Here is a 288,358-nt window from a genome sequence, read left to right on the forward strand (position 1 = left end):
ATTAACCTATGGATGGAAATTTAGCATCAGTGCCAGCCACTTGAATTGAATGGATGAATTCCAATTCCAGAATAAGCATAAAGATTTCAGTTTCATTTGTGAGGAGATGCATGAATGTAGAAGAGGTGAAGAATGTTTGCGAAGACAGAGTGGTGTGGCGTTCGATTCTCTCTGCCTACCCCTGCGGGGAAGCGGCGTGATGGTTAGTTAGTAAGATAAAACAGTTACATATTCATTTTAGTGCAAACAAAATTTTGCACTATTCTAAAATTGAAATTACCGAATATTTATTTAATATGTATCACAATTTAATTTAAAGTATAACATTTAAACACTTTGCACAATTTTTTAAATAGATTTAGATTTCAAAAACGTTATAGTAACGCGATTTTTTTTATGGATATTCAGATTTTTATGATGATCGATATTAGGAAAATATCGATGTAACATTACATCTCTATGCAAAAGCATAGATGCCAATTTTAATCTGTGGAGCTGTCATTTAATTTGACAGAAATCTGCAATCTGTTGGTGGGTGGGCTCATTTTCTAGCTTCTGCCACTAACAATCCTGCTATTATGTATATTTGTTCATTTATATTTTAAATTTTTACTTCATTAATGACCCACTGAACAACTATGTCTTCCCGGATTCGGTAATATGGAAATATTGTTGATTTTGTTACAAGAATTACCAATTCATATGCTGACACTAACCGTAACTCTTTTTTTTCATTTTGCAGAAAAGATGTCGATCGCATATTCGAATGTTTTTGTGAAGTCTCTCGCCAAAAGGGAGCCAAGAGTCCGACGATTGTGCGAATTTTTCCCGAAGATTTCAGAAACGACTTCTTAAAATGGATTCCAGATTTCACCTTCCCATGCAAGATTGAGATGTAAGTTCTAGAAATATCACTAAATAAAACAAAGTTTAAGTGAACAAATGATATATAAATATAGCAGAAGGAACTGAAATATGTGGGATGTGAGAATGTAGCATGATGTGGTATTGTTAGAAATGTTGACATGCTGGTAGTGGTTTCCTGAGCTATTGTGCCATCCCATGTGATACACGACGCAGTTACACAATTTGGCTATTAGAAGAGTGTTATACCACAATATTAGCATGATTGACTGATGATTCTATAAATTATTAAAGAAAACACTATTTTTTATCCCACTAAAGTTTATTTTGTGACAACTAGTTTCGGAAGCTAAGCTCCCATCTTCAGGTCTAAATGTAAACATTGCTTAGTGTAAAATAATTAATAAAACACTTGTTTTTTACCACTTGAGTTTACTTATGATGCTAGTTTCGGAAGCTAAGCTTCCATCTTCATAATAACTAAACTAGCTTCCGAAACTAGTATCATAAATAAACTCAAGTGGTAAAAAAAACAAATGTTTTATTTAACAATTTTAACATGTCTTACCACAAAGTAAATGCCGAAACAATGAATAAAATAGCTTAGCTTAGCTTCATAGATGATTCTATACATTAACTTCATATTCGTTTGGTGTGAGTATGTATAAAAAGCTAAAATTATGATCGTTGAACTACATATTATTTAGTCATGATAATGACCCCAGTCTACGGAAATAGTATTTTTATAATTAAGGTTTCATTAAAAAATATATCTGGGATCATTTACATTTCACAATTATTTAATTCAAACTACCACACATTGACATCTATCCTCAAAGGCTACTCTGAGCCCTTGCAAGTTCCCATGTTTTACAGCCGTAAAAGAGAATATGAGTATATAGCAGGCGTTGAAAATCATGTAGATAAAAAACCAAAATAGAAGGAACGTATAAATTGGGGATATTGTCCGCCTCTGTAGTGTAATGGTCAGCATTACACTGTTGGAGGTCCCGGGTTCGATTCCCAGGGGGGGGTCAAATAAATATAAGCGATTTTTCACTCTAATATTTATTTAATATAACACTTGAATGGTACCTGAAGTGGAAGGCTGATCACCTTTTCTTCACATGTTAACGATCAAGATATCACTGCGTTTATATGATGCAGTGCCCTATGCACCATCGGGTGCGGATAAGGGTTTCATCATTTAGGCAAAACCTGGTCTTTACTGAGTTAAGATTCCTTCAAATTATATATTAAGCATTTTCCGGTAGTGTTAAATGAAAAATTCTTTATATTGTTTTATGGAAATAAAATTAATATATTTTTGAACTTATGAAGTGTAATATAACAATTTTCCTGTGTTCATTTTTTATTTCTATCGTGATACCTAACAGTGCGAGATGCACAATTGGGTGGCACAAGGCATTAAAGAAAAATACTTATTTTTAGATAACATCGTCCATATTTTTATCTATATCTTGATTGTATCGCTCAATTTTGAGATAAGGGTTTTCAAGTTGACTAGCAAAGGCTATCGCCAATCTCTAAATGCAATTATAAATTATTGTTAACATATTAAATAAATACATGTTTATACTCGGTGAAGACCAAATGCCACCTATACAATGCCTGCATTGCTCCTGTTCTCTTATACGTCTGTGAAACATGGCACCCTACAAGGGCCCAGAGCAGCCGTGTACTGAGTTTTGAAAATAGGTGTCTTCCGAGAATCTTAGGTGTGCGGTGGTTTGACTTTGTGAGGAATGAAGAGATAAGGCGTAGGACGCCGCAAATCTTGGTCACAGCTGTCGTCAAGAAAAGGCAATTCAGTTGGCTTGGCCATGTACTCCGCATGCCTCCCGAGAGCCTTAATCAGGCTTACCTCCTTTACAAGGCATCAGGTTCGCGCCGCCCAGGACGACCATTGCTGACAATTCGTCGGCAGTTTTCGTCTGAACTTCGGGAACTCCAACTGTTACAGAATGAAGTAACTCGCTTTGTGCCCATTCCAAAAAGCCATTCGTAAAAGCAATCAGCTACGCAGTAAATTTAAAAATAGGATATAAGTAAAAAGGTTTCTTTAATTAATTGAAACATTTCTAACTGACTACAAGCACTTTTTTTGAAATTTAGAATGAGTAAAAAGGTGGCAAGGTCTTGCAACACCGAGAGTATGTAAACACTTCACTCTGTGGGTGCATATTTCTGCAGCGCCTAATTGGGCTGAACATCCCGGGCCCAATGTGTCCCAATTAAGCGGGACCATGTTCAAATCTTTGCACAAATAGTGGAATCTCCCAGGGCAGACCCTGTAAATGCACAGACATATTCCGTTCTCAAAGAACCATTTTGTTTCCGGGAGAGTTATCTTTTTAAGGCCTCTGTAGTTTATCTTCTTCTTCTTCTGCTTGGTGTAGGTCTTGTGGCCTGTTTTTAAGAGGGATTAGCCTCCTGCGATGTCGATTCCTATCTGTCGATCCATCTCTCTTTGGTGGTCTCCTCGGAAGGCAGTGCAATGTGGGGGAGTCTGGATGATTCCATTCTCCTTCCATTCACATACCATTGTCTCCTTCGTTGCTTTCCCCTCCTAACGACATCTTCAATCTCGCATATTTCCCTTATCCCGGCATTCCTTATTCTGTCTAGTAGTTGATAATAATTTTTTTAAATTTGCTTTTAGAAATACGGTGCAGCACTTTTCCTTTGCTCTGACATCGGTGGATTCAACTTGGACATACGGATTCTGTCGCCATGAACCATACACAGAGAAAGCATTCGTCATTGTTTCACACTTTCCATACCATGACGCTTTTTATGAGTAAGTTCTTAACAGTTTTTTTCAGTACCTAGAACATAATTTTAAATATCTTGATAGCATAATTGCGGAATATTTGCTACTATGGAGTAGGATAAGAAAAAAAACACTATATTTTATTGAAAAATATAAAGAACATTATTTTTTATGAGACCCTCTCCCTAACCATTAACCATTGACCATTATTCTGATTCACCCTGATCATCAACATAAAAATTTAAAAAATGATGTGTGGGTTTTAATAAACCACTACCGACGTTTCTGCTTTTGTACAAGATTGAAATCCAGTAATGTCTTCATTTGGAGTACGCTGTAATTTAGTAGAATCACATCTTTGTCGTGCGACATTTCAACAAGAATCCAAAGAGGATATAAACACTATGTTTTGACAAATGTGGAGCACGAGCACTGATCGCGGTCAGTCAGCAATGCCATAATGTAACATGCTCGCCGCGAATGTTACATTAAGACAAAATCCTCCAGTCAGTCCCCACTTTTAAATTTAGGACCTGTAGGATTTGATTCAGAGTACTTGAAAAAGAAGAATGAGTAACCTCCCATATTCATCATCATCTTCTAAAGGCAGCGCCTTGTAGTGTCAGCCACTTGTCTCTGTCAGTCGCCATCCTCTTGAGCTGCGAATAGGAGGAGACGTCCATGAGCCGCTTCAAATCCTGGAAGTATGAAGTTCTTGGGCGGCCTCTTGTTCGTTTTCCCAAGATTCTTCCTTCGAAGATGTTGCTAAGAAAGGTGCTATGTCTAATTGAGTGCCCTATTAGCTTGGCCTTCCTCTTCAAAATATGATTTAAAAGCTCTCTTCTTTCTTTTACGTCCTGCAACACCTTTTCGTTGGACTTCCTTACGACCCATGATGTCTTGGTCATCTTCCTCCAAACCCACATCTCAAATGCTTCAAGCCGGTCTTTTTCGTACTTTTGGATGGTCCAGGTTTCACACCCATACAACAAAACACTCCAAACAAAAGCCTTTATGAATCCTTTTCTTACTTCAATTTTTAAATGTTTGTTTGATAGGAGGCTGTACTTTTTCATAAAAGTTTGCTTGGCTAGCGTTATCCTCTTTTTTATGTCTAGGGTACATTTATTGTTATATGTTAGCAAGCTACCCAGATAACAGAATTGATCCAACTGTTGAATTACTCTATTTCCGAGAAGTATTGTTGGATGGAGGTCAGATTGCTCTTTTTCAACGATCATTGATTTTGTTTTGGCGGCATTAATTTTCAAATGGAACTTATCCAGAGCATTAGAGAGAGTGTTTAACATGTGGTTCATGTCACTCTCGTCCTCTGCTATCAGGGCGATGTCATCAGCGAATCTTATACAATGTATTTGTTGACCGTTTATTTTTACTCCATTTGTTTTTTCCTTCAACTCTTCAATGGCCTCCTCTATGAACAAATTGAATAGATAGGGTGACAGCGGACAACCCTGTCTCACACCTTTTCTTATCTTGGCTTCTTTTGAGGAACCATTAATATCTATGAGAGTGGATTGGTCCTTGTACAATTTGAGGATGGTTCTTCTGTCCTTCCAATCAATCCCTCTTTTCTTCATGACTTTAAACAAGAGGTACCAATCCACTCTATCAAAAGCCTTCTCTAAGTCTATAAAGGTCGTGTATGTTATAAGATTCACATCCAGTCGTCTTTCCAGTATCTGTCTCAGTGCCAAAATTGCCTCTCGTGTTCCCACTCCACTTCTAAAACCAAACTGATCCTCTCCAAGCTGTTCCTCCACTTTCTTTTTCAACCTGCCCTTTATAGTGTTCAGGAGCACTTTGGATGCGTGGGATAGAAGTGTTATGGTTCTATAGTTGTTGCAGTCTGCTGCATTTCCCTTTTTAGGTATTGTTATAGACTTACTCTTTACGAAGTCGTTGGGCAATTTTCCCTTTTCGTAGCACTCACTTATGATGTTATATAGTGCTGTCTTCGTCCGTTCGTCTACATTCTTTAAAACCTCAGCAGGTATATCATCTATCCCAGTTGCTTTTCTATCCGTTAAGGCCTTCACTGCAAAATCGAATTCAGCCCTTGTCAAGGGTGGTCCTTTGCAATCGGGATCTACTTCTTCTTCTGGTTCCAAATAAATCCTTTCGTCTTCGATATCATTTCCACAGTACAGATCTTCTAGATATTCCTTCCATCGCTCAGCTACCTTTTCATTTTCAAATAATAGGTTTCCGTTTTTGTCTTTAACAATATTGCTCTTTGTTTTAGGTGTATATTCTAGGCTTTTAACTCTGTTATATGCTTTATCGATATTATTATTGATAAAGCATATAACATATTAAGATTGTTATTACGTACCTCCCATATTAAGATTGTTATTACGTAACTTGAAAGATGATATTGAATATGAAAGATAGAAAGAGCATTTGAAATAAACTTTGCACAGATGTACAAAATTCTACTTCAATTCACATTATTTTAATCAAAACTTTTGACATGTCGTCATGTCAGGGTGAATTTTATATAATTATTGCATTACAATGAGACAAGCATGAATTTTAGAAATGTTTGGCTTTTTTCCAGTAAAGTAATATTTTGATTATTTTCATTCAACTCATCATCGCAAAACTTACATATAGGTGTAAACCTGACAACATCTCCCATTTTGATACTAATGCCATGATCAATCTTCTTCCTGAGTATGTTTCACTCTATCTGTATCTCATGTGACAAAATTCATGTTGACCATTTTAAACTCCTCAGGTTACTGGATTACATAGCAGATATAAATCGCTGTTCGTCGGAAACTGTTGATAAAGTATTGTGTAACTCTCCGAAGCCCAAGCTTGGAAAGGTGTCACCGCTGGTGGCTGATCATCTTCAGAAATTCTTCAACAAGCCATTGCCAATTTACCAAGTACATAAGCTACCAACCCTTCCAGATAATGTAAGTGGGAACATCTTTATTGGGAGGATGATTAGCTTATCACTTTGTTTATTCGTTGATTTATTGTTTGCTGTACCCCTGGTCAACACTGGATCTAGAGCCCCATCGCTGATTTCTCTTCTTTTTGAAAGCAAGTCTGGCTATTTTTATTATTATATTTTTTTAATATGTTTTTGCAAATAGAATCATAGGTTAAAATAAATCAGTTCGATTATAAATGAACAAGAGATGAGGTCCTTTTGGTTTTGGTAAAAATGTAATATTACTCCAAAGATCTGGTGACTGACCAAAGCTACCCAGGATAACCTCTCATTATAATGATAAATCTGTTACAGATCAACTTGACAGAGTATTACTGTGCAATTGATTTTGAATGCATGGTGGGGGTGTTGGCCTCTCTGCTGCATGAGAGGCGCATCATGATAGTGTCGCGCAAGCTATCCCGTTTATCAGCATGTGTACAGGCTGCAAACCAGCTCATCTACCCCCTGGAGTGGCAAGGCATCTACATTCCCGTGCTACCCATGGCTCTCAAGGACTGTCTTCTTGCCCCCATGCCATACCTAATAGGAGTCCCCTATCCCGTGTACGAGGTAACTAGCTTCCTTAATCCTCAGTTTAACCACACTACACCTGATCCTGCACCATGAAATAATTGGTGGTATTATACACCATAAAAATAGTAGGACTTTGGTACCATAAACTAAGCTAGGACACAATGCCGAACCCTCTTCTAGTGGAACGGAAGGTCTGTTGTCAATAGTCAACAGTCTGGCTTCTCCTGAGAAGTTTTACGTGGTTTCCTCCCGGCAAATGCTGAGAAGTTCCTGATTGACCCACACTAAATTATCCCTGCTGTTCCCAACACAGATTAAAATAAAATAAACTGTTTTCAGAAGAACCAAAAATCACTTAATTATCTTATAAACCTTGTACATAATAAGCAAGGTAAATAATAAATATTATTCTATTCTCAATATTATTAATATTTAAAGCATTTACTTTGTGGTTAGTCATTTTTACTTATTTATTTTTTTACAAAAATGTTAATACTAATGTTATTCTCATATATACTAATGTTATTCTCATCAACAACAAAAAAATATGAAATAATTCAATCACATTGAAGGTCTGGCTTAGTAAATACAAATGTATATTTATTACAAGCTTTATACAAGTTTGTTTATAAGTATATTTAGTATAAAAGTTTGTTTCAATGTTTAGGGTCAGTTACAATAACAACTGGTTCCCATTTCTTAGATTTATTTACCTTGAAATTTTGTCATTATTACTTTAGAATCTGAGTAAAAAAAAATCATTGTTGTTCTCAGATTTTGTCAGACGTTGTGAATTCAGATATTGTGTACATTTAATTATTTTTATCAATATAAGTAATTAATTCTCAATTTCATAACATAATTTTTTTTATTTGATTTCAATAATTCTGAAATAAAACCTTACCATCAAACAGTATGGAAATAAGTGTCAAAACATTAAATTATAACTAACAGAGTTCACTGTGTACTTTCAGAGCCTCGTGTTAAGCGACATTGGTGATGTGGTCACGATTAATGTGGACGATTCCTCTATTACATCTCCATTCGAAGATACGGCCGCACTACCTCATGAAGTGGTAGGTCCCAATCAATTCAGAAAACATTTATGTTCAATTAGTCCAGATGTATTATATTTTTCATTCCTTCTTAAAATGTACCAGGGACAGCCAGTAAAATAGTCAAAGTTTCTGTAAAAAATGCTCATTTATGCAATAAATTGATCATTATGGGCGTGAGATTTCTCATTGACAGATAATAATGCAATATTTTATTGAATCCTTATCTCGGCTCTTTATAGCGACAAAGCAACTATGAATTATTTTGTCGAGAATCAAAAGTATCATTCATCGTTCACTTTGTGTAATATAACTTTTATAGGAGAGTGTTATATTACCATACCACAAAGTTATAAATGCTTTTAAAATATAAAATATCAAAAGTATCCTTTAAATCTTTTGTTTAGTGCAATATTTATTGCACCAGTTTTGTAAAATAAAACGAAAACATGAATCCTTAATTTTATTTATTCATCTAAAAAATATTTGCTTGGCCATGATGGATATGTCGTTCAAGGTGCTAGATTTTATTCTACTTTCTAATAGGATTATACCGCGATACTCCAAAAAATTAAATGCGTCAAATTTTTTTAAGTTCTGCAATCATGCTTCAAGAAAAACTGTCAATCGTGGAAAGAAATTAACAATCTTTTGTTGATATTTGATTTTATTTTATTGGGAAATTTAACAGAACAGTTACATAAATTAACGAGTAACGCAAAACAAGTATTTGTACCATTCCAGTTACAAAATTTCACATTTGTAATTTAGTGAAAATACCTGGAAGAGGGACAGGAAGGAGGAAAAGGGAAAAAAGAATAATTCAAAGCTTATGTCAAAGACAAAATATTTGAAAATAGAGATACACCACAATATGAATGTCAACTTATGTAAGCAATCTCAGTTACAAATCATTTACAAGTCAGTGATATTGAGACTTACCGTTAAATTGCAAATTCTAGCAATTAAATTAGTCCTTCTAAATCTTGTTCTATTTTGCAGGTAGAAGATTTGCTTGCTTCTTTGGAAAGCAGCAAAAACCTGGTAGGAGATTCACTAGCCCGAGCCTTTCTGCGAACTCAAGTACATCTTCTGGGAGGAATAGATAGTGCCATAAAGTTAGTATATGCATTATTACACTCCAGGTTTTATACAGTACCCGGAACCAATGTTAAAACATGATCTAAACCACACCGACTTAACATATTTTTACTCACCCATTTTAATTTAACAACTTGGCCGATGTCCATTTGTCTCACAATAAACTCAACAATAAATATACAACATGTTTTAGAATGATTTCATACATTATCAAAGTTTTTAAGAAGGCAGCATACAATTCTAGTCATTTCCAGAACTTAGGACCTGTCTTTGGCTGGTTCTAGTGATCGCTTTATACACTGTGTAACTGCTAGTTACTAGTACTAGAGGTTTAGTATTAAAATATGAACACTTGTCATTTAATAAAATTTAACTTCCTTAAAGTACAATTTATATATAAAATGGATAGATATACCACAAAATGACTGCCGAATCGATTAATGAAAGTTGAATACATACTATTTACTGGTATTATGAAAATACCTGTCTATCAAGTCTATTCAGAAAGTGCTAGATAGTGCCAATTGGCTAACTTGCCAAGTCATCAGAGAGAAGAGGTTAGACATAATCAGTGTGATAAGCAACCCTGCCAATCTTGTTTCTGGCTATGTTTTAATCTGACAACTCAACTGTCAAGTAACATTCATAATTCTGCCTATGCTGGTGTGAGAGGTCGTGTCGCTCACTCCTTTCAAGAATGTCATAAGTCACAAATCGTCAATTTTCAGTTGTGCATGTTTTCTGAATGCCCAGAAAATGTACTATATCCCAGAAAAGAGACATATTTTTAACTTAATATTTACCTGCTACAGGGCAGAAAGTGTTGTTTTTGCATTTTGAAGAAAAGGTATTGTCTTATTAGTTTTTGAAATAAAGTAAATATTTTTCAAATGGAGAAAAAAAAATCCAGGTTTTACCTAAAAAGATCTGTTGCACAGTAAATAGTTCAATAAGTAGCTTTAAATTAATTTTTAATACATTGTATCATATTTAAAAAACTTTAAAAACGTTCTCCAGAAAAATCAAGTTTTTTATTTATGACGTTCTTGAAAGGAGTGAGCGATGTCTCCATAGTCATATTTGCACATACTCACCGAAACATAAGGTAATAGGCCAAATTACTTTCTCCATCCATTTCTCTTATTTATTACCTTCAATATTACATATGAATATACGTATTTATCAAAATAATTAAAAACACAATAATAAAATGACAAAAAATAGGGAATAAGCAAATAAAATAAATAATTGCACATAATGATAAAATACCAACTGAAAGATATTCTTTTATCCACACCGCCTCGTATGTTTCAGAACTGAACCTGGATCTCGCCCATATTTTGATAAGGAAGCCTTTGTGACCAGCCGAGGATCCGGGGTTCAGCCTTTTCTTTGTGAAATGCTCACTTTACAGATGTTTCAGCAGGTACCTAATTACAACAAAAGCTTTTTATTTAACCCTAGAATACTAAACTATCATAATATGTAATTACGATTGAAAAATGACGATTCATGGTAAAAAACAATATTCGCATACTGACCAGGGTGGGCTCGAGGCGTTGATTAGGCTTCAAATCAGGATGGCAAAGTCAGCCATGACTAGGTTAGAGAAAATTTGGAGAAACAGTACCATCACAAATGCACAAAGCTTTGCCTTATGAAAGCATTGGTGTTCCCAATCTGCATGTGCAGAAACTTGGACCCTAAGAGCTGCCGAACGTCAAAAACTAAACTCATTTGAGATGTGGTGCTGGAGGAAGATGTTGGCAATCCCATAGACAGCAAAGAGAACATACGCATTGATCTTGCAGTAGATGAGGATCACGGATCGTCTTTCAACTCTTTGTCGAAGACGAGTTCTCCAGTTCCTCGGCCATATTGCTCATAGACCAACAGACAACATAGAGAGGCTTGTCATAATCTGAGGCTTAGAAGGCCAGAGAACTAGAAGTAGATCTCCAACCCAATAAATAGACCGACCAGGTGAAAGAGATCACAGGGCTCTCCGTTGCGGGAGTTGTAAAGGTTGCACAATCCAGGGACCAATGGGGGAGTGTTGTCCGAGGTTCCAGAGGAAGCCAGCAAGGGGGTCACGATCCTCAGCAATGAGGGAAACGACTGGAGAAGAAGACAGGGCTTACGACATGTCATAGGCTGGTCAAGTGACTTTACACACATGTAAAATTCATCATTCTACCCATTATTGACTTATACATTGATTATTTATGTAGAAATATCATGAAGATAACACTTAATAGTAAAGTATGTTTGTATTATGTCGTTTGTGGGTACGGAATGTAGTAAGGTAGTAGGGGAGTGATGCTGTACACTGTTTTGGTCAGTCCTAAGTGTCATCCGGAAGTCAGATATTACACGAGACAAGATACGGAGGCAGTATAATATTTCATTGGGTTTATGCTGGTGTTTCTTTTCCAGTTCATGGAAGGAAGAATATCGATGATTGCAGCTAAAGCAGGTTGTAGTGATGAATTCACCAAGGAATGCTGCGTTTGGGAAGAAAACTACAAAAGGAGAAGCAAATGGCAAAGAAACCCCGCCAAAATTCTCAAAAGTATTAAACACAAGGTATCTATGCAATGAAACCCGGTTTATTCATTTCTTATTTTTTGTTTTCCCGGTTTTTACGTCTAAAAAATTATTATTTCATCTCCATGTATCCTTATACAATACAAATACTCGCTATTAGATAATAAAATTGAACTCTATCCTGATTTTAGACACACATAATAACACACTCAAATTTTGTCAACATTTTATAAATTTAAAAATATTAAATTCCAAACATGACTTTGGTATGTGGAAAATTAAAAACACGTTAAACGCCAATACTAAAATTTATCAATTTTGAAATTCACAAAAAAAACTGTCGGTAATGTATGTATTTTAATAATATAATGCATTTAGTTTATTTAATTTTTTGATTCGATGTTGGGGTCCATAGTTAAAGCATTTTAAATATAGCTTTTGATTGAGGTCACTGGTGCCCCCCATGGCGCTGCGGTCCAATACAGAGGTCGCCGATGCCCCCCTTATGGTGAACATGTTAATATTTCTTCCTACTGACGTTTCAGACACAATTAGAGGAGCCATGTAAACAAGTTACCCCAATAAATTATGAGTTAAGTATTTATGCATCCTAATGATTTACTTTATTTCCAGACTCAGCCTGCAGTGGACTCCGCTATAAAAACGGTAAGCATTAAAATAATTATATTGCTCATGACAAACCAATTCCTCACATCCCAACATGTGAAGTTTCACCCCTCTCCTGACCCCCAGCATCTCTCTCTTTAAGATTATATTTAGTTTCCTGCAAGTAAACTAATGTATTGAAAGCTATGAGTTATTATTTTTAATTAATTGAACTCAACTTTCGCTGTCTTGGCCCTCGGCTTTCAGACTTGCCAAAAGAGCTCAACATCCCATATTTGACCAAACAATATACATATTATGTATTTGAGTACAATATATTTATCACTTATTTTTATTCACACAAATACCATTTAATTCATAGAAATTTTGAAATTAAATTCCATTTTTCCCTATATTTTTCATTTCCTTACTTTTTTTTGACATTCCCTTGAAAGCATAAAAATAAACTATTCCTTTACGGTTTAAAAAAAAAAGTTTATAAATTTCAGCCAGGTAGTGTACATATAGTGTTTGAGTGATAAAAAAAATATATTTTTGCAGGTCCGTTCAGGCAATAAAGGAGTCAAGTCCGCTTATAAAGGACTGAAACACAAATTGGTTGTGGCTAAACGCACTCTCGGGGGCTCTTCAGGGTTAGTACATAATCTGTGAATCTTTTTGTGTGTTGTAATATGAATTCAATTTTAACCCTTAGTATTCTTCCAGGACCATCAGCGGAGGTTCGGAGTGGTGGGAGAGACCAATGGGATCCCAAGACTCCGGCGGTTCTTTAGAACCTGTATCTAAGGTATTTATTTATTTATGACAATTAAAACCCTTCAGTGTACTTGTATATATTAGCAGTGTCCTTACACAAGCGCCATAGCCATTGCTGCTATTCTGCTAGATATGAGAAACTGAAATGCAGGAATGTACACATTGCCTTTATATAATAAACAATCAAGCTTTGATCCGATGGAGAACTCCATTCATCTCTAGGTTTGAATAGGAGATCATAAGATAGATGGTTCTACTGAGCGTATTTTGCATTTAGGTGCTGCCCCAAACCTTGGTGAACGACCCCGCTCCCCAGGACCTGATTTCACTAGCATCGGGCGACGAGACGGAGGACATAGTATGCTTAGAGGGTTACTCGTGTGACCAAGACAAGCTGCTCCGCGAAGGCGAGACGCGATACTTCTCTTTGCTAGACTCCGACGATGATAGCGATGAGGAGCCGACACTCAGGGCGGACAAGGACGCTGCAGAGGGAACTGATAGGGAGAGGACAGACATGGCATACGAACGCCGCAAGACGCCCTCCTCCCTGCTGGCGGAGCTGCTCGCCACGTCGCCGCGCGCCTCCAAGCCCCGCACGGCGCCTGTCTGTCCACTAGTGCTTGCCGGGCTCGCCGACTTGACGGATGATCATGTAAGCCACACTAATTACTATTCTAGCACCGAAATCAAATCTCAATTTCGCTCATAAATCCTGTTAAAGGTAGGTCTCTTTTGCACCTTACACCCCTATGGGGTGAGTATAACCCTCTTTAACATGATTTCTGAGCCATTTTGCCAAATGTCATGGAAAGCTTATGCGATTTTTTTTATTAGTATTTATAACTAGCGAATATTTCATTTCATCATCAATTATTATTGGTGACAGTGTGCGTTTTTTGCTCTTGCGGTTTGTCTCCTCGCATCTATTGGTGATCTATGTTATATTTGGGGAATATTGAGTCGGGAATTCAGCAATGATCTACATCACATTTATTTTTTATTCCCAATAAGAAATATAAATATTTACCTGCCATGAGATTTTTTAGGGATGTTTTTTATATCAAATCAATAATGTATTTTTATTCCAAATGTTTTATTTGCCTAGATCGAAACTCCAAATAGTATTATTAATCACTAATAATCGAATGGCTTGATTTGCATTTTAACCATTTGCAGCTCAATTCAGATTGCCAGAATACTTTTTTCTTCTCTCTCACCTTTCCCCACATATACAAGATCAGTACACACTACATGAACCAAATATTTTGGTTATAGTCACCAATATTGCAAAAAGATATACCATTTTCCTGGTACAATCGACATTTTTTTTCAGTCTCTTTTACCATTTACACATTTTTTATCAATGCAAATCTTTCTACAAAAAAAAATGCCTTTAAAAATTAAGATTTTTGGTATGTCTGTCACATTATATGTGGCCAATGGGTATTGGTTTTTTTTTCGGTTTTCATTTTTTTCCATCTTATGTTTTTATTGTCAAACTGTCAAATTATCAAATACATCAGGAGCTAAAAATATGCAATATGCAACAAACCAAATTTGTATGCTGTGATTGAATCCAATAACAATAAGCAATGACTTCTCATAAAGAACTCATTAACTAATTGGGTTTTTGGATTCGATTATCTATCTTTACTTTACTGGTGGAAATAAGTTACGTGATTTGTATTATTGCAATATAGCAACATAACACTAATTCTGTTGTATTACATGCTTACTATCTTGCTATCTTTCTGTTAAGACTTATGTAATGAGAACTGCAGAGTAACATAGATATTTTTTTGTTAACACACTCAGGACGGGAAAGGTAATTCTACCCGTTTGGTTAATTGATGCTTAAAGACGGGAAGGGTATTTTTAACTTCTGCGCCGGCCTCATTTCAAAGTCAGAAAAGAAGGAATTATTTAATGTTTTTATATGAACATAATGTACCAATCTCTTTGTTAAGTGCTTAACTATATGTACACAATTATCAAATCCCGTCATAAACTCTTTACTCTATGATGAATTTGATAAATGTAACATTTATAAAATTAGATCCAAAAATTTATGACTATTTGTAATTTTAATTATAGTATGTTGATTGATTTGACTTGCGGTGATTTAACTATTTGTGCATATATGGCCTTTATATTTTAGAATAAAACAATTTGTTTATAAATATAAGAAAATGAATGTTTACAGGAATTAAAAAACATAACTTTGACAAAATGGATATAGCTACAATAACATAGAAACAAGATCATATATTCCAAATCTTGGTTTGATTTTAAGCAAAATGCAAACAAGGCCTAGGTGCATAACAGCTATAATTTGTTCTATATCGATCCAGGAACAGCGCTTCAACCTTTCTAAGTCTATGGGTTGAAATATTGAATTTTATTTGTTAATTTTTGGTGGACCTAATTTTATAAATATACTTTTTGTCAATATGGTAAAATAAATATCTATGAAAACATTTCATTGCGGTCTGTCTCTCTTCACTGAACCATTTAGTGTACAAGGGTTTTCTTAATTACAGAACTTATCAACAGTTGGAGCGAGACTGCAAGAAGACGAGCTCCTCCAACAGTATGGAATTAATTTTGAGAAATTCAAAATTTCTCGTCAGAACTGGACTAAGTTTGATTAATCACTGATATTGGTGCTAGGGCCTTAAACATTTTGTAGCTCGGATATCGGTAAGTCACTTAACCAGTATGATTCGACTGATGTTATGATATTCAGATTTACTTTTAAATGAGCATGAAAGACATAATCACTATTAAAAAATAAAAATCTAAGTCACATTAAAAATCACTAACCTTTTGCGAAAATCAGGCAAATGGTGATATGGGATTTGTTGTAAATGTTTTCTAAAAATTTGTGTTAGTGAATGCGTTTTTACGCAATTCAACGCAGGGTTTTAACGCTCACGTTCTTAAAATGGACTTCTTGTTGCATACGTGAATTTTCCTCAATATTTGCTTCAAATCTTGGTACATACCACCTTGATCAAAAAGTTCCCGGAATGTGTTCAGAAAATTAAACGTACAAGATTATTCATCAAAATCAATATTGTCCCCTTTAAAGTACTCCCCCTCGACTTCAACGCATTTATGCCAGCGCTTAATCAATCCTCGAAACATTTTTTATAATCGGTTTTCGGTACGGCCATTACAGCCATCTTCGATTTTTCTATGACCTCTTCTCGGATGCTGTAACACAATCCGGGAGCGGTTTCTTGAGACGACCGAAATGGAAAAGTTGCAGGCAGCCAAATCATGTGAATTTGGTGGTTGTTGGATGGTATTTGTTCTGGTTTTAGCCAAATGGTCACGGATAACGATGGCATTGTGCGACGGTGCGTTATCGCGGTGCAAGATCCATGAGATGTTTGCCCACAAATCTGGTCTGTTTGGCAAATCGCTTCACCCAAACGTCTTGAGCGGATCCAAAAGCGATGCCTAACTTCTCTACCATCTCTCTATTTCTCATTTTGCGGCTTACGGTCATCCATTCTTTGATTTTGTTAATGTTTTCGTCGGTTTTCGATGTCGAAGGCCTGCCATTGTGTTCATAATCGTTGACGGACTCATGACCACTTCTGAAATGTTCGTTTTCTTCAGAGTATCGTTGCGGAAACACTTTTCTAGCATTTTCAATATTGTCGCACCACTAAAACCGCAAAATTTAATACAAACTCACTGTAGCAAATTTCATTCCAATTTTCAAAATTGTCAAAAATCGAAAACACGCACAATCGCAGATGTACGGCGTCACTTTTACAAACGTACAAATGTCAAGCTATCAAACTAAAAATTTCATAGAATATCAATGACAGATGTAGCAACCTAATAAAAAAAAGAAAACTCAAATCAGGTGACTGAGAACGCCACACGGTGGTGATTTCGGGAACTTTTTGATCAAGGTAGTATTTCAAAACATGAATTGTTAGAGATTTCTCATTCTTGTGATGGGTTAGCAAAATATAGATACCATAATTTGTGAGAATATTGAAGTACATTCATACGTATATATATTATGTTTATGTATTTGTTTTCATAATGGATTTGTTATTTTATATTATTTTTAGTATTAGATTATGTGCTTCCTAAATATAGGATAAGGTCAAGATTATTTGTAAGGAATAGTGCAACTGAACATTCAGCTTTATTTGTAATTAATTCCAACAATCTGTAAAGATGCACCAGCTGACTAGTTGCCGATTAGTCGATGCCATAATTAGTGGAGATTTAGTTATTTTACATACAAAGACACAAATTTTATCAAAAATTACTTTATTTCATTGAATTGTCTGGTCGACTAGTCAGTAATAGTTAATGCATTTCTCAAATTATATTTATGTTTTATTCTTTCAAATTGTTTTCCCATAGTACAGCGGAACCTCTTATAACGAGCATAATTTTTACTCGTTAGCGAAACATTTTCTGTTTTGACTGGCGCGGAAGTCCAGGCTCACAAGTGAATGTTGTGAAAACGGATCTTGACCTCTCTCTGTAATTCGTTATACGAAATGTCGCATGTTAGGAGCAACTTTTTCAATAAAAAAAACTTATTATGAGAAGTGCACTTTATGACAGGTTCCAATGTAATTAGTTTAAAATCTTAAATTTATTACATATGTTGAGTGATAATAATGAAATATTTTGATATATGTATTGTTGTATTTGTAAGTGTATATGTATATGGTGTGTAAGTACTCATTTTTAAGTCAACATGGCAAATTGAATTATATACATATTGTACATGGTTTATTTATGCATCTGTATAGCAGAAACATTTTATGTAAGCATGGAAATTGTATGAATGTTTTTTTTTGTGCGTAGGGATATTACAGTTGAATATTTGGCCCAAACAGTGCTCATTTTCATAATTTTCCTAGGATCTTTTTAATCTCAATATCAAATCGTTCATGTTGATTAAAACATTGCTGCAGATTTACAGATGGTCATTTTAGATTCTTCAAAACATATGCAGTGGAATCTCTCATAAAGAGCATAATTCGTTCCAGAATCTTATTCGTCAAGCGAAACATTTTTGGTTTAGCGCGGAAATCCCGGCTCACAAGTGAATGTCGTGAAAAAGGGGCTTGCCCTCTCTTTCTGTAACTCATGCCAAATTTCACTTGTTACGGGAACAACTTTTTCCCTATATTTTTGCTTGTTATGCGAATTACATTATGAGAGGTTCCACTGTACGTGTATTGCAAGCATACTATTATAACAGACCAAGTGAAAAGATAATTAGTCGGGAGTAAATACTTTATTATCGCACTATTACTCGCACTGTTTTCAACCATTTAAGGGAGTTTATGTCAGGATTGTCACTTTTTACAGTACACTCATAAAGTACATATGAACTTTGAAGTGCTCTTAAGATAGTATTTTGTGAAAATGACACTTAATTATTTATCCAAAATTATATTATTTTTACTTTCTTGTTACTAAACTCCATCTAGGCTTACTTTACAAGAGAAAGTAAAAACTTTATTACTTTACCATAAGTGTAAAAACACACTCGGTTGTCTTCCATATTATCATTATTTAGTTTGGCTAGTTTGTTTGCCAGCCTTGATTGGTGTGCCTATATCATGTACTTGGTTATGGTTTGGCTGCCTTAGCTGGTGTGCCTATGTCTTGTACATTATAATTGGTTATAGTTTGGCAGCCTTAGCTGGTGTGCCTATATCTTGTACACTATACTTGGTTATGGTTTGGTTGCCTTAGCTGGTGACCCTATGCCTTGTACACTATACTTGGTTATGGTTTGGCAGCCTTAGCTTTTGTGCCTTTATCTTTTACACTATATTTGGTTTTAGTTTGTCAGCTTTTGCTGGTGAACCTATTTCTCTTAGACTTTTGTTTGTTATATTCTTTCTTACAAAAATTAATACTATAAAATGTATCTTCGGAGTCGATAATTTAATTTAATTTAATGGATAAATTATAATGTTTTTACTCTCTTCTGTACAGCAAACCCAGATAGATAATGTTCCAACATGGAATTTATCGAATTGGTTCTTCCAATATATTGTTACAGAGAAGACAATAATGGCTTGAAATATCTAAACTCATAGTTCTCTGTTCAATTATTTTATTTAAACCAGAAAATAAATTCATTTTAAAAATCGCAACTCAATTTGTGCTATCTATCTTCTTGAAATATGTAAAGAAATAACTGATTGTATTGCCAATTTACTAAAATCCTGTTTTTCAAAAAGCATAATATTCAAATGAAAATTATGATTGAAACAATTCATTTATTGATTTTTCCTTCAAAGAGAATCTAAAAGTGGTCCCTTTTTACATTAAGTGCACATGATAAATACGATATTCCTCCCGGAGTGATAACACCCTATATGTATTAAGCTATGAAATAAGACTGATTTTATCAGGTGTGGTTTTACACTTAAGAGCTAACAGCACAGCACAGTTTAATATATGCATATCTCTTTAATATAAATTTGTATAACAGCCAAGAATTTCAACAGCTTAAAATACATATCGATGATGGAAAATGTATAAGGAGGTAAGCGCTATTTTGAGAAGTTTGCACCGAGATAATATAAAGTTTTTATTTTATAAATTGTCTTGTCAAATTGTTATTTACAAGGTTCGTGAAAGTTGTATGGTTTGTTAAGGAAAAACAAAACGCTACATTTCAAAATTATTTGAGTTATTCAAATCACAGAAAGTCATGTGCATTTAAAAGCAAAACCTCTACATTCGTACAAATATTGCACAAAACAGAAATATTTGCTTTGGCAATTTTTTTATCTCTGTAATAACTTTTGGGATATACAATAGTATAAACATTTTTATGTATCAATTTTTTAAAAGGTTTTTTTTACCGCTTGATTAATCATTACCGGTGCAATTACAAAAAGTTACCCAGATTCAGTATATCTTTTCTTTTATATAATTAGATATACATTTTGCCTTAATTAATAATTCACTTATCATCAAAGTATCGCTTACACCTTTTAATTTTCTATATTGCCATCCATCTTTTGACTGGGCCTTAGTTTTCTGATTTTGCAGTGACCTGTGTTCAGATCTGTGTATCAAAATCAATGTTTTTATATATTTAACATGTTTTTTCCCCTTTAGTAAAAAAAAAGTCACTGTTAAATCAGTAAACTGAGATTCTTCGAAAGATAGATGACAATGTGTATTTAAAAAAGATACACCATCAAACTAGAACAATCTTTTTATAATATTTATTTTAGTTTATATTTATTAGAAATATTATTTTACTTTTATCATATTACAAATTATTATCGTTTTATAAAAAATGTTTTATTATTCTTTAAATTTTAGTACATTTATTTAATATGGCCGGGCGCTGTGTAATATGTTTTACTATAGGTTTTACTTTTTAGTTATGTAGAGTTTTCTAATATTTTAAATAAATTTTCAAAATGCGCATGAATTATAAGTTTGGGATGTAAAATAAAATAGAAATGTCCAAAAGTCATATATTGCAAAAAAGATTAACTATGGATACCAAAGGCTGACCAAAAATATGAAAAATTTCATAATTGTTAAAACTAATTTATGTTACTTTCAACCCATATATGTTGACTTCTGATGCTGTATAAATGTTTATTTACAATCATACTGCAAGCAATTCAAATCTATGGATGGAGGTGACAACATTATGAGGTATTTAACATGGTGAAAGTCGGAAGGATTGGAGTCTATTGCACTATATAATGTAGCTGTCGAGGTGATGGATATTTGACCTTAACATTTCCTACCCGGTGACATGTATTTTCTACATTTTGACTCTAACAATGAGAATATTGATATAAAATATAATTTTTGAATTCCTTCATAATGCAAATATATTATGTAAAAGTATTATAATATAAAATTATTCATTTGCAGCGACAGAAATAAATATTTTGTAAAAAAAATCAGGAATAGAATCACTAATACACAAATTTTCCTAAATGTGTGTGTGCTGTGACGTGCTTTGCTTACACGCGCACGTGGTTTGATACTGTTTCCGCCAATCTCCTTTTAGTAGCGCGCTCCTCCTTCGGGATAGTTGTGCCGCTACGCCAGCTATGGTGGCTACTTGAGATGCATTTTTTTCTCGTTTTCAGTTGCTTACCAATGCTAAAATTTAAAAATTAATACATTTCAACTTCCACTATGGTCAATAAAAGCAACATTTGGGAATATTCACATTTTTTTGTTTTTAAATCACATTTTCATACGGTGTATAAAATACATATCACCGTTGCTCGCTGAAGTTTTTAGCACCGTAAGAGAAAGGTTTAATAGACATTTTGCTGTAATTTTATAATGTGTTTAACTGCTGCTCCCAGAATAGGATTTTTTATATTTTTGGCCTGGTTTAAGTAATCAATTACAATTATTGTTAAACTGGCAATCACTTTAGTGCCATAAGCGAGATGATTTTTGAAAATGATGCTGACACCAGGTCATGTGCACATTTATTGTGACATTTTCAGCATCACTCACTAACTGTGACAGCTCTATTATATTCCAAAATTAATATTTATTTAGTATCGGGGTGATTTTTAATTCACCGATTTCTTCACACTTTATTAAACGCAGCATTTAAAAAAAATTAAACGTTAACTTTCAGAAGTCGTAAAATATTTAGTATGCTAAACTGATAGTCACTAGTTGACAACTTGTAATTGACATTTCTTTTTTGTGTTCTATTTCAAGAGTAACCTTTCTCTGAAGTTCCTGATATTTGCTAATTTACTGATGACTTCACTGAAAAATTAATGAATCAATAATATGTGATGTCAATAGATATTTTTATACGTTACTACACCCAACTCGGGATAATTATAGAGTACAACACTGTTGACACTTTTGCCTGACATCTATGTATGGTGGAAATTCCTATTTATCGCAGTCTCTTGGTTAGAAAAAAAAAAATATTTGTTTACAAAAATCGTCGTTCCCTCGTCCAAATTTCACAAGCTAGTAAAAGTAAGGGTTTGCAACCCCGAGCGCCCAAGCCATTACTATTTTTCTCCTTTTCTTATTTGCTGTTCTTTCTCCATATGGCAGTAATGTCCTTTAACTTGAACTCCTTCACTTGTGTCATCTGTATCCTTCCATACTATTCCATTTTTCTCAGATATGGAGAACAGGACTGATCCCCCTGTCTAATTGACGATCCAGTTAATGCTGCATCGATTCAATATGGTGACCTATGCTCCATTCGAGTGCAGATAAGATTATTAAGTGTATAAAAATATCCATCAATAAAATGAAAAACTACAATATATCTGAAATGTAATTAAAACAAAGTATGACAAATGACAGGACAAGCTGATTGCTGTCAAGTATTTGATGTTTCCCATCCTCGTATATGACAGTCTATCAGTGTCGTTTAAAATCGGATAAGTTTCTTGTATTGACATAAAATATATGATGTTAACTAATGGACATGGAAATACCGTATCGTTTTTGTAACTTGTTAAATTAACAAATTATCAATCAAATTTTACCGGTCAATCGCTATATTGAAAATGTCTATTTTACTATGTATTCAACGTTTTTTTTATTACTTTTCATATTTTAAAATATGAAGCTAAAGTTTTTTTTTTATTAGCACAAAACTTATTTTTGTTGGTCGCTCTTGACCCTTTAACTTTTTTTCTTCACGCACTACGGACAGGTGTTTTTTACGCCTACGGAGCGCTGGCGACGGGATTCGATAATTGTGTATATATAGTTAAGACCCTAACAAAGAGATTGGTACATAATATTAATGTAAAAACATGAAATAATTCCTTCTTTTCTGACGTTAAATGAGGCCGACACAGAAGGTAAAAATACACCTCCCGTCCTTAAGCATCAATTAACCGAACGGGTAAAAATACCTTTCCCATCCTTGGTGTGTTAATTTAAAATATGTAGCTTAAGGTTTTTTTTAATTAACATGTAACTTATTTTCGTTGGTCGATCTTGACCCATTAAAAAAAATTGTAATAATTGTGTTAATATGTAACAATGTGTCATTGTTAAATGTCAAAAGTAGAAAATCACCAAAGGAAATTAATTATGTATACTTTAAGTATTGAATATGACATTTTTTATCAATCTTTCCTGAATCTGTGCATAGAGCACTGCATAAGCCACTATAGCATTTTATAGGTTGTAAATCATGTACATGTGTGTTCAGTCTTCGGCTTTAGATTCCAGTCCAGGGTATTATATTAATGAGAACTACTGTGACTTGATCTCGGAACATTGCGCTTGTTAAGATGAGCTATATGTACCAATGAGGTATTTTATCATGTGAAGTATATTTCAAAAGTTCTCCAATTATTTCTTGGATAAATTTCAATAATAGGTCACTTAAAATTCCAGGATTAAATTTATTTCAAGTTTTTTTTTAAACATCTTTTTCGTTATTTTTACAGTATGTAGGAACAGAGAGCTAATAAATTCGCTTAGTTCTAATACTTCATTTTAATGACTTAAAATTTTAGATGATTACCAAATGATCATGTATTTATCACCTATCTTTATATGCCTATAGTTTAAAAACACCCTTTGTGGATAATTCATTATTTTTTACATTAATTTGAAACACCTTATTGATGTAAAATTGTCTTAAATCAATCAGATTTAAATTTATAGATAAACACATATATTTACAGCTCACTAGCTTTATTCTGTCATATTAAACACATTTCCTTGTTAATTCCAATTGTTTATTAAACATCTTGCCTGACGGTCAGAAGTCAATGAAATGACTACTGTAGCACTGATGCCTCATTGCCTTTTTTTTAAGGAATAGCCCGTTAAGTCTTTATTTTTAGAGGCTTGTCGGCAGGTAGGTAAATGTGAAAAATATATCACAAACACCCCGATTAATCTTTCTTAAATTTATTTATTTTGCAATCTGCGGGAATCAAACCCACGATGCCTGTTTCGCAGTTGAGCGTCTACCCAACTACGCTACCACAATTTGATACCTATTATTAATAATGAGGCGCTTAGGCTCACAGAAATAGTATTAAATTGAAGTATTTTTGTAGATAACAAAAACACAAATAATTCTAATGTAAAAAAAACTATTTAATTAAATATTTTTATCATTTCAAAACAAGTAACACCTATAAAATTATTTGAATCTTCTTCTTCTTCTTTTTCTTCTTGGTGAAGGCCTTGCGGCCTGTTTTTAAGAGGGATTAGCCTCCTGCGATGTCGATTCCCTGCTATCGATCCATCTCTTTGGTGGTGTGCCCGGTAGTCGTCTACCATGGGGTAAAAAATTATATAAATATTTTATTTAAAATTTAACTGCTCAGCTGAGGTGCTCAACATGTGTATCCTCCCAGTTATGACGGTTCAATCTGCCAAAAAGCTGTGTTACTCGGAGAGCAATAGAGAGTCCTATGCTAAGAGTCACCCTTAGGATATCAATCATGTAAAAATAATTTTGGTTTATTTATACAGTGCCATTTTCATAAAATACTACCTAAAAGGCGCTTACAAAGAAGTGAATGATGATATCATGATGATAATGATCAATAAATAATGGAACGTTGTCAATCAGTCTAGGGACTTAGAGTAGTAGGAGTTTGGAAGAAAAAGAAGAGCCGATGTATGATTACGCCTTCCTCTCGATCTTCTTGGGCGCTGCCAAGATGCTGGGCAGGAATGTAATGACAATTAGGCAAGAAACCAAAGTAGCCGACATTATTTCAATCTTCAATTCATCTCAGAGTGAAGGGCCAGACTCGTAGCTAGGCAAACTGTAGAACAGTGGGGAGAGGAATTGGTATCATGGACATGGAGATGATCTTAAAAGAAACGGTGAAATGACAGGAAGCTACAATAGGATTTTTTTATTAATTATAAAATTGCTATCTTGTATTTGTGATTCCGATAAATTAACATTAGGGATATTTTGAGAAACATTTAAATTGCTACTGACACTGGGTTAATGATTCACCCAGGTAAACAAGAATATTAAAAATAAAAAATTTAATGAGATGTAAACTTTTATGTTGGTAATGTAAATATTTTATTAAAAGATACAAGGTTTTTTAACTTTGAGTGTAATGAGTGTTAAAAAAAAATTAAGCATTAATTTATATTCTTTATGGTTTTAAAATTTAGAAGACAATATAATAATATACTTTTTAATAGATTTTTATTATCCACTGACACTTCGTGATGGAATTGCATTTTTAATTTATTATTAGATTAAAACCAATATTTTTAGCTTTTCCACTTTTTTTATTTGACCAGCGACCGGGTTTCGTCGTTACCGACATCATCAGACTGGTCTGATGATGTCGGTAACGACGAAACCGGTCTGATGATGTCGGTAACGACGAAACCAGTCTGATGATGTCGGTAACGACGAAACCCGGTCGCTGGTCAAATAAAAAAAGTGGAAAAGCTAAAAATATTGGTTTTAATCTAATAATAAATTAATAATATACCTATCCATAATAAATAAATATTGCTTTATTTTCAACTGCCAGACGATAAAAGTATGCTTCATATCTGTAGTTTAACGTTTCCTTATATATAATTTTGGAATCGGACTCTCACAATATATTTTTTTCTAGTACGGCCTGAAAAAATTAGTTTCCAAAGAATATCAATGTGAAAAATTCATATGTACATATATATATATATATTGACAATAGATAATTGTAAATATCCCATAGCCAAACTAAATAAAAACTGCTTATGAATTGATTCGTGTTATTTCCACTTAAAATGAAATTAGTCTTTGTCTTGAAGTACCCAATTTATTAACAATATTAATTAATGTATGTTAAAATAAATTTTAATTGAACATTTGTTATTGTTATTAAAATGATATCTGTCTCATGACATTGCATCTTTCTTCCATGTTGCTAGTAAGAAATAGCACATGATACATGCGCATATTTGACAATGTATAGAGTATCATTGATCTCACTTATTGACAAACACAGATAAATTTAATGCATGATGTGAGAAACTGTATCAGTTGTCAATTATAAATGATTAATATAATCATCTATTTTGTGTATATATGTATATTTTTGTGTGTAATTTTAAATAGTTTGTATGTAATATGTGAACAGATCAACTAATTAATTGAGGCAAGAATATTATGATATTGTATAGAAAAAACTGTAAGAGGATTTATGATATTAGTACATTAACCTATATTTTGGTATGAAAAAAGCACTTGTGACATACGAATATTTATATTATTTATAGAATATAAGAATGTAAAACAAAAATATACGTAGTATTTTTGTATTTTATTTAAGTTTAAACAATATTTAAGAAACGGTTACAAAAAAATAAGACATGCTTTGCTAAAAATTTTAATTGTATATAATTGTGATAGCGTTTTATTGTGCATGTTTTGTTAATATTTCATTTGTGAAATTATAATTTTCTCTTCACAAAATAGCTTAAAAAGACATCTTACGTTAAATTATTTAATTTAGATTTATTAGGCTTTACTGTTTTAAATTATGCTTCAGCTTTCAGTTATAAGTAAAAATAAATAAATCGTCAATTGGATTTAAAGCATCTCATTAAATTTGAACCTTTTTTCATATAAATATTTATTTTCTTAAACAGATTACAGAATGATATATTTTATTTTTAGCCATTAGTAGATATGCGCAAAGGCTATGATTTTATTAGTTCATAAATTAGCGAGCAAAAGTTATGTCAATGTAACATATGTATGTATTAATATAACCAAGAATTGTTTTTTTCTGTATTTATCGCTATATTAAATGTATTTTATTCAATCGCATAATATTTACACATATATTCCCTATTAAATTATAAATAGTTAAATAAACATTCAATTCTGTTCCTTATAGAAAACTTAATTACTCACGCATAACAATCAGGGTTGGATAAGTCCAAAAAATATGGTGTTTTGTTACAAACAACACACTTCTTTCGTCATAATAACATACAATTCTTCCAAAATGAAAATCAGTAGACAAACTTTATATCAATCATCTTGGCATGTTCACAAACTTCTTGCAAATATAGCTTCTGTCAATACAGGCAGTAGATTTTACTGCACAAAGAGGGTTGTGCCTTTGGTATACAGGGTGTCTCGTGAAACATTTTAAACTTTCAAATAAGTGTTTGGCAATTGTAAACAGCATTCAATACCTACCTGAATATTGTGGATTTTTCTTATGGTATTGTTCCTATGGCTTATGGCTATTTCTGTATTGAAACTGAGAATCCAGTTGCCTTAGCCCTTCTTGTCAATGATGCCAAAATGAGTATTTAGAGAGAAAAAACATGAAAAAAAAATATTGCTTAATATGGTGACTATTAATTACAACTGATCTAATTTGTAATTTTAATCTTTACATACACAGAAATCAATAAATTAGGTGGGGTGGGTTCATGATCAACTTTCATTGCATTGGAATAAAGTTAACAATTTAAAATAAAGGTGTAAATGACGAGGTTTCACCATTTTATACAAAAAAATTATGCATGCTACAACATTTTAACTTTGAAAAAGGGATTGCAGTTTTTCTTTTGATTTTTATTTACGATTAATATCTTTTAAAATTTTAATATATCTAAAACAAATTGCCTCAACATAGATCAAGAAAAATATGGAAGTCTGGATATTTAAGAGGCTTACGACCTGACATGGGCTGATTCTCCATGATTCTCTAAGCGATCACTCCATGCATGTGTAACAGTAACCATTCTACCCATGATTGATAACCACACTGCTCAAATTTCATATAAGAGAAAAGTTGTATATATTTTTTTGATTGACATATTATTTCATATGCAAGCTCTCGGCACCATCTATGGTTGAGTTTAGAAAGGTTTTAGTAAATACCCAGACTTCCGTATTTTCCTTCATCTATATTACGATGTCAATATATGATGGACAAACCCGGATTTGTTATTTATGACAATTTATTATAAATAATGTACACATTGAAATAGAAAATATATGTAAAGTTATTTATTATATTTGTTTATTTAATTATTACTTACTATAGCTTTGCAAATCCCTCGAATAAATCATATATAATATTTTGGGTGTACTGGCAAAAAACATTAACTCGAAAATATTAAATTTTGACTTATAATGCAGTAGTATAAAGTTTTCAACGTTCTATAAACTGGCAAAATACACTAAGTAGTTTGACATTTGTTTTATATATTAACTGTGTATTTCGTTTATGTTGTTAATTCAACTTTAAGTTTAATAGCGGGTATTTTATTCAGGCTAAAAGCATTAAATAACAATTAACGTTTTATCAAATGTCTTTTTTTTATGTTTTTTTCCCGTATACCCACGATATAATAGTAATATACAAATGTAAGTAAATCAATATTTTTTTCTTCATATTTTCTTATCCACTAACGATGGTGCTGCATTTTTGTAATCCAATGTTAATGAAACTTTGTTGATAATCGATAATTATACAAAGGCAAGGGTATTCGACCTGCGCTGCAGGTAGATGTCCAAAGTATCAGGGCGAAAAAAAATTCCCCCATGGGAATCAAACCCGGGATCTCTACGTACAGTAGCCAAATGCGCAAGCCATTACACTAAGGAGGCTAATGTTTTTAAATATTTTTATATTTGATTTAATCATAAAAATTTATATTTAAAGTGCAATTTATTAATTACTTTATAGAATTTTCTTCCGGTATATATAATTTGTCTCCGCCTTCGTAGTTTAATGGTCAGTACGCTCAGCTACCATTCTAGGGCTCCCAGGTTCAATTTCCAGAGGGGGTCAAATATATGGGATTTTTCCACTCTATTATTTATTTAATATTACCTTGGACTTGTACCTGAAGCGGAGGGCTGATCACCTTTCCTTCATGTGTTAACGATCAAGATAACACTGCGTTTATATGATTCAGCGACCTATGCACCCTCGAGGTGTGGATAAGGGTTTGAAGAAGAAGATACCTATGCAAATTCCTTGGATAAATCATATATAATAGTAACATACAAGTGCAATTCAATCTAACCAAGAAAAAACGGTTCCAAGCCCGCTGTAACATTATTTTATAAGTTATTTTGTAATTCTGTCTCATCTGAGTATGTTGCTTGAATACTGAAACCAGTTAGTTGTTTGACCACTATGTTTCTCACCCCTCGAATGTATCGGGCAAATGCCATCAATATGATTACTGTGCTCACATTCTGAATTATTGCCATTGCAATTTCAGAAACAAATTACATCTTCAGGATTTTTGTTTTAAATTTTTATTATTGAGAAATAAGAATTCTCGACTGCTGGAAAAATGTGGTTGATCGATTTGTAAAATGAAATATGTATTTTGTGATATTAGTGTAAATAAAACATTTGTATTGTAAATGAATAAATGTATTTTATCTCATTGAAATATTGTTTTATTGGCTCTCTTTTTCCTATCTAAATTTGTATCGTATATACCCACACCTTGTTTTAGCAGAACCGCAAAATTTCAAAAGAATACTCATCACAGTTAAGAAGGGAAAATTCCCATCAATTCTTGCCACCTGTCATAGGCTGGTTTAAGTGATCACTTTATACCATGTATTACATTCACCGTTCTACCCATGATTGGCAACCACGTCACGCAAGATCCTTCCCGCATTATTTTTACATACTGGAAGACGCCTGAAAACATTATTTAAAATTTTTATTATCATTTAGAATGTGGCACCCAAAATATTGCGAAAAATATAAATCCTGATTTGTTTAAAATCTGAAATCTCGTAAAGTTATGCACCGATTGTTTTGAAATTTCGTCACTATGTTTCTTTCGAATGCCAGCGTCTTTTCTTCTTTTCTGTCTGGCCGGTACCTAAAGCTAGTTTATTTATTTTTTTCATATACATATTCAGATATTTCGATTATTTTTACATATTTAATCTTTTTTGTTTTTCTAATTTATCAAAAATATCCTACTCAAAAAATGTTATGGCGTAATATTTTAACAGATCAATTTAACCCCAAGCAACCGCTAGAGGGTCGGACAGGAACGTACTAGGGGATGTTGGCGCAGAGATGCAACCCCTATTTGATATGCACAATTTAGTTTACACTTACAAAATAGTGAGTTATTCTTTTGCCGATACCTCTGCCCTAATGAATAATCAGGGCAAACGTCACGAAATGACAAATAAATGACTTAAGTTTACGTGAAGATGCAGACGAAGCAACTTTTACGTCATTACCAATTTATACCAAGCATTTCGTCGTAACATCGCTCGCGGCGAGCATCCGAAACTATGGATGGAGCGCTCGGCTCGGTGCACTGATTGCCTGAATGTTTGCATCGTAACGTGTTACGTTACGACGAAATGCTCCGATCGTCTCCACCATAAAGAATTCCTAGGTTCTGACTTATGAGACTTAGAGTCCTCGAGTTTCAATTATTGTCTCTACTCTCTGCTTGATGGCGGCTACAGACGGAGCCGGAATGCATATGGTGGCTGTATTTTTTTTGTATTATCTCTGGTCATGTCTTTACACTATTCCGTGTCTGCTGCTGTGCTGGTCGAGGTTGTGGGCGTTTGTGTACCGGCCAACGTCGGGTCAGAATCGGATCTAGCTGACTAACTAAATACTAATCCGTTTCACTGCCTACACCGGGGTACTTCTAGGAAATTTGGTGACGGATTTACAAACTAGTATTATTTAGATTGGCAGTGACAGGTATATTTAAAGCTTTTAAATGTAAATTCACAGTAAAATCGGGATATAATTTTATGTTGTTTCACATAGATTTCGCAACTTGGTTTAAAAAAGAAATTGCTTTGCAAGAGCAGATCTGTCAGGAAGCCTAGATGCTCCTGTATCAGATCTGGGCATGCGGTGGGACAGCTTTCAATATGTATTATCTCTGGTCCATCACGTTCATATATGAATTTTAACATGCCGGGCGGTTTCGCGTTGTTCGTGTCATAAATGCGAAAGAGCTATGTAATATTAACCAATAAGTAGTCCTCGTCATCCCAAAATTCATACCCGAACGTGATGGACCAGAGACAATAAAAAATGCATTCCGGCTCTGTCTGTAGCAGCCATGATATACATAGTCTACTAAATGATTTGGTCAGGGACATAGACAATCGTTTTTTTTAAACGACTCCTATAAAAGACATCGTTACTTAGTTCGGTGTGTGGATGATATCATTTAAATTTAATCACGCCAATTAGTGCAAAAATTTGATTGCGTTTTGAGCATTTCCAGCTCATAATTATTGCCAATTTAAATACATACATACAACTTAAATAATTTTTGCCACTGGAAAGAAATATTAACCCAGAAAATATAACCAATATACTACTAATTGATATACAGATCGTCAACGTTTAAAAAAACTAGTAGCTAGATGTGATTTATGCAAAATAAATAAAAACGTACCAAAAATAATAAAAATACAACATTTTTGCCGCTGGTTTTTAAATGCCGGCCGGCGAATTTCCACTTCTAGTCACCAGAGACGGATTGTGGGAGGAGCCAACTATCCGTATGTAGCTAATGCATAGATAATTTGTCGTGCGTGCAGATAGTTTCTGAAAGTTATTCGCGCCGGTTGTGTCGGGAGTAATGATCGAAATCTTCTCATACCTGCTGTCCAAATTTTAGTAGAGACGCCGAAACAAGATAAAAAAAAACTAAATATGTCGGAACCGTTGCAGCTAGCTTCCGTTCCGAACTTCGAGTGTATTCCCTTTCGTCTCCCGGAGGCTGAGATTTATGATCATGTTCAGCAATTCGGTCCGTATCTCGCAGATGAATTATGCGGGACCATCAGGAAACCCAGAAATCGCCATCGTTATAATCCTATACCTGCACAACGCCCCAATCCTCGACTGAGGAACGCGGCAAGAACACCTCCTGTGCAAGCTGCCGGTGTCTGCCGCAGGCCTGGGACCCGAAGCCAGGGATGATCAGCGACTAGGTTTGTTTTGAATTATCATTAATTTTGTCTTGGGTATTTTGTCGCAACTTGTGATTGGAGTCACCTCGGGATATTCAACATAATCTTTACACATAGGAAACGAGTTGGATACTAACTCGGGACCACGGAATAAAATACCGAAGTTCTTTTGCATTTCCGAGATTTTGGAAGTACAAAAACTCCGATCCTTAAATAGATCCGTAACGGATAGAAAAATTCCATTTTTAAAATTCTCCATATCCAAATTACATATTTTATTTTTAATTAATATAACGTTAATTTAAAATGGTTTTAAACATATATGGAAAAAGATGCCCGCAACTATTTCTAATGAGAAAATCCACTAAATCTTCTGATTCGGGCCTGGGTTGTGTTACCTCGCGCAACTTATTACAAACATCCCCGTTTTTCATATGATTTCTGAGTTGAAGTTCAAAAGTGAAAAAATTCGACTATATTTATTTTTTATATATTTACATCTTACATATTATAAACATTATTTTAATTTATTATTATTTTAATAATAATTATTTAAATTATAAATTTGTACAATGTACAATATACTAACACAATCTTATATTCTTCTACTACTATTATCATAACGCCGTTTCCCCGCAGGAGTAGGCAGAGAGGAAAGATCGCCACACTCTTCTGTCCTGATATACACTCCTAGCTTCCTTCACATCCATACATCTACATAGTCATACATGCCCTCCGATTATGCAGACTTGACGCCACCAGATTTTAGGTTCTGATTTATCTTATCCTTCCAAGTCTTTTTCGGGCTGTCCTCGCTCTATTTTGTATACATTGCTCTATTTTCCTGCACACCTGTGGCATCGAGCTCTCTTTCTCCTCTCTCATGTAACGAAATGTGCCTAATAAATGTATCGCGTCCTTGAAATTTCACTTTAAAATATCATTGAAATATTTGCTCTTTAAATTCTTGTTATTTTTGTTTTCTAAATGGGATTTTAACATTTAATGTTTCCTTTACTGTATCCGGGGAAATATATTAAAATAGGTTACAAATTCAAGAGCCAATGAATAATTCAACCTCTAATGCAAATTTTCAAAGGTTATTTGCCGGATTTAATATAAAATACTGGTTATTTACCGGATTTAGTATAAAAGTTTTGCATGTATACATGAAAATAATATTTGCATGATATTATATTCATAGTTTTTTTTTAAATCAATAGGTATGCTACAACCGACCCTCAACGCCCCACGTTTGCCCTGGACTCGCTACTGCCCATAGAAAGCTCCAGTGCTCCCATTTGGTACCCATCTTACACAATCGTGAAAATTGCTAAAACTACTGTTTAATTATAAAGATAATAACTTTGTTATTAATTTCTCTAAGAAGCATATATTAACACATTTCGGACGGGTGTTTTTTTACGCCTGTGGACCGTTAGCCACGGGATTTGATAATTGTGCGCATATAGTTTAAACCTCAACAAAGAGATTAGTATGTAATATTCGTATAAAAACATTAAATAATTCCTTCTTTTCTGACTTTGCAATGAGGTCGGTGCAGAAGGTAAAAATACTCTTCCCGTCATTAACACTTTGACAGTCAGTGTCAGCCACCGGTAGTCGACACAAGGCATTTCAATTGCCTTTCGTAGGCCACCGGTGGCCGACACTGGCAGTCAAAGGCAGCTTGTGCACTACACGGAATTTTATCGTCCGGCAGTCCGGTTTTGAGAAATAAACGTTTTTTACGTCAGTTTAGCGTGATTGAATTTTCGCGCACCGTGATCACGCACCGACCGAGCACACGAGCGGCCGAAACCGAGACAAAAGCACAAGGCAATCCAAGCCAATCTTCCGTTTTATATGCTAACTGAAGTGCCGGACGGTAAAATTCCGTGTAGTGCAGAAACGCCCAAAGTGTTAAAGCATCAATCGACCGAACAGGTAGAAATACCTTTTCCGTCCGAAGTGTGTTGTATTAACACGTTTATTCATGTTTATTTTGGTATTAATGTATATTAATACCAAAATAAACATGAACAACATTCCTGTTTACCTAGTCAAACTCACTTTAATCTTAATGTGCATTTGTTTTAGAATTAATCTGGGCTGACGTGGAGATACAGGAGAACATTTATATTTATCAGCTTCATAAATACACTTTTTTGTTACGTATAAGTAAATGCTAATATTAATATAATATAATAATATATATATTAAATATTAAAATCGAATACTGATGTTTCGAGTATACCAAAATTTATTTTATTACTAAAAACACATTTTTTTAAAAAAAAATGTGACTATTGTTTCGCCTTGTTATGGCATTTTATTGTATTCGTATATACGTCTGAAACACGATAAATTGTATTTTTTTAATTTATAAATTACACTTCTAGTAATTCCAGGCAGAGTAAGACATTTATAATTATATGGTATTTGATGTTATTGTTGTTAAAAATTTATGATCAAATTAATACCTGTTAAATAATTCCTAACAAATGTTATATAATAAATTATGTTCATTATGAAGAGATGAAAGAGGTAACCTAACCTAAAACCCATTAGGTACGAAGTAAAACGCAAATCCAAAATGACAAATGGTGATGAGAGATAGATATTATTTTATATTTTTTTATTTTATTTTCACTTCCAGAGTTTAGGAGGTAAACATACAATTATTTAACATAATATTATGTTTAATATTATTATGACGTTTTGAATTTGCGATGGGTATCCTCTTACCCACCTCACTTCTTATATTCCTTAAAAAATATTGAGGTTCACTTTTAGACAATAAAGATTTTTTCCTCCCTTTGATTTGCAAAAGCTTTATTTTATAGTCACTTCAGCTGTCCAAACTCAAAACACAGTAAGGGACATTTTTTTATAGTATGTTTTTTTTTGCATTTTTGGACTAAGTAGATTCTACTTAGTCCAAAAATGCAAAAAAAACCTGTGTTTTAAATTTGGACAGCCGACTTGTCCAAACTTTCCGATTACGTAGTTCAGTGGTAGACACATTTAGATATCACGCTGGAGGTCCCAGGTTCGATTCCTGGTTAACACTACATCTAATAATTAAGTAATATTAGATATTAGGTACAGATGAGGGTCAGAAGAAAATTACCACTATTTTTTATCAATTCTATCTGGCTTTATTTAAGTATAATTAATTAATAATTATGAACTCATATTATTAATAATAATCCATATTATTGCAAGTCACAAAATGAAAAATAGACATATTTTATCTGGTACATTTTTCCATTGTGTTCAAAAAAAAAAAGTTAATTGCTACAAAGCAAAATATTTCATGCAATATGTACTTTTAAAATAAACTAATAATTAATGATTTGCAACTCGAAGTACAATGTAGGAGGTTCGATGACTTATCATAAATATGCAAAGAAATATTACAATTTTCTGTTTGAAAAATGACAAGTGTACAAGTCAATTATTTTTAAATCATATTTGTTATTTAAATATAATATTTATTACAAGAATTATGTATTATTTCTGTGATCTTATGATTTACAATTTGGCTGTGAATGAATATTGTGACAGTAAACAATAAATTTCTTTGCTAAAATTTGTGTTTTCATTATTTTAATTAATCTGTATTTGCTACCTATGAGGAATATATGGAGTCGACAAACTGCCTCCAAGCTTCAAGCTCCCTCGCATCCTCTCAGGTTAGGTACACATTCCGAAATCCAAAGGAGGACTGGCGACAAATTTGCATGACAAAAAAAGCAAGCTTGATTAAGCTCTCAGGAACCATGCAAAGTACATAAACTAGCCGACTGAATCGCCCTTTCTTGATGACAGTTGTGGCCGTATTTTCTCATCCGAACGAACATCTATTATCAAAGGTGACTATACGTCTGCTCTGGGCTATTGTAAGGTAACATATTTAGCAACCAAATGAAGGGATAAGGTCAAAACAGGCATTTTATGTGCGGTATTTGGTACCTATCGAGCACAAATCTGATCTCAACAGCTTTCATACTGTTGAATGCAGCGCCTGCAAGTCCTGAATGCATTCCCAGTTCTTTTTGAAGGGTGCCATTTTCTAGATTGATCAAGAGGCTAGTCTTCGAGAAATATTCTTCTACTTCTAACCCTTCCCGTGGATGCGAGATGAATAGGGTGCGCCCAATGGCGCATTGGGTACTGCAACGCATCGACTCAAGTACCAATCCAAAATGATGATAAATATTAAAGAAAATATTCATTTTGTGTCCTTGGGGAATTAAACCTAGGACCTTCTCCACAGTAGTCAAAGAAGCTTACCATTAGACTACAGAGACTGACAAAAATAGAATACTGCATAATTCTTAAGTAAGTTAAAGAGGATAGGGCATTTCATTTAAATGAAAATTGGTGTCTTTGACTCCCCCATTTGCAAATGTCGTCTTGAAGGAGAAGACCTTAACCACATATTTTTTGTTTGCCCAATAAATTACCAAATGCCAACATTTTCCAAGACTTTGGCCACTCATTTCCCTGCCTACAAATATCCAACTCATACTAGCGAGCAGGGGCCCAATTATATGCAACCTTTTACTTACTTTTTAAAAATATAACGGAATCAATTTATAGTCAAATAATAAGTTTAACTAGAATTATGATAAAATAAAATTGTTTGACTCGACATTGGCAAAAGCGTTAAATTTTATATACAACGCCATTCTGTATAAAAAAATGTTTTCAGATTGCAATATTTATTCCCAACACCAATACAATCCCTTTACGTAAATTAGTTACGATAAAATTAAGAAAAGTGTGTTGAGATGGTTTGGACATGTAGAACGAATGAGTGAGGAAAGAACGGTAAAACAAATTTATGAGGCGAATGTTAGCGGGAAAAGAAGCAGAGGAAGACCGAGAAAAACATGGCACGATCAGGTATGCCAAATACTTGAAAGTGGTCAGGTTAGGAGTCGTAACAATCGGCGGGTATGTATGAGGAGATGCATGAACGTGGAAGAGGCGAAGAATGTTTGCAAGGACAGAGTGGTGTGGCGCTCTATTCTCTCTGCCTACCCCTGCGGGGAAGCGGCGTGATGGTTACGATACTGTTGCATTATGTATCTGTGCATCTGCTGAAGTTAATCAAATCTGGAAAGTGATGTCATTGCTGGCGTTGCCTTTTTCTCATAGCAGCATGTGTTCATTATTATGATATAGGAATAAACATAAATAAAAGTTCAGCTTATGGTTGAGAAAATTTATTGATCAATTTGTGTACATCGCACTTCTGTGAGAACATCAAAAATTTTCATAAAAAACTTTCTCTACACATATAATATTTTAATAAATAGTAGGTTAATAAATAAAATAATAATCATTTAATAAATAATCATATAGTTTAGTTATGTTCAACTAAATGTACATTACAGTACAACGGCACAAACCTTTAACATAAAAAATACATACGACTGGAATTATTACTATACTAGAGCTGGAATTACTTATACTACAAAATGCAGACATTAAACGGAAGCATTGTCCTCACATTTTAACATCAGCATATTTTATTAAAAACTAATACAACGGACAAAAGTATTTTTGCTTACAAAATTGATGACACAATATGCTCAAAACATCATTGATTAATTAATATTTTGATGATTTTAAGAAATATGTTAATAGATTGCAAAATTGTAACATTTTCAAGAATTTAACGAAATAGGTTAATGGAAATGGTCATGGTTTTTTAAAAAATATGAATGTAGATCTGGATATAAAATAAAAGTAAATGGAGAAATTTTGGAACAAGTGGATGATTTTGTATATATATATTAAGTATGTTTTCCAGAGATTGATAAAGATATAGTAAACTGAAATCAGTTATGGCAAATAAAAACCTTTCAGCAAAAGCTAAACTGGCAGTGTACAGTGGAGTCCAGGCTCCAATCCTAATGTATGCAAGTGAAGCATGGAGTTGCCAAAAGAAGGATGAAAGAAGACTGAATGCAGTCAAAATGCGATCTGTCAGACGAATGTGCTGTAAATCGTTGTAAGATAGATGTTTGAATGATGGTGTAAGGAAAGCTTGCAAGGCTGAGATAAGCATTATCGATAAAATTAAAAAGCGTATTGAAATGGTTTGGGCAAGTGAATTGAATATGTAAATTTCATCACATATTTATTTCTTTTTTTGAACAGTAAAACTAATGTATGTGGCGAACATAGTTGAAAATAGAAGCAGAGGAAGACCGAGGAAAATGTGTAATGATCGAGTGTTTCGAATACTTGAAAGTGGTCAAGTCAGTAGTCGGAATAATCGGCGAGTGTGTATGAGGAGATGCATGAATGTGGAAGAGGCGAAGATTATATGCAAAGACAGATTGATGTGGCATTCTATCTGATTCTATCTGCCTACTCCTGCAGAAGGAAGCAGTGTGATGGTTATTAAGTTAAATACATAAATACACTTTGTGACTTCCTGTATTATTTGTTTTTACATAATAAAATAAAATAAGGTTTTTAAATTTAATGAGAAGATGGTTGGCTTATAACCAAATTGGTAAATGTAAAATTTTTATTAAAAATTCCATTACTTCATCTTAGAAAACCAGTAAATTTATTAATCAATCGATACTATTATACTTTACTATATTTTTACTTAAACTTATATTAAAGGAAAACTCAGATTTTTTGCTAATTATTTAAACAAGAAAAGAAGGTAATTTTTTTAAGGTAATTCATATAATAAAGTCCATGTTATGTTCTTCAAACCTAAATAATCAGAAATAGTTCCAGCTCAGAGTGTAAAATAATATATTTTTTCAAGTTTTGTGAAATTCTAATAAACAAACAATTAAATATAATAATTTTTAAATATCAACTTCTTTTTGTAATCAGAAATATTTCCAGCTTTACAAAGCCAAAGTTACGGATTTGTTTATTAAGTTTTGTGAAATACATACTAATACACAAACAATTAGTAAAAATAAGAAATTGTCCAATAATTTATTTTATTAATAAGAAATATTTTTAGCTTTACATGTTCAAAGTAACAGTTTGTTCACAATGTTTTATTTCTTATATACAAATAATTAGTAATAAATATTTTTGGAAATTAACCTATTTTTGTAATCAGAAATAAATCCAGCTCTACAAACTCTTAAGTAAATATTTGTTTACTAGGTTTTGTGAAATACATTCTAATATACAAACAATTAGTTATAATATCGCTCACTCCTTTCAAGAACGTCATAAATCAAAAAACTTGATATTTCAGGAGAACGTTTTTAAAGTTAAAAAATATTACACATTTTATTAAAAATAACTATCAAGCCACTTATTGAACTTTTTACTATGCAACACATCTTTTTAGGTAAAACCTGAAGGTTATTTCACAATTTGAAAAACATTTAATATATTTAAAAAAATAATTAAACAATACCTTTTCTTCAAAATGCAAAAACAACACTTTCTGCCCTGTAGCGGGTAAATATTATGTTAAAAATATGCCGCTTTTACTGGGATATAGTACATTTTCTGGGCATTCCGAAAACATCCACAACCGAAAATTGATGATTTTTGATTTATGACGTTCTTGAAAGGAGTGAGCGATATGTAGTTAGTAGTTACATAATAATTTTTGGATTTTAACCTCTTTTTGTAATCAGAAATAAATCCAGCTCTACAAATTCTAAAGTAAATATTTGTTTACTAGGTTTTGTGAAATACATTATAATATACAAACAATCAGTTATAATATGTAGTTAGTAGTTACATAATAATTTTTGGATATTAACCTCTTTTTGTAATCAGAAATAAATCCAGCTCTACAAACTCTAAAGTAAATATTTGTTTACTAGGTTTTGTGAAATACATTCTAATATACAAACAATCAGTTATAATATATAGTTAGTAGTTACATTATAATTTTTGGATATTAACCTCTTTTTGTAATCAGAAATAAATCCAGCTCTACAAACGCTGAAATGAAGATTTGTTCACTAGGTTTTGCGAAAATACAATCAGTAAAAATATGTACATATTTATGTAATAGTTTTTGAAAATTATTTTCTTCTTATAATAATCAGTAATAATTCCAGCTCTACATCTCCAAAGTAAAGATTTGTTTATTAATTTTGTGAAATACATTCTACCATACATACAATTAGTAAAAATATTTAGTTATAATATATAAGAATTTTTGGGTATCATTTTTTTTTTCTTTTTTACTATAATAAAATGAATTTATGCATATAAAAATGCTGGATGAATGAACGAAACAAATATACAAATGAAAAATGATATCAAAATATTGCAGAAAATGAAAATATGAAAACAAGAAAAATTGATTTGGCTAAGAGTATAAGTATACTTAAAAAAAAACCATATGTTAATTTGCGAATTTTGGAAACAAACATTGCAAACCTTGTTTTATTTTGGAAATATTACCCAACAATACAAACATTAAAATCCTAATCATTGGATTTCTATAAATGTACTTTTAAAGAATGATGCAATAAGGTTTTTTAATACTAAATAAAATTAACCAGAGCATTTAAGAACTAGTATTTGTCTGCCTCCATGATGTAATGGTTAGCGTGTTTAGCTACTATGGTGGATGTCCCGGGTTCGATTCCCAGGGGGGGCGTGAAAATAAATATTGGTGATTTTACACTCAAATATTTATTTAATATTATCCTGGACTGGTCCCTGAAGCGCAGGAGTGTCACATTCCCTTCATGTAAGTAACGATCGAGATAACACTGCGTCAATACGATGCAGTGCCCTACGCACCATTGGGTGTGGATAAGGGTTAGAAGAAGAATCATGCTGGAAAACCTATATTTGACTAAGTAACTAAGGATAAGTTTAATATTTTTTTCTTTAGTTTCGTTTGCGATTCTGAATCTCAAATTATAGTGCTAGAGTGAAGAGGTTAATGGACCTGTAGAGGGTATGGATGAACCTCATAGTCAAACAAAAAATAGTCCCAAAGGACTAAGGATGGCAATGATGTTCAATTAATTAATTAATCAACTTCTTTGTGTTCTTTCTTGACCACATACAGACTTTACATTTAAAATTTTAATAAATTATCTATTTTCATGCCCATTTGGTTGAAAAACTACTGAAACCTGCTAATGGTTTTATCACTTTTGATAATCACAATTACTTTTTTACTAACAATATTAGTTAATTTTTAGATAATCTGAAAAAAAAACTTACTCCTTAGTAGTTTAGTTTGTAAGAGCTCGTTCACCAACAATTTAAATACATTATATTCTCATATTAATCACCCGATTGTAGAAATTACAGTACTTTATTATTCCCCTACTTGTAGATCCATATATATACATATATATATATATATATATATATATATATATATATATATATATATATATATATATATATATATATATATATATATATATATATATATATATATATATATATATATATATATATATATATATATATATATATATATATATATATATATATATATATATATATATATATATATATATATATATATATATATATATATATATATATATATATATATATATATCGCTCACTCCTTTCAAGAACGTCATAAAACAAAAAAATTGATTTTTCAGGAGAACGTTTCAAAAGTTTAAAAATACAATATATTAAAAATAAATATCAAGCCACTTATTTAAATTTTTACTGTGCAACAGATCTTTTTAGGTAAAACCTGAAGGTTTTTCTCCATTTGAAAAATATTTAATTTATTTAAAAAAAATAATTAAACAATCCCTTTTCTTCAAAATGCAAAAACAACATATTCTGCTCTGTGGCGGGTAAATATTAAGTTAAAAATATGCCTCTTTTGCTGGGATATAGTACATTTTCTAGGCATTCCGAAAACATGCATAATTGAAAATTGACGATTTTTGATTTATGACGTTCTTGAAAGGAGTGAGCGATATATATAAATATATATAAATCACATGTTAATCCATAAATGAGCATATTATGCCACATGCTTTTAGTAACATGCCGATTTCTTAATTCAAAAGTAAATAATTTTAAAATCTAAAATAGTGTGATGAATTTTGTGATTCAATAAATAAATGAAATGTAGTCTACTAACTTAATTTTGGCATTAATATCTTGAATTAAAAAGACACACTTATTTGGCACTGTCATAGAGTTATTGTAATATTTAAAACAATATTTTAAGTGGAAAATGGCATAATTCTATTTAGACAAAAATCACATTTTATGGTGATAAACGGTATGTCCGATATGTAACCTAGTTACAACATATCATTTAAAAGAAGGTAAACGTTACTCCGTAAAGAGTAAATGTTACTCCCCTCACTACCAGCTATTAGCCCTATTAATTTCATATGTAAATATTATCTGATATTAGACAACATATTGATGATCGTGAAAGTTCTGACTATATTAGTATAATGATTTTAACTTAATCTTTTGCAAGTTAAGTTTACACACACAGTTTGTAGTACTGTTCTTCTGATTGTTAGGTGTGTATTTATGAGACAGTGTAAAATGTTTTTTTTAATAATTTAAAAGTACAATAATTTTTTGCTTCATACTTATCAATATTGATAACAGGTTATTTTATCATAGGTCAATTGTTACACTGCAGAATTTAAATAATTCTTACTTTAGGGTCAATAATTACCAAAATATTTTTTTGTTTATCTTGAAAGTTGATAAAATATTCGAAAATAATAGATATTTAAAAATAAATTAAACATTTGTACATATAATAAAAAATAAATTACATTGATGTGATGATAATGGTTTGTAAATAAATATTGACTGGACCAATTTCCACAAAAGGCTAAAAATTGGTCTCTAATATTATCACTAAATACAGTTCTTCATTATTTCCTTCTAATGTTACATATTTTCTTCTAAATGATTAGAAGACAGAAACAACATAATTCAATTATATCACAAAAAATAGTTTATAAATTAAGAAAGCAGTATCGATACAGTTTGGATTCATTATACAACGGAGAAAAAATAACTATCACTCCTTTTCTCAGATGTCGGCTCAAACAGACTGCTACCCTCAACTGCGAAATTCATGAATCCCAATCGCTTTATTATTTCGTCTACCTAATATCCCACTTTGCCAAGTCCTACCTGACTTTTATATTTGGACTGCAGAAGTGAGAGGACAAAACCATTCAATCATCATAAATATACATGTATTTAAAAAAAGGTTTTTATATCACTCAATAAATAATATTTATATTAGATTTTATTCATTCATATAAATGGCCGTATTTAATATACAAATACTATATAAATAATATAGGTACAAACACAGTTTGAAGTACTGAGTATGAATTACTCACAGTAGTATGAACTGTGTTTGTATTAGGAAAATATAAGAATATCTATATTTTTAAGTAGTTAGGATAACTATTACATATCATAAATGGATCCTATAAGTGTTAATGTTTTAAATACATCGTTGTTTGAATAACAATTATAAATGGATTGTATAAGTACAGAACTTTTAAATACATCGATGTTTGAATAATTATTATACATCATTAATGGATCGTATAAGTACAGAACTTTTAAATACATCGATGTTTGATTAGTTATTACACATCATTAATGGATCCTATAAGTACATAACTTTTAAATATATCGATGTTTGAATAATTATTACACATCATTAATGGATCCTATAAGTACAGAACTTTTAAATACATTAATGTTTGAATAGTTATTACACGTCATTAATGGATTCTATAAGTACAGAACTTTTAAATACATTGATATTTGAATAACTATTACATATCATAAATTGATAACTGTGTCAGTCAAACTTTATGCTTTAAAGAAGAAATCTCATATTTATAAAGTTTAAGGAATTACTTATATCCTTATTTAACTCCCATAATACAATACCTCTTATCTTTATATGTATTCTCTTAGATCAATGAAAATTGTCAAAAGATTCTTTTCATTAAACTCTGGCACAGCAATTTTAAATTGGTATTTTTATAAAATATGTAAATTCAAAGAGAATATTAGATTCTCTAACATGGTGTAAACGGTAATGTACCAATATATAATATAAGAGTATAAAAAAAACATATGATGGCAGTCAAGTGTAATACTGTCGCGAGATGTTTGTTGAAATATGCAGCGTTATGTGGCATTTTTTAGCACATACACCAGATCATAGACAATAATCTCCTTAAAGGTGACTGTATTAAAATCTCATTACAAATTACAAATCTGGATATGTCTGTTTCAAGTTTTTAGTATAACAATCCTGAGTGATGGTATGGTATATAAAATGATAGTTTTCAATGAATGAGAATGGGATACAAAAGTAAGGATCCATTTAACCTTTTTTCATATGGCCTTTTAGAGAATACAGGTATATCATATTATCCCCTACTTATTTCTAAATACCCAATACATGTACAAAGTTTGTCTAATGTTATACAGTATTGTTTGAATTAATGTGAACACAATACTTAGAAAAAATCAATATTTATTAGTTATAGAAACAATAAAACCGATGAATGATTGCAATTTAGATTGTTTTAATAGAAAATGTGTTATTTCTTGACTTTTATAACTTCTTCAACACATTTTGGCATAGAATCAGTAAGCTTTTTTTTAATTTTCTGATATTTGCTAGTCTTAAAACCATTTCAGCCTCAATCAGTTTTGTTTTTGCTGTGCAATCTATTTTACAAAGTCTAGCTTTCACAATAACTTACTGATTTTCAAAAGGAGTATGTCTGGTGAGTTTCACAAGGGATGATTTCTTTCTGTCCTTGAAATATTTCATCATGAGCTTGGACATGTCGCCCACTTCTTTCAAGAACGTCATAAATCAAAAATTTTCAATTTTCAGTTGTGCATGTTTTCGGAATGCACAGAAAATGTACTATATTCCAGCAAAAGCGGCATATTTTTAACTTAATATTTACCCGCTACAGGGCAGAAAATGTTGTTTTGCATTTTGAAGAAAATGGATTGTTTGATTATTTTTATAAATAAATTAAATATTTTTCAAATGGAGAAAAAACCTTCAGGTTTTACCTAAAAAGATCTGTTGCACAGTAAAAAGTTCAATAAGTGGCTTGATATTTATTTTGAATACATTGTGTTATATTTTTAAACTTTAAAATCGTTCTCCTGAAAAATCAAGAATTTTGATTTATGACGTTCTTGAAAGGAGTGAGCGATGTGGCATGAAACTGAATCTGTTGAAAAACTACTTGAGCATTGGAATCAACTTTTTCTTAGTTCAGCTTCCAATCTCTGTCCTAGCAAGTCTCTGTATTTTTGCGAGTTCATCATCCCTTCGATCTTCACAAGGCATCCGGTACCTTTATTAAAAACAACAAATAAAACGCGTCTGTACCTTGCTTTCTGTTATTACTCACTGACTGACTGAATAATAAAACAAAATAGCCGCTTCTTTGATATTAGAGTGTTGCCAACTGCGAAAAAAGAAGTAAAATTGTGAAAATGTTGATGAGTTCACATTAATTCGAACAATACTGTAAGTTATAATAAATTTGTGATTTAACAGTATACACATAGTTAACTTAATAATAGTCACAATTTGTCTAACCCGGAACATAACTTGATCATAACCTCAATTTTTACTATTATTTAATTTTTTTGTAAAAATTTAAGTAATATGTATTAGTATATAACCACCCGAGATTTTTATGCCTACTGGTTTCGAAACGTACCCGTCTCTTCGTCAGGACAATCACTACAACAGCATGAAGGCCGAGGCCGACTGCATGTCAGACCTCGGATCTTAATGTATGTTTGTTCTGCAACCCCTAGTGCATGTTGGTCATCGGGTCAACCGAAATTGCATGTGATAAACATTTTATGTAGTTGTAAGTGTGTAAATAGTGCTGGTGGTGACGGGTAGTATTGTTTGCATGCTGTTGTAGTGGTTGTCCTGACTAAGAGACGGGTACGTCTCAAAACCGGTAGACATAAAAATCTCAGTGAGTGGTTATATACTAATATAAGTAACATTTTTGTAAAAAAATATATATAAAAGCAAAAATGACAAACTACAAAGTAAATGCTTTAAATATTGATAATATTGAGAATATTACCTCAATTTGTTTGATGTGGACAGTCAACAAGACGATATTCTAACTTGTTTACCTATTTCCAGGTTTAGGGCTAAACAACTAATTTTTTAGCAGACCTAGATTTTGTAAACTAAATAAGATCCTTTTGTTTCACATTTTTATAAAAAAGTGCATCTTTCATCAAACATTATTAACACTAGAATCACCATTACAACCAATCAAATTATTGTATCAATTTTCGTATGTATTTAAGGGATAAATATTTTCACTTACATTAATGATTGAATTAATTGAATTACTGTTTGATAAGTAGTCAGAGTGACCAATGTCAATTTGAAACCGCCACCATCTTTTTGATTATACACACATAAAGTAAAAGCTCATCAATTCGAATTTTCAAATAATTCGAGAAATATTTGAAATTCTGGTCCCTCTGATAATATGTCAATAATACATTTCGTGCCAAATTAGATGTTTTTTTAAATTTAAATAATTTGGTAAATTCATTCACTGCTATTTTGTTAGCAAAAAACACGCAGTAAATGTTGGCATTTCTAGTATTAAATGTTTATATGATGAATGTGATAATAGCAGAATCGCTAGCTCAAATATGAGGGACAACGTGAATCAAATGTCAAACGTCATTTTGGCACCAGGGAAGATTGGTATAGTTGGTTGATTGGTTGATTATGTTTGCGCAGATCCATACGTTCCTGAGGGGGGTCGATAGGCCTTGGGAAGAGCCATAATCTGCAGTTTGTTGAAGGCGTACTTCCGTACCCCCGTGTTTTTGTGTGCATTCTCCCGCCGACAGCCCTTACTGAAAAATTACAAATTGAAATGAATATAGTTTGTTAGTTAACCTTTTCCTTACGGTGCTAAAAACTTCCGCTTGCAACGGTGATATGTATTCTGTACACCATATGATGCGGTGCCTTTTGCACTATGTGACAATGAGTACTATGGTTAGAGTACCTCCTCATGCAGTCCAACGCTCTGGAGAACTCGTGCTCAGCCAAGTGGTACTCCGTGGCGAGGATCTGGCACTGGTCCAGGGTGCAGGACATGCCCGTGCGGTCCTTGGCGCTCTTGCACGATATCACTCGAATGCCTGCAAATCGATAATCAGTTGAAAAAACAGGCGACCATTTGCTTCGAAGTGCTTCGTTCGGAAACAACTTTAGTTGGGTTTGGCTCGTCTTAAAGGACCCATGCAGTCAATTTTTGTTTAGTTTCAGGTTCATATGCATAGATCCATGATCCCTCGCCTGTCACGATCTTATAGACGTCTTTTGAAGCACCACGATTGAATTTTTTAAACAATTTGTTTGCACCAATCGACAGGAGTCTTTTTTTTAGCAATTTTTAAAATATGCGGTATCCAAATATAACAAATCTTTTTAACGACCAAATGTTCATGCAATATTGAATGTTTGCTAGTGGAACTAATGCCCAAGCATGCCTTAATCTAACGGTATGTCACATGATGATCTTGAAATATCAGTTTACGCAAAGCATCGGTTTTTTCCGGCACAACAGCCGATTTTGGACGACCTTCACGAAATTCGTCCTGTAACGAAGTGTGACCACGATTGAATTCAGAAAACTAGCGAAACACGGTGGCATGAGATGGCGCTTCATCACTAAAAGTTACAGCGTGTTGATTGGCACACAGTTGTTGGTTTAATCCATATCAAAAGTCATCGAAAACGTTCACGATTAAGTTCCATTTTTTTGACAAAATCAATTTATCAAAATTAAGTATCTGTAAACAACCCAAATATTACTCGTATGACAAAACGTTCTGAGTACATTTACCATTAAAAATGGCAAAATTTACGATGACAATGTCATTTTGGACATATACACATTAGTGTTGCCATATCTCAAAACTTAAGAAGCAACCTACGTATATTTATGTTTCCATACTGCCAAAGCAGGACTATGTGAGGATGCTATATTAAACCGAGCACATTGGCACAACGTGATATATTTATGTTTACATACTGCCAAAGCAGGACTATGTGAGGTATTCCACTAACCGTAAATATTTCTAATAAAGGTAGCTTACCATACATTTGTCGTACAGCGTGGGAAGCCAAATGTAATACTTCAACATTTTTGGACACTCTTGAGTAAACTGCAGTCTTTAAGCATTCCATTATTTCCGAGAGAGGCCTCAAACCAGATGACACTGTGAATCAATCACAAAGATTTATTAATGTTACCATATGGACCAATAACATGGTGATTCTTAAGTACTTGTATTGGTTATGTTCCTAGAAAGCTTCTTGCTTTCAGGTAAGCCTAAGCGGCTTGTGTTTAAATATAGAAATCAGGTTATAAAGTCTCAAGGTATAAAGCTAAAGAAAAATTAAAGGGCAGTCAAAAATCTCCATAAAAAAAAATACCTCTGGTAGTCACTAAGTTGGAAGCCAAGCTCAACTTGCGGAAGCGAAGAAAGTATTCATTCAGTCTCTCGAAGTTGTCGGCGTTGGACCTGTCCTGCGGACCGGTGGATCCAAATGACTCCGCAAAGGTTGCTTTTTCATTGATCCCGACATTGAAGAACAGCGGCGTAATCGTGAATGAGGATGCCTGGAAATAATACATCATTACTTAACCTGTCTAGGAGTGAGTTTCTGCAGACAAAACTGTATCCGGGGAGTGAGTTTATTTGTAAATTTTTTAAATTCTTTATAATTTTATATCACAGTCAATGCTACAAGTATAAAATCTTCTTGAATGATAAAAAGGAATCACACCAGTAAACATGATTGATATCAATATTATCCATGTTTTATGGGTTTTCTTTGACAGTGTCAGTGCAATGACGTCTCACAAATATTGTTTTAAGTGATATGTCACGAGTAAAACAGAAAAATAATCTGAAGCGTGGTTTTACGGTTTAAATATAACTTAAGATGGCAGTACAAGTGCCATTTTAGAAACAAATGTCACCAGGCTTGAGTTATTACTTATGTGACCTATGTGACCTGCGACAAGTAAAATCAAATTTAGACAACTTGCAAAAAAGGCTCGCTATCCCTGGTATGAGTTTACAGAATGTAAAAATTTTCACTACAGACATCTATTGGTAATCTCACCAATAGATGTCTATAGTGAAGTTCTAGTGATTCAAGAACAATGTTTCAAAATTGTTTCATATACATAGAACTTCCCAAGAATTTGAGTGGTGTGGTTGTCAATAATGGGTAGAATTGGTGAATGTTACACGTGTGTAAATTGATCACTCAAACCAGCCTATGACGGTCGTCAGCCCGGTAAATGCCCAGACTTCGTTATTCTTTTTCATCTTTGATGAGATGTCAAAAAATAATATGAAAATAACTCCTGTATTTGGAGATAATCCAGATTTTGTGAACAAGTATTTAGACACATTCAAAATGTTGTAATAATTCTTTATTAAAATGTATGGGTTTATTTTTTATACTATGTATTGATTTATAAGTATCTTCCGTACAGTTGAATGATAAAACTAGACTTTGTCTTAGTGAGTGCCATTTTGCATAGTGATTACATTTACCTGTTTTGTAGGTAGTTGAGCGTATACATTAGCTGGTGCTGGAATAGTCACAGTGATGGAGAATCGTGAGCCAGAGATCTGAGGCATTATTGTCCGCCTGAAAACAAAAACTCAGTACAGTAGTTCCTCATAATCAATTTAACTCTCGGAGAGTGTGGACAAACCCTATCCTCCAAACGAAAGTAGACCCAAACGAGTACAAACGATAGCACTTATAATTCAAATGCTGTTTTTATTTTTAAATAATAAAACTTGTGGAGACATTTACAAAATGATTCGTATAGTTTCTTGGTCTAAGTATTATGTTTATGAAACCGCCTTAATTAAAAATTAATATCGCAAAGACATAAGTTTAACAACTTGTTTACTGAAATAAAAAACAACAAAAAGGGCTATTATTAACTTCAATATTATTCAAAAAGCATTGGTTTTATGGTAGACCTTTTTTTTAATTCTTTGTGCTGGAAATTTTTTTGGAATGTGCATAATAACTTAAACAAATTTCATGACATATTACTATTTAATTGTACATACTTATTTGATTCTGGTTTAATTATATCGAAAAGTAAAAAACCAAAATATTAAAAATATTGAGCATTAACTTTATTTTCTTAGCGCCATAGAGGCAGAACTTAAGTAGTACGGCGAACCACGTATGCTGCCTCTGTGGCAGCACTCCAGTGCGTAGGGTTAAAATTGTTACATTTGCAGTTATGTACTACTCGTTGAGATTTTAGTCTACCAGTTTCCACCCTTAGTGCATGTTGATCTTTCGCAAAATAAAAAAATATTAATAATTTGTTGTGTGTGTGAATAGTACAATGCTAGTGGTGGATAGTGTTGCTTGCATGCCTGTGTAATGATTGTCCTAACAAAAAGTTGGGGCATCTCAAATGGTTACATATTATTAACCCATTTCCAATCCCTATGCAGAGCATATCGTAGTCATACAGGAGAAAGTGACCAAGTGCATTTCTTACAAAAATGTGATCATTGACTATTTGATATCTTACTGGCTTAATATTGCCCCGAAAAAAATCCCAAAGGATTTTAAACTTGGAAGTATAATATATGGACTTCTTAAAAATGGCTAACTGCATTGATATTTATTTTGTTGCCAAGCAAAAGTGACTTAAATGGCCCTCCTGAACATCTTACATTTTGTTAGTTAATCACTTTCTCCTGTACGACTACGATATGGAGTCCACAAACTGTCTCCAGGCTTTTCTATAGGCTGCCAGCTCCTTTGCATCCTCCCAAGTCAGATATGCGTCCGCGACGAGAACTGCCAACGAATTGTCAGCAGTGGTCGTCCTGGGTGGCGCGAATCTGATGCCTTGTAAAAGAGGCAAGCTTGATGGCGGCTCTCGGGAGGCATGCGGAGTACATGGCCAAGCCAACTGAATAGCCTTTTCTTGATGACAACTGTGACCAAGATTTGCGGCGTCCTACGCCTTATCTTTTCATTCCTCACAAAGTCAAACCACCGCACGCCTAAGATTCTCGGCAGACACCTATTCTCAAAGCTCAGTACATGGCTGCTCTGTGCCCTTGTAAGGTGTCATGTTTCACAACGGTATAAGAAAACAGGAGCAATGCAGGCATTGTACAGGCGGCATTGGCAAATGGTTACATAGTAACGTAAATGACATTTTGTTAAAAAAAAAAATTAATCAATATTGCAATCATATTCAGTTCATTTTCGCAGGTAAGGGAAGGGGAAACCTTCACCCTTTCTCATCCTTTTGTATCATTGATAAATTACTTATGAATACAAGTCTTTATTTATTGGGTCAGAATAGTTTTTCTACCTGTGGTCCCACGTGGTCAGCTGGAAGACCACGGTCCTGAGGTCCTCGACGGCGATGACCATGTCTCCCCACATGGACACCTCGCTGCCGTGCAGACTGAGCAGGCCCTGCACGGAGCACAGGGGGCCCATGCCGGCCCGCAGCAGAGCGCCCACCGTGTCCGCATCCGTGCTCCACACCCAGCACACGAGGCCCGTTATCAGCGAGGTTAGCTGGGATGGAAATTTAAAAAAATTAAATTTGTTCATTTTAGCTTCTGACACATTTTTAACACACTAAGGCAGGCATGGGGAACCTGCGGCCTTAAGACCGCATGCGGCCTTTTGGCTATTCTAGTGCGGCCTTTTGGCTGATGCCAATTTTTGTAAATAGGCATTTTTTACATATTTTTTAAAATTGCATTTTTAACAATTTATATTATGATATAATTAAAATATTTAGTTTATAGGCGGGGTGTCAAAGTTTTCTTTACTGCGGCCTCATGTTGAATCAGATAAGTGAATGTGGCCTTTTGAAATAGAAATGTTCCCCATGCCTGCACTAAGGTATATCTACCCGTTCGGTCGATTGATACTTAACCACTTCTGTGGTAAACCTCTTGGAAAAAAGTGGGTCAAAAAAAGCTACCGTTTTTTTTTCACTATTATGTTTTTTTTTATCATATTTTGAAATATAATAAATCAGTATAAAACATAAATAAACAATATTAGGAAAGAAAAAAAAACAAAGGAAGTATGGGTTTATTATATTAGACTGGTGGGGGAATGACCCGATTTGGATTCGGGTAAATCACTATAAAAAGTTTCGTGTACGATGTGCCCGAACTGGATCTGGGCAAATCACTGTGTCAGCTAAATACATACCCGAATTGTATTTGGACAAATCACACAAGGGGTTAAGGACGGGAAGGGTATTTTTACCTTGTGGGCCGGCCACATTCAATTCAATGTCACAAAAGAAGGAATTATTCAATGTTTTTATATGAATATCACGTACCAATGTCTTTGGTACAACACATTTCAGACGGGTGTTTTTTTATGCCTGCAGACCCTGCTGGCGACAGGATTCGATAATTATATACATGTAGTTAAGACCTTAATAAAGAGATTCATATAAAATATAAAACATAATATTCATATAAAAACATTAAATAATTCCTTCTTGTCTGACATTGGAATTTTTTTTTAATAATCAGAATCCCAAAGTTAGGAGCAGTATCATATTGTATCGTCACAAAGGAAAATAATAGTTTGGAGCAGAGCCACTTACAGCTTGGGAGAAGCACACGTCCCGGCGCAGCTGCAGCGCCACGGCCTGCTGCTGTGAGGGTCCGCGCACGCGGAGCACGGCGTGAGCGAGGCGGCCGCCCTTCAGCAGCCCGTCCATGGCCTGCCGCAGCTTGCGCATGGAAGGGCGCAGCTCCGCCGCCCAGTCTGACACGTCGGCCAGCACCAGACCTATACACCACATAGCACAAACCACATTATCATACAAACATAATGCTTATAATTATGCCTCTTTATATCTCGTGATATATTTTTTACATTAACCGGATCCACGCGGCTCGCTTAACCGTATGTGTTTTCACAAAACATGCCCCATACGCGGCTGACATAAGAGTATGTGTTTTTACTTTGCTCCAAGTTTCGAACCTCAGTTCAACTTGGAAGGATTTTTTCATGGTGCGGAACTTTGGATAAAATAATATGTCAATCCTTGGCCTTATGACATCTGTTGAAATATCTGACTAATAATTTGTAACATCACAAGGATAAATAAAAGAACAGATCCCTGATTTTTCTGGAGGTCGGTAATTAGTCCGCGCCATAATCATGCCCTATATCTGTCTCACTCTCGACGCTACGCATCGCCAGTGGGTAAGAGTGACACACAATGCGTGCTTTGATTTATTTATGTTACGATCCTATTTGTTTATATTACGATATATTTCAAGAATAATGTGACACAAGTGTATTATAGAGTACCAAAAAAGCACAATGAATCCCATTGAACGTTTTTGTTTAGGAAAATAAATCGTTTCTTAAGTAAATACATAATAAAGGCAAAATACCGCCAGGCACGGGCGTCTCTCAGGAACAAAGTTAACGCGGTTAAAAGGTTAATAATTATCAGATCAAATTAGAAAATTTAATTGTCTAATTGTTCATATTGTTTTCAAATGTGTACACTTTATATTAGTGTAAGTTGGTGTGTAGAAGAGAAAAAAACTAACCACACTGAAGAGGTGGTGCACACAGGCATGTAAAATGAGCAGTGTATGGTAAACGGTAATGGGTTAACTTTTAAAATAAGGTGTTGATTCTGCCTTCCGCGGGTCTTTTATTTCAGTTTAAAAATATTTCATTTGATGTATTTTGTTTGAAAACATGTATATATAACTTATATTATTTATTGATTCAGAATGTTGATAAAAAAAAATATAAATAAACACTTGTATAACCACTTAATGAATTTTATCTGCAGGTGAAAAGTAAAACTCTGTAGAACGTCTGTTAGTTTTCGAAACTAGTTGTGTGTAATGAAATAAAACTCATTAAGTGGTTATCCAAATGTTTAATTTTTTTTTTTAATTATTGATTGTGTGTTACTTACCATCAGTGAATTTATTTCCTTTCTTCATGACCCTGTTTACGGTTTCGACAGTCTTGTTGAGGGCTTCGTCAGCCTCTGTCGCTGCGGAAGAAGCCTGATTCTTGGAGTTTACTCCATTCTCTTCACCCTTCAGGGGAATGTGGATATATTCCGGACATTCTTTTCCATCATCGGCCTTCTTGGATGCGCCCTGACTCTCCGTTAAATTGTCTCGTCGGATATTACGTTTGATGCCCTCAGGGTCCACATTGGCTGACTTATCGGTTTGTGGTTGGTTGGTAACAATATTCTGCGGGGAAATCACAATGGATTATAATATTAACCCACTATAAACCTACAATAACATTTTATAAAAAGGTACTACAGTAAAAACTCGTTAATTTTAAAAGTATAATATATATATTTAAAAAAAACGTTAAATCTCACAAATATTTACATACACATCTTAAAAAAAAATTTAAAAAAATATATTCCCAACAGCTTAACACATTTCGGACAGGTATTTTTTTACGCTTGTGGACTGCTGATGATGGGATTTGATAATTATGCACATATAGTTAAGACCTTAACAAAGAGATTGGTATATAATATTCATATAAACACCTCTGATAATTTCTTTCTTTCTGCCTTTGAAATGAGGATGGCGCAGAAGGTAAAAAATACCCTTTTCGTCCTTAAGCATCAATCAACCGAACGGATGGAAATACCTTTCCCATCTGAAGTGTGTTAACTTATGACTCCAAGCTAAGGCTAGAGAGCTGAAGGGGGGGTATGCTGGGGGATATTGGCATGGGGATGCAACCCCTATAAGATTTGCACAAAAGTGGATACACTTGTTTTTGTACTGTGAAAGCTACCTGTTTAATAAACCGACGCTGATTTCAAACTGTGAGCTCCTCTTCCATTTTGGAATAAGACAATATTTTGCTTGTGAATATAATGACACATTATCGCAGGATGTCCCTCATTTGGTGTGAGTATGTCCAATTTTTGAAAGGGAGAGATTTAAATTGGAAATAGAATGTGCAAAATAGGGTATTCAGTTGACAAAATTGATGAGGCTGTGGGACATTAAAAAAATCCGTGAGTTATTCTCTACCTCTGCCGTAATATTTTGTTCAAAATTATAAAGAAAATGACTTTAAAAAATAATTTTCTATGTAAATTCATAACTAAAAGTGCTAACACGGACAATCAACTCTTTCGGTAAAGTGACAGAATGCACCTTTTATAATTATAAATCAATTATTGATTTTATTTTATATATTTACAAGAAATATGTGTTTATTGTAACTATCAATAAAAGAAATCAATCAAACTAAACACTTTTCCTAAATTCAAATTATAAATTTAAAAATTAAAAAAAATTAAGAAAAAAATTATAATTTTCAAATTAACAAGCTTTTACTATTTTCTTTTTTATACATATTGCTTATTTCAATAATTAGATGTAATTTTTTCTGCAGTTAAACATTGAGCAGTGATACTGTGCAACGACATTGCCATGACTTGAGATAATTTTTATCAAAGTATTCTAAAAAAGTGCACCTACCAAAAAAAGCACTTCAATTATACATTTTAAGTTGTGATGTTTGCACAAATGTAAAATATAAAAAAAGGTTATATTTTTCAGAACTTTTGATGATCATTGACTTATGCAGTTGTGACTCTAATCATGTGACAAGACTATAGGAGTCCCGTAGAACTCTTTCAGCCAAACCTTTTTGAAAACTGCTTGACTTTCAAATATAATTTTTGATCACATTTGAGTGAAACGTGTCACAGCACCATATGAAGACTGATAATGATCACCTTTTCATTGGCAGTGGCCAACCCGTTCTTGGAAACCCTCTTGAAATTGGAGGAACACGCCGACATAGAGCCACTTTGTCCTCTCAACCTCACAGCTGGACTGCCACATCTTCCGCAGAGGAATTTCACCTGGAAAAAAAAATCATTTGAAGGGTACTGTGAATGGCTTCACAACTTCACCACAATCACCATCACACAGTTCCCACCAAAAAACATACCTTGTATGTACCTCTGTACACCTATACCTTGTTTATTCAACCAACAAAGGGTTGAATCACCCGTTGTTAGTTTTTTTTTTTTTTTTTTTGGCAAAGCACCCAATTTTGGTGATACCTGCCATACTAGTGATTTTATATACTTAAATAATATTTTTTTTTATTGATTTTTTTTTGGGGTCACACGCTTTTGCCATACTTTTTCAAATGCTTAATAATCGCACCGTTAACATTTTTTTAAACAAACAGCATGGAAGTGTACAAGACATTTTATCTGATTTGGCTTTACAAGTAAATATCATCACAATCTCACGCACAACAAACGAATCACAAATGAATAAATAAACGCATCACAAATTATAATACCTTATATATTTACATTTGTATATTACATTTAAATAATACAATTACATATATATCGTTTACACTCTTTCTGATATTTTAATTAAATAAAAAAACATAATTTAAATCGTGCAAAAATGGATTAGTAATACAAAAATATATCAATTTTCTTTTTTTGTCTTATCTGCACCAAATGGTGCATAGTGTGCTGCATCGTGTATAAGCAGTGTTATCTTGATCATTTATTATATGAATGAAAGGTAAATAGTCCTGTGCTTCAGGTACCAGTCAAATATTAGAGTGAAAAGTCACATTATTTTGACCCCACTCCAGCACAGTAGTCAAACGCACTGACCATTAAGACAGCCAAACAAGTATATGTACCAATAGAATAAGCTTATTAGCAAAATAATTTATTTGAGTTGTACATATTACAAAAATGTATAAACTAAGTAATGTTTTGAATGTTTAAGATTTTGTTGATAAGAGTAGTGACTGGTTAAAAATGTATAGTTTTTAGATGTGTTTTTGTGCTATGCATTCCTAGGTGTATAAATCAAAATGGGTGGACATTGCTAATACATCGCTGCTAATGAGAAATCGCATGTGCAACAATCATGTATGTGCATAGTATTGAAAATGGATTTCAGTAAATGTATTTATGTAATAAAATAGAGCATCGAACTGGACAGGGAGGAGATTATTATATATTACGCAACGCATAGTGTATAATTTTTCAGTCTTCTGAAGAAAATGTCAAAAATTGTATATACAGTCCTCAAAGCTGAGTGTGTATTGATCCGCTCAATTAATTTAATTCTTTTTGCATTCATTGATTCAGCGGTCACTGTGTGGTAATATCTATACATTTTTTATTTAAATCTGGCTTGGTAAATACCACTATTTCTTAAAATCTATTACGACTCGTGTTTCGATGCATTCTGCATCATTTTCAAACACCGTATGGTATTTGAACCATACGGTGTTAGAAAATGATGCGGAAAATGTATAGTGAGTCAGTAAAAGAACCTTTATTGGCATTGAGGCTTTAGTACATTTAATATATTATATAAGGTCTTTGTCAGGGACAAACTGTTTTTGGTAAAATATGTTTTACTGTGGTCCAATTAAAAATTGTCATAAAAATTGCATATTCCACTATGCGAATAATGAATGTCCGGATAACAGAGGTTCTACTGTACCTTGCTGACAAGGCACATGACGCTGGCTTCTACATTCAGCTGCGTGAGGTCCCAAGGCTCCGGCTCATCGTTGGGCTGGTAGTAGTTGGCCGAAGGAGAGCTGGACATAGCGTGCATGTCTAAGAACTGTTTGGCAATGGTGTCATTATTACATCCATTCACTCCCGATGAAGACTCATCAGAGAATGAAGCACTCTAGAAACATGTAACAATTAAGTTGAAATCTGCAAAAATGTTATTATTTTCTATGGCAAGAAACAACACCTGTATGTCTGAGCCAAAAAGTGCTTAATTAAACCTCCCTTCCCTGTGTTGGGTATCTACTACACATTGCTTCTAACAACCATCAATATCTCTATAAATACAAGGTTAAGATTTCAGGTAGTATATTTACGCATTCCTCAATAGTGTATTTACGCATTGATTTAAAAAATAATGTTAATAATAATCTGAATTTTATGAAAATCGAAAACAAATTAGGTAATAAACAGCGCTGTTAGTGCCTCGACCTTGGATATCGACGATACGTGAAGACTGTGCGGGAAGCACGACACTATATTCGCATCTCACTCTTGCATACTTCACTGTGGAAGTGCGAGGAGTGCGGTCACTACCAATAGTAGCGGCAGGCAGCAGTAAGCTCTTAGGCTTGCAACCAGAGCGGGTCTATACCCGTTCCGTGAGCGTTGCCAAACGGTTTTTTAATGTTTTCAGCAAATTAATCTCAATTATTATAATTATTTACTACAATTACAATTAATTGAGGGGATGAGCTATGTATGTTCTTATTTTTCCCATTTAAAATTGCTAATGCTTTATTGTGTACTGACTATCCAACACCGAAATGTCATTTTTATTTTAGCACCATAAGGAAAAATTTATAAAAATGTGTAAAATATTGTTAGTATTCTAAGTTTGACTGATCTAAATATAATACCTGTGGTAAAAATCAATTTTGAAATATGAAATAATGACATTTTGTCTTGGACATCCAGATATGATGTTTTAAAGTTTTTGAGATATTCTTACTTCTGTCTCTTTGTGATCGTCGCTTGTGATTTTACCATCACCATTTTCAGTCGAATCAACGGCTGATCGTGGAGGAAGAGGACACTCCACACTGCTCGGCATGTTTCTACAATCCAGAGAATAAAACTCTTTGGACTCCTTGCGAGTATCGAATGACTGCCCGATATTGAGGGAAGAAAAAGGATTCTCATCACATTTTAAATTATGGCTGCTTTCAGATTTTGCCACGCACTCTAAAGTTTCATCGACGTAATTGAAACTTCTAAACTCTCCGAGCCTTAACCTTTCGTCGGAGTCATCCACAAAATACTGCGGATGAAAGTTAAGTTCACCATTGCTAGATTTAGCATCTTGAGCTTTCAAGGCGGGCTCATTTTTGGTGTTATCACAAGGCCTATTCCCTTTGGTTTCTGTCAGTTGTCGGGGATTGAAGACAGAGGGAAAGTTGTTTGGTACACTGGAAGACGTCTGAGTTGGATTTGGCCACTGGTTTTGGGGCGTGGATGGCGTTGCAAAATCTTCAATTTCAGGACTTTTCAAGTCTAGCAAGCTCAACTGTTGCGTTAGCTGCTTGAATGGTGACAAAACCTAGAAGAAAAATATATGCTAATCAATCTTCTTCCTGCATATTCATCTCAGAATAAAGGCATTATAAGAAAACCTCAAAAGGTTATTATAAAATATGGCACCTTACGAGGGCCCTGAATAACTATCTACTTGGCTTTGAGAACATATGTCTATGGTAAACCATGGTAAACAGGAAGTTAATTTTATATGCTTTACATAGTAAGCAGATATGGACAAAGAACTAAAACTCCTCTAGTAAAAAAAATGAAAATAGTAAAAAAAAAAATTTTGTTGATAGTTCTAATCCAGCATAAGTACTATAACTTCTTCTAACCCTTATACGCACCCAATGGTGCACAGGGCACTGCATCGTATTGACAAAGTGTTATCTCGATCATTACTTACATGAAGGCAAGGTGATCACTCCTGGGCAATATTAAATAAATTTTAGAGTGTAAAAATCACTAATAATTATTTACAACCCCCCCTGGGAATCGAACCCGGGACCTCCAGCACGGTAGCTAAACACGCTAACCATTACACCACGGTGGCGGACATAACTACTACTATGAGACATAACTAGATAGAAATCATTCAAATGACACATTACCTGCGGCCTAGGAATTTTTTTATCCGAGGTAGTAGGGGACGGGGGCTCAGCCGGCGGGTTGGCGATCTTGTGCTGCTCGATGAAGGCGAGCGCATCCTCCACCTGCCCTGGATCCCACAGTGACAGCAGAGCACGCGTCCGCGCCACCATCTGCTCCGCCAGAGGCATCATGCCCGCCGCTGTGCGGCACGACGCCAACCGGAGCAGCCCGCGCATCGCTCGCACCACCTGCCAAGATCAGTGATATGTTATCAATAATGTACGTTTCACATTTAACAGTATGCATTTAAGGGTTAACCCTTAAATGCATACCGTTGCAATTCTGCAATTTTACATCATTTTTTCATTAATTGATTCGGCAGTCACAATGTGGTAAAATCTATCCATTTTTAATTAATGCTTTACTTATAAAATACCACTATTTCTTAAAATCTACTGTGACACGTGTTTTCATGCATTCCGCAACATTTTCAAACACCGTGTTTGAAAATGATGCGGAATGAATCAAAACACGTGTCACAGTAGATTTTAAGAAATAGTGGTATTTACTAAGCAAAACATAAATAAAAATTTTCACATCAGTTGAAAAATCCATTATATATATATTTATATATTTTTTTCATTTCACTAATAGATGTCACTAGTGAAATTCTAGTGATTCAAGAACAATGTTTCGAAAATTGGATCATATATATAGAGTAGTGTGGTTGTCAATGATTTCTTCTAGCGAGTGTTTTTGCCTAGAATTTTCACTCACGAATTACATGAAATTATAGTAACTTTAAACGTAAAGAGTAAATCCACTCACAAGTAGGCATAGCCTATGAAACTTAAAAAGTTGAAGCCTGAGTAGGGTCATGATAAGCTGTGTTGCATAAGCCGTAGCTAGATTTCAAAGTCACTTGGACGTTAGGTAATTCAAAAAAAATTATTCTTGCAAAAAAAATTATATAATGATATAAATTTGATATTCTATGGAAAGCTCTAGTCTTAAGTAGGGTAATTTCATTAATGGATTCAGCAATCACTTTGTGGTAAAATCTATTCATTTTTAATTTAAGTTTTTACTTAGTAAATACCACTTTTTTTTTAAATGTATTTCGATGCATTCCGCATTATTTTGAAACATCATACGGTGTTTGAAAATGATATGGAATGCATCGAAACATGTGTCACATTTTGAAACATCATACGGTGTTTGAAAATAATGTGGAATACATCGAAACACGTGTCACATAATGAAACATCATACGGTGTTTGAAAATGATGTGGAATGCATCGAAACACATGTCACAGTAGATTTTACAATACGGTATTTACTAAGTAAAACTTATATTATTAAGTAGCATAGACTGCGGCAATTTTGTATGTCAGTTTCAATCAGTCCAGTGATATTTGATAATAATATTTACCTCTCCTCGAAGTTGTTTGATCGCTTGCACCGCCTCGCTTGCCTGCACCACCCGAGTGTCTTCTGCGCTCGGTGCCACAGTTTTCATTTGTTGCACCAAACTGAAAGTGGTAATCAAAATACATGCATACATATAAAACTCAGTTTTGGAATAAGACTTGGTTATTTGCTGTAATAACTGTCGGGAGGTTTTTTCATCAACCCCACCCTAATTATACTCGGACAGTCCCTCAGTATACTAATCACAAGCAGGCGCCATGGCGTAGTTGGGTAGACGCTTGACTGCAAAACTGGCGTCGTGGGTTTGATTCCCGCCAGTTGCAAAATGAATTCAAGATTTATTTTCAATTGGTCTGGGTGTTTGTGATGTTTGTGATGATTCTCTTGTGCTCTACCAAAAGTAAGCAAATAAAAAGCTTATAAGCGTCTGCCGCTCTCTACCAACAGTACGGCAAAGGACGTTTTTAAGTGTTTCCCGAAAACAATGTGTTATTAAAAGTTGTCATCTAGTAAATAAAAAGTAGAATAAAAGATTGCGCTTACCGAAATAAGCCTCCGGATCGTCCAAACTTCTGACAAGGCGCCGAGAAAGAACCGACAGTTATGAGATCGTAAAACCCTGACTTGCTCAGGGTGTCATTATGGACCCACATTCTCTGTATGTGAAGATTCACCGGTGCAAACTCGAGGTAGGGGTCGTCTGAAATTCATACTCATTTATTAATAAAACTGACTAAAATATACCAATTGCATTCTTGATGTAACAGCATATAACGCTTAGCAAAACAAATGCATCAGCTACAGACTTCCATATTTTTATATACAGATATATTTACAACGGAGATGGAGATGTGGATCTATAGAAGAATGCTCGGGATATCCTGGAGAGACCACATCTCCAACGATGAGGTACTACGATTAATCAAAGAAAGGAAGCACCTACTGGCGACTATCTCCAAGAGACGCGCCAAACGGATTGCCCACGTACTAAGACAAGAGGGTTTCCTGCACAAAATAATAGAGGGGACGATCGAGGGAATAAACGCCAGAGGACACCCACGCCGCGAATAGCTAAGTGACTTTATACGCAGACATGGGCTGCTCGACATATGAGGAGCTGAAGAGGGTTTCGGGAAATAGACGAGAATGGCGAAGGAGATGTTATTTGTTGCTGCAGACCAATCCGCAGGATTGAGACCAGAGAGAGATATTTACAAATCTTGGACTGGTAACCACAGTGGGGTAAAATCCGATATATTTTTTAATTCTCTTCAACCACAACTACTACTACTACCATCATGCCGCAGGGGTAGGCAGAGAGGATGGAACGTTAAACTCTTCTGTCCTGGCATACTTTCCTCGCTTCCTTCACATCCATACATCTAGTCATACATGCACTCGGATTACGCAGACTTTTGACACCATCAGATTTTAGGTTCAGATTAATCTGAACGTGATGTCTTTCTTGGCCATCCTCTTTCTGTTCTCCCACTCACATTCGCCACATATACTTTATTAGTCGTTCTCTCGACACCTGTTCGCTCCACATGTCCATACCACCTTAACCCTTTATAGTTTTGTGGCAAATATTCATGCAACTTTCAATAAAGCTCAATATTAGTACAAATTTCTATCTAAAATGATCTCTATGAAAAAAAATAGTCCCATCCTATAAAAGGTTAAAGAACTCTTCCTAATATTTTCAACTATCCCTAGTTCTTCATCTTTTTAATTATTCTCTTAAACCATTTAGAAGATATTGATTATTTCACCTCTACGAGAGCTCTGCTTGAAGGAGTTGAGTGTGGTAGAGTAGGTCTGCAAATTTTGGCGGGCGTGACTGTAGTACTTGAGCAGCGACAGGTGCGAGTCAAGGAGCTCGGCTTGCCGTGCACGCCACGGGCCGCCCAGCTCCCCGAGGCAGAGCACCTCCTGCAGCAGCTCCTTTTCCCGCTGAATCCACAGGCTCCTGGAGACAAGGAGGAGGGATTAGTACTGGCAAAAAATGTCAACCCTAAAATCCCTGTTTGAATAATTCGTTATTTAAAGCCTGAATAAAATACTTGCTATAAAACTTAAAGTAGAATTTACTTTTAAAACCATATGTATATGACATTTCAAACTACTGAGTGTATTTTTCCAGTTTATAGAACATTGAAAACTTTATAATATGCATCATTAAGTCAAAATTGCATATTTTCGAGTTAACGTTTTTGCCAGTACACCCACGATATAAGTTATGTTCAGATTTCCATCTTCCTTCAAAAAAACGATAGATGTTTCATCTCAAGTTGAGACACCGATAACATCGCTATTTGTATTATTCTCAATATTTTTAATATTTAAGGCATTTACTTTGTGATTAGTCATTTTTACTTTTATATCTATTTTTACAAAAATGTTAGGATGATGCCCTATTAATGCGATGCGCTGCATTGCGTTGTCCTTAAATTCGAGAATCTGGAGCTTTTGAGCTCCGGATTCTGATCACCTTGCAATCACATGATTAATTATCAAATTAACACCGCGTCGACTCTATGCGGTGGACGCTGCGACGACGCAACGTAGCGCATCACACTAATGCGGCCTCACCCTTAGTAATATTAGTATATAACCACTCGACAAGATTTTTATGGCTACCGGTTTCGAGACGTACTCGTCTTTTCGTCAGGACAATCAAATATGTGTATTTATCTATAAAGTTACTTACAGCAACTGTTGGGGCAGCGTGAAGCAAAGCTTGGATTCGGCCATGATCTCGTGGACTGTGATATCGCCCCCTAATCCAGAGTGAAACCGGTACGTGACTTGGTAGGGGTTGGCACATATGTGTTTCATGATGGACCCATGAGAGGGGAGTTTCAGCTTGACCCCCAAGCGCGGGGGGAGCGACTGTGAGCGGCGGTGTGAGAAGGGTCGTTGGGCCAGGACGGCGGAAGCTTTCCCCCCGTTTAGCTCGGAAGCGTGCTGGGGGCTCGCGGCGTGGTTGCTCGGTTCCAGACTCCAGCCATTCAGTGTTAGGAATCCTATGGTGCTGCCTTCTCTACTTGTGAGCGGTATTCGCAGACGTTGGGTGTCCTAAAAGAGAAGTGCAGTTAAAAAAAATTGCTCTCGTGATTCAAACTAATATTTAGTATATATTTTTGTTCAAATGAGTTTTTTTATCATTCTTTGAGAAAATATAAAAATAAAATAAAACGCAAATGCGTTGTGTGTGTGTCACAAAAATAAATAAAACACAAATTTTGTTTTCAACCATTTTTGTTTATTTATCCCATAGTATCTACCCATCCATGAAGAAGGCAAGGTATTTATCAAAACCGGCTGGAAAAATACTACCAACAAATAAATTGGTTAAAAACAAAGTTTATGATTTGTTTTTTTTTTTTTATTCTGATTACTTCTCAATTTAATAAAAAAATTATTGCAATTTTGAAATGGGTAAATTAAGAAAAAACGCATACTCCTTTTCTCTCATGACTATTTACATATTTGAGTGACATGATAGCGAGATAGTTTGATGTAAATGTATATTTGTAACATTACCTGAATGGTGCTCAAAAGGATGATGGCAGATCCCATTGGAACGGCCGTATTGGAGACTTTCTCACGCATGTCGTATACTGTCACTCTGACCTTCGTATTCCCGTCCAAGCCATCGCTTCCCCGGAAGCTCACAGTGCTGAAAAAACTTGGATTGCTGCTTTTCTGGAAAATAAAACAGAACATGAATTAAAAGAGAGCGTACAAATACATATACACAACAGCGTTGGAAAAGGAAAAGGTTTGAAGTCATACTGTAAAACTTCATGTTCAATTACGATGAAACAGTTCATTACTACAGAAAATGTATGGTACAAAATACTTTATCATTTTTTTATAAAATAAAGTTCGTTTTTTGAGCAATCCATCCTTTGAAGGATGATTTGTGTAATTAAATTTACTACAGAATGCATCACAAATTTATATCATTCACACTTAGAAATTTCCTGATGTGAAGTACTATTGATGGCGAGAGAGAGATGCAAAATTTTTGGAAAATATACTGTATAATGGAAATGAAATATTAATGTAGAGGTTATACGTCCAGATGGAGAAAATGAGATTATATATTCCGCACGTAAGTGCCAAATGACTTACTAATCAAAAATATTGTTGTTTGCAAACTTTTCTAGACACTGAGGAAGTACTGTAAAGTTATATACCTGCATGTATATGCATTCTATATAGGCACAAAAGTGTTCCCTACCCTGGATTACTCGCGTTCCATATAGAAACAAGACCAGTGCCTACTATAGCTTATCCTTAACCAAACCCACTGAATACCCTGATTAAAACTCTGTGCACGCCACTGTATACATGCATGCTGTTTTTCTGAACTATTATGCCATGTGTCGTGAGAATATCCAGCCTACGTTTCAGACCATCATCAGAGCTCATGGATTCTGCAATGCAATCCGAAACATGAGTAACAAGCTCTTACAACACACGGTATAACAACCCAAACCAACTCTATCAGCATCTGAATGGCTGCGAACAACTATGAATATTAATTATTCACACATTTAAATATTTATAGGTATGTTAACAAAAAGTAAGCAGTAAAATAGTGGCTCTTACTTCGATTACTTCCGTCGACGAATACTGTATCCAAAAATCGTTTGAAGTCTTAATATGAATCACGAGAAGAGGAGATGGTGGTTGCCCGTGGGCATCACACAGAAGATTGTCACATGACAGCGACAACTCACACAGTGGTACTTCATTTATATCTGGGAAAACAATTACCTCGTATTAAAAACGCACACAAGTGGTACAATTTAAAACATACTGAACTAAAAGTTGAAATGACAAAGCAGTACAAGTTGGATTGAGCTTTATTAAATTTAATAATTAGGGCCAAAATAATAGTCACCCATGGTTAGTCCTTTCTGCAACCTCCACATGTGAATATCTATATCAGGATCAGTGCCTCTTTTCTTCTCTAAACGATCCTGCAATGCAAAGCAAATCATTGATTTTTTCTAGATAAAAAGTATGAATATTCATTAATACCAACATATATAGATGTTTGAATGATAACACAGACTATTTATTATTTGCAGCCATACGCAGTCAAAGCAAATTGTTGCCATTCGTCAATAGTTTTTCTAACAAAAATTATTTTTAAAAAAATATTCATCAAACCCTTATCTGCACACAAATGGCGCATCGTATTAACGCAGTTTTGTCTTGATCGTTATATATATATGAAGGCAAGGTGACCACTCCTGCACTTCAAGGACCAGTCCAGGGTAATATAAAATAAAAATTAGAGTGTAATATTCATTTTCCCCCCCCCTGGGAATCGAACCCGAGACCTCCAGCACGATAATTAAACACGTTAACTATTACACTACGGAGGCACCAGTATAAAATATTGTATTCATTAAGAAGTTTCTATAAAGAATTACATACCATATATTTTTAAATAATTCATATATTGTTATCAATATTGGCGGCTATGCCCCCATTCCAAAATATGAGAATTGTTGGAAAATTTCCACAATATGATAAACATCCTAAGCACAATTAAGATTCCAACGATTATTTTTAGAAAACAGGTAAGAAAGTAGCTGAAGGATTCTTTATTGAGTGCATTTAGTGTTATAGTTTCAACGTTCTGCATATCATATTGGTCAGTTGATGATAAACGACACACATAATCAACATTATCAGCTGGTTATTGTTATCAACACTAGCAGGCCCCAAAGTAATTAGGCAGATTCCACAGCACTTCTTAGCTATAGGGAATGCTCTCGCACTTATGACACACTGTCTGACGCATTCATATTTAAGAACCACTGTTCCATCACTCTCATCTAAAATGTTTCTTTCTTACAGGCACATATGTTTCAAGGCGTTAATAAATTAATGAACATTTACCTGCAGCGCAAGCATCTGTGATCGCATGCACTCATAGGTAGCAAGTTGTATGGCTTGGAGCCACCCGATGCGGTCTGCCTCTGTCAGTGCAGCCATCTGTTGACAAACGCCACCATCCCAAACTGAAATCAAAATTTCAAATAAATAAAATTCATTAGTAAAAGTTAGTTGTAATATCTCTATGAGGAATAAATGCAAACCACAAATTGCCTCAAGGCTCTTCCTTTGATTGTTAGGCCCTGTGCTTTCTCCCAAGTCAGACTCACGTCTGCTGACAAATTGTCAATAATGGACATCCTAGGTGGTGGTGCCATGTTATATAGCCAAGCTTAATTAAAGCTCTCAGGAGGCACGCAAATGTTGTATGCAATTCATGGTTTAGCCCATCGAATCGTCTTTCTTTGGTAACAATTGTGATAAAGGGTTGCTGTGTTACTAACCGACCTTACGACTGCCCTGACAACATCATACTAAGAGAATTTTCAAAATTGTCAAACTAGTCGGTAAAAACTAAGAGAGGCCGAATTTTACTATTGATTAAAAAATAGCTATAAAATATGTAAAATATAAAAAACAGAGTATTAAGTAAGTCATGGACCTTCGTTTTAGCATTTTCACAAAACTATGCATTTCCAAAATCGCACAACTGTTTGCATTTGATGTTGTCAGATGACACAAATTAAATTAGAAAATTTACTATAAAGCATGCGTTATCATGTTTTGTCTAAATTAGCCCAAAGGATATTTTTCTTGGTCATATCTACTATGTGGAGAATATAGAATCCACTATCTGGCTTCAGATTCTTCTGTCGGCTGCCAGTTCCTTTGTATTCATAGTAATTCAGGTCCGCCTCCCATAGGTCAGAGAAATGTCGACATATGAACTCTCAGCAGTGTTAATTCCGGCTATAGGAAACCCGATGCCTCGTGAAAGCGGTGGGTTCAGTTTAAGTTCTAGAGAGACATGCAAATTACATGGTCATTACAACCAAATTGCCCATTCTCTGCATAAAATAGTTTAATATGAAGGCTCACCGATCTGAAAGGGCCAGTGTCCGGATCGATCTTCAGGTGCCGTCCGCACGGAGCAGTGTTCCAGGACAATGACCCCCGAAGGCTCGGCCCACTGCTCAGCCGCACGCAGATAGAACAGCAAGTTGCCCCGCAGCCGGCACCAACGCTCCAAGCTGACTGCTCCACCAAACATCAACAATCAATACCGAGCGAGTGCAAAGATCTGACTGTTCCGTGAGTGACCAAACATTGCAAATCAATACCATATAAGTGCAGTGACCCGAGTGCTCTGATAGTGACCAAACATCGGGATAGTATGCACAAAAGGTTGCTGTCTACGGTCCAAGCGACTCGGGAGGACCTACCGCGGAAAACAAGCAGAGAGTGTGGACCGAAAACAGACAGCAATCTTGCGCACAATTTTTCGTCCAACTCAGTTCTGAATCATTGCAGAACGCTCCACAAACAACCAAATATTACACGGAACACATATAATAAACCTGGCTTCTCAAGAACCGATCTAAAAATATCATGAATCAATATGGATAGAGTACAAGATGACGTCAACGAAAATTATACAGCACCTATTGCAATGTACACAATGGAACCCCGCTGAATACAGTATTCGGCTGCAAATTTCAAAATCAACACAAAAATATTTAACTATAATAATATAAATTCTAACTCGAGATACAGTGATTTGAACTTTTTACAAAAACATAAATCTTAATTTGATTTTCAATGTCAGAATTATTATTTTATTTTTTGAATTGGTACTTGATTTATGAATTTACATTTTAACATTTTAATCATGATTTTTATGACTCAATAATTAAATTCCGAAATTTTAATATCCACTGTAATCCTACCAAACAGTTAGGTTATTATACTTTATCAAAACATATTTAAAAGCGGAGATGAAAATATATTTGTTTGCTAATTTATAAGATCAACATCCGGGTTGTTAATGTGTTTATAAATATCTAACTGTTCAAACATATGTAATCTATGACTCTTGCAGGTATCTGGGCGCGTTACTTGTATCTATCTTATGTTTGCTTTTGATTTTAAATTAGCAAATTGTTAAACCTATTTTAATTTTTTTTAGGATCTGTGTGTTCACCATATCAGACATGAAAAGATCAACCTGTTTGTCCAATGTACATGCGGAGTTTACATGTCTGTGTTATATCAATAAGAACACAGTAAGTATACTATTGTAGTTTATTCAGCAGTACAAACATTGAAGATAACAAATAAGGTCGAAAGGTTATCAGGGATAAAAAACAATACAAAGTTAAATTGCGAAAACACCAGTGATTTATAAGCGTGCGCTGAAAAGCTTGTTTACTTTGTCAAGTCCATTCCACCGTATTTGATATTACATCAATAGTTTTTCTTCCACCAATAGTTGTTCCGTTTACCAAAACAGCGACATATGAACATATGCGGTGTAAGAATCAAAACCTTGTTTTCTCTAAACCCGCAACCTAGTCAACCACATTGGACATTGGACGTGTTATGATCATTTTGTGCTCCGTAGTATGAAAATACCACACTTACATTTATTATCTGGTAAGCAACACATTAATAAGACCTTCACAATTATTATCTAGTGAGCAATATATTAGTAGACCTTCGATAGCACGACAAGCATTGTATCAGTATTTTGCAATTATTAGCAATATTTAGAATTATCGTGTGTTAGTTGCTAATCAGTACACCAGACCCCGCCAAAAATAACCGAGCAAAAACAAAGTAAACAAAAACAAAAAAAGGTTTTTTTTGTCATTTGTAAAAATATTTATTTATTTTATTCGGTTACACTAAACAATTGTTTAGTAATGGAACCACAACCAAATATTGTATGGCAAAACATAGCCGGCCGAATTGCGAATAAGGCATCAATTGAAGTTATATAATGACATTGACATAATATGAGACAGCAAAGTTTTAACAATGAGTGGTTAACTATTTACGGTTGCTTCCCGTTAAATGCTTGGATCAAGAATAACATGTCATTATGTAACAAAATAAAAGTTTTTTGAAAGATTCACCAATCAAATTGGAGTTATTTTTAGGTCCTTTAATGGCTCTAAAATGTTTTCTTATAAATCTGCTCTTCAACAAATAAGCTATATAAATCTGTCCTGTGACTGTTGCTTGACACATTTAAATATTATATTTTAACTGAAAATTTGGATATTTAAAAAAAGTAATCAATAAGTAAATCTTTATTGTTTTTCCATTACTAATTACACCATTCAAACTCTGGCATTTCATGTACCTTTCAAATTGAAAACATATTATTACTTAGAGGTTTGGGTTAGGTTCGCACGATAATGTGTTGTTTTCCCCGGATATATTGTACTTTTGTAAACGGTACTCTATTTTTACGACTATACAATGTATTGCTGTTTTTTTACAGTGTTGTCTATTTTTCAAACAGCTAAATCAATTACTGGGTGAACAAGGTTCAAAGCAAGTATGTGAAAAATACATATATTTTATTATTGTGTGAACCTACCCTTAGTGTAAAACTCACAATTGAAAACAAACTGACTCCAACCTTCATTTACTTGCGCAATGTCAACAATACACCTTTAAAGTTAAAGTTTTGCGGAGACCAAACTACCAGTCGGAATCAATCAGCAATACACAACACACACGTACTGACACTTTGACACCGAGTGGCTAATTTGGCAGCAGCGGGTCAACATAGCATACGACCGCACAAATAAATGAAGGCAAAATAATAAATGAATTAGAGTGGTTGTTAGTGAGGTGTTAGTTGAGTTGTAAGTGCTTAGCATTGTTTGTTGGGTTTAAGCAAAGGTAAAGTACAGATTAGTAAGAGTAGATTGAACCCAATTTGGTTCCTGTTTGTGGTACCTTTATCTGAAACACCTACACAGCTGAAACTCTTCAATTTCTCACGTTTCCCATCCTTCTGCGATTTGGCATGCTCAGATTTAGTGCCTGTACAATGCACAAAACACTCCTAGTTATCTCGGGCTGCTACATAGTGTACATACATAGTCCAGTTGCTATGTGGTAGGTATCGACCCTTCCTTACCCAGCAGAACATCATATTAGTTATAAGTGCTTGTATAAGTTTAAAAATTTGTATTTTTAATAACTTGTTTTGGGAAGTGAACAATAATTATTGTTCATTCTTGATTATAATAAAATATATTCACCCCAATTTTTTTTATACAATGTTTCAAATTAGTTTATATGATATTTTACCGAGAAAGGGTCCATTGCGACTGCATTTCAAAATGATGCAATGAGAAAATCAAGTCAGGTTTTTAGGACATAAAATTAAATATTTTGTATATATAAAGCATTTATTACTTACAATAATAATGGGTCATTCCATAAGTAATTTTTCAAAATTTAGGTAAATAAAACTGTTTTTTAATTAAAAATATATTCTCTTCCACTTTCTACAATGCTCTTCCATTTATCTGGACGACTTTTAATGCCTCCTATCTGTAATTCACTTGTCTAAGACGGAAAATACTGATTTAACCTCGTTTGTGGAATCCATAATTTTTCTGTTCAAATAAATTTGAAGACAAGTAACTTTATATTCAAACTGCTCCAGCTTTTATACCGTCATCACCAATGTATGCGGCAGAGCATTATCCTGATGGAAAAAACACTTTTCGTCTTGAAACCACAGATGATAGTTTTTTTACTAACTTGGACTTTAACCGCTCACATTGCTTGCAGTGGTCCTCCTTCTTTATCATTTGGTTCGGGTTTAAAAGCTTGGAGTGGCTAAGCCTTTCATATTCCACCAAACGGATGACAACACTTTATATAGGTGAAGATCTTAGCCTAGGGTTCCGGTGATTCTCCTTTCCCTACCCGCTCCCTTCAGCGCTTGACATTTTTATAGGGACCCATTTTTCATCTTCAATCACTATTCGATCCAAAGAAGGCTTATTTCAAGAGCACACATTCACTCTCTGTGCACAATTAGACTCCGAAAGATTGTGAGGAACTCACTGATTTAATTTGCTGGCCTTTCTGATGGCATCGAGGTGTCGCTGAATGAATTAATGACCAAATCCAAGCTCTCTGCCAGTTCTTTAACAGTTGGGGTTTTATTCCGCAAGACATCCTCTTCGAGCTCAAAGGACCTCCCAGGACAAGGCTCGTCTTTTGTAGTTTCCAAAGCTAAATTTCTGGAACCACCGTTGACATGGGCTTATGGTTATTGTCCGGCTTCCATATACCGCATTGATATTCATCACAGTTTTCGTTGCGTTGTTGCCTTTTTTGAACCCCTAAAGCATAACATACCAATATGCTCCTTTGTCACATTCATTATAACTTTGCAAAAATAAGCATTTTAATCAAACTGCACTCATCAAAACTTGCACTAAGCATGAGAACAGTCTAAAACTACTACCTGCTTTTATAAAAAGTTGATGCAGGTAATTTTTTTCCCACTCCTTTGACTATATTTATGCTATTGAACAAAACGGCATGATGGGATCCAACGGATGGGATCATCCGAGACTTTCTATATACAATACATTCAATATGGGCTAAACAACTGACTTGGTTGTCTTATTACACCGTTTTTATATTAAGTAGGAAATAAAAATAACACACAATTTAAATTTAAAAATAAGAGATGTATTCCCATATTTTTTTACAATTGTAAAAAATCAAAGCTATGACATAAAATAAAACAAAAATCACATTAAAAAAAACTCATAATTGGAAATGTTTTAAATTTCACAATACTTATACAGTCGAACTCGGTTATAACGAGGATGAAGGGACCGACTGAATTTGCTTGTTATAACCATTACTCGTTATATCCGGGAATAGGTATTTTTTTTAAACATACCTATCACATAAAGTTTGCTATCTGGAATGGTCACATAACATAATATGTCGCAAATAAAACAAAATTCATACAATTCACCCATTACACACTTGTCATATTTTTCTGTTAATCCAGTTTTCCTTTTAAAATTGGAAAATCCTGTGCTGCTACAAGTACACAACCATTTTAGCAGTTTCATCAAAATTCCTATGATCAGAGTCCGTGATGTCCTTTTTTAATGTGGATAAAAATTCAATATTGACACTGAGAATGAAACTTTTTATTCACTTCAACGTTTTTCGCGCCATGTTCTATTTCACGAATAATTTCCACCTTTTCACGAATTGAGAGACACTTTTTACTATTAGTAGATATGTTGATAATTCAAGGGTTTGTTTTTAACTGACCCGCTCTAGAATTGATCTGACATTCCCCACCTCGCCTCATAATATTTAATATGCAATGACCATAGTAACCATAGAACATGGAAACTATCGTAAAAATCCCCGAAACAAGCATGACGTTCAAACACTATAAAATATGTAATTTATAGTAATAAAGCAGGTCCTTACAGATATGACAAAACTTGCAATTTGCAACATGCAATTCAAACCCATATGCGTGAGACCTTTTTTATTATAGGTGACAACAACAATTTAGTACTTAGAGTCATATACGTAATCCGATCCCGGCAGCATCGGTCTAATTGCCTGGGCGGATTTTATTGCTTGAGGGTCGAAAATGTTTTAAAAAATTCAAATATTTACATCATTTTAAAAAAATTATCTCATTTTGCTCGCTTTAGCCGAGAAGTTGCTCGTTATAACCGTGAATAAATGAATGGAGAAAATCCGAAACTAAAATATCAACAAATGTTTCCTTGTTATATCCGAGATCTCGCTATAACCGTGCTCGTAATAACCGAGTTCGACTGTATTTAGATTGAAATAACACCAACTTGATAATTTTTGGAGACTTTATTTTTATTTAAGTCAATTCAACAACTCACACCATTCTGGGCCCTCATCTTATTATATTAACAGAATTGAACTTCTCACAAGTAAAATTAAACACTGCTAAAAAAATACACTGTATTATGGGACACTCTTTACAAAACACTTGGCATGGTGATAATATAAAAATTGAATATGCAGAATATTGAAGTGCTTCGCTCTCTGCACAAACATTACAAAGGACCTTGCTTACACCTAGTAAGTTAATGTGGAAATGAAGTCATCGAGTAGTTTGTTAATAAATTGTGACCACAATACCACAAATATATATAACATTGAAAAATCCATCCACCAATGGGAGATTACACGTCAAAACTTTGTAAAAAAAATTATTATTATAATAACGAGTGTTGATTAAATTCTTTCAATCTGATTTTAAAAGAATTGAGATTTAATTTTCTTACAAACGGATTTAATAATTTAGAAAAAAAATAATTATGATTTACAGCACATGGGGGAGAATACATACATATTATTCCCTACATTATTTTTGACATCTCAACATAATGAAGAAGAATATGAGCATTTATAGGGCTTACGACCATCATAGGCTGGTTTAAGTGAACACTTTACACAAATGTAACATTCACCAATTCTACCCATGATTGACAACCACACTACTCAAATTCTTGAAAGTTCTAGATACATTGATCAAACTCGTAACACAGCACGCGCGAGTTCACTAGATACATTCGTGGTGGGATGTGGAAAGCTTTTGTTAAGCAGAGACTTTTTCATTTGTATGTGAGGTAAGAATCCTGGATTATATTCACATATTATTCACAATTACTAATTGAAATGACTCATTATTTAACACAGTTTTTGGGAGAGGTGCATTTTGAAAATATAATAATAAAACCGCAGCAGTATACAGCGCCGATCTAGCACGCCGTCACTTACTGAAAGGGAAAATTATACGATCCTATTATCCCCTCCCTCGTAAGCTAAATTGACTGACGAAATTCATTACTGGCAAAATAAATCAGTGGAAGAAGTTATAACGTTTTATAATTGAAATACATACTTTGCAAGAAATAACAATTGGATTATAAATACAATACTTAACCCCGCATCACCAAACTCCTGTAAAAATTATGTAAATTAAAAATATAATGCGTACAGGCATAAAACATGAGCCTTTGCGAATTTGCCCGTATCTGATACAGGCACCAAAAAACGGCATTTGCAGTGGAGAAATAGCTGATAGAAATAGAATAGAAATAGAGATTACTGATTTTACCGTATGAGCTCTATGTGTATGGACTGTTGTCCAATGTCAGTATTATTTGGATGTTTGGAACATATCTTTATATCATATATTTGAAATAAAAAAAACTGGCCTTTTTCCAAATAAAATATTTATTAAAACTCATCAGTTAACGGGTTAAATTGTTTATTAACGGCCCTACTAATACATCCACTATATTATCGCCTGAACACAACAAGCCGTGTCCTGTACATCCAGGTACAAAAAAGTATACCCGCAACCACAGAAACGTTCGTGATATGTCAAATTGTTCCTGCTCGGCATACGTCATACAACACTTTTAGCATTTCGAGGTCAATATCACTGGCTACCTATTTTTGCAATGTTTGCAGAATATGTCATGATTATGTTGATTGATATATTACATTCAATACAAAATCAAATATTCAATAGCATGTCATAACAAACAACAAAAAAGTTCCGGCAACATCTTATGCTGAGAACCTCTGAGTTGCAAAGGGTCATAAATAAGTTTATTGTTTAAATAATTGTCTGGTACATAGTTAATAAGTATTGTTATCGAGAAATCTTTAAAAAAAAACAATGATTTTTCACCTACTATTTGGATAACCCAAAGGTAGGGTGGTTAAAACAGACTATATTCTCCCGACATTTCCCAATTCTACTCGAAGCAATCTAGTATACTTTCTTATTACTGTAATATTTTTCTCCAGTTTAAAAATATTTAGTTATAACTTTATGCAAAAATAAGTTTGGTGATGAAGCGTTTAGTACAATTTTATAATCCTTATTTCGGTGCATTCAAAATAAAACTTAATTGAATGCCCTATTTCATCATGAAGAGATGTAGAAACATTGAGCTGAATGAAGCGGGTAGCGCTTATTGTTTAAATTACCATATCAGCTTGACTATAAAGTGACCTATATTCTTAAATCTGCATTCAAATACTTCATTTATTGTTACACACTATGTTTAAGTTTAGAAAATGTTTTACCCTAACAATTTTTTTTTTAATTTTCACATTTAATGAGTGACCCCCTTTAATGTTTTAAATAAAATAAAAATTATCATTTAACAAAAAAATGATTTCTTCAATTGTGTTATGAAATATTTGTATTCTTATGGTGCACACAAATATATCAGTTTACACAAATTCAAGATGCGTGTGTTTTAAAGTAAGAATCAAATCATCGCATTGGGGATCGAACGGCAAACCTATGACCTCAGAAGAAGAAAAGATGACAATACCACAACCCCGCTCTTTTCAACATCATCAATTTGCCTTTGCCTAGTCTCAGTCCATCTGACAAAATTGATAATCTAATAAAAGGTTAATGCATCGTAGATAGGTTTAATATGTAAGTAGGTCAGCAGTATGTTTTATTTAAAACGAAAAATACTAGGATACGGGATGAGTTGTGATGGATACAGACAAACGAAACCACACACGTAATAAAATAATGATTTATTCATCTATTTCATCCAGATTTTATGGCATGTAGATTATATTTAAAACAATTGAAATATCTTGAGACGTGGAGGGAAGATTTACGTACTTGAATTACATTTTGAAAAAAATATTTTAATGCAAACAACTTACTTTCTGATCTCCTGAAGAAACCGTCCTGTCGTTCTCGCAGTACGAGAATCCCTTCGCGATCAAATTTATGCGATGGCTGAGATGCCAACGTTATCAACTCTTGCTTATTGAACCGCATTGTGATGAATTGCACTTGTACTCTTTTACATCGTAAAACAAAACCGCTTTTCAGTGAATCTCTCGCGAAGCAACAATATTACTGAATTTACATATAGCAGCATTCGTCAACAAATCACATAAATTATATTCGAAACTTGCGGAATCTAACCATAATTCAACCACTAGATGCGATAGCCGCACACATCGGGTGAACAATTATTATTTAATTGATAATATTACATGATTTGCCATGAAATACGCCGCGTAAGAAAGCCTAAACGTCTACATCACAAATTACACATTACTGAAGGCAGAAACGTCAAAAATAGCTTCGTACTCGCCAAGTCTGCATTCATTGACAACCTTTTTATTCTCATCTAGATGGCTCATACGAATCAGCAATTTTTTTAAATCCATAGATGTTTCGCGATAAAATTGGGTCTAAGCTGTCAAGTGGACGTTGACAATCGAAATTTGCCCTCGATTAGTTTCAAGTAAAATTACGTCCAAAAGTTTATTTTTTTATTTAAATCTTATCAGATCCCTATGTGAAGCATGTGGATTCCACAAAGTGTCTCTAAGCTTTTCTGTCGTCTGCCAACTCCTTTGCATCCTCCCGAGTCAGATCCACGTCCCGAAGTTCTGATGAGAGCTGCCGACGAATTTTCAGCAGTGGTCTTCCTGGGTGGCGAAAACCTGATGCTTGATTAAGGCTCTCGGAAGGCATGCGCTGTACATGGCCAAGCCAACTGAATCGCCTTTTCTTGATGACAGTTGTGACCAAGATTTGCTGCATCCTATGCCCTTATCTCTTTATTTCTCACAAAGTCAAACCACCGTACGCCTACAATTCTTTGCAGACACATATTATCAAAGCTAAGTACACGGCTGATCTGGCCCTGTAAGGTGCCATGTTTCACAGCCGTATAAGAGAATAGGAGCAATGCAGGCATTGTATAGGCGGCATTTGATCTTCACCGAGTATAGATCCGATCTCCTGACAGCCTTCATACTGTTAAATGTAGACCCTGCGAGTCCTAATCGCACTTCCAGTTCCTTTTGAAGGCTGCTATTTTCAATTATGTACACTCCTAAGTACTTGAAACTCTCGACCCTTTCGATGATGTGGTAACTCATCGTCAAGGGTTGCTGGGCATCTAGGCATGAACTATTGCACAACATATGGGTTTTTGCAACATTTATTTTGAGCCCTATGTGAGTAGAGTACCTATTCACCCTATCGACAATTAATTGAAGACCCTCAACGGAGTCATCAATTATAACAGTATCATCTGCATACTCTAGGTCGCAGTTTCCGGGAGGGGGAGATGGTTATACCTCGGTCAGATGGTAATGACTTTCGAAGAATGAATTACATGAGGATGATAAAGAGAAACGGCGCAGGACGCAGCCTTGTCTGACTCCGGTAGAGACACTAAGGTGAAGGAACTTAATTACCTTCACTTGTTTCGTGGGCACCCCATAAGCTTTCAGTACTTTCCAAAGTGTAGGCCTTTACTGACTATCGAACGCCTTCTCGTACTAAACACATCGCTAAAGAACTGTTAAATTCCTGGTTCTGCTGTAGAATGTGGCGAATATTATGGATTTGATCCGCGCACGACCTATCATGTAAAAACCCCACCTGGCCTTCTCTGAGCATAATGAGGGCTCGAATTCTCAACCTTAAGGTAAGCGACCGTAGGGCTGTATTTGTAGGGACACGATTTGAATTGAGAAACGGTTCCGAACGTTTGTGGCTGGGGTTAAAGGCTTTGTATTTTTCGCGGCTTACAATCCACATGGAAAATCCTCAAATTTTACAAATTAGTTGGTCTTTGCATTAGTATATAAACATTTTTTTGCCTTAAGTACGGTATTGTGACCTGAAGATCGGTGTCGAGCGACTTTACCAATGTAAGTTTTCTTTTTTTGACATACAAAAGAAAACAAATATTTTTCAAGAATTACAAAATAATATCGACCACTGCGTTGTTAACGGATTGTTTTCATTTGTATTTTTTATTTTTTATCTCGTTAAGTCAATGAACTTTGTAAACTTTTCTCGTAAATAGTAAACATACTCTATAATATTTTGTCCATCAATCATATATACATATGTATATACATATATAATATATACATATTTGATATATACATATATAATATATACATATATAATATATACATATGTATATATTATATATTTGTGTTAAAAAGCTTTGAATCACACCATTTCCTAGTTTAAATATTATTGATTTTATATTTGATTTAAATATTAGTTGCTATGAAAGAGTAGAGGTCAAAATAATTATAATTGATGTTTCACTCTTATATTTATTTAATATCACCCTGGACCGGTACAAAAAGTGCAGGACTGATCACCTTGCCTTCGTGCAAAGAAAGATCAAGTTAACACTGTGTCGATACGATGCTATGCCCTGTGCACCACTGGGTGCGGATAAAGGTTAGAAAAAGATAGAAAATAAGTAATTTGTATAGGCTTGGGCAGGGGTGGGCTGCCAATTTTTTAACAAGGGGCTAACGTGTAAGGGTTAGAAAAAGATAGAAAGGAAGCATTTTGTATAGGCTTGGGCAGGGGTGGGCTGCCAATTTTTTAACAAGGGGCTCGCGGGTAAAGATTAGAAAAAGATAGAAAAGAAGCATTTTGTATAGGCTTGGGCAGGGGTGGGCTGCCAATTTTTTAACAAGGGGCTCGCGGGTGTAGGGGGATGTGTATAATTTTGTTTTAAGTATCTAAAATATAAATAATAAAAATTTAAATAAAAACTTAATTTGCACATCAAATGAAAAAAAAATTATAGTTATGTATTTTTTTAAAATCAAACACAGATTTTTGAGTCTACTAAGTTGTATTTTATTGTTAAACGTACTTTTTTTTATTAGACTCAAAAATATCTGTGTTTGATTTAACAATTAGTACATAAATTAAAACGGAGTTCTACAAATTAAACGCCAAATCAATAAATAAAATATAGATACTTATGACTTTTTTAGTGGTTTAATCAGAGAATTTTGATTTCTCTTAATTTTACTAGGGTTTTAAGTCAAGTTTAACAAGGGGCTCGCGCGAGCCCCTCCGAGCCCCCTACAGCCCACCGCTGGGCTTGGGCACTACATTTTTTCTTGATAATACTAAAGTCCTATGGCCTAGGGCGGCGGCAAAAAAGTTCGGAACTCCTTCTATTCGTATGTGCTTAGGAATATAGATATCGAATCGTAATTAAGTACACAGAGTACGTTACTCATACGTTCATACACATGCTTTATGGCAGCGCGCACACATCTACACCATCGCATATTGAAGCTTGGAAAAAGCAATACTTTACTCGCACCTCTTACATTCATATTTTAACATGGAGTGGATTTGCGCCACACAGGCGTGTGATATGTTCCTCCCGATTCCCCATTTCACCTTGTTTCCAAGCGGGGACTGGGATGCATAAATTATGCCTACCGCTTCTGCAGTGTGGCAGTTAATGTTGTCACCAGTTAAGAATGCGAAACTCTCATAGGGTGGCCACGGTGAAAAAATATGAATATATTATAATTTATTTTTAACATTGTTTACTCTAAGTTTTGAATTGAAAATTGGCACCAGGATAATAATGCAACAGTAATGCAATAAACGTCTGATTTTTAGTTTGAGAGATGCGTTTAATATAAAAACGCAGACGATATAAGTACATATTCAGGGCAAAGGAACATTTAAACAAAATATTTAAATTCATAAGTTTCATTATAAATATGTAAATATAAATATATTTAAATTGCTTAAAAAAATATTTTTATTACGTAATATTTAAAAGGTATATATTTACTTCTTTAATTAAATGAATATTAACATACATACATATAATAACCTCCATCAACGCTTCACGTTTATTCAGAATGTTTTTATAAACATTTGACGCTTCCTTGGTTTGTCCAAACAAAGCCCTTCACTGTCCCAACTTCGAAACATCAGACATGGTCACTGTATACAAACAGACATGCAGCCAATCGAAACGTGTGATTTTACTTCTACATTTACATGCTTGCATATAATACAAATGATTTCTTAAGGGTTAGTTTTGCATTCTTATGTGGCGACCAGTATACCAGTCGTAGCCGCTAAGAACAGTATCGGGAATATGCTGGCTGGCAATGTTTTATTTATTTATTTATTTTTTTATATAAAACATACTACATACAAAAGTAATTTTTACATATAATATTCCCGATGAGTAATATCTATTTCTCATTTTGGGACATAAGATAAAGGTTTATAAGACTGGAACACAAATAATAAAGTTTTTTTTTTTTAAATAACCTAAATTAATACTATTACATGGCAAAATATAAAAACAATAAACAGGTATAATAAATAGGCATAAGAAGCATATTTAAAAGAAATAAATGAGAAAAACATAAGGTAAGAATTAAAATGTTGTATTGTATTTCCTTCACTAATAGACTTCTAAAGTTCCTTGCAAACACGCTTCCTCAATATCATTTTCGTAAAAAGGATATTATCGTTCATATGGATTTAGTTGTATTTTTAGATTGTATTCATAAAAATCGGAAAAGATAAATTATTGTTTAGTTTTTATCCCACTTCATCTTCTCTTGGCGTACGTCAATTTAAATACTAATCATTCAATTCATTGAGTATTTTCCATAAAAGTTGTTAACGATTATATTTAATAAAACAAAAACAACATAAAAATTAGTAAAATAAAACTAAATATGTATATTTTTTGTCACTTACTTATCTTCGAACCTTTAATTTTCACGATTTTTACTATAAGTATCCAGTGAATTGTAGAACAATAAATTTGGAAAAAAACGATAATCACAAAACTATCCGTATAACCAACGTTCCGTAATGAACGAAAGCAAAGAGATAATAACTTCTGAAGAATAGAACTATTCTTTTATATGTGGTATTTGTATGTATGTATTTATCTATCTATTGTATATACAGTAAACACTCCTATAACGTACACTCATATAAGGTTTTCCCCTATAGCGTTTGCAGATGTTTTTTCCTAAAACGGTGGTTCTCCGCTATACAAAAGAACTGCCGTAATAGACCCAACGCAAGTATTAACAGTATGCTTGATAATTATTTCGTCCTATTATTATTACTAGTGCTAACTAGCACTAACTAGGTACCAAATTAGTGATTGACGACTTGGATAAACTCGTCAGTCGCCGGGAGGATATCGGCAGGATGAATTTTTTTAAAAACCTTAAATACTAAGTCACCAGTTCGTCGGTAGGAAGTTAAATTCTAACATTTGTTTGATAAAAGCATTCAATTTAATTTGCTTTGATTATTGCCTCCTTTCTTGTAGGATCACAGAGTCCATCTATTTAGGTGAAGAAGAAATGCAGGCAATATTATTTCGACAATAAAGAAAATTGTAATCCAATCGATAAGCTGAGTGATGCTGAAATTGTGCAACTGGTATTCCAAAAAAGGCTCAGTAGAACTTGATATTAGATAAACTTACAGTGATTAAATAATTGGTTACTCAATTTAAGATTTTTTGTTTTCGAATGTGATTATTTGGTTTTTAATAAAAAATAAAAAATTAAATTGTATCTTTTTGTGACATAAAACATATTCTTAGAATAGTTTTTATTACGATTATTTATCATATGCTAACCCATTTGATAAAATAAACTAATTAACTGTTACGTTGAACTTCCCTCCCCGCAAGTTTTTGGAAGATTATTTCATTCAAAATCGTCGCGCGAAAATATTTCCGCTGGTTAATGTAAAAATACAATTAAAAAACATTTGCACCTAACGTTTCCTTTAATGTTCTCCCCGATAACTCGGAAACTATCTCAGCGTTATAGGGGTGTTTACTGTATATACATATAGTAAATAGTATATAATTATATAATTTGACCCCTCATTGATATGTCATACTAACCACTACATTATTCTTTCAATGAATTTCCAAGAATCTAAAAATTGAACCGAATGCAAAATATTTTCCGATGGAAAAAAACGACTACGCGTTCGATGCGAGTTTTTGTATGGGATTCATGTAGGTAGGTGTTCTAGGAAAACGTCAGACGTAAACGCAGATGGAAAACGCACGTTTGCAGGAGGGCTTAATAATAACTCGTCGATGGAAAGTGCGCTACATCTCTAGGGATGTACTCTACTTAAATCGACATTTCCTACGCAATCAAGTAAATTACATTTATATGCGGAAGACATGAGTATAGTTATAAAATAACGTTCTCAAGACTTGGAATGAAATAAAATAAAATAAAATCGTTTAAAACTATTGAAATCTCGACATCACAACCATAAATTGGAAATGTTTTACAGTTTCTTATTTTAATTATTTTCCACAAGCCATATTTTGGTGGTTACATTCGCATATCAGCCGCGGTTCAAGCCACGCCTCTGTCCGTTGGTAGTTCATATTATAAAGATACTTTCGTGTGATATTTTATGACACTGTTTATTTTTATAACTCGATCGAATTTGAACGCTTTTGACGCTTCAAAAGTATGAGTCACACGTGAGCGTTATGATTTGTTGGACTGATTTATACCCCAAAAACCAATCTGCTTAGTGCGTGTCACCTTTTTCTGCATTTAAAGTTTTTTTCTAAGTTTGTTCTCGTTTTATCAGTGGAATCGCTCAAGTGACGAGACATTTTCTCCCTCCTGATTCAAATGTATCCGTGAGACACATTTGCATTTTCCCTCCTCGTGGCAGTGTAGGGCCCACGAAGGCCCTTGTCCTTTGCGCCACCCTTCACACCCTTCCAGGGGCGTCTGCGAACTGCGCTCAGCGCCACTCCGACACGCGTGACTCCTCGACAGGGTTGCTCACGGCTGATCGTAGGGGATGTAAACTAAAAACCGATATAACCTAGAAAAAACTCACTTTTATTTTTTTTCTAACTGGACTAAGCCGTATTTGTGGAGGTCCTCACCAAAAAGTTACATTTTCAATATTGCACTAAAAATCCTTTCTGTTTACTGTATTCTATCGAAATCTTAATGAAAGTTGCGACAAAACGTGACCATCCTTTGTTAAACCAATATGAAATCGTCAAATCGCACCAAAACATAATAAGTTAGAATTCCTGATTACATAATATAATTTATAATAGAAATGTAACGTTTTGGTGAGGCCTCCACATTTTGAGTATGATCAAATACTTGTTCACAAAACTGTATTATCTCCAATTATAGTAGTTTTACTATCTTTTTTTGACTTCTCAACCAAGATGAATATGAATTAGGAAGTCTGGGCATTTTACGAGGCTTACGAACGTCATAGGCCAGATTGAGTGATCACTTTACACATGTTTAACATTTACCAATTCTACCCATGATTGACAACCACACTACTCAAATTCTTGGAAGTTCTATATATATGATACATTCAAATATATGAGTTTTTGCTCATAAAAAACCTTCTTCGTCTCACCAATAGATGTCACTAGTGAAAATTCTAGCGATTCTTGTACTATGTTTCAAAAATTGGATCATAAATATATAAAACTTCCAAAAATTTGAGTAGTCTGGTTGTCTATCATGGGTAGAATGGAAAATGTTATACATGTATAAAGTGATCGCTAAAACCAGTCTTTGACAAATCGTGGGCCCTGTCAATACCTAGACATACGTATTCATCTTCATTTATGTTGAGATGTCAATAAAAATAATTTCTATGTGGAAAAAAATAAATTTGTGAACAAGGATTTGAACATATTAAAAATGTTGTGAGTAAAAGAATTGATCAAATTACAAGCATATTCATATAATTTTTGTGCTTGTAACATTTCCATTTTGCTTGGATAATCTGGTTCTATTCAGATATTTAATAGCTGGCAACATATTCTAGCATATCATTTTAGGTGAAAGGGGAGTGGTCATCTAAAAACCGTTAAAATCTCAGTCGTCAGTTTGAAATCCTTTTCCTTAACCCTCATCTACCGCAAACAAAAACTATCGACAACTACCGCTCTGGGTCCAATGGGCCCTTATGTAAAGTATGGTACTTTCTTTACTGTAACTCTCGTGAACGTTATTTATTGTTAATTTTATATAATTTAGATATTTCGTACATATTCATTTATTTTCAATACTTTTAAATACTGTGTAATGTTGAAAATATATTAACTTCAGGCAGTTATTTAAAAAAAATGCAGTTTGTTTTCCACATATATATTTTTACGTTTCTGACAAATTGTTCTAATTCTTTTATCCTTTTAGGACAAGCACTGCATCGGGTCTTCTTTTTAGGAGGTTTAAGTTGACTGCTGATAGATGCTAGAGGAAATTTGAGGCCGTTTATTCTTTATCACAATTTCTGTTAAGATATAACCAAACTATGAAAGTGTTCATAACACATGTCGATAACGTTGTTAAACATAGTAAGTGGCTGGCCATCTTCTTGGCATTCTTTTCACACTGTTTTCTAGAGCCATCTCGTTGATAGTGTTTACACCACCTTTAGTTTTGTTGTAATGTAGAATCACCTCATGTTTCTTCTTTGTTATTTTACTACTGTGAAAGGTACTAAGAACTGTCATAATTTTTTGTTTTTTCGGACAGAACGAATGACACATTCTGTCATTTTGAAAACCAAACATTGCGGAATAAGCTCTGATTTATTTTAATGGATCGTCCTGGTCATGGTTAGCTTTTTTGATAATAAATAAGTTGTAAGTTAAGTTTGAGGTAAAAAATTGCTCTGAATTCTCAATATTTCTTACCAATCGTTTAAGTATATTTTTGCCTATTTTTTTCTCTCTCAATTCACCTACTTTTCCAATATATATTTCTAGCTTCCATGCGTATTATGTTAAGTTGTCACAAAATGCCCAAAATTTGATCTTTTAGGTAGTTTTGACGGAATAAACTGTCATCATCCATGAAAGGTGACAAGTTGTTCATGGACGGTCATATTCCAATCTGAAATGTATTATCGAATCTTTGCAGTGTCTCGCAATATATTTTGTGACCCTCCTAGGCTCATAATTTCACTGAATATTTTCTGCCCATCTTTTACATCTCCACAATTGAAATATTACTTAATTTTTTCAAAAGTATAACACCCAAAATCTTTTAAAATCTTGACCCCCCCCCTAATTATCAAAAACGTCTGAGAATCCCCTAAGTGCGTAAAATGCCTAAACATGTGGGTCCACTGGACCCGCACGGTAGTTGGCGTTAGAAAGTTTGTATTGAAAAATGAATAAATGTTAGAACAACTTTCCATAGAAACTAAGATGACAATTGAAAATAAACAGTGTCAAGTAAAGGCAAACCTTTCAAAATATTAAAAGTTTCAATAAACTCATCATTAACTTCGGTACGGGCCCGTGGACCCGATTGATAGACGGAGGGTTAATGATAAAAGACAATAGAATGTTCAGAAATTCAAATTACTTCTATGGAAATAGACAATAATTTGGAATTGGCGCGCCGAAATAAGAAAACTTAAAACTTAACTTACTTATGGTAGGTACAATATATAAATATGTTTATCTATATATATCAAATACTGATTTTTTGAGTCTACTAAGTTATATACGTATCTAAGTATGGACGGTGCTAAGTGACCATTACTTAATGCGTGAAACTTTTTTTATAAATGCCACGTTTTAGCCGCGGTCTAGCTTTTATGTTCTAGCTTTTTATGAAATAAATAAATAGATACTCGTAATGTCTGTGACAGTTTAATTATTGTTATTATTATGTAATCAAATAATAAAACAACTTTAAATTGAATAGTATTTGAATTTATAAAAATATTATTAATTCAATCCGCCAGTTTTTAAATTTTGACTCTAATTTTAACTTCTAGCCAATAGTAACGTCACATTCATTCGAGTATACGTCATTTCCGGACTCGGGTTTTAGGAGGAGTCGATCGTCTGTATATAAACTAGTTCTCCCTTTTGCCCGCGCTCAATTGGTTCGTTCCAGATTTGCCGCCGTGCGGCGTTGTGGGGTGTCTGCTGCTGCCGATTCGATTAATTTATTCCCTATTTTATCTAGAAGGTATTTATACATATTCACTGGAAAGCTACATAGTGAAGAATATTATTTGAAATGTCTTTTTCAATGAATTTAGTGCTCTCGACAATGTGTTGTGTGTTTTCTCCATAATGCCCATATTTCCGATCGATTTTTCAACCCCTCAGTATTTTCTGTTTTCGTTTTGTACACTGTAGCGAGATGTAAAATCGATACTGTTATTAAATTTATGTAGAACGTTTCATTTTCCGTTGTGATAGCTTTCATTGTTAAATATACAATATATTTTGTAAAGATTTATAAATCCGGCGAAGAAAAAACCGCGCTTTTTTTAAACCGGCAAGTTCTTCTAGAACGTTTCGAATGAGATTCCAATATTGAAAAAAAAACTCCAATACGTGCCATCAAATGTTTTCTAAAATGATAAAGCTAAACGCATGTAAACTATAAAATGTTGTATTAATTGTTATTATTATTTTCTATTGTTTTTTTGTTTGTAAATAAAAATAATACTTAACACTGGCATATGGCAGGAACATCCTTTCACTGGGTGACTCCCAAATAAATTATTTTTTTTTAAAAATTCGTTTTAATATTTCATATTTTATTAATTTAAAACGAAAATTTTATTTTTATTTATAGTGACAAATAGTCACAGACAAATGACATTAAAAAAATATTTATTTGATAATTACGCCGATACGATCATTTACATTGAAGGACACAGTATGACATACGTTACATCTTTTTCACCATACGAATCGATTTTTTCCTTTTGACGGAGTTATCTTCGAGGTAACGAGTGTTCTTTTGAAAACGCGTGATTTTATTGTTAACTTATCGGCAATGAAGATAATAAAGTACGTGCTTAAATTATTTTGACCATCTTGGCGCCAAAACGTATCACCGAAATTTTTCCAGTGACATATTTTAGTTTCTCAGTTTCATATTGTTTTGTCGTACGATTATTACTTATTTCGTATTATTTAGCTACATGTGTGTAATATCAAATATCAGTTAAGAGACCTTAGCGGGAAAATTTGAATTCATGATGACTATTTGTGATAAGTGTAAGTATGTATTTTCTGTTTTAAAAATAACAATTGTACAAAGTAGCATGTGCTCCTGTTAATTTTCATGAGCACGATAGAGGGACGAGGTGATATTGGTTAAAATAGTACTGAAACATTTTTGGTTTTTGGTTATTAACTGTTAAATTTTTTGGTTTAATGCCCAAATGTCATAATTTACAAAAAATATTTGATTTGTCATATGTAGATGCGTTTATCTATTGTTTGCAAGATTTTGAGCAAATGCACATTGTTTTCTAAGCGATGATATATAGTCCATTGACTCCCAACACGTTTTACTCCTGCACCCATCCTTTGAAGTGAGCGATACTTCATCAGCGTCCCATTATTACCCTTGGCATTCCTGATAATCAAATGATATTTCAATCAATTCGCTTTTTCTTTTTCAAATACATAAAGTTTTACAGAGACAAAGTTGCGCAAATTGCCCAGTTTCACCCTCAGTTTGGCATTTTATCATTTTTAATGTTTTACAGAATGGATCCATAACACCGTAAAATGGCACACGAACTAGTATTTTATGTTGAGTATCCGGAGAGAGGCAACTACAGGAAGTTGTTTCACAATGCATTTCTAACCTTAACAGCTGACAGGTATTTATCATGAAGAGACAGAGGACTTTTAAAGATCTTGCTAACCATATGGTTCCTAATTCTCTAATACCCACACAATTACTTTTTTATTTTTGTATGATTATAAGCTGTGGACAAATTTGATTTATTGTTCGTATCTCTTTTAGTTTATTATTTGTGATTAAAGAATTGGATTGGCATTTTCTCAATCTTAATATCACCAAATTACATTACCTAGTGATGGAAAATAATTAGTTCTATATCAAAATCAATTTATCTTTAGAAACCTTCATCCGTTTGTATCTTTTTCATTTGGTTAAATTTTTTTAGGGGGAAAAGGCGTAGGAACCATCACAAGAGGAACCTTTTGGAAGATCCGCCGAAGTTGTCCCCAAACCCGTCACACTTTGGTGTTTATTCTTCTGTCCGTGAAGCGATATTAGAATCATGGAGTTATTACTTCCACACTCTCATGAACACCGGAGAAGAAACTGATTCGGATGATGGGACAACTCCAACCACCAATCCAGAACCATTACCAGCGGTATAAACATTTTGATTTTTAATATTTTACTTAAATTTTCATTCTTTGTTTACTTAAGTTTACTGCAGTAGTAAACTTTAATGATTTGTAATTATGAAATATAAATTACATCATATTTTATACATTTTCCATTTGAAAACTGATACATGCCAAGTAACAAACAAAGAAAAATAACTATCTACTCGAAATTACATGCCCGTTTTTAACTGTATTTCATAGCTGAAATTTAATACTGATCTGGGAGACAATTTTTAAGATCAATGAATAATCAAGTCTGATAAAAAGATGGATGTAATTTCGGAATTATTATTGTCAACAGAATCATTTCATTGCATAAAAAGGTAGATTGTAATTTGAGAATTATTGTTGTCTACCATTGAAATAAGAAGAGGGATTGTTATATGAGAATTATTATTGCCTACCTGACTCATTGACCTAATTACTAATTATGCAAGCTGCAAGCTAAACCGAGCTGGGCTAGAGCATGTGTTTATATAAAATAGACAATGGTTTATCTTATGTCTTTATAGATCTGTGAATTATTTGGAACATGTAGATCTGTGAGTAATTTGGAATGTGTCTTCTAGAGTTGACAAAAAATACTTGAAGTAGAAATACCTTACCTGTCTTCAAAGGTAATACTACCCACCCCGCAGATAAAACACCAGTCAGGTGAGAGGGTAGTACTACCCTCCCCGCACAAAGTGTGTTAAAATTACAAATGAACTCAAATTCATTTACAATTTTATTACATTGCTGTGGTTAGTTAGACATGTATTTTTGATCAGTAAATCTGTTCATTAAATTAACCAAAGTATCCATTTTGTCCTAATATATGTATATATTTTTTCAGGTTGTTAATATTGGGTTGGTCTCCCTATTTTCACTAATATTTGAGGTAGGAACCTCAAACCCAGACATTTGTAAGAAAGCGCTCATTTCTCTATTGGAAATTTTGGAAGGTTTTAGACCTGAGGAGCTGGCAAACAAGGAATCACCAGAGGTACAGTATATATATATGTATTTATATATGTGTATACAGTAGCGAGCAGTAAAATCTTTCCAGTCAGAAATTATCAGTTTTTTTTGCATAGTTTTTTGTTGTTGTGATTTCTTGATAACTTTTCAGTCTCAATTATCAAGCAACATTGTTTGAAGATGATATACAAATAAAATGCCAATTAATGACCAAATTTTTTTTTTCATAATTTTATAGTTAATTTGTAGATTTTCATTTTTTTTGCACAAAAATGAAAAATGTTCAAATAATTTGAAAAAAACCACATATTTATTAAAAATAAAATTACATAGGTACATAACATTAACACTTATCAAAAACCAATAAAATCAGTACCGTAGAACGGGGCTACTTGAACTTTGAAGTGTTACTTGTCCCCAGTACAACAAAAAAAATTGTGTTATTGATCGAAGTATCGTGACAATAAGTGTCACCTGTCAGGAAAACAATGAATCATGTTGATACGTTCGTTATTGTAGACCAAATACAGATTTAAATATTTTTGTCTAGTTGTAGGCCAGACAATGGGACTGTATGTCAATGTTTTCTTATATTTGCAGGTGTTGGATAAGTTATTTGACATGTTGTTGCAACTGAGTTGTAGCAATGTGGAGGAGCGAGAGCCCGCCAACTCTGATGGGTCAAGTCTCTCGTCTGTTGCAAGTTCCTGTATGCTGGCGTTGGCCATCTCCCGTAGCAACACTACGCAGCTTCTCACTGCCATCGGTCGCTGCATTATGGGACCCAGGTTTCAAGACGATCTTAACATAATAGTAAGTGAATGTTTTAAAATTTGATGTTATATATAAACAAATATAATATTTGACAATTTTGACGCCAAATTATTAAAAAGAAAAATAAGATTTGATTTTTTTTGTATATTTAATTGATCTGGACGTGATATTTGAGCTTTTATGTTGTTAAACTCAAATAAAAAAAGTTTATTTCTTCATTTATCGTGTTTTTTTCTGAATGTATCTAATAAGTAACAATTATAAGACCTCCATTTATGAGATAATAGACCATTTGATGTAAGAAGAAAAACTGCTTTTGCAAAGATTTTTATTTATATATGAACAAAGAATAAGTTATTGAGCTATGAATATGGACATATGGGCATTTTCAGTGCTTTTATCTCGTCATTGGCTAGTTTCAATACTTACTTTTTTTGGTAAGTAATATTTATCTTTCCTTATGCAAATTTTGACAAAGTGACACATTGCTGAAAGAACCTTTTTAAATTTCCAGATATCCATATTGCCAATTTATTACGTGTTTGTCTCTATTAACATATCAAAAGAAACTTGATGAACAACACTTTATGGTGTTTTAATCTAATATTTAAGTACAAAAATTTAGACGCATTCAAAATATTGTTATTTTTGTGAAGATTTGGAATTTCAACCAAATTAATGTAAAAGATGATTATTAATATTCTATATGATAAATATTTTTACAGGTCCCGAAAAACGTCATTACATTTCAAAGACTAGTCCAAAATTACATTATGGGAACTGCTATGTTTCGGTACTGGCTCAGTAACGGAATAACCATGAACAACAGGATGTTCAGTTTCCAAATTGTCCAACCCGCAAATACCGGTGCACGAGGATTTATGGTCTATTCGTTGGCATCAGATGGGAGCTTCATATTCCTGCATTCCAATGTTGGACTGATGAAAATTGGAACTGGGTTCGGGGGTACAATCAAGTCATACTTGTACGCCCACAATCCACACACCTTTTGGGACAATCCATTTATACGACTCATGACACATAAGGTAATTATTTTTTAATGATTCTTTAAATGCACTCAACTGATGATGCAGTGGTGTAGGCACCACGATCTTGTGAAAAAGAAATTATTAAGCATTGTCTGAGTCAAATTAGAAAGAGAAAGTGCATCTTAGTAGTTGTGTATAGTTTGCTGTAGAAAGCCTTTAAATTTAGTTTATTATTCCTTCCTAATAATAATATTTATGTAAAATAAACATTTCAGTGTACATTGTATGCGAGATCATTCGGCAAGACTGTCTGGTTTGTTGTGAACAAGATTTTGCTGACTGCCGAAGTCGTCAAAATTAATTGGGATGGACTGGATGATAGACAGATCAATATATTTGCTGATACCAACAACATTGGAGTCATTTGCCCAACCAAAGAGGTAAAAATATTTCTCAATAACTTGTTTACTTATTTCACAAATATTTCCAGCCTCTATTTGATGGCTGCCGGCTGTTTTGTGTCTTCCCAAATTAGTTCCTTTGAAATCATCCGTAAATGAGTGGAGGCTTGGTAAAAAAATTATAATCAGTTCCTTGTTCTGCAATTTAGCATGGAAATGGCGCCAAATTTTTAGATAAAGCATGTGATAATGAGCATATTTGGTAGTTAATGTGCATTAAGAGAAGTGTAATAATTAAAACAGCAACCAAAATAGAGGCAATTGAATAACAAAGAAAAAGTACATTTGGTGCTGATCCAGCCTTAATCGCTCGAGAGGATGCGGTGTTTTATTACATGATTTGTGGACATCATGATAGATTTGAGATACGAAGATCAGGTTAATAAGTGGTTTTCTAATTCTTAGGATGGCCTGATGCTGAAACTGTGCGAGTTTCGCGGGAGCGGGAGTGAGCGTGATGTAGTCCTAATTCGCAAGGTGCTGCTCAATATGTGGCACCATGTGTTGTACGGCTTTGGAGGAGAGGAGGGCGAGCAGACTCCCGTGGCGGTGGTGGCTGCTTATAAAGAAGACGAGCCCATGTACATGACCGCCGGACAGGACTTCTCCCTCGTACTGATGGGGTCTGGACAGGTAACCTATTCACATACTTGAACCGTATTTACTTACTATCCGGTAAAGTAGTTTCAGACTGGTATTACTCCAGCCAGTTTCAAACGCACCAACCTAGGCTGCCATACTGTAATAAAATAATCAAAATTATGTGGAGCAATCGAGTAACTGCCACCAAGCTCTTCCATTGGCATATGTGTTCTTCCTATAAATGTATTTAAACTGCACCTTTCAACTTTCAGGTGTTTTATAACGGGACTGCCTCAACTCAGGCTTTCAAGACAAACCCCGAGCATGTGGGCAAGTGGAAGCAGCTGATGACGGTGAAAGAACAAAAGGTCGCCATGCTGGCTGTAGGGCACGAGGGCCAGCATGTGCTCATGGTGAACGAGGATGGCGGCGCTTTCTTCACCGGCATGGCGCGGCGCGGCGAGGACGGGGACGTCCCCAAGCCGAGACGCCAGCCCAAACACTTGAGGAATAAGAAATTTGCCAAGGTAGCGTGCCTGACTTAACTTACCTAACCTTGTCACTAGAAGTGGCAGTCATTTGAATAATTACTTATTGTAACGTTTGTAAGCTAGGTTGGGATTCATCATATTTACCTCGAGATTCTTGAATGACATCTCAAGGGAAATAGGAAATTTGAAAGTCTGTGTATTATTTACATCATTCATTAACCCTTATCCGCACCTGATGGTTCATACGGCACTGAATAATCTAAACGCAGTGTTATCTTGATCATTAACACATGAATGAAAGGTGATCAGCCTTCTGCTTCATCTACCAGTCCAGGGTAATATTTGATAAATATTATAGAGTTTAAAAATCACTTTTAAAATCAAATTTATTTGACCCCCCCTGCTAATTAAACCTAGGACCTCCATTACGGTAACCGAGCGTGCTGACCATTACACTACAGAGGCAGACATTATTCCTCCTCCATTATTTACAGGGCTTACGATCATTCATTGGTTTAAGTGACCACAATACAACATTTATTAGTGAATGTTACACAGTTTAATAAAAGTAAAAACTACTCATCCCCTTTAACATGACAATCGACTGTGAAACTGGCGTCGCGGGTTCAATTCCCACCTAGTACAAAATACAGTCGAATTCGGTTATTACGAGCACGGATATAGCGACATCTCGGACATAACAAGGAAACATTCGTTGACATTTTGGGTTGTGATTTTCTCTATGCATTTATTCACAGTTATAACAAACTACTTCTCGGGTATAACGAGCAAAAATATCACCAAAAGAAATCCTAAAACTGTTCATGTGCCGATTTTTTTTAAACGCCATTTTTGACCTTATATAATAAAATTTGACCAGGCAGTTAACTAGCCGGGATCGGATTACGCAAATTAGTGTTTTGCCGACAACATTGAATGACCTTTTATTTTTTGTTTCAGCTGGATCACGAAGCAATCACAGCCATAGCATGCAACTATGGATCTTCGGCACTCATAACTAAGAGGGGATTGCTGTACATGTTTGGGAAGGACACCCAACATTGTGATGGGACGGGGTTAGTAAGAGGTCTCCAAAACGTCCATGTATACAAGGTTGGTTTGCATAATATGTATCTAAATTATTATATAAAATCACTCCAGTAACCAAAATCATAGTGCAGTGAAACCTCTGTTTGTCGTTCCTCGAATAATCGTTTTCCCGGATGTATCATTTATTTCTTCTACCCCGATTCATTTCATACAAAAGTAGATCGAATCCATTATTACAATGCACCATTTACCACATTCATTGTTTGAATTACGCTGCATATTTGATATATTTTGTTTGTTTTATTACTTTCTTCTCAATTTTGTTACATTGGATGATAATATTCCAAGGTGTGGTTAGAAACTATCGAAAGCTTGTGTGACGCAAGGTTGACAGATACAGCACAAGAGGGCGATATTGACGAAGAGGAGCCACTGCCTGTACCTTCATTTTCAGAAGCATGCACATTTTTTGAAAGATTGAAAACTTTCTGCTAAAACTGATGCCGAAAAAAATAATAGTATTCGCAAAGCTGAAAATATAATGTTGATTTACAGAAATAAAATAAATATCGATCACAAATTATTTATAATGTAATAAACTTTAATGTTTTTTAAAATTATATTCAGCTTTGATTTTTTTTTGTAAAAACATTTCATTATATCTAAAACTTGTATTCTTCTTAGAATTTTAACCTACCAATGGTTATGCAAATTGGGAGGATGGTATCTTTACACAATTGTATCTTCTTGTTGATTTCTTAATCCCGCATTCATTGTTTTACCACATTCGTAGTTTATTTCAATAGGTCCCTTTAAAAGCAATAGATAGAGGCTTCACTGAATTGTCATTCTTCAAATTTAATTCGACAAACGCATTTCATGTGTTTCAGTTGCATAATTAAAAATATTTTGATTGATTATTACCTTTTAAATAAATGAAATATTCATAACAAAAAAAAACGACACTTTCCGACGCACTCAATATACTATACTTCTTATCTTTCTAAATTGTTATTTTCTTGTTTATAGGTTTCATTAGGGAAAGCTCATGCTGTCGTTTTGACCCGTGAAGGATTTGTTTACACTTTTGGGATAAACAATAAAGGACAATGCGGACGATTCTCCAATCAATTACGTGAGTTTTTTTTCGTTTGTCAAATATGACTATATAGTGAGCTCAAAAAGCTCCTGCCACATTCCTGGGCTCAACCTGGAAATTTTTGGCTTCCATTCAGACCCACACATGTAATAATTGGTTTTATTTAAATGTAATATCGGTATTTCATCAATTATGTAAAGTATTTTATAAACTATGTAATATAAATTTATCCGGGTGAACTCTCTCACATTGTTGAGTTCTTCTAGGACTAGCCCATGAGAATGAGTATCTCATTATCTTAACTGCAGAACTAGCACCTTGCTGTTACGGCGAGGTCTGTTCTCACAAGCTATTTATTGAGTCTCAATTTTCCGCATGGGGTTACAAATAGAGTAGTTAGGTTTTCTGAGTACATTTACATGACACTGACTGGATATTTTTTACCAATTATTTAACTTTGGTCCAGCCCTTATAAAAGCATAATACATACACGGATTAATAATCTTGGTTCGTCTTTCTTTGCTGTGTAACTTATTATTAGCTCCAATAACTCATTATTTCATAAGGGTGTGATATATTGTATTCTCAGGTCAGACAAAGATGTGCACAGGAGGTCACAAATGGAAGCAAGATCTCTGTATGATCTGCACACAATGCCTTCGCTGCACTGGTTTCTTGTCAAAGTGCCAGAACAAGCACAACTTCATTGAGCCCGGCCAGTGAGTATCCATTTAATGATTAAAACTTTTCAACTTTTCCTATCTGACTTTCTTAAACAGATTAAAACCTAAATTTACCTATGTTTAAGTTGTTAAGTATACATATTCAAGTATACATATTTAGGTACTTTTTAGCTCTACTGTCTTTTTTTACATAATTTAACACAGAGTTTGCGAATACTGCTCAATTTAAGAAAGAGGTTACATGAACTGCCCTCTAAACCCCCTGTAGTTTATCCCTACTCTTTATCATATTTGGCTTTAAAAAAAATACTATTCTCATCTGGATAACTTAAGAATTATGTATTTTTAATATTTTTATTGTATTAATTTTAAATATTATTGTTTATAAAGGCTGAGGGTGAAAAATATGTCTGCCCATGAAGGCGAGTGCTATGATTGGACTAGCTTATTCCTTTTTAACATTATGTACTTAAGCCTCATTCGTCACTGAGTCTCATATAAACAAGGCTGTTGAATTTTACTGTATTATTCAGAATAGCACTTTGACAGTTTCCACTTGTCATTTGCTATGCCTTTAGGGATGTCGCTTATGTGATCATGGACGGAGACTGCCTAAGTTTGAGATGATCAGTAGGCTTCGTGTGAATCCACGCTAAAGTGTGTTTTTGTTTGTAGGGAATGTGGATGCGGAGAAGGCGACAGCGGATGTGGGGTGTGTGGTACGTGCCGCGCATGTGCCGAGCCCTCTCCAACTCCCTCCACCTCTAAGGCTAGTCGCAGTGAGTGAATTTTCTATTCATACCTAAAACTATGATAACAAGATGGTACTGCTTTCAAGGTTTTTGATAAAAATTAAGATGAGTAGAGTAAAAGAATAATCTTTCAAGGATGCACATAATATGTACATGTGCCTCTTAAGATATAAAATCTACAGAAATTCCTTGTTAATAAGATTATAACTTCATTTGCTCCTTCTTCTAAACCTAATGTGTACCCAACATTGGATTGGATAAATACTTTATTGCTGATTTTACGATGGCAAGGTTATTAGATACTTGTTAAGGGTAACTTTAAAAAATACAGAATTGAAAAAAGAAATACTGTAAATAAAAATCACGTGAAAATCGAACTCAAAACCCTGTGTGTGATTTTTTTACATGTCTCGTTTATTATATTTACAGTTAACTTCCAATAACAGACACTTAAAGAAGAAGAAGGATTCTACAGTATAGAAGCAAACATTTATTTTTACGTCATGCTTTCACGCAAAAATGTATAAATCTAGAAGAAAATATTTACTATAGTCTAAGTTCAGCTCTTGGTTTACATTACATTTTATGTTGTAGGTCCACCATCGCACAATTTCGAGGGAAATTCACGGAAGGCGACAAGAAAGACCAGCTCCCAGCTAGCGGCAACCCGTCAGCTGCTGGCCGACCCGTTTGAGGAGGGCACAGATTCCGACAGTTCCACCCAGAAGACCACGTGCCTGCCCCCCACGTTGCTGGACCTGGGCGGCACGAGGGTTGCCCAAGTCAGCTGCGGACTGCACCACACACTGCTGCTCACGCTCTCCGGAGAAGTGTACGCCTTTGGCTCCAACCAGTACGGGCAGCTGGGCACTGGGGACACCAATGTCCGCTCCTGCCTTGTGAAAATCAAAGTCCCTCCTGCCATTCAGATTGCGGCCGGGTCTAACCATTCTGTCGTGCTCACCCATCTAGGGGAGGTCTACACAGTGGGAAATAACAACGTAAGTGAGATTTTATTTATTACATTTTATCGGCAGCAAAATCGACAGCCATCAATAAATAAGATCTTATTTGATAACAGAAAGGACAATTGGCGAGAAACAGCGACAATTTGATTCCTAGCCCCGTTGCACACCTTAGTCCGCAGATGGGATATAAGGCCAAGTGGATCGGTGCATCGGGTGATGAGACATATATAAAGCTTGATGAGGTTGTCATGAGTACCCAAACGCTGCAGACAGCTCAGATAACCGGAGATCAGCATTCACTGTGTGAGTATACATTTACACAGTTTATATTGCTACCTCTTTTAATTAGTCAACGTCAAAGTTGAGAATGTGCACAAACATTATTTTTAATATTGATATTCTAAATCTAATTGAATTGCTACTAAACTAACTTCATACTGTATCTGAATATCTATGATTTTAGATAGATAATTAAGAAAATAAACTCTCTAAACTCAAATTATTCAAACAACAGGCTCGGCATTAGCCTTGATATTTTAGCATCCGATTGCGAACTCATAGCAGCACATCACCGTATCATAATATTCCATAAATATCCTCAATTTCTGTTCCACGTGTGTATTTACATTTGGCCATTTTTTATTACAAAAACACTTCCTGCAATTCACACCAATAAATAAATTACCCCAGTTTTATATACAGTAAAACCTCTATCTATCGTTTTTAAAGGGACCTATTAAAATAAACTATGAATGCGGGAAAACAATGAATGCGTGATTAAGAGGTAAATACGCAAGTAGATACGACCGAGTAAAGATACCGTCCTCCCAAGCTGCATAACCATTTGTAGGCTAAAACTCTAAGAAGAATACAGGTGTCAGATACAAATGTATTTATTTAGAAAAATACAAACTCGAATGGAATTTTAAAAAAATACTAAAGTTTATTGATCAAAATTAGTTTTTTTTTAACTGTTTTACTTTTGTAAGTCAAAAGTATATTTTCGGCTTTGCAAATAGTATTTTTTTCAGCATGGGTTATTGAATGTGCGTTGTAGAATGTTTTCTTTCAAAGAGTGTGCAAGCTTCTGGAAATGCAGGTACAGGCAGCTGCTCCTTTTCATCAATATCGACCTCTCCTGCTATTGGTTACACAAGCTTTCCATAGTTTCTATCCCATACGTTGCCGTTGAATGTAAGAAAATTGAAAAGAATGTAAAAAAACCGACAAAATGTATCAAATATGCAGCTTAATTCGAACGATAAATGCGGGAAATGGTGATAGAGAAACGATCGATGCGGTTTAGTTTAGTATGAAATTAATTCCGGATAGAAGAAATAAACGACACATCCGAGAAAACGATTATTCGAGGAAAGATAGATAGAGGTTTCACTGTATAAATAATTTTGGAACATAATTATTCTACAAAAATATGACATATGTATGTGGCCTACTTTAATTTCATACCATATTGAGAAAAGTCTAAGTTAATAAACATTTTTAAACAACCAAGATGTATGCGAAAACAGAATAAAAAAAGGAAAAATCTTTGAGGTTTTATGATTGAAGTTCCAATGATACTTGTATACATACAAGAATTTGAAATAAAATCCCCAATATTCGCAAAAAAAAAAGGAAATAGGTTGGTTGAAACTTGATCTAAATTGAAAATGTGCAATTTATCGATTTTTAGTGTGATTAGTTTAGTTAATGTGATTCAATATTCACACACCATTTCAGTTACGCATACCTTTAAAAATAGAGAAATCATATTTCATATTTTTGTTCATTTTTCATTTCCTAAGTGTGACACCATTTTTTTGGCATTCCCTTAAAAATGTAAAAAGGGTTTTACTATTATTATACATTCCTGTTAGATAATATGTAGATAACTCCTGACATGACTGAATTCCAGGTTTTGATTGATTTGATGAGCATGTTTTAACCTACTTTTTAATTTGCTTTTTCTAAATGTACTATTTTCTCTCGATTACTGCAAAGAAAACCCTAACAACTGTAGAGATATGTGGTTGATAATTTTATGTACTTAAACCTTTATCTGCATTATATTCCATTGTAGTTTCTCTTTTCTAAATTGAGTCATACATTGATTTTTCCACACTCTTGTTTTTCGTTTATTTGATTAAATCGTGCATTTCAGTTATCGTTCCGGAGGAAGAATCGACTGCTTACAAACAGGTTTTGCTGCATAAGGCTGATGGAAAGGTGACCCTCTTTAATTCCAACTCCAACATCAGTTTTGGGCAAAGTCTTCTGAGTTCTGACCCGGCCTATGACGTCATGTGGCAGTATGATCCTGCCTCCAGGACAATGATCTGCCACAGCCTCCTGATCTCCAGTTCCATATACTACAGCTACAGCTGCATGAAGTTCCCATCGGTGGAGTTCCACCCTGACAATCCTGTGGTCAAGGCTGAAACAAAGGATATAAACATTATGAATGAGGAGGTTGCACTCTCAAAAGAGGAGCACACTAGTGGACTACGAGACCATGCTGCACTCAATGTGTTGGCCTGTTTGGAGCACATGTTCATTGCAGACAAATTGAAGTAAGATACTGTCGCTATTGTCCATCTTCCAACTATTTTCGAGCAACAACAAGTATAATATGATGTAAATTTTTATGTGACATACAAGTTTTGAGAAGGGAATATGGAAGTCTCGAGATTTTATTGCATAAATGGTCCATTTCAAATTTAGTGGACATTGTAAGGACGAAAACAATAAGCATTTAAAAAAAAATTACTTAAATTTAATTAATTGCAATATAACCTCCCAGCTCGATCGGCAAAATACATTGTCGGTATATCAATGAATGCGCTTTTGGCAATATATTTTCTTCTTCTTCTTTATGAGCCCTCTGACCTCCACTGCTGGATATAGACCTCTTCCCCTTCTTTACATTTCCACCGGAGGGGATATATAAATTTTCAGCACTCTTACAGTTAAGCTTAGACAACCAGTCAATTACAAGTTGTAAGTAATGTTCATGCACAGACTGTCATATTCTATTCCCAACACTGTTCTTTATATCTGTTGAGATATTATTAAAAATCTTAATAACAATAATAAATGACTTGAACAAGTTTCAGTGTGTAAATATTTTAACATGCTAATGCTCATTTTCAGATTATCAATATTTAATGAGACCGGTCCCGATTCTCTGGACACAAAAGTAGTGCGAGATGAATTCCAATATGTAGATCGTTTTATGGAATACGGAAGTGGCTGGGGTTATAATCCCGATAGTGTCGAAGCCATTCGTTTCATGGTGGAGAGCGACATAATTCTTGGTAAATATTCAATCTGTTCTTTCGCAGTGTAATCGCCAAACCGATGATTTAGTAACTCAATTGAGCTCTCAGTGATTCACCATAAGTTACTGGTGATTTCAAATGATTATTGCTAACTACGACTTATAAATGTTTGTAAATTTTAGAAATTTAGTTTTAGAAATTTGCCATATTTCTTGCATTTCTGTATGCTTTCATTCGTTTGACAATTTGTTAGGTTATTAGCACAAACAGTTGATATTTTTTAAATTCCTAATCAATGTTAGATAATGTTAATTGAGCTGAAAATTTAGGGTACAAAGATGTATCATAAACCATTGAGATAACAGGGTTATGTTTTTATTCAACACTTTACGTTATGTTGACTCATACGCTATAGATGACTCTTATACGAATTTTTGCATATGTCATACGAACGTATGAACCTAAAAAAGATCGGTTAGAGCAATATTACTTTGCCCATAAGATTTTACCCACAGATCCCACTAGAAAGATTTTATTAACCAGAACAAAATAACATGTGACCCTAATTATATGGAACACAGATTGAGAACCAAAAATGAATATTATATTTGAATACTTAAGGGTTATAAAGAAAATATCTCTGAAATTTTTATTTTAAAATTCCTACTAGTTTAAAATTTATGAACATTTTTCAAAAACCTTTTTTTTCAGATGTGTAAAACTGCCTAGTCACAGTAGTAATTTAAATACAATTTGTACCCGACGCGAAAGTGTTAGATTAAGAAAGATAATCATTAACTTTTATAGAAATGACCTAAATATGGTGTTAATATGTACCTTTTAATAAAATAATTGCAGATATTTATGAAATTACTTTTTTATCATAATTTTGAATCACATCTATATTTGTAAACCACAGTTGACAGGTTGAAGTCTAAAAGAACTGAAGTTGAAGTTTGACTGAAATCGGTGGTGTTTTGTTTGCAGGGGGAATAGGATTATTTGGCGGAAGAGGGGAGTACACGGCAAAAGTTAAAGCGTTTGACATCGGCTTTGAAGGTGGAGAAGTAGAAGGGGATGGAGAAATTTTGGCAGAAACTGAGGAATTTGCATACACTGTTCCACCTAAAGTCGTTCATAGAGTATTTTTTGACCCGGCTCTAAAAATCAAGGTACCTGAGCTATGTTAACGAAACGTGTTTTTTTGTTGTTGCATTATTGCAATTCTCTTGTAAAAATAATCTTATTATGATTTGCAGGCTAATCGATGGTATGTTATCTCGGCCCTTATAACTGGCCCTTCGTCTGATAGTGGCAATTCCGGTGTCCGTCGACTGCAATCACACGGGTTTACATTTAATTTCAAAAGTTCCAAAAAGTCCACTAACGGAACTGACTTCTGCACGGGGCAGATTCCGCACCTTCTCTTTAAGAAAGTTGTTGCTAGTCCTCATTGTTCTATGATGAATCTAGACCCAGAGCCCGCCCAATGTCTGTCTCGCAACTTCGGAAGTGATATAACTAGAGAGGGTTTGAATGAGCTGAGAAATCTTCTCCAATGGAGTTGGAACGAGTTTCGATCAAAAAGTGCCATGTTGTCTAAAAGAAGTCCTCAAAGCATGATGTTCGTAGAAAAAGACTTGGAAAAGTATGCCCTCATATGTGTGTACTCTCTCCGGCTTACGCGAGAGTATTTAGTTTACAACTATCCGCTGAGAATTAAGAAGCAACCGGAAATTGAAAGCGAAGAACTGATTCTGGGGATTTATGATGTCAAATGCTTGTTGACAACTATTTTGGAAGAGAACTACCTGCCATTTAATCTCCTCGCAGTTGGAGAAAAACACTCTGCTGTGGTTCAAGTTTTCTTTGATAGAATACTAGATGAAGTTCACAACACTTTCGAGAGAGTGTTCCACATTATGTATCCTACTTCTGTTATGAAATGGATGATGCTCTGCTCTCTTTTATCTCATGTGAAGGTAACTTATATATCATATCCCATTATTTATAATGATAATAATTGTGTACATCTTGCAAGGCAAAACAGCACTGAAAGAATACTCATTGGTCCTTTAAGGTCATGGTGACACAGTTCTTTTTACATAATTTTTCTTTATTTCTTTTAATTTTCCTTTAAACTGATATTCCAAATTAATTATAACCATAATCAACTAAAATTTCATTAAACTAAAAGTGTGTTGTAATAATAGCAATCTTTTGACTTTAATCTTTGCAAAATAAAAATCCAATCTCTTTTTAGTGTTTTTTTATTATTATTTATTTTTGTAACATATTTTGATACATTGATGTTTTTTTCCTTAGAATGGAGTATGCAGAGAGAAAGAATTGTTACTAAGTGCTGTATTGGCTAGCCTCGCAAACCATCCCCATCTGAAGCATGTGTTTCCATTTGTACGTCAATTTGAGAAACAATCCCCTGTCTTTATAAAAACATATCCTATTTTGGCAGAGAAGATGCAAACTTTATCAGAGGTATTTATAAAACATACCTAATAAATCATTTTAACGATTAGCACCGATGTCTAAGCAATATCTTGTATCCAACAAAATTTGTTAGAATTAATAATTAAAATAAATACGTAAGATTTATCCTAATAGATGGATTATTATTAAGGTTTATGACATATGTCTCACAGAGATGAAACAATTTGTTTCAAATATGGATGTTCAAAAATATGAAGAGAATTATGAATATTACATATAAAAGTGATCACTTAAGCCAGCCAATGATAGGTTTTAAGCTTTGTTAATGCCAAACGACTTTCATATTTTCTCCCCATGAAATTAATTTCTCTCTGTGAGACATCTGTAATAAACGGTTAATATTTTTTCTCAATATCTTAGAAACCCTCTTACTGGAGAATTCTAACCCCTATGGACTAAAACCTCAGGATAACACTGCAATACTCTGGGTATTAAATGGGGTACCAGTCATACCAAATACGAGGCAGACGCTGTGGCGTAGTTGGGTGGACGCTTGACTGCGAAACTGGCATGGCGGGTTCGATTCTCGCCAATTGCAAAATGAATTCAAGAAAGATTTATTTTCAGTTGGTCTGGGTGTTTGTGATGTATTTTTCACATTTACCTTCCCTATCCTTACTACCTGCAGACAAGCATCTAAAATAGACACTTTGCTAGTTATTCCCTTAAAAAAAGTTTATTCATGAATGTTTGAACAGGTATTAAAAGGTTAAATAATGAAAATAATATTTGTATCTTTTCAGAATGACGAAATGAGTACCAAAGAGGAGTTTGAGCTGGTGGAAGCTCTAGATGTACTCATTGATCTTGTCATGGCACCCGTGAATAACTACTTAGAGACAGGCAGCTGTACTCAAATCAAACGCACAAGAGCCAAAGTTGTCAAGAACTCTTGCGACCTCCTCAATCAGCTGCTTGCCGAGTTGATATTCCATGTTGTCACTAAAGAAGTAAGCCAAACATATTGTTGACGTTTGATCTACCATTAAAACTCACGTTTCAATAGCCCTGAAATAGACTAAAAACCTGCCAAAGATGATCTTTCCTCTCATAATATGACTCTAGAAGTCTCATATTGAAGAGCCCTATAAATTATCCACATCATACATGTTACTGTCAAAATCCGAATTCAGTTAAAAACCTATTTTGTCTAGTGAAAATTAGATTAAAAAAAATGCTTTTTAAAATTATTTAATCGATATTTGCATTTTGACACTTACACATGAGAATTACAAAAAAAAATACAAAATATTATTCATCAATGTGCCGTCTCCCTAATATTTATTTTCAAACAAAGATAACTGTTTTGATAATTTCTTTTAAATTTTATTGAAGTACTTGCTGGCTCAGCACTCAACACATAGTTTTTTTACTGTAATCATCTTAATGTGATTATTAACTATAGCTGATTTGCTAGGACCCAACTCCAACCTTCAGCTCGACGAACATAGTCACTCCAACACGGTACATGATGTTCAATGCTGCCAACGTATGGCACACCACAAAGGGATATCCAGATGCAATTACGTTCACAGTCGACCAACCTGAGGTGCTCATAGTCGGTGTCGTGGTCTATGCCGGTATGGGAGATCTGGATTATGAACTGGAAATCCTCAGCGATGTAAGTTTTTTATTAATATGACACAAAATCTCTCAGTCAACAGAGTACAACAGTGGAATAATTTCCATAACACAATTCCACTACCATCGACCAATTTATTCTGTCAATGAGTGAGTTCTTAAAAACCATGTTGTATGTTCAAAGCAAGATTTTTTTACATATTTTGTGATCAATATCGTATATTCACCTCATATGTATTATGGACACATTTTATCAGTCTAAACGTGTGCGTGTGGGTATATTTTCAGAAATTTTACCAAATTGATATTTTGTCAGTTCTATCACAATAAATTAAAGAATACCGATATACTATGTACAGAGGTATAATCTACCTTTCAATAACATTTTATTATTATGCATTGTCCTTCAAAACAGTCTGATTATTACTTCTGGTGACTAACTGCTTTATAGTGAAATCAGATCAGCCAAATGAATATGTATTTTGATATGTGTATAAAAATAAATGTTTGTTAAACTTTTACATTTCAGAATTCTAGCCCCGGGAGTACCTTTCCTCAATGGAATAGCTTAGAATTCACAAAAGGAAATGTAAACACCTTTATGTCTGATACTGTAGAATTGAAATTCACAAGACCAGTTCATATCAAGGTAAGTAACTCAATCGAATAAGGTGAAAAGCAAAAAGTAAAGCATTATCCAACAATTTATAATTTTCTCGACCCACATCTACTCACTGTTGAGTGAATGTGTCCTTCATTGCCACTTCTTGGAGTTTTGTGCCTTCCTTCAATCAGCATTATTAGAGTATAATTTGCCTATTGTGCGTGCTTGTTGGCAGCCACTTCTCTTGGCTGGATGCATAGCTCTTCCGCTCTGTGTAGTTTGCTCAGTGTCCATTGTAGTTTTAACATTTAAGGTTGGTTGCCCTTGAACACCTGTCTCTTAATTGCTCCCTGCCTAAGCTTGGTTTTCATTTTATGTCTCGAGCTTGTCCATTTTTATGTAATAAAACAACAACTATATTGTTTTGTTTTATTTGACCAGTTACCTGGTTTTGTTGTTACCGACATCATCAGGCTGGTGGGAAGCTAGACAAAATTATATATTATATACACAACAAGGCAGGGGTTGAAAAACCATGATTTTATTAAATTTTTATGACGAAACGAATTTGAGTCGTGTTTTATAATAATAAATACATATGGTAAGGATTTTATGTAGGACTACATACATTTTAGTATATAAATAGGTTTGCGTAGGTATATTTAAACACATATTATATTTGAACATAGCCTTTTGTTTATATAACTAAAATGAAGTGTTTATTTTTCTAGACGCACATGAAGTATGCAATACGCCTGTGGAATCTTGGTGCACCCACAAAGAGTGGAGATCAGGGAGTATCCGTCGTAAAGGGACCTGATGGCATCACATTCACTTTCCAGCGCTGCAACTTGAGTCTGAATGGGACCACTGTGGCTCATGGACAAATCCCTTCATTGATCTACACTAAGTGAGTGTCTTTTGAATTCTTAATTTTTTAGCTCTCAATTAATTATCATAAATTATTCAAACTTTTACTTTGTTGACAACTATGGGTATTTTCTACATTAACAGATGTAGGATTCACATGCCTTCAGATAATGAGATTTTGAATAATTTAGTTGCAATGAAATTCAAATATTTCAATAAAATTTTTGCTGTTGCTTTTCTTCATTTATTTAATTTTAATCTATTGTTCATATGGTCTTGAAAAACTCGGTCCTCTATCAATTTTTTTATTATTTTTATCTCGTGTGTTGTTTCTATAATCAATACATATGTGGATAATTCGGGGAAAGTCATAATTCTACATTAAATCTGGATGTACACCGTCTTTGTGCTATACGTTGATTTTCAGTCAATTTGAGATTTTTTAAACTTTTTAAAACGAAAACCTTTTGTCATCGATCTATCTCTATGCTATCGAATTGACAGTGTAAAGCATAGAAACATAACAAAGAGACAACAAATTCTGTCAGGAGCGTTCGTCAACAGCTTTGAAGAAAATAATATGAAATAAAATATTTCAAAAGGTTTGGGGAGAACCAGAATAATATAATAATATTTCATTATATTAATGATATTACCTCTTTTATGTTTCGAATAACTATATTGCTTTTATTCTTGAATAGATGCCGGGAGAATTATTCTTCAGTTATAACTATCGGAACGGATAAGAAATCCACTCACAGCGATGCCCTGAAGGTGTCGTGTCAAATCTTGGAGAGGACTTCCGATTTGATGCAAGAGATCCGGGAAAACATGGAAATGGGAAAATATTCACCCGGAATCCAAAACTCCATCTGTTTTACCACTCTCATCCCCTTGACTCTCGCCAATATATCTCAGCTTAATGACCCAGAGGTATGTTGAGAAATATTAAATTCAATAAAAAACCCTTCAGAAAATAATAGGTCATAAAATGTTTATAAAATAAAACAACTTTGTTTTAACCACTTTTTATTGGTACACTTTATCCAACCGGTTTTGACAAGAACCTCATCATCAGGGTTTATGTACTAAATTCAAAAACACTGAAATACTCATAGTCAATTACCCTACCCTTACCAAAAACATCCACGCACTCCGTACACCATATGAAAATATGTTTGAAAAAATTTGATTTAAAAAACTCCTAAATGTTGTTTTTACTGTGCATTGCGTAGCGAATACGTCAACTATGACGTAAGTCAATAATTACTTGATTAAAATCAATTTTAATCAAGTAATTATTTTTTTGTTCAAAAATGTACAAAAAAACTGTGCAGACTTTTTATATGACCCAATATAATGTCTATGTCCTAATTCTACAATGTTGTCAATAAACCTGAACCTGGCTAGTAAAATTATTTGAAAAGTTTTGTATTAGTACTTACAACTATAAAAATCCATATCTTTGAGTTAGTCACTGAAAATATTGTTTTGTTTTATGGTCAGTATCTCTCTCTGATCTCAATCCTGCCATCTCCTTCGCCATTCTAGTCTATTTTCCGAAACCCTCTTCAGCTCCTCTGGGCGTCCTCTGGCGTTTATTCCCTCGATCGTGCCCTCTATTATTATGTGCAGGAAACCCTCTTTGTCTTGAAACGTGACCGATCCATTTGACGCGTCTCTTGGAGATAGTTGCGAGTAGGTGCTTTCTTTCTTCAATTAATCGTAGTACCTTGTCAATCCAGATGTGGTCTGTAAATGCGTTAAATATATATGATAACATATTGAAATCTATACGAATTTTTAAGATGTTTTTTAATATCATAAAATTACAAAAACTTTAAACTCTTTATAATCTTATAATTCAATTTCCTAACAAAGCTTGTTTAATCAATACCCAATAGTAGTAATTACTCCGTGAAATGTAATAAAAAAAAACTTTACATAAAAACAAGTAACATATCTGTGTGATTGTCGCTGTTGAAAAGCTAATGGTGTTACAGAATGGAAGGCATTTGCTAAATAAAAATATTATTGACAACTAAAAGACCTTTTGGAAAGCGAGAAATGCTTAAAAGTATCTTTAACATACTGTTTATAGGGAGTGGGAGACGCTTATATGCATTCTATTTACTTACTTTTGGTACAACGCAAGATGCTAAAAAAAATGTTAGTTGGGTTTGCAGTTAATTGTGATTAGTATACGACCCTAATTGGTATACTTATTAGGGTCAGGGTTGATGAAAAAACCACCCGCAAAAATGTGTTAATATGAGAATCATATTTATAGCGAGTTGTTATTTTTGTGTTTTGGCGCCATGTTGCCGTGTTTCGTGCTCACGTTAAGGGATCACATTTTTAGTATAATGAGGAAATGCCAGAATTGAATTTAAAGAATGTTTTACTCACAGTTAGTCATTTTATTTATATAAGTGCGATTACACTGAAATCAGAATAATTACAAAATACTTAATACTCTACATATAAATTAAAGAAGCGAAATGAAAGTCTCAATAAAAACGTCCAATAATATCAACGCACTCGGTGGCTCTCAACACGTTTGAGCTCGGGCCGTTCCGGCGTTGGTTTTGCTTGGCAATCTCCGTTTTCATTCGTCTCGTTACGCGTCCTGTCAGTGCTGCCAACTCGACGGTGTAGTTGATCGCCTACATATTATTATGTCTCCTTAAATGTTTGTATGTGGTTTAGAAAGATACTTTCCTTTAGGATGTCATTACACTTATGTATACACTATTTTACTCTTTTTCATTCCATATCCACAAAACGCAAAATGTTTTATTATATTTTTGTGTAGCAACTTGTTTATTTAGTCATTTATTATCCTTTGTTGTTACAGAGTTGTGTTAAAACACTTCAAAATTTAAACACTATCCTTCCAAATGTGGCTGCCATCAACATTTTGCAGAAAAAATCTGGGCATTACTCAATGTGCCAACCGAACTGGAACACAACAACCCAGTACTATATGAAAGTGGAGAGTGAACATCCCTACAAACAGGCAACTGTGATAAACCAACGGTATGTTGCAAAGAATAGCTCTCATGAGGATGTTTATAGTTTCATATCATTTTATTTGTGTACTTCTTGTTTTATTTTGGTTGCATTTTCATGAAATTCTAACCAATATTTAAAAAAATTAACATGTGTTGTAGCAACATAAATTTTATCCAACTGCATTACTTTGTTTTTAGTGTGAACTTCCCATCTTCTGTTTCATGGATGGTTCTGGAAATGGATCCTCGGAGTGGAACTGCCCAGCCTGAGGATTCGTTGAGCATTTACTTGAAGACCGCAAGAGGATATATTCCTCGTACTCCTAACCAGGACTACTATTTGACCTTCCAGAACAAGAAGCTTTCTAGCCGCTACAATGACCTGCCCTCAGAGATGGAATTCACTGATGAAGGATGTGTCAATCCAAATCCTGGATCCAACTACATAACAGTCATGCACCGATTATCCAATGTGTAAGTAGGGTCATGACTGTTCCTACCTGTATTAACAAAATTATATTTCAATTCAAAACCTGTTTTTACATGTATGCACTTTATCGCACAATTGGTGCTATGCATGCTATTAATTTTTTTTATTTTTTACTTGCAGGAAAACAGAATGGCCTCAGAATTCTATCATCATTCCAGGAAATAGTTTGCTCTTTTCTATGGAAACGGCCACCGACTATATTAAAGAAAATAACGGAAATAGGTAAAATAATTATTTAATAGAATTTTAAGCTAAGCTTAGATATATAATATTTAAATGTTGTTGATGATTACATTTTGACCTGCCTTGGCCACATAATGATCAAATCAACTAAAAACTGACAAATAATTGTAATGACTGATCACTCTCTGTGCATACTATCCATAACTAAAAGGCTAACAATAAAGATTAAAAATAATATACAGATAAATATATAATACTTTTTTTACAAATTAAAATTAAACAATATATTGAATTGCCCAACTGTTTTATTTGTTGAATAATTCTTAAAATTAAATTTTAAACCTATGACTGATTACTTTAACATGGGATATCCTAATGAGGTAATCACAGATTAAAATATTTAAATAATAAATATTTACAAATATGTTAAAAATTTCACACACGTCTCAGACCAATATAGTTTAATTTTAACCAATGTCACATCTTCCTTTATCTTGCCCGTGAGAATTAACCTGAGTATACGATACTCTTCGTAATAAATGAAACTCTTTCCCACTTGTAAAGTAAAATTGTTACTGAGTAACAGCGACAGTAACCACAGGACAGGAGGATTAAATATTTAAAATGACTGCAGTTTTCATTAATCATGTTCCTTGTTTATAGATACGGATTCAAGTGCCTGGTGATGGGATATGAGGACTATCCGAACACAGGGAATAATGAATGCATGTTTGCCCGACTCGAGATGGAGATTGCCTATTCCGCTGGGAAGTGCGCTGCGGCCTTAATCAACCCTGTAATTGACAACTGTATTACCAAAACAGGTTATTTATTTAAACTCTTTATTGAATACAATATATATATATGATAAATATAAAACCCTTATCCGCACCCCAATGGTGCATAGGGCACTGTGTCATATAAACGCAGTGTTATCTTGATCGTTAACACATGAAGGAAAGGTGATCAGCCCTCCGATTCAGGTACACGTACAGGGTAATATTGAATAAATATTACAGTGAAAAAATCATTTATATTTTTTTGACCCCTCCTGGGAATCGAACCCGGGACCTCCAGAACGGTAGCCGAGCGTGCTGATCATTACACTACGGAGCCGGTGTTGAATGCAATGGGTGATAGAAATATGTCGTGTAAAGTATGAGTAGAAATTCCATATATAAGGATATTATAATGAAGCATGATAGGGTTGTGTGTGAAAAAAATATAAAGATGTGACTTTAAGATGTGTGAAAAAAATATAAAGATGTGACGATTAAAAAAGGATCTATAAGATTATTATTCTATGTGAGGTGAATTCTTGAGAGAGAAATGAATTTCAAGTGTAAATGATAGAGTGGGAGTAACGCTTTGCGTTGCCAAGTTACCAAAACCCTGAAATATAGCAATGTAATGTGAGAGTATATTGGGGCAGATTTTCTCTACTTGCCCAAAGGGGAATGGCGCGACGTATGAATTTAACATCGCGTTGAAGTCCGTTGTCTGTCCAGTTTTCATTAAGTAATTGTTCCTAAAATAATGTGGCTTGTATAAACATAATGCGTTAGGTCATTCAAATGTGAATCTACCATAATAGTAGTAGTAATTATTGGTCTTTATTGCTTTACAGTGGAGCCAAATGGCGTTGCTGCATCAGTCGAAATAGACGAGCTTGAACCAAAAGTTTTCACTAAGGAAATACTATCCCGAGGACTCGCTCTTGCCCAACTACCGTCTGTGGAGCAAGCACTTAGCGCCAATATCAGCTTTCGGTGAGTCTATATGTATTACATTATCAGGTTTCCAGGACGATAATTTGCTGTTTCCGAGAGAATGAGTATACTACATAAAAATAAGTTCTTCGTTGAATGTTTTCAGTGTTTGGTAATGCTTTTAAAAATGACTATTACATTTTAGAAATATTTAAAAACATATTTAACTGTTTTGTGTCCTAATATTTTAATTTGTACTAGATTTTCATTATACTTATAATTTTTTGAAACGCATTAAATAATACTAGGAGTGTTATTCTTATTTTAAGTATTTTCGAATCATTTTTTACTTCTATTATATATTTTAAAAAAATATAATTTTTTTCTCTAATTTATACAAAAAATATATTGAGGAATACAAATTTAAAATTCCCCTACTCATTCTATTTGAAAAGCTCAAGGTAAGCTTATTTAAAAAAATATTTTCGGGAAACACAACTTTTTTTAAATCAATAAAAATGTTTAATTTATGAAACTGATTATTATACACACTCAATCCAAGTAACTTTGAAATTTTTAAATTTATTTTGCTTTTGCATTTGTTTTAATAGTGAAAGTTGTAAAAAAACTAACGGGTTTGGGGTTAATTATGAATTTTACAAATTCTGCATCAAATACACATTAAAAAATATTATTCAATGACAAATCCTAAAATAAATGTTCATTAAATCCCGGTAAATCTTAATAAAATCTTGTTTTAAACATATAATGCAAATGGATATAGTTTAACATTTCATCAATTCTGTCTCATTTTTAAACGGAAACAAAACAAATCAGAATTGGGATTCGATAAAAATACTTTTATTTAAAAAAAAATCTATATAAATTCTAAAAACATAAAACAGGTGACTGACATTTAACTACTTTTTCTATTGGTGAGAAATACTTTATTTTAAAGTGCATATATAAAAGTTCCATATATTCCAATCATTAGGGATAGAAAAAATGCCAAATTAAATATTTTGATTTTGATAAAGGCTACCCAGGAGTTCAATTTAAAAAATTGATTTTAATTTAATAAAATGTGTAAATTAAATAACTTGCACAAAGATACATTGTTTAAAATTATCCTACACATTATTAGGTAAACCAATTTGCTTTGTACAAACGTTTTTTTATAAAACATTCAATATTAAATACACCTGAATTTTCCTGAGTTCCCCTATCTGTACCTCTTGGTGCTTAGGGCACTGTATTAGGTTGGTCTTGAATGTTTAAATGCTATTGTTAAAACATGCATTATGTGTCTATATTGACTGTTGCCAGAAGGCACAAGGCTATATTTTAGGAGTCGCACATAGCTTTTTAATTGCCTTTGAGGTAGTGTTTTATGAAAATAGCACTCAGTGAATCATCCAAAATTATTATTATTATATTCTATAATCACATTAAAGTATGTAAAATCTGACAAATATGTAGCATTGACATACAATTATTATTTTTATTACACTGCTGTATGCTGGATATTGACTGACGTAGCTATTTTCGCATAATCAGCAGCGGTGCAGTGGAACTACGTTCAAGTTCTTATACCAGGAAATGTATCTTTTTCCTGTACTGGGAACACAAAATAAAGCGAGAAATTAAAACATCGCAAGTTTTGGTATATTTTATGTATAGTTGCTTCAAATAAGGAATAATTATAAACAAGTAAAAAAAACCCCCTCGGGAATTATTTTGAGTACACCTTAATGTCGAATATAAAAGTCAGTCTAAGAATCATCATATGTAAAAGGATCATACGAACATGCACTATGTAATGCATTGTGTAGTTTAGTATTCAACAGATAATTACATGTTAGAAATTTGGCTTTGGTCCATGCGGTATCAATAACTTTACATATATGTATGTAGATATGTAGTAAATGTAACAGAAAATGTTACATCTGGAAATAGCTGTACAAGAATTTAAAAACTGACTAGTTTGAATGGCTGATATTTGGTAACCCACAAAATCTAATCAATAATTAGTTCATATAGCTACAGGTCCGTGGTGAGTAGATCAGCACGCTCCACAATGACTTGCAATTCTGTTTCCCTGTACGTTCTTCCATCTGGCACTATAAGGGGCATTCTGTTTCCCCGGTTATTGATCCACGTGAAACCACTTTGTCCAATCTTCCTCACTATACAGAACATGCCTAGAGCCACCAGTAGCACGGTAATCAGGCCAGCTCCCACTGAGATACCGATTATGACCCACTTGTCTCCTGTTGCCTTGCATTTCTCCTCATCATACAGATACATGTACTTGTAATTTCCCGGTTGATCCCCAAACGGAGTCTCCACAACACACATGGCGCTCTTCAACCCTGCGACGGCTGCTTTCCAAGCCCCATCGGAGCAGGTACAGAGAACGTTGATTTTAAGATCAGTGAGCATCAACTCGGTTGTGGTGTGATCGATCCTCAAAGCACCTTCTTCGAAAGTATTAATTGTGTTATTTTCAAAGTGTAATTGATTCCTTCCACTTAGTTCGGTTACTTCTTTCGAAGCGGTTAATCCGGCAAATGCACCCGAATTCAAGTCTTTAAAGACGTTATTTCTGATGTTAATCGGTCCCGTCGCTTCTATTCTGAAAGCGTCGCCCTCCACTGTACCGATGTTACAGTTCTCGACACATGCACTCTTTGGACCCGTGATGACGAAAGCACCGCTGCGTACCTTATCGGCTGTCACGTTGTCTAGCTTGAATAAATTACTTATTTCAACATCCGACACCACTCTGCTGGGAATCGTATGGACTATCGTATTTTGTATTACTAGTCGGTCGACGGGAAACTTTTTTAAACACTGCGTCTCAAAATTTTCAATCGTGCAGTTAGATATCTCGAAGGAGCTCAAGCCGACGATGTTGGAAAAAGCGTAAGGTCTGATGTTTTCTATGGTCGTGGAAGTTATGGAAATCTTGTCGATGCGTCCCTTGACGGCTTGGGAGGGCACTTCGGGCATAAGGCAGTGGTCGATGAGGAGGGTGAGGCCGGGCGAGGCGAGCAGGTCGGGGCCCGGCCCGCGCGGGCGCCAGGACCAGGAGTTGGCCACCAGTACCAGCAGGCGCGCGCCGCGCACCGTCACGCCGCGCAGCTCCGACAGTCCCCCCAGGGCCCCCGGCTGGAACAGCACCAGCGAGCAGTTGCTCACCTCGATGTGCGTAGCGGTGGTCAGCGCTCCCACAGGCCCTATGATTACTCTCTGCCAAAAGAAAACAAATCAATCAATCAAGGGTGCATTCCAATAGTCGCCATTTTACACGAAAACAATTGGAAGAACGAGACAATGACATAAATTAATCCGTACAGTAAAAACTCTCCCAATTTAATTTAATGATTTTTCTCATTTCCAACGTTACGTTCCCATTATACTAAATATATATATAGTAAATATATAAGTATATATAAAGTATGTAGAAATGACCTTTTTCAAAAAAACAGCAATTCTTAAACTATTTAAAGGTGAAAATACTTGAATCTAAAGAAAAGCTCATATTCGAGATACCAAAATGACTCTAAAATACCAAAATGCAATACCAACAATTCCTTGTGTATTTCCTTGTATACCAACAATTCCTTGCAATATCAACAATTCCAGATGTAAAAAAAATGAAAACATTAAAACGCTAAAATATAAATTAAATGAATTATTTACATGTAAATCGAAAAAGAAACCAAAAATAAATAAATAAAAGTAATAATAGAGTATATAACCCATTTTTGAAAAGCGTTTATTATTATGTTATACCAATCTACATTTGCTGCTAAAATATTGTACTCTTACAAACATTGTAAGGTTAAACCTATTATAATAGAATGCTGTCTATTTTCTTTCGATTCCATTTAACCAGACTGAGCCAAAACAACGCATGGCCGCGTACCGCTAGTAAGCAAAGTAAGGTTTAATAACTCGTGCCTTTTTTTGTTTTTAAGCGCCGATAATACCACTGATAGATAACCTTGAACATCTAATGCCTTTCAACGTGTAACGTACGTCGTGCGTAATATGTTACGTATAATGTAAATATTTGCACGTCCAATTAAAATAGGTTAAATGTTTTTATTCGGTATAATAGGGCATTAACACTCGGGAGGAATACCTTATTTAACATTTTTTTATTATTTTTTTTATTAAACGTGGTTTTTCAGGAGAACGTTTTTAAAGTATAAAAATATAATACAATTTATTACAAATAAATATCAAGCCACTTATTGAACTTTTTACTGTGCTACAGATCTTTTTAGGTTAAACCTGAAGGTTTTTTCTCCATTTAAAAAATAATTAGTTTATTTTAAAAAAATAATTAAACAATACCTTTTCTTCAAAATGCAAAAACAACACTTTCTGCCCTGTAGCGGGTAAATATTAAGTTTAAAATATGCCGCTTTTGCTGGGATATAGTACATTTTTTGGGCATTCCGAAAACATGCATAACTGAAAATTGACGATTTTTGATTTATGACGTTCTTGAAAGGAGTGAGCGATATGTAAAATAAAACATAAAAAGATATACATTAAACAAGTCAATTATAGTTAACCACAGGAACATAATGATTAGCACAAAATTTAAATATTTAGTGTAGATCCAGCAAATGAACACGTATTTATGTGAGAAAATGTGCATGTGTGTGTGTGTGATGATGATACTAGTTGGGACATACATATAATGCAGAGAAGCATAGTTTTTAAAGATCCTGAGAGGACAATATGCGCACCTTTCTCAACCTATAAAGGATTGTGCAAGACTCGTTTTGTGTTTATAACAGCCGATATAATCAATATTTTCATTCATCATTTTCTTTTGCGAAATTCGCCTTCGTAAAAACCTTGTCTTCGTAAGTTGGCAACGAATGACGTTACAGAATCTAATCCACACTACTGCTATTACAGCTTTATAAAGCAGATACATAAAGGTATACGCCCCAAAACACACCCGTTGACGTAAAATTTGATGACGTATAGCGGTGTCCGTTTTTCGTTTTATTCAAATATCTAATGTTTAAACCTTAACATCTAAATGTGAAATATGACGTATTTTCGTCACCTGAAATATAAACCTAAATATATAGCTATTTTTTGTATATTAAAAGCATTGTTAACTTTGTGGTATGGTAATATAACACTCTCCTTTTCATTCATGGTTCACTTTGTGTAATACCACTTTAATAAACACTAATTTGATAAACAATTTCATTTTTATGGCCTGATGATGGAACGATTATTCCCAAACCGGTAGTCACGAATTAGAGTTTATTAGTGTGTCGAGTTGTGGTCCCGTGGTTAGTGTCGCGGTCTCTTAAGGTAAAGACTGACCGGAGCATTTCGTCGTAGCGTAACGTGCTCGCCGCGAGCGATGTTACGTTATGACGTTACGGCATTGCTGACTGACCGCGATCAGTGCTCGTTTGTGGCCTTGTGCTCAGAGTTGCCATATGTAACACCAAAAAAATTGAATTACAGTCTAGAAATCTGTATTAAATTTGTATAGAATCAATAACCCAAAATCTGTATGAATCTTTGCAACTTTGCATTCGTAGTTAAAATGTCGGACGACGAAGACGTGATTCTTGGTTCTGTGATTTTAATAAATTACAGTTTACTCCAGATGAAGAAAAAAAGATTACCCGCAGTTCGGGGTATTTCCCACATATTGGCAACCCTGGTACTGACCTAAAATTGCATCCAACTTCGGATGGAGCATTCGGATCAAGCGGCGAGCAGCTCGGCTCGGTGTACTGACTGCCTGAATGCTCGCATCGTAACATGTTACGTTACGACGAAATGCTACGGTCAGTCTTCACCCTTAAGTCAGAGTTTCACGGTTCGAACCCACTCTACCACAATTTGATACCTATTTCTAATAATGAGAATGTAAGAAATTGAAATATTTGTGTAAATAATAAAAACACATATATTTCTCTTTAAAAAAAGTGATATTATACAAAGTGAACTATGAATGATAAGGAGAGTGTTATATAAATGTACATATTTTGAAATTATGGCTCTAAGTATGGTTGTCAATCGTACAGAAAAGGTAACTAGAAAATATAAGTATTTTATGATCATGCTATATTTATTTATAGAAACGTGTTTGGGCAATCTGGTTCCGTCTCGAATCTCAAGTCTGGGTTCCGTTCTCCCATAATATCTCGTAATTTGTTTATTTTTCAAGCATTTCCCCATCATTTTCATGCTAAGAGGTAGAAATCATTACCAACGTAAAATTTCTAAGTTCTCGACTCGACGCGAATATTGTTTGAGTTTCACGTAGTTTTAGTTTTGTTGTTGTTGCGAATATGACTCGTGAAGTACGCGACAGGGCTACCAAATGTCAAAATACTTCCATAAATGCGGCAGAATCCCTATTTGACGCGATGGACCAAACTACGCTATTAAAATGCACCGAAACACTACACTATTCGAATCGTGGACCCGTTTCGTGAAATTTGCCATTTTTCAGTGCAAATATAATATAATATTATACAATTATTATATACGTATTCATTCCCATTCCCTTACACGAGATGTTTTAAGTACACGGTACATTTGAAGTGTACTGCTCCAGTTATTAAATTTTACCTTAAAGCTGGGATCTCAAACGTTCAAATTTAGAACGCGAACGGGTGCGCTAGGAGCCGGATGTGTTTCCGCGCGCGTATTATTTTTAGAATAAATTTAAAAAAATACATTTTTGTAACTCCTTCCATTACAATAACTCTTTTCTTTTCAAACCCATATGTTTTTCTAATAAAGACTTTTTTTGTGCAAAAACTGTTTTAAGCCTAAAATTATTACATCAAATTTTACCTGGGTTTCTAAATAAATATTTTTTTTAAAAATGATAAAAATATTTTTCCCTTATATAATAAATTCTTATTTTAATATTATATATATATATATATATATATATATATATATATATATATATATATATATATATATATATATATATATATATATATATATATATATATATATATATTAAATAAATATTTTTTTTAAAAATGATAAAAATATTTTTCCCTTATATAATAAATTCTTATTTTAATATTATATATATATATATATATATATATATATATATATATATTTTTTTTTTTTTTTTAATGTATGCGGAGACACTCTGGCCCCTCACGCAGCCGGTCGCTTTCTGAAATATATGTTTGCGAGTACCCCCTTCATGTACAGGACGCACAAATTGTGCGGCACAATCTACCTTTGTAAAGGGATATACTAATTACGTTAGTCTACAAGTAAATATTATTCATATCCCGTTAGCTTTATCGAACTTTCGTGCTTTGGTGCTCGCTTTTGCTTAGGGCACTACCGCGGTCTTAAAGTTTACGCAAATATATATAAATGCGTTTTATGAACTAGAACACCGCGAATATTTTATTGCCACAGCTGGAAGTCGAGTCCGGTTTTTTAAACCTGATATTTATCCCGGTAAGACGGTATTTGGGTTTGAGTCAGCCCTGTTTCGCAATCTCTAAAAGTAGACAGATTTTTTTTTCGTTGGGATATGCTGCTGTGTTATACGCACACTTATTTACTTTGTGATGTCACCGATTTTAACGGACGCCGCTACTTCGCGGCTGGCCGTAACACAAGACCGTTCATTCTCCGCTCTCTTCAACGGTCTAATAATAATAAATAATAAATTTGGATATTGGATCATTCTCATATGTTTTTATTGGCTAATAAATTAATATAAAAAATCACAAGACATTATTGAAATCGATAGAAAAGTAAGAGAGATATGAAGGTTTGAACTTTAGATATTTTAATAAAACGAAAAACGGACACCGCTATACGTCATCAAATTTTACGTCATCGGGTGTGTTATGGGGCGTATCCTTTTATGTATCTGCTTTATAGAGCCGTAACAGTAGTATGGATTCGTTTCTGTGACGTCATTCGTTACCAACTTACGAAAACAACGATTTTATGGAAGTCGAATTTTGCAAAATAAAACGATGAATGAAAATATTTATTATACCGGCTGTTATAAACAATCCTTTATATCCTTTATAGGTTGAGTATGTTAAATTAGATATTCCTCCGAGTGATAGTACATAATAAATTTGGATAATTTATATAGCGCCATTTTCGTAAAATACTACCTCAAGGGCATCTTATCACCTACCCATCTACATACTGAATCTTATTCTTATCAAATTATTAATTTTTTATATTAAATGTTAAAATGAAACAATGTTTTTTTGAGTCTACTAAGTTATATTTTACATATTATTTTTTGATATCTCAACATAGATGAAGAATAATATGGATGTCTGGGCATTTACGGGGCTGACGACCGTCATAGGCTGGTTTAAGTGATCAATTTTCACACGTGTAACATTGTCCGCCTCCGTGGTGTAATGGTTAGCATTCAGTCTACTTCCATTCTTCTTTATTAAAAAAAACAATTGACTAAAACCATCACGTCGTTTCCCCGCAGGGACAGGCAGAGAGAATAGAACGCCACACCACTCTATCTTTGCAAACATTCTTCGCCTCTTCCACGTTCATGCATCTCCTCATGCATACCCGCCGATTATTTTGACTCCTAACCTGACACCTTTCAAGTATTTGACATACCTAATTATTAAAAGGTCTTGCTCTGCTGCTTTTTCCAACTACATTCACTTTATTAATTTGTTTTACTGTCCTTTCCTCACTCATTCGTTCCACATATCCAAACAATCTCAACGCATATTTCTTAACTTAAACAAAATCAGTTAAAAGTTTTTTTTAAATGTATATTGCTAAACAAAGACTAAACACTTTTTATAATAGACCATTCCAGAGTGCATAGTTCGCATTCTAGATGAAAACACAAAAAACGCTCTCCTGCAAAATTTATGCAAACGCAGATACGACAGTAAGTCAGGAAAGCGACGATATTTGTCATGGACAAGTGTAAATATAGCGCCGCATATAATATACAAATAAATAATTTACTTATTCAAAACGTTTTGTATAGAATATATATACATTGGCGGGCTCATTGGTAAGAAGCAATATCTTCCAACTAACTTATAACAGACTAGCGATACTTGTCAATGTTTGTAATTAGAAGGGAGATAGTACTTGCGCATAAATATCAACGAAAAATAATTATTATTAATCTCAATACGAACAGATATTTACAACATTACATATTAAATGAACTGTAAATTCATTTTTTTTAAAGGGGAGGTGAAAGAAGTGGGATAGGGTAAGGAGTTGAGGGGGATAGGTAGAGGAAACCAATGAAGAATAATATGCTAAAAGGACAGCTAAGGTTTTAATGATAGATAGTAATGTTTCACGCGTTTCTTGAACGTTATCAGAGAATTGTTTAATTTTTAATATATTACCCAACAATTCAAAATGGAATTCTACCAATTGTCTGCAGTTACAATAAATAAGTTTTTACAGAAGGTGCATTTTCAACATGAAGAGGTAATTCATTCCATCTCTGACCGTTAGGACAGTGCAGGAATTGCTGAAGAATGATGTGCTATGACGAGGAATGGGAAGTGTTCTCTCTTGAGAAGAAGGTGATAGAGAAAAGATCTGAAGGGTACATGCAGTTGTAAACGAGATATATACATAGGTGCATTGGGTTGTGAATAATATTGTATAGTAGAGAGAGAGATTTAAGGTTTAAACGCTATTTAAAATGAAGCCATTTTAGTACGGTGATACATGGTCATATTTGTTTGATTGAAAATAATTGTATTTATTAACTATATTAGCAAAAAACAGAATTCAGGAAATATGTGTGGTCACTGCAATGTTTAGAAATACGAGTTTTTTCATTTTATTATATACATACTAACATTATTACAATAATGTGCCCTCACTGAGTTTTCCCGAGCCATGGGCACATTTTAGAAAAAAATTGTTAATGCATTCAAAATGTTAATACAGTAAAACCTCTATATAATGCACCTCTATTCAACAGACTTTGGATTGATATAACGGGCAAAAATACAGTCAAATGTAAACAAAATTAAATACGTCCTGTTAATATTACACATGCTTAAATTAAAATGTCGCCCCATGTAAACAACTTTTAGCGGCCATGATAATATTGTCATACGTCTAGCACTAGAATTTGAGACATAATGCCTTCCTGCTCATAGACTGCACCTAGCCAGAGTAACAAAAACACTGCCTAAAATGAATTTATCAGACGATCTAATAACATTTATTGACTATTCCTCTTCGTAATGGATTAATTCTAAAATAGAAGCTTTGCGGGTTATTCCGTTTTTTTAAGTGATTTTATTTATTTTAACCCTATTTTTACATAACGGACTTTCGGCTTTTACGGACACCTCCTTCCCCCACAAATTAGTTCGGTATATCGAGGTTTTACTATATTGATGTCACCTAAAAGGGATGTATTCTTGACATCAAATAGTGAGAGCGGAATTTAAAGACCGCAGAAAATGTGACAAGTCTCCGATATACGAGTAACATATGATGTGCCGAGTAACACGTCTCTATAGAGATCCATTGTTTATTTTCGCACGACCTTGGCGTACACATAATCGTCTTTAGCAAAGGCATAACCCAGAGTGAATGAATAAGATATTTTTATGCCAATGTTCGCCAAATATCGTGCGGTAAGAACTCTTGAAATAGCTTCATCAGTGATAGTGAAATGAGAAACGAATTAATATACTTTTTATCTCGAAACGTTGTTATTAACATTTATCTACATTTTACAACAAAACCTGAGAAAGTAATCGAAATATACGCATTTTATCATTCCGTTTTCTTTCTTTTAACACGCTCAATTCGTATAAAATAATGTCGTACGTATAAACTTAAATTCGCGAATTTTTAAAACCCATAACTTTAAATATTGACAATTCTACATAGATGAAGAAGAATATGGAAGTCACGGTATTAACACAATCATATAAACGTATTTTTATTTCGATCGTTAAATACCCGAAGGAAAGGTGATCAGCCCTCAGCTTCAGGTACCAGTCCAAGGTAGTATTAAATATTTATCAGAGTGAAAAAAAATCACTTATATTTATTTGACCCCTCTAGGGAATCGATCCCGGGACCTTCAGCATGACAGCCTAGCGTGCTAACTATTACACTGTAGAGGTGGACAAGATTGATATAAATAATAATAAAAAATAGTATTTTTAAATTGTTAAAGGGTGACAAATATTTGAATTCATTATAAAAAAAAAATTATCTTCGAGGATATAAAATGATGTTGCAACTCCAAAATGTAATACTTAACAATGTCAACAGAACATCAAATATTTAGGTTTTAAATACTTCAATAAACTCCCTAAAGAAATAAAAAAAATAGAATACCTATATTAAAATTCTTAAAAGAAAAAATTTAATGCCCATAACATATTTTTTGTCCGCCTCCGTAGTGTAATGGTCAGCACGCCCGGCTACTGTTCTGTAGGTCCCGGGTTCGATTCCCAAGGGGGGTAAAATAAATATAATATAAGTAATTTTTTCACTGTTACATTTATTCAATATTACCCTGGACTGGTACCTGAAGGGGAGGACTAATCACCTTGCCATCATGCGTAAACGATCAAGATAACACTGCGTTTATATGACGCAGTGCCCTATGCACCATTGGGGTGCGGCTAAGGGTTTTATTAACATCTTTAAAAATATATTTAAAAGAAAAGAAAAATACTATTATACAATTAATGAAATAAAACAATAAATCGTGAGTGTAAGTCCCTCTCCAAGCACAAGAGCTCAGTCTCTTTTTTGGAGAAGCACAGCGAAACTAAAATTATAAGTTTGCCATATCGCTCTCTAGTTTCAACAACGTCATATATCAAAAAACTTGGGTTTTCAGGAGATCGTTTTTAAAGTTTAAGAATATAATGAAATGTATTAAAAATAAATATCAAGCCACTTATTGAACTTTTTACTGTGCAACAGATCTTTTTAGATAAAACCTGAAGGTTTTTTCCCCATTTTAAAAATATTTAGTATATTTAAAAAAAGAATTAAACAATACCTTTTCTTCAAAATGCAAAAACAACACTTTCGGCCCTGTAGCGGGTAAATATTAAGTTAAAAATATGCTTCTTTTGCTGGGATATAGTACATTTTCTGGGCATTCCAAAAACACACAACTGAAAAATGACGATTTTTGATATATGACGTTGTTGAAAGGAGTGAGCGATATGTATAAATGTATTGAAATTGTATCAAATTGTATAAAAAAAGTAACTGTATTAAATAAATTAAAAATTATAAATATATCATAAAACATAATCGCACAAAGTGTCGCGATGGTTAGATAGTTAGCGAGACTGACCTCGTTTTCTTGCGTACAGAGGCACTGCACCCTTCCGTAGCCGTCGCACCGGCACGGTGGCATGTCGCACCACTTTCCGCACGGGGGCTTGTGGCACACTGTAGCGCAAGGGGGCGCCTGTAGCACCACCGCCGCCAGCACCCACAGTAGCACTGTCATTATTCCGCGATTCATCGCGTGCTTTGCTTCATCAGGACCGACCGCTACTACTATGGTTCACCCCTAATTAATATCTGTTGTCAATCTGAACAGTTACCACTATTCACAAATGTTTTAATTCATCTATTCTTTGAGTCCCAGCCTTCTTGCTTCTTATTCGTTCAATTAATAAGAAAAAAAACCTTATTTAAATCCAGACCATTTTTAATATTATAAACATATTTTTATTTCATTAATTGATTCGGCAGTCACTTTGTTGTAAAGTTTTCCGTTTTAAATTTAAGCTTCACTGAGTAAATACCTCTATTTGTTCAAATCTATTGTGGCACGTGTTGCGATGCATTACGGTGTTTGAAAATGATGCTGAATGCACCGGAAACACGTGTCACAATTGAGTATAAGAAATAGTGGTAATTACTAAGTAAAACTAAAATCAAAATCATTTTTTTAACCTGAGACCCTTCATTCTTTTTATTAGGTTTAAAAGCTGATATTTTCAGTTAAAAATACGTTTAAAACATTAGAAAAAACTCTTTGAAAAATAAACCTTTTCTGACTTTTCTACGTGGTTTATTATATACACGAAGGTGACGCGCTAGTTGCCTACCGTCGTGAAACTCTTCAATTGCCGGAGTGTGAGTGGATTCTATCGGTGTATTGGTGCACCGCCTTTATAGCACGGTTAATTACTGCTAATAACAGAAGACTGACCCACCAAATTCACTGAAAGAACGTGTGTACTGTATACCCACCCAGTTACATAAATGCTCGAGTAATCGAAAAATTTGCTTACGACAGTGACCCCTTAATCATTATTATTTCGTTGCTTTCAAAACAATTTGTTATGGTTTATTTGTTGCATAATTTAATTCAAATAATTTTAGAACACGCATTTTTCGGGTAAACCTTTGTATCGTTTAATGCAGTGGTCTTCAACCCCCGGGTAAAAAAATACCCAAAAAAGATTTTAAAAAATGATAAAAATCGTATAATGAAACCCTTTTACGCCAAAAATGCGACTTATTATCAAAACAATCCAAAATATAAACAATCTGCCTCTGCCCCCCTTAGTGGATCTCGGTAAAATTATCAAATCTTGACCGGTCTGCGGCGATAAAAAGGTTGGGGACCACTGGTTTGATGGCTATATATGGTGTCGAAACATGGACTTTGAGAAGGAATATGCTCGATGTATTAGGGATGTATGCTCAGCATCATACCATCGAATGCGAGACGGACTGATGTCTCTTCAGGAATTCACATTAAAAAGAAGAAAATAATTAATTCTTACTCATGTTGGTAGAAGATGCGGAGACAACCTAGAGAAATTAGGTAAAATTGCTAACGTACACGGAGTTCGTATCTAGTGATGAGGATAACAGTAGACAGCAGCATAAGAGGTAACAGATCCCCAGGAAGACCACCTAAACGATGAAAAGACAGCTAGTCTTCCACCTCTCAGGAGCGGATTCCGAGAATAACAGGACACGGTCCTAGCAAAAGAAGAAGAAGAAGTACATAAAGGCAAGAAGTCGAAGTCTTGACTCGATCGAGCGATCCTGGGATCGCGAGGGGTGGAAATTGGAAATAAACAGAAGCGCTATACCAAGAGAACGCGACGCCCAGTAATCAGCGGGACGAATGACTATATTATTTTATACTTTCGTCCTTTCGTCATACTTGAATTGAATATGCCCCCCGCGATAGTGCCTAAAAACGTCAGGAGTAGGAAGTAATATACTTCTTCTTCTGTTCGTGTCATGTCAGGTACCCCTAACGTCAACTTTCACTTGAGAGTAATTGTCCTTGTCTCAGGTAGCTCTGAACAGCGGTCCTGATCCCAATACAATCTCGTATATTCGGAGCCAGGAGATCTGTCTTCTCCCCACGCCTCGTCAACCCTCTATTTTGCCTTTTATGATTAGGTGAAATAATATGCAGGTTAACCAAAAAAACGTGTTTTAAAATTCACAGTGATCGTTGTATATAAGTCGTATGAATCGTTCGGTTTGTATTTATTTACATGATTCGCAAAAAACAAAACAACACTGTTTCCAGGCATTCCTAGGCGGTTGTCGTTTTCGTTTGGAAATATAAAACAAGTTATGATATGATTTAGATCAAACCACGAGCCTGACTTGAGTCCACGATCATTGACACCACCGCAAATTATTATTATTATTCAGACTCGATTATTAGAATAGTTTCCTTCTGGTATCGCCGGCAAACTTCAACTATTACCACCGTTTACTCACTTTTTCCCGCGTAAAATTATACAGACTAAAGAATATTATTTTGTTGAAGAAATTACTCCAGTACTCGAATGCCGGGAAAGTGAACTGTAGAAACGAGGATTGTTTATCGTTATCTGTTATCAATGGTTATCGGCGAAAATATGACACACTTCACGCCGGTATTCAACTGATGCGGCGACCGCGCGTGCGCACAGCTAGCTCTAGAATGCTACGTATCACACCGTGTGCCGGTCTTTACAACAATAATACGACGCATGTAACACTAGGATCTGTTTGCTCCAAGTCCACACGAAAACGACTCGATCCAAACGTATATTTTGTAACCGCGTGAACGGGTACTCGCGTCTCGCTTGTTTATCAACGAATGAATCAGAAATTTACTTTTATTTTGAATCCGAAGATAACTCGTATCAGTGTTTCTTCGAATCGCGCTGTTAGCAATCGCTCGAGAGATAACCATGTACCTACATATGTACCGACTGAAAAACCATTATTCACCGAGTATGTCACGCAGGTGTAATGTAACCAGCTGAGTAGTGAATAGTCCTAGGAAAAGTCTATTTGTTTCACGCAACCCATATCAACCATAAAACGGGAAGCTAAAAATCAACAACTAAAAACCAACGACTCCATTCGTCAGGAGTCACACTTGGATGGCTTGATTCTGGCCAATGTCTGTACATGACAGAGTCTTTAGTTCTTTGAACGCTTTGGAATGAGGATAGACTGGAATGTCTGGTTGTAATTGGTAGTCTGGAGGGGAAGAGAGGGAGAGGAAAATCCCCACATGATGGCAGCAGCAGGCTCCTTGGTGGTTGGAGCGCTACGTGCAGCGCAGTCAAGGGATAACTAAAGAAGATTCGTTGCTTCGACAAAGGTCACAACCCTCAGTAATGAGGAGTAAGACGGAGAAGAAGAAAAAAAATACACGAATTGGAAGCAATCGTAAAGTTGGTTTGGATCAAAGTGTAACGGGAGCATGGGTCATGAAAGTACGTGTGAAGTTTGTAAAATGATCTCAAATCCATGTTCATCATTTATCCCACAGTCGCGTCAGCAGAAAAGCGACACTTAACCGTCAAATAAGAAGCCGTCTCCAATGTTCATGACGTCAGGGAGGTGACGTATTCTGGTTTCCAGTCCAGTTGGATTTACGACTAAGTTGATGGAGCGAAACACCTTGTCAGTCCATTTAACTGGGTGTTGGTGCAATTCTAAAGCTTTTCGTTAAAAAATGACATCTCAACGTAGATGAAGAATAATATGGCATTTACAGGGCTTGCGACTGTCATAGGTTTGGTTAAGCGATCACTTTACACACGTGTAACATTCACCAATTTACATATGATTGACAACCAATGTACTGAAAATTTTAGAGCAATTTAGAGTAATCCACCTATATATATTCGTCAAACTCGTTACACAGTACATGTGAGTTCACAACAGCCAACTATCTATGTTGGAATAGGGAAAGCTTTTATTAAGCAGATGCACTTTAATGAAGAGAGACTTTTTGTTAACGTTGAAAATGTACATGAAAAGTAGGCATTTTTATAAGCACCGACTAAGTTGACTCTCCCCTTATGCCTATCCTTACATGGTTGAAATCAAAATCTCTAGCAAATTTCCAAATCAATAAACCTCCGAGATAAATTTCAGCGGAATCAAAGATGGTGACCTTCAAACAGCTGATCCCCGATTGAGAAATTATCCGTTAGATACACACTTTGTAGAACACTGTCGCGGGGTTAAAAATCTTCTTTTTATTCGTTTTCTTCTACTTCTTCTTCTGCTTGATGTAGGCTTTGTGGCCTATTTTAAAGAGGGATTAGCCTCTTGCGATGTTGATTCCCAGCTGTCAATTCATCTCTTTGGTGGTCTACCCGGGAGTCGCCTACCTCGTTTTTGGGTTACAAATTAGGATTATTAAATCGCTATTTTAAAATAATTTAAATGATTATTGATTAGTCATAGAAAAACAAAACCAGAACAGTACGATAAACTTATCTGTAAAAATTTGTGGAGGCGTCAATGCCATCATTGGTCATTGGTAATATGCACTCACCTTGGTATTTACATGTAGGAAAAGAAGTTCCATTTTTGCCCACAGTATTTTTAGTGTAAATTTTGTTCGCAAATTCCGGAATCACAATTCGGTGTCCAAACTTAAAACACAGTAAGGGACATTTTTTTAGTACATTTTTTTTGTATCTTTGGACTAAGTAGAATCTACTTAGTCCAAAATTGCAAAAATAAAACGTACTACAAAAAAAATGTCTCTTACTGTGTTTTGAGTTTGGACAGCCGAATTGCTCCACTTATAAATTATTTAATATCAAGATTTTTGATCGATATTTCAACATAGATGACGCAAAATATGGAAGTCTGGGCATTTACAGGGTTTGCGACCTGTCATCGGCTAGTTTGAGTGATCACTTTATAAATATGTGACATTCAACATTCTTCCCATGATTGGCAACCATACCTCTTAAATTTCGGAAGTTATAATTCTTCAGTTGAAATGATCATCCGTGTGCTACTTCTTCGGTTAAATCTATGATTAAATTTAGTTTTTTTTTTATGAAATGTATGTAAGATTACCCTCTAATTATTTTACAAAATATCATTTTAAACTTCTACAGATAACCTTCTGTCGGCTCCAGGAATCGTGGATACTGTAGATGGCCTGCCATTTTGATTCGCAAATTCATTCGCCCATCTATGGGAGCCCAATACAAATTCCAAAAATATTTAAAAAGTGCGCGCGAAAACACGTCCGACCCCTAGCGCGGCTGTTCGCGTTCTGAAATCGAAATTTGAGAGTTCCCATGAACGGCAATTCAACTAAAAGCCAACTGTCAATCTGACTCTTCTTAAACGAACAAGGCTTAAAACGCTGATATAAAAAAATATAGTTTACCAAAATTGTATTAATTCTCATTGTAAGATATGTTTAACATAACGAATTTAGTTGCGTTTATCGCAGTCGTACAGGAGAAAGTGACCAACTAACAAAACGTAAAATTTTCGGCAGGGCCATTTAAGTCACTTTTGCTTGGCAAGAAAATAAACATCAATGCAGTAAGTCATTTTTAATATGTCAATATATTTTTTTTTAAATTTTTTTATTTATTTCTTAAGTTAGCTTATATTAAAACTAATATAAACTATTATATACATTTACCTCATCTTTATATATTTACATTTCCTTACAGTAACTTAGACATTTATTTTTAAATTCTTTCAGACACTTTTCATTCTTCATACATTCAGGCATCTCATCATACATTTTTAAACCCTTATACTATTATATTATACTTATTATATTATATTATACTTCCAAGTTTAAAATCCTTTGGGATGTTTTCAGGGCAATATTAAGCTAGTAAGATATCAAATAGTCAATGATCACGCTTTTGTAAAAAATACACTTGGTCACTTTTTCCTGTATGACTACGATATGTTTTTAGTACTGACGATTCAGGGGGCAGTTCTGATTAATCTACATTTCTGCACAAGGTTTCTGAGAGAATTGACTTAGATGTCGGCAGTTAGGAGTCGTGTTCTCGGTAGAACACATTTCTGTAATAATGTGCGGAGGTAGTTACCAATTGTGTATTATCGTATACAATGTTAGACACGTTTTTAAAAATAATCATCGTGGGACCCGATCTAGGCAATATACGGTAGGATCATCATTTCCGACTGGCGAATTTAAGCGAGAATTCTGCTAATATATTATTCTAGTTTATATTTCATATGAGTAGTCCACTTGCAATCACTTTATGTTAAAAAAGCAATTAGTTGACAAAACTGATCAAAATGTTTACTCTTATAGTTAAGATATAATAAAAAGGCGCATTCATTTGCGTATTACATAATCCTGCATCATATCAAATTCATTTATTATACGAAATGAAATCACTGTTACTTTTATATTTAATAATTGAAAAGATTAGGAAGAGTTCTTTGAACATGGAAGAGGACATGTGGAGCGAATGGATAACGAGAGAAGAGAGAGACTAAGAAAATATATGTGGCGAATGTGAGAGGGAAAACAGAACGAGGACGACCGAAAAAGACTTGGCACGATCAGATCAATCAGAACCTAAAATCTGGCGGTGTCAACAAAAGTCTGCGTAATCGGATGACATGTATGACTAGATGTATGGATGGGAAGGAGGCGAGGAGTGTACGTCAGGACAGAAGAGAGTGGCGTTCTATCCTCTGCTTACCCCTGCGGGGAAACGGCGTGATGGTAGTAGTAGTAGTAGTGCAAAAATGTTGGTAATATAAGTATAAAACCACTCACCAAGATTTTTATGTCTGCCGGTTTCGAGACGTACCCGTTTCTTCGTCAGGACAATCACTACCACAGCATGCAAACAATGCTACCCGTCACTATATTAGCACATTTAAAACTACACAAAATGTTTGACAAATGCGATTTTGGATGACCCAAAGTCCAACATGCACTAGGGGTTGCAGATCAAACATGCATTAAGAGCCGAGGTCTAACATGCACTCAATGTTTATCATGAATCGTGAAATCACTGTTTATAAATAATCATTTAAATTGCATTTTAAAAATTAAAGCAAGACAGCTTTGCAGAAGCACTTTTGAACATATAAGTACCGATATTTTATTTATTGTTTCGGCATTAACTTTGTGGTAAGACATGTTACAATGATTAAAGAAAACACTTCGTTTTTTACCACTTGAGTTTTATTATAGACTACATGTTTCAGAAGTTAAACTTCCATCATTCAGGTCTGTATAATAACTAAAATATAAAATATAAAATTGTTCTATAAATAAGGAGAGGGGAAAGTAAGGGGAAGGGGTTAGTCAAGGGATGGAGTTTACGGACGGACAAGTTTGAAAATCTGAATTCTAATAATAATTTATTAAATAATATATCGTTTCAAAATTCTTCGCCTTTGCTTTCCATTTTTCCTTTGTTTTCAAACTCCGTCCCTTGACTAACCCCTTCCCCTTACTTTCCCTTCTCCTTATTTATAGAACAATTTTATATTTTAGTTATTATACAGACCTGAATGATGGATGTTTAACTTCTGAAACACGTAGTCTATAATAAAACTCAAGTGGTAAAAAACGAAGTGTTTTCTTTAATCATTGTAAGTACTCATAGTTTTGCAGTTGTATTCAATCAACATGGGCAGTTTTGAAACAGTTTCATATTTAAACTTTTATGCTATATACTCTTAAGAAATTACAATTTTTATCCATGATTACATTATTATGTCCATTTCTTTACTATTACTTTCTTCTACAGTATTTTCATTTTGTTCTTTAAAAAAAAATCTTTTGAGGCATTGAATTTAGGGTTCTAAGATGCAGGTAACTTTAGTACGTTTTTGACGCTAGATTTCCACGATTTGCACGATTTTGCATGAGTCACTACGCAACTTAGCAAGTTTACAATAACTTAGAGATTTTATAGTAAACTGTCGATCAGCATAGCGAGTTTTGCAACAGTATCGATTTTTCTATTCCATTTTATTCCTCATTTAATGAATTTCGGCAGATTATGTTAAACACCGATTGCCGCCATTAGCTAAAAAACTTAATTTACAACATTTTGAGTGTGTCCAAATACTTGTCCACAAATCTGGATTATCTCCAATCATCTCACCAATAGATGTCTCTAGTGAAATTCTAGTGATTCACGAACAACGTTTCAAAATTGGTTCATGTATATACAGTATCTACTCAATGAATTAGGGCCACGCAGAATTTCAAGCAATTTCTCAATTCAAACAGGAATAACTCAGAGAAAACCTTGAATAAAACAACATTGAATTTTATTTACACATGAACACTTTATTACGCTTAAATTATGCATATATTTTCATATAAATATAGTTAGTATTTAGTATTTCCACCTTTGGCAGAAATAACTGCCTCAATTCTTTTTGGCATACTTAAAATGCACTGTTTTATCATGTTTTTTATTTCTTCGTCTTCTGACCAAATTTTTTGAATATTTTTTTTTAGATAGTCTACTGTCGGATTTGGAAATGAGTAAACCTTATTTTTTAACATGCTCCATACGTTTTCTATAGGATTAAGGTCCGGAGAATTTCCAGGCCAGGGGAGCAAAGGCAGATTTTTGTTAGACAAAAATTTTACTATTGATTTAGCCCGGTGGCAATGTGCCCCATCCTGCATGAAGGTGTATGGACCTTCTGTTGGGTCGAGTGTATGGTAGAAGGGCAATAAAATTCGTTCGAGGACCTGCTTATAGGAATTTTGGTTCATTGTTCCTTCCACGAAAAACAACGGCCCAGGTAAATTGTTAATAATACATGACCATATCATTGTTGCAGGGGGGTGTTTGATAACTATTACCACACAGGCCTCATTGTAACGTTCCATTGGTGTTCTCCTGACGAATCGACGGCTCTCTGTCACGGCTTCTAACCGGCACTCATCACTAAAGATGACCTGAAAAATAATGAAAATTTAAGTTTAATTCAAATATATAAGTTTATGTACTAAAATGATATGTTGAAAATTAAATTTTAATAAATACCTTTTTCCAATCATCTACCGAGTAATTTCGATGTAGCCTGGCCCATTTTAATCGATCCGCTTTCATTCGTGGTGTCAATTTTGGTACTTTTACAGGGCGCCTGCATTTCAGATTTACTTCGTAAAGACGTCGCCTCAGTGTTGATACCGATATATTTATACCCTCTTCTTCCAATTTTATTTTTAATGTTTTTGCTGATGCACTACGGTTTTCTAAGGCACTTTGAACGATTTTTAGATCAGTCCACGGTGTTGTTTTTCTAATCCTACGACAGTTCTTTCGCCGATTGCTGGTGGCGGGTGACTGATTTTTATTGATTTTGAAATTCTGTTCACTGTTTGACGAGAAACCCTTTTTTTTTTTGAAATTTCTCTATTAGATAGTATTCCTAATTTCAGTAGCACAAAACACTAGACTTTTTTTTTCTCAGAAATGTCTTTACTTTTTCCCATTTTGTCCTTTTCAAAAAAAACACTTGTGTTTACAATTTTTTTTTATACTTTATGAACTAAAATTAAAAATTAAGTTTTTTTCACAAGACACGATAACTATATAACCTCTCTGAACAAAACAACAACCAGAACTCAAGACACTTCACTAATAAATGAGATAGGACTTTTTTTTGAACTTTCAACTATCTGTCTACCTGTGCTAATTAGGGACCTTTCTCAGAAAAAGGGTTTGAAGTTTTGTAAAGGCTTAAATAATCCAGGTATATTTTACATATTATTGAAGGTAATATACATGATATTAGATGTCAATAGAAAACTTAAAGTATTTATGTAAAATAAATATAATAATCCAAAAGATTTCAGAGTATTCAAAAAAAATAATGGGTGGCCCTAATTCATTGAGTAGATACTGTAGAACTTCCTAGAATTTGAGTAGTGTGGCTATCAATAATGGGTAGAATTGGTGAATGTTACACGTGTGTAAAGTGATGACTTAAACCAGCCTATGACCGTCGTCAGCCCCGTAAATGCTCAGACTTCCATATTTTTCTTCATCCTTGATGAGATGTAAGAACAATAATATAAAAAAACATTTTTTTTTAACATAACGTGGTTTACAAGTGAACTACTCTTAGACATGTATGTATGTACTTGGACAACAATATCTTTAAAAGTTGATAAACCTGAATCTAACCTTTAGAAATAAAGGTGCGTTTCTTACGAATCATTTCATCTATTAGTGAACAGACACATCTCATCGTACCACTATTAAAAATGCTATTTATTTGAATAATTACATTACATTTTTGTTTTTGTTGAACTGCATTTTATATAATAAAATATTAAGTATTTAGTTTTTCTACGTTTATTTTATTCGACCAGTGATAGGGTTTCGTCGTTACCGACATCGTCAGACTGGGGAGAAGCTAGCTAATAATGTTATATACCCAGCAAGGCAGGGGTTGAAAACCATGATTTTATATAATTTTTCTGACAAAATGAATTTTAATTTAATGAATTTAAGTCGTGTAATTACGACATATAATTACATATAAGTCATGGTAAGGGTTTTAAGTATAATGGAACCTCTCATAACGAACATAATTCGTTCCAGAATCTTACTTGTTAAGCGACATATTTTTTGTTTTGTCGTGAAAAAGGGATTTGCCCTTTCTCTGTTACTCGTTATCCGAAATGTCGCTCGTTAAGAGAGCAACTTTTTTACTTTTTTTCTCGCTATGTGAATTACTAATTATGTGAGGTTCCACTGTAAGATTTTCTGAAATATGATCTATATACGACAGTACTTAAATGTAATGTCGATAAGAAATAACTGCCGGAAATTTTATATTTCAGAGAACTCACGACTTGCCCCATACAAATGTGCAGTAGAGGGAGTTGTCAACCGTGGTTTTAGATCCACCCATACCAAAACCCGGTTACTGGTCTAATAAATAAATGTGGAAAAAACTACATAACTAGTTGTTATTTTATTGTATGATTAATAATTCCATTTTTAATGGATATGACCGATCGTCGCTTGCCATACGAACGGTCATGTGTCGTAATTGATATTCGCGAAATTTCAGTCAGGAATGCATTTATTTTTATTCAAATTTCACTTGGTATACAACCACTTTTCCTTAAAATCTATTTTGTTACATCTTTCGATGCATTCAAAATTTTTATCAAACACACTACCGGCTAGAATGTTACGGTCGATGGAGAGCGCTACAGTACCATGATTACTGACTTTTTTGTAACTCAGTTGAATGGCATTGATGACAGAACTGTGGTTTCAACAAGATGACGCAAAATGCCACTCGGTGGGTGCCACCTTCAATTTATTGCGGGATATTTGAATTTGTATACCTCTAAAAAAACATCCTTTATATTTGATACTATACTTATTATATACTTGTAATTTAATATATTTGATTATATACTTGTAATTTTTTTTTATATTTTCGTACTCTCATTGTAGTTTTGTTGACCGCACCTGCTTAGAAAATGTATTCCGGTCTTAGAGGTGAAAGGTCCTAGGCCAATTTGTGCTATCTTGTCATCCGCAAGAACGGAGCTAATTGTGTGCCCACAAAGTACATGCACCTACTCGTATCACGCGCTTCAATGATGATATTCCCGAATTACATTGTAAGAGCAATAAAAAAATACCGCCCATTAAAACATTCCCGATAATCTGCCTATCAGTAATTGGATATTCTGCTGAAGTGCGCATATTGTCAAAAAGGTTATCTTTTAAACGGTAAAAGTTGAACTTATTTTCACAAATTAAGGTATCACTTTCAATATCACCAATGACGACATTGACATATGACATCCATATCGTTTTATATTTTTTAATTCGCCCATTGCCCAGCAATGTCAACCAATGTCAACCAAGGAGACATCGCGAAGTTCGCAGCGCGCGATAACGTTATTTTATTTGAAATATCCATAATAAAACATGATTAGAAAACTTGTATTATATATATATATATATATATATATATATATATATATATATATATATATATATATATATATATATATATATATATATATATATATATATATATATATATATATATATAAATAAATATATATATTTATATATATATATATATATATATATATATATATATATATATATATATATATATATATATATATATATATATATGTAATTTAAGATGGAATAAGGTAGATATCAATACATCATTAACACCCAGACTTATTGAAAATTAATGATTTTAAAAAATATTTAGCGAAACGGGAATCGAACCCCCGGCGCCAGTTTCGCTGTCGAGCGTCACGACGATATGGCGCCGGCGCCTGTCGGTATCTTTTAAACATGTACTTGGATGTATAAATAAATCAATTACACTGCATGATCTCATCGCAAACTACTCATTAAATTCATATTAGAATCGATGTGTATAGCGCCATCTAGTTAGGAACTCTCAAAGACTGGCGGAAACCTGTTTGCTAGATGAACCGCTTTTAGCCAGTTTTAGCGCCATCTAGTTATTCCACGGTGATTTATTTTTCTAAGTAACTGAAATTAGTTTCAGAAACGACCGACGATGGCGCGCATTTAAAAAATATTTTATATAACAACTAATTTACCAACAATCACGCGCTTCTCCGCCGGGTATGCAGAGAGATTAGAACGCCATACCAACCTGTCTTTGCAAACATTCTTCGCCTGTTCTACATTCATGCATCTTCTCATACATACCCGCCGATTATTTGGACTCCTGACCCAACCGCTTTCCAGTATTTGACATACATGATCATGCCTAGTTTTTCTCTGTCTTCATCTGCTTCCCTTTCCAACTACATTCGCCTCATAAATTGGTTTAACCGTTCTTTTCTCCTTCATACGTTATACATGTCCAAACCATCTCAACCTAATTTTTATTCTTAACCTTTCTAAATTTTATCCATAATGCTTATCTCAGCCTTGCATTCTTTCCTTATTTCACTATTCACACATCATACATCGTTTTGCCGCATATTCGTCTGAGGGTAGGCATTTCGACTTGTTTTGATCACACAATTAGTTTGTTACTAATACTTGAATTTGTTTCATATATTCTACATACAAAATTCATACGGTATGAGGACGAAGAGAGCTGAACGTAAAAGCGTTTGTGCACTACCCGGAATTTTACCGTCCGACAGTCTGGTTTTGAAAAATAAAAGGGACTACGACAGTTTAGCTTTATCAAATTTACGCGCACCGTGATCACGCATCGATCCGAAGAAAGACGGCCAAAAGCACAAGCCAATCATCCGATTTATCATGCTAACCAGACTGCCTGACGGTAAAATTCCGTGTAGTGCACAAGCTGCCTATCAGTCTACAAAGATGATTAGTTTGGATGGAGCAAGGAATAATATATTGTAAAATATATATTATTTCAACGGCGAAACATTTTTACATATCTGCGAATAAATCATTTAAAAAAAACTATAAATAATTATTACTCATATTAACCGTGAACATCACATCGCCGTTCTCTTGACAACAACTGTCGCAACTGTATTTTTTTTTACTGAATTTGTATAGGTTTTTAAACCGCGAATGTGATCTATATTATAATTATTATACTTTAATTATTGTTTCGGCATTAACTTTGTGGTAAGACATGTTACAATGATTAAAGAAAACTCAAGTGGTAAACACTTGAGTTTTATTATAGACTACATGTTTCAGAAGTTAAACTTCCATCATTCAGGTCTGTATAATAACTAAAATATAAAATATAAAATTGTTCCATAAATAAGGAGAGGGGAAAGTAAGGGGAAGAGGTTAGTCAAGGGACGGAGTTTGAAAACAAAGGAAAAATGGAAAGCAATGGTGAAGAATTTTGAAACAATATATTATTTAATAAATTATTATTAGAATTCGGTATTAAACAATACCCTTTCTTCAAAATGCAAAAACAACACTTTCTGCCCTGTAGCGGGTAAATATTAAGTTAAAAATATGCCATTTTTTGCTGGGATATAGTACATTTTCTGGGCATTCCGAAAACATGAACAACTCAAAATTGACGAATTTTGATTTATGACGTTCTTGAAAGGAGTGAGCGATATATGTTCAGCAAAGCATAATGATTCTTTTAATTTTAAAAATGGCATTGAAATACTACATTCTAATAAAAAAGTTAACTCATTGCATAATTTTCAGATTTTGGAAATTAAAAAACCCATAATTTTTTAAAAAAATATTATTAATAATCAATTAAATTTAAGTAACAGTCCTATTTTTGATATTTTTCCAGTTTCTGTTCCTAAAACTTCTGCACAGTAGGTTTTTGTGTTTTTTGTGTGTTCTCCACTTTACGTATGCGTGCGCAGCTTCATACTGTTTTTTTGGGTGATTCCATTAGTTGTTATTTGGAGTTGCTATGCAATGAATAATAAAAATAACATTTTAGAATTTGTATGGAGTGTGTGGAAGTTTTTGGTGAGAGTATTTTAATGTTTTTGATTTAAAATAAACCCTGATGATGACAAGGTACTGTCGAAACCGGTAGGTTAAATTGTATTAATGACAAAAAAGTGGTGGAAATAAAGTTAATTAATTTTATAAAGATATACTTATATGACTTCATTTCTCGTTGCGAGGCACACCTAATTTCAAACTATGTATTATCAATAGTTGTATCAGCATTCAAACGTCAATATCAGATTTTACGTGCTTTCTAAACATTTTCTTACATTCATAGTGTTTCGCTTATTATTTTAATAGTGTTGAAGCTAATGAAAAAAAAGATTATTTATTTATTACTGACAATTTCTTAGAGATACGCACGTACTCGTTTGTTCATTATCGGTTTTGTTCAATACAAATGTTTTATGAGGTCACGCATTTAATTGGTACAAACATTTAAATAGCTTTACGTAATTAAAGCAAAATGCAATTTGATAAATTGGTCACAAAAACAATGTACTTTGACTAATTGTGTCGATAGTAACTTTGTAATATTCTTTGAATAATTTCCACTCAAACATGTAAGGTTTTTTTTATGAAAACTTGACTTCAAACCAATTTAAAATGTTTAGCTGACGAACGTATATAGTATATGTAAGTCCCGAAGTATTAGTGCAGGTAAAACTAATAAGGATCACAAAAAACGGCGTTGCATAAGCCGCAGCTTGACACTTCAACGTTAAGGAATGCAAATAAGCCGAGATCAGGTATTTTTAAGTGTTTAGTAATGACGACGAATTTCCTGTTTAAAATACTTTTTTTTTAATTACCTAACGTCCAAGTGACTCTGAAATCTAGCTACGGCTTATGCAACACCGTTTATCATGTCTTTACTCAGGCTTCAACTTTATAAGTTTCATAGCCTATGCCTACTTGTGAGTGGATTTACTCTTTATGATTAAAGTTACTATAATTTCATGTAATTCATGAGTGAAAATTCTAGGCAAAAACACTCGCTATACTCATCTTTAGGGCTAGTTATATAATATCACCAGCTTTCTTTATTCCTTTTCCGCCCCATGTGCATAGGGCACTGTATCGGGCGCTTCAAGGTTCTTCTTGTCACACTTAAGTTCACAGTTACGTATTATTCTGTGATGGCACCCATGTCGTCAATATGCAACTGATGAGATACGGGTACATCAGTGTGGGCTACGTATATGCCTTTGTAAGCATGATAATTTAATAAATTGCGCGTTCTATTTTGCCTACTTATTTATCAAGACTAATGATGATACTATTTTTTTATTCGTAAAGGGTATGTGGTGTTCTACGCTCTATAGTGAAATAATGTACTCACAGGGTTACTGTTATTTAATAATGCTTGTAAATTCAAAAATGCTCGCAGGTGAATGTTTTGCGATTAATTAAAGATTAATGTCTCGTGATAAGATTTTAAAATTTATAAATTGCGTAAAATTTTTACAATGCTTCACGGACGATTATTTTTCCGAACAGTTGAATGCATGGCGACCTGCAAGGGTAGGCAGAGAGATTAGAACGCCACATCACTCTGCCTGTGCAAACAATTTTCGCCTCTTCCACGCACGTGCATCTCCGCGTACATACTCGACTCCTGTCCTGATAATTTTCGAGTACTTCATATACTTGATTATGTCAAGTTTTCCTCGGTCTTCCTCTGCTCCTATTTCCAACTACATTCGTATGTTAAAATTGTTTTAGTGGTCTTTATTAACTCGTTCTGGTAAAGATAGATTTTGGTTTTGATTTGAAATCCCTATATTCAAAAGTTATTTTGCTATGGACTAATGTGTAGAGGGAACTAGCCGTAACTTAAGTTGCGGCTGTTTGGCTTAACACGGCTCAAAGCACTTTTATAACTGGCTTCTATCATAAACAATCACAGATTTTTTCTATATCTTTCCTTTACCGAGATATTCATTATCCAAATAGCCGCAAAATTGTATTTCATACATGTTTTGGCAAAAAACATCATTTTCAAACTCGTTTATCTCAAAACAACTGTTTTTAACTTGCGGCTATTTGCCCTTGCACATTAGTGGAATTGGGCCTCAACTGTAAAACTGTATGAACTTTTAGAGAAACATACATATCTTCAATCTATCGAGGTGGAGCAAATACACTTCAAACTTCGCCTAGTTAGCTCTAAATTAACAATGATAACTTATACCCATTTCAACTGTAGGACGTTAGAACTTGTAACGTTATAACTACGAGGAAGACGTTAGAATTGGTCAAGAGTAGAAATCGATTTCGTTCAGAATTCTATTTGCTCAGAGCCTATTCAGAAAACTCCATTAGTACCTATTTAAGTACTTTTATTGTACTTGGGGCGGTTGTTTATTCAGAGCCAGCGGTAGTCCCCTGATGACTGTGAATGCAGTGAGCACTCAGCGACAGGATCTCCCTTCTCCTTTCGTCGTAAGGATCGGAGTCTGCGAGCTGAATGGAATTCGGTGAAGTATATTTAGCCACCAGGCCGCCGGTGTATTTTATGCATTTTAGTGGAATCTACTTCAAGTCGCTGAAACTGGTGACTGGTGACACTTCCATCGGCACTTTCACGGCCATTGTCCGATGCGTAAATATGATGTATTTGAAAAATGAGTAGGGTAAACAAGGGTTCGTATACACCCCTTATGTTTTGGAACCTTCTAATTTAATATATGTGGAGGACATCACCAAATCGTTACATTTCCATTATAAATGATTTTAAGTAATCAGGAATTCTAGCTTGTAAAATTGTTACGTTTTGGTGCAATTTAATCATTTCATATTGGTTTAACATAGTATTAGTCACGTTTTGTCGCAACTTTAATTAAGATTACGACAGAATACAGTAAACAAAACAGATTTGCGTATAAAGGATTTTTTTACGTAACATTTTTTTTTATATGTAACTTTTCGGTGAGGATCTCCACATATGAATATTATCTGATAACATAATTTTAAGCACTTGTTCTATTGTTACGCCATGACAATACCACGCCTATAGTAAGCAACGATATTTTTTCCGAATGATTCTGAATGTACTATTTTTTACCCTGAATTTTTTAAAGGAATAACCCGCAAAGCCTCTATTTTACAGGCAAGTCTGCAGGTAGGATAGTTAGGAAAGGGAAGGTATATATGAAAAACATCCAGAATAATTGAAAATATTTCTTCATTTTGTATTGGGCGGGAATCGAACCCGGAACGCCAGTTTCGCAGTCGAGCCGACTACGCCATGGCGCCTGAAGTGTTAATTTCTAGCTTTATTTAAAAATATATATGTATTTTTGCATTAATTTTTTTAAACAAAAACCTGATTCATGCTGACAAAACAGGTTATATATTTCTACAAAATGTGAAGTTAAATATAAATGTTTACTCTAGTATACAAAATAATCACTTTTATAAGTAGTTACAATGATTAAAGAAAACACTTAGTAAGTAGTGTTTTACATAGTTGTTTTTCATCTTATAAATAACATAAAATGCCTCGAATATAAGATATAGTCAAATCGAATGAGTGATCATTCAATTATACGGCAGTAAATATATAAACTTAAGTCGTAACAGTTTAGTCGTAAATTAATATTGAGTGAAATAAATCTGTTTAAAGTGACAATAATCGGGTTCTTTTCTTCTCTTACTCTTCTCCGCACTCTAATGGTACATAGGGTACCACATCGTATTATGTGATGTCGTCAGTTATGAATGAGGACAGTAATATAGGTTTATTAGAAGGATACGTATGATGAGAACGGTTTCTGAGTAAAAAAGGTCAAATTAAGGATTAATTTTAAGGCTGCTATTCTCCTTTTTTAATTAAGTGGCATACCCGTACTCGTACTGCTTGTGTCACTCTGGCACCGCTAATGTGAATGAGTCCCTTTATCTATGAACTAGGTTACCCCAGTTCATTGGTCGGCAAAGTGTGGCTCGGGAGCCGCTTGCGGCTCTTTGGCCTTTCAAGTGCGGCTCCGTCACAAATATCCGCGGGAAGGCTCATACGTTTTCATGTGAACAATCTTTTTCATGAACCTTATTAAAAGCAAACTGAGAAGACGCCTCATTGACGAGAACCTGGAAACGAGCTAAAAATAACGACATACAAAGCTGACTTGATCAAACTTTCAATGGAGATGCAAATATATTACATTATTCGCAATAAGTAGTGTTCTTATGGATAGCTTACTTTCTAACTTTTTGTTGACGGACGTCAACAGGCCTTCCACACATAATGGAAGCTTCCCCCGTCGTTCTTTGGTTCATTACACTAAAAGCGATAGTAATCATGTCGCTCACTCCTTTCAAGAACGTCATAAATCAAAAGACTTGATTATTCAGGATAACGTTTTTAAAGTTTAATTATAAAATACAATGTATTAAAAATAAATATCAAGCCACTTATTGAACTTTTTACTGTGCAACAGATCTTTTTAAGTAAAACCTGAAGGTTTTTTCTCCATTTGAAAAATATTTAGTATATTTAAAAAAATAATCAAACAATACATTTTCATCAAAATGCAAAAACAACACTTTCTGCCCTGTAGCGGGTAAATTTTATGTTAAAAATATGCCTCTTTTTCTGGGATATAGTACATTTTCTGGGCATTCCGAAAACATGCACAACTAAAAATTGACGAATTTTGATTTATGACGTTCTTGAAAGGAGTGAGCGATGTGTGAAACTACCTCTTGTGATTATTCCTTATAAATAATCATTGATTTCTTGTCGCTCTTCTCACCCAGACCTTTTATTTGCTACATTATTTGGGTATAGAAAAGAGACTATGCATCGACAAAAGTTCGATTTCCAAGGATCTTAAATATGTGCGTATTTCTACTCTTATATTTCTTGTTGTTGTTGCTCGATTCAATTCAATTCAATTCAATTTATTCAATAAAAAAAATATAGATACATAACAAACAATATTCAAGGCGTATATATTAAAAGTAAGCAATGAGACTTAAAGGTGTAGAAGAATCCCGCTTCGGAAAACTCCTTCGGACACATGGAACAGATCAATATCCAATGTGATATTGTTCAACATAGCGGTAGCTCTTCCTACAGGCATAACCATCGGCAGGTTGGTCCTGTGTATAGGAATGTAAAACAATCTATGCCGACGCTGTCTTAGGTAACTATCAGGAACATACAGACCAATGCTCTGGATAATTTCAGGATTATCGATCATACCGCGCAACAATCGATAAAAATGCGTAATCAAATACACATTCCTTCTAGTCTCTAAACTATTGTAGCCAAGCATACCCTGGAGAAACTGGGTCGGGTAGAGCCAAGGATAATACTCTCTTGCCGTACTCTCTTGTTCTTGGTGTAGGCCTTGTGGCCTGTTTTTAAGAGGGATTAGCCTTCTACGGGTAGCTCTAATATTTGCGAGTATTTAATAGATATTATCCTGGACTGGTATTGACACGTAAAACTAATCTTCTTACCTTCGTGAAGTAATGCTACTTCGTCGATTCGATGCAATGCTCTATGCACAAATGGGTGTGTATAAGATTGGAAAAAGAATAATCGTTAGAAATCCAAATGTCATCGGAAACATTTCGAAATTAAAATTTATATGACAGATCTGTAGATAAATTTCATATTTCACCAATTTAAAAAATACACACTGTGTAGTATGCATATCGTCATTCTTATTCCGATTATCTTTGATTTAACTGATTATTTATCTGATTATTTATTTGATTATTTGATTAACTCACCAATTTTACGGGGGATAGATTTGTTTTATTCCACGTATCCCATATTATTGATGTCGTCCAAATGTTTTCAAAATCACGTCGTAGAATTGTACCTACAAGATGAAGATTTTAAGTGTTTTTACGCTCGTTGTATTGCGCGCTAAAATTGATATTGTCCAATTATACTTAAAATGGCAAATTCAATATTCAAAACAGATCGCAGCCAGACGTGGTACGAGTAAAAGAGAATTGACCATGCTAGGTCATAATTTACGCGATGTTTTGCTACTGATTTAAAAATTTGATCATGCTTCACGGTCGCGGTGTCAACAGCAGCGGATTACAGTCAGAAATACCAATGTCCTGTTTGTGCCTCGTGGTCTTAAATGTTCAACCGTTTTCGTCCTCTAGGTTAGTCCTTTTCGTGAAGGTCACATTGAATTATACGCGGTAGACGTGCAATACCAGTACGGGGCCATTTTGGGCCAGAAATTTAAATAATAAGTTGAAATACGCTCCCTCAGATGAATGTGTGGAAAATTATTGTCAAAGGTCATAGTATATCAAAGAGAGAAAGATGTAATAGAATGCAAAACTATCGTACAAGATGAATGCCCGGAATAAGTACAATAATTTTTAAATCTAGGATGCATGTTCTCCAGGGATGGAAAAGTGGATAAAGATATTGAGAGAAGGGTGAATGCAGGGAATAAAATAAATGGTGTTTTGAATAGTGATTGCAAATAAAAATATGCCCATGGAAGCTAAACTGGCGGTTCACAACGGAGTGCTGGTACCGACACCGATTACGATGTATGAAAGCGAAACATGGAATTGGTAAAAGAAGGATGAAAGCAGAGTGAATGCTGTTAAAATGCGTTTCCTCAGACGATATGACAGATTTAAAAATTAAGATATTAGAAAGGAATGTAGGGCTGAAGTTCTTTAAGGTGGTATGGACATGTGGAGCGGATAGATAACGATAGAATGACTAAGTAAGTATATGTGGCGAATGCGAGCGAGAGAACAGAACGAGGACGGCCGAAAAAGACTTGGCACGATCTGATCAATCAGTACTTTAAATCTGGTGGTAATCCAAAATATACGAAAATATACGAAATACATAAATTTCCCAATATACAAAATCTTCTTCCTGTTCCAAAATGTTTCTTTTTAAAAACATGACTTTTCATGGTTTTTAAAAGAGATGAAAAAAACAAACGAAAAACGTAGATAAGCAAGTACTTTTCGCGGTAGGATGCATAGTAAATACAATATTGTGTCATTCCTCGAAATGATTGGGGAATGCTATGAGTCGGTTAGAGTTTGGAGTGCGCTCTCGACTGAACTCCCGATAAAAGGAGTAAAAAAACTCGACCCGGGAAAGGCGACATGTGTCGCACACGGATGTCTGTGTCTCTGATCTTGTGCAAGTGCATGTGAGTAAGGTAGGTACAGGCAGTACTCGACTTTCGTGCATGGTCGGTTTCCTATCCCAACGCTCTCTTTCTGTCCAGTCCATATTCCTGCCATGTGAATTGTACGGAGAGAAAGATGTAACAGAATGCAGTACACAATGAATACCTGAAAATGGTACAGTAATTTTTATATCTAGGAAGCATGTTTTCAAGGGCCGAAGATAAAAGTGGATAAAGATATTGAGAGAAGAGTGAATGCAGGGAAGAGAATAAATGGTGCTTTGAACAGAGTGATTCCAAATAAAAATATATTCATGGCGATTCTAGAAGTTTGGAAGCAAAACATGGATGCTTTGCCAGTACAAAGCAAGGATTAAAGCAGATAGAATGCTGTTGAAATGCGCTCCCTCAGACGAATGTGTGGAAACTCATTGCCACGCGCAACGTGTGCAAAGAACTGAAGACTCCGTCGTGTACAGACATTGGCCAGAGTCGAGTCATCCAAGCCATCCAAGTTTTTATATTAATAATATAATAAAGCTTAGTAGACCTTAAAAATCAGTGTTTCATTTTAATATTTAAAATATACGAGTGTATTAGTAGATCAAATGCACAGAGAGAATTGTTCACAACCATCAAGCTCCGTAAAACTTGGCATTTTGGACATATACTTTTCACCTCAATGAGAGGTGAAAAGTATGTCATCCTACAACTGGTCATAAAACGGAAGATTGAGTGAGGGTCGCCGAAGGGTTGGAAGAAGGCAGCTTTCTTGGCTTTCCTGAGAGAAACCTTGTATGCCCAAGACAGACAAGGTTTTTCGCAAGTGATCGTAAGACCCGGTAGAACCCATGAAGAAGAAGAAGATTTCAAATACATATTGTTAACATTTGCTAATACTAATAAAAAAGTTAAAATATCCTTTTGTCGAAAGTGGAGCACCGCCTGTAGCGAGCAATCGCGTTCGCATCTCTTCCCGGCATTACTCACTGCGTCTCCCGACCTATTCTGGCACTACGCACTGCTGAGAATCGCTAATCCTCCCTTTCCGATAAACACTTGAAACTTGGAGGTAAAATCGCCTAGTCGTAAAAAATAGACGACTTCAAAACATTAGACAGAATAATGGTACAACAAATTTATGAGGCGAATGTACTCGGAAAAGCATTATCGATAAATTTAACAAAGGTGCGTTGAGATGGTTTGGGCATGTAAATCGAATGAGTGAAGAAATGATAGTTAAATAAATTTATGATTCTAACCATCACGCCGCTTCCACGCTGGGGTAGGCAGAGATAATAGAACGCCGTACCGCCCTGTCTTTGTAAACATTCTTCGCCACTTCCACATTCATTCATCTCATACATACCCGCCCATTATTTCGACTCCTAACCCGGCCGCTTTCATGTATTTGACATACCCGATTGTACCAAGTTTTCCTTGGTCTTGTTCCTCTGTTTCTTTTTCCAACTACATTTGCGTCATTAATTTGTTTAACCGTTCTCTCCTCACTCATACGTTCCACGTGTCCAAACCATCTCAACACATCTTTCTTAATTTTATCGATAATGCTTATCTCAGCCTTGCGTTCTTCCTTATTTCACCATTCGAACATCTATCATACATCGTTTCGCCGCAAATTCGTCTGAAGGATCGTATTTCGACTGCATTCAGTCCGCTTTCATCCTTCTTTTGCCAACTCCATGCTTCGCTTCCATACATCAGGATTGGGGCCAGGATTCCGTTGTGTACTGCCAGTTTAAATCAGTTAAAGCTACAAAAAGTAAAATTATAAAACCTTTACAACATTTTGAGTGTGTCCAAATACTTGTTCACAAAATCTGGATTATCTCCAATTACAGGAGTTATTTTCATATTATTTTTTGACATCTCATCAAAGATGAAGAAGAATATGGAAGTCTGGGTATTTACGGGTCTTACGACCGTCATAGGCTGGTTTAAGTGATCACTTTACACACGTGTAACATTCACCAATTCCTACCCATTATTGACAACCACACTACTCAAATTCTTGGAAGTTCTATATATATGAACTAATTTAGAAACCTTGTTCATGAATCACTAAAACTTCACTAGAGACATCTATTGGTGAGATGTAAAGAAGCTTTTTATTAAGCAGAAACTCTTATATTAGTATGTGAGATCCGAATCCCGGATTATAATCACACACATGAGAAACGCCAGAAAATACCATTTTCATTTTTATTATTTAGCTTATAATTTGACCAGATAATTTATTTACAACATTTATAAAACCTTGATGAATTTAGGAATATCGCTTTTCACTATATTTTTATTTGTCATCTTTAACAATTTCTAGTTACAGCAGTAATTTTCCCGACATTACCACTCCCAATATCCACATCATCAACGTACGTGATGGCATGTATTGTAGTATGTAAGGTGCAAATGCACGTCGATATATTAGTAATTTCCTATTAAATATAAATCTTAGTTAAATAATTGCCGAATCGTGACATTGACAATGAAAATGTAAAAATCAGAACTATTTTCTTGGCCGCAGAAATCATTTTAAAGTGTTAGTTTTATACGTGCTATTCCGAAGGTCTACTAGTAGGCGGAAATATGGTATGACGACATCTTGCGTGCCGACTTGATTGGTTTGCGCGTAAACTTTATTTTCTGTCAATAATTGAGTACACCTGTTTTAAACAACATTAATCTATATTTTTTTTATGAAAACTTCATGTACAAAAGAAACAAGTTCATTTGGCGAGCTTATTTCTAAAATGAAATATCTTCCAACCAACCAAAAACAGACTACCCAGTGATATTAGTCAAAATGTTTGATAGCTGTATATAATATGCTGTTTTTTAACATCTCAACATATATGAAGAAGAATATGGAAGCCTTGGCATTTGCAGGGCTTACGACCGTCATAGATTGGTTTAAGTGATCACACTTGTAACATTCACCAATTCTACACATGATTGACAAGCATAGGTACTACTCAAATTCTTGGAACTTGAGTAGTATGCTTGTCAAATATTGTTCAAATTCGTAACAAAGTGCTTGAATTTACTAGAATTTCACTAGACACATCTTTAGTGAGCCGAAAGAAGCTCTTTATTGAGCAGGAGCTCTTTCATTTGTATGTGAGGTCCGAATTCTGGATTATTATCACATACGTGGGAAACGCTAGAAAATATCCTTTTATTTTTTTTTTTATTTTAGCTTATAATTTGACCAGTTAAATTTCCATATTCTCCTACATACATCTATGTTGATATATCAAAAAATAACTCCTGATTGGATATAATCCAGATTTGTAAACAAGTATTTAGACACACTCAAAATGTTGTAAATATTAATATGTATTACATAAGACTGAATTGCTTTTCGTAGTCGTCAATTATTCTCGTTACCAACATATGTAACTCGTATTCATATTGCGAAAAAGGCCCGAGAAGGCATGGCACAGCCAGGTGCGCTAAACACTAGGATGCGCACAGTGGCGTTAAACTATCGTTATTCCACATACAGATTACTGCTCAACAATATTATATATAGCAAATGAAGGAAATTTAAATAAATTAGAAAATATACAGAATAAAGCGATGAGAATAGTTCTTAAGAAAAATAAAAATAAAAAACTAGAAAAAGTGAGAAAAGAACTACACTGGTTATCCATAAAAACAATATTAAAATTTAACATGCTGATATTTATACATAATGTTTTAATGTTTTAATGATTTCATATTGGTTTAACACAGGATTGGTCACGTTTTGTCGCAACTTTAATTAAGATTTCGATAGAATACAGTAAACAGAACAGATTTGCGTTTAAATGACTTTTTTTTAAATATTGGATATGTAGCTTTTTGGTGAGGACCTCCACATATGAATATTATCTGATTATATAATTTTAAGCACTTTTTCTATTGTTACGCCATGATAATACCACGCCTATAGCAAGCAACGAATTTTTTTCGAATGATTCTGAAAGTACTATTTGATTTAAATGATTTTTCCTGGAAATGTAACTTTTTGATGAGGACCTCCACACATGTACGTTCTTGTCCTACGTCTATTTCTCAAGTCTGGAGATAGTACTAACTCTAAGTCTCTGCTATGAACGATCTCTATCCACCTCGAATTGTCCTACGCTAGTCAGCTGTGTGTAAATTGCTCCGTGTAATTGGTTACCCACGTGACTTCGTACCTTTCATCCTATCGACACATTACCTTCGTTTCCTTCGGCATACCCATTTTTTTCCCAGACTATCGGGATTTCTTCAACCAAATTAAAACAATTTTTTCATTAATTGATTCGGTAGCCACTTTGTGATAGTATCTATCCATTTTTAATTTAAGTTTTACTTAGATATATTTTTGAAGTTACAAGTGTTTTTAAACACAAACAGTTTTATTCACCTGTCGATTAAAGCAAATGTAGTTTTCGAAACTAGTCGTTAAAAATAAACATAATACTCAAATGGTAAAAAACAAGTGTTTTCATTTACAATTTAAGTTTTAGTGATTTTGTAAATGAAAATACTTAAATGAATTATTTTTTGTAATACATACCACTATTTTTTAAAATGTCATATCATCATCATCATAATAATGTATTTGAAAATGATGTGGAATGGATCGAAACACGTGTCATAATAGATTTTAATAAATAGTGGTATTTCCTAAATAAAACTTAAAATTCAAAATACAGAAAATAACAAATGTAACAACAACAAACGAACGATTGTACTCGTATATTTTCCTTACAAAAACTTTGGCCCTAATATTATATCAAGTAGTTTCGAATTTTATCAGACTGTTTTTTATTTTATTTTTAGGAATAACACGCAAGCGTCTATTTTAGATGTTTGTCTGCAGGTACGATAGTTAGGATAGGGAAGGTAAATGTGAAAAATACATCACAAACACCCAGACCAATTGAAATTCATCTTTCTTGAATTAATTTTGCAATTGGCGGGAATCGAACCCGCGACCCCAGCTTCGCAGTCGAGCGTCTACCCAACTACGCCACAGCGCCTGCCTGTTAAATGATTTAATATTTTGCATATCATTGGTCCTCAGTAATCGTGCATTTTATCAGTGCAGCAATGCAGTACACCACTTTGCCAAGACAATGCAGCGCGGTGCACTTAATTTTATTTATTTATTTATTGGCGTGGGAGAGGGACGAACGTGGTGAGTTAATGTTAATACGGACAGTTTCCTGTCACTACTGTTCTTCCTGTACCTACTCCACATCTTAACAATATTCCACGGATGCTTTATGTAGCCAGCAGTCAAATTATAAACGATGCCGAAACTATCTATTACTGAAAACCCTTTTTTCTGCTATCTCTATTTCCTCTTATATCCTTAATTTATTGTTATTACAATGTATTTTGTACGGGATTGGCCGTACAGTGCAATGTCAGGAAGCCTGGATGGTTCCATGCTCCTCACATGCGCATACCATTGTCTCCTTCGTTGCCTTCCCCACCTAACGCCACTCGCATCTACATAACGATCCAGCATATTTCCTTTATCATGGTGTTCCTTATAAAATCTCGTAGACTCTTCCCAGATATACTTATTAGAGTCTTCATTTCTGACACTCTAAGCGCGATTTTGTGACTTCTTTGTGATGGATGGATATTTTGTTGCATGTGAATGTAAATATTAGTGAGAGAAATACTTTGTTACCTCTGGATTTTATTTGCTAGTATTGTTCCTTGAAATAAAATGTAAGTCATTTACATATAAATGATATTAATGAAACTAAAAAAATACAGTAGCGATCTATCTCCTGTCAGAGGGTTGTTTGTTCCATGTCACTTGAGACCAACTATATAGCATTTATCTCTCGCCAATCTCGGTTGAGCCGATACGACGCTGAATTATTTATAAGCATGCTCATTAAAATCGTTAAAATTCAACATATATGTGACCCCTGTAAATCGATATTCGAATTTGTAATCTGTAGATGGTTTAGCCGTAAATAAATTACCATAAATAAGGCGAAAAATATCCGCTTCGCGAGTGTGGTAGTCAACGCGTTTGACTAGGTACTTTATTTAATTTTTAATTGACATTACAGACTTCAAAATGGAATAATAGAAATGAATGCATACAAGTCTAAGACATGTAGGTACGCCACTTTATATTAGGAAGTGATGAAGTGTCGTCAGGAGCTGTATGTGCCTGTATCAGCCCCTACCTTATGTTAATTTAAGCTGAGTATACTTTTTCTTGCCCTCATCCGCTCCCAATGGTGCATAGGGCAATGCGTCAAATTGATGCAATGTTTAGTTGATCTTATTTGATATTGGTCATGAATATAAAAAGAGTATATTAGTACCTACCAACTGTTTGGAAGAAAAGCTGACGTTTCGTAAATTAACAAACCATAGAGAAAGTGTAGATTAAAATTTTAATATTATATAAATATATTTAATATTATATATATATATATATATATATATATATATATATATATATATATATATATATATATATATATATATATATATATATATATAAATGGAAATTTGAAAAATATAGCGAAACGAGTAGTGTTAGTATCGACTTTGAGTACGAGACTTTAGGTACAACGCGACAAGAATTAATAAGATATTATTTTTTATATGGAATTCTCCTTAAATTGGCGTGTTTATGATATTTGGACAAAAACACATTCTTTTGTTTCTTTATGTCACGTCCGCCCTTGATGGCTGAATCTGCTCCCAAAGTGGGCATATGCATTTTATGAACGCTACTCGCATCTTCGAGTGCTGGAAATGTTTGGGTATTGTCCACTGACTATTACTATAATTTATGTCTCTTCCAAGAAATCGTCGTTTGCAATTTAGATATAAATTTTCGTCACCTAAAAGCAGAACTAACATAAGTTGCACACTAGCTAAATTCGTTTTATTCGTGTTTTGTGCGATTGATTTTGTTGTACTAACTTAAATAAATAGTTATTTAAACATTATTAATCTAAATTTTCAAAAGATGATACTAGGTACTAAAGGTTGGAGAGAACTCACATTTAAAAGTTTCGGTTAGGATAGTTTTGCATCCAGGTGACGATTTGACCAAAACGTACGTCCTGTCCTTGAATAAAGGATATATTCAAATTATTCCTGACGCGGTCACAATTTCGACCTCTATTTTCTACAACGTAGTGAACTTTTATCCCGGATGTCGAAAATGTTCAAGATCACAAATACATTTACATTTTTCAGGCGTCGATTAATATACAACGTTTTTTTTTATACCTAAGTATCTACAATACATATATCGCGTCCGTTCAGGCAAAATTTAGTATATTGGAACCTCTCTATATTAATTGTCGATCCTTACCCGAGGATCAAGCGAATATGGAATTTTACGAATATACTTTAATTAGTTTTTTTTTCGAAAATAACCCTTTTCTATCCCTTATCCGCACCCAATGGTGCATAGGGCCCTGCATCGTATTGACGCAGTATTATCTTGAACGTTACTTACACGAAGGCAAGGCGATCATCACTCCTACGCTTTAGGGACCAGTCCAGGATAATATTACTTTGTAAAATCACTAATATTTACTTTTACCCCCCCCCCCCTGAGAATCGAACTCAGGATCTCCAGCACGGTAGCTTAACACGGTAACCATTAGACGAAGGCGGTCAAACTATCCGTCAGCTCCCTTTTTCTTGAAATTTCATTGATTAAAATGAATTGTGAAATAGATGTGTTTTTTTGCCACATAGGGCATAAGACATTTTAGGTGAATGAAGGCAGGATACATAGACCAGAATGTGGAAAGTTAATTTTCATTGCACTAAGTATAACTTTTTACAGATTTATTAGATATGGCCATATGTTCATCACTTTCATTTCACACCCTAGCTTTATATAAAATACTTATTGTTTACAAGGCGTGTTAAGTACATATTATCAACAATCATGTGGGGAAAGGGATGTGTGATCTCTTTTTGTACGATAGCTCAGTCGCCGATAGTGGCCGTGGAAATAAGATACCATCAAACAGTTTTCTTAGAAACGTAAATCTTATGTATACACATAAGGGCGTAGAGAGCAAATCTAGAACTATCCTGCAAGAAAAGATTCGCGAGAAACTTACATACAAGTCAATAAAAAACATACCATTTTCCAAAATGTTCAATAACTCTGTTTTAAAGTGATTTAGAGTGACAGACGTTTTTGAACTGCCTTCATTGTTTTAGAATGTAATTTATTTTTTCTTTTACTTTACTTTGGCGTTGATTACTAATTTTTCAATTTTAGGAATAAACTCGATGTTTGCGCCCTACAATTGTGGATTAAAATTTAATTTAATATTAGTAAATTTGCACACTAATATTTATTTAATATTACCCTGGACTGGTCCCTGAAGCGCAGGAGTGATTACCTTGCCTTCGTGTAAGCAACGATCAAGATAACATTGCTTCAATATGATGCAGTGCCCTATGCACCATTAGGTGCGAATAAGAAGCTTATGAACCCAGTTCGCCTGTGGTTTATTAAGCATTATTTATGAAATCTCTATAATCGAACCCGGGACCTCCAGAACTGTAGCCGAGCGTGCTGACCATAGTCGTAATTACACGAAACTGGTAAGTTGGTTAATCCAGCGCTTTAGACGTCATAGCCAACCAACCATCACGCCGCTTCACCACATGAGAGAATAGAACGCCACACCACTCTGTCTTTGCAAACGTTGTTTGTTTTTTTTTTATAAAGTAGCTACTACATTTATATCATTTTCTACAATTGTCCGCATTCTTCCGTAATCGTGTTAAACCGAATTCGTATTACTGAAATTTGTGTAAGGAGAGATTTGGAAGTGCGCTGTATGTTATTCTATAGGTATGTATTGTATATATCTCTAGGTTAGGGTTGAGTAGTGTTTACTCGGTCCTAGTATGCGGGCTTGGCTTAGTTTAATTACCACTTGACGCGAGAAGCGACATCACATCCGGCTCGACGTCGCTGCACAGCGCACCAAGGTGTTGGAAATACAGGGTGGCGCAAAATTAATCACCCTATCGGAAGATGTTACAACTTTTGTAAACGGCGTCGCACGTCAATCATATTTGAAATTTGTGAACAAGACAGCTGCAGAATATGTACAAACAAATTGATAAAACGGGCGCAAATGCGTATCAACGTTGGCGGCAGCCACTTGACGAATATCATCTTAACAGAAAAATTATAAAGGTCCAAATAAAGATGTGTTGTCAGTCATGGGTAGGATTGGTGAATGTTACACGTGTGTAAAGTTATCACATAAACCAGCCTATGACGGTCGTAAGCCCTGTAAATCTCAGCCTTTCTTTATCTATGTTGAGATGTCAAAAAATAATGTAAAAAATAGCTCCTAATTGGAGATAATCCAGATCTGTTACAAGTATTTCGACACACTCGAAACGATTTTTTTAAGCTTTTTTTCAACGTCTCATACGTATTTTTCAACGTATGAGATCGTCTCGGCGTCAACTCGAAATGGTCCTGCGCTTCTGATTCTTGGATTTCGAAGAAGACTTGGAAGAAAAGCAATGCCTAGGTCAAGGATAAACAAGGTCGCATTCCATTTCTTCTTCGTTATCTTCCCCACCTAACGACGTCTAAGAACGATTATTAATATGAATTTTTTAACCTATTTTTCAACGTATGAGATCGTCTCGGCGTCAACTCGAAATGGTCCTGCGCTTCTGATTTTTGATTTCGAGGAAAAACAATGCCCATGTCGAGGGCAAGCAAGGTTGCATTCCATGTTCCTCGAACACTAGAGCGCGCATTCTGAATTTGTAAAACGTACGTGTTTTCTGGCCGGCAATTTACCTTGACCTTTATGAGCACATGGCGCATAAAGACTACCATGCGCTGAAAAGATGCAGTGTAAAATTGGTCGTTCCTTCTTTCATTCAAACCCCTATCCGCACTCCAATGGTGCATAGGGTACTGCATCATATAAACGCAGTGTTATCTTGACCGTTAACCAGTAGTGGGATTCAGCCGGTTCGCACCGGTTCGTTATTGTCACACAATATTCCGATTGAGATCATATATCAAAGCACGCTCGGTTTACTTGGTCCGCTTCGTTGTAGAAATATTTGAACCTCACGAAGAGAAAAAAAATATTGGTAAGATGAAAAAAAAAACAGTGGAAAAATTCAGTTAAGTTATTGCACGTAGTAAAAAGAATATCGTGAAAGATACATATACTCTTCAGCATTTAGAGCGTTCTCAGTTGTTATGTGAATATTTATGTTTATGTGCAGAATAAAAAACAAATAAATAAATAAATGTAAAAACTAATTTATTATAGGGGGTAGGGGTGGTACCTAGAGGGCGATCTGGTTCTTGAAAATTCTGAATCCCATCACTGCCGTTAACATATAAAGGAAAGGTGATCAGCCCTAACATCAGATACCAGTCCAGGGTAATATTGAATAAATATTATAGTAAAAAAACGTTTATTTATCTGCCCCCTCCCCTGAATCGAATCCGGGACCTCCAAAACGGTAGCCGACGAATTATTCCAACTCGGATGCTTTCAACTATTTGACACTTGATTATGCCAAGATTCCTCGGTCTTTCCCTGCTTCTTTTTCCAACTGCATTCGTCTCGTATGTTTGTTTTACCGTTCTTTCCTCACTCATACGTTCCACATGTACAAAACCATCTCAACGCACCTTTCGTAATTTTATCGATAATTCTTATCTCAGCCTTGCATTCTTTCCTTATTCGAACATGTATCATACGTCGTTTTGCCGCACATTCGTCTGAGGGATTGTATTTCAACTGCATCTAATCTGCTTTCATCCTTAGTATAACGTTATTCCATGGTATATTCAAGAAATACTGTAGAATAATCTCAAATACTTGCTCGCAACCGCTCCGCGAATGTCTGCCGTAGAATTTTCATCTGATTGAAATCATCTTTCTAATTTCAACACCCTGTCAGAGATGAAACATGTATGGGTTTAAATATATCCTGTAGTTTTGACAGAAACGCACGTGGCATTGTCACGTTATCTCTGAGAAATCCTTCTCCATCATTCATGTCTAACAGAGTTTTTAATTGCATTCAACGATCTGTTTTCTCTCAAAATTTACGTGAGCAAGATACCTACGTGTTTATTTAAAACATTTAATAATAAGACTTCAAACTCACGATCATTTTCGGACGGGGGGAATGTCTAATTTAACATACTCAACCTATAAAGTATTGGATTAGACTCGTTTTATGTTTATAACAGCCGATATAATCAGTATTTTTATTCATAATTTTCTTTTAGAAAATTTGACTTCGTAAAAACGTTGTTTTTGTAAGTTGGTAATGAATGACGTAACAGAAACGATGGACTTATTTTAATATTGGTAACATTGTTAAATTATTGGCGGCTTTATTTGTTGATGACTATGGTCCACCCTCCTACTACCCACCCCCCCCACCCTTCATATTTGTATAAAACAAATGATAGTGTAGTGGTAAACAAACAATCCACACTACTACTATTACAGCTCTTTAAACCATAGACACTAAACCATATGACGTCATAAAACGTTCGATGACGGAAATTTGATGACGTATGCGAACGCACGTTTTTCGTTTTATTCAAATATCTAAAGTTTAAACCTTAATATCTCCCTTACTTCTCTACAGATTTCAATAAAAATGCTACCGATAGTCTTGTGATTTTCCAGATTAATTTATTGGTCAATAATCACACATCGTGTAATTTATCCATTGTGCCACGATGTTTTACAAAAGCTGTGGCATTTTGTATAGCAGTATATATATATATATATATATATATATATATATATATATATATATATATATATATATATATATATATATATATATATATATATATATATGTGTATAAACAGTGTTTTCATATTAATTCATGTGTAAACAGTGTTAACTAAATACCAATAGATTTTTGCCACGATAATGGTTTATTGGCTAATAAATTTGAAATGGATAATAATCAGACGGGAGTATTCCTCCCGTCTGATAATGATCCATTCTTATCTACATAGCAAGGGATGTCATTAATAATTTCAAATGCTTAAAACAAACACCGAGCTTTTAATTTGCGGTCAGTTGAATATCTTCACACAAGTAAATGTCACGCAATTAATAAATATAACTAACCAACTCACCATAACGCCGCTTCCCCTCAGCGGTAGGCACAGAAGAGAATAGAACGCCATACATAATTAATAATGTAAGTTATAAATAAACTTTTTTTTAAACGTTTTATCTTCTAATAATAAATAAATATTATATTGTTTATTATTGAAATGCTTTATTTTTGCAAACATATCTTTGCAAACATTCTTAGCCTGTTCCACATTCACGCGTCTCCTCATACACACCCGCCGATAATTTCGACTCCTGACCCGGCCGCTTTCAAGTATTTGACATACCTGATTTTGCCAAGTTTTCCTCGGTCTTTCCTCACTCATACGTTCCACAAGTCCAAACCATCTCGTCATATCTTTCTAAACATGATTGCTAATGCTTATCTCAGCCTTGCATTCTTTCCTTACTTCACCGTTCAAACGTCTATCATCCATCATCATACCTAACATTCGTCTGAGGGATCGCATTTCGACTTATATTGATCATACAATTAGTTTGCTACCAAAAAATTATTTTATGTTTCATATATTGTACATACAAAATTCATACGCATCCGTGGAAGTCTGAAATCAATAGTAAGGTAGAGGAAAGGCAATTGAGATGGTATTGGCACACAGGACCTAGATAACCTGATCATATTGTAAACCATATAATTTATATATATATATATATATATATATATATATATATATATATATATATATATATATAAATATATATATATATATATATATATATATATATATATATATATATATATATATATATATATATATATATATATATATATATATATATATATATATATATTTATATATATATTTATATATATATATATATATATATATATATATATATATATATATATATATATATATATATATATATATATATATATATATATATATATATATATATATATATATATATATATATATATATATATATATATATATATATATATATATATATATATATATATATATATATATATATATATATATATATATATATATATATATATATATATATATGTGTGTGTGTGTGTGTATAGATATCTTAATGTTTTAATTGAATTAACTTGAATTAAGTTACGTTTCTTTGTTAGTCTTTGTCTCATTTATACATAGTTCGGAAAATGATGTTCTGGGTACCTACCTATTGGCGAATCAATTCGACCTCATTATTTCTCGGTAATGCATAGTCGGTAGCTGTTTATCATTTTCCGCAATGTGAATGTATTGGTCCTATACTGAATAGCAGCAGGACTCATCACCGTGTAATGCGTGCTTGTGTGTGTATATCGTATACATATAAAATACATATATTGTTTTGACCCTAAGATAAGATCGAGCGTACTACTTACTGTATTGGATATTAATGAATCATGTTTTGGCCGAATTTATACAAAGAACGATGAACACTATATCAAAGTATCCGTGGCTCACAAACACTGTAAGAGATGCAGTACGCGGTGGCAAAAAAACTCCATCTCGAAGGAAGGAAAATTAATAAACAAATATGGTTGTAACAAGTATTGGTGATTATTTCCATAAAACGATTTTCTATTAAACGTTACATTTTACATAAGAAAAAAAGCCGGCTGTTAGTTATTATATGTTTATATGTTTAAGTAAAGTACCTATATGCAGAGTGAACGCTGCTGAAATGCGCTCCCTCAGACGAATGTGTGGAAAATCATTGTATGAAAATCATTGAATTAAAAACATAGATATAAAAGAGGAATGAAGGCTGAACTAGGGATAATTGAAAATATTAACAAAATTTATTTAAGGTGGTATGTCCATGTAGAGCTAATGGATAACGAGAGAATACTAAGAGAGACTAAGAAAGTATATGTGGTGAATGCGAGCTCCCGCTCACGAGGATGGCCGAAAAAGACTTGGCACGATAGTATCAATCAGAACCTTAAATCAGGTGGTCAGAAGTCTGCATAATCGGAGACCATGTATGACTGGATGTATGGATATGAAGGAAGCGAGGAGTGTATGTCAGAACAGTAGTTTGATAATGCCATTACAAGGCGAAACAATTGTCACAAATTTTATTTTTATGTTTTTATTTAATAATAAAGTACAAGTAGACTCTAAAAATCAGTGTTTGATTTTAATATTTAATATATACAAAGAATTAAATATAATCGGTATTGTTTGGATCATGTCTTATTATATATTAGTATTTTATCACAAGTTCCTTGAGTCGTGTCACTGCGTGTTACTGTGTGAGTGTGGTATTCTGATCGCACAGTGGCGATGTGTCAGTCAGCGCGGGAGTGGGAGATGCGAATAAACACATGTCTATTTCCACACTCTGCAGCGCCTCCCTCCTCTCTGCCTACCCCGACGGGCTACCTACAGAACATGATTTCACGCTTGCTAAATTTCATTTTTCTTCGCGAATATTATGAGGACGAGCAGTATTTTCATATCGGATAATATGTCGTTAAATTGTCTGGCGCGCTCTTAGAAGTGAGCGCAGCAATCTCCCAGCGATGTTCTTCGAAGTACGCTTATTTAGGAATTGAAAAACATAATTTTATTTTTCATTTCATACCCTCATCCGCAACCGATGGTGCATAGGGCACATAGGATTTTGAGTTTCCAAGAATTTGACCTAAATTGATATTCGTATAATACGCAGGTTCGATATGTGAGGGTAATAGTTAAGAAATTTGTCAAGTTATTAATCCCGTATATAGAATTTTATACCAGAATTTATTTTTTGTTTTGTTGCATGCTGAGTATCAGTACCTAGCTTGCAGAGAGAATTAGTTAGGGCAGCTAAGGTAGATAGTAAGGTAAGCTGGTACTACTTAGTAAGGTAGGATTGGAGTTAGTCTTCTGGCTTGGCACTGTACAGCTGCCGGCCGAAGCTGCTCCATAAGTTTAAATAGATTCCCCCGGATATTTGCATCTCAAGTCCGTTAATTTTTGCACATATAGAAATACAGGTGATAAATTGAAATAGTTAAAAGTGAAAAAAGTTTGTCTGTTATTTGAGAAAAATGCATCAATAATCCAATACAGTAATGCAACTCGAGTTAGCTTGTTCCGTGATGCGAACATTTTTTGGAAATGGATCGTTATCGAGAGCAGTTACTCTCGAAAAAACACGTGTTAAACGCATTTCTACGACCTTGCCAATAAAGTTTATACAACAGACAATAGCAATCCAAAAACTGCCCACTCCAACTTCAATTTGTGCAATTAATTGTTAAAGCTTCATGAAAAAATATCCTAACATTAAAAAATACATAAAATTATTCAACTTTGTGGAATACCGGAGCATTTCAAAACTCCCAAAACACGCTAGCTCTCATCTACTACGCTGAGAAAGTTGGGGCTTGTGCGCTCGTATACCTCGCCGCCGTCATGGAGTACCTGGCTGCCAAGGTGTTGGAGATGCCCAGCAATGCCACCAGTGACAACAAGGAGACCAGCATCATCCCCCACCATCTGCAGTTGACTATCCGCAATGACGGGACCTTAACAAGCTACTCTCCGACGCTACCATCGCTCAGGGAGGCGTCCTGCCCAACATCTTGGCCATGCTGCAGCCCAAGAAAACCAAGAAGAAGGCGCAATAATACGGCGGCTCCACTTTCCCCCCTTCAGACTCCGATTGACGACGCTTTCCTTTAGTATATTTTTTTATGTGTCATTATCTCTTTCATATCATAATTTTTTATCTGTATAAGCACCCTTGAGGTAGTATTTTACGAAAATGGCGGTATATAAATCATCCAAAATTATTTTTATTATTATTGTAGGTACTGGTTGCGTTTTTATATGTCACGCGGGTAAGTTAGGATAGGCACTGCTTTTCTGCCTATATTGAAGGTTGAGTATGTTAGTTCGTCAATTTCGATATTGCTTTAGTTTTTTTATTTATTTATCTACCATATAGTTTTATCCTGATGCCGTGGAATTGCCCACCCAGCCAGCCTGCGCCGTATGCAATTAATATATTAGAACATACGTTTAGGAGAGAAAAGTCAAGTGCTGCTATAAATTGTTAGAAATGGTTCAAAAAGTCATAAATCACCAGAATTGAAGCCACTTGATGTTTGGATACAAGTCTCCTTTTAAATAATGATAGACTTTTCCCTCAAAAAGTAGTGTTCTGGTTTAGTTTTATTTGTCTTTGGTATCAGATTCCGTATCCGAAATATGTTATTCCAATTTTGCTTGACAAAATTACTGGGAAGAGTATTCATATTTTTTTCTTAGTATTTGGGCTTCCATGGTGGCATCTATCAATGAGCGTTGATATCAGAAAAACAACTTAAATACATTAGACGCTCTCTTAACCGGTGTTGACGGGACCGACCCAGGGCCGGATAACGAAAAGCCGGTTAAAGAGAAGGAAGTGAAAAACACATTAAAAAAACTCTTTCGCAAGGAAGAAAAAAAACACATTTTTTAAAAAAAAACTAAGAAAACAGAACTTTTATTCTGTATTAGAAACTCAAACGTCAAAAATTAACATTTCATAAACTGTAAAAAAATAGGTACGGGAAAAAGCCATACATCACTCCATTTAAAATAAAAAGCTTTCATAGAAGAGGCCAGTTAAGAGAGCGTCTACTGTAGGTGATTGGATGATCTTTTAGATCCAAAGATGCGGTTTTTGAAAACGCATACATATCGCTGTTATACCTACCAATACAATACCAACACGTTTTTCTTCTTCTTTATATCAACATCCCTTCTTTAAATATTCACAGGATGCCTCTGTAATAGAGGTTGCAAAAATTATAAATAAAACGCGTGTTATTATTTGTGCATATAGTGTATTATAGAATGCTATAGTAGGTAGTACATCATAAAAAATATATATAAAACATTTTAACCAATAAATTATCCAATATCTAATAAGTAAATATGTACATGTATATTTTTAAAATATTTTTTTTGTTCATATGAAATAACTATAATTACAAAAAAACAAACATTGAATAAAAACATTTTTCCCCTAACGTGTTAACACATTTTTTTACGTAAGCTGTATTTCTCTAAAAATAGGTACAATGCATTTTTCCAAGATTCATACTTTTTTATGTGAAAAAAATGTGCAAGATATTTTTTTTTATATCGGGAAGAGGTACTTCTCAAAGGTTCCAGTTTACCAATGAAAATACAGTGGAACCTCTCATTACGTATTCGTTTCAGAATTTTACTCGTTAAGCGAAACATTTTTTGTTTTGACAGGCGCAGCCGGCTCACAAGTGAATATCAAAGCTCACAAAAAAAGACTGGACCATTCTCTGTGATTCGTTTTGCGAAATGTCGCTCTTTATGGAAATTACTTCATATGAGAGCTTCCACTGTAATCATAAATTCAGCTTTTAAATCGCTGTTTTAAATGGCACCTCATTCTCCGCATAACTATCGAAAGAGGGAAAAACGATTTCATTATTTAAAATTTCTCTTGTTCATACAGACGGACAAATGAATGGTGGGCCATCCGGTTTATCGATGATTTCCATTCATCGCCTATAAGTACATTCACATTGAATGTTCTTATAGGCAGTGGCGCGCACATATAATTAATTAGGGTAGGCAGTAGAAGTAGGTAGTAAGGTAAGCTGGTACTACTCAGTAAGGTAGGGTAGGTACTGGTCGCTTTTCTGCCTACATGGAAGGCTCGCCCCTGCTTAGGATTTCAAGGTCACGGAGAACCAAAGATTCACCGTGTGGTCCGTCGTTACATTCATTAATACATACGATTAATATTATTACAATACGTCATTGCTAGACTATCAGAAACAGAGCGAATAATTAAAATTTTACAAAAAGGATAAGAACTAATAATATTCATGGATAAATTTGATTTTTGAACAAATGGACTTTTCCAAAGTTGTTATCCAAAATTTCTGACAATAAATATATATTCCACATCTTTTATACGTCATGTGTACTGATAAAAGTGAGAAATACTAAGCAATTAAATCTTTGAAATTAAGTCAAAGGTCATGGGTATTTGAAAGAGAGAAAGATGTAACAGAATGCAAAACTATCGTACAAGGTGCCTGGAAAAAGTGCAAGGATTTCTAGGAAGCATGTTCTCAAGGGATGGAAAAGTGGATAAAGATATTGAGAGAAAGGTGAATGCAGGGAATAAAATAAAGGGTGCGTTGAATAGTGATTGCAAATAAAAATATATCCATGGAAGCTTAACTGGTAGTTCGCAACGGAGTGCTGGTAACGACACTGCTGTATGGAAGCGAATCATGGAATTGGCAAAGGAAGGGTGGAATCAGAGTGAATGCTGTTAAAATGCGTTTTCTCAGACGAATGTGTGGAAAGATCGTTGTATGACAGAATTAAAAATTAAGATATTGGAAAGGAATGTAAGGCTTAACTAGGGATAATTGAAAAGATTAAGAAATGTTCATTGAGGTGGTATGGTCATGTGGAGCGAATGGAAAACGAGAGAATGACTAAGAAAGTGTATTTGGCAAATGTGAACGGGAGAATAGAAGACTTGGCACGACCAGATCAATCAGAACATAAAATCTTGTGGGGTCAAAAGTTTACGTAATCGGAGGGCATTTTTGACTAGATATGAACGTGAAGGAAGCTAGGAGTGTATGTTAGGACAGAAGAGTGTGGTGTTCCATCCTTTCTGCCTACCCCTGAAACGGCGTGATGGTATTATTAGTATTAGTAGGGAACGGAGAATAAGGGTGTTTTCTAATACTACAGACTACTATTTGACTTGTCAACATGTTAGCTAAGTTAAGTTTCTTACACATTTATTTTAATTTATTTACATTTTATCAAATAAGTAACGCAATAAATCCCTTGTTGGGCTAATCTACATATTGGCTTATAGTAAGTAAAATCTTACTTGACTACAATAGATATATTTTATTTGGAAGACGTACAGCCGATTTCGAAAGTGGGTATAACTGACAATATCTTAAAGTACATCACATTGGACAGATCTGAAATTTTCTCATGAATATGGTAATAACGCGATATGTCAACCGTAAAACTTTACGCATTAAAAGTCACATGAGAAGGTGCCGCCATAGTCCACCGGCAGCTGGCATCGCGTAACACGAAAATATGGCCAGAGTTTTGTTTGTTTGTTTTATAATAAAATTAACACAGCCAACATCTTAAAGGATCGAACACTAAGCGATTCGTCTAGGGCCTCCCGGAGGTGGAGGGCTGCGGGGCTTCGGGCAGCGGCCGGTTGGCCATGCGCAGCGAGCGCGCCGAGCCGGCGGTGCCGCAGGCTTCCGGCGCCGGGGGCGCGCCGAGCCGCTGGCCCATCTCGCGCAGGAAGCTGAGCGGCCGCGCCGCCGGCAGCTCGGCGTACTCGTGGCGCGCGCAGTCCCGCGGCTCCCAGTAGTCGGCGCTGAGCGCGGGGCGCGCGCGCGGCGCGGCGGGCGCGAGCCGCTCCAGGGACGGGCTGCCCGTTCCCACGCTCACCATTACCCGGTCGCCGGCCGCGCGCCGCGCCACCGGCAGGATCACGTCGTACACGTTGTCCTCGTACTGCTCCCCGCGGCTGTAGCGACTCATGTTGCAGCACTCTTCCACCTTTATCAGATCGTACAGATGCTCTATCATCTCGCGAGCCTCGTTGTAGTTGTCCGGGTCGTCCAATTTCTCTCGGAGGGTTTCTAGCAGTTCCTTGGTCAACTCTTCGGGCAGCGTTTGCGTCGCCTTTTCGGACACGGATACGGGATTGTCGGTATCGCGCTTTCGCAAATCGACTGTACCATTTTCAACGTTGAGCGTTCTCATATCGAGTTGATGGCATTCGGTATACTCGTTTACGGACAGCCGAGATATAGAGGGAGCCATTTCCATTCCGTACACGATACGCCAGTCAAAGAACGGTAGGCAGCACCTGGTGGGGGAAATTATAGAATTTTTGATTTCTCTAAAGTACCCCTTTTTTCTAAAGAAACTGATGCAAGTCCACAGTAAAAAAATGGTTACTAGAGATGAAGAGACCACCAGCACACTGAGTAAAATGTTCTTTTCCCTCATATGTCTATACGCTGCTTCGGTAGTAATTACATGAGTGACAAATTTTTTGTTTTTAACTTTGCCAGCTGGCCTATTAATGAGCGCATTCAAAGACGCGCATTCGGCGTTTGCGGCATCTCCGCATAATGCTAGGGAGTAGTTCATCATCTGCATGTTCCCTTCATCCAGGACGTTGAGGCAGCTAGCGATGTCAGGGTTGCTGATCGAGCAGTAACTGTTGTTCATTATAGTTTGCATCTGGCTTAAATCTTTGCCGAAGACGTCGAGTAACCACTCGCCTATATTGCAGGTACATTCCTGGAGGAAGTGATTGTCACTGTACACTATAGATGGAAGCGCATTCTGGACGTCACTGATGAATTTAAGACCCCCACCGGAGACTTTTGTCATTTGATTGTCAATGAAAGAGAATTCCGCGATCTTGTTGTAATTCGCGCACACTAGAGCATCCGGTTCCAACCAAATGAAAGAGTTCCTTTCTATCTTCATGACATCCCACTCCTGTAGCTCGAAGCCGTGCGACCTCACGTGGCCGAATTCGTTATCAGTGATGGTCACTTTGGCAGCTTTGGAATTACAGGCTCCTTTGGCGACCTCTTGGATGCTGTAATAACACATACTCGTTAGGAATATTAATCATGTAAACTATAATACACACCTTGATTGTATCGATACGGTGACACTTACACGCAATTTTTAATGTCCAGAACTTGTGTAGAAGAAAGCAACGCTTCATTGTCAAATAAGCGAACAGAGCAGTTGGAGAATTCTATATAGTTAATGAGACATTTCTGCGGGAAGGCTCCCTTCAAAATCCTTCCGAATGAGGAGTTGATGGCTATGACCGCGTTATAGAGTATTCCGTCGAAAGCGTTGGGGTATATTGTGACTATGTCACTCCTCTGGAACCGAATCTCAGCCACACTCGTGCTGAAAGTGGATGTAGGAATTGCGGCCGAAGTTACGTTGTTGAAGATTATCTGGAAAAATAAGATAAATCAGGTCGGGGTAGATACCATATTTCGTACATATTTATACCATACATCGGTAACACTCATCGTTTATTTATCTTATTTAAATTATATATATATATATATATATATATATATATATATATATATATATATATATATATATATATATATATATATATATATATATATATATATATATATATATCTATATATATATATATATATATATATATATATATATATATATATATATATATATATATATATATAATAAAATCGCTTCGCTAAAACGCATGTATGTCATGTTGGTTTAAAAACGAGTAGTAATTATAAATGATTTATATAGAGTGAATTTCGTAAAATACTCATTCAAGGGCGCTTATAAAGACGTGGATTGTGATATTATGATGATAATGATAATAATAATAATAGTAAAACGTTGTCAGTCGGTCTCGATACGTCGAGTAGGGGAGTCTGGGAGAGGGGAAGAGGTTTCTTCTTGAGAGGAAGTGTTGTCGGCCAGGAGCATGGCCAAAATGTTAGGTGTACGGATATGTAACATGCCGGATTTTAGTAAGAAACTGAGGTGTGACATGCTCGTTTGTGGTCCATTATACCGAGATGTGACGTGCTTGTTTATTGTCAGTATGCGGATACGAGACAAGGTGCATGTTGCCAAGAATGCTTACTGCTTACCTTAGTGACGGGTCCACGTTCTCCCGGCGTCTTCAGTAAGAAAGTTCCGTTGCTGAGTTCCAAACTTGAGACATCGTTGATAGTAATCTGTACCAACCAGAAGAACGCCTTGGCGTGGAGGATCACGTTGTCGCAATTGGAAATATTTACTGTAGTGGGACCTTCAATATGCATAAAACAAATTACGCTTTAGTAATGCAAACAATAACAGTGCATACATTTTTCGCATACATATTTTTTCAAATAACTTTGGATTCATAATAAACGATATCTACGAGAGAACTCAGTTTGAATTGGGTAATAACTAATAATTACTATCACTTTTACTATTGTAAGTATATTTGTATGTAAATCTTTGGGAAGAAAGTTCCGAACGGGGCAGTTCCATCAGTTTTGACTGAGACGAGTTTGTTTGTTGCAACATTGCATACGTATGTATGAGCTATCGAAAATTGAGGCAATATGGATGTCCAGTAAGGGATAGAATGGAGAACGATACAGTGTATAAAGTATAAAGTGATTACTTTAGCTAACTGCCAGGTCGTAAGGCTTGTGAATGACTAGACTTCACGTCTATTGAGACACAACATATCTTAACATTTTTGTTCTCTAATGTATTCATTTCAACGAATTATTATTACTTACACTTAAATACTATCTACAATCTTCACCAAATAGACCGAAGTCATTTTGATGGCTGCCACATTTAATATACATGTTTTTACAGCTTCAAATGATTTGTTCCTTTTAAAAATTGGATGATGAATTATTAAAAATTCAAAATATAATGCATTTATGGGAATAATTTGGAAATATTATAATCGGACACTTTAGTTTTGATTTTCACGCCAGTATTTTTATTTATTTTATACATTTTTACCCAAATCAAAGAATGGATGAAGTATTCGTTACGTATACTCGTAATTAGCTTTATTAGTCGCCTAATGATGTATACATTTTCCAAGCGAAATTCTCTCATGGATATCATGTAATTGATATTTCAACAAAGTTACTACAGTATCAATCGCCAATAAATCAATCTTCCAATAGTCGCTACACGATTAGAATCTAAATCGTTTCACGGTCCTCGATTCTAAATAATTAGGGCGTATGTAATTCTTAAGTGACACACCTTAAAAACGTTGTTTTGAGATATCATAGTTATCTCAACATTTCTCGCTTCCTTTAGAAAGGGAGGTACCTTCTACATCGAATATGTAACTGGACCAAATTACTCCAACTAAAATAATATGCCCAAAATAATCTCATAGCATAACCCTTATTCGCGCCCTATGCTGTATAGATCACTGCGTTCAGTATAAGCAGTGATAACTCGATCATTAATTACTCGAGCTTCGGGTACAGGTATATGGTACGTTGAATATTTTGAGTGAAAAATCACTTTATTTGCTTTGTTTCGTCGAAACTTGAACCAGAAACCTTACGCATCATAACACTACGGAGGCAAATAAATAATCGACTTGTTTTTAATTGTACCACTTAAAAAATACATATTCAAAATATGGCATGGCTTCAATCATAATTAAATTTACAGCATTATTGACTGGGACTCTTAAACAATGGAATCACTTCACGGAAACAAATGAATATCGTCAAATAAAAAAAATAAAGATTTACATACACATAATTAAAAACGCACATGTGACCATCGATATCGCATAAAGGACAACATAGATGTCGCTCGCTACTGTCCCCAAAAAGACGGAACGATGCCTTCCAGAGCGGCACAGAACTCTCGTTTGAAGAAGCCCCGTCCGTGGCTTAAAACCGTTCTAGATAGAAAGGCCATTTTAGTCATGAGGATTAGACGGAGAGATTGTTCGTCTTTAGTCCGATCGCACATGGCGCCTCTCCCGTGCGGAGTCCTGTGCCACTCTGTATGGAGGATAAATAAAGGGAAAAGCAGGGCCGCTCACCTTTGGCGTCCTTGAAGGCGTCCGTGTCCACGGTCACGTAGCGGCAGTCCGAGAAGCCCAGGTAAATGTGCAGCGAGCGCAAGTCCATGAAGGCTTGCGGCTCCACGTGCACGCGCGGCACGCCCGACACGGTGAGCAGCACCATGTCGGCCTTGTTGCTGAAGGACTGGGCGCCAAAGACGAGCTCGCGGCCGCCGCTCAGCGTCACCTCGTACAGGTTGGGCGGGAGAGAGTCGGCGTTCAGCGCGACCCGCTACAACAAACCTCACGCTATAACCAACCACACAACTTTGCATTTATTATTTACCTTGCTTGTTATGTACAAGGTTTTTAGATCATTAAGTGGATTTTTGTTTCTTCTAACTAAATAAATATGTTTTTAATTAATGTTTTACTTAGTAAATACCACTATTTCTTATAATCTACTGTGCCACGTGTTTCGATGCATTCCGCATCATTTTCAAACACCGTATGTGAAGCTAATTCTAAATTTTAGAGTTGGGTCCTCGGGACGTTGAAGGTTAAAGAGGGGGTAGTAGCTGTTTCTTATTTTTTTTATTAATTTTTATTTTTTATTTTTATTTCTTTTCAGTGGGAACATAGACAATAGGGGGGAGACTTTAGTCATTGTCATATTGTTAATTATGGGTTTATTGTTATTTATATTTGTATGAATTTCTATTGTTTCAAAATGTTGCAGTTTATGGCTTTTCGTATTAATTAATTTTAGGATTTCTACGTTATTGTGGTTAAATTTGTGATCATTATCTATTAAATGGTTAACGAATTCGGAAAAATTATTATTTCTCTAACATAATTCATGTTCCCTGATTCTTTTTTTAATTGTCTTTATTTACAAACTAAAATTTTTATTAAAAATGGATAGATTTTTACCACAGAGTGACTGCCGAATCAATTAATGAAATTAAATAAATATGTTTTATTTAAATCTGTGTTGGGAACAGGAGGGATAATCTAGTGTGAGGAACTTCTCAGAACTATCGACACCCGAGCAGCGATCATAACATTCAATAAATCGACAGGTTACTTCAATTTGTGGGCAGTAAATTATAAAGACCAGACGACGGGAACATTTAGGGTAAATAGTCGTTTATTTTGTATATTAAAAGCATTGTTTACTCTGTGGTATGGTAATATCTTACTCTCCTTATCATTCATCGTTCACTTTCTGTAATACCACTTTGATTATTTTTTTAAATGTATGGTGATGAAGAATATGGAAGTCTGGGCATTTACGGGACTAAAAAAGCTTCTTTTCATCTCACCAATAGATGTCTCTCGTGAAGTTCCAATGATTCAAGAACAACGTTTCGAAATTGGTTCATATTTATAGAACATCCAAGAATTTGAGTAATATGGTTGTCAATAATGGCTAGAATTGGTGAGCGTTACACGTGTGTAAAGTGATCACTTAAACCAGCCTATGACGGTCGTCACCCCCGTAAATGCCCAGACTTCCATGTTCTTCATCATCTTTGATGAGATGTCAAAAAATAATATGATTTGTTCAGTTTGGGGTGGACGCCAAAGATTCCAGAGCCTGCCCGACCGTCTTTTTTCGATACTTTCTGTAATACCACTTTAATTATTATTGTTTTAAATATACAAGCGATTTTTATAAATCTACGAGTACCTCACAATAAAGCGAAGCATCGCACATATTCCTTCGCAAAAATAATTGTCACGGGAGGTCCAATTTATGGGAACGGAAGTGAAACGAGTCGCTGGAGCTCGTGGCTGTCGCAGGATACGTTCAGTATCTGCCGTATTCTCTTGTCTGGCCGCTCCGTCGATCCGCCGTGCTAATTTAGTGAACAATGACACCTCCTTGCCTTGCTTGGCAGGGCCCGCATGTGCGCTACTATATATTGCGAGTAGTTGCCAGCTTTGTCAGGCTCGTAAAATAAAGCCCTCACACGCGCCTAATACTCTATTGGCTGTCTATTCATGTCAAAGTGCTTATGGTAAATGCAATATTCAATTTTCGCTACTTCGCGATCCCTTTACCTGCTCGGCTGTCCCAATTTAAAACACAGTAAGGGACATTTTTTTTTGTAGTAGTTTTTTTTTGCATTTATGGACTAAGTAGACTCTACTTAGTCCAAAAATGCAAAAAAACCTACAACAAAAAAAATGCCCCTTACTGTGTTTTAAATTTGGACAGCCGTGCTAGTGGATGATAATATCGGCTGCCGTTCGCTGTAGAATTTGCATACGGTTGAGGTCATGTTTCCCTAGATGCCTGGATGACAGGTTAGTGCCTGTCTTATTTGCGAAAGCCTTCCGTTATAACGATGTTACCAAATTGGTTTAATGTGCTTTGTATTTCTCGTTTCTCAATTATTTTATGTAACTTCATTAAATCAAAAGTATTTTTGTAAGGGTGGTGACTGACCGGAGCATTCCGTCGTAACGTAACGTCGTAAAACATGGCACGATCAGGTATGCCAAATACTTGAAAGTGGTCAGGTTAGGAGTCGTAACAATCGGCGGGTATGTATGAGGAGATGCATGAACGTGGAAGAGGCGAAGAATGTTTGCAAGGACAGAGTGGTGTGGCGCTCTATTCTCTCTGCCTACCCCTGCGGGGAAGCGGCGTGATGGTTAGTTAGTTAGTTAGTTAGTAACGTCGTAACATCGCTCGCAGCGAGCATCCGAAACTATGGATGGATCGCTCGGCTCGCTGTACTGACTGCCTGAATGCTCGCATCGTAACGTGTTACGTTACGACGAAATGGCTTCGGTCAGCCCCCGCCATAATATTACAACTATTTGTATGATTAATAATATTAAAACTATTTCTAAACTTATTGAAGAAGAAAAAACATAATATGACTCGAAAAATTTTGCATAACCCTGAAGGAATCCCTAAAATACTGTTCAAATGTATCTAATACTTTTATAAATATGACCTCAGATCCGGTATTTCTCACTGTACTGAAAGCTGACATATGGGATTTTGGTAACCAATGGAGATAAATAAAAAAAAGTTTGTCCGCCTCCGTAGTGTAATGGTCAGCTCGCTCGGCTACCGTTCTGGAGATCCCGGGTTCCCAGGGGTGGGTCAAATAAATATAAGTGATTTTTTCACTCTAATATTACCCTGGACTGGTACCTGAAGCGGAGGGCTGATCACCTGTCCTTCGTGTGTTAACGATCAAGATAACATTACGTTTATATGATGAATCGGGTTAAGACCCCTGCTCTAAAGCCGCTTGCGCACTACACGGAATTTAACCGTCCGGCAGTCCGGTTTTGAAAAATGATAGCGATTACGACAGTTCAGAGTAATCGAATTTACGCGCGACGTAAACACGCACCGATGAAGATGGACAAAGCACAAGCCAATCTTCCGTTTTATATGCTAACTGCCGTGCCGGACGGTAAAATTCCGTGTAATGCACAAACGCCCAAAGTATCTAACTATACCTAGCGGAAGTTCGTTGTACCTAGCGTATATTTTATATTTATCTCCAGTTGATTCATATTTCTACTCCGAAATAAGATTACGTCAATTTGATTATTTTCATCACATCCTAACACGGTGTCTATTTGTTTGTTTAAATTTTTGTGATGTAAATTCAATAACAAATACTAGTTAACGCGGTAACTAAAAACTCAAGTCTCTCAAATTAGAAATTCATCGTAATTTACATAAAAATCAATTTAACAGTTTTTTACTTGAATCCAATTAATTTCATTGGATTGTAGTATCGGACCGTCATTAATATTATACTCATTTATACATTTATAAGTTTGTATATTTTTTACTTTTTTTTACATCGATGAAGAAGAATATGGAAGTTTGGGCATTTACGGGGCTTACGACCGTCATAGGCTGGTTTAAGTGATCACTTTACACACATGTAACATTTACCAATTCTACCCATGATTGACGACCACTACTCAAATTCTTGGGACTTCTGGATATATTGATCAAACTCGAAACATAGTGCTTGAATTCACTAGAATTTCACTAGAAATATTTATGATGGTGGGATGAGAGAAACTTTTTATTAAGCAGAAACTCTTTCATACTTTCATATTCTGCTTCATCTATGTCGAGGTGTCAAAAAAATAATTAAAAAAAATAACTCTTAATTGGAGATAATCCAGATTAGTAAAAAAAGTATTTGGACACACAAAATGTTAAATATATTATTTTTACTCAATTAACTTTATGTTCGCCTCCGTAGTGTAATAGTCAGCACGCTTGGCTACCGTTCTGGAGGTCCCGGGTTCGATTCCCAGGGGGGGTCAAATAAATATAAGTGATTTTTACACTGCAATATTTATTCAATATTACCCTGGACTGGTACCTGAAGCGGAGGGCTGATCACATTTCCTTCATGTGTAAACGATTGAGATAACACTGCGTTTATATGAAGCAGTGCCCTATGCACCATTGGGGTGCGGATAAGGGTTTTATTATTTATTATTAACATTATATTTTCTAAAATATCTTCAAATGCAAGTATCGATAAAAGTCAGAATGCGTTTAATTTAACATATGCTGAAAAGGTGCTACTTTAATTTTATAACCAGTTATTAATGTTACAAAGTAATCAAAACCAGTTTTCGTCAACTTAGACCAAATCATGCATACGCTCAGAAGGCGAAAAATTCAAAATATTTTTTAGCAGGTTGATCACACCAAATTTTACCTTTATTAATTTTATAACAGCCCGTGGTTAATGCCTAGCATTCGTTAAGTCGTAACTAAATTTTCTCTAAATCCATAGTTTATATAGTTTACATAGGCAGTTTTCATAAGAACCATATTTAAAAAGTTATTTGGAGAGCATTGATTTTTTTAGCTATTTTTACCCGGGTCAACCCTTGAACCTGAATTCAATAAAATTATTGAGACCGCTCAGTTCCTTAGAAAAAACTGCGCGCACGCAACGAATGGACTATACACGACAGCCGCGTCTTCTATACGGCCGCCAAATTTTCTGTCGCGAGTCCTTTGATGTTAATATTTTTGTGTAAATAATAATAATAAAACCCTTATCCGCACCCCAATGGTGCATAGGGCACTGCGTCATATAAACGCAGTGTTATCTTGATCGTTTACACATGAAGGAAAGGTGATCAGCCCTCCGCTTCAGGTACCAGTCCAGGGTAATATTGAATAAATATGGCAGTGAAAAAATCACTTATATTTATTTTACCCCCCCTGGGAATCGAACCCGGGACCTCCAGAGCGGTAGCCGAGCGTGCTGACCATTACACTACGGAGGCGGACAAAAAATTGAAAATTGTTTTTATAGTGTATTTACACAAAAAATTGTGTAAATACACTATAAAAACAAAATAAGTCAAGTGAATTGTGTACTGTGTGTAATGGATATCCGAACGACTTACGAAAGTTTCACTACAAGAAATAGGCAAAAATATGCTTTTTGTCAAAAATATTCTAATGTAAAATAATCCAGCACGGAACGGAAAGTTTGACACTCGAAATCAAGCAGCTTAGAGGTCAAAGGAAAAAAATGAGAAAAAAACGAATCACTAACACAAATATTTTTCCATGAAGTATTTTTTCAGTTAATTTATTTTGGATCCATGACTGGGTTCTATTTTATATATCGCTCACTCCTTTCAAGAACATCATAAATAAAAAATCGTCAATTTTCAGTTGTGCATGTTTTCTGAGTGCCCAGAAAATGCACTATATCCCAGCAAAAGCGGGATATTTTTAACTTAATATTTACCTGCTATAGGGCAGAAAGTATTGTTTTTGCATTTTGAAGAAAAGGTATTGTTTGATTATTTTTTTTTAAAATACTAAATATTTTTCAATTGGAGAAAAAACCTTCAGGTTTTACCCAAAGAGATCTGTTGCACAGTAAAAAGTTCAGTTAGTGGCTTCATATTTATTTTTAATACATTGTATTATATTTTCAAACTTTAAAAACGTTCTCCTGAAAAATCAAGTATTTTGATTTATGACGTTCTTGAAAGGAGTGAGCAATATGTCAGGCAGCTGGTTAATTTGGGTATAGGAAATATATTGTAAGGACCTTACTCCAAACTTAGTTGTGTTCATCGGATCCACATGTATTTTATTATATACTCGTGTATTATAATGATGAATTTTTCTGTTAAACACATTATCATGTGGTCACCCTATCCGGTCAATAGAAAGTAGTTTCGGCTATCTTCATTGGATAAGCCATAATAGGAAGTTGACCAACGGCGATGACTCGGAGGACAGCATACTAATCTGCCCGCTATCGAGTAAAGACTGGCCGAAAGGACAATGCCACGTAAATATCAATAGCTTTGGTGTTCAAAAGTAGTCCTTTAATGAATTTTGAATCGTGGTTATTTTTATTTATCATTCGTAATCAACGAATATGAAATACGAACGAGCGATTTTATTTCATCATATACATGATTACAAATAACAATAATGTGCCCTCACTGAGTTTTCTCGTGCCGTTGTAAATTTGTAATGACTTTATAGATAATGGAAGCAGGTTGTAAAAGTTTTTTGATCAGAAAAGGGATGTGTTAGATTTTGTTTGATGTTTCTGTGTTCGTTAGATTTGTTGTTCTTAATTCACGAATTTCAAGCGTGAAATAGCTGTCAATACGTACAAATTAAAAAAAAATTCAGATAGAAGATAACAAGCTGATAAAAGATTGGCAATCACAAAATAATCCTGCCTGTTAGTTGTGGTTTTTTGTCAAAAAGATAATTTCAATCTGGGATACCTGTTAATGTTTTGCATGAATAGGTGTAGGTCCTTTTGAGAAAGTGCCCAACAAAAGTTTTGACTTCATGGGTATGAGCGCTAAAATACTATGTAGTCGTGTCCAAATATGAAATTTGCAATGTGTAGGTAATGGATCTTTGTCAGGCGGGAGGAATAGCCAATTTAACATACTTAACCTATAAAGGATTGTATTAGACTCGTTTTGTGTTTATAACAGCCGATATAATTAATATTTTTGTCCCTCTTTTCTTTTGGAAAATTCGCCTTCGAAAAAATGTTATTTTCGTAAGTTGGCAATGAGTTATTTTAATGTTGGTGTCATTGCTAAATTATTGGCGGCTCTATTTGTTGATGTCTATGGTCCACCCTCCCTCCCCTCCCCTCATATTTGTATAACATAAATGGTAGTGTAGTGGTAAACAAACAATCCATACTACTACTATTACAGCTCTATAAACCATATGACGTCATAAAACGTTCGATGACGGAAATTTGATGACGTATGCGAACGCACGTTTTTCATTTTATTCAAATATCTAAAGTTTAAACCTTCATATCTCCCTTAGTTCTGTACAGATTTCAATAAGAATGTTATAGATAGTCTTGTGATTTTTCATATTAATTTATTAGCCAATAAACCAACATCGTGACAAAAGCCTATTGGTCTAGAGCAGGGATAGTAAACTCTTTAATTATCGCGTTTAACTTCTTGCATAAAAAAAAACAGTAGATGAACCAATAATATTTGCGAAATATTCAAACAAAATACGTAGAGTAAAGAATATTAAGGGATAATATGTATTAAAAAATAATAATAAAAGCAGTACGAGCGGAATTTGGTCAAATAAATACAAAAGTTTAACGGTCCAATTTGAGATACATAAATCGCACGTTTTCACAAACAACAAATATTTAATTTTATTTTTATTTCTATTACTATTTTTAATCGTAATTTGTGCTTACTAATACTAAATAATAAAAATAATGATCTACTTTGAATTTTTTTAACTGTTCTTTTTCGTAAGAGACGATACATTTTCTTTTCATAAATTGATATTCCCGTTTCTGAAAAAAATCTATTGTAAAAATGTCGGTCAAACTATTAACGCAATATCGGTGCATCGCTAAAAATTACGAATACGGCCACAATACCTGTTTTTAAAACAAATTAACTTACGTCTAAGTGACTGAAAATTAGCTATGACTTATACAACACCGCTATTCATGATCCTACTTAGGCTCCAACTTTATGTGTTTTATAGCCGATAACTACTTGTGAGTAGATTTTCCCTTGAAGTTTAAAGTGACTATAATTTCAAGAGTGAAAATTCTAGGCAAAAACACGTGCAAACAATTAATGTTTCGCCTGTTGGCTATACCTGGTGCAAAGGACTCGAATAGTGAGGTCACTATGCGCGGGCGTCAATCCAAATCACTCATCCTTATATCGCATGTACCACTCACTGAATCCTCAAATTTATTCATCTTAAAATTAATTGTTATGTGATTTATTTTGATAACATTACGGTAAACTGGTTAAGCGTTTAATAAGCAAGAACGTTTATAAGACACACGATTACAAAAACCACCTACCCGACCTACAACTACACTAATCCCATCTAGTACTTAAAATTTGTCACCTACATATTATCTTATATATAATACGAACCTCTGATATATAAAGACACCCCTCCTTCTCCTTGGTTTCTGGCCTCCTACTTAAATAATGCATCAGCTTATTGTTCACATATCGCTCACTCCTTTCAAGAACGTCATAAATCAAAATACTTGATTTTTCAGGAGAACGTTTTTAAAGTTTGAAAATATAATACAATGTATTAAAAATAAATATCAAGCCACTTACTGAACTTTTTACAGTGCAACAGATCTTTTTAAGTAAAACCTGAAGTTTTTTTCTCCATTTGAAAAATATTTCGTTTATTTAAAAAAATAATTAAACAATAACTTTTCTTCAAAATGCAAAAACAACACTTTCTGCCCTGTAGCGGTTAAATATTAAGTTAAAAATATGCCTCTTTTGCTGGAATATAGTACATTTTCTGGGCATTCCGAAAACATGCACAACTGAAAATTGATGATTTTTGATTTATGACGTTCTTGAAAGGAGTGAGCGATATTTTAAAATAATTTCGAAGTAATGCATTAGCTTATTGTGTACTTATTAACTTATTTCATTGCAAAAAAAGACGAACGAATTGCTGCAAATGAAAAATTGTACGAGTACATAATAATATCAGGAACTATTATTATGTGTACAGTAAAACCTCTAAGTGGGGGAGGGGGTGTCCATTAATGTGTCGGGTTTAATAATAATTAAGTTGCGATTTATCGTATGGTATGTTAGGACTTAAAGAAATATAATTGGACAGTTAAAACCAGTAAAAACCAGAGAAAAAGATTAGTTTAAAAAATAATTCACATCATTATCCGTGAAAGAGAAATCGCAAATGTCAATCATTCTAAAAATCTCTTTTACTATCAATGAATAACGTTTACGGGATTATTGACACTCATTGACCGTTCCGTTGACATATCGCTCACTCCTTTCAAGAACGTCATAAATCAAAATTCGTCAATTTTCAGTTGGGCATGTTTTCGGAATGCCCAGAAAATTTACTATATCCCAACAGAAGCGGCATATTTTTAACTTAATATTTACCCGCCACACGTCAGAAAGTGTTGTTTTTGCATTTTGAAGAAAAGGTATTGTTTAATTCTTTTTTTAAATAAACTAAATATTTTTCAAATTGAGAAAAAAACCTTCAGGTTTTACCTAAAAAGATCTGTTGCACCGTAAAAAGTTCAATAAGTGGCTTGATATTTATTTTTAATACATTGTATTATATTTTTAAACTTTAAAAATGTTCTCCTGAAAAATCAAGTTTCTTGATTTATGACGTTCTTGAAAGGAGTGAGCGATATATGTAGTATGTACTGGTTTATTCGCGTGAGAATATGTATGTTTCATTAGCCCTATTGAGTGCCACCTGTGGCCAATTGTATAACATTTAGCGCCACTAAAATGTACCGTCTACTGTCTAGCAGAAGTCATTACATATAAAAATTGGCAATCAAGAACAGCTCATTCACAGTTTCGAATGTTGTTTTTAAATTGAATTTTTTTAGTCGGCAATCGATATTGGACGAGAATCGAGAATGAAATTTCAAGGACGCGTCACGTTTATAAGGCACATTTCGTTACACGAGAGAGAGGAAAGATATAACGTAGATAGAAGGAGAAAGTGAACTATAATTCCGATGTTTGAGATTTGTGTACAAGTGTTTGGACACACTCAAAATGTTGTAAGTTACAAGTTCTCTTATTGAATGACATTCCGTATAATTTTTCAACGTGCATACGAGACAATAACGTTGACATCGATTATTATGAAACATTTAAGATTGAATGTGAAACTCGTCCAAGTCCACAATCAGTGGACTTTGACACAGCGATTTTGGTATACATCCGCTCGAGTTGACATCACGGAACAGACAATGCTAAAAGTATCTCAAAATATAAACAAATTGGTGCGGTTGGTAAACAAATGAACTGATTGACTTCAATCTTTGTTTTACAAATTTTAAATGTACACAGCAATGTGGAATATGTACCACATGATAGGGACCATTCGGCAACAGTGTTAAAAACGTAATTTGGTCACGCCCCTCTAATAAAAAATGAACGCCGGCGCCTTTTTGAAACAGACGAATTTAGATGACAGATCTTACAGGGGAGGTGGATAAGATTCGGTTATTCAAAAGATCCGCATCAATGAATCGCCTAAGTGATCCGGTTATCTAGACCAGATCAATTGAACAACGGATCTGTTGAGTTTTTTTGTCATTCGCTGATTTTTTTGAAAAACTATAAGTAGGTATATCCATGTTTGTCTTGTTTATTATTAGAGTTAGCGTTTTTTTTTTAAAGAAGGATGAAACTAGACTGAACGCAGTCGAATTGCGATCCCTCAGACAAATGTGTGGCAAAACGATGTTTGATAGATGTTCGAATGATGAAATAAGGAAAGAATGTAAGGCTGAGATAAGCATTATCGATAAAATTAATAAAGGTGAAGAATAAAAATAAGGTTGAGATGGTTTGGACATGTAGAACGTATGAAGGAGGAAAGAACGGTTAAACAAATTTACGAAACGAATATAGTTGGAAAAAGCGGAGGTAGACCGAGGAAAAGTTGGCACTATCAGGTATGTCAAATACTTGAAAGCGGCCGGGTCAGGAGTCGTAATAATCGTCGGGTATGTATGAGGAGATGCATGAATGTAGAAGAGACGAAGAATGTTTGCAAAGACAGAGTGATGGTTAGTTACTTAGTTAGTTACATATATTGATGGGAGTTAGAATTAAGACGAGAAGATGAAATGCAGTCCGGCTGTGTTTAAGGACAGGTGTCTGACCGTTATCTCGTCTACGCTGGTGTCATACGCTGAGCGTAATAATATTATATGATACATATGTATGTGCATTGTTAAATTAGTGTAATAAAACCGGTCTCGCGTCTTTTCTCCGCCGACCGCAATACGCGCTGCGGAATGATAGCCGCCATGTTTATTTTTAATCTATTTTGTATTAACTTATATAATGGATCATACTCACGATGTGTTATTATTGGCTAATAAATTAATATGAAAAATCACAAGACTATGGGTAATGTCCTTATTGAAATCTGTAGGGAACTAAGGGAGATATTAAGGTTTAAACTTTAGATAAAGTAAGCCTTAAACTGCATACAAATCAAACTTAATTTATCATTTTAAATGTCCGCCTCCATAGTGTAAAAGTGGTTATCGCGCTAGGCTACCATGCTGGAGGTCCCGGGTTCAATTCTCAAGAGGGTAATTTTTTTTTTTGTGATTTTACAGTCTAATATTTATTTAATATCACCCTGGACTGGTACTTGAAGCGTAAGGCTGATCACCTTTCCTTCGTTTATTTAAAGATCAAGATAACACTGCTTATATATGATGCAGTGCCCTATGCACCATTGGGTGCGAATTAGGGTAAGAAAATATATCTTAGATATTTGAATAAAACGAAAAACGGACGCCGCTATACGTCATCAAATTTTACGTCATCGGGCGTGTGTTATGGGGCGTATCCCTTTATGTATCTGCTTTATAGAGCTTTATAAGTAGAAGCGTGGACCAACTTACGAAAACAACGTTTTTACGAATGCGAATTTTGCAAGTGAATAAAGTAAATGATCACATAAACCAGCCTATGACGGTCGTAAGCCCCGTAAATGCCCAGATTTTCTTATTCTTCTTCATCAATGTTGTGATGTAAAAAAATAATAAGTCAGTACCCCAGGGTCAAACTAATACGCGTAAAATGATGCAGTGTCAACATACGCACGCATGCGTAAAATGGGTCGTTTAAGGCCCAGATCTCAAGCTTGTCACAAACGTACGAATCAGAATGCGTTCAGCCACGCTCAGGGCTGGTCGTGTGCTCACGCAGATTTAAAAAAATGTATATTACATAGATATTTTTTTGTTGTTTTATATAGAAAAAATACTTTTATATATATTTTTAACTCCTTACCTTTCAATAACTCTTTTCTTTTCAAAACCTTATAATTATTTCGAAGAAAAACTTATTTTTCAATACAAAAACGGTGTTTTAAGAAAAAAAATCAAATCACATAAAATGTTGCTTGGGTTTAGAGAAAATTAAGCTTCGACTAATCGAATACCGGGCCTTAAAATGCATCGTTTAGTGCAAGAAAGATCGCATTTCGTGTGCGTTCATTTTGTCTCAAAGAGTTGACTCTATCAATCTATTGCGAGTACTGGAAACGTGCCTCGGTTTCATAAATATCTCCGTAACACAGGAAACTGTCTCACTGTTTTCTTTTTCTCAACTGCTTGCTCGCAGTGTGCCCGCACCAAACGCGTCGGTTTAACTCTGACTGCCGAATGTTGTCCCCTGACGCCCGCCGGCTGACGGTCGGTTATCGGCTAATCGCGTATCCAACAAACGGAACGAAGGACGAACTGTTAACTGTCGTATGCCCACTTGAATTTTGACGTCTGAAATATGCTACTTGAAGTCTTCATTCATTCTAGGCGGATGGGGTAGAAAGAGAAATTAATTTGAAATCGAACATCTAATGAAAGCATACAATATATCAGTTCAGTAAGAGCACTATTATATAGATTGATTCTCTTCTTAATTTTTTTTTACTCTATCTGCAAATCTGTTACTTTACAGGAGAGAGCTTGGAAGATATTTTCAACGTCTTCTTCTTCTTATTATTATTGGCCTTGCGGACTGTTTTTAAGAGGGATTAGCCTCCTGCGACGTCGATTCCCAGCTATCGGCCCATCTCTTTGGTGGTCTGCCCGGGAGTCGTCTACCATGGGGTTGGCCGTACAATGCGATGTGGGGGAGTCTGGATGGTTCCATTCTCCTCACATGCGCATACCATTGTCTTCTTCGTTGCCTTCCCCACCTAACGACATCTTCGATCTCGCATATTTCCCTGATCTTGGCATTTCTCAATCTATCTCGAAGACTCTTGCCTGTTATGCTTCTCAGAGTCTTCATTTCTGACACTCTAAGCGCGTTTTTCAACGTATTCTTTTTTATTAATTAACGGTTTTATCTGAAATTCTAAACTAGTATTATTCATTCAAAAACACGATAAAATAATATATATTTTTTTTTTAAACTTTATGCCTTGACAAAATTAAGTACTCTATTAATTAAGCGTTTTAGGAGTTCAGTTCATTTTGAAAATTCGATGTAGATAGCGTCTTATACGCCTGAAAACTAGGCGTAATTTATTTTATATATTTTTTTGTTTATTTATATTTGTAGATAACGGTCAGTTGATAACATACACCAAATATCTCAAAATTGACAAAAATGTAGTTAGAGCACTTTACGTGTGGCACGTCGATAAAATGTGACGCGTTTCGTCTTGTCAAGACATTATCAAAATGAATTAAATATTTGTAAAATGTCCTTATACACCAGCGGGCGGAGAACCGGAGTAAATTACCCCAAATGGGGTAAAAATGATTTTTTTGGAATAATAAGGAAATTTTTCTAGTTTTCTATTTTATAAACGTGTTAGTATTTTCACAAATTTAAACGATTCAAAAATCGATTAATCAACTATTCAAAATGCTCTTACATAAAAAAATCCCAATTTTGAAGTAATTGTATCAAACATGAAGCAACATGAGATTTCTTCTAAAAAACTGAAAAGGAAACATGAAAACCTGAATTTTCATTTGGTCCAATTTGAGAATTTTATTTTGTTTGTCTATTACATACTTACTATTTTCATGTAACTTTATTTTTATTTTTCGTGAAAATTAATTCAATAAATAAGTTTTATTTTAAATAAACATTGATTATTGAAACATTGATTTGTCCGCCTCCGTAGTGTAATGGTCAGCATGCTCGGCTACCGTTTTGGAGGTTCCGGGTTCGATTCCCAGGGGGTTTAATAAATAAAAGTGATTTTTTCACTCTAATATTTGTTCAATATTACACTGGACTGGTACCTGAAGTGGAGGGCTGATCACCTTTCCTTCATGTGTAAACGATCGAGATAACACTGCGTTTATATGAAGCAGTGCCCTATGCACCATTGGGGTGCGGTAAGGGTTTTATTATTATGTTGATTGTCTTATTTTCGAAATGGGGGGAAAGGGGGTTATATCGACATACGCAAAAATATTTTGGGGTAATGGTTAAAAAGTTCACCTCCGCTGTTATACACTAACAATAATTTATTTTATTAAATATTATTAGATCTAGGTGTATAATGGTATTAATTATTATATATATTAAATATTAAAACAAACTGATCTTTTGAGATAACTAAGTTGTATTTGCAGTGCCCTAAGCACCCAGTGGTGCATAGGGCACTGCATCAAATTGACGCAGTGTTATCTTGATCATTACTTACATGAAGGCAAGGTGATCACTCTTGCGTATCAGGAACCAGTCCAGGGTAATATTAAATAAATATTGCAGTGTTAAATCATTAATATTTATTTTCACCCCCCTGGGAATCGAAACCGGGACCTCCAGCACGGTAGCTAAACACGCTGGCCATTACACCACGGAGGCGGACGTAAAAAAACGGGAAAAAACACATAAAAATTAATTTTATAACAATTGTTTCGCCAAGTTATGGCATTTCCTCACTTATTTTAAGGGGTGTTTCAGTGGGTAATGGGGATTTCCATGAAAGCTAAGTTCAAGTAAGATAAAATAAGTAATCAATTATAAATCATTGTATGTATTAAAATAAATTAGAATTCGGTCCCATCATTTTGTTTTATTTTGGATACATACCAAATTAAAAATGGAAGTCTACCAACTAACTGCATTTACAAAAATAACATTCCTTTCTTTCCGTTCTCAAATGGTGCATAGGGCTAAAAACTAACTAACTAACTAACCATCACGCCGCTTCCCCGCAGGGGTAGGCAGAGAGAATAGAGCGCCACACCACTCTGTCCTTGCAAACATTCTTCGCCTCTTCCACGTTCATGCATCTCCTCATACATACCCGCCGATTGTTACGACTCCTAACCTGACCTAAGATTATGGTGCATAGGGCACTGCATCATATTACGCGGTATTAACTTGATTTATCCATTTTAAATGTACATTTTACTTGGTGTATACCAACATTTCTTAAAATCTACTGTGACACGTGTTTCGATGCATTTTGCGTCATTTTCAAACCTAGATATCTAAATTTTATAGTTATCCCCTCTGCATAGTTCAACGACCCAAGGACGCAACTCTAGAACTTAGACTAAGCTTCACATAAGGTATTTGAAAATGATGAGGAACATGTCGCTCACTCCTTTCAAGAACGTCATAAATCAAAAATCGTGAATTTTGAGTTGTGCATGTTTTCGGAATGCCCAGAAAATGTACTACACCCCAGCAAAAGAGGCATATTTTTAACTTAATATTTACCCGCTACAGGGCAGAAAGTGTTGTTTTTGCATTTTGATGAAAAGGTACTGTTCAATATTTTTTTTTAAATACACTAAATATTTTTCAAAAGGAGAAAAAACCTTCAGGTTTTACCTAAAAAGATTTGTTGCACAGTAAAAAGTTCAATAAGTGGCTTGATGTTTATTTTTAATACATTGTGATTTCTTTTTAAACTTTTAAAACGTTCTCCTGAAAAATCAAGTTTTTTTATTTATGACGTTCTTGAAAGGAGTGAGCGATGTGTCACAATAGATTTTAAGAAATAGTGGTAATATCTATACATTAAAATGGATAGATACCACCACAAAGGGACTGCTGAATTAATGTTACATGATTTATGTTAAAGGCTAAGATAGCACTGTCGATAAAATTAAGAAAGGTGTATTGAGATGGTTTGGACATGTGGAACGTATGAGTGAGGAAAGAAGCAGAGGAAAACCGAGGAAAACTTGGCACGATCAGGTATGTCAAATACTTGGAAGCCAAATCAGAATAATTGGAGGGTGTGTATGAGGAGATACATGAATGGGGAAGAGGAGCAGATTGTTTGCAAAGACAAAGTGGTGTGCCGTTTTATTATATCTGCCTACCCTTGCTAGTTGATTTATGTTGATTATATGAAGGCATTTTGCTTAGTTCTGTGCACTTTGAGTGCAATATATTTTATGGGATACACACGACAAAACTGAAAGAGCTCAAGGCGATGGACATTACAGCTTTTTTTTTTTCAACGTTTTCAGGAAAGGAAATGGCGGAGGATGCTATATATATAAATGAATAAATAGATAAGGCGCTCGGGGTTTCGTATCCGTACGCGTACAGGCTTGTTGGACACACTGGGAGATATATGAGTCTCTCGAGGTACATCCATATTAGACAATAAAAGAACTTTATAATTAATTTGTAAATATTTGCTCCTGTAAATCCTTCGCCCAAACTCCTTCATTTACGTTATCTGTCTTCTTCGTAGGTCTTTGTGATGATTGATTTGCTTCTTTCAAGGTCAGTTTCCACACGCCTCTATCCTCCGCTTGTCGCTTTAAATTTTATTTACAATAAATGATATTTGAATATACATAATCTGTTTTAGTAAAAAGCTTCACATTAGAGTTTACGGGACGTTTTTTGTTTAAAAAAAAGCCCTGTGTTTATGTAATATGTTTAAATAAATAAAATTAATAATCTGTCCCCGGAAAGTCTTCAGAAAAAGAGTTACAATTATTTCGGTGACTCGGTTTTTTTTAATGTGACTTGGGCGTTTGTTTACTTTTTACGTTCCAATGAACCGAGTATCTTTTGTAAACAAAAATGCCAAGCACTTCGTCGATTATTCATACTTGGTTCGATAATAAATAACATATTTGGAGTGACTCAATTACAATTCGTTATATCTTCTTTTTGAGACGTTGGACAGTCGAAACAGTTTTTGACTTCTAGATATAAATGCCAACTTGTTGACTTCTTCTATTTCTGCTTGGTGTAGGCCTTGTGGTCTGTATTTAAGAGGCATAAGCCTCCTGCGATGTTGATTGTCAGCTGTTAGTTAATCCATATCTTTGGCGGACTGCGCGATAGTCGTCTACATTTTGGTTGACCGTGCAATGCGAGGTGGGGGAGTCTGGATGGTTCCATTCTCCTCACATGCGCATATCATTGTCTTCCCCACCTAACGACGTCTTGGATCTCGCGTATTTATTTTATCCTGGTTTTGATTATTCTATTTCGTAGACTCTTGCTCGATATGCTCTTTAGAATCATCATTTCTGACACTCTTAGCGGGTTTTTTTGTTTCTGCGGTGTCCACTCTGCATTCGATCCCATATGATGGGTCGCACGCAAGTGACATAGTATGAATAGATTTTAATAAATAGTTGTAATAGCGTTCTTTTTTGTATATTGAAAGCATTGTTAACTTTTTGGTATGGAAATATAACACTCTCCTTATCATTCATATTTTAATGTGGTATTACACAAAGTAAACGATGAACGATAAGGAGAGTACTGTAATATCTATCCATTATAAATTGATAGACACTACCACTTGATTTATGTTAAAGGCTGAGATAATCACTGTCGATAAAATTATGAGAGGTGTGTTGAGATGGTTTGGATATGTGGAACGGTGAGTGAGGAAAGAAGATGAAGACAAAATGAAAAATATCATTTCGCAGTCAGAATGTCCACAGATACATGATGTCTATGGCTCAGCATTTACGTTGACTCGTCTTCGATGTTATCTTTCATTAGGTGATACTAATATGATAAAGATAGTCAATATTTGCTTTCGATAATCGCTCATAAATTATAAATAAGTACAAACAAACATTGTTATTTCGATATGCACTGTTTAGGATAAGGTTAAACCAATTACTCGAAGAGCAAATGTAATATTTCCCGAACACTTTTACATATTGTGTTTACCGAGAATATCGTCGTAAATAAACAAGGAATAAGGATAGAAATAGAACGAGAAGTGTTCAAAATATACGTTTGGCTACGTGAACTAGACATGAATAATCCAATCTATTCGTGGAGACCTCCTTTGTGTAATGGTTAACACGTTTAGCTACCGCGCGTGAGATTCCGGGTTCGGCTACCGATTGGCACTTGCCGCTTGGACCGATCCAGCCATTTTCGCATAATTCGCGATCAAATTGACACTGCGTCGCTATGATGTAGTGCCCGAGGCAACATTGAGGGCGAATAAGGGAAATACACATATAGATTCTAGCGATTAAAAATAGATCGTGTGATGAAAACTTCGAATCTTATCTTGTGTGGGGTAGGTAGTAATGATATGCATAAACGTACAGTGGAACCTCTCATAACGAGCATAATTCGTTCTAGAATATTGTTAAGCGAAACATTTTTCTGTCTCGAAAGTCTTGACTCGCAAGTGAATGTCGTGATATAGAGCCCTCTCTCTGTAACGTCGCACGTTAAGGGAGCAACAAAAAGGGTCCCACTGTATCTCATGTTGGACGTCGAAGTGTCAAAATGTGAAAAAGTGGTCTCTCGATTTAACTAGATTTACCTGAGGCCCCGATTAAACCCTTAATTTACAATAAACCATTCACGCACACGATAAGTCACTATATTCATAAAACTGTTGTGAAAATAAACGACCGATATTGTTATATTTTGAATTGGGAAGCCGGTAAACAACAAATTGTATGACAGTAAAATCTGAGAATTTGCGGGCATTAGTGAAAAACTCGTTTGCCTTACATTTTTTGCGCGGATATTTATAGTTTTTTTTTAAATAGTTTAAACGCCAAGTACTGTCTATATTTAAATACTGATAGAGGATTTCTTGACCGTTTATACCATTATTTGTGATGAAATTGGGTTTTATCCTAATTCTGTGATCTAATTAGCTCTCATTACTCGACTTAATAATATTACATGTGCGCCAAATTAAAAGAATAAATTAATGAACAAACAAAATATAAAATAAAACAACTTTTTATGCAAAGCTGAAGAAAAAGGACATAAAAAAGGTTTGATTTGCAAACAAGATCGAGTTTATAACAGGTTAAGCAAGATGCATAGTAGTCATTAATTTATAATAATAATACTTATTTATTTAGGCGTTTAATTTGTAGAACTCCATTTGAATTTATATATGAAATGTCAACATCAACCACTGATTATTTGAGTTTGTATTTTATAGTTAAAAGACACATAAAATAACTATTATGTGATAATTGTTTCGCCTATCAATGGCATTTCCAAATGAATGACTCATAACTAGGCGAAACAACTGTCACAAAAATTATTTTTAAGGATTTTTTAAAAACAATACAATACAATTAAGTAGACTCAGTAGACTTAAGTAGAATCAGTGTTTGATTTTAATATTCAATATAAATAACACTTACTTAAATAGGTGTTATTTTCGTAAAATAGCAACCTCGTGGGCACTTTGATTATATTGTAAAATGAAGATCTATAATTATATAAAGGGGAAAAATGTAATTGTTTCAATTTCTGAAGTTGTTTTTTGATGTTGCTATTTTGTTGTTGTTTACATATGTAAAAGAACAAGGAAAGGGTATTAACAAAAATTAAACTTCTTGGATTTCTGACGAAAGTTTTTATTATATTTTATTTTTATTTTCTTTATTTATTTTTCTTTGACATCCCAACATAGATGCAGAGAAATATGGGAGTCTGGGCATTTACGGGGCTTACCATGGACGTTTCTAGTGAAATTCTAGTCAATTCTAGCAATATGTTTCCAATTTAAACAATACATATAGAAGTTCAAAGAACTTGAGTACTGTGGTTGTCAATCATGGGTAGAATTGGCGAATGTTTCAAGTGTGTGAAGTGATCACTTAAACAAGCCTACCCTCCTTATTTCCATATTCTTCTGCATCTATGTTGGGTGTCAAAAAAAACAATATAAAAAATAATTCCTAGTTGGAGATAATCTAGATTTTTGAACAAGTATTTAGACACACGCAAAATATTGTCAATATATCTATGTTATGGCCCACGCAGGAGCAGATATGGTATATGGATGAAGTAATTATTTTTTGTCAAAACCGCAGTTCGTTTTGCCTGATGTGGGCTCAGTTTGTTGACGGTGTAGCCTAGAATGGACACCGAAGAAACATTGGTCTTTGGTCAGTATACAGTTAGGTTTTCCACTTACCTGAGTATCATTGAAGGCACAGTTGACATTGACTTTAGAAGGGTGTTTAGCTTTTGAACATTGGCAAGCCTCCAGCTCGCATAGTCCTGCCTCGGCCCAGACGGCATGCAGGAACACGCACAGCGTCATCAGAATCACGGGATAACACCCCATGATGAGTCCGACCACGGCTAGCCGCTAGCCGCTAACTATACCACGAACGTCGGCACCACGAACCACAACAGTACTACACAATGCTCCACAACACACTATGCGACGCGCGAGAGACGGCCGGACACATTGAGCGAACAAACACAACTGATCGTGACCACAACAGACTGTTGATGCTCGAGTACTACACACCGCAAGCTGGCAACATGTAAATCTCGATATTCTAAAATGATGGGATCGCAAACCTTTGATCGCGAGTGCGTCTGGTGACACTAGTGTCGATGTGAAATTGAAAAATATTTAAGTTTCATGCTCAGTCCGCCCATGAATGCTTCGTACGCTTCGCGTACCTTAAAATGTGTGTGTTCACAACTTATGTATATATAATGTAACGCGGTGGAACGGCGCGGCGCGCTGCGTTCCGGCACTTTTTTTCACGGATATATATATATATATATATATATATATATATATATATATATATATATATATATATATATATATATATATATGTAATAAAATAACTAGGTACCTACCTATACATTTTATTAAGTACTTACAAAAAGTACCTACATAAAACAGTTCAACCACCAGATGCCGCATGCGTCGCTCAGGAGAAAACAAAAGACTTACGATAATATTATTGACTGTCAGAATCAGATAGATAGATAGATAGATAGATATAAAAATGATTATAAAGATAAATTAAGAATAAACTTTAATTACAAAGCAACACATTGTTTATTTTATTATTATACACCCACTTTACATATTATTTACACTTAATTTTCAAAAGGAAAATATTACCACGTTATAAAACGACAATTTTGTTAATTGGAAATGGATGATGAAACATTAGATGTATTAAAACAATTACTACAATATGTTCGGAGTGAGAGAGAAAAATTAGAAGATGATCAAAGAAAACGATTAGAAGATAATCAAAGAAGACGTGGAAATCTAAGAACTAGTGATAAAATTAAAGATAAAAGTCCATGTAAGATTTGTGAAAATTTAAATAAGGGAACTCGATATCACTCTGAAGCAACGTGCTGGTTTAAAACAAAAGAGGATGATAAGATTAATAATAAAAATGAAGATTTACAAATTACACAGAAACAGTGCTTGAAGAATGAAAATAAAAATAATGTGAAAAAAATTTCTACAAAATATAAAATAAAATATACTCCAGAAAAGAAAAATTTCGAAGCAGATTGTATGAGCAGGAATCCAGTATTAGAATCGAAGGAAAATGCAGATGAACAATTAAAAGTTGTAAATTTGGTTAAATTACAAGATAATTTAAAAGATCAGAATAAAAATAAAGACATACAAATAACACAGAAACAGTGCTTGAAAAATGAAAATAAAAATAAAGTAGAAAAAACTTCTACGAAAGATAAAATAAAATATTCTCCAGGAAAGAAGAATTTAGAAGTAGATTGTCCAAGCAGGAATTCAGTATTAAACTCGAATGAAAATGCAGATGAACAATTAAAAGTTGTAAATTTAGTTAAATTAGAAGATAATTTAAGAGATCAGAATAAAAATGAAGGAATTCAAAAGAAAAAAACAAATGGATTGAAAAAAAACTGTGTCTACTTTAAAAGGGTCAAGAAGAAAAAAAAAAAAGAAAGAAAAAAAAAAGAACGAAAAAAAAAAAAACTTTATTATATCACTAAACTTATACAAGAAGATGATCCGGAGGACGAGTGAAAATTTTACTATGAATTTTCATCCCCAAGGGGGGAGATGTAATAAAATAACTAGGTACCTACCTATACATTTTATTAAGTACTTACAAAAAGTACCTACATAAAACAGTTCAACCACCAGATGCCGCATGCGTCGCTCAGGAGAAAACAAAAGACTTACGATAATATTATTGACTGTCAGAATCAGATAGATAGATAGATAGATAGATATAAAAATGATTATAAAGATAAATTAAGAATAAACTTTAATTACAAAGCAACACATTGTTTATTTTATTATTATACACCCACTTTACATATTATTTACACTTAATTTTCAAAAGGAAAATATTACCACGTTATATATATATATATATATATATATATATATATATATATATATATATTATATATATATATATATATATATTTTTTTTAATTTTCAAAATCAATTAGACTTTGTATATGCTTAGGTAATTAAAATCTTTATTTATATATTTCGTCAAAGCTGATAGGAAAAGTTGCTTAAAATTTTATTTAATGATATCTGAATGTAATTTGTTTTAGTAAAAAAACTTCACACGAAGTGAGTTCCGGGACCTTTTTTGTTTAAAAAAACTATTAATACCTATGTTATCCGCACTGTGAATTATGAACATCTGAATACATTACAATTTTTTAGACTCAAAGAGACCACATCACTCTAGCCTCTTACCCTAAACGGTGCCAAATTAAAATTGTTTTGTGTATCATTAGAACACACAAAAAATGTTTTTGTTTATCTTTATATACTTGTCGATGATATGATAATATAATGTGATTATATTACCAAATGCGTCATTTCTAGTATGTCAATTATTATACATAACATTAAAATGTGTATTACATCACCGTTGGTCGGCCAATAATCAATAATTTTTCAAGTCAAGTTTTTTTAGTAAAATTGAGAAAACTGCTTAAAATATATTTAGAAAATGTTTAAAATAAACAAATAAAAATTGCTTAAAAAAACATGATTTGATGTTTACTTTTAAATTAATATTGACCAAACCAATTATACAAACAGCCGTCTTACGCTTCTAATTTAGTTTGAATTATATTTTTTTTATACAGTTCCGTTTTAGTAAAATACTACCTCAAGGGCGTTTAAAGGTGTCAAAGATTATATAAAACAAATACTGCATCCTTAATTTTTCTAGAACCTAATTTTTTTCTTGCGTACGCATCGGAAACATAACTTTGATTAAATTGATGAATGTTTTAAAAGCTTATTTAAAATGATAATAAAAGTGTTGTATTTTTTTAGCTTGTCTATTTGTCTACTAAAACATTTTGTATGTCGCTTATTGTCACGCGCGTCATATGTTTACCATCTCTGCGACGTACGATGTCGCATTCATATGTTCGTGAAGAGAGAGATGGCGCTCTATAAAATACGTTCCATCTCAATTGTTATGATGCAAGACGGTAGCGACGCTATAGTCGCATTGTCCCTTACTATTTTCTTCTATTTGTATGAGAACAACAAGGATGGGGAATATTTCTTTCTCATTTAAAAAATAACTATACATTAAGCTTGTAGCACCCGAATGGGAATGTAATTTGAACTGACTTCAGCAGTGTTTCCCAACGTTGGGCGCATGCCCCGCCTTGGGGAAATTTGAATGTTTTGGGGGGCAATGCACAAACTACATATAATTATATTTGTTACATAGTTGTTGAAAAACACATTTTCGAAAAAAAAATACTGCAACTCCGACTTTTGGAGAATATGATAGCATCACATTTATATTAGATTTATTTGAACTTTTCCGTATTATTTTTAGTGATAGACGGAAATACAAGCCCAACGTAATTTTTTTGAGATTATAGTCGGGTTCTTCGTATGTGTGTGATTGACTCGTTCGTTCGTTTGAATTTTGTATAAATTTATTTATTTGGTTTATAAATTTATTTTAATTATGGTTCCTAACATGGGGTTAGGAACCATAATTAAATGAATAGTAAGAGTATAAAAAATGGTCGTCAGTATTCAGAAGATTATTGATATTTCGGCCTCTGAAGCCAAGCCCAAGAATCGCACTAATTTTCTTTGGAGTTGTAATATAACTTAATATACATATTACTTATTTATGAAAATGAAATAAAAATAGTATGTATTGCATGCGTGCACTTTTTATTTGAAGCAATTTACTTTTTTCATAGTTTGTTTGCTACATAAAAAGGATATTCTTTAATTCTAATAAGATTGCAATTAAAAAACATCGTAGCGGTCTTGTTAGTAATTATTTTTCGGAATTTGCAAATCACATAATAGATACAAATCAGTCATTCCACTCTCATGAACTAAAATTATTACACCTAGTACCACTTATTAAAATTATTTTGAATTAAATTATTTTGAAAATGTAATAATCCAAAAAATCTTAAATTCTAATAATAATTTATTATATTGTTTCAAAATTCTTCACCTTTGCTTTCCATTTTTCCTTTATTTTCGAACTCTGCCCCCTTGACTAACCCTCCCTCCTCTTAACTTCCCTCTTTCCTTATTTATAGAACAGTTAATTATTTATTATGTTTTAGTTTACATTTAGACCTGAAGATGGGAGCTTAGTTTCCGAAACTAGTCGTTATAAAATACACTCAAGTGGTAAAAAAACAAATGTTTTTCTTTTACAATTTGTTAGAGGGGAGGGGGGCGTGAAGATTTTTTATTTGTTGAAGTGGGACATGGTACAAATAAGGTTGGGAAACACTAGACTAGATTGACGTCTCTCCCTCTTGACGTTTGCAGAATGATGCGATGTTAAGATCGCTGGCTGTAATCTGAACAATTTTTAAAATTCTGGCTGCGTTTACGTTCGTTATTCTGTTCGAATACATACATCAGTTGTCGGCAAATTCGGTTATTGACAATCCAGATTTGCGAACAAGTATTTGGACACACTCAAAATGTTGGAAATAAATAAACTGGTAAAAAAATTAGGCTAAAATAAACATATGATTCACTTATATAACATAGATTTCATATCACCATAGATGTCTCTAGTGAGATTCTAGTCAATTCAAGCAATATGTTTCGAATTTGAACAATACATATAGAAGTTCCAAGAATTCGAGTAGTGTGATTGTCAATCATGGGTGGAATAGGTTAATGTTACACGTGTGTAAAGTGATCACTTAAACCAGCCTATGACGGTCGTAAGCCCCGTAAATGCCCACATTTCCATATTCTTCTGCATCTATGTTGAGATGTCAAAAAGTAACTCCTAATTGGCGATAATCCAGATTTATTACCAAGCATTTAAACACACTTAAAACGTTGTTTAATTTGGACCAGTTGGTTTATATTGTTCGGTTTGTTTCTCCCCAGGTACGGCAGCAAGAAGCAGCAGTTCCTGCAGGACTTGATCCGCTGCCGGGACGAGACCGCGGGCGCGCGGCTGGCGCGCTGGCTGCAGCCGGAGCCGCGCGTGTGCCCGGAGCGCTGCGAGCTGCGCGCGCTGGGCGCGGCGCGCGTGGGCCGCGGCTCGCGCGCCGCGCTGCTGCTGCGCGACCAGCGCGGCCGACCCGTGCGCTGCCCGCTGCTGCCGCTGCAGGCGTTCGCGCGCCTGCTCACGGCGCCCGCCGCCGAGCTGCCGCCGCCGCGCTGCGGCGTCACGCCGCCGCCGCCGCTGCACGTGCCCTACCAGCTCTCCGCCAAGGAGAACATGCACTTCCAATGTATCACTATGATGAAGGTACCGAACGACGATCTCGTGAGTGCTCTTTACTTATTTCATTCATCGCCATTTATATTTCGTCTAAAAAGTCGTCGCGGCTTTTTGCTACGTTTTTTAAAAAAAAAAAATCATTTTTGAAAATCAGTTTTAATCGAAAGATCTTTGAATAAAAAATTTCTTGAAAAATCGTGGATTTTTTAAGTCTTGCCAGTTGCAAAATTTCATCGAGTTTTTCAGTGACAGGCCGACCAGAGCGAGGTGCATCTTTGACATTGAAATCTCCGGAACGGGATCGAGCAAACAACTCCTGGGTCTTTTGTTCACTCACAGCATTCTCACCGTACACTCCACAAAATTTTATGCATTATTTTTTGCGACATTTTTTTTATAGTGAAAAAACATCACATAGCGTATTTCTTCAGATATTTCAGTCATTTTCAAATCAACATAACTTTTTACACGAGCGATGAATTAGAAAACTATTTTTGCAAAAAAAATGTAAGCTTAAATATCGACGTGCCCTACGTAAAGTGCTCTAACTACATTTTTGTCATATTTGAGATGTTTGGTGTATGTTATCAACTGACCGTTATCTATAAATATAAACAAAGAAACAAAAAATATATTAAATAAATAAATTAATCCATGCGTATGAGACGCTATCTACATCGAATTTTCGAAATGAACTGAACTCCTAACACGCTAACTACTTAATTTTGACAAAGCATAAAATTTTAAAACGATTTAAAAATTATTTTATCTTGTTTTTTAATGTATAATACTATTTCTATGTTTTATCTGAAATTCTATATTAATGTAAAATATAGAATTTCAGATAAAACTGTTAATTAATAAAAAAAAATATGCTGAAAAAAATCTTCTAAGCTCTCGCCTGTAAAGTAACAGATTTGCAGATAGAGTACTTTACGTAGGGGCCGTAAATATCACCTTTTAAGCACATGTTCTTTTATGACAATCGAAGTATGAGTTCCTGATATATATATATGCATCAACACCATCTAGTGGCAAAAAACCGTAGATACTTTTTATATGACCTACTATATTAGGTGTATGGAAGTGGCAAAAAACCGTAGATACTTTTTATATATCCTATTATATTAGGTGTATGGAAGTGGCAAAAAACCGTAGATACTTTTTATATGACCTATTATATTAGGTGTATGGAAGTGGCAAAAAACCGTAGATACTTTTTATATGACCTATTATATTAGGTGTATGGAAGTGGCAAAAAACCGTAAATACTTTTTATATGACCTATTATATTAGGTGTATGGAAGTGGCAAAAAACCGTAGGTACTTTTTATACGACCTATTATATTAGGTGTATGGATATGAAACCGCTCTTTGCCTAAAGATGGCACTAGCTTTTATATGTGTACATACTTTATGTTGAAAACACATTGTTTAATGCTCTTACATAAATATATTGAAAAGATGAAATAATGGACTAAGCAAGGAGTCCGCATCTGTAGTGTAATGGTCAGCACGCTCGGCTACCGTTCTGGAGGTCCAGGGTTCGATTCCCAGGGGGGGTCAAATAAATATAAATGATTTTTTTCACTGTAATATTTATTAAATATTACCCTGGACTGGTACCTGAAGCGGAGGGCTGATCACCTTTCCTTCGTGTGTAAACGATCAAGATAACACTGTGTTCATATGAAGCAGTGTCCTATGCACCATTGGGGTGCGGATAAGGGTTTTATTATTATTATTATTATTACTAAGAAAGGAACTTGTAACGTCTTTATCTCCCCAGATAAATGAATGTCGCACATCAATAACTGCCACGTTGCTTTTCTTGGAACATCCAACCAAATATCTAGATTCCATGTCTACAAATGAGGAAGATATATTATTTTTAACTGTTTGAACAGAAATTAACTCTCTGAACCCTAGAGACCGGTAAACCGGCTTTATTTAGTAACGCATATACCCTAATGGCCGGAATACTGGCTTCAACATCTATCCTCATTACCCTATGGCCTGGAATACCGGCCAGTGAAGCAAAAACCCAGACGATACTTTTGACTTACTGCGACGTCGGTACTGTACTTGTAGAATGAGCGCTTCAGGGTTCAAAGGGTTAAGAGATTGATTGACATATTAATGTGGGATCGGATTCCCCAGTCGGAACACCACTTCGGTTCCTACAAATAAGTTCAAAATTGATTTCCTCGAAAGACCTGGATTTCCTCCAGTGCAAATTCTGTGCTTTACCAGGAGGATGGGCGAAAGTAGTAGTAAGCGACAGTAATTATTTTGATTAATATATTCTTTCCGTTTAATATTGAAAAAAAAGGTTAAATTTAGCAAAAAAACTGCGGTTTCATATGCACATATCTAATATTCACACATTTCTTTTAAGTTTGTATCTTACCCGCTAGAGTTTAAATTGAATTGTCCCTGCCCAATAAAGAACGGCATGTTCCACATCACAACAGTATTCCAATAATGTGCTTTCGGTTTTTCCAGGAGTTCCATCAGTACTCACTTGAGGAGCTGCGTCTGGCGTCTCCGGGTGCCAACCGACCTCGGGATCTACTGACTGTCACTCAGCAAGCGGGAGACGAGATTATCCTGAGCTGGACGCCCAAATATTCCGGCATCTATAGCCTCACCTGCCTAGTGGACACCTATCATATGAATGAGGTAACCTCTCACTCAGTATCTTTCATTCGGATAGTCTCGGAACATGCTGACTGAGAAGCAGCAATTAGTTTGAAACAAGGGACATGTGAAAGTTCAAAGAAGGGATATTTGTAAAATAAAAAATAAAAAACATGCATTTCATTTGAGAGGTATAAATGGAGTAACTAAAGTACGTATTCAGAACCATTGTTAACCTGTTCGGGAGTATGGGCATGGTCGTCCAAACAAATTTTACCTCCAAGTATATGGGCATATAACTAAAGCCAGCTGTCATTTATTTCTAACATTGCACTTGTACTACCATCTGTGGTTGTATTGAAAAACTTAAACAACTTTTCAGATTAATTTTCTATTGTACCCATGATATTTTACATAAGGTCGTTAATTGTATGACATCATCATAATGATACAGTTAAAGAAAACCCATGAAATAAAACATGGATAATTTTGACATTAATTATGTTTACTAATATTAATATTTTTTGTTTTCAAGGCAATATGTTTTGATTGACATTGATTTTGATATAAAATTGTAAATATATATATATATAATACATATATATTTTTTAAATATAGGAAACTCACTCCCCCAGCAACAGTTTTGTCCTCAGACCATGAACAGTTTTAGCCCTCAGTTAACATATTGGATGTCAATGAATAAAGACAACGTCTAGTGAAATGATGCCATTGTTGGTCGTGTCTGTTGCAGAGTCTCATAGTGACTGTGGAAGAGGATCCCGACGCATCGGCCGCGAGTGCTGCAAAGCCCAATCCGGCTGAAGAGTTGCCACCCAACAACACTCGTATGTTTGTGGACAAAGACTCCGCCGGATTGAGAATTAGGGCTTTTCCATCTCTACAAAGTGAACAAGTGGGTCTTATAGCCACTGGTTGTGCAATAACATTTGACGATGTGGTATGTACTTCAGCTGCGGACCTCCGCAAAGTGGTAGCGTGCTTGTGTTTTAGTTTTTTGTGTTCAATTTTATCTAGTTACCATACTGTACAGTATTTTGTATAGTGAAACTCGGTTATGGCGCCCTCTCAAACACTGAACATGTAAACCACTGAAATACGTCAAGCCCTTCCCAAAAAAACATTATAAGCATAAAAAAATCTACTTTTTAGTTGTGTTTTCTTTTGCAATAAGTGAAATTGTCAAAGACGTATTTTTTTTTCAAATTAAAAATATGCTTTCGTTTTTTGCATTGCCAAGTACATAACAAATAAACTAATTTCTCCTGTCATAAGTTCTCATGACATTAAATACTGGTTCCTTTTTTGGTCTAGGGGGGCGCCCCCCCAAAATTTCTCACGTCTCCTTGTAGAAAGGGAGGAGGAATAAAAATATATTATAGCCACTCCTTAGCTCTTTCTCCTTTCTCTTAGGGCCTCTAGTACTCCTAGAAGACCTCTGTACGCTATTGTCAACATTGAGAACCTAGGCTTTGAATAATATTTTCAAATCAGTGTTTATAATGCAATATTTTCTTGGGAAGGGTTTGAAAATGTAACATTTTCACTGCATATAATATTCAGTCAAGTGAACGAAGTAAAAAATGTTATACTTCTTTTTTTTATCTAAATGTTTTATTTCTTTTTTAGCCTCCGTAGAGTAGTGTGTAGCGCTTTGAGCTATTATGGTCTCGGGTTCGATTCCCAGTAAGGTGACCATTAATTTTAAGTATATTTACACTGATATTTAACATGTTACTTGCACTTGTGCCATAGGAGTAATATAACTTATGTCGTGTTTGAGTTTTTGTGATCAAAATAAAATAACTTTGATTAACGAAATAATACGGGATCAACATTGGGATAACATACTTATATCAAAAGTAAAAAATAAAATTAGTAACGTATTTTAGCACACACATTTTTGATGGGCGTCCATTGAAAAATTAGAAAATGTAATTTATTAATTGTAATATCTTCTGGTTTTCAATCAATTAAATTTGTATTTTGAACATTTCTTTGTCAACTTTCAAACATTAGAGTACTTATAATACATGAGTTTTTGTCATGTTTTTAACATCATTATTACATTATCACCTACATTTGACATTTGAAGATATTTTTTCAGAATTCAGTTATGAAGGTCAGTTTTTGAAATAGCAAAATAAAACAAAATTTTCACTGCAAACAGCTTATCACTTATTTAAAAATTAGGTTATGTGGAAGTGCTTCTTGATTTGTATTTACAAGATAAAACCAACCCTGGTGTGGTCTGTAGTCAGCTTTGCGAAACCCATGAGACAAAAGCCAGAAAACTCACATAGAGTACCCACTTTGCCAGCATATTATGGTGGGGACTGACCGGAGTCATTTCGTCGTAACATAACACGTTACAATGCGAGCATTGGTATAGTCAGTACAGCGAGCCGAGCTCGTTCCGAGTACTCCATCCGATGTTCGGATACTCGCCGCGAATGTTACATTACGACGAAATGCTCTGGTAACTCTTACGCCAATAATGACGCTTTAACCGAGTTTCACTGTCAGACACCTAGGTTTTTTTTAAATCTCACTAAAATATAGCATACGGAAATTAGAAATGCCAATTAGTTTTGCCCACATACAATCGGTTGATGCTAAGGACAAATTTGGAAAACAGTTATAAACTCCGGCACGCTCCCCAGCTGGGAGCCCACCACAACGTCACGCTCAGGCCTGGTCATTCCATTTACTAAAACTTTGATCCCACGCATGTCACTGACCAATGAACCCACAAAATTTCTCAAATAGGGATGTAACAATACTTTTGTTAATACATTGTGCCTATAGTAATACCTCTTAACGCATTGTTGTCAGGCGGTTTTTTCATCAACTAATACCAACCAATAATTTGGTTGGTTGGAAGGTATTGTTTTGTAGCAATAAACCTGCCAATGTACATATTTCTTTTCTGTACTTGAAGTTTAAATAAATAAGTAATTAGTAAACTAATTACATACTTACATACACTTGGGTCTGTTTTTATGCTGATCTTTTTTATGGGATTTTCAAATGTAATGGAACCTATCCCATATTTTTCAGTAGTTCAGGTCTTTTTTTATGCGAATTCGCATTAAAAAAAATCTAAAATTTAGACTAGTACAGGTTACAACCATTAAAGTGTGACTGTGTCACTGTCACAAAGTTAAGCCCAAATCTTACATTGTATTCAAGATATACTTTATTGGAAAATACAGAAAAAGCACTTGTATTTTGGATTGAAGATGTATCTCAAAAACAATTTCCCATATGTGGATATTTAATTTAGGAAAAAGCTCTTCTGTTTTTATTTTTATGATTTTTTTATAAACTTTTTTTATACGATTTTTGGTACACTCTTTTATATTGATTTGAAGTTATGCGTTTTTTTTTTAATAATGGAACCTATCCCCCAGTTTTGTATGTAGTTCAAGTCTTTTATTATGCTAATTTTTTTGTGCGACTCCTCGTGGAACATATATAAAAGAGACCCAAGTGTACTAATCAGATCTCAGATCTGATCCCAATTCAGATCTGTACAATTTTTTTTGGCATCTCTCACGCTCTACCAAAAGTAAGCAAAAAGAACGCTTCTAAGCGTCTCCTGCTCTCTACTAACAGTATGTTAAAGACGCTTTTAAGGGTTTCCCGCAAACAATGTGTTAACTGCCGCAAATGTTTAACACATCTCAGGTTTCTGCGGTTATGATGCCAGTCACACAAAATCTCCGTATTACACATATAACTTACCTTCTTATTTAATATCGTAGGTCAAGTGTTTTTTTGACAGTCATTAGAAAATGGAGAGACATCTCTTAAGATAGCCTTGATATACTCACGCATGGCATAAAGAGAATTTTTTTGGGATAATCATGACATGACAAGATATGATCTTTTTTGTTTAAGTAATTTTTACCATTCTGATCACTTCCATTTCAAAACCAACACCTATTTGTCTTAAAGTTAAGTTGCCGAAGAACAGTTGCTTTCTAATGGCTGACTGATCTTTTAAGGTTTAACTGAATGTTTCATTTTTAAATAAATATTAATTTTATGTGATTTCAAATATTCAAAATTATTTTTTTTACAAAAGAACTGAACATATATTAGGAAACAAATTGTTAAAAAAAATTTTTCCTCTTCAAGCATAAGAGTTTAGTATCATTTTTGGAGATAGACGATGTAACTAGAACTAAAGTCCCGTAACATTTATTTCTACAATGGCCTTGTACTGCCATCTGTGGATGGATTTAAACACTAAAACCACACTTCAGATTATTTTTCTGTTTTACCCAAGATATTTTACTTAATAAAATTTGTGTGATGAAATCATAATGACGCAATCAAAGAAAGCCCATGAAATGAACTATGGATAATTTTGATATAAATCATGTTTAGGTGTAAATGTTATTTTTTTATTCATGAAAATATTTTATTTATAACATCGACTATGATATAAAATTATAGTTTTAAAAGAAAATTGAAAAATTTCACTCCCCAGATACAGTTTTGTCCGCAGAAACTTACTCCTGGACAGATTATTGTTGTTTTTAATTACACTCATATTTTTTTACTAAATATCTTATTCTAGTTGCGTCATCCGTTTATTTAATTCTTTTCCCATTTCAATATTTTGCCTTGACTCTAGTAATCTATTTATATTAATGATATATTTATATTATGATTATTATTGAACAAGACGTCAACAAATGATCGTAAATCCCTTTATATTACTTTGGTGCTCTATGGGTACATTTGTCAGTGCACGCGTGGGATACATCTAATGAAGTATCTTTCCATTCATATTCATCCTCACTCTTCATCTCTTCTATTTTATGACATTCAAAAGCTGATCAGATTAATAATTTAAATGCTATTGTGGGTCACACCATACAATAGGTTTGAAATAATCTGAATGGCTATGAAAATAAAAATAAACAATATTTTTATAATCTTTCAACTAATTCATTAAGTTCTCTAATAGTTTAGGTTAACTGTTGACCGATGGTGAATAACTCTCCAAATATTTGTTTAAAAATATATGAGATCAAACGAAGGAAAATGTTCATTTGTCATTTTTTCCATTGTCTTTTCAAAATTCACATTACAGTACACTCTGATTCTCCGGGTATGGATGCTGAAAAAAAAAAGTATTATCGTTTTCCCGGTTAATTGGAAAACATGAAAAAATTATTTAGTAAGACGCACGTGTTGACAGCGTGAGAAGGCTAGAGAAAACTAATCTAAAAATGGATAATTTGCACTTGTAAATGTTTTATTTTAATTTAATTAAAGTGTGATACCACGAAGTATCGTTTGGATTAGAGATGGGTAAGATCCGATCATTTAGAAGATCCTCATCAGTAAATCTGTACTCTATTACCGAAACAATGGAGCTTTTGCCAGGTAAATCGCACCAATAAGGCCAGAGAATATTTATCATGTGGTGTTGGGCATGTGCCATAAAGAGCTTTTACCTACACATGTGTTTTCTGGGAAGGGCGTTTACGGAGCAATAATGTACGAGGTTTGTTAAAAAACAGGTGAATTTCGAATTTCTTCGAAAAGGATTTAGTTATTCATAAATATCCATGTTCTCCCCTTCAAAGTAATCCCCTTTAGATATAATGCACCTATGCCAGCGCTTTTTTTAATCCTTGAAACACTTCTGGGATGCGCTTTTCGGTATGGCCGTCAGCTCATTCTTCGATTCTCTCTTTATCTTATCAATTGTGGCAAAACGCTTTCCTTTCATTGGTCTCTTCAGTTTCGGGAATAGGAAAAAGTCGCAGGGAGCTAAATCTGGTGAATACAGTGGTTGAGGCATGAAATTATGGTGTTGTTTTTGGCCACGCGACACGTGTTTCGATATTAACCTTTCCGGGAGTACAAAAATTGATGTCCGACTTTCTCTGGGGAGCGGGTTCTTTTTACATGAAAAAAATTTTATTTCATCAAATTGATGTATTATGAAGATAGAAATCATGTTAAAATAATAAATTTAAAAAAAAACATCTATTCAAAATATTTCTCAATTGTGACAAAATTAAGTCTGATTAAGTTAATATAATGACAAATATCCACAGATGTCATTGCTATACAAGTTACATCATACTAACTCACAGACGGACTTCGACGTTCATAAACGTCGAAACTCCTTTAACGAAAATTCGCAGTGACGTTTATTTACGTCCATACTCCCGGACAGGTTATACGTAGGTACTATTGTCCAATATTTTGTCAATAACTCAAGTGTTCCGGATAATTTGCTTCCCGGTTAACCCAACCCCGGAAAATCGGAAGTGTACTGTGTTTATAATTGGCATGTGTAAATCTAATTAAAACCGTCAAATTATTATTGTTGGATTGTTATTTTGATTTCTTATCTTTAGTTTTTTTATATTATTTGGTTTGATTTTTAGCGAACATTTTTTTGTTTTTAAAATAGTTAATGGATTTTGTTGACCTTTCTTTTAACAAACTACAACCACCTATCTTTTATAGATTCTGATGTAATTATATCTATCTCTTTTTAATCTTTTCTTCTCTTTTTCTATTTGTATATCATTTAGAATGGTTGAATTAAAATGTATATATATATATATATATATATATATATATATATATATATATATATATATATATATATATATATATATATATATATATATATATATATATATATATATATATATATATATATATATATATATATATATATATATATATATATATATATATATATATATATATATATATATATATATATATATATATATATATATATATATATATATATATATATATATATATATATATATATATATATATATATATATATATATATATATATATATATATATATATATATATATATATATATATATATATATATATATATATATATATATATATATATATATATATATATATATATATATATATATATAAATATATATATAAATATATGTATATATATATATAAATATAAATAAAAAAAATAAAAAAAATATATATATATATATATATATATATATATATATATATATATATATATATATATATATATATATATATATATATATATATATATATATATATATATATATATATATATATATATATATATATATATATATATATATATATATATATATATATATATATATATATATATATATATATATATATATATATATATATATATATATATATATATATATATATATATATATATATATATATATATATATATATATATATATATATATATATATATATATATATATATATATATATATATATATATATATATATATATATATATATATATATATATATATATATATATATATATATATATATATATATATATATATATATATATATATATATATATATATATATATATATATATATATTCTGTACAATAATAACTGTCTGGTCATACTTACTTTTGTTTAAGCTGTCAGGAAGTTCAATTTTATTTAATCATATTATATTTACATATATTTAGATAATGAAAATGAGCTTGTTAATTATAAAATATAGTTTCATATATGAAAATATATTTTTAGATATACAAAGTAAAGGAGCAATAGAATACCATAATGAAAAATCTTATTGTTTGATGTTCATCGTCATATTCTTTACAATATGTACATTTATGAGGTTTTTGGTAGAATTGAACTTCTTTAACATGAAAAAAGTAAGAGCTATCATCATTACATCATCCCTATAGCATTCACATTCATCACATATAACTGTTACTTTTTTTGTATTATGGCCAAATGCAACAAAACGTGTACAATAAATTTATGATAAATAATTATTGCAAATGTAGAAGTTCTTCTTATTTGTTTAATATGTCAACAAAATTATGAAAAAACAAGATTAGGTAAAAATGACTTGAATAATAGACTTCATTCTTATCAGTTATCATATTAGTAATGTGTCGAATACCAAACTTAAATATATAAAATTGAAAAAAGCAGCTTATGGTCACAGAAAATGATTTATGACAACTTATCTGTTATACTATTTACTTTAAATATCACCAGCGAATTACCCAATCTAGGGTACTCGGGAATTTCAACAAGAAATTACATTTAAAGAATAAAGGACTTCTACTTTTATAATGTGCAATAGATCATTTATTTATGTTGCTTTTTGTTAGTTTGATGTAAATCCACCGTAAAATATTTCTGAATGTTTTATGACTGCCTTTTCTAATTCTGGATTTTAGAAATGAAACGGTTGATTTATGTCTGACATAGGTGCTTTGAAGCTCGAATTGAAACACGCTTCTTGAATATACAGCTAGACCTCTATAATCCAAATGCCAAAAATTTACCCTCTGTTTGGAGTAGTGGAGCGTTCGGATTACAGTACAGAATCTGTAAGGTATTTTTGTCAAATACAAAAATATGTATTGTGATATTTGAAATGTATTTATTAAACTTTTTTAAAGAAATCAAATATTTTAGTTGGTAAAAATTTATTAAGTGATAAGTAAAAAGCATCTTTTCTGCCACAGGAGTATCCACTTGCTCAGCCCATTCTAGGCATGTATTTAAGGTAGACACCGCTCTTGAATGGGGAATGCTTGCTACTGCTTCAGCGACAAACAGTTCTTCACTTTTGCCGCCACATTCTTGTATTCCTCGCCTTATTGTTCCATTGTCATTTCCGTTTTCAAGAAGTGCGGGAGGGATGAGTGGGCATTCGGATTACAGAGGTGTTTGGATTAGAAGGGGTTCAGATTATAGAGGTCCTGCTGTAGTTTGTTCAGGTTCATAAATGTCAGTATGACGATTAATGACTAATCTCAGGATATTTACTAATAAGCACTCGGATTGGTAGGTATTAAACGGTGATGGGGTGTGGGTACACTTGAGCCCGGAGTCCACACTCAAGCACTGCGCCGCAGCTTGCTCGGATACAGATGCGTGGTGTCTGCAATACAACTCGCACATGGGCCGCAGTCTCTTGTTACCCGAGGAGGATGTGTCCTCTAGGGCCATCGGCCAGCCCGTGCAGGTCTCGAACCCGGTGAACCGAGCCAACAGACTCTTCCGAGTCCTCAAGCACACCAACGTATTGAATGCGGCCAAAAGGTCCGCCATCGTTCTGATCACCCTTAAATATGGAGACATCATCGCAATACAGCAGACGGTAATCATGTCAATTTATACCATAATATTTAAAACATTTCAAATTTTAATAATTTCCAAAGGATTTTTTTTGTAGAAAAGATGTGTTATTTTTGTAATACATATTCAAGATTTGGTAGATTTATTTTGTCAATGGGGTATAAGGGAGGATATAATTTAAGGGAGGGTGTTAATGTTTTCTGGAGTATGGACGTTAATGAATGTCGAAGTCCGTCTGTCAATTGGTATGATGTAACTTGTATAGCAATGACATTGTGGATATTTTTATGTAATTTTGTCATAAATTAAAACCTAGAAATGATGAATTTTATTCAATTCCTGATTATGCCAATTCTTGTTAGTGAGAGCTGCATTTTTAACTGATTTTAGGGATTGGGACCTTTTTTAGCTTAAGTTGTACTTAGTAAATACTACTATTTATTAAAATCTCTTGTGACATGTGTTTCGATGAATTCTGCATCATTTTCTAACAATATGTTTGAAAACGATGTGGAATGCGTGGAAACTCGTGTCACAATATATTTATTAAGTAAAAATAGATAGATTTTACCACAAAGCGGCTGCCGAATCAATCAATGTTTTTATTATTTTTGTTCATGTTTATTTATTTTTGTTATGAAGTTCATAATACTGATGTGTGGTAAAATGTAAATTTTATAAATTTTTTCGTCAACAACCTATTTTTCTAAAAATAATTAAATCATGATATGTTTTTATATCAGGGAAACATTGTTTTGTTTTGACAGAAGATGAAATTTATTGATAACAAACTTATAATATAATATAATAAGGCATCATAATAAGTTTTTGATAGTGTACAATAATAAGATAATTGAACCATTACTAAATTTCATCAATTCTGTGAAAAGAGAACAATACAGAGCCGAACAATAGTCAAATAGCCAAACAATGAATGAAATAGGATCTTTATTAGGATCTTGGCTACATTTGGTTTTTATGATTTATTTATAGTACACTACCATGAATGAAACATGGGCGCAACTTGATAGAACCTCCATGGAGAAATTGGACTTGATACTTCAGGCTCCCGAGGCCTGGGTCTCCAGATTGGCGCTGGAACCGGTTGTTGAAGAGACCACCGAACCCGTTTGCGGTAAACCACACCCAAATATATATATATATATATATATATATATATATATATATATATATATATATATATATATATATATATAAGCTTTGTTCATCATTTTGACATTTGATATCTGCTTGATTTATAATCACAAAAGCACAGGAATCCTCTCGATAATCCATGGCAGGACTCATAGGAAGTTAATTATTTTTTGCACTAGTTTTAATGATTTTATGAGCGATTTTCATAAACATGCATTCATAATGATGCAATGTCAATAATTATCAAAAGTATTGATCCAGTTCCATGATTCAACTGATTTTTAAATAATATTTATATAATTTGTCCGCCTCCGTAGTGTAATGTTCAGCACGCTGGGCTACCGTACTGGAGGTTCTGGGTTCGATTCCTAAAATAGATCTCGCTATAACCGTGCTCGTAATAACCGAGTTTGACTGTATATAGTTTTTTCCACATAATATCATGCGGAAAAAAATATTTAGTTGTTATTTTATTATATAAAATGTAGTTACATCAAGAAATGTCAGTACAAAACCTAAGACTACATGTTTCTTTGTTATGTTATAAAATATGAAGCTCCTAAGAGAGATTTTCTTTATTTTTATTAACGGTTTCGTTTTTCTTGATTGCAGACAATGCTGCAAATGTAAATGAAGTTGAAATGCAGTCCAATACACCTAAAAAAACAGTAAGTGTTTATTTTTCTCTGTAAAATATTTGTAAAATGTATTAAATTTCAAGTGGAGAAAAACTGGTCAACTTTGCCAGTATCGATATTTGTGTCGTTGGCTTTATGCTACTTCCCCATAAGACTATCCGCAAGTGCACTTGGATCTTCTTTATTGGACGAACACAAGTGTAGATAGACCACACCTTACATGTATGCGTTAACCAGTGAGAACTATTTAATGATGGGTCCAACATATGGATTTATAGACGAAATGAAATTAAGATTCAAGGAAATGCTCACACTTATTTTATGCATGGCAGCATGTAAGTAATATAATTTAAAAGTGGTTTTACTATAATGTTATTTTGTTTTTTTCTAGAAAACAGATGACGAGAAAGAGAAAACAGCTAAAAACCAGGGATGCATTCCCAAAACGTATGTTGCTTTTTTATTTGATTAACTTAAAATAATATTTTAGAATAAAAAAAAAATCAAAATTCATTTGAGATCATAATTACAGACACAATAAGTTTGTCCATTTTTATGAAAATATTGTGATACATATATGTACATATTTAGTGCAGAAAGATACAAGCAAAAGTACTAATATGTAAATCTCCATATTTTAGAGACAAGAAGAAACAAAAAAATGGAAATCCTGTCGCGGGACCTTCAACTTCAAGCAAATCCGGTTAGTTCTAAATTATAAATTAAAAATTTTAAAAACATAACTTTATTCTGTAAACTGCTTTAAACATTTGCCATGAACCCAATCCCTGTGTAAATCTCTCATGGCATCCATGGTTTGCGGCACGAATTTAACCTTCTTTATTTATAACCATATTTTGTTAGAACCAATGTAAATAAGTCACAAACTTTTTTGATAATAAATTATTCACTTTGCTTCAAGTAAGGAAGCAAACAAAATTATTAACTGCGTCTCTTTCGTTCCCAAATATGAAAACTTATGTAGCTTACTTGCATTAAGATCATGAGGTGATTTAGTTAAAATATTTCAAGCTCTCTCATTATTATATTTGTTTATAGTTTTTATCTTGGATGAAATATTAATATTTTTGCCTTGAATTTCAGACACCGATACTGCAAAGGAATCCAAATCTAAAAATAAGAAGGAGAAAGATATTTTACAACAGTGCCAAATGATGGCAACGGTACGTTTAACTTTTTACTGTAGGAACATGATTTTAGTAACTGTCAACCATTAATACGTATAATAAAATGGAGATCTGAATGATTTGTAGTCGTGATAAATTTATTTATTATTTAAACTATATCTGCTCCCTATGTGTAGCATATAGCAGTCCACAAACTGTCTCCTAGCTTTTCTGTCAGCTGCCGGCTCCTTTGCATCCTCCCAAGTCAGATCCGCATCCCGAAGATCTGGCGAGAACTGCTGACAAATCGACAGCAGGTGTCCTCCTGGGCGGAGGAACCTGATGACTTTTAAAAGAGGCAAGCTTGATTAAGGCTCTTGGGAGGCATGCGGAGTACATGGCCAAGCCAACTGAATCGCCTTTTCTTGACGACAGTTGTGACCTCTTCATTCCACACAAAGTCAAACCATCGCATACCTAAAATTTTTCACAGACACCTATTCTCAAAGCTAAGTACATGGCTGCTCTGGGTTGTATTTACAACATCTTAATTATGCTACTCTGGGTCGTATTAACAACATCGTAATTATGCTACTCTGGGTCGTATTAACAACATCTTAATTATGCTGCTAAGGGTCGTATTTATAAAATCTTAATTACAAAGACGTAAGGTGTCATGTTTCACAGCTGAATTTCAAAAATATTTAATTTTAAATTTATGTTTCTTTCCCGATTCATGTAGCGTATAGTATTTTTTTAGTAGTCAATGTGCTTTCCTGTTTAGTAAATTATGAATAACATCTTAAATATGACATATCTTTGTTTTACAGTTCTCTGACTGGAGCCCATATTCATCCGAAATGGAAGATAATTGTGAAATGGAAACACCGGTAATTATGAACCTTTTTCAATAAAACTATGTTATCCAATCAGCAGCAATCTCAGGATCCTTACATGACACCGACTCGAATAGAGGAGCATAGTGAGTTTTTCCATCAAGTTGCAGTGTTATTATTTTGCTGAAATTCCTGCTACTGTTGTATTTTTTGGAAAAGAAAACAAAATTTTAAAGCTGTCTAATTGGGATTCTTTTGTTTTGCGCCAGTTCAGTGGGGTGTACTAACTAAGTGTATGTGCTTGTTGGTCCAAAACATTTCTGCATCTGTCAGACTATAACGGGGATCTGGTTATTGGCAATTAGATATCTATCAAGGATTTGGATTTATACCCTTATGAAATTCTGAGAAAACATTATATATTTGCTGGATGGGTGTTGGTGCATGCACTGTCAAACTATTAATAGTGCGTAATGCATAATCTGTAAAACTATTTAAAAAAATGTCTACTAGCCATCAAAAACATTTGGTTAAAATATATATGATATCTGATCTATTCTAAAAAAAATTATGGAAGATAAAAATCCAAAATTTTATAATACAATACCTTAAGGCCTGTCAAGATGGCCACTGACGCCATATTGATTATTTTTATACCAATCAAAAACGCATCATCTTAATATCTCACATTAAATTTTTAAAAAGGATATCCCTCCGATATTAAGTTATATCGGCAAGCAACATTAGGTAACCTATTGTGTAACTCTGCAATATCAAGGATTTCCAGTAGATAAATAATGAAGATTTTCCTTTTTATTTAACAGAGGTCTCAATCTACTCCTATTCCTGAACCCCCCGAGGACGAAGCAGCTTGCAGTGTCGAGCAGGAGGACTCGCTTGACTCGCACTTGGATGTGCCTCTTGGAGTTAGTCCTTCAGTTGCAGAGTCAGCCCGAGCAGTTTTTGCAGCTTTCTTGTGGCACGAAGGTAATTTTTCATACTTTTCCGTTTGTTTTTCCTACGATTCAAGGATTTCTGTTTAATATTTTGGCCAATTGTATCAATTTTGAAAATTTTGTATATTTTTGGGGTTCTTACTATATCTTATCCGCACCCAGTACTGCGTAGAGTACTGCGTCAGATCAACGTAATGTTAAGTTGACCATTAATTATATAAAGGCAAAGTGATCAGTTCTGCGCTTAGGTACCAATATATAATAAATTTCAAATTGAAAAAACTCCTATAATTTTTTTACCGTCCTGGGAATCCGACCCGGGACATTCAGTATGGTAGCCATTGCGCTAACCAATATACTTCAGAGGTGGGCTTATCTTATTACTCTCACCTCCTACTTTATTACTATTAAATTTGTTACTTATTATTATTAGACCTGTGTTGTCTTATAACTTTGGGATACAAATAACTTTTTACTATTGAAACATAGAAACTGGTTATTCAGAGAATGATGTCCTTGGAGGTTTGATGTCCTTGTCTTGATTTATCATCTCATGTGTTATATTTCCATTTCTGCAATCAATTCACTCTATTCAACTTATGTGTTTAAGGTATTGTCCACGATGCTATGACATGTGCTTCATACTTGAAGTTCCACCCAACTCTTCCTAAGACCGGGTCTGAAGTGATGACGAGAACTCCGAATCGGTACGACAGTGTTCCCCAGAGGCATTCTGTGGAAGTTACTAATGCGGGTAAATACAATATTTTATAGTTCAGATGAATAATGGAATAACTTTTTTTTGATTATTAAACCTCTAAGCTCCCCAATTATGAGTGTTATCCTTTCTGTCCCATGCTGGATTGTTTTACATTACAATATTTTTGACAAAAAAAAACATATTTTTGCCTATTTTTTGCAGTGAAACTTTCAGAAGTTGGTCGGATATCCATTACACACAGTACACAATTGACTTTACTTATTATGTTTTTATAGTGTATTTACACAAAAATATTAACATTTACGGACTCCCCGGAGAAAATTGGCGACCGTATAGAAGACGCTGCTGTGGTATGGTGTATTTGTTGTATGCGCGCAGTTTTTTTTTTAAATGCATTATATTAAAAAATAAATGTTAATTAAGATGAAATTAAGAAAAATACATAAAATTAAAGCTTATATTAAAAAACGGACATTATTAATATTTTGAAATTGTGCAAAAATCTTCAAAGCAGGGATTAGGACAAAAATGCATTTTACATGTGGGACACTAAAATTGTGTGACTTTATTCCTTTTCTCGTGTTTTGGTCTTAGTCGCTTACACCATTTTTGCTTTCAGAATCGTTGTTCATCACAAAAACATGATATTTTCGTCATTGCTGTATACATATTTATTACGATGAATGTTATAACAAAAACAAATGCTTCCAGTATTCGAAGCACCGCACAATAATAATTTTTTTTAAAAATGTACAAAAATATCACAAAACACGCTTAAGTTAGATCGCTTAAACCGATTGAACAGACTATATGATACAGAGAGCACGCAATGAACACGAGACGACCGGAAGTATTTACGATAAAGTTGACACTAAATTTAAATAATTTTGTTATTTTATGACACTAAATCAAAGAGAACTTATTCATCCATGCCTCAAACCAAATTTAAGTGCAAAAATTATCCATAGATGTTGATATAAGTATGTAAAGTTGAAAAACGACTATGCATGCGATGCGCAGTTAACGGTACTTGTATAAAAAACGACAAACGATGCGATGCGCAGCTAACAGGTTAATATTGTTATTGTATTTAATTGTAATTTGCAGGGAAGTACCTAAATATCCAGCAGTCTACCATGGATTCATTGACCCTGTCAGCCCAGCAGGCTAGGAACAAGAGAAGCAGTGCCATAGTTGGTGAAGTGGCCACTATCTCTGAGGAAGAGACTACTGAGGGCGTCGTCAGCGTCCTCCCAGCCGCATTCCGTATTCTGCTCGGAGTCTGGGATGCTCTGGCAGAGTTGCAAAACAGGAGAACCGACAAGTATTATACCAACACCTAACATTCTTATAATTTTACTTGTTTATTGGTTTGCTATCATCAGAACTACTCCGAGTACAAGTTAAATGTACCAATACTATTTCCACTATTAGTACTATTTCCTAGTACTAGAATTTACTAGTATTTACTAATACTATTTCCAGTACAAGTACTACTTGAGTACAAAATACTTATAAAAAAAGGGTACTTTAAAATAATAATTTAAAAAGATTTTAAAACACAAATCACATCATGTGCTAGTGCAAACTTGTTAGCTATAATTTTCAGTAGTGGCTATAAGGTTAGTCAAGTTGCTATAGCAAATACACCTTGGTTCAGACCAACTCATTCACCTATTTATTTCCCCGCTGTATTTGTGTCTATACTTACAATAACCGGTGACAATTTTTACTCATTATGATTTTTATTTTAGACCATTATCATCTGGAGACTCCAACGCTGCATGCTCTTCAGATATTGATAAAGATATCGACAATTATTATGCTGATTTGGCCATCAGAGTTAACGCATTTCATGATATTGATGGTAAGATTTAACTTTCTGTATTATAATCCGTAATATTATTGTTTTTCAAAGCTTAATACATACGTCTTATCAGCACGAAAATCCTCATATGAGATAAAACAGAAACCAATATGTTTATTTTGGATTTCCTGGTAATATATATTCTCTTGAGTGCACTGAAAAGAGTGCGAGTTACGATTACCAAAAATACTCCATTACATCAACACATTTCAGACAGGTATTTTTTACACCTGCGAACTGCTGGTGATGGGATTTGATAATTTTGCACATATAGTTAAGACCTTAATAAAGAGATTGGTACAAAGTATTCATATAAAAACATTGGATGATTTATTATTTTCTGACTTTGAAATGAGGCTAGCGCTGAAGGTAAAAATACCCATTCCGTCCTTAAGCATCAATCGGTAAAGGTAAAATACCGGGATGGGTAAAAATACCTTTCCCGTCCTTAGCGTGTTGAATGGGAGAAGGTATAGTGCACTACTCAAATCTGATTGTTTTTTATATACATTTTTGATAAAATTTGTAATTGTCAGGCACACCTGCAAGTGAAGTTTTCAAAAACTGCGATAAGCATATGTGTGAATTGTGCTTGGAGCTGGTGGATTTACCCGTTTCACTCCACATGCTGCAGAACCATCGCGGCTGTGGTCGCGGGTCTAATGGAATGGGGTATAACTACACTGGGCTTTTCATGCGCAGCTGGAATGGACAGTGCGGAACAGCTGATGAAAGTAAGTATATTCCGTGAGCGGAATATATCTCACTGGGTAATCATACTTTCGGACTGTTTGTAATGTTTTCTTTCTATTCCAAGGGTGTACTCTATATTCAGAGTGATAGCATATTCTCTGCCCCTGCTTTCTGACCTTAGATAGTCTAAACATGTCAAAATATAAGGTTATGGCTATAGTATGAAGATTTGGCTGGTCCATTGTAATCTGCAAACACGATGTACATTGTGCAGAAGCTATTAGACACATACACACACACACACACGTTCCGTCTACTTGTCAATTAAATTCATATAAATTAACTTCCCTATCTGAAAATATATGGTTCACCACTGATCTATACACGGTTCTAAACCGGAATCCGTATTATCTGTAGCATTTATACTTAATTGATAGTAGGTATGATTACCATATATTTTTTCTTCTGGGTCGCTCTCTTTCAATATGCTACTAACAAAGTCAATTTGGAGGTAGTCAGATTTGGAAACGCTCTCAGGAACGGAGTGACTTGTCTGTGCATTATCTATGGTCTGACAAATCATCTGTGTTTTAGTACCATGCTCACCATCAAAAGTTGTTACTCCTCTTAATTAATCGCCGTACATTATGTTTTTTAATAATGATTTGTTTACTAGGTTACTTGGGACCTGGATACGTTTTCTGTGAGTGGTGTCGAGAGAAATATATGAAGAATAAAGTGACCGTGATGTCGCCGGTAAAGTTAGAGCCACCGATTGCTAGCGTCGTGGAGAGAATTACCATAATGCCATCTAAGCATCATAACACACTCAAGAATAATGCTTTGTTCCTATTGGAATTGGAATCTTCAGCCGGAAACGGTATGTGTTCACTGTCCTATTTTTTTTTGTAATCAGTCAATTTTCATCTTTCTTTCTTTTAGCCTCTATCCATATGTGGAGCAAATATAATACGATTGTAAGTATGTAGCAATTCTAGACCTTTGTAAGATGCCACGCTTTTGGCCTATTTAAGGGAATAGATCGAATGCAGGAATTAAATTGGCAGCAAGCTGTCTAAATGGCAGGATGTATAAAATTTTACTTGTTAAATCAATAAAGTGAAAGCATTTCTAATTTACCAAAATTGAACTGAATTCTCTGACACATTATTATTTTTACTTACTTTTCTTTTTGATTTTTAGAAGAGAACAAGAGGGCGACTATCATACAGGGATTGACACCCTGGCACCCAGTTCCCCCTTTTATGGCCCTGGAATTAATCCAGTCTGAACAAGCAGGACCATCGCATGCTAGCAATGATGTAAGTATCTGATCAAATTGGCCACCTTCGTTAAACGATAGTGTCAATGACTTAAATTTAATTTTTATCAAATTATCAAGATTATCAGCGTAATGAAATACCTATGTACTCATATTTATTTTCAATTTAATTTCCAGTTTATCGGTGATGCTAGCCCGGAAAGTATGTCAGAAATGGGATCTCGCGTTACACGCTCAGCGTCCATGGGTCCTGATGGGTTGCAGCCACCGAGGCCCGGCGATGGAGCCTCTCGCAGCCAAGACTATCTAAGTACGACTATTTAATGCACTTGACTCTTCAGTACCTGAAAATGTTTTCCCAAATAGTGCTAGTCCTTTCAATCTACCTCGGTATATCCTTTTTAACTTTTTTTATAATAGGCACATCTTCGCTGCTATGCCATCCGAGCCCTGCCCTGCTGAGTTTAGTGGAAGCCACAGGAGAAGAGGTGACTTCCGTGTCTCCCGTGACGGTGCGAGCTGATAGTCTTCTTATGCGGCCCGTCATGTCACTGTTGGTAGAAAAAGACATCACTGTTATTAAAAAGAAAATGGTGGACTCGGTGCGTTTCGCTGCACTTCGCAAATACGGCCTCGAGGTAGGTTTTTTCAATTTAAATGTAACAGTGACAAGCTCGCCCTGGAATAACTGTATTGCTTTGTTTACTAACAAGCTTATTTATAACCAGAAATCTGATTCCGGTGCAGAATTTGTGAAAGCTCTTCATCAACCACCTTTGAAAACCTACATAAAATTACCCGAAAATTAAATGAAATTACTCGAAAGGATACACAATAGTTCTTTATTAATTTTCTTTTTATTTTATGCATCTTTAAACGAATGTGAAATGATTTTTCAAAAATGATAAAATGATTTACTAAATGAATTTGTGATGTAATAATGAGTTACTTTGTATTGTAGGCACTGAATTGGATGCTACACTGTGTTACTGAACCAACATGCCTGCATGACCTCATGTGGTGGTTCAACAGTGCCATGAAACAATATCGACCATCACTACCCACTGATGATAACAATCAAAATGACAATGTAAGTGATATTTTAAAAACTGAAAATTAAATCAACAAAAGATGAAAAGAGTTTTCATATATATATACCTTTTTTTTGACATCTCATCAAAGATGAAGAAGAATATGGAAGTCTGGGTATTTACAGGGATGACGACCGTCATAGGCTGGTTTGAGTGATCACTTTACATACATGTAACATTCACCAATTCTACCCATTATTGACAACCACACTACTCAAATTCTTAGAAGTTCTATATATATGAACCAATTTTGAAACATTGTTCTTGAATCACTAGAACTTCACTAGAGACATCGTCAGCCCTGTAAATGCCCAGACTTCCATATTCTTCCTTATCTTTGATGAGATGTCAAAAAATAATATGAAAATAACTCCTGTAATTGGAGATTATCCAGATTTTGTGAATAAGTATTTGGACAAACTCAAAATATTGAAAAGAGTTTTGTTTATATCTTCTTTATTTTCATTTTAACACATATTTTATTAAAAATAGTACCAAATGTGTTGTTTCATTAAAAACCGTAAGGTTCTTAAACAGATGCAAAATATTTTTATTAATTTCAGTAGTGTTGAAATATCGCCTCTCCAAAATAAAACTGTATAATCTGAAAACTTAATAATTTTACAGGAGAGCGTTTTAAAGATTTAACGTGTAAAGGTGTGGACGGACGGGAGCATTTCGTCGTAACGTAACGTCGTAATATTGCTCGCGGCAAGCGTCCGACTATGGATGGACCGCTCGGCTCGCTGCAATGTGTTACGTTACGACAAAATGGCTCCGGTCAGACTCACCATAATATTTTCAATAGTACGTAATGATATTTATACATTAATGACATTTATTTTTAATTTTTTGTTAGTTACATTATCACTCTTTCAAATTAAGATAAAATTATATATTAATTTTGTTATATAGTAGCCGAAACGTAGGTCAAAAAAATAATAGTTTTGAGTTTTAATACTTTTCTAGATGAAATGTTGCTTAATTATACGATTTGATTTGAACTTGAATATAAATTTAATTTATTAAATACGATCAAATTTAAGGAAAAAATTAATATTTTTGCAGTAAAACAATAAAAAAATTAAATATTTATTTCTTTCAGTACAATTATAAAATAATTATACTAACTATGGACTAAAACTTTGCAACAAAGTGAGCGTTTGTTGAACTACGCTTTTTTGTCATTATTTATACTTTTTTATTCATTATTTCGGCATTCAGTTTGTGGTAAGACACTATGAAATTGTAGAAGAAAAATACTTGTTTTTTACCACATGAGTTTATTTTATTATGACGACTAGTTTCTGAAGCTATGCTTCCATCTTCATGTCTAAATATATTTATATTTATGTTAATATGATTGTATTTAGACCTGAAGATGGTAGTATAGCTTCTGAAACTAGTAGTCATAATAAAATAAACTCATGTGGTAAAAAAACAAGTGTTTTTCTTTTACAATTAAGACTTTTAATGCGAAGAAGCAATATTTCATATTTGTTTACATTTATTGTTGCATAGGCTAATAATGAAGAGGGAAGCAAGTGGTCCGAAGAGTTGGCGGGCACGGATCTTCGCCAAGGAGTACACGACGCTCTTCATGAGCTCTTGCAGTCCATCAGTCACCTGATGCCGGCCCTTCCTCCTGCGTGTCCTGCCGCTCTCCAGGCCATTCGGTGCTGGGCTTTGCAATATGATACCAAGGACCACGGCTTCTTGCACAGGTAAACCTTGACCCGTATCAATGGCATTCTTGGTTCTTTGCAACAATGTTATTTCCGCTCAGCTTTACTTCTCCATTCAAACTCTCGGTTTCTTCTGTCTCCAGATGCTTTCCGTCTTGTACGGGAAATATCGCTCACTCCTTTCAAGAACGTCATAAATCAAAAAACTTGATTTTTCAGGAGAACGTTTTTAAAGTTTTAAAATATAATACAATGTATTCAAAATAAATATCAAGCCACTTATTGAACTTTTTTCTGAGCAACAGATATTTTTAGGTAAAACCTGAAGGTGTTTTCTCCATTTGAAAAATATTTAGTTTATTTAAAAAAATAATTAAACAATACCTTTTCTTCAAAATGAAAAAAACAACATTTTCTTCCCTGTAGCGGGTAAATATTAAGTTAAAATATGATTCTTTTTCTGGGGTATAGTACATTTTCTAGGCATTCTGAAAACATGCATAACTCAAAATTGACGATTTTTGATTTATGACGTTCTTGAAAGGAGTGAGCGATATGTGAAGTATAGGTAAAGTGCCCTTGAGGTAGTACAGTGGAAAATCTCATAACGAGTTTAATTTGTTCCAGCATCTTACTATACGAAAAAAAAATTCCCATACAAATCAATGTAAATTACGATAATTTTTTACGTTTTTTCAAATAAAATTATTTATAAATTGTTAAGGAGTGTAAAAATTTGGAATATAATATAGATTTGAAAAATAACGTTAGTAGAAATATGAATTTATGACAAATAATTAATCCCTTTTATCTAGAAAACTATTTTAAAGGTGGGGACTGACCAGAGCATTTCGTCTTAACGTCGCTCGCGCGAGCGCTCCGACTATGGGTGGAGCGCTCGGCTCGCTGTACTGACTATACAAATGCTCGCATCGTAACGTGTTACGTTATGACGAAATGGCTCCAGTCAGTCCCCACCATAAGAATTGTTTTTGCCGACGCTTCAAATTTTGGCAAAAATATGTAACAGCATTATCATTAAATAAATTTGTAGCACAAATAGCCACCTCCTTATTAGGGTGATGAATGTATGATGCAAGAGTTCCCATGCTTTCAGCATTTCTCTTATTGTGTAGAAGATTGTTGCTCTGCTACTTCTTCCTCCTCCATTAACAAACTCTTCTCCATAATTTCTTGCTGTGAAACACGATGCAACTCCATAAACTCCTCAGTGGTCAGCTCATGGCTGTACTCTTACGCAACAAGCTCTTCAATATTGTTGTTATCTACCTTGAGTCCCATGATATTGGCTAATGACACAATCTCGTTGACTGTAGACTCCACAGTTACTGTTTCCAAGTCACATTTGACAACGTGAATGTGGTGAAAAAGGGACTTCCCCTTCCTCTGTTACTCATTATGTGAAACATCACTCGTTAAGGAACCTTTTTTAACTCTAATTACTTGTTATGAGAGGTGCTCTTTATGAGTGATTCCACTGTACATATTTTATGAAAATTGAAATATATAAGTTATCCAATTTAATATTATTATTATAAAAATAGCAAACTTCTGATGGTGTTAGCTTTACATTTAATATCGTGCTGATAACTTATTTCATTGTTCGCTATGTGACTTATTCAATACTAATATGCTACATGTACACACTATTTATTTATTTTACTAGCCAAGCTCACTATTTTTAACAATGTCATAATTTGAACATGCAGAGACATCTGTTGGGATAATTATGACATACTAAACCAAACGGTTTTATTAAAAATTTCACAGTATGTATAATAAACACAGATACCACTTTGTTTATTTATTTTATCAAATATTTTTATTAAAACATTTTGGATGGTTTTTTTTTTATGCCTGCAGACCGCTGGCGATGGGATTCGATTATTATGTACACATAGTTAAGACTTTCACAAAGGGATTAGTATATAATATTTATATAAAAACATTGGATAATTCCTTTTTTTCTCCCTTTGAAATGAGACTAGTGCATAGGTAAAAATACCCTTACCGTCCTTAAGTGTCAATCGACTGAACGTAGAAATACCTTTCCCGTCTAAAGTTTGTTAGTATTTATTTTCTTATTATTTATAAAATATTTAAATTTCACATTGTATTTGTAGTTTTAACGGCCCGTTATTAAAAATAAAGAACAAATTGTATAAAATAGTAGGTTTGAAGATAGAAATTGATTTTAATATCGGAATTTACTACATTGATATGTACTAACTAAATCTTTAATGAATTTACAGGTCGCAAATATTCAACAGCATCAGCAGAGTCTTGTCCCATACTGAAGAGATGAACGATGATCCAACAGCTTCCCAACTTGAACCATTGGCTGGACCAAGCGGTGCCCAGCAAGATGCGGTAAAATAAGTTTAGATAATTTTGTTCTTTTGACGGTTAATTAAGAAGGGTATGGAAATGTAATTTTAGAAAATTTATGACATGGAACACATTTTTTGCTTAAGAGTTGCCATAGTGAAAATTACCAGTGAAAATAGTACGCATACAATGTATATGCAACAAAATGAAGTAGCTGGATTTTAACACATTTCAAATGGGTATTTTTCACGTTTGCGAACCACTGGCGACAGGACTTAATAATTATATACATATAGTTAAGACCTTAAAAAAAGAGATTGGGATATAATATGCAATCATATAAAAACATTGGATAATTCCTTCTTTTTTGCCTTTCAAATGAGGTCAGCGCAGAAGGTAAAAATACCCTTCCTGTCCTTAAGCATCGATCGACTAAACGGGTAGAAATACCTTTCCCGTCTGAAGTGTTTTGATACAGTATACTTTACAACAGATATCTGAGAAGTGTGTTGAATTTCCCAGGTTCCCATGGAGATAATGGGTTATGCAGATATTACATCCGAGTGCGAGGTGGTTGTCTCATCACGCCCCGCTCTCCTAGGAGCTCTGACTGACGGCTGCACTGAGACCTTCTGGGAGTCTTCGGATGAAGAGCGTGGCCGCGGCAAGTGGATGCAAATCATTTTCCCCCAGGGAATGGGGCCCTCCTCAGTTCACCTGCACATCGACAACACAAGAGATATTGCGGTGAATATGGCTGACTTAATTTTTACGCACTAGTTTTGAATTTTAATTACTAGCTCACTATTGGTTTTGACACTAGGCTCGGATTTCTGTGTTTGAGCAACTTTCAATCCTCTCTTCTGTATGCCAGATCTTGTACCTTTTATGTTTTTTTTTTAAATTGTCTTTATTTGGAAGTAACTCCATCTGAGCCAACACTGCCTCCCATACTGTTAATTTCACAAAATTATCGTGTCAGATCAAGTATCCCATCATTTTTTGTTTATCCCACAATTGTTTAGTATACACTTGTTTTTTTTTGTTGTTATTCTTTTCAACACCTGATCATTGGCCCACTATTTCGATTTAATGTACCCTATTTGCTATATATCTTTAGTAAAATACACCGCACACATATATGTTTTTGTCGTGTTTTCAAGGCTGCAGCTAGATATGCAATGACCTTATGCACCGCTCTTTCTATTACTCTTTTGCTCTCACACTTATTTCCGTCAGGTGTGTGACAAAAGCTGTAATTCAAAAAGATTATAACTCGGTCAACATAATTCTTAGAAACGCTAAGCAAATATTTGCACAGATAAAAAGGGTTTGAATTTGTATTGACTGCGCATCCTACAAGTACCACATTCACTTTTTTTTATGTGAAGCTTTACTTTAAAATTGTGTTATTTTGCTTTACAGAGCAAGGTGTCCAAAGTGTGCTTCAGTTATGGATACAATGTAGATGACTTCAGGCAGGTGCATAGTTTCGATCTGAATGCCCAATCTACAGGCTGGTTTTCTTGGTTTTTTCCACGTAAGAAGTTCTTTTTCTCCTATCTTAAAACTTATTAAAACATACCATGCACTAATTTAATTTTACATCAATTACCTTTGAGAGTTGTCTCTTGATATGCTTCTTTGTTCCCTGTAGTTTCTGTTTGTCGAAATGCAACGCGCCAAACATTTCCAGATTTTCTCTCCCAATCGAGGGCCAGACTTCCTTTTTTGGAATCGGAGAACCAGGATTCATAATACTAAATTTATCGCATACTGTGTCATTATGGACTGCATTTAATATAATAGAACTCCAATCAGTCACAATTGCTTATTAAGTAATTTGAAATCATTCGCTCATCACAACCAATGTTAGTCAACCGACTACGTGGTCAGGAAACAGAAGATGGGGAGAAGAGGGGAAGGACGGTGTTCCCAATGCGGAAGTAAAATTCAAGTCATTAGTCTGGCCATAATGAAATGAATACATTTTTTCAGGTCACAACGAACGAAACACCAATCAGATGATCATAAGGTGTGACCTACGTAGTTGTGATGGCACGGTGCGTGTTCGCCAAGTTCGCGCCTTCGGATTGGCTACACCAGATCACACCAAGAAGATTCTTCCTGCTAATGTTATGATACAGAAGAACACCGAGATGGAAACCCTTCGAGTCTTCCGCCTTATCACATCCCAGGTATTTTTTTTACTATTATATATAATTATACTAAAAAAACACTTTTTTTATTTCATAAAATCCCATTCAAAATCTATTTGGAAAAGTATTTGTTAATTATGTGTTCTGAATTGATTTCTGGAGTCCATATTGTGAGAGATCTGTCTGTTGTCTCCTGGTGACCAGGTGACCCCTTTTTCTTGATATTAACTGGTTGAAACAGGCTTGCTAGAGGGGAATCTTTTGAGACTATGTGATTTAGCAACTCTCTTTGGTTTATATTAAGGTTTATATTAAGCTAAAAGTTTCCAGCTGGATTTCTGGTGTATACGGGTGTCGGTCTTTGATCCAAAAGGCGGATGTAATATAATAGAATTATAATGATATCCTGCAGGTTTCCGTCCGAGATGTTTAGTAACGTCAGGTCGTGTACTCTTCATCCTGATGAGAGCAGCAATAGTGTTGCCACTCTACACTTTAAGGGTATGGTTTTACCTAAAAAAATTAGAACTAAGACTTACCTGAGCTGTTGGGCTACAGAACGTTGCTATCGCTGACTTATGTACTAGTATAGTATTGTATGACAATTTCTCTTCAATAAACAACTGCGCCAGGTACCTGGCCACTTGGTTTGCAGACGGTTTGTTAGGATGGAAATTTTTATTTGATGTCCAGCAGCACCATCTATCCCAAGCTGGGTTAAAGGTATTTATTGTCAAAGTTCGCCACCATGATAGAAGTAAATTCTTCTCCTCTGGATTCCATCTACTCAAAACGCTGTCCCACCCCCAATTTTCCAAACTTCTATTTACAATTCTTGGATTTTGGGAGGAGGTTTGCCGGTGGACGTGTCGATGAATACCAATTCCAAGTTTGCTATTTTGAGTGGCGGTACTAATGATCGTCGTATTAGGTCTGGTCGCCAGAACGCTCTCGGCCACCTCGGAACTGCAAGAAGGTAAGTTCCGGACGCCTTGTTCAGGAGTGCTAGGATTCTTGGTATCAAATTTTGAAGGAAATATCCAGGTCAGATTGAAGTCCCAACATTGACTGAAAGTGTTCTGAAAGATCCGTCCGTGCAATCTCTTGACACGTATGTCAAAGTCACATGTGCCGTTACGGAAGCAAATAAGTCCATATCGGGCTTTCCGAAGAGAAGAACGCTTCTCTCATAATATGGACTCCAGAAATCAATAGAAAGATAATAAGAGTTTTAATGGTAGGTAAAACTCCACTATTTTAATTTATAATTAAAATAAGTGGCGCTTCTATAGGTAAACATTTTTTAAGCTTGTAAAAATTAATTGATTGATATATTCAAAGGTGTTTGGAAGACTGATATTGGAGAATGCGGATAACGCTAATGAAGTTTTTGATGAAGAGAGGGAACACAGTGACTTGAAAGAGTATATGGTTGGAATATTATTCTCACGTAAGAAGCTTAATGTATTGCAAAAACAGGTAAGCTCATTTCTATATTATAATACCTGAATCCTTAATTTGACCACTATAGTCCTTTATTTGATTTACTTTTATTTAAGGTAATGGCACATATTGTCGATGCTGTGAGCTCTGAAGCCCAAAGGTCTCGAGAACACTGGGAGGCTAATAACCGCTTGCGCGCTATGAATCAACCAGAGGCTTCGGATAAAGAGGATCTTGTAGTTTTAAACCAACCACTCCAAGTGGATGATTACATCTTTGAGATGCTCTCAATGGTAAGTTTAATATTTGTTCAACACCAGTTGACATCAGTGCTTTTCATGCATCTCCAATTGGAGATGCATATCTATCACAGTCACTTGCCAGGCCAAAGGGATCCATCCACTCTTTAATGAGGCATTTACACTATGAGAATTGTAATGCATTCAAAGACATTTGAATGACGCAATCTATTTGGAGTGATAGTGTGTTCTTTGATATTGCATTGCAAGTGGTGGGGAAGCTGTTGGAATCGATGGTTAGAAAGTGTGTAAACTCTTTTGATTGACTTAAAAAATTGTCTCAAGGACATTTTATTGGCTCAGCTTGGTGGAATGTCTTGATCAGTTTTCTCGTGTGAATGTCCCATTATGTTGTGATAACGGAACTTTCTCTTCTGTTTCTTCTTGAACTGATCATGTTTTATTATGTCTCCTAAGTAATTCCCTTGACTCTTCTAAATATATATAAATAATCCATATGAAAGAAAACACCATCACATAATTTTATTAAAATTAAACACTTGAATATACCACTTTAATGAGTTTTATTTTATATTTACACCTAAATATATTTTTGTTCGTTAGTTTTAATTTGTACCAGAAGATGAAAACATCTGTCGTTTTCGAAACTAGTCGTAAATAAAATAAAACTCATTAAAGAGGTATTCAGGTGTTTAATTTTAATAAAATAATCATGTCATTCTACAAAGTTAATGCCGAATCAATAAATAATACCATCATATAACATGTTGATATACTTTGGTTTTTAGGTGTTGACATTATCTGGCAGTAGTCCCGGACGAGCATATCTTGCCGAACATCTGTTCCTGATTCAAGATCTACTAACTCTACTCCACACGGGGACTGCAAGAGTTCAGAGACAGGTAAATACATTACATTTGTTTCAATGTCATACCTTTCAATTTTTATGCTTTGTTCGCCATTTAACAGGATTCAGTCTGATTTCATTGTTCTGACAGTTCAAAATTTTGTTTGTATTTATTAGGTGATCGCCGTGTTGCGTAGGATGATAAACGAAGTGACCCCGCAGCGGATGAAGACCGCCCTTTCATATGGGAAGAACGCCTCCAGTGGTACATTCATAGATCACCTGGTGAGCTGTGTGAGCAAGGCGCTTAGTGCTCAGGTGAAGACGCGGGCAGGTGGCCCCGGTGGCATGAGCCTGCCCAGCACTATGGCCAAGTGCATGATCAAGTGCACCAATGTACCGTGGTTCCTGCATGGGATCATGTCGCGCAACCATTCCGATCTGGTCAGCCGGCTGCTCATGGACATGATGGAGGTTGGTTTTACACCTATCGACTAATAGTTCTTCCTCTTTCAGCGTTTTTTTTCTAAGCCTCTCTAGCCCTATGAAACAAGTTTGACTTCTCCGGCTTATCATTCAACCTTCCTGAACCACAACTCTTTCTACTGCTTCGTTAACTTCTACATTCTTATCCTTCGTACTTTACCCATCGTAATTAATTGGGGGTGGATTGATATTGTTTGTACCTTACACTTGGTCCATGAAATATATAAATCTGTATGCTTGAACCAAATGTTTATAATTATCCTATACGTTTGTTTAAATTTTCTTTTCTTTTCACTAACTTCAGTTAGGAGATAATATTGGCTAAAGCATTTAGGGGTCACTCCAAAACAGAAGACATATACTATGGATTATACTTACAAGTTTTATTGTTATTATTTACACTACTTTTTAATTCAACATGTTTTTTTCACAGGGCAAAATGTCTGATGCTTGGAAGCAGACGGCAACAGCTGCAATGGCCCAAAATCTATTTGCACTTACAATGATCAAGGAAGAGGACAGGCTAGTCAGCGAATGCCTCATATCACCAATTATATGGAGGGCACTCGGGACTCTGTGCATTATAAAGGATACACAAGTTGAAAGGTACGTTTACTGTAAAATATATTTATGGTTAGTTCCAAAGTGAAACTGATTAAAACTTTATTTTTTTATTGAAAAATGAATTATAAAAATAGTAGACTCCTCCAATCGAGAAGAACATAGTAATGACAGTAGGTCAGTTGGTCAGTTTCTTCAGTCCATACACATTAAGTATCTGATAAAATATCTTTGACAGTTAACAATACTTGCAACGTCTCTCCCCTAACATTGCACACAAGTTTTCATATACAACTGTTGAATTATTGTCTCACTGGAAATGTTGTTTTTTTTAATCACCGAATATTTCATTGACTCTATTATACCTATGGCTTATTATCATTTTTCTATATCAGTAAGAATTATCATAACCTTTTGTTTTGCAACGCAAGATAAATAAATTGTAAAACCCTGTGATGTCTGCCTACTACATTTGTACTTATGCGAATGAAAATATTACAGAATTTTGGGATAATTTATTTATACATGACATGATTTTCAGATTGAGCCAACGCACCTGGCAAGATGTAGTTAGTGATGAAGGCAAACCAAAGCAGCAAGTCGAGGTTAGCCGTCCACTGTGCAGTAACCATGACGATGGAGAGACTCTAGCCATCATGGAGTGCCAGCACTGCGGAGCTATGTGTGTCGATTGTGACAGGTTCCTCCATCTCAGCCGACTGACAAGAACCCATATCCGCACGGTAAAATGCAATTCTCAGTTGTTATACTTGTAAAAAAAATTGAAATGGACTATAAATAACAGAGATTATAAGATACAGACTCAAAACTAGGAGATAACACATCATTTGGGATTCATTATGTTAGCGGAGTGTATTGGTCTGGCACATCACTATAAGCACTTTACCGATTTAACTACATAATTCTACTCTTATTGTTGGGGAAAGGATCACACAACAATGTTGTTCCGTTTTCTTCTTCTACTTGGTGTAGGCCTTGTGGCCTGTTTTTTAAGATGGATTAGCCTCCAGTGATGTTGATTCCCATCTGTCAATCCATCTCTTTGGTGGTCTGACCAGGAGTCATCTACGTTAAGGCTGCACATTGCAATGTAAAGGAGTCTTATAGATGGTTCCATTCTCCTCACATACGCATACTATTATCTTCTTCGTTGTCTTCCCCACCTAACGATGTCTTGGATCTCGCACATTTCTTTTATCCTGGTGTTCCTTATTCTATCTCATAGACTCTTGCCAGATGTGCTCCTTAGAGTCTTCATTTTTGACACTCATAGTGCGTTTTTTGATACTGCGGTGTCCGCTCTGCATTCGATCTGCATTTGTCCTTACATGAGAAAGTACGGTATATTATGCTTGGCTCAACCCAACTGACTTTCTCCAGGGTATGCTTGGCTACAATCATTTAGAGACTAGAAGAAATGTGTATTTGATTATGCTTTTTTATCCATTATTCACAGTTTGATGGATAATCCTGAAATTATCCGGAGCATTGGTCTGTATGCTCCCAATAGCTACCTAAGATAGCGTTGGCATGGATTGTTTCATATTCCTATATATATAAGACCAACCTACCTGTAGGAAGAGCTATCGCTGTGCTAAACAATATCATGCCGGATAATGATCTGTTTCTTGTGTGTGAAGGGGTATTCTGAAATGGGATTCTTCTTCATCTTTAACAAGAGTCTTCTAGCTTACTTTTTAATTTATGTTTTTAATGGATACGCCTTAAATGTTAGTTTGTTGTGTATATATTAATTATTGAATAAATTGTTTTGATTTGATGGTCGTTTTTTTTGTATTAGGTGGTGAAGGAAGAGGAGACAGCCATCCGTATAGACCTGCACGAGGGCTGCGGGCGGGTCAAGCTGTTCTGGCTGCTGGCGCTGGTGGACCAGCGCAGTATGAAGGCGCTGGTGGAGGTGCGCGTATGCCGCGGCACTGGTGCCGAGGGTGCGGCCGTGCTGCAGCAGGCCACGCAGCCGGCCTCGGGCGTCTGCCGCTTCTGCGGGACCCGCTCCGATACGGGCCTGCTCGCTATCGGGAATGTGTGTGCCGAGATTGACTGTCAGGTTCGTTTCACCTATTAAAGTGGTTTTAACTTAGGGTGGGGGGAAAAACGTCTCGGTCGCTAGGTCCGAATCGCTCCTGTTTAAGTAGGAGTAAGATATGAATAAATTAAGTCAGTATCATCGACTGCCGGGTTCGTTTCACTTATTGCTTTCTTATTGCTGTACACATTTTGGACGGGTGTTTTTTACACCTGCAGACTGCGGACGGGATTTGATAATTATGTACATATAGTTAAGACCTTCACAAAGAGATTGGTACATAATATTCATATAAAAACATTAAATATCTAATTCCTTCTTTTCTGACTTTGAAATGATGTCGGCGCAGAAGTTAAAAATACCCTCCCTTACCGAACAGGTAGTAATACCTTACCCGTCCAAAGTGTGTGAAGTTATTTAGAGGTTTTTACTGTTTCACTAAACAATTGGTACTACATATTTTATTGAAACCTGTGATGAAGTAAGGAGGAAATAATGGATTAAACTCTCCATAATTCCTCCAAATTAGGATGAGCCATCATTTTGAATTTCAAATAAAAATCACTTTTTTGGTTTACAATGTATAGAAGTTACAAGAAGTCAAGTGTGTAACTAAAAAGCTAATAATGTTCCAACACATATTATAATATGAGTCCTAACTGCGCTATATATACAGCGAAAATTGGCAAGAATAATATTAGAAACAGGAGTGTTATTAATTTAGCGAACAGAAAAATAGAAGACCTCATCTGTATGTATTGAAATAGGTAAAATGTAAGTAAATTTGGAAAATGTTACTCGACATCATTAATAAATTCCAATGAAGTCAACTAGGGAGAGTATCCACTCAATTACAGCCCTTGTTAGTTTAGTATCCGGGGTTAACAATGTAAATATTCGGACTATGAGTAAAAATGTATTACGAAGGTACCTGGACTCTTTGGTTTCTATGTATGTACTATTCACTGATTGAAAATTCTATTTCAGGAGTACAGCCGCAATGCATGCACTCGCGTCCTGAGCTGCGGGCACTTCTGCGGCGGGTACGCGGGCGAGCGCACATGTCTGCCGTGCCTGCACGGGTGTGCGGGGTCGCGTCCCGCCTCGCCGCTGCTGCAGGACGAGGCAGGCGCGTGCCCCGTGCCACGCCCCACACTGCGCCAGGACGCAGAGGACATGTGCATGATCTGCTTCTGCGACCCACTGGGCGCCGCGCCTGCCATCCAACTGGCTTGCGGCCATGTGTTCCATCTCCACTGCAGCAAGACGATCCTAGAGAAAAAGTGGATCGGGCCGCGCATCACCTTCACATTCTCGCAGTGTCCTATATGCAAGGTACTGACTATCTTACGCTTATACGTATTTCTGATCACATGTACAATACTCGATGGATTGGGAGTAGTGTAGTCAAAGCGAGGCTTTCTCTTGATAGATGATGTCGGAGTTCTTTACTGTAAATTTGGGATTTACAGGAGGACATTGAGCACCCAGCACTGGCAGAGTTACTGGGGCCAATTCGTGCGCTGCAGCAGGAAGTACGCAAGAAGGCACTAACACGCTTGGAATACGAAGGGCTGGTTGATGCGGTACTCATCAATTCGCGGTACCAAGGACAGGCTTGTGACTTTGCCATGGACCGATATGCATACTACGTATGCTCTAAGTGCAAGAAGGTATTTTTTTTTCTTTCTTGTCCCCTATTTGTACCAAGTAGTGCATGATCACTGATTACACAAAGGTTCTGCACTCATGATTCTTGGATCTATTAGAATGTATTTGGAGGAGTAAGCCTCAACGTAAGTAAAATAACTCAGGTCGAAGGACATTGCTGCTATGTGGGATCGGAAATGGAAAAGTAACAATGGCCAGGGCATTACACTCCTGTGCTTATACAAGCTCGTGCAATCTACCATTAAGATGGTTTTAAGCTGTTTTTTTCAATACATATCTGTTTTGTAATAAATAAATAAAATCAATAGTTATTTTTACACATCAATATACTCAACGAACATGTAATTCAATAGAATTATCAAATATTTTAATATTCACACATAGTTAAAAGTTAATTATTTGTATTTATTTATTGATTTTTCATCATACCCATAGTTACATATTACATTATTTACAATAATGTGCCCTCACTTAGTTTTCTTGTGCCGAGGGTACATATTTATTTATATATATTGTATATGTGTATTTTTTAACTACGTAATATCAATAAATAGTTTAGCTCCATTCACAGGAACAATAGTAATTTTCCTGTTTCGCATACTGTCCCATACCTCAAAGATACCTGCATAATGCCACTCATAAGGTAGCATCTCTGGATAGCAGACTAATCAAAGGTGTTTTGCAGGCATACTTCGGAGGAGAAGCGCGGTGTGAAGCGGATGGTCCATCCGAGTTCAACCCTGAGGAACTGGTCTGCGGAGGTTGTAGTGACGTGGCATCAGCTCTGTCTTGCCCCAAGCACGGCACCGACTTCCTGGAATACAAATGTCGGTTCTGCTGCTCAGTAGCTGTTTTCTTCTGCCTCGGCGATACTCATTTTTGTAACTTGTGTCATGATGAGTTCCAGCGAATCAGGAAGATTCCTATCAACCTCCTGCCGCAATGTCCTGCAGGTATTAACCAGTAACTCAATCTAACCTTGTCCAACCTGCTCACTACTTACCTACTCCATAAACAGTTAAACTCCATTCTTCTTGCCTTCTAGTATTAAACAAAAACCTCCCTCTTGGACTTCCATAGTTCAAGCTGGTCTAACCTAATCCAACCTAACCTAACTTTGCCTTATTAAAGTATCTAAGTGTAATTTGTATATTGTATCATTCAGTATCAATTTCAAAATATATCTAAAAATACTTTTTTGCATAGGTGCCAAAGGAAAACAGCTAGAGGGAACATCAGACGACTGCCCGTTGCGAGTCAATCACCCTCCCACTGGAATTGAGTTCGCTCTGGGCTGTGGTGTGTGCCGTAACATCAACATGTTCTAAGTCATCTCGTGGTCCAGTCAAACTGTAACACATCACCTAATGACTTATAACGTATTTATATAGTCATCTCACGTAACGTGTCATCTATGTCATTACATCTTCTAGTCCAACTGAAATATATTACATGTCATCTCTTATTCCACTCAAAAATAAATCTTAGATAAGACGACTCTACATAATGGTCTTGGACAATAAATCTCTAAAAAACTGTAATAGGTCATCTGTGTCATCTCATGTTACAGTCAAACTGTAACATGAGAAAAGGCTCACTGTTTTTATGTACTACAACGTACATTGAAAAGACTTCCTGATAAAAGAGCAAAAGGGAAAATCCTCAATAATGGTTACAATTAAAATATTAACTGTAACATGTCATCTCATGCTCTGGTTAAACTGTAACCAAAACAAAAGTCACATAATGCGACTCTGAATAATGATCTTGGACATAAAATTTCTGAAAAACTGTAATACTCTGTGTCATCTCATGTTTTAGTCAAACTTGAATAAGCCATCTCGTATTACAGTCAATCTGTATCATGAGAAAAGGCTCACTTTTTTTACATACTAAAACTTATGCAGAAGAGACTTTCTTATTAAAGAGCAAAAGGAAACGCCGTTAATAAAACTGGTAATTAAAATATAAATCGTAACATGTCATCTTTGTCATTACATATTCTAGTCGAACTGGAATATATTATCTATGTTATCTCTTGTTCCAGTCAAAACATGTCACATCATGTAACATGTCACAGCATGTTCTGGTCAAGCTGTAACCAATGAAAAGTCACATAATATGACTCTGAATATACTATCTGTCATCCCTTGTTCCAGTCAAAATGTAACATCTCATATCATGTTCTGGTCAAGCTGTTACCAAAGAAAAGTCACATAATACAACTGAATAAAATTCTCTGACGTGACGTGAAGCACAAAAACTTTTGATTCATGTACAAATGATCAAACTGAGTTTTGTAAACGAATTTAACATTTATTAAGTAAAAAAAAAAAACCTATTTTGAATATTAATCTTATCTTACTGTTTAAGAACGGATTTAATATAGTGTATTGAATTTTATTTCCTTGGTTTTTGAATTAGAATAAATTCATACAATAGTAAACTCTGTACACTTAAATCAAAATGGTCTAAGACAAACACACTGTGGAATTTAATTTCTGTAATGAAGAAGAACCAAAAAAATTAATCTGGACATTTAAATATCTTATTTCATTCAACTTTGTGTCAATTCTCGTAAAATATTATTTCTTAGTTCACAAATACAATAAAGGAAATATATATATTATTGGTGTTAGTATGATTAAATATCTAATACTAAGATTTTGTGAAGCACAACAGCGTATCAGGTAGCGTATCAACGTTAAATGTAAATTTAACTAGGTTTTCATGTCCAGACTTTCAAATCTGTTGTAATTCTTATGCCAATGTTGAAATGTCATCCATTTTTTTTATCACAAGTTATAATGTCGTTATCACATGTTTAAATTTTATTATAACATGATTTTATGCTGTTATCATGTGTTGTGATATCATTATCACATGTTGTAATGGCATTGTCAAATATTATGATGTCCTTATCACATGTTTTAGTGTCATGATCGCGTGTTGTAATGTTACTAAATGTTGCAATATTATAACACGTAGCGCTTTTAGTATAAATTTTTAACAAGACGTGTGACACAGATTTTATGCCTCGAAAAGGGACACCAGTCTGAGCGAAAATAGGTCACATAAACCTGTGGTAATTTTCTTTCTCGATGCTTTGTTTACCCTAATAAAATAACCATACTTTCTAAGTGAGATATGCTTAATGCATCATATACTATCTATATAGATGTTTAATTTTTTTTAGCTTTTTTAACTAAATGTGTTCATTTAATAACATCTTGGAGTATGAGAATACAATTAATGCATAAGCACAAAATTGAAAAGAAAAACCTTTTTGTTAATTTGCACATTTGATATTATTTCTACATATAATCACTTTATTCATTAGACAATAATATTACATATATAGATGTTCATGGGTTACCGTACTCCAAAAATGAAAAAGAGAACAATGTAGCAATGGAGGACCCAACCAAACGAAAATAAAAGTAGAATGTATGAATAAAAAAAACAAATTTTTCATACAATTCAAGATCCCGTTTGGATATCAATCTGTAATGAAAACTTTAGGAGAGGACATACGGTAACCCCATATTACTTAACAAGAATTCAATGTACTTGAGTGTTATTTGTTGTAAAAATGTATTACCAACCAGTTGTGGTAGAGTAAGAGTTAAACCTGGAGCGTCTGGCTCTGAGTCCGCGACACTAACCACAGCTCCAAAACTCAGTCACAAAGTTAAAATAGGTGTTTGTTCCGTTCTGGTAGTCATATGGTATAGAACAGTGGTGTGTTGAAAATGGTTTGCCCCAATTCTTTTGTGAGCCGGTTTGGTTTGTGGAATTCGAAAGATGGCTGTTGAATTTGTATGTATTTTGCGAGCTAAATGCTAAATTTTCATAATGATTCTTTACTTTGAAAGCTGGTTGTGAAATGGATCTAAGTTGTTTTTTTATTAAAATAAATTGTATACATTTATTTAAATCACAATTTTAAACATATTAAAAAAAAAAAATTGCAAAGACCCACCAAGCCACCTTGTGTGTCTTGTCGGTGAAGTTCTTTAAACACACAATAAACACCCAATAAACACACAAAAAAGAGAAAAAAATCAAGAATATAAACATTTTACAATTTTCATAAAATGAACTCTTGATCATACCCTTTCCTTTATTTTGCCTTTGTTCCATATTTTATTTTGACCTCTAACATCCGTCGGCAACAAATTAAAAATATCCGTTAGGTAGTTTTTAAAAAAGTTTAGCAATTTTCCTCTTATGCCTATTGATTATAATATACTGACCAGTTTTGCGTGACATATAGTGTCGAATGCTTTAGTAAAATCTAAGTGCGTACGTACTAACAGGTAAGATGGGATATGAGTGCATATAATAACTCTGTTTGACTCCATGGCATCAACCATATTTAGTATTTTTAATTATTAGATTGATTAATTATTTCATTCGGAACTTGTAATGAGAACCAACACACCACTGGTTTGGATAATTACATACATATAACTTTTAAATGTCTATGATATTAAAACTCAAATAATACTCATAAATAATTAAGATACTTGTGAAAAATTATTTTATTCTTTTTTAAAATTTAGATTAACATTTCGTAGTCATACAGGAGAAAGTGACCAAGTGCATTTTTTTACAAAAACATGATCATTGACTATTTGATATCTTACTACCTTAATATTGCCCTGAAAAAATCCCAAATGATTTTAAGCTTGGAAGTATAACATATTGACTTGTTAAAAATGACTAACTGCATTCATGTTTATTTTCTTGCTAAGCAAAAGTGACTTAAATGGCACTCCTGAACATTTTACGTTTTGTTAGTTGGTCACTTTCTCCTGTACGACTACGATTTATTTTCTTATATTTTTAGGCGATAATATGATTGAAATGGTTGTTAATTGTAACGTTAGTTATATTGATATTTTACTCAGCAATGGTTGTAAACATGGCCATTCTTAGATATGGCTTTTATTGCACTCTGTAAGGGATTTAATTTCTAACCTCTAACAATATGCAAACAGGATATCATAGTCAAATTTGTAGGAATCAAATGAAAACTACAGGACAAGGATTATTTATAATAGCAGTTAAGTTTCAATGCTCACACTTTTACGACACTGACCGCTTGAGCTACTGTGATGATAAGGGAGCTTCTCGAATATATACAAATCTTAATAACACAAAATATTATTGAATTAGAGTAAATTCTATGAAAATTTTCTGAAAATTAAAATCTAAAGTAATTTTTTTTTAGTAAATGTTGAACAATTATAATTTTAAGAATAAACAGGCAGTTCGGTACATATATTTTCAAAACAAAATTAGCAGCCCTCAAGGTGTTAACCCGATGGTTGCCAGAGACGAGATATCTCGGCAAATGGCGGAGTGCCCGTATGGCCAGAGACGAGATATCTCGTCAGTACTTTTGATGACGTATTACTCCGCAGTTTTAACTCATATTGACAATCTGTCAAAAACGGAACATACATTGCCATCAGTTGAAGTTGTCACAAAATATTTTATAAAGTTTTTAAATACTTTTAAGTGATTTATCGGTATCACTTTCAGCTGACAGTTGACAGATGTCATTAGGGCTACCACTCAAACCACTTGAAATATTGATTATTTTAATCGATTGTTTTGAACGCCAGGGGTTTTTATTTTGCTCAATTTTTTTGTGTTTTTCTTATTATTTTAAAATATTCCATTGATAAATAATAGTTGTGTGTTAATATTAAATTTAATAAAAACTTGCGTGTGCGACTTAGTGTGACAACCCTGAAAATTTGAAACTGGTTTAACTTCAAGAATAAAACTCTAACAATCGATGCGGAATATAATATTTGGTAAGTAAATTATAATTCAATAAAAACAACAAAAAAAAAATCTTTAGACAACTTTTTTTTTTCAAAAAAATACTTGGCCTGTTGAGCACTGCAGCGTAATTTATTTGCGGCTATGAAAAGGTTAATGTGTAAAGATGTATTGTTGAAAAGTCAAACTTAATACATTTTTATAGAATGTGACCAATGGACTGTTAACATATACTTTGAGGTTAGATTTTAAATCCCTGGACCAGAAAATATAACGTATTGTCATTGCTGATTTGTTACTAACCCCCTCGAATATAATTTACTATTTGATTTAAGAATTGGTGGCAATGGATAAAATTACATTCCTAAGACGTAAGATTCCAACAAAAGCTCAGATTGAGTCTCATCTCTTTAGATGTAAGCGATAGCATTCTGTTTTTAGTTCCATTTCCATCCATTTATAGTTATATTGATTAAAAATTATATTTTGTTATCTATATCTGTAAGCTATTCTAATTCTCTAAAACACTTCTAAAAATATGACTGAATATTTTTTTTATAAGAGAGTGGTAATTAAAGACTGTTAGGAAGGGTTTTGGAATTAAAGAAGCTATGGAAAAAAATGACGAGGAAATGTTAACTCTTTTATAATAAAAAATATTTGTTTGTGATTTTTCTCTTACATATTTTTTTATTTGAAGTAGTCTATGTTATTATTTTGTCGAACTTCAATTGATATAATTTAACGAGAGAAAAAAATATTCTTTTCAAATGGTTGATTATTTTTCAAAAATATAAAATTATTATTCATTTATAAATATTGATTTATATTTAAATTTTTACATTTTACTCATTTTCTTTATTATTCTTATATTTAAAATATATGTCTATAAAATATGAAATAAACAAATAAAGAAAAACCAGTGTTTTATTTTGTATAATTTATTGATATCAAATATTTCATACATTGCTAAATGACTACATAGTATTCGTAGTAATAAATGCTATTCCCATCTAAAAAAAAAAACTAAAAAAAAAACTAAAAATCCTGGCATTGCCATCCCTAAAATCGTAACTAAAATAAAACGTAAAAATTGGTAACCAAAGGGTTTGTGAATAAATAGGTATTCTGGGGATGTGTAGGTACCTTGAATAATCTATGCTCGTTTTACTGTTTACATAGATTTTACGTTTATTTCCTCTATGCTGTGGTTTTTCGTCTGACACTGACAGTTGCCTCGACAGACCGAAATCCGATTCGATTATCAATCATACCATTATTAAATATAATATACAAATTTTTAGGATGCCGAGACTTAAAAGCGAAAAGGAGTAAGCGATTTTAAAGTATGAAAAGAGCTTTTTCAGGATATACTTGTTAGGAATGTCAATTTGTTATCGAAACATCGGCAGAAGTGATATTTGTCTACACCCGAGTAACTTCACTGCTAACTAAGATTCAATGAAATGTATAAACTCTTGCCTGTAGCGAGATAGCGAGTGTTTTTGCCTAGAATTTTCACTCATGAATCACATGAAATTATAGTAACTTTAAACATAAAGAGTAAATCCACTCACGAGTAGACCAAGGCTATAAAAAACTTAAAAAGTTGAAGTTCGAGTAGGGTCATGATAAGCGGTGCTGCATAAGCCGTAGCTAGATTTTAGAGTCACTTAGACGTTAGGTAACTAAAAAAGTGATATTTGTCTTGTATTTTGGACAATTTATAGTATTTTTTCGCAGCGGCACTTTACTTAACCTTTTAAATGCCGGTATGTAGGAGTGTAGCTGTGCTCAGCAGGCCGTGAATTTTTAATCAAAATAAATCATTTTTATAACTTAAAAACATTACACCTTGAAAAGATATTTAAATAACTTACCAAATTTATTCAATATGCGATTTATTTGCTTCCCTTTACTTAGATAAACATATTTTAATTTTTCTGAAAATGTCAGGGTTGTCACAACTTGTCACAAATAAATAATTGTCATAAATCAAAAAACTTCATTTTTCAGGAGAACTTTTTAGAGTTTAAAAATATAATACAATGTTTTACAAATAAATATCAAGCCACTTATTGAACTTTTTACTGTGCAACAGATCTTTGTAGGTAAAACCTGAAGGTTTTTTCTCCATTTTAAAAATATTTAGTATATTTAAAAAAAGAATTAAACAATACCTTTTCTTCAAAATGCAAAAACAACACTTTCTGCCCTGTAGCGGGTAAATATTAAGTTAAAAATATGCCTCTTTTGCTGGGATATAGTACATTTTCTAGGCGTTCCGAAAACATGCTCAACTGAAAATTTACGATTTTTGATTTATGACGTTCTTGAAAGGAGTGAGCGATATGTATGATACAGAGGCTCAAAGACAAGCGAGAAAACTCGCTATTTTTTTATGGCCGGCCTGCTGGGCACGGCCAAGAATTCGAGATATCTCGCTCTTGGCACAGAAGCGGTTAAGCGTTGTAATATGAAACTTTCCATTAGTTTTATTAACAACAATGTATGGGAGTGAAGCGTGGGAGGATGAACGCAGTCGGAATGCGATCTCTCAGTGCGGCGAGACCATGTATGGTTAGCGAGACCATACATCCCGTTTTTAGATATTCCGTCCCGTTGTCTCCAAGTAAAGTTTTGGGACGTTGAAATGTCCCGTTTTCAAAAAAAGAGCAACACTCGGCAAAAATTAAAAAAAAAGTGCAAAAAATACAAAAATGTATTCATGTAACTGTTCTGATCAATTATTTTGAGAAATAAAAAGACGTTGTTTTTTGATCCACTCACATTTTTACTAACCAACTAGTTTCGGCAACAACCTGTTGAACTGTTGGGTAATATATCCAAAATTAAACAAGGTTTATTGGATTGAATTCTACATTTATGTATATGTTAATACGTGACGCGTTTTGTCTTAGGACATTATCAAACACTCACCAATTAGAATAGTGTGTTTGATAATGTCCTAAGAAGACGAAACGCGTCACGTATTAACATATCGCTCATTCCTTTCAAGAACGTCGTAAATTAAAAATCGTCAATTTTCGGTTGTGCATGTTTTCGGAATGCCAAGAAAATGTACTATATCCCAGCAAAAGAAACAAATTTTTAACTTAATATTTACCCGCTACAGGGCAGAAAGTGTTGTTTTTGCATTTTGAAGAAAAGGCATTGTTTAGTTATTTTTTAAGATATACTTAATATTTTTCAAATGGAGAAAAAACCTTCAGGTTTTACCTAAAAAGATCTGTTACACAGTAAAAAGTTCAATAAGTGGCTTGATATTTATTTTTATTAAATTGTATTTTATTTTAAAACTTTAAAAATGTTCTCCTGAGAAATCAAGTTTTTTTATTTATGACGTTCTTGAAAGGAGTGAGCGATATACATAAATAAATGCAGATTTCAATTCCAATAAACCTTGTTTAATTTAGGATATATTACCCGACAATTCAATATGGAATTCTACCAACTGTCAGCAGTTAGAATAAACAACCTGTTGCCCTCTTCAGGGTTTAATTTATGACTATGTTTTGAAAAATTTCCAAATAAAATAAAAAATATTATGTTTGTTACGATAAGGGCCGCTAATAGGAAACTATGAAGAGGGGATCTGTATAGGTGGCTCAACAGACTAGTTCAATTGTCGGGTAATATATCCAAAATTAAACAAGGTTTATTGAATTTGTATTCTACATTTATTTATGTATATGTTAACCCATCCGCATATCAGTTTTTTTTCAAAAGATGTACATAAAGTATATAGATATGGTTTGTCAAACAATGAGGCGCTAATATTTTGCACCTGATAAAACGAGAACAAACATAGAAATAATCTTTAAATGCAGAATAAGGTACCGCGCACTAAACATTTAATGTTTAGTGCGCGGTGCAACAGCCGACCAATGACACCGCGCGCGTGGCTGCGGCGTCAACGGCGTTCAAATTCAACCGAGTTATAAAAATAAACTATCTCATAAAATTGTAACTTTTACTGTTTTACCAATAAATATGGTACATATAACTATTACGCATGTATTTCATCGTGTGTCTAGATCAGAAATGTGATAAATTAACATGAAAACTTGAAAAAATAACTCAATAAAACATTGCTCCCGGGATTAGTTGATATTTCAATCAAAAGGATAATTCTATCCTTACAGGGACATCTTTGGTCGAGTGTTGTCAATAAATTTGTATTAAAATTATAAGAAATAATGCATTACAAAAAGCTTTCTTTACTAATTTGTAGATATCACACGAAAGTATCTTTATAATATGAACTATCACGAATGGGGGCGCGGCTTAAACGGCGGCTGATTTGCAAATGTAAAAACATACCTACCGCCAACGGTTGGCGGCTGGTAGGCCGATGGGTTAATACGTGATGCGTTTCCTCTTATTAAGACATTATCAAGCACCCATGGAGTGTTTGATAATGTCTTAATAAGACGAATTAACACGTATTTCCATTTTCCATAAATTTTTGTCATTTCGAAATCCGAAATACTTTTTTGAAAGCCCAAAGATACATCATGTCATCATCGATACCGATATGTTTATATTTAGACCTGAAGATGGAAGCATAGCTTCCGAAACTAGTCTAGCTAACTAACTAGCTTTAGTTATAATAAAATAAACTGAAATGGTAAAAAACAAGTGTTTTTCTTTTACAACAGAACATCCATATTGTTCAGATATCCGTTTTCTTTTATATGAAAATGATAGATGCCTCATCTCCAGTTGATACATCTACAATATACATATATTGAAATATTACTAGTTGAAATATAAGGAGAGAAAAATCTCGTGGGGCTGATTTTGATTCCTGATACTTCCACGACGATTGAAGTGGTGATAAAAGTGTATTTTATTTTAAATTCAGAGTCCCTTTATCTGGGATTATGTTCTTCGAGTGACAAGTACTGGGGAAGACGGGAACCTCTGCATTACCTCACGGAAGAAGCGGGATTGCTTGGGCCAGATTGGACGATACCAAAATCCACTTTGGGGTTGGACGCCTTCAATAAACTTTGAATTCATCTAATGTATAGATAAAGTATAGTAAGTTAGCGGTATATTTTGCTGCGTCTCTTTTTGTTATATTGCATAGTCGCTATTTTCTTTTTCTCTTGTCTCTGTTATTGTCTTGTTCACTAAATACTGTTTATGTACTTCATAGAGGCTGATAAGATCTGATCATTTGAGAAATCCGCATCAGTAATCAGTGGCTGAACATATCTTCATTCTAAATCAGATTTACTCAAACCTGGGATACATCAGTCTGGTCATAAATGACCTACGTCTAGCACTGTATGCATCTAAAACGCAAGGCTTATCACCTAGTCTTCCCATAATTTAATTTTTCAATATCTGATGCAGTTTCCTACACATAGTGTGGATAAGGGACAAAGAAGAAAAACTAATTTTAGTAGAAAAAATCATACAATTAAGTTTTTAAATGTATTCAACATATTCCTTTATATATTTGTAAAAAAAAGAGGTACTTTATTATCAGGATATTTCCAATGTAGATAAAAAAAATTAAATGCTTATTTTAAAGAAGTTATTCTATGCAGATTATTTTTTTAATGAATGTCATAATCTATATATGACCAAGTTTGCGAAAAAGTTTATTTTGAATAATGCAGTGTTAAAATCTCTAATAAAAGCGATATGATACAACAAATGCTTGTTTTAGTACTACTTTTCATGTTTTTAATCAGAATAAATTAAAGCAAATTACTGTCTAATACCTGTTTCATTTTCACTCATAAACAACTTAAAGATATTTTAATATAATAACAGTTTTATTAAAATGTTTTTATATGAACATTTCCAATCTCTTTGTTAAGGTCTACACTATATGTATACAATTATCAAATCCTGTCACCAGCAGTCCGCAGGCGTATAAAAACACCCGTCCGAAATGTGGCGGAATTTCTAAAATAATATAAATTTTAAAAATAGCCTCCTATACAATTTTATTTATTTATTAAAAAAAAAAATGTATTTAATTTTATTTTTATTTTATACAATACTCCTGTTCAATGTCTACCAATAAAAAAACTAATGTAAGACCTTTTTTGATGTCTATAAGTTATTAATTGTTTTATAAGAAATAATAATTCATAAATTACGCATTGCTAATGGTTAAAGAGTTAACAGAATTTAAAAGTTCAAAAGTCTAGTTAAAAAAAATAAACAAAACAGAAGCAATAGAAATGTAAAAAACTTAACCGAATATAAAAAATGAAACAAGTCTTACTATAATAGCAATAAGAAATAATAATAAAATTGGTCATTAATAGAAGAAATCCAATAAAAAAAAGTTTCAAGTGGCAACTGGCGAGCTCAGTCGGGTCATTTCGATCTTATGTGTTGATACGACAAATGTGCCATCCGCGAACACTGCTCATTAAAAAGTATTCAGTTACTAACCCAAGGGTGCCCAGGCTTTTATGCACCGGAAGCAACTTTTCAATCTTAAGTTTTCTCGCTGTTAACTCCCAACAAGATTCTTAAAAGATTTATTTTTAAAAGTTAGGATATGTGCTCACTAAATAATTCAGTTTTGGTATTTTCATAACTTTTTTATAAACTATAATGATAAACTATAAATAGTTTATCTAATTTGTAGGTCTCCCTCAAATTGTGTTGTGTTTATCTGTCGTAAAAAAATCCCTTGCTTAAGGAAGCAAATACAGTAAAATCTATTTTTTTTATTGATTGGAATACATGTATATAAAAGCTATATTTGATGAGATATTTGACTTTATTTAAATCTTTTTGTCACTGCTATTTTAAAAACTGGCTGCAAGCAGTAATTGACCGGAGTAAATGGAAAAAAGGGGAAGGGGCCTATATCCAGGAGTGGAGGTTAGAGGGCCCATAAAGAAAAAAAAGAAGGGTTTGAAGGTGAAAAATATATTTGCTATCGTTCTTTCCTCACTATTCGTCTCACGTGTCCAAACCATCGCATCACATTTTAATAAATAATGATACAGTGGAACCTCTTATAACGAGCACTCTCTTAACGAGTAATTCGCATAGCGAGCAAAAAAAGCATAAAATTTGCTTCCTTAATGAGCGATGTTCCACATAACATGTAACAGAGGAAGGGGAAGTCCTTTTTTCACCACATTATCATTGTCAAATGTGATTTTGAAACAGTAACTGTAGAGTCTACAGTCAACGAGATTGTGTCATTAGCCAATATCATAGGACTTGCGGTAGATAACAACGATATTGAAGAGCTTGTTGTGAAAAAGTACAGCCAAGAGCTGACCATTGAAGAGCTTATGGAGTTGCATCGTGTTTCACGGCAAGAAATTATGGAGAATAGTTTGTTTATGGAGAAGGAAGAAGTAGCAGAGCAACAATCTTCCAGCACAATGAGAGAAATGCTAAAAGCATGGAAAACTGTTGCATCATACATTAAGAAGCATCAACCGGTGGCTATTCGTGCTACAAATTTATTCAATGATGATGCTGTGACACATTTTCGCCAAACTTTGAAGCGTCAGTAAAAACAAATGTCTTTAAACAGTTTCCTAGTTAAAAGGGATTAATTATTTGTCATAAATTCATGCTGTAATAAACGTTTTTTTTTCAAATCTATAATATATTTCAAGTTTTTAAACTCCTTAACAATTTAAAAATAATTTTATTTGAGTAAACGTAAAAAAAAAATAAAAAATGAATTTTCTTTCGGCCTGGAACGCATTATCGTATTTTACATTGATTTGTATGGGAAAATATGTTTCGCTTAACGAGTAAGATGCTGGAACGAATTAAACTTGTTATGAGAGGTTCCACTGTATAATAAAAAAGCATATCATATTATTAGAGAGATAATTGGATAAAAAAGTTGGTTGTTATAATTATTTTATCATATATTATGCCCAATGCTCACATATTCACGAGGTAACCATTGACAACGATTTATAAAAAAAAAGTATCCGAAAAACTTTACAACAAACCCCGATTTCTGGTTTTAATATACAATACAGTAACCTGTAGCCAGCTTCGTGCCGATAAGTACCCACATCAGAATGTCCAGGAGTACCAATCTTTAAGACCGGCCATTTCGATTTTATATATCTTCTAGCACCTTCTATTGCTTTTGAACGTTCCACAAGTTCGACAAGTTCGTGACAAGTTCCAACAAGTTCTACGATGGCATTCTCGCGAGTCTTGTGTTCCGGCGTTTGGACGCATCTGGACGCTTTAAAAATTGTGCATAAGTACAAAGTAATCATTGATGTAAAGAAACGATTCGATTACAACGAGACAAAGGTTATGCGAAAAATGTGCGCATGGTCATGTAAATGTGGTCTCAGAGCACGTGCAAACGTTAAAATAAAAGACAAATTGAGACATTATTCACTCTCGGATTGCGGAAAGTTACTATTCACTCTGTAGAAGTTCACGAATTGAGACATTATTCGCTCTCGGATCGGGGAAATTTACTATTCACTCTGCAATGTATTACCCATTTGGATCGTGCCGGTCTACAATACCCCGCCGGCCATTTTCAAAGCCCGCCATCATTTATCACCTGACGGAGATACTAAAGATGGGCGGCAACTTCGCCAGAGATATCAAGAAGTCCAGAATCACGCCCGCTCGCCTGCCTACGTGAGTACTCATTGCGGGAATAAATCTGGCTATCCTCCGGGAGGCGTGTGAAGGACCGATTCCCCAACAAAGGAATTTGTATGCCACACTCCAGGAACAGCGTTCGCAATGTATGCATAAGTGCTAATGGAAAGTCATTTAGAGACGTATAACACCCGTATGCGGGGTGTTTTCACACCAGCAGAAGCACTCTGCGTTCACCCCCCAGCCAGGCTGCCTACATCTGGCTACCGAGGTACTAGAAGTGGCCGGCAACATCGCCAGAGACAACAAGAAGACCATAATCACCTCTAGCTATCTGCGTCGATCGTAATAAATTATTAGGGGCTCCACAAGCTGCTCTCCTTGGCCATGCTCCAACTCACAAAGACCAAGAAGAATAAAGAATAATAGTTGGCTCCGCTTTTTCCCGTTCCCAGACTCAGCCGATCGACGTTTTACCCCAATAAAGGAATTTAAATGCCGCACTCCGGGAACAGCCTCTGCAATATATTTATAATTCGTAATGAACTGTCAATCAAAGACGTATAACACGTATGTACTTGCGGGGTGTTCCACTCTGCGTTCACCTCCCAGCTAACCTACCTAAATCGCCAGATTTAGGTAGCCATACCCAGAGACAACATGAAGACCAGGATCACCCCCAGCCTCCTGCAGATGGTCGTAATAAACTATTAAGGGCTCCGCATAACTTTGCGGGTCTCAACATCTTGGAATCATCAGCTTAGAAGACCAAGAAGAAAGCACAATGATAGTCGGTTTCGCTTTACCCCCTCCCCAGACTCAGCCATAAATAAAGGAATTTATATGCCGCACTCCGGGAACAGTCTTTGCAATTTATTTATAGGTCGTAATGAAATGTCAATTTAATTAGATGTATGTACTAGCGGAGTGCCTTCTCGCCAGTGGTAGCACTCCGCATTCACCTCCCAGCTCACCCACCTGTTGTGAGCACCCGTTGCTGGAATAAACCAATAACAATAGAAAACTCAACTTGTTTTGTTTACTTGAAAAAGAACCCCTCTCCGACTCCCGCTCACAATCCTAATTCATATGATCATTCCAATATTCAAATTTATTTCATCTTCAACCGGATTGTTTGGCTATAACCATTATAAGTACAAATTCAACCATATTTATAGAATTTGATTTTACACCTGAATCAATTGATAAAATATTATTCTATTGGTAAGATGAATGTAAGTATATTCTTTATATTATAATTTCTGCTTATGGGCAATTGCCACAAAATATTTTCACAGATATTCCTCGGACATTTAATGCCAACTCCAAAATACATACAATATTTTTAATACATATTATAAATATATCATTTACAGTTATTAATAAAGAACATAAAAAATAATATAGGCGCTCTTTTTTTTTAAAAATAATTTCTTATCTTCCATCTAATTATATAAATAATCTAATAAATTTATTTTTATCATAAAAAGGGATTATTCAACAATTTCAGAAAAACCCTAATATTTAGTAATGACACCCTTTGCTGCGATTACAACTTGCAAACGTCGGGGCTCACTTTCTATGCAGATTTTTGCATTGTGCCGGAGATAAGGGTTATCACGCCATACTCTGATAAAACTTTCTGCAAGTTGCCACTTGAAGGTGATGACTTCTTTAGCAATCTCCCGTTTCGTTTTCCCCAAAAGTTTTGTATGGGGTTCATATCCAGCAAATTGCCCGGGCAATTAAAAACACATACTCAACAGACATTTTTTTAGCCAGGAATGCGGTAACACTCCTGGCTTCATGACGCTGTACCGAGTTATGCATAAACACATACTCTTCATCACCAGGGAACCATTCTTGAGCCTCGGCTGCAGCTGACTTTTCAGTACTTGCTGGTACTGGTCTTGCCTTATGGTCCCTTCCATGATATAGAGGTGTCCCATACACATGGATGAGATCACGGACCGCAACATTATGCTAACAGGATGGACCGCAACATTATGAAGGCAGTCCGGGTGGAATTTTTCTCCTGGGCACCGTCGGACGAATGAAATTTTTCCCACCAAAATTTTAAATGTTGACTCGCCTATGAAGCAGACCTGTCAAGTATTACCATAATTGCAAAAATATATATTTTTTATATCTTCTTATTTTATTATCGGTTTATTCAATAGGTGGCTATGACAGTATAAGAACAAGTGTGTCCCGTCTCCTTTGTATCAATCTTATAAGGGTTGGATCTTAAAACATATACATTCCCTGCGTACATTGCCCCGCGGGCGCTTGGGGTCATATTTCAAGTGGCCAGAATTATTGCGCCGTAACATTCTTCCAACCTGGAACTGTGTTGGGTTCTCCCAACATTCCAGCTCCATGTACGGGAGCACAAACCACATCAGCTCTTCCTGTATCAGTATACAGGAGCACAAAATCACATCAGCTCTTCCTGTATCAGTGTACGGGAGCACAAACCACATCAGCTCTTCCTGTATCAGTATACGGGAGCACAAATTGCATCAGCTCTTCCTGTATCTATTTGGAAGCACAAACCACATCCGTTGCTCCTGTATCAGTATACGGAAGTACAAACCATTTCAGTTCTTCCTGTATCAGTCTATGGGAGCACAAAGTACAAGTCACCGGTTATCTGCAGACCACACACTGGACACACATTACATTACACCAATGTAATCACAATAAGCCACTGCTTATTCACAGACCACACACAGGACACGCATTACATTACACCAAAGTAATCACAATAAGCCACCGCTTATTCACAGAAATTACATTCCACCAATGTAATTACAATAATTCACTGCTCATTCAGTCCATACAGGGCACAAACATTACATTACACAAATGTAATTACAATAATCCACTGCTTATTCAGTCCACTCAGGGCACAAACATTACATTACATAAATGTAATTACAATAATCCACAGCTTATTCAGTCCATACAGGACTGACATTACATCACACCAATGTAATTACAATAAGCCACCGCTTACACAGTCCACACAGGACATAAACATTACATTACACCAATGTAATTACAATAATCCACTGCTTATTCAGTCCACACAGGACACAAACATTACATTACACAAATGTAATTACAATAATCCACCGCTTATTCAGTCCACACAGGACAAATGTTATCGCAATAAGGATACCACGCTAGTGATATCGTATACACCTTAGTACTTACTAGGATAAAACAAACTTGTTATATCCATTACACATCGTACTTAAAAGAACACCTTATACCCATTATGTTCATAATTTTACTGGCTTATGTTTGTACCTAAACTTCCCATATAGTATGTGAACTATTATCCACCAAATATATCCCAATAGCTGTTACACACCTTACACAGTAATCATTCTCAAGTTCTTATATAAAGTCCAACTCGGTAGATGAGTTAATAATCACTGTACTTGTACCCATACAGCTGCATCTACAGCACTAACTTTCCCATAGGTCTATCAAATCATCTCAATTTACTTAACTTCCATGGGTGTCTGACTCACTTAAGTCCTTTGGAGCTCCCTTACAAGGCATCAAAGCATCAACTACTACTATTGCACTGAATTTCTTATAACCACGAATATCTTTGATGCTTCTAATAGTATTGTAGTCAATATTAGCAAACTAGTAATCAAATAAGAGCCACCATACAATTGATCTCTCCTATGATTGATCCCTGATCCCTCCTTAGTAATATATTGCATTCCACAAAACAAGATCTACTTCCTTATACGTATACGTTGCCTTACGATGCTTATTATACTATGCCTTCCTACGCTCGGCCACTATCGGGTATCGGTAATAAGAACTCGTAATTAGGATGCAATCGGTTTATTCAACAGGTGGCTACGACAGTATAAGAACAAGTGTGTCTCGTCTGCTTTGTATCAATCTCATAAGGGTTGGATCTTAAAAAATATACATTCCCCGCGTACATTGCCCCGCGGGCGCTTGGGGTCACAGTTCAAGTTACCAGAATTATTGCGCCGTAACATACATGAAAATTCATGGAATTTCACAACTTGATTGGCCCGGAAATAGTCCTGATCTGAAAAAAATATCGAGAGTTTGTGGCATAAAATGGCAATTGAAAGAAATAAACGAAAGCCTTCGTCAAAGGAAAACCTTAACAATATCATTAAAAAATTGTGGTTTGAATTTTTTTCCCAAGACTACATACAAAATTTGGCAAAATCCATGCCAAAACATATTGAAACATTAATAAAAAAGGAGGAACAACAAAGTAGGTACTGATTTTGTTGGTTTTTGATAATTGTTAGTGTTATGTACCTATGTAATTTTATTTGAAATAAATATGTGGTTTTTTGAATTATAAGAGCAATTCTTCATTTTAGTGCGAAAAAAATTTAAATCTACAAATAAAGTTTAAAATTATGAAAAAAATATATTTTGGCCACTAAATTGGCACTTTATTTGTATATCATCTTTAAACAGTGTTGCATAATAATTTGAACTAAAAAGCTATCAAGAAATCACAACAAAAAAATACAATGTAAAAAAAACTGATAATTTCTGACTGGAAAGATTTGGCTGCTCTCTACTGTATATATCGCTCACTCCTTTCAAGAACGTCATAAATAAAAAAACTTGATTTTTCAGGAGAAAATAAATATTAAGCCACTTATTGAACTTTTTACTGTGCAACAGATCTTTTTAGGTTAAACCTGAAGGTTTTTTCTCCATTTGAAATAACTAGTATATTTCAAAAAATCAACACCTTCTCTTCAAAATGCAAAAACAACACTTTCTGCCCTGTAGCGGGTAAATATTAAGTTAAAAATATGCCGCTTTTCCTGGGATATAGTACATTTTTTGGGCATTCCGAAAACATGGACAACTGAAAATTGACGATTTTTGATATATGACGTTGTCGAAAGGAGTGAGCGATGTGTCAAATTTGTGAATGGGAGACTAGAAGGAGGATGGCCGAGAAATACTTGGCACAATCTAGTGAATCAGAAGCTAAAATATGTTTGTAAATGCATCTGGTATTTGTAAATGACTGGACAAACAAGAGAGAAGTTCCATCCTCTGCCTAGCCTTGCAAAGAAACAGCGTGATAATAATAGTAAAAATAAACTATTCAAGTTATCAAAAAAAAAATCTCACTTGGGGCCTTTTAGAACCGTTTATGACGGTAAAGAAAGATGAGGCAGATCTGCGGATTGACAGTCGCAATCGTAGTTTGTGATCACAATCCGAATGATCATTATCCAGTTTCATTGTAAATCCTTCAGTTGGACTTAAATTGTTGTAAGTATGATTTAAAACATTTATTTCATAATATACATAATTACAATAATGCGCCCTCACTGAGAATATATTAGGATATATTAGATTCATATACATAATAAATAAAAATATATTTAAAGTATACAGGCGGACCTCAACTTTCGCACGTGATTGGTTCCTGAAAATGTGAGCGAAATTCAAATGTTCGAAAGTAGAGGGATGTAAAAAAATAATAAAAAAACACCAAAAATTGTACCTTATAATTTGTATTTATCAAAAATTAGTATATATTGAGTAAAAATTATATTTTCTTAATAAACTTGTCACGAGTTAATTGTATTTTACTATTTTTTCTATTCTTCGTAGAGTTCTGTAACATGAAGTACTATTATGGATCGCCCTACGCACTTGAGATACGCGTTCTCCATCGGGATCACATTCTTCCAGAATATTTGAAAATGTCTCGATATGCGTAAAAGCTTCGTTCATACTTTTTATTGTTAAGGTCTAAATGATTTCTTCGGGTTCTTCTTTCTCACTTTCCATTTTGTATATAATTTTCATTCTCTTTTTAGTCCATTAGAATTCATTAGTAAGGGGTCAGAATGAAATTCAATCATCTCATTAAAAACTTTACTGTTAACATTCAGGTTTACTTCGTTCATTAGGTGAACTATTTCAAGTGTAATGGTTTCTGGAGTTTCATCAGAATTTATGAATCACCCATCATTTGTGGGCATAGTTATTTCCATAATCTTTCATTGTTGACTCTTTTATTTCAGCCCTCAAATATTGTTGATTCCGTTCCACATGTTATAATTCAGTACGTACATAACACTTTTCACAGTACGGACCCTGTTTAACACGCATTTCATAGTGTGGAAGGGAAACAACTGCACGGAAACAAAACATTTTTGCATTATTTCCCAAAGAGTTTTTTTTTAAATGTGCGAAAAAGCGAATTGTGCGAAAGTCGAATGTGCGAAAGATGAGGTCCGTCAGATGATGTCTGTACGTCTGGACTTTAGGACATCTGTGCATGTCTGAACATATCTGAACATGTCTGAACATGTCTGAACATGTCTGTACGTCTGGACTTATTTTTACGATACAAGAACGATTTTAAACCAACAAATTCAATTACGTCAAATGTTATCTGGGTTCAATGAACATGAATGATTTATTTTATGTTGGTAACTTGACAACTGCAAGTAGTCCAAAATTGTATTTTTAAAACATTATGCGTATTTTTATTTAGAATCTACTCGTATTTACTATAAAATAAAAGCGTCTATGATGATTTAAGGATATTTATGTTGTACCGTATGTATTTTGGACGCTGCTTTAATGCCATATTTCCGTTTTTTGCGGTTGCAATTCCCAAAATAAATTGGTGCTGCAATCGGAATACAATTTATTATTCTAGTTGTAAACTCATGAACAGATGGTGCAATATTCAACTTTGGCAAAACGAATTTCAAAAGTTTTCAGTACGTGACACACACACACACATATAATATGTCTATATATATATAAATATCTCTATAAGTCTATGCGGTTTTTTGGTACATTTTTAACCAATTTAGAGACTGCATACTTGGATCAAGGATAGCTAGTTGTAGTTGATATAGATTACCCGATACAAGACCCTGTTTCGAGTTATCGCGATTTTAGTGCTAGGCGCCAATTTCAACGTGTAGAGATTAATCCTTAATACACCAGTATTTCTGGAGAGCTTTCAATAAGAACACACTACACAGGTATCAATTGTCTAGTGAAGTTAAGAAACAATATATTGGGTCATATAAAAAGTCTGCGGATTTTTGGTACGTTTTTCAAGAAAAAATCAATCAAATTTCTATGCGTTAATTCATGTGGTAACCAAACATTGAACTTCTTTTTGTAGCCTGCTCTTCTCAAATGATTTCAAACAAAAAATCATATGGTTAATGTTTAGTTCTTTCGCTATTTCCTGATAGTTTTCTTAACAGTCTTGCTCCAAGAGTTTCAAATTTTCAACGACTTTTTCAGTAACTGGCCGACCAGAGAGGGGTCTGTCTTTGACATCGAAATTTTTGGAACGGAATCAAACAAACAATTGCTGGTCCATCTGGATTCACTCACAGCATTCTCATTATACACTTCACAAAAAAAATTGTTTTTACCATTTTATAGCAAAAAAGCATCGCATAGCGTACTTATTCAGATATTTCACTCATTTTCAAATCAATATAACTTTTTATAAAAGCAACAAATTAGAAAATGATGGTAACAAAAAATGTAGACTAAAACATCACCTTTAAAACACGTATTGATTTGAAACAACACCATCTGGTGGCAAAAAACCGCAGGGACTTTTTATATCACCTATTATACATATAGGGCACAAACTGCATTGTAGTCAACATGTCATTCCACAAAATTAATACCGAATCAATAATTTTTTAATGCATTTATTCATTTAATCACTCTTACCTGTGTAAATAGATTTTGTGAATGTTAAATATAAATAAGATTATCGCAAAGAATAAAAGAATATATTAAAAAAACAATGTTCTGTAATAAAATAATTTACAATTTATTTCAATGTATTCCGGAGCGTTAAATTGTGGTGTATTTTTATTCCTCCTTGCCATCTAGTCGTACTTCATAAGCCTTTCTTTGAAGTTCTTAATGCATATAACATTCATGAGTTGCAAATTGAAATTCTGGACACGAACTCAATACAATGGGAAGATGGTGTGATTTCGACTGCAGAACGTAGATAATAATATTTTCAATCGGTTCCGTGAAACGTATTGACTTGTGAAAAGTGGAGAGGTTTCTTCGGAGAATTCTGAAACGTAAATTCTTTAAAACTTCGTGAATAAAATTGTCTAGAATCTTTTTCAAAATATTTCATAGTTCTAGGAAAGTCTTGACCAAAAATATATCGTAAAATAATTGTAAAAATACAGATGATGGGTATTGGATTTTCAATTCAAGTCAATGAAAAAGTCTTAAGTATGTTTGAAGCGTCAATTTCAAAAACGATTTACTAAAAAAACGTTCACAGAATAGAAAATTTTCATTTATTTATTCGGCTAAAAAAATATTCAAACAAAATAAAAAAAAAGTTTTTGAACGGCGGTCACTTTGGTTATGTCCGTCCATTTTAAATTAAAGTTTTACTTGGTTAATACCACTATTTGTTACAATCATACGGTTTTTGAAAATGATGCGAAATGTCTCTATAAAGTTCTAGTGATTCAAGAACAATGTATCGAAATTGATTCACATATATAAAACTTCCAAGGATTTGAGTAGTGTGGTTGTCAATCATGGGTAGAATTGCTGAACGTTACACGTGTGCAAAGTGATCACTTAAACCAGCCTATGATGGTCGTAAGCTCCGTAAATGCCCAGACTTCCATATTCTTCTTCATCTTTGATGAGATGTCAAAAATAATATGAGAAATAAAGAGTAGCAGATTGAATGATTCAATTATTGTCACACTGTTTACTGATGAAACTGTTAATTGATATGCGCAAGGAAGGAGGATGATATGATAGACAGTTGGGGTTCTAATAAAGTGTAAAGGGAATACTTTAACCAGCCTATGATAATCGTAAGCCCCGTAAATGCCCAGACTTCCATATTCTTCTTCATCTTTGATGAGATGTCAAAAAATAATATGAATTTTTGTTCATTTCTTATTAGTTTTCAGCTAAGCCATTATTAACTAAAAAGGATTTTCGCTCAAAGACCTCGAGCGAGGTTTGCGAAAGGACGTAAATCAAAAGTTAATGGGAAAAGATATATCTCAATTATGAAATATTTCCTGTGCTCTGTGCTTGTCCCTTACTCTGCGAGAAGAGAGTAAAGAAGATACACTCCAGTCTAGAATAAAATAACAACTAAATGATTTTTCAACTCCAAAATGCAATACTAAGCAATTTCAACAAAACTTCAAATATTTGGGAATTGAATAATTCAATAAACTGCCTAAAAAAATAGAAGATATAAAAATTTTTAAGAAAAAAATTAATGCCCATTACATATAAATCTCGAAAATATATATATAAAAATGACTATTATACCATTAATTATATAAAACATTAAACAATGAGTGTAAGTCCCTCTCCAAGCACAAGAGCTCAGTCTCTTTTTTGGAGAGGTACAGCGAATCTAAAGTTTGCCATATTTATAAATGTCTAGAAAATGTATAATATTGTAATTAAAAATGTAACTATATTAAATAAATAAAAAAAAAAAACTTCGAAGTTTTTTTCCATGTGAATTTTATTTGACCAGTAAAAGGGTTTCGTAGTCACCGACATCATCAGACTGGTGTGAGGCTAGACAAAATTCTATGTTATATACACAACAAGGCAGGAGCTGATAATATATATTTTTTTCTTACAAAATGAATTTAAATTGAATGAGTTAAAATGTTGTATATAAATTATCTGGTCAAATTATAAGCTTTAATAATAAAAATGAAAATGACATTTTCTGTCGTTTCTCATGTATGTGATTATAATCCAGGATTCGGACCTCACATACTAATAAAAGAGTTTCTGCTAAAAAATATCTTCTTTTCATCTCACCAATAAATGTCTCTAGTAAAGTTCTAGTGATTCAAGAACAATATTTCAAAATTGGTTCATATATGAAGAACTTACAAGAATTTGAGTAGTGTAATCAATAATGGGTAGAATTGGTGAATGTTACACGTGTGTAAAGTGATCACTTAAACTATCCTATGACGGTCGTCAGCCTCGTAAATTCCCAGACTTCCATATTATTCTTCATCTTTGATGAGATGTAATAAAATAATGAGAGTTAAAATATTCTATTTGAATAATAATTACATCTTAGTTGTGGAAAAGGTTTAAGGCATGATTTAATAAAATTTTATATTGGAAATGGATTTTGCATGTGAATTTAAATAAAATATAGTTATATCTGGAAACGTTGGTTGTCGACCTCTTCTACTGCGCATTAGTGGAAGTCCTGCATTCTCTAAAACGTAAAAAAAATCGGCAGTGGTTTCTTCTAGGGGGTAGAAAAGCATTATTACTATGCTGTTAGTAACTACTTGGAGCCTGTCCAATAAACGACTTGACAAGTGATAAGTTGCTAGTCTTAAATTAACAAACGTCGGGATTTTGAGCTGCCGGAATTTTGATAGGTCTTAATTGTGATGGGTGGGAATTTCAACGTGAATATACGTTTCTAAATACACGTAACGGTAACCTTCAGTAAAGGGTTTCTATTATATAATATACCCTTCTATCGATGGTTTTACAATATATCATTTTTAGATTTGGAATTAACTTATTTTTTTGACATCTCATCAAAGAAGAAGAAGAATATGGAAGTCGGGGCTGACGACCGTCATAGGTTGGTTTAAGTGATCACTTTACACACGTGTAACATTCAACCAATTCTACCCATTATTGACAACCACACTACTCAAATTCTTGGAAGCTCTATATGTATGAACCAATTTAGAAACCTTCTTCTTGAATCACTAGAAAAAAATAATATGAAAATAACTCCTGTAATTGGAGATAATCCAGATTTTGTGAACAAGTATTTGGACACACTCAAAATGTTGGAATTAACTTAATGGAATGACATGTTGATGATCAAAAATTTATTTACAATATTTTGAGTGTGTCCAAATACTTGTTCACAAAATCTGGATTATCTCCAATTACATGAGTTAACTTCTTTAATTGGAGACAATCCAGATTTTGTGAACAACTATTTGGACACATTCAAAATGTTGTACATAAATTATCTGGCCAAATTATAAGCTTAAATAATAAAAATTAAAATGACATTTTCTGGCGTTTCTCATGTGTGTGATTATAATCCAGGATTCGGACCTCACATACTAATAAAAGAGTTTCTGCTTAGTAAAAAGATTTTTTTCATCTCACCAATAGATGTCTCTAGTGAAATTCTAGGGATTCACCTATTCAATAAGGTTTCGAAATTGGTTCATATATATAGAACTTCCAAGAATTTGAGTAGTATGGTTGTCGATAATGTGTAGAATTGGTGAATGTTAGACGTGTTTAAAGTGATCACTTAAACCACCCTATGACGATCGTCAGCCCCGTAAATGGTCAGACTTCCATATTCTTCTTCACCTTTGATGAGATGTCAAAAAACAATATAAAAAATTTAGACCATTAACCCTAGTTATTACAAATATTTCCCCATCCACGAAAGATTATTTGCCCGTAGGTTTTTATAATCGATGTGATTTTTGTGTCCGCCTCCGTGGTGTAATTGGTTAGCGTGTTGAAATATTGTGCCTGAGGTCCAGGGTTCGTTCTCAGGGGGGGGGGATGAAAATAAATATTACTGAATTTACACTCAAATATTTATTTAATAGTTCTCTGGACTGGTCTTTGAAGCGCAGGAGTGATCATCTTGCCTTCATGTAAAATAACGATCAAGATATCACTGCGTCAGTACGATATAGTACCCTACGCATCATTGGGTGCCAATAAGGGTTAGAAGAAGTTTTTGTGATCACCTGTCGATGAAAACATGTCTCAAAACAGATCACCTGTCGATGAAAACAGTGTCGGGTTGTGGTGCCGTTGTTAGTGTCGCGGACTCTTAAGTCAAAGTTTCTCGGTTCGAACCCACATAACCACAATTTGATACCTATTTCTAATTATGAGCCGCTCACAGAAATAGTATGAAATTGAAATATTTGTGTAAATAATAAAAACACAAATATTTATCTTTTAAAAAAAAATAATAACATCTGTAGTTTTAGAAACAAGTCGTGTGAAATAAAACTCAATTAGCAGTTTAATACAAGTGTTCTATTTGTAATTATCAAAAGTTTGGAAAATGTGATGAAATCATCGCGCATCCTACATGATCCTCTATTTTCCTGCGAGGATCAATATTGATGAAATAAAAAGATGTAATTTACATTTTAAGATGAAATATTCTCTTACGTACATCGTCTTAAAATATTCAATTATAATTTCATAACGATTTAAATACAAACATGTCTTTAGTCAGTGGCTATAAATTCACAGAATTTAAAGGCAGTAAAGTGGATTATTTATTTAGTCAATTATGCTGAACGGGAAAACTTTTAGTACAATTTGCTGTAGCGAATAGGAATCCGAATCGATGTACACTGTGTCAAGAAACTCATAGTTGTAAAATGAACATATTAATTTTTAATTAAAGTTTTACTCAGTTAGTACAAATTGTGATATTTACTAAGTAAAACTTAAATTCAAATGGTATATATAGATTTTACCACAAAGTGATGCCGAATCAATTAATGAAAACGAAAATATTATCTTAATTTATATTATTTTTTGACATCTCAACAAGGATGAAGAAGAATATGGAAATCTGGGCATTTACGGGGCTTACGATTGTCATAGGCTGGTTTTGTGATCACTTTACACAGATCATTCTTGAAACTTCTAGATATATTGATCACACCCAGTGCTTGACTACACTAGAGTCGTCTATGGTGGGATTAGGGAACCTTTTATTGAGCAGAATAATCCAGATTTGTGAACAATTATTTGGACAATCTCAAAATGTTGTAGATATTAATATAGTTACGATTTTTCAAATTCATTATTAAATATTTATTATTGTTATTTCGTTTGTAAATAAAAATAAGACTTGCCGTGATTGTAAAGTTATAAAAAAAAACAATTAAAGGAACTCTTTCGAATTGATGAACATTATTCAGAAAACTTTATATTAATTTTGATTAATTTGATGTAAGTCTTGGCGTTTTCTGATACCGTGTTCATCGAACGCGATGTAGAAATATCAAAATAATATTAAAATTTGCAAAGCACGATGCAGCTGTGTAAACAGAAGTGGCCAGGTGCTTATGTTGCAGTTACAAATTACAACTTTCGAGTAAAATATTTTAAGCTTCGCAAATATTTGCGGTACTGGAAGGGAAGCTTATGTTTGAAGAAAACTTACAGCGTATGTTTACATAAATATATATATATATATATATATATATATATATATATATATATATATATATATATATATATATATATATATATATATATATATATATGTATATATATATATATATTTATATATATATGTATTTATATATATAAATATATATATATATATATATATATATATATATATATATATATATATATATATATATATATATATATATATATATATATATATATATATATATATATATATATATATATATATATATATATATATATATATATATATATATATATATATCTATATATATATATAAATATAAATATATATAAATATATATAAATATAAATATATATATAAATATATATATATATATATATATATATATATATATATATATATATATATATATATATATATATATATATATATATATATATATATATATATATATATATATATATATATAAATATATATATAAATATATAAATATATATATATTTAAATATATATATATATATATATATATATATATATATATATATATATATATAAATATATATATATATATATATATATATATATATATATATATATATATATATATATATATATATATATAGTTGGAAAGTTTTGGTGCATTTTTGCGTAAAGCGTTCGACGATAAACTACAGAAGTTCTACACCAATGTAATTATGAAGCTACCCGAAAAATGGCAAAAGGTCACAGAAAATAATGGTCAATATTTACTTGATTAAAATTGATTTTCAATGAGTAAAATTTTTGTACAAAAATGTACTCAAGAACCGTGATTTTTCAAATATAAAAAAAATAAAAAATACTTATTATAAAGTGAAACATCACATGCTCAAAACTATGAAAAATCAGACAGCCGTTGTGACAACTAGGAAACTAGTTCGATTTCCGCATGTCGCGAAATTAAAAAAAAATCAAATTGAAAAAGGATTCAAAACCCTTTGCTTTGTGCAGACAAACCTTCGAAATAAGGGCTTCATTTTTAAGAATAAGTACGCTGTGAAACATTATTTTTTTTTACGATAAGTGTAATTAATTCATACTGATCCTGAATAACAAAATGGCTAGGGGATCAGTCAGACCCGTCAAATACCAGTCCAGGACGACTTATTCAAGTTGAACTTTTAGGGCGCTTGTGGACTTCAGGAATTTTATCGTCCGGCAGTCCGGTTAGCATGATAAAACGGATGATTGGCTTGTGTTTGTGGCCGTTTTTCTTCGGATCGGTGCGTGATCAAGGTGCGCGTAAATTATATCACGCTGAACTGTCGTAGTCACTTAAAAAAAAAAACAACAACAACAAGACTGCCGGACGGTAAAATTCCGTGTAGTGCGCAAGCGCTCTTAGGCAGAGAACAAAGCATAGTCCTTTGACCCGTAGAAACAGAATAAAATAATACAAGGTGCTAGTTTTATTAACTTATCAAGCGTTGATATATAGCGCATAGCTGTCTGGGCATTTACAGGGCTTCGACCGCCATAGGCTGGTTCGAGTGAGCACTTTGACACGTGTAACATTTACCAATTCTACCCATGATTGACAACTACACTACTCAAATTCTTAAAACGTCTAGATATATTGATCAAACTCGCACTTCTTTTTCATCTATGTTGAGATTAATTGAAAATAATGCAATAAATTAACTCCTAATTGAAAAATATCCAGATTTGTGATCAAGTATTTGGACACACTCAAAATGTTGTAATTTATTTCATCTGTTTATTTCAAAGCTATTTATCAACTAAAGAAATATTAAACGTATGCAGTACAGCCCTGATATATCGGACTGAAAGCGATCGAAGGGGTGACTTAAGGGGTGAGTCTGAAATTCAGTTTAATAAAAAAATTAAAAACATAAAATTTAGTATCGTAAGTTATTTATCCTGATTAAACTCATGTTCAAACGTTTAAGCAATAAAGATTATTGTACAAGAGGTATACATTGAGAAAACATACTTAAATTGTAATTCATTTGCTAGAATACGTATATGGTACTTGTAAAATTGGTTTGTTCAAATTTTATAAGTCGTCTAAAACCAAAGTCGTCTAAAACCTTTAAATTGAAATCATTATGTGTCAAGTTTATAAAAAAATAAATAAAATCAAATATAAAACAAATTTCCTAATTTATTTTAACTACATACATACAGTTGGTAAAAATACATTTTAAAATTTTGGGTAGCATATTTAAAATAAAACAAGGTTATTGAATTGAATTCTACTTTTATTTACATACATATATATGATAACATATGACGCGTGATATACAGAAAGATAAATAGAGTGTTTGATAATATTTTAATTAAGCGAAACGCTTCACATACTATAAATAACCTTGTTTAATTTTGGATATATTACCTAAAAACATTTTCCTAATTTTTCCATACGACTTTCCATACATCGTTTTAAGCACTATCATCCATGTGTGTTTTTAATAAATTAGAATAAAGAGTTGAAAGGATAATTTACTGAAATACAAGTAGACGACAAGAATGAAAGTTAAGGGTAGAAAGCGTGTCTGCGGAAGGAGGGATATTCGGAAAACGTAGGAATGACTTATTTGATGAGAAGATTTTGAGGGGAAGTTCATGAAACATCGTGCCATGGTACATGAAATGTGCCTCGGTTGACGTTAGACCCGCAAGTCAGAACAAATGGGTTTGACTACATTTCTGAACCATCGTATTCTTAACGCTTGCGATAACAATACCACGACTGCAAAAGGTGAGCCGCATTGATTCAACTGCCACCGAAACAAGGAGCCTTTTCTATTAAAAGCCTCGAAATTTCCGTGGAAATGTCGAGGCATTAATAGAAAAGGCTCCTTGTTTGAAAAACACGTGGAAACTTCACTACACACACAAGAATAATGCTACACTAGAACTCCAGTAACGCGAACGGTCCGAGTAGAAAGATATTCATTCTCTGCATTTTGTCAGGGGATGGCGAAGAGTAAGTTTGCCCCTTTGGTGGAAATTCGAGCCCTACGGACGGGTGAGGTTTTTCAGGACTGAGCTTATCGAACGGACCCTACGCAAAGGTGAGGGCTGTGCGTGCGCATGCGTCAACCCGGAAATTCGGCTGTTATTTCCTAAGTATCGCAACTGAAGGTATGCCCTAGAATCCGCTATAAACGAGATTAAAATTACTATTTAAAAAAAGAGAATGACGCTTACATTTGTTTAACATGTTAACCTTGTATATTGTACGTATGTTATGTTATTTTACAAATAATAATAATAAAAAAAACTAGATATCAACAATTTGAGTTTTTTAGCTTAACATAATTCGTTTCATTTAATTTGTATTTTCATAAAACTAAAAAAATACAATTTAACACTATCCTTATCATTCATCGCTCACTTTGTGTAATACCACTTTAAAAATCACTAATTCCTGCTTTTAATAAACACAATAGATACATAGATTTATTAAAAAATAATCTCGTTCATAAAATTTATGTTTATGCTTTGACGATCGAGAAAACACTGGGAAAAGGCATGGCCTAGTGACGTTGTTCATGATAGAAGTACCTACAACCTGAGGATAAAGAGAGCTGACCCTAACAGTCTACAAATAAGATAAAATGGGATGGAGCCAGGAAGAGCAATATATATATATATATATATATATATATATATATATATATATATATATATATATATATATATATATATATATATATATATGTATGTATATATACAGTATTGTAGAAAACTCTGCCTACTCATGTATAAAAATATGTATCAATACAAAATATGGCTCAAGAGTATCTAAAAAAGCTGTGTATTCCAGATTAATTGGTTGTTAGTCGTCTTACGCTTCGATCGGCTACAACAACTGCAATGGGCAAAGTGATCTTACCAGCTCGCAACCAGCGCGCTTAGTAAAGCGAGCGTGCCTTTGCTGTTGCGGAACCGATGGCTTGGAATGCTCTTCCACCAATGGTTTGAAAAAGTGAGACTGAGATGATCTTTAGAAAAAAACTAAAAACACTTAAAAAATTTGTTTGCTAAATCATCTTTTCCCCAATTCCTTCACAGTTAAGCGCGCTTGAGGTAGTATTTTACGAAAAATGCGCTATATAAATTATCGAAATTTATTATTGTTAAATAAATATATACTGTCCCAAAAAATGTATAAAAAATAAACATTAAATTAAATGCTTTGAAGTTGGTAGTAGATATATGAATGAAAAAATATGGAAATGTTATTTATTAATGGAATGTGAAGTAACGGAGTAAAAAGTGTATTTTAGAAGGTGTATTTTACTAAATTGTGATGTAAGAAAAACGCGGTAATTTTTTGTCAGTAGAAAAAATATTTTTAGGCATACCGTGATACGGTATGTGGGGGTTTGGGGGTTGGAGCATTCCGGTTGAAATCGCTTGCGAAGTTTAAAGTGAAAGCGACGCGCCTGTGCCTTGCTTGTGAGTGTGTACGTCACCTATACGTATATTCACCGACACAAAACGTGCGTACAACCTCCTGTTATGTATTTCCGCTACTGAGTGCTTGATGTATCAAAGGAAATTAAAAACAATAAATTAATCTTATAAATCACCAGTTGTTGGCTTTTGAAGTCAGGATTTTCGACCTTAATATCTCTTTCATGTTTATGATCAAAATATCATTATTTCATGAAATATTCGCAAATACATATCGGCTGTCCTAACTCAAAACACAGTAAGGGACAATTTTTTTGTAGTATGTTTTTTTTTTGCATTTTTGGACTAAGTAGATTCTTCTAAGTCCAAAAATGCAAAAAAAACGTACTACAAAAAAATGTCCCTTACTGTGTTTTGAAATTGGACAGCCGATATAAAGAAATTTCCAGAAGATTTCAGGAGGTGTACACATAAAAATGTTATTTTTTATTTTTAAAAGTAATCCAAGCTACATAACCTGTCAAACAAAATTTTATTTTGTATATTAAAAGCATTATATAGAATAAAATAACAACTATGTACTTTTTCCACATGAATTGTTTTTGACCAGCAACCGGGTTTCGTCGTAACCGATATCATTCTGATGATGTCGGTTACGATGAAACCCGGTTGCTGGTAAAATAAAATTAAGGTGGTAAAAATTACACAGTTGTAATTTTATTCTATAAAATTCAGTTCTACCAAAACATGTCACCATTCGAGCATCTATACATCGTTTTGCCGCAAATTTGCATTTCATTCAGTTTATGTGCGTCCTTCTTTTGCCAACTCCATGCGTCACTTCTATACATTACGGTTAGAACCAGGACTCCATTGTGCACTGCAGATCAGCCTTCGCTGAAATTATTATTTATTTTTACAAATTAACACACCTACAGAATTACTGCATAGCTAAGTGATGTGTGGGGATTTTTCTTATTTTATTTCACTGGTAAATTTTAATTAAGTATTTTTTTTCGGAAAACGAGCTGTTTTTTATTTCAAATATATATTTGGATATGTTCAAAACTACGAAATAATACCGTCAGAGTTTACTACAGTCCATAAACATCTTGTGATACAATACGAGTATGTGTGATGATTTGTTTGCATCTTTGATAGTCAGTCTCCACCCATCTGAATCGAGCCTTTCTGCAATCTTTAATGGTGTCAAAAAATAATTTTTCTCTATCATGACCTTAAACAAATTCGACAATGATCATATAATATAATGATTAAAGGAAACACTTCGTTTTTTACCATTTTAAAAAACGAAGTGTTTTCTTTAATCATTGTAACATGTCTTACCACAAAGTTAATGCCGAAACAATAAATAAAATATCATATAGTATTATATAATATATATGTGTGTTTGTGTGTGTGTGTACATGAATGTTAAGTGTTAGTTTTCCTATACAAAACGTACAAAGGGTATCTGCTATAAGTAATTTAATTACTACTACTACTCATATTCAATTATAACGCAAATTGATTTAGAGTGTTTAAGCGAAAATTCGAGTATTATCTTCGCCGAATCCTTTGAAAGTTAAGAGGAATCGTTAATGGAGAGTCTTTAGTCGAAGAACTGCTGTTGAAATGTTGAATTACGACGCTGTACTATCACTTCAATAAAATCTTAGACGCTCCCCAGTAATTTCATTTTAACATAGTACATGATGTACCCTTAGGGTCGAAGTTCGACGTTGATGTATAAGCGAGTGTTCGTCTTTATGATTCGGTATTCGTCTTAGCCCTAGAGGATTATGAGCGGTATTCTGAGAAACTAAATAGGCGCCAATATTCATTTGCATTGATCGCTGAGGAAGTTGGACCATAACTTAACTAGGGAGCACAAAACATGGTTAAATTACACACTTTACGCTCGACCAAGCAATCGTGTCGTTATCTTTTCGTAACGAAAACATTTAGACCCATGGTTAGGATAAGAATAGCACCTCACTCAATTCGCCCGTCAAATACATAATAGATACATAGAATATGTACATGCTAACGCTATACTATCGGAAGGTTTTTATACGCCTCCGAATTTAATACCTTCTTTCGAATTTTCTATACTTTACCATAGTATAATATGTACCCCGATTTCTTTTCAAGATAAGAATAATATATTGGCCTGATATCTAAACACATAATCACACGTCATTATGGAAGACATAAACCAAGTAGATTGCCTATTACTACAAGTTTGTAAGGATATTTAATGGTAAACAAAGAATTCTTTCAAGGGCCGTATCTATTCGACAGAATTGAAAGGGATCCGAACATAATTTCGCTCTTAAAACAATGAGAATTTTCACAAAAGGCGGAATTCCAATTAGTTCTGCACTACAATCATTGTGTAGTGTACGTATGAAAAAGTTCTCAACTCATCGCACTATATGGTGAAGTACAATTTTTTATTCTACGTACAGTGGAATATTTCCGTAGGTACGGAGCAAATATGATTTTTATAAAAATGCAATGAAAAGGCTAACTTTTTCCTGGCTCCATAGTATATTTGTTAGTTAGTCCGTTTGTCTACTGTGAAGGAGATCCCAGATTCGATAATCAATTGAATTGAAATTTGAAATAAAGCAAACGAAGTAAGATTCTACGTTTTTTTTTCTACTGTTAAAATATTAAAATATCGAAATTGTAAATAAATAATAATATTTGCACAATACTTTGAGGAAAGGTAAGTGATAGATTGCAGCACTAATAAACTTATAACTAATATCCTCTTGATTTCTATTTTTTTCAAGAATTACCTAAATCCATAACAATCAATGCAGGTTTTTTTTTTATAAAAGAGAGGATATAACGTTTAACTCATTGCAATGAAATATTGTAAATACAATATATAGGATATAATAGGATACAATATAAAGGATTTATATTTAATCTAGATATTGAGATAAATTAGCATGTACAAATAACTTAATAAAATAATAAAACCCTTATCCGCACCTCAATGGTGCATAGGGCACTGTGTCTTATAAACGCAGTGTTATCATGATCGTTTTTACTTATGAAGGAAAGGTGATCAGCCCTCCGCTTCAGGTACCAGTCCATGGTAATATTGAATAAATATTACAGTGAAAAAATCACTTTTATTTATTTTTACCCCCCTTGGGAATCGAACCCGGGACCTCCAGAACGGTAGCGGAGCGTGCTGACCATTACACTACGGAGGCGGACATAATAACTTACTAGTTTTAAATCACTAACATTTATTTTAACGACCTCGGGGAATCGAATGGTACCTCATCGGCGTATATACGACTACAATAATAAATACTATATATCCCTATATAAGTAAGTACATATTATATTTTAATAAACCTATATCCTTTTTATTCGTTCTACATTACATTGGTCCGTAAAATCCTAGTGCGTAAAAACAAAGCGCTTAATTTTTATAAAGCAATTCCATAGTATGTGCTCACAGGGTGCCCAGAAAAAAAGGATTCAAGTTTTAAATAGACACACACATCACAAATAATTGTCGGTATTTTGAATCGGTCACTTAAAATTTATCAGATAAGAAAATCTATACAAATAACATTATAATATATTTTTTTGACATCTCAACATAGAAAAAGAAGAATATGGAAGTGTGGGCATTTACGGGGCTTACGACCATCATAGGCTGGTTTAAGTGATTACTTTACACACGTGTAACATTCACCTATTCAACTCATAATTGACAACCACACATAATTCTTGCAAGTTCTATATATTATATATATATATAAAACCCTTATCCGCACCCCAATGGTGCATAGGGCACTGTGTCATATAAACGCAGTGTTTTCTTGATCGTTTACACATGAAGGAAAGGTGATCAGCCCTCCGCTTCAGGTACCAGTCCATGGTAATATTGAATAAATATTACAGTGAAAAAATCACTTATATTTATTTTACCCCCCTTGGGAATCGAACCCGGGACCTCCAGAACGGTAGCCGAACGTGCTGGTCATTACACTACGGAGGCGGACAGAATATATACTATATATATATTATATTATACTAATTAATTTTGAAACAAACTGTTTGAATTATCTAGAATTTCACCTGAGACATCTATGACGAGATGAGAGAATCTTAAAAATCTTAATTTAATTTCTTTTGAGATGCTCTTTCTCCCAAATTAAATCTCTCTTATTCCATTGTTCTTAAGATGTCCTTTATTAAACAATTGTAACGTATCATTACAAAAAACGGAGATTCTTTTAAATGAACGGTTAAACAAGAATAATAATATTTAAAAAAAATTCATTTAAAAAACAAATTTGATTGTTGTTTAAACCAGTGCTACGCAAACTTTTTCTGTTCAAGGCACACCTGTCAAATCAAGAAATTTTAGGGGTACACCAAAGTTATGATCAAACTAGATTTAATATTAAAATGAATATAATGCGAAAACATATAAAACATATTATGTTTAATGCGAAATGTGTGCCTACTTAATTGAGTTCAGCTATTTGTAGGTGTGTTGTCTTCACTAGACTTTTTCTGCGGCACACCAACGCACACACTTTGCGGAACACTGGTTTAACCCATTACTTACATCATATGTCGGCAACCTGCGGCCCGCGAGACATCTTGGTGCGGCCCGCGAGATTCTCGCCGCAACGCACATGACGGACGATATTATACACAATCGAGTGAAAGGAAGCGAGAAAGGGAGCGAAGGGAATCTCATTGATTTTATTAAATATAATAAATGTCGTTAAAATATACACTTAGCGTTTTATTTTTAAAACTAAAATATTTGTACATAAATATTGTATGTATACCTACTGCAAGTGCGGCCCGCACTAATCCCCGTGGAAAATATTTGGCCCTTTTACAACAAAAGGTTGCCGACCCATGACTTAGATGATAGTACATGTGTGATTACTTATTTTACGACAGTATTATGTGGGGTAACTTTAAACAAAATAAAACAAGTAAAAAAGGGATGAAAAGTAAGGGTATATAAAGCATGAATGGGGTAAAATGGTAGGTACGTACAATAAACAAACATCTCGAATTAAAATTTAAAGTAAAGAAAATCAGGTGAAAACTAACTAACTAGCTAAATAACCGTCAAGAAGCTTCCCGCAGGGGTAGGCAGAGATAATAGAACGCCGCAGCAATCGCCTCTTCTGCATTCACTCATCTCTTTCCGACTCTTAACCTGACCTATCAAGTATTTGAAATATTTGATCATGTCAAGTTTTCTTATGCTTGTATTTATTACCGACCTCATAATATGTTTTACTGTTTTTTCATAACTCATTCGAATAACATGCCTAAACCATCACGACGCGCTTTTCTTAATTTTATCGATAATTGCCTTGCATTCTTTCCTCATGTCTCCAAAACGTTCTGCCATACATTCGACATAGGGGACGCATTTCATCTGTATTACGAAAACACAATTATTAATATATTTTTAAATATCACCTGATTAGATTATATTTCCTTTTTCATTTGGTTGAAAAAATCCCCAAAGATAAAGCAGTGAAGTTTCAAAATAATAATATTGATGATAAATAGCTTTATGTATATGAGTGTGGGTGCGGGTTTGGTTGTGGGTGTCGGTGTGGGTATGTGTGTGGGTGTGGTGGATGTGGTAAGAGGAGGGCGTCAAATGTAGAGCTTTTGTGTATTGAAGGAATTGGGGTTGAGATGAAATGGGGGAATCTTTGAATGGAGGGGGGGTTAAAATACTGAAGTAATCAAAGTCTCGTATAATATGATACTGTTAACAAAACCAAGAATTAACGAAAAACTTTTTCGTGTATTCTCGACGAATCGAATTTAGCTCTTGAAAATAGCTCATATTTATTCTAAACACCCTGTTTATATATACCTAATATCTGTGGCTCAAGAATAGCAATGTCAAAAAGTAATTTCGTAGAGGATTTATAGCCGTTTTGGCTTTATATGACTTAAGTTCCTTATGTCGTGTATTGTACATATAAAACTAGAGGGTGATATTTGCTTCGTAGTATGGTTTGAACATTTCCTCTTTTATCCGGATCTTAAAGTGCATTAAAATAATCTTATGGGTTTGGAATATAACAGGGTATATATAAGTTTATATATATATATATATATATATATATATATATATATATATATGTATATATATATATATATATATATATATATATATATATATATATATATATATATATATATATATATATATATATATATTTATATATATAATTAAATAATAAAAATAATATTTTGGGATATTTTATAAGGGTGCAAGGATGCACACGGCTATAATGACTTGTTACCTTCTACTGTTGTATGTGTGTGTAATAGATATACATATATAAATATAGAGTAGGTGGGGAAAAAGTGCTATTTAGATAAATTCTGAGTTTACCTACTTGTAATTACATTTACGTAAAATACTACGCCAAGGGTGCATTTCATTTTTAACGCAAAACAAAAATGAACCGAAAAATGATACATAAGAAAATTGAAAGATAAAAGAGAGAGGATTGAAATGATAATATAAAAACTCTGAGCCAAAGGCGGTAGTCTTGTTGATAAACATACAAAGCCTGTTGAAAATATATTTGATTTCGATGGATAGATGGCTGTCGAAGCATCGATAGACAAAATTATTGTTACTATCCAAGAAAAACCTATAAAAAGAGTATTAAGTTATTAACATCAATTCGAAAACTCGTATGGCATCATTCCAGACACATTTCATTTTGCCAATTTAGAGACTGCATACTTGGGTCAAGGATAGCTAGTTGTAGTTGATATAGATTACCCGTTACAAGACCCTGATTCGAGTTATCGGTATTTTAGTGCTAGGCGCCAATTCCAACGTGTAGAGATTAATCCTTAATACACCAGTATTTCTGGAGAGCTTTCAACAAGAACACACTACACAGATATCAATTGTCTAGTGAAGTTAAGAAACAATATATTCCAACCAAACAAAAACAGGCTATTGGCTCTAGCTTAGTTGGAACCTTATACAGCCGTTTTAAATTAGAGGGTTTATAATGCTTGTGACAACTAACTATCACAGAGGAACAGAGATAATAGAACGCCAATATATATATATGTGTGTGTGAATATCAATCTTTAAATGAAAAACACATTATAACGACTAGTTTCTGAAGCTATTTTTCTATCCTCAGGTCTAAATATAATCTACAGTTTATATTCAGAACTGAAGATGGAAGCGTGGCTTCTGAAACTAGTCGTTATAATAAAATAAACTCAAGTGGTAAAAAACAAGTGTTTTTCTTTTACAATTTCATCATGTCTTAACACAAAGAGAATGCCGAAAAAATATAAAAAATATAAATTCTTGCAAATCTTCATTTAAGATATTTAGATAAAAAAAAATAGACCCCAATAGTCGACGATAAGTTGGGAAGGAGCCAGGAAGAATACGAAGATCATACCTATCTAATATGGAAAGTAGCATCAATTTCATTAATTTCATCATAAAATATTTTTTTCCATCCGGTATCCGGTCGGATAGTAAAACGGGCCAGATTGAACGCTTGTGCACTACACGAAATTTTTACTGTCCGGGACTCCGTTTAGCATGAAAAAACGGATGATTGGCTTTTGCACTTGTCCGTCTTTCTCCGGATAGGTGCGTGATCACGGTGAACTCGATCACGCTAAATTGTCGTAGTCGCTTTTATTAAAAAAAAAAACAGTAATATTCCGTGTAGTGCACAAGCACCCAAAGGCTGTTTTTTTTTTTTTGTTAATTAAAAGCAACCACGACAGTTAAGCGTGATCGAATTTACATACATTTACACCGTTTTATAATACAAACTGAAGTACCGGACGGTAAAATTCCGTGTAGTGCATAAACTCCCTCTGTGTGTCTCTTTCTGTCTCGAATTGCGGTGCGCAATTTAAGGGAAAATAAAATAAGCAATGGAGGAAGTATGATGGCGCTAAAGCTCACCCAATGGAAATATATTGCCGTAAAGCAGAATAAAAATGGGGAAATTCTACCACTTAGCGGAACACGTGCGTCCGTCGCCGTGTTGAACGTGAGAATATGTTTTTCCGTAATGCGTCACGTAAACCGGAACTCTAAATATACCTAAATACAACTTATTAAGTTTTCCCGAACAGGCACTAAAATGTTTCACTGCGAATGTATTAAAGAAATTTGCTTGCAATTTTTGGATTTTCTATTAAAATAAAACAGGAATCTAACTTATTATTTTACAAATTTCGTATGTATTTTGTCATGCGATAAGCACTCGCTAAGCCGATAAAATACAGTGATGCCTCGCATAACGTACTTAATTCGTACTTAATTCGTTGAAGGAGCAAGTTCGTTGTACTTAATTCGTACTTAATTCGTTGAAGGAGCAACGTACTTAATTCGTTGAAGGAGCAAGTTCGTTGTGTGAAACGCGTTTTCCCATAAAAAATATGTTCATTGTTTTTATTTTATTTAAAGCATGCTGTCCGACTGCGTAGTGAAGGTGTTGGTCAGACTGGTACCATAAAGCGGAGGGCTGATCACCTTTCCTTCATGTGTTAACGATTAAGGTAACAATGCCTTTATATGATGCAGTGCCCTATGCATCATCATTAAACAGGATACTGTTAAATGTGTAAAATTGTATTTTAAAAATCTAAGTTTTTATTTATATATATATGTATTTATATTTAACCATAATACATATGTCCTTTTGAAAATTAAAAGAACAGTATGGTATAGTATAATTAAAATGTTTCAAATAGGGACAAAAACAACATGAGAACAAAGTTTTGTTAATGTACGCCCTTTGCTAGGGATTCCCAAATGTGAAGTTAAAATTCACGAAGTGAAAATTAAATGAAATGTCTACGAAATGTTTAATATAGTAGTTTATTTAATTACAATAGTATAATATATTTGATTAGTGTTATATTTTAGTACATCTGTTCGTATCTACACACTTACAAAAACCCGTATAGTCTTGGAATAAACTCAGTGGTATAAAAACAAGTGTTTTCTTTAATAATTGCATTTGGGTATTTTGTCTGCCTGGTGTAATGGTCAGCGTGTTTAGCTACCGTGCTGGAGGTCCCAGGTTCGATTCCCAGGGAGGGCTGAAATAAATATTGGTGATTTTACACTGTAATATTTATTTAATATTACCCTGGACTGGTTCCTGAAGCGCAAGAGTGATCACCTTGCCTTCATGTAAGTAATGATCAATATAACACTACGTCAATTTGGTGCAGTGCCCTATGCACCATTGGGTGCGGATAAGGGTTATAAGTAAGTAATTTTTAAATTATTTTTATATCTTTGGGATATGTTTGTTTCTAGTTTTGAGGATTGTTTTCTTTGAGAAGTCGTATAATTGAGATATATTCTATTATATGTAGGTACTAAGAATTTTGCAAAAAAATGATTTGTGCTGAGAATGTTGATCTTTATGTATTGATAATGATGTTTTCAGTTTTAAGTTATGTGTATTGTATTGCAATGGACTGATGACATTTGATTATATATCAAATGTCTTCAGTCCATTTTTTTATGGACCTAAGTTTAGGGTTGGGGATTTTAATGAATGTTTCCAGTCGCTCAGGGTTAAAGATCATATATCTTATGATGTATCCGATATAGATCCAGGTATCAAGGATATAATGGCAATTGTCTCATGTGCGAAATGTGTTCCGAGCGTGAAACATTTTTGTTGGTATTCATCTGCCGTAGTCAATGTATGATTTATATCAATACTTCTTCCCCAATTGCGAATAAGAAATTCTGAACACTTATCTCTGTTTTCCTTGTACTCTGCTTCTTCTTTCTTTCCCTTTCCTGCAATGGGGTCGAAGTTCTGCAGTAAAATAGAGGCGCATGAGCTGAATTTTAAATACGTGTGATGGAGAATCAATAATAAAGATATAATTCCACCCCAAGATTTACGGTGAACTGTATACATTTTTGAAAATGATGTCCAATAATTTATTAACCAACATTTTGAGTGTGTCCAAATACTTGTTCACAAAATCTGGATTATCTCCAATTACAGGAGTTATTTTCATATTATTTTTTGACATCTCATCAAAGATGAAGAAGAATATGGAAGTCTGGGCATTTACGGGGCTGACGACCGTCATCGGCTGGTTTAAGTGGCCACTTTACACACGTGTAACATTCAACAATTCTACCCATTATTGACAACCACACTACTCAAATTCTCTGGAAGTTCTGTATATATGAACCAATTTAGAAACCTTGTTCTTGAATCACTAGAACTTCACTGGAGACATCTATTGGTGAGATGTATTATATTAGTATGTGAGGTCCGAATCCTGGATTATAATCACACACATGAGAAATATTGTTTACACTTAAAATGTTGTAAACAAGTATTTGTACACACCTAAAATGTTGTAAAATTAATCCTTAGTTCTGAGCTACTTCACTTCAAATACGAGCATATTCCTCTTTCGTTTAATTAAATAAAAAAGGAGAAAATATAAAAGTCAACTCGTAATTGACAAAATTAAGGTTTTTTGTGAAGGATGAAAGCAGAGTGAACGCTGTTGAAATGCGCTCCCTCAGACGAATGTGTGGAAAATCATTGTATGACAGAATTAAAAACGACGATGTAAGGCTGAACGAGGAATAATTGAAAAGATTAGGAAGAGTTCTTTGCGGTGGTATGGACATGTGGAGCGAATGGATAGCGAGAGAATGACTAAGAAAATATATGTGGCGAATGTGAGAGGGAAAACAGAACGTGGACGACTAGGAAAAGACTTGGCACGATCAGATCAATCAGAACCTAAAATCTGGCGGTGTCAAAAGTCTGCGTAATCGGAGGGCATGTATGACTAGATGTATGGATGTGAAGGAGGCGAGGAGTGTATGTCAGGACAGAAGAGTGTGGCGTTCCATCCTCTCTGCCTACCCCTGCGGGGAAACGGCGTGATGGTAGTAGTAGTAGTAAGGTTTTCTCAAAGTATCTTAAACATTTTAAATAACGTTTTGACGCTGACTAACTGTAGTGCTTATTAGATTTTTATATATTTTAAGGTCTTTGAAATTTTTATCAAATGGGATGTTAAAATAACGTTCAAAGGTTTATTTGAAATATTATTTTGGTAATCTGGACGTGATTACCAGAAATGGAGTCGGTAATTTAATACTTTTTTTGATATTGCAAAATAGCTTTAAAAGATTTAAAATTGTGTATAATAAATTAGTGTTTATATAAATGACAAGGTTTAACCAATTCATTTATTCTTTCTTTCTATTTAAATAAATAAGGAATACTTTTCACTTGATAAAAATACAAAGTAAGTTACAAATTACACTGTTACACTCAAGGAGTTTTTTTTTACATTTTGAGATCTCAACGTAAATGAAGAAGAATATGGAGGTCTGGGTGTAATATTTATAGAACCTATGATGAGTTGATCACTTTACACACGTGTAACATTCACCGTTTAACCCATGATTAACAACCACGCTACTCAATTTTTGGAATTCTTAGATATATGATCAATCTCATGTACTGTGTCATGAGATTGGCCATATATATAGAAGTTCCAACAAATCGAGTATTGTGGTTGTCAATTATGGGTAGGATGGTGAATGTTTTTTTAATTTTTTTTCTTAGTTTTTGATACCCTGCTTATAAATATAAGGTAAATTTACAAATAAAAGCTTTTTAATTGTCTACTAGAGTGTTTTTAAAGACATAGTATGGAAAAATGCAAAGCAATGTAGTTCAGCCGCATATGTACTCTCGTACAAGGTGAAATAAACGTATGTACAAGATAGAAGTTATACAATATAAGTTAAATCCGAAAAGTGCATTTCAACTGCTTTAAACTAACATTCATTGGCTCCGGGTAAATATACGTGGTTATACAAATTGTACATGTACAAGTAAATAAAATTTTATTTAAGTTATTTTAAATTCTCTGCAGTGTTGCATAATCAAAAAACATCTTATATGGGAAATGAGATAAAAGGAATGTTACACGTGATCACTTAAGCATCTTATGATAGGTCGTTAGCCCTGTAAATATGTAAGACTTCCATATTCTTCTTTACCTATGTTGAGATATCAAAAATACTCAGTATACATATTGTGAAAAAATCCTTACTTAATTAATTAAAATTTTACTTGGAAAATACCACAATATCTTAACATCCATTATGACACGTGTTTCTATGCGGTCCACATCATTTTCAATCGAAATAAAGATTCCCTTTAGCAGCTTGTATTTCTATAAAAGTTTACCCAATGATTTAAAAAGTATGGTAAGCAGGGATGGGAATTATGTTCAATAAATTTTCGTTTTTTTCCGATAGGTATCACGGAGTTTTAAAAATGTGTATGGCTGGGTTCGTTTGATCTTTGATAAGGAAAATACCAATATCTGTACACAAAGGTTTTTCTCAAATGGTATATTTTATAATACAACCTACCTGTTTACTTTTCATTTTCTCCGAGAAATAAAGGTGATCGGGGAGGGAAAAATATAATGATTTTCATCTTTTTATCCTCAACATTTTCAAAGTTTGTTCCTCACATCAAATTTTACATCTCTGAAAGCTCCCGCAACATACATAGGTCCAAATACGAATAAAACTTTCACCTTTTACAAAAGATTTTCGTAGATGGGAACACCGATGTTATACACACACACACTCAATATATATATATATATATATATATATATATATATATATATATATATATATATATATATATATATATATATATATATATATATATATATATATACATATATATATATATATATATATATATATATATATATATATATATATATATATATTATATATATATATATATATATATATATATATATATATATATATATATATATATATATATATACATATATATATATATATATATATATATATATATATAAATATATATATATATATATATATATATATATATATATATATATATATATATATATATATATATTTATATATATATATATATATATATATACATATATGGATAAACAACATTTTAATGCTCCCCAAAAATTTAATCCCCGCCTTTTATACTAATAACAGTTTGAATAAACTTTTAAGAAATTATAAAGATAAAGTTGATAAATATAATCAATAAGGAATTTATTCCTTACAGTGCTCATCGTGTCCCAGCATAAGCTGGAAAAAAATATATAAATATACATAGGAAAAACACCAAGAAATTTTAACATCCAATATAAAGAGTATACAATATGTTTTAATAATAATAATTATGCTGAATTTTGCAATCACCTAATAGAAAATAATCACACATTTGATAAAAATAAAGGTCTGAATATATTACACACATGTAATAGAGGACTTAAATTAGATTAAATAGAAATATCAGAAATTGAAAAGGCAATCAATAATAATTTACAACTTATAAATACACAAGTAAACGAATTTTATAAAAGTCCGTTATTAAATATGTTTCCAATCACTCAACATCCCTGATTCCTTTTGACTGTGACTACACAAAAAATAAAGTCAGTTGAGATCTACCCAAGCTCTTTTTCCTAACGGCCAAAATATTTTTATATTGTTGTAGATAGTGGGTTAGTATTAATCAGCATGGATAAAGAAGCGGTTAGCTCCGAAACCGGTAGACATTATACTCAAGTTATAATAAAATATTTATAGTGCTTTTAAAATATAGTTACAATTTAATTAAAAAATAAAAAAAACACAAATATAATTATAAATAATAATAAAATCGTTTTAATTTTGAACAAGTCAAAGTATTCAATTAATACAGTTGGATAGTTGTTTGGACCTTCATGTTTTAATCATGAAAGCTCCTTCTACTATCCCGAGAATATTTACAATACTTCAAACTCCAGTAATACAGACATTGAAAACGTTAAGGATTATTTGATCATAAAATATTTACACTTCCACGATTTTAGGAATTAAAGACTAACTTTTCATGAATTATTGCTAAAATACAAAGAAACAGAAAATGTAACTTGAAAACGTAAAATTAAACACCATGATAAAATGAAAGGATCCATAAAAATACTTATTCGATACACGTCCAAAAGATTTATTATCCAAAAAAATATTAACTTTATAAAAACAACAAATTTGTTTTTAACCACTTTTTTACTAGTACATTTTCCTCTAATCGGTTGTAGAAAAAATTTACCCATAAAAAGTGCTAAAAACATTTAAAAAAAAAATTTAAATGAATTTCTTCAAACATGATGTTAAAAATTATGTTCAGTGCCATCGACCGCAACAGCACCCGGAATCATTTCATCAATACGGAAAAAGTATATTAACATAAATATTGACTCAACATGAAAATAGGTCATTCTGAGATACCCATTCATCTAAAGGATACCCCATTCATCTATAGGATAGCTTAGAAACTGGGTAAACAAACTTGATATCCGGCACATTGTCAATCATAATCCTCCTAGCCTCGTCTGTGATATGTTTCCCAAAAAATATGGTCACCCGTCTCATTAGGCTTCTTGACTCTTTAACAGGATAAAAAATATGCTTAAATGGTTTTAAATAACCCAGTAATTATCAAATTTAAACCTTTTTTAAACCCAATAATTATCTAAAGCACACACACGAATAAAAACCTTGACGTTTTTGCATCTTCTTATTTCCTTCCTTTGCCATGGGTCGTGACCATCTTCCTCTCTGTTTATATTTAAAACGTTGTTTTTAGATATCCTTCACTGTGCTGGATTAATGCATATGCTAAATAAGCTATAGCTTTGGTGGCAAAATTGGTAGCCACAGTATTTTTCTCATTATTCATGAAAGTTTAATCGCCGAATATTTCTCGAATAGGTTCCACACCAGATATTTCACACGTTGGTCAAGTAAAAGTAATTATTAGATATCGCTCACTCCTTTCAAGAACGTCATAAATCAAAAATCGTAAATTTTTAGTTGTGCATGTTTTCGGAATGCCCAGAAAATGTACAAAAAAGCAAAAAAGGCATATTTTTAACTTAATATTTACCCGCTAGAGGGCAGAAAGTGTTATTTTGAAGAAAAGGTATTGTTCAATTATTTTTTTATTATACCCTAAATATTTTTCAAATCGAGAAAAAGTTCAGTAAGTGGCTTGATATTTATTTTTAATACATTGCATTATATTTTTAAATTTTAAAAACGTTCTCATAAAAAATCTAGTTTTTTTCATTTATGACGTTCTTGAAAGGAGTAAAGGTAAACAGCCACTAAAAATATTTCCAATTTTTAGTCCTCTAGAAAGCCACAAGGGTGAAAATCTGGCAACATTAGTGTTGAAATACATCGAAAATGAATTATTCCGGTACAATTCCGAATTTCTAAGATTCGTACAATATTCGTAATAAAATCAAATCTGGGTTTCCTTATATTGAGACAATACTGAAACTTTTTAAAAGTCAATATAACAAATTGCACAGGAAAAAAATATTACAGCAGGCTCAAGAGAGATTTTAAATACACATAAGGGTAACATGAGGTTTCAGATTTTGCGGTGTTAAGCATTGAAGCTGAAGAAATGTTTCAATTATCCTTTGAATACGTAATTGAGGATTTTTGAAAGCGAGAAATGTTCAAATTGTATTTATTATAGTTACTTTTGTATAGTTACGCGTATGTTTGTATGTATGTTTACTGATTATGTTTACTGTATGTGTGTATGTTTACTGTATTAAATAATTTAAATTTGAGTATTCAAAACTTTTTAAAAAATAATAAAAACACGAATAAACCGTTTTTATATTTTATATTAGAGCAATATTACTCTAAATCCGGCACTGCCTCCACTTCTCACTCTTACCTCTTCTCCACTATCCTCATCGCTCTAACCAGTAATGAACTTGTGTCAGTCTTGATTTTGCCAGTCCATATTATTGGAGTTTTTCCTTTGGAAGAACAACGATACAAGGCTGTCATCGGTTTTTCTGACGATGTGTAAAAAAAATAAGAGTCGTCTCAAACTGCGTCGTCAAAAATCTACCATATACCATATATTTGTCTCTATTATATTTAACTCTTTGAACCCTAGAGGCCGGTAAACCGGCTTTATTTAGTATGGCATATACCCCAATGGCCGGAATACTGGCCTCAACCTGTATCCTCATTACCTTACGGCCCGGAATACCGGCCTGCGAAGAAAAAATCGGGACATTACTTTTGACTCATTACGACGACGATTATGACGACGTCATCGTCATTACAAATGGCCAAGACGACTGCTGATAAAAAAAATGTTTAGTGTTCTTACAATGTGTATGTAATTATGAACTATTATAAACCACACAAAGATGTTGGAAAACTAATTTGAGCTTTTCATATATTTATTGATAAATTATGCCATGAAATTATAAGAAAATTTCGTCGAAAAGAAGTAGCATCAAGTAGAATAACCAGCCTGAGTAGTCTAAGGCTTCAAAATATTTCAAATAATCCTACACACACGCCTGAACGACCAATAGAAGCTACGTCAAATAATAAATGTATTGTATGTGCGGAAAAATACAAGCGGGCGAAAAGTGCAAATCCTAATGCAAAAGAGAAGGATTTGCCAAAACGCAAAAATGCCATGTACTGGTGTAAATCATGCGAGGTGTTCCTTTGCATTGGTTCTGGATCTGAAAATTGTTTTTGTGTGTACCATTCCAAGTCGAATTCTGGAGATAAATTAATATTTCTTGTGAATATTCTTTTTTCTTTTGTTTTTATCTATTATTATTATATTCCGTTATTATTGTTATATGTATAAATACCCATTATTGAAATGCATTTTTATTCTTTTGCTACTGAAAGTTGAGTCCAAAAGAAAATAAGTTTTCTGTCCGAGGATTAATTTTGGATTGAAATTACATTTTTAGTAAAATATAATTTTTTGGTCAAAACTTACTCATGAGCTCAGGGTTAGGCGCTTCAAGGTTCAAAGGGTTAAGATCGAAATGTTTGTCATCTTTAGACTAGAGGATTCGGAGCACAAATCTTCAAGGCCACAACTCAAAGGTATTAATATTTGCCTACCAAGAACTTTTATAGTTCATGAATTTCCTCATAATTGTATTCTACCTAGTCGAGTCTTTCTATCCTTCTTATTCCTCTAAATTTTATCCAACCTTGTCATAGTTTTCGTATGATATGGCAAAATACATTTGCTACTCATTGTACATACTTTCTACTAATAAACAGATTGTAATTATCCTCTAAATATTTAATAATATATGCATATTATTTTTGACATCTCATCAAAGATGAAGAAGAATATGGAAATCTGGGCATTTACGGGGCTGACGACCGTCATAGGCTGGTTTAAGTGATCACTTTACACACGTGTAACATTCACCAATTCTACCCATAATTGACAATGTGTGTGATTATAATCCAGGATTCGGATCTCACATACTAATATAAGAGTTTCTGCTTAATAAAAAGCTTCTTTACATCTCACCAATAGATGTGTCTAGTGAAGTTCAAGTGATTCAAGAACAAGGTTTCTAAATTGGTTCATATATACAGAACTTCCAAGAATTTGAGTAGTGTGGTTGTCAATTATGGGTAGAATTGGTGAATGTTACGTAAAGTGATCACTTAAACCAGCCTATGACGGTCGTCAGCCCTGTAAATGCCCAGACTTCCATATTCTTCTTCATCTTTGATGAGATGTCAAAGATAATATGAAAATAACTCCTGTAATTGGAGATAATCCAGATTTTGTGAACAAGTATTTGGACAAACTCGAAATGTTGTAAATAATATATGCACGCATCATTTTACCGTTTTACGTTTGCTTATTTCTTTTTTTTATACAGAAAACATCAAGATAATCCCTTATTTTGAAGGTTTATCCCTAGAGATAGAACTCAACAGGTGAGTCTTTGAGTTTTACTGAAAAAGAGTTCAATCTATGTAACATACACTTCAAAGATAGTGTATTTAAGTAATGTAAATTTAACTTAAAATATTTCACATGATGATGTTAATGTTAATACGTTTAATAATAATAAATAATAAAACCCTTATCCGCACCCAAATGGTGCATAGGGCACTGCTTTATATAAACGCAGTGTTATCTTGATCGTTTACACAAGAAGGAAAGGTGATCAGCCCCCCGCTTCAAGACCAGTCCAGGGTAATATTGAATAAATATTACAGTGAAAAAAATCACAAATATTTATTTGACCCCCTGGGAATCGAACCCGGGACCTCCAGAACGGTAGCCAAGCGTGCTGACCATTACACTTCGGAGGCGAACAAGATAATACGTTTACATGCATATTATTTTCCCCGTCAAAAAATATGAGTACGTGATTCTCTTATTGGACTAAAATATTGGAACATCGTGGAATTGAAATATTTATATACCCCTTGCAACTGAATCGTGATTTTGAAAAATGTAATAATATAAATTTAATGAAAAACCACCCCCGTTACGCTCAATTTATAAATTTTATTGTTATATAAGTATATTTTTATGGGCACGTTAAAATCCCATTTAGCCATTTAAATGTTATTTATTTTCTTAATACATTTTCTTCTTTATGATATTTTTGACGTCCTGGATTAAAAATATATAAAATTTTACCTGAATCCCATTTCCATTGTTCGTTTACATAATAAATATAATTAATTACAACGACTAACATTTTCCCCAGGCCTAAACTGTGTATTTTAATAATAAAGTAACTGTTATTACGTAACTCAGGAAACGTGAGTATCTGAAAAGTTCATTGTATTATCAATTATTTCTATTCTGAAGGCAAAAAATAGGCATGCTATAGAAAACGTAAAAAAAGACTTAAAAAACGCGAATAAAAATATTATTGAATGTAAGAATTTTTTCTGCGTACTGTTTTCTTTTCTCAATTTACCTGTGCGGATTTTTATACATATAGTTTTATAGTGTATTAATTTTTACGTATGGGCATTCTTCCGTGTAAACAATATTTTCACTTAACGCTCTTTTTTGTGGGCAATAAGGCATGACGCTTTTTGTTTTAGGCGTTTTCCTGTCCGATTTTTTCCTGTAACCTTATTTTGGTAGTGAATCTGACTTATCTGTTAGAACCCCTTAAAATATGTCCTGATAAGTAAATAACAATCGATAATAATTTAAGGGATCGTAAAACCTTAAGGGCTTTCCGAGTTAAGAAAGAGAAATGCGTCGGGGGCCTGATGAATGTTCCCGAAGGAGACGGATATTTATTTAGAAAATATTTCACTCCCGGGCTGTTTTACGTTAATGGTCCTTGTCATTGATGAAATATTTCGATTTGTCTCCCGTAATTCAAATGTTGCTGGCTTAACCTAACGATAATATTATTTTTAACGAGAGACCCTCGATTGTATTTTTTGTAAATAAATCCACGTTTAAAAAGAACAACCCCAAATGCAAATAAGTGGAGGAATGATTACAGAAGGGATGACATTTAAATAGAAATTAATTTATTATGTAAAATTTCAAGGTGGCGCAACCTTATTTTTAATCGATCATAAAAATGATTCTAAACATAAAATTATTTATTTTGAATCAAAGTTTTACCACTATTTTTAAAAAGTGGTATCTATATTTAAAATAGTACTATTTACTTAAATTTAATTTAGGAAAAATTTAAATTAAAAATGGAAAGATATTAACCACAAAGTGACTGCCGAATCATTTAGTAAAATAATAATATTTATCCATATGTAAATTGTATTATTTTAAAAGAAAAATGATAATTTCTTTACTTGATTCGGCAGTGGTAACATCTATCTATTTTTAATTTATGTTTTAATTGATAAATACTACTATTTCTTAAAATCTATTTTGATACGTGTTTTGATGAATTCCAAGTTTTTTTCAAACACGGTGATTGAAAATGACGCAGAATCCATTGAAACACATGTCACAATAGATTTTAAGAAATAGTGGTATTTACCAAGTGAAACTTAACACCAATATAACCACGTAATACCTTTTAAGTGGTATTACACAAAATGAATGACGAATGATAAGGAGAGTTTTATATTACCATACTACAAAGTTAACAATGCTTTTAATATAGAAAATAAAGTAATAGAAAATAAAGTAATACTTACTTAAAAAATGAAACATGATCACCTGCGATAATATTATTAATGTAATAATGTGATTGAGGATAATAATATCTACTGCATATTTACCGTTTCAGCATCAAACAAGCAATGGATGCCTTTACTACAAATGTGGAGGTCCTCACCAAAACGTTACATTTCCATTATTATTAACTCCTGATTACTTAAAATTATTTAATTTTAAGTAATCAGGAGTTCTAGCTTGTACAATTGTTACGTTTTGGTGCGATTTATTTATTTCAAATGTGGAAGTCCTTACCAAAACGTTACATTTCCATTGTTATTAATTCTTGATTAGTTAATATTACTTTATTTTAAGTAATCAGGAGTTTTAGCTTGTAAAATTGTTACGTTTTGGTGCTATTTATTAATTTCAAATGTGGAGATCCTCACCAAAACGTTACATTTCCATTATTTTAACTCCTGATTACTTAAAATTATTTAATTTTAAGTAATCAGGAGTTGTAGCTTGTAAAATGGTTACGTTTTGGTGCGATTTATTTCACATTAGTTTACCATAAGATTGGTCACGTTTTGTCATAATTTTTATTAAGATTTCGATAGAATACAGTAAACAGAACAGATTTACATTTAAAGGATTTATTGTGCAATATTGGAAATGTTACTTTTTGTTGAGGACTTTCCACAAATGAGTTCCGGTAAAATGATTATTTTGTTATACATTTGATTGTTTTAGAGGGATATAGACCGCAGAAGTCGGCTCGGGGCTAATATGCCCGAACCGCAATAGTATCCGAATAATGAACATAATTTTGATAAGTTTTGTAATGTATGTTTGTATGTATTGATTCATCTTATTTCTTTGGCATTCTCATTCTATTGTTTTGGAATTATATTCCCTGGTAGCTATTTCCCATTTTCATAGGCTAATTTTCTAATCTGCTTTTATGTAAGTCCATAATTTATATCTGAACTTTTTATAATATAGTCCACTAAAATTTTTCCTATTCTTTGGTGAATTGCATACTAACTCGAAAACATATTTGAATAGTTAGGCACTCCTAATTGTTACTTTCATTCCCAGAATCAGAATTAACATATTTTTTAGTTGCTCTAATAATACATTTGTTTAATTTTTTAATACGCGACTGTACTATACCCCTTTTTAAATTGTAATGAGATGCCGCGGTTCTTGTTGATTTTTTGTTGCGCAAAATATTTTTTGCTATGCAATGTACGTACCATCTATAAAATAAAATAAAAAAACAGTCAATTTGTTCGATCAATTTTAGGTAGGGGTAGATTCAGCAATGGCTGAATGTGCCCCTCATCCCATGGCTGAATGTGCCCTATACAGAGATTTTTACTAAAATGTCATCAGTGTTCTAAGGATATTAAAGTAGAGTTATGTGACTAATGACATTGAGTTAAGCACAAATCAACAACAAAATAAACCAACAAAGAAAAACATATATGTGCATAGTTCAAGAATAACATCGTAAATATGACTCATGAAAAATCTTACCTTAAAGGCGTTGAAATAGAAATGTATTTATATTTTTATTAAAGCTGAACAAAATAATGTACAAAATTTCTTAGTGATAGCAAATCGAGTGTTCCAGCAAAAAATTATTTTTTTCCCATTTTAGAATTCCTAATTTAGGTAGATACCTACACTGATTGAATGTGCCCCATGGCTGAATGTGCCCCCCTTTCCCCTACATATTTAAACTGAATCGGATACTTAAGTGTGTAATACGTTTGTGACTTTCGCATAAAATATATACCGATTCTGAATTTCAAAGCTTATTGAGATAAAAATCATTATGTTGTAGAATATAAAACTAAACTTCTCTTTTATTTACAATATTACAAAGTCCAATGAGATAATATTAGCATTACCAAATTATCTATGCTGGTGATTTCATATTATTCAAACATGAGGTAAAACGACAGTATTATTTTGACATATCAACAAAGATGAAGAAGATATGGAAATCTGGATATCAGGGTAGTACGTCTATTTTTACAAAACAACAAAAAAAGTTACTCGGGTTTAAAAAAAAATCGACTCAAACATAATATTGCCGAATTTTTTAGTGTGTACTGGCCCTTTGAAGTTATAGTATCATTTTGACATCTCAATATAGGTGAAGAAGAATATTAAAATTTGGGTATTTGCAGGGCTTATGACCTATCCACTAATCTGGCTGTGATTGACAACCACAATAGTTAAAAATTCTTAATCCAACAATGTACCGTCTCATTAGATTGATAAATAAAATATCCTTAGAGTTACAAAAAATTGTGTACTGTAGTTGTCAATCATGGGTGACAATCACAAACCAGTCCATGACAGGTCATAAACTCTGTAAATGACCTGACTTCAATATTCTACTTCAATTGTGATGAGATGTCGAAATGATAAAAACAACTCCCCAGTGGAGAAAACCCAGATTTGTGAACAAGTATTTTGACACACTTAAAATGTCGGCAATATTATGTTTGAGTAGATTATATATTTTTAAAAGCTGAGTAACTTTATTTTACTACCATGTTTTAAAAAAATTAACGTTCTACCCTATATTGAAGAATGTTGCCTTTCTCATATTTAAATAATGAATCATATACTATATAAAATAAAACAACTTTGTTTTTAACCACTTAAAATATGTTTATAAAATGAAGCATATTTGAAGCATTAGCTTTGTCATTTTCCATTTTATAATTAAAATATAACTTAGTTTTTAAATCATTTAAGTTTCTAGTGATATCAAACAAAGTTATATTTTCATTATAATTTATAAAATGTGCCGCACAGTATCTGCGAAAAACATTCAAGGCATCAATTATAAAATTACTATATCTGTGGGATATCTGTGTATATTAGATTAGATAAGAGGTTTTAAAAAATATTTTTTAGTCCTACGTCTCCTCACTTAGTGAAGCTGACGGTTGATAAACAGCACCCCCCTACGTTTGTTGCCTTTTGAGATGATCTAAATGGGTTAAGGGGCTCCTACGATTACCCTAGAAGTCAAGAACACCCCCCCAATCTTCCCCCTCTCTCTTTGCCAAATTATACATAGATAAAATTATATATTACTTAATTAAAAATTTAATATTAACTTTGTGGAATGACATGATTATTTTATTAAAATTATACACTTGAATAATCCACTTTATAGAGTTTTATTTCTATTTACGACTAGTTTCGAAAACGACAATTGTTTTCATCTTCTGGTAAAAATTAAAACAGTTTGAACAGTTTTAATTTGTACCAGAAGATGAAAACAATTGTCGTTTTCGAAACTAGTAGTAAATAAAAATAAAACTCGATAAAGTGGATTATTCAAGTGTTTAATTTTAATATATATTTTTTTAATAAATTAGAAACCATAGAATGAAGATAGTGGTTCGGTGAATAAATCCCAAGATCGAGCGGTCATATTTACATAGAACCCACGCCTTTATCTAGCTTTAAAATATGTAAATTAAAGGAATATTTGACCTTTGTTTTACATAAAGTATGAACAACGGCTTAAATTCATTGTGTAAGTTTGAATTGGTATATTCTCGTATATACATAAGTACGAGTACGCATGTATAATATACGTTCAATCCAGGTAATAAAGAATAAAGAGAGAATTCGGAATTAAAGGGGTCGAGGTTATTAAATAAAAGGATCTTTCTTGGATTACAAATGAAGGGTTCTTAGGCAGATTTTTCCTTACACCTTTAACTGAAGCAATTCTGAATTTCTCAAACGAATATTCAAATATTGACCGTTCAGTCAAATGTCAAACATCTACTTGATATTCAGAGTCGTTCATAAATAATTCATATCGGGATTTTGCCGCCTCCCGCCTCCGGAATTAACCGTTTTGGGCGACGTCCTATCCCATCGTCTACGAGACTTTTTAAAAATCTAAATTCTGTATTGAGAGGGACTGAAATTCTTAGGTAAGGATCTGACGTGTGCTCCTCTGATACAAACTATGCTAGTGGTTTTGTCTGGGTGAAAGTGTACACAAGTGTTGCCTTACCGATCTTTCTTTAAATTATCTGTGATTTTTCAGAAAGGAAATCGTTTGAATCTTTGAATCGAATGATATTGTACTTGTTTCTCATCAAGTACATAAATGTCTGATATTGGAGAATAACATGAAAAAGTTATTAATACTACTCCTATTAATTGTTTTATCAATAAATGTTTGAAAATTTATAAATGAGTATATATACATTGTATATATATATATATATATATATATATATATATATATATATATATATATATATATATATATATATATATA

The 288,358-nt window shown here is 33.9% G+C and overlaps 5 protein-coding genes and 1 long non-coding RNA gene across 15 annotated transcripts; 3 read left to right on the forward strand and 3 right to left on the reverse strand.

The window, feature by feature from the left end:
- The first annotated feature begins 506 nt into the window (after positions 1 to 506).
- Positions 507 to 17,119, forward strand: LOC148312235 (DENN domain-containing protein 1A-like). The gene is made up of 14 exons (XM_088277618.1): positions 507 to 655; positions 743 to 895; positions 3,548 to 3,685; positions 6,420 to 6,603; positions 6,939 to 7,196; positions 8,135 to 8,236; positions 9,218 to 9,333; positions 10,631 to 10,742; positions 11,753 to 11,902; positions 12,497 to 12,529; positions 13,031 to 13,122; positions 13,196 to 13,277; positions 13,524 to 13,901; positions 15,790 to 17,119. The coding sequence occupies exons 1-14, from the start codon at positions 639 to 641 to the stop codon at positions 15,898 to 15,900; spliced, it is 1,926 nt and encodes a 641-aa protein (XP_088133744.1). The 5' UTR covers positions 507 to 638; the 3' UTR covers positions 15,901 to 17,119.
- A 24,629-nt stretch (positions 17,120 to 41,748) lies between these two features.
- On the reverse strand, positions 41,749 to 77,496 carry LOC148312236 (inositol polyphosphate-4-phosphatase type I A). 2 transcript variants are annotated; one of them, XM_088277620.1, is made up of 23 exons: positions 77,063 to 77,496; positions 71,264 to 71,350; positions 68,393 to 68,548; positions 67,358 to 67,479; positions 66,348 to 66,426; positions 66,053 to 66,204; positions 64,979 to 65,140; positions 64,143 to 64,510; positions 63,205 to 63,401; positions 61,976 to 62,132; positions 61,434 to 61,533; positions 60,022 to 60,249; positions 58,845 to 59,432; positions 57,816 to 58,010; positions 56,057 to 56,185; positions 54,245 to 54,533; positions 52,901 to 53,088; positions 51,632 to 51,843; positions 49,821 to 49,917; positions 48,685 to 48,871; positions 48,345 to 48,467; positions 47,249 to 47,384; positions 41,749 to 47,093 (listed from the first exon to the last, which is right to left on the reverse strand). In XM_088277620.1, exons 1-23 carry the CDS (start codon positions 77,178 to 77,180, stop codon positions 46,961 to 46,963), a joined length of 4,203 nt encoding a protein of 1,400 aa, XP_088133746.1. In that variant the 5' UTR covers positions 77,181 to 77,496; the 3' UTR covers positions 41,749 to 46,960. The 2 variants fall into 2 exon arrangements, with proteins under 2 accessions (XP_088133746.1, XP_088133747.1); XM_088277621.1 differs by lacking the exon at positions 71,264 to 71,350.
- hiw (MYC binding protein highwire) lies at positions 69,605 to 235,900 on the forward strand. The gene is made up of 66 exons (XM_088277619.1): positions 69,605 to 69,946; positions 88,758 to 88,874; positions 89,184 to 89,397; positions 90,251 to 90,400; positions 90,976 to 91,188; positions 91,875 to 92,195; positions 92,414 to 92,578; positions 93,005 to 93,232; positions 93,454 to 93,708; positions 94,633 to 94,785; positions 95,752 to 95,857; positions 96,411 to 96,540; positions 97,180 to 97,283; positions 97,851 to 98,257; positions 98,338 to 98,527; positions 100,386 to 100,794; positions 101,375 to 101,538; positions 102,490 to 102,674; positions 102,762 to 103,484; positions 103,828 to 103,998; positions 104,754 to 104,960; positions 105,428 to 105,631; positions 106,121 to 106,240; positions 106,927 to 107,105; positions 107,767 to 107,998; positions 109,923 to 110,104; positions 110,278 to 110,553; positions 110,690 to 110,791; positions 111,416 to 111,576; positions 112,380 to 112,521; positions 195,795 to 196,161; positions 198,640 to 198,816; positions 199,526 to 199,687; positions 207,652 to 207,963; positions 208,935 to 209,076; positions 209,709 to 209,764; positions 210,126 to 210,181; positions 210,376 to 210,437; positions 210,839 to 210,918; positions 211,692 to 211,751; positions 212,522 to 212,684; positions 213,264 to 213,407; positions 214,482 to 214,698; positions 215,129 to 215,241; positions 215,778 to 215,975; positions 216,611 to 216,814; positions 217,138 to 217,256; positions 217,394 to 217,526; positions 217,637 to 217,854; positions 218,178 to 218,306; positions 219,829 to 220,031; positions 222,266 to 222,383; positions 222,864 to 223,088; positions 223,767 to 223,881; positions 224,340 to 224,539; positions 225,842 to 225,979; positions 226,060 to 226,236; positions 226,992 to 227,105; positions 227,228 to 227,524; positions 227,970 to 228,142; positions 228,639 to 228,840; positions 229,920 to 230,186; positions 231,153 to 231,500; positions 231,638 to 231,838; positions 232,522 to 232,789; positions 233,043 to 235,900. The coding sequence occupies exons 2-66, from the start codon at positions 88,780 to 88,782 to the stop codon at positions 233,162 to 233,164; spliced, it is 12,468 nt and encodes a 4,155-aa protein (XP_088133745.1). The 5' UTR covers positions 69,605 to 69,946; positions 88,758 to 88,779; the 3' UTR covers positions 233,165 to 235,900.
- On the reverse strand, positions 111,569 to 127,444 carry LOC148312238 (uncharacterized). Of its 7 annotated transcripts, none has more exons than XM_088277625.1 (3): positions 127,240 to 127,444; positions 124,826 to 125,136; positions 111,569 to 115,713 (listed from the first exon to the last, which is right to left on the reverse strand). In XM_088277625.1, the coding sequence occupies exons 2-3, from the start codon at positions 124,997 to 124,999 to the stop codon at positions 114,502 to 114,504; spliced, it is 1,386 nt and encodes a 461-aa protein (XP_088133751.1). In that variant the 5' UTR covers positions 125,000 to 125,136; positions 127,240 to 127,444; the 3' UTR covers positions 111,569 to 114,501. The 7 variants fall into 7 exon arrangements, with proteins under 7 accessions (XP_088133751.1, XP_088133754.1, XP_088133756.1 ...); XM_088277628.1 differs by having other exon boundaries at positions 124,826 to 125,133; positions 127,240 to 127,443; XM_088277630.1 differs by having other exon boundaries at positions 127,304 to 127,441.
- LOC148312239 (uncharacterized) lies at positions 163,318 to 190,873 on the reverse strand. The gene is made up of 5 exons (XM_088277623.1): positions 190,575 to 190,873; positions 170,156 to 170,408; positions 168,219 to 168,379; positions 167,236 to 167,528; positions 163,318 to 167,152 (listed from the first exon to the last, which is right to left on the reverse strand). The coding sequence occupies exons 1-5, from the start codon at positions 190,725 to 190,727 to the stop codon at positions 165,694 to 165,696; spliced, it is 2,319 nt and encodes a 772-aa protein (XP_088133749.1). The 5' UTR covers positions 190,728 to 190,873; the 3' UTR covers positions 163,318 to 165,693.
- Positions 235,901 to 238,777: 2,877 nt separating the features above from the next.
- On the forward strand, positions 238,778 to 243,388 carry LOC148312240 (uncharacterized). 3 transcript variants are annotated; one of them, XR_015839274.1, is made up of 3 exons: positions 238,778 to 238,963; positions 242,521 to 242,699; positions 242,818 to 243,388. It is a non-coding gene; the product is annotated as an uncharacterized LOC148312240 (long non-coding RNA). The 3 variants fall into 3 exon arrangements; XR_015839273.1 differs by having other exon boundaries at positions 238,780 to 238,978; XR_015839275.1 differs by lacking the exon at positions 238,778 to 238,963 and adding an exon at positions 240,597 to 241,285.
- Positions 243,389 to 288,358: the final 44,970 nt, after the last annotated feature.

The sequence above is a fragment of the Brachycentrus maculatus genome, unplaced genomic scaffold (assembly GCF_059751285.1).
Source record: "Brachycentrus maculatus isolate JH-2025_06_01 unplaced genomic scaffold, ASM5975128v1 h1tg000048l, whole genome shotgun sequence".
Taxonomy (NCBI): domain Eukaryota; kingdom Metazoa; phylum Arthropoda; class Insecta; order Trichoptera; family Brachycentridae; genus Brachycentrus; species Brachycentrus maculatus.

Bases quoted from the DNA above. Each gene is read 5' to 3' on its own strand.
- LOC148312235 (XM_088277618.1), top strand. The intron at 6,604-6,938 runs GTAAGTGGGAAC...AATCTGTTACAG, and splicing joins TACCAACCCTTCCAGATAAT to ATCAACTTGACAGAGTATTA. The intron at 13,902-15,789 runs GTAAGCCACACT...TCTTAATTACAG, and splicing joins CCGACTTGACGGATGATCAT to AACTTATCAACAGTTGGAGC.
- LOC148312236 (XM_088277620.1), bottom strand. From the start codon at position 77,180: ATGCGGTTCAATAAGCAAGAGTTGATAACGTTGGCATCTCAGCCATCG. The intron at 71,351-77,062 runs GTAAGTTGTTTG...TGCATTGTACAG, and splicing joins TTTCTTCAGGAGATCAGAAA to GCACTAAATCTGAGCATGCC. The intron at 66,427-67,357 runs GTAAATGTTCAT...TTTGCATTGCAG, and splicing joins CACAGATGCTTGCGCTGCAG to GATCGTTTAGAGAAGAAAAG.
- hiw (XM_088277619.1), top strand. From the start codon at position 88,780: ATGGCACACGAACTAGTATTTTATGTTGAGTATCCGGAGAGAGGCAAC. The intron at 210,438-210,838 runs GTTAGTTCTAAA...CTTGAATTTCAG, and splicing joins TTCAACTTCAAGCAAATCCG to ACACCGATACTGCAAAGGAA. The intron at 220,032-222,265 runs GTAAACCTTGAC...ATGAATTTACAG, and splicing joins GACCACGGCTTCTTGCACAG to GTCGCAAATATTCAACAGCA.
- LOC148312238 (XM_088277624.1), bottom strand. The intron at 115,714-124,825 runs GTCAGTCTCGCT...TTCTTTTGGCAG, and splicing joins TCTGTACGCAAGAAAACGAG to AGAGTAATCATAGGGCCTGT.
- LOC148312239 (XM_088277623.1), bottom strand. From the start codon at position 190,727: ATGGGGTGTTATCCCGTGATTCTGATGACGCTGTGCGTGTTCCTGCAT. The intron at 170,409-190,574 runs GTAAGTGGAAAA...GGTTTGTTGTAG, and splicing joins GTGCCTTCAATGATACTCAG to CGGGTCGCGCTGAACGCCGA. The intron at 168,380-170,155 runs GTGAGCGGCCCT...TGCATATTGAAG, and splicing joins CGCCTTCAAGGACGCCAAAG to GTCCCACTACAGTAAATATT.